The 270,200-nt window shown below is 45.0% G+C and overlaps 4 protein-coding genes across 8 annotated transcripts; 3 read left to right on the top strand and 1 right to left on the bottom strand.

Annotated features, from left to right (window-relative positions):
• The first annotated feature begins 6,444 nt into the window (after positions 1-6,444).
• Positions 6,445-32,744, top strand: LOC8031696 (neprilysin-1-like). Its single transcript, XM_042290319.1, has 10 exons — positions 6,445-6,559; positions 9,918-10,258; positions 12,668-13,020; positions 13,208-13,508; positions 16,533-16,763; positions 21,322-21,645; positions 23,072-23,080; positions 23,198-23,436; positions 29,680-29,814; positions 32,418-32,744. Exons 1-10 carry the CDS (start codon positions 6,445-6,447, stop codon positions 32,683-32,685), a joined length of 2,316 nt encoding a protein of 771 aa, XP_042146253.1. The 3' UTR covers positions 32,686-32,744.
• A 20,488-nt stretch (positions 32,745-53,232) lies between these two features.
• LOC115316932 (kinesin-like protein unc-104) lies at positions 53,233-198,987 on the top strand. Of its 4 annotated transcripts, XM_040207762.3 has the most exons (46): positions 53,250-53,381; positions 108,423-108,579; positions 110,097-110,179; positions 110,292-110,371; positions 111,154-111,319; positions 116,447-116,625; positions 119,691-119,802; positions 120,599-120,742; positions 121,507-121,509; positions 122,352-122,430; positions 123,316-123,394; positions 126,382-126,518; positions 132,551-132,716; positions 134,131-134,206; positions 134,756-134,835; positions 135,072-135,163; positions 135,995-136,135; positions 136,267-136,311; positions 136,447-136,524; positions 139,166-139,250; positions 140,159-140,231; positions 142,894-143,011; positions 144,315-144,469; positions 145,651-145,838; positions 152,018-152,158; positions 153,746-153,886; positions 154,578-154,696; positions 158,484-158,572; positions 159,137-159,245; positions 160,807-160,990; positions 163,963-164,053; positions 164,169-164,293; positions 164,661-164,756; positions 164,841-164,912; positions 165,926-166,077; positions 168,197-168,302; positions 170,506-170,620; positions 171,066-171,148; positions 171,989-172,113; positions 175,998-176,143; positions 177,400-177,759; positions 181,219-181,301; positions 182,851-183,085; positions 186,345-186,464; positions 190,552-190,670; positions 194,980-198,987. In XM_040207762.3, exons 2-46 carry the CDS (start codon positions 108,480-108,482, stop codon positions 195,020-195,022), a joined length of 5,313 nt encoding a protein of 1,770 aa, XP_040063696.2. In that variant the 5' UTR covers positions 53,250-53,381; positions 108,423-108,479; the 3' UTR covers positions 195,023-198,987. The 4 variants fall into 4 exon arrangements, with proteins under 4 accessions (XP_040063698.2, XP_040063696.2, XP_042146866.1 ...); XM_040207764.3 differs by lacking the exon at positions 121,507-121,509 and having other exon boundaries at positions 53,233-53,381; XM_042290932.1 differs by lacking the exon at positions 152,018-152,158.
• Positions 198,988-202,518: 3,531 nt separating this feature from the next.
• Positions 202,519-240,997, bottom strand: LOC115316933. The gene is made up of 12 exons (XM_029976458.4): positions 240,720-240,997; positions 240,373-240,624; positions 235,274-235,473; positions 226,116-226,394; positions 218,504-218,801; positions 215,231-215,304; positions 212,751-212,834; positions 212,540-212,672; positions 211,171-211,290; positions 209,888-210,018; positions 202,778-202,855; positions 202,519-202,663 (listed from the first exon to the last, which is right to left on the bottom strand). The coding sequence occupies exons 1-12, from the start codon at positions 240,796-240,798 to the stop codon at positions 202,592-202,594; spliced, it is 1,800 nt and encodes a 599-aa protein (XP_029832318.3). The 5' UTR covers positions 240,799-240,997; the 3' UTR covers positions 202,519-202,591.
• A 199-nt stretch (positions 240,998-241,196) lies between these two features.
• On the top strand, positions 241,197-266,209 carry LOC115316934 (COP9 signalosome complex subunit 7b). 2 transcript variants are annotated; one of them, XM_040207756.2, is made up of 9 exons: positions 241,197-241,357; positions 248,555-248,753; positions 249,327-249,402; positions 249,958-250,046; positions 251,172-251,374; positions 258,843-258,948; positions 261,635-261,756; positions 263,383-263,459; positions 265,299-266,209. In XM_040207756.2, exons 2-8 carry the CDS (start codon positions 248,580-248,582, stop codon positions 263,405-263,407), a joined length of 795 nt encoding a protein of 264 aa, XP_040063690.1. In that variant the 5' UTR covers positions 241,197-241,357; positions 248,555-248,579; the 3' UTR covers positions 263,408-263,459; positions 265,299-266,209. The 2 variants fall into 2 exon arrangements, with proteins under 2 accessions (XP_040063690.1, XP_042146865.1); XM_042290931.1 differs by lacking the exon at positions 241,197-241,357 and adding an exon at positions 242,674-243,002.
• The last annotated feature ends 3,991 nt before the right edge of the window (positions 266,210-270,200 follow it).

Here is a 270,200-nt window from a genome sequence, read left to right as displayed (position 1 = left end):
CCCCCCTTCTACCCCCGTACACGCCGCTTTGAAGCCGGCAACCCAAGCCCCGCTGTCCCCCATGCACATCCATAAATAGAGTCCCATATAATTTAGTTCAGCGATGTTTCGTCGACAGCATTTTTTGTTGTTGTTTTTTTCAGTGTTAATCGTAGAGAGTAAACGTCGTAAATATCGACAAATGCCTCGACAAGACAAAATGTTCGAGGGGAAAAAAAAAAAAGAAAGAAATAGGCCCACACTGTATATAGAACCCGGGTCTGCTACGTATGAGGCAGACATTTAACAACTAAGTTACGCTACCGCTTCGGAAACTCGCATTGAAATTACTGCCTATGTCGACGGTAGCAGCGCCTATCTCCACGAACCAACCAATCCGGCGTGAGCGTCGTTGCTATCGTTTGTTTCGCCTGCGCTTTAAAAATATGCCCCCGCGGGTCGTGGGGCAGTGCCCTTGGTATTCCTTGGGCGCCGCCGGGGGGGGCAAAACACATGCCTCCCCCCTCTGCAAACTGTGGGGGGGGGGGGTGCAAGCGCCCCCTTGCCCCCCCCCCCCCCCCCGGGTTGGTACGCCTATGCCCGTTGTAGATTATAAAAAGTGCAGTACAACCTCGGGGTCTTCAACGTGGCGTTCCAAGTGGCACAGGACGGAAAATGCACATCAAGCTATTCTTGAACACGTGTCGCCATCTATTTGCCGTAACTGAATGGGAAAAGTTTGAGATCTAATAACATTCTTAACGTGTAATATATCCGTATGGAAGTTCTGGAAAATGTAATATTGAAGGATGCTTCATAATTTAATGTCTCGTAATTTTAATTAGTTGACAGGATTCTGTTTTTGTAGCACCATAAAATAATACCATTTTAAACTTTTTTTTTTATTTTAAAATACAGTATACAGTCTCTGTAGAGTTCATTGCTTACTCTTTTAATTCATTATATCCGACCGAACGCTCGCGTAAAATATCGTGGACAATGGGACGTTATATCTCGAGAAGTAACTTTTTTTTTTTATCTTAGAGACTGTGGTCTATTAAAAGCTGAATAATTAACTAATATCTAAACATAATTGTAATATTGAGACATTAAAGCATTGTTGAAAAACAGATTTTTTAATTTGACATTCACTTTATAATTGTAGGATTCATAGAAAAAAAGTTATAAACCGTCAAAAAGCACCAAAACGTCATGCACGGTGTGGTTGTACCTTAAAGGAAACCGCGTATTTAACATGTGTTAGGCCGGTTTTGGAATATGCCTGTGCCGTCTGGGACCGGGAACAAAAAACATTAATAGGCAGACTTGAAGAAAATACAAAATAGGGCTGCTAGGTTCGTTCTGGGACGGTAAGGGCGAAGAGACAGCTGTACTCAAATGAAGACTGAACTGAATTGGGAACCTCTCTCAGCTCGCCGTAAAAAAAAATCGTATTTAAAGTTTCTTTTTTTTTTATATTTAAAAATAAAACTGGTATTAACAGTGAAGTTTGTTTAAAAGAACCATATTATATTTCTAAACGGAACGATCATGCTTTCAAAATTAGAGAGTACCACGCCAGGACGAGCATGTACGCCAACTCTTTTTTTTTTAAACGATACGAGAGTGGAATGGGCTGTGGGAGCTGCAAGTGTGCAGTGAGAATGCAGATGTGTTTTTTTTTTAGCACTTTTAATCCCCCCCCCCCCCCCCCCCCCCCCCCTTGCTGTAATGCCCTTGGGCACTGCGGGGTAATCTCTGAATAAAGAAAAAGAATAAAGAACAGGATCTAGCTGACGTTTTGGGTGTGGAATTGACCCCGTAAGTGACTACGTCACAACATGGCGTCTGGGTCCAAACAAACCGTTGCTAGGGACGTTGCTATGGTCTAATGCATGGAGACTCCACATGAGGCTAGATTTTTGCTTACAAAGAAGTAAATATTTTTTTGTAAGCAACCTAACTTCTTCATGTGTTATCATGAAGATGTTCTTGTCTTCTCAGTGTCGTATTGCAACAATGAAAGCCATTTCTGAAGTATTACACTCCGCTTTGCCTCTGTTGCAGCGGGCGTCTTCATTGAATTGCATCGGTAAACGAGCGACAAAAGCAAATGCATCTCCATGGCCGTAAAAACCTCCGCCAAGTGCGTTTTTCTTTTTTTTTTTTTTTTTTACGTGAAGAATTTAGCTTAGTTCTGAGGCGTGAAAATGCCGTAAAATCAAACCACATCATGCAGATCAGTTACGGCGACGGCCTGAAGTGCATTACCGGCGTAGTGCAGGCCAGCATGAGAAACAAATCGTACGCCGTCGAGGTAAGTCGTTAATTATTATTATTATTGAGGTTGTCAGGTTCTTAAAGAATTGCATGTCTATCGCGATTTCGCAGTAACCATCGTATCGATGGTTACAACCAGGTACGAAGCACCCTCGCATAGCGCGAGTCCGCAAACAAAATTTGGGATCTCAACCGATCGCCTGAAGTGCATGCTTTTCTCACGGGTGCAATGCGATCTATTAGCAGACGATCATCTCGATCGACGCCCGGACTTTCGATAAACCATATTTTGCATCGCACCCTACTGTGATTTTTTATAAGTGACCGAAACTCATTATATTTCAAACAAATACAATATCAGAATATCGACTTTATTCACACGATTCAAACGACGGCGCCGGCTTGTGGCTGACTGCATACTTCTTTCATTCGTCGTCTGCTGCAGGCATCTTGAGGACCGGAAATTGCAGTCGTAAATATTCCAGAAACAAGCGATTAGCGGCTCACTTCTGTCGAAACCTATATGGCATTCAAGCTTTCTGTACTTGTGATTTTTAGAAGTTTAAATCCTACTCCTGATTTTTGAACGGTCGGATTTTCGTAGCGAAACCTAACCACATGTATTTGTCCATAACAGCGATCCTAGCAACGGTTTGTATGGACCCATGCCGTCACACTTACAAAGTCGGGTGGGAGAGGCCTTGCGCGCTTATTGTTTTCTAGCCACTTAGTCTCGAACACAGTCGCGTGTCTAGGTGGCAGCACATATTCTCCAAAAGGTCCCTTGGTCCCAAATGCAAGGTAGAAAAAAAATCCCACTATCGCAGTGAAAATAAAGTACAGCAGGGTGAATTCATTGAATAAAAATATAAACTCCCTCAAGCAAAAAAAAATAATAATAAGATAGTTTGCTTTATTATTAACGAATCCACACCGAGCCTTAAACGCCGTTATGACGTTTATAAAGAATATATAAAAAAAAGTTGCAACAGAAAATAAGCAAACTTTACTTAGATATCCTCTTCAGTTTGTCAAAGTAATCACAGCAGTGACCCATAAATCATTTGTTTACACACGATCGAAGTATAGAAATTTGTAGATTTTTGTTTCTGTGATCCTTTACTAAGCGAACCAATTATTCTATACTTTTACTAAACAAATACACCACCTTATTATACCTGTGTGTATCTAATTACACCGAAATCTGTTTAAACAGTCGATTTGGTGATCAATCTAGAAAAACAACAAAATTTGGGCGCTTATTTGTTTTTTTTTTTTTGTTTTTTTTTTGTCTACACGTGTTTAAAGGAGCAGTATCACACCGGACACACCGATATCTTGTTAAAAAAGACACTAAAAGGAGTTTTAAAACAAATTCAAAAAGGAATTTTAAAACCAATTCAATGATTAGCAAAGAGGACCTGGTGGATGTCGCTAAAGCCTCGCTTGTAATGCCCGTCTAGGAACTCTAGTAAATAAAAGACGGCCACCTGTGAAAATAAAAGGAGCGCAGGGCCTACGTAAGCCTGCGGAAAAGACGAGGGTTCTTCTTACATGACGAGGTGGTGACCGGCGGGGCCCGGAGGCGCGGGAAAGGTCCCCGGAAGAAAGAGGCGGCCGACACGGATAATTGCTGGTAACGTACTCCGTTTATTCAACGGTAAACAACATGGGGGTCAAGCGACACGGGGACGCTACCCTGAAGACACGGGCTCCAAAGTGGTATGTGGCGCCACCTGGCTAGTGTAGATAGTAAATGCGAAAAATTTAAATGCAACAGGAACCTTGACAGGTAGTGACGTAACTGTCTCGCCTACCTGACGTCATCCCGACAGCTCTACGGCCAGCACAAGAGAAGAGGGGAGGGGGGAACTCGCCGCTTAACGGGACCCAATTGTGTGTCCCAGATGTCGCTATTCTCCCTCTACAAGATTGCAGAAGATTAACCCGATACTCAAAATTCACACAAAAGCAACTTTGCGGTTAGTTGCGGTGGTCTGCTCGCTGCCGTGCTTCACCGCTTCAGTGGCTGGAACGGCCAAGGCATCCTGAAGACGTCAGCCCCGCCGCAGCTTTGCTCATCCCGAGACGAACTACGTCATGATTGCGCCGGATGTGACGTGCTCTCCGCTGGCCGCGCTCTCCGAGCGCTCGCCAGAGTGGGCCGTTTATAACAAAAAAAAAAAAAAACAGCACTAAGGTTGAAAGCTGGGCTAGTTGGTGATAATGGAATAAAACAGCGCGAAGATAGAAATAGGAAGAGACACACCAGACAGGACAGAGCGCTGACTCGCAACTACGGCTTCTTTACTCAACGAAAAAGAGAAAGACAAAGAGAAAGAAAAAAGATAAAAATATACAGGAAAAGAAGGAGAAAAAGACATTACTGTACGCAATCACACGCGCACCTTTCACCCATGGTAGCTGACTACGGCACGTGCTGGACCCTCATTGTCAACTTCAGGAATTCCAGCTCCTTGCCTGACAACGCCACTGATGCTGCGCTGATACACTTTTTTCCTCTACTCTGGATGTGGAAGCAGAGACATCAAACACCCCTTGGAAGAGATTAATTGCGCATTCACACTGGAAGCGGATCTGCGTTCGCAAAGCGGTTGCGAACGCAGTTGTATAAAGATCCAGTACAATTGCACGGGCATTTGCCATCAAATGCGCGTGGAATTGTACTGGATCTTTATACAACCGTGTTCGCAACCGCTTTGCGAATGCAGATCCGCTTCCAGTGTGAATGCGCCATAAAGGCTCATTCACACTGCCCCATTTTCTTACGTTAAATTACGTTACGAAATATTACGTTGAAGTCACCGGGACCTCTGTTCCAGTTCATGGGGAAACCATATCACACGCGGCATTTGAGACTCGAATGTTTTGGTGACTTATACGTATAACAAGACTGCATATTGAACAGCAAAAGGCGCGAATAAAAAAAATGTAATTATATTTGTACTCATTGGGGTTACCCAGGGGCAGAGGGTCACAAGAGGCAATGCTGCCCATACCGGAATGGCTTATGTACCCAACCTGAGGTGCACAAGCCATTCCGTAGTTCGGGGGTTATAATTGTAGTCCGGGGGTTATAAAAAATAGGGTGTGTACTTTCCGGTGTTTATTTGTGAAAAAAATCGGCGGATGTTTTTCGGTGTTTATTTCTTTTCAAAACACCGGTGTATTTCGGTGGAACGTCTCACGACGAGGCTAAAAACGGTGATTATCGGTGAAAAAAAGCGATTGATCACAGACAGAAAGTTCCAATTTTATTCACATAGTTCATACACTTCTTCTCTAGGAAGCAACTATTTCTCACACTTGTTTATTGGTTATTATAGTAGATGCAAGCATACTTTCATGCTTGCATCTACACGCAAGGAACGTGCTGCCGTCATGGCAGCCCGTTCCTTGCAGTTCGCAAAAAACGCACGCTCCTGTACGACACGGACGTTGGCAGTGTCTTCCGGGAAGGAACCACAGCAACCTCTGAATACATGGCTTGCACCGACATCACTTGGCCAGACACAATGTGGAAAAGGCACGTGAGAGCCTAGCCTCCACTGTGTTAATTTTTCCACAAAAGGGGGCCATGGGAGACACAATAGGGGAAAGGCGTATGAGAGCTTAGCTTCCACTGCGTTCACCAGACGCTTTTGACCCCCAGAAAGGAGGGCGGACTGACGCCACCTGCAAGCTATGTATAAACACTGGAAGAATGCAGGATCCACGAGATAACACGTTTGACGAACCTCTACGGGGAAAGGGTTTCGCTAGGTCGGAAACTAGCAACGACCGGTGTTTTTCGGTTTTAACCAGGGCGAAAATATCCAACCACCGGTGTTTTTCGGTTTTAACCGATTTTATGTTTTCGTCACCGACGGATGTTTATCGGTGTTTTTCGGTTAAAACCGCAAAATGCACACCCTATAATCAGGGGGTCATAATCTGTAGTAAAGAAGCGTAGTCCGTGGGTTATTATCTGTAGTAAAGTGGAGAGTTGGGCTACTTGGTAAGATGACATCATACTAAAAATAGCGCGCAGGCAGTGAGCACAGTGCCTGTGCGCTGTTTTTAATATGGTATCCGGGACAGAATGCACGTTGTCCCTTCCCTCCCGAGAAAGAGGAAGACTGCATCGGTCCTCGTGACATCTAAATTCCGCCAACGTTCGTCGCCATGTCGAGCCGCCTGGTGAGCAGGACGATCCGCCCAACGAAGACCCTGGAGTCTCTTGCAGAGTCCTCGCGGCGTGCCTCGGCGCAGGTCAGCAAGTACGTCAGCAGCGCCAGGAGTAAGTGCGGCGCTGGCGGCCTCAAGCCTTACGTGCATCGGTCGGTATTGCCCCGTCCTGTTAAAACCCGTACAAAAGACTGCATTCGCGCTGCGCTGAAGAACGAAGGCTGGACAACGGGTGAGGCTCTGGGTGTTAATCGGTGGCCTTGATGAGGCTATTTCAGTTTGTAAAAAGTCAAAGATCAGCGTGCAGCCCCGCTGAAGGCGCCGAAACCACACAGGGAAAATAAGAAACGATACGAAAAGAATGTGTTCTTTCAACTAACATTTATGAAAAATCCATCCCAGCACCCGTGCGTTCGTCCTTTTGAAAGGCGAGCAAAGTACGCGTCATACCAATACCACCCAAAAGAAAAAGCCTGCGCCTCGCCCCCCCCCCCCCCCCCCCCCCCTCTCCCGTCTCTCCCTCCCCCGCCCCCCAAATCGTCATCACGTTTTGCCGCCAGCGCATCTCGCAGCGTTTTACAACTAACGCGCGACGCTAGCAGGCGGCGACGCCAAAGCGGACGCGTCTGCCGCTTTGCGGTGCTCTCGTCGAACTTGACAGTGATTTCCATTTGGGATGGGTCGGGGACCCACTACCGATGACGTCGTGCGCTGGCCTTGTCTACTAGGTGGTATTGGTCATACACACCAATGCTGTAAAGTACACTCTCTGCAGTGTAGATCAGAGCGTACACGCCTGTTGCGATTGGTCTGCGGTGCGGAACTGGCCAATCGCAGCATGCAGCGATGTCTCGGTCCCCTTGTCCCGCTTGGTCCCGCCGTGTAGACAAGGGCCCCAGAATGCCTTGAAACGTTCCAACAAGAAGCTTCTGTGCCGCGGCATTTTCAGAGCCCTTGCGTGTGGCACGTGCTTGCAGCTGTGCTTCTACACTTTGTTTTACCATGAGTGTTGAAGCTATGGATAATTGCAAGCATGGCGCCTCACTGGTGCCTCATTCGTGCAAGCATGTGCAGCGTGCGCGTGAACGTATAGCTTTGGCAAGCTTGTAATTGCACGTACTTGCCCGCACGAGCAGAGACATGGCGGCGGCCAGATGCCGTGTTTGGTATCGTCTTAATGGCGCCGAGATGTTTCGGTGGCGCCCTCTCATGGCTCCAAACCGTGATGACACAACTACAGTGGCGCGTTATCCAGAAGGTGTGCGCATGCGCGACTGCACGCGCGAAAATCTGAATCTTTGGTGCCGCTTTGGTGGAGTGCACATAGGATTTCTGATACAGCTACGACCTGCCAGCGGTCGCACCCTATGGTCGTACCGCGGCATCAATTACGCTGCGGCACGATCGTTAGCAACGTGATGCTTCAATGTATTGGACGGTACAAGTTACATTACTCTTCCTTTACATAAAAACAATTGCGACTTTAAAGAGGCGGATTGCACCTTGTTTCAGCGTAGAACTAGCTGCGACTTTCGGTTTGTCGGATGGTGAGCATTTTAAATGAAATTCTTATTTCCTTGGTCGCAAAGGCCGAACATTAAATATTTGAAAGGGATATCTAAAACTCGGAAACAGTTTTTTTTTTTTTTTTTTTTTTTTTTCTATTTTATTTTATAATGAAACGAAACGGCATATACTGAAGTCCGAGATTGTTTTAGTATGTTTTTAATACCCCAGGTTAACTTGTCTGCCTTCTTTTCTGCCCGTCTTTTTTTTTTTTTTTTTCTTTTTTTTGATCTTTATCAGCTCGCTTTACTTGTCACTCATTCTTGTGTTCATTTATGAGACGAATTACCCAAGCGACGGTCGCAAAGGGGTGAGAATCTTTTATTCCTTCGTGGCTGCCACAACCTTCCGAAGACCACCCGACGTTGACTTGTAAGAAATGGCGTATAAGCCGTGACAATTTTTATCACTTGTTTTAACATTGAACTTAAGTCCAAAAACTGAGACAACGTGGGCTGAACAAGTAATGCTTTATAAGATTTTTTAAAAAAAGCAACTATTTCACATCATTTTGAGCAGAAAACATGAGCACACGTAGATCAGGCAAGAAAAAAGTTGTAATAGTTTACAGCATGGCATTTAAATAATGGTTACAACGTGCAGCGCGTACATGGTTACAATATGCAGCGCATTATCCTATTGAGGTTAAACCATCTAAAACCTACACGCTCATAACAATACATTTAACCGACAACTGCTTTCTGACAACCAGGTAAGTCTCGGCTGAGCAGGGTATTCGAAGGGAAAGACCCATGGTTCCACAGGGGCGTATTAGAGCACTATATAGCTCCTTCGGAGCAGAGTAGCGCAATCTAGAACGCCGTCTCTCGGCGACTAGCGGCGAACGCCCGGAGGTTCCAACTGCGGTCAAAAATGCATGGAGAACGTGAGAAAATCGTTGTTTCTTCAGTTTTGTGGGGATGTGCGGAATGGAAATCATTTTTGACATAATAATGAAACATTTTAGGATAATATGCGATAGGTTTTGTGCCATACAAGAACGTAACTTTTTTAAAAAAAATTGCCTGAGCGGCATCATGCAGCAGACGACACGGCGACGTCACACCATTCACGTGACCCGCTCCGGCCAAACCGAAAAGCCCATCTCCGCTGCGAGCAAAAATCGTCTGCTTCAAACGCCATTGCCTTGGAAATTGCCTTCTCAAAATTTGCACACGCATCCGATATTATTAAAACTTTGATAAAGTGTTTAGCGCTTTACTAACTTCACGACAGGCTAGTTTTGAAAAATGTGAACTCGCCGTTAGTTTTTTAATCAGCCGTGTTATGTCGATCTCCATGTATTCTCCCATAGGGCAGGCTGCCTCCTGGAACCCTGAGTACCACGTGACTCGCGCCGAGCCGCTCTGTCGGCCATGTTGTCGGCAAAACACGGGGTTCAAAGGATTGCGCTACTCTGCTTTGTAGGAGCTATATAGTGCTCTAGGGCGTATCTGGTTCACGCAGACATACAGGGTGTTTTTGTTTTATTCTTTAATAAACTTTACATAGCTTACAAAAAAAAAAAAAGAAAAGACGTGGCAGATATGCCGTTTTTCGCTATATCTGTAGGGCTCGGTGGACAATAAATGGGTGAATAACCGTTTCAATGTTTAACAATTAACCAAAATCGGTTAGTTAACTTGTTTATTAACGGCTTAATTGGCCATGGTGCAATTGCAGTTTTAAAATGAGTCATCATTAGCTCGCTTTCCGAAGCGACAAACACGCACGTGCTGGGCTGTAAAGATCTCACGCTGGACTGTGATTTTGTAAACATTGGAAAGGTCTATACGCCATTTATGATGCAACAAGAGTACACTAATTGTTTATCTTAAAGTCGGCCTCATTCGATCACTCGCCATGCAAAACCTGAAGGCATTTTTTATTTGTGTCCGACTCAGAGCGGCTGTCGGAAAGTTGGTCGCAGAGTTCGGTGCGGTTCGACCACAAGGCCGTCTACGTGGGCATCGCGGCGGTGTTCCTTCTCCTTGTCTTGGTGGTTGTCGTGTCCGTGGTCCGGACGAGCGCCGAGGCGTCCACGAGGCCTTCCGCCGTCGACGTGGCCGCCGCAAGCCGCGCTCCGTCCGTCCAGGTCGAGGCCTGCTCCTCGCCCTCGTGCGCCGACGTCTCCCGGCGGCTGCTCATGTCCCTCAGCCACGAGACGGCGCCGTGCGCGAACTTCTACGAGTTCGTCTGCGAGGGATGGAGGCGGAGGCATCCGCTGCGGGAGGACAAGTACCAGGTAAGCACTGCTCGGATATTGGGGAATTGTAGTAGACCGTTTCCGCAGCCCGCTAAGCACCCGGATAGCGCTCCGTACAATCCGCCACAAGACCTTGAACTATGCAGGGAAGGCTGGCGGCGCGCATGCGCAGCTGCGGTGTTTTCTTCGGGGATACCGTAGCGGAGGAGAAAAACGATCTACTACAACTCCCTAATAGGGAGTTGTAGTAGATCGTTTCCGTGGTTCGGTTCGTAATCAAAGAAGCAGCTAGGCGTACGCATCCTTGTCGGAGGCGGTAGTGCCGATACCAGCTAAGAGACAAGGTCTGCTCACAGTGGATCCAGGCAGGGCCCCCTACCTTGCGTCAGCTTCGTCGACAGCGCGTCTTGCAACGTCTCGCAACGAGCGCGACGTCGAATTTGGACGCGTCTGGATGCACGCACCTGCCGCTTTGCAGCGGCCCTTTTCGTGCTTCGGCGTGTTTGCCGCTTTGGGGCGTGTCGGGGGGTCCACTAACGATGACGTCATGAGCACCTAGGCCTTATCGTCTAGGTTGTATTGGTAATGCGTTCGACCAATGTGTTACGAATAAAAACGTTTGACAAAGAAGAACTGAAATGAACATTTAATGAGACTAACTTGTGCCTAGAAACTAAAGAGAAAATTACCACGCGTCTTGCGTCGGCGACGGTAGTGCGACCGTATCAAAGCGGCCCGTTAGCACTGCTTTTATACACGCGGTTAGTTTAGGAGTGTTCCAATCTAGAACACACGATGACAGTCGAGGATGTGCTGGAACGTTTCCAGAAGAGTACACAATCATAAAAGAAAGGACATTGTCGAGCAGGGTTTGAACCCGGTTCCTCCGTGTATATCGATATAGTACGGTACATAATAAGGCCGCAGAATTAGCACTAATTATAGTCGCTGACAGGTGAATAACCCAATAGACGCTCCACCTCGAGCGACGTAGCTTTCTGCCTTTGAGAACGTTGTACGCGCAGCTAAGCCCCGGCTTAAGGTAACGAGCGTATACGCTGGAGGCAGAGCTTCTACATTGGGTTTTTAATCGTCCGGAAGTGTCCCATTAGTTCGAACGCCGCGTCTGTCGCGCAAGAAGTAAATAATTACTGGCAACCCTGATACTATGCGGAGAGCTAGTCGTCTGCTTTTTCCGCTGGAGTTGCGATGACGTCAGAACGACGCTAAGCTCCGATTAAAAGGATAGTGGGTAGACCTCAATGCTATAGATGCCTCGAGGTCTGCCCACTCTTATTTTTTTTCATCAGCCAATACTAGTTCGGCGTTCTGAGATCATCGCAACACCTGTGCAAGAAGCAGACGAAGTTGCGCTCCGCATATTTCTCTCCCTCTCAGTGTTTATTGCTCCTCCTCCTGTGTTTAGTGATGCATCTGATGCATCAGATCCATAAGTACTTTTTAACGCTAGGGCGAACACATCCCATTGTGTAAATCTAGGTCAGACAACGGGCGTACAGTGCCAAATAGTTCCCTTGCGGTACACTTTTGGTTTCAGTTTTTGAGTGAGAGCGAAAAAGAAATAAACATTTGTCTCTCTTCTTGTACCACCCAGACGGTATAACAAGTTTAAACCAATTAAAATAAATGAATAGGGCCGAAATACGTAGGTGATAATTTTGTAAAGAAGCCAATTTGAAACAAAATGCTAGGGGCGACAGCGAAATCCCAGGTAGGGAATATGCTTTAAAGAATGTCAAAGGGCATTTGTTTTATATTTGTAATTTTTTATATTGATTTTCTTTTTATTTTGTCTGTACCTTGTGGTACAGACAGAATTCTTTGTATCCAGAAACAATTCCACTCTCGAGTGGATACCCTAGCTGCGTGCAATGTCGATTATATAATTGGCCATTGCCAACGTATCACTAGGCAGATGATCGGCCAATCAGCAAAGTTCGGCGACCGACCAAACTCCGATTTCGATACTCCGACATCGGGCCATGCTCCTGAAAGCTGTGACTCCCATAGATGTTATTGGATGCCGGCCACGAAGCAAGGAACACGTCTGGCATTTTCGTGACCACCGAGGAAATTGCATCGAATACTCATCCACAGGATTGGGCCCCCTTCTGACCCAGTCATTGATTGAACTGAGGACCGTTGAAGGTGCCAACCCGTTACAGTGCACCGATCGATGATAAACGGCTCGACCAATAACGGCCGTGTTTTTTTCTGCTGCTGAGATATTGAGTAGATTCTGCTCTGGGTGGATATGGATCCAACATAGTCAATATCCAGAACAAACTATGAAATTCAAATTTATATAAATTACGCTTTGTTTCCTGGCCAATATTGTCTTCAACGCATCTCATGCCGTAAAGGCATAAAACTGGAAACGTAAATGCAGCAAACCGTTTTCCTTGGAAATGCATCCACTGGCCGCAGGTGAGCGTGCTGACGGAGGCCCAGCGCGAAGTGCGCCAGATGCTCATGGTGTCCCTGGAGACGTTCCAGATCGCGCGGAAAAACCAGTCCCAGATTGACAAGCTGGTGGCCCTGTACCGGTCCTGCGTGGGCAGCCTCTCCCGCTACGGCAACAGCGTGCGGTCCATGCGCGGCTTCTTCCGGCTGCACGGCCAGCCCTGGCCCGAGCGGTCCGCGCCGCAGCTGGCCGAGCTGTTCGACTTCCTGCTCGAGCTGGACATCCGCTGGCACCTGGGCGTTACCTTCACCTACACCATGGACACCGACGAGCGCGGGCGCAGGGTCGTCTCGCTCTACCCGAGCAGCCCCGACAGGCGAGCAGGCTTCTCTTGCACCACGCCAGCGAGCGAAATCCGAATCAATGATTACAACGGCACTCGAGTCGACAGCATAAATAAGCTTCATTACGTCATCATCGCGCAGTCGGCACTTCATAGACTGTCAGTACTTGTAAGAAGCACGGAGAGAGCTTTTGTCTAAGAACTTTATTCTTGTGTGCAGGTCCGTACTGCAGGCGAACGTGCGTGCCGCCTACCAGTCGCTCATCACCAAGATGGCGACGATCATCGGCGGCGAGGCCAACTACGTGGACCTGGTGGAGACCGTGGTGCGGATCGACAGCCTGCTGGTGTCCAGGGCGCCCGAGGGAGGAAGCGTGGCCGTTCCCTGGACGCGCATCATATCGGTGCTACCAGGCACCACGTACCAGATGTGGCTCGATCCATTTGACAAGTACCACGCCAACGGCAAGGGCATTCGAAGCACCGACATCGTGCACATCCACAGCCCACACTACTTTAAGGTCGGCGCGTTATCTCCTTGCACTCGGAGGCTGACGGGGTAAGAACGGCAGGGGGGCTCTTTCCAATGCCTGGCCTCCAGCACACGCCCTTCCGCTGCGCTTGAGCATGGTCTCATCTAAACTCACAAAGCCTGGCAAAGATCTGGCAGCACAGAGCATCAAAGAGCCATTTCTCGGGGAACCTGGACGTCAGCGCACAGCTTTGGCAGCGGCGAGGACCCGAAACACTTGCACGCTCGGGAGAAGTGTGTTTTGGCACCTCGCCGCAGCGGGGCGCCAGTCACGTGACTCTTCTCTCATCTGTTGTCTGTCGCTCCACCTTTTCCATTTCGGCGGCCGGTTCTCGTGGCGATCTACCAGGCTTTGTCGGTATATATACGAGGCGATGGCTTGAGGCTTACGAGGCATCGATGCAACGTGGAAGGTGGGAAGCTCGCGCTGGAGGTGGGCAGGTGAAGGATCTTCCTGCCGTTTTCGTTTTGTCAGTGTCTAGTCCACGGGATCGTACGAAGCAACATTCTTCGACGCTTTCTTTTGAAGGGGAGAGAAGGTATGAGCTTCTTTCCTTCGCGTGCTTTTCTTGCGGTCGCAATGGCGCATCCAGTGTTCTTCAATCATTTTTCGCCATGGGCCACATCACACGTTCGGGCGCACAGCGGACTGGAACTGAGAACATGCCAACGTAACGTAAGAGAGCATATGAAGCAAAATTTATGCACAGTTCAAATACCCACTCGGAATCGTGCTTACTGGCATTATGGGGGTATTCACTGGCGGCCATACTTGGGTGCGTAGCTGCTGCGCGCGTGCGGACGGCAAGCTTCCACAGAGCTTTTGCAAGGCGCATTCCGCACCATCAAGATTGCGGTCTTGGGATTGCCAGTGGGTGAGTGTGAGCTCGTGCTGAGCATGCCCGGTGAACAGTGCATTCAAATAGGGCGTCCAATGAATATCCCCTATCCAACTCTCTGGCGTCACATAGGGACTAAGAAAAGAAAGCATGCGTCAAAACACCACCTTTTGATTTTTTACTGCCGAAAAAATATGCCGATTATTAAACCTGAGACTACGGCGGATGATATTAAAGTAGCGACTTCTCTTTTATTTAGAACCTTAGTTCCTTGATAACTTTCTAATGGTGTAGAAAATGTTTGTTTTAAGTTTTTTAATTGAGGTGGTACTTGCTCTCGAGTGTATTGCTCGAGGCGCCCAAAACATCCAGCACGCATTTTCTCTGCAGACACGAACCCCTCAAATATGCCACACATGATGTAAGACGCCTCAAATTATTTTAGTGTTGCATCTTAAACCCATCTACATCTTAGTTTGTTCGGATTCCTGAAACAGGCCTACAGCACCGCCATCCTTTTGCTTATTTGTTTTAATGCTTTTTTGTAAAGCTATTACTTTTTTTCTTTTACAACACGGATGTATTTGCCAAATTGTAAACAAGTTTCTACGATCCTCCAGAAGATCTCGCTGCAGCTTCCCAGACCGCAGTTTGCAGAAAGACCGAGAGTAACCATTATGGGGCTTACTGCCCTGTTTGAAGTTTACGAACTGTATGCAGGGTGTTTTATTTTAATTTTAATTTTTTTAATAGGGCGTGACGGTTAGACGAGCTTTGTCTTTGCCATTGTTTATCAGGATCAGTAGAAATCAGATGTGGGATAATAATCACGCGGTAAGTTGACTAATTAACTAAATATTATTAATGAACTTATGAATTATTAGTGTTAAGGGTCGTGCATGAATCGAAATATTGACGGCCATTACTATTAGAGGTCCGGCCGATTTAAAAATAATGCGAGAAAAATAATGGTTTTTGATGCATTAATCGATAAATTTTCACAATTTTTTCGACCGATTTAAAATTTGCGTTTGAAAAGATCGTCGCGAGCCCTGCCCACGTCGTTGTTTCAATCATCATGTCACCATCTCGGCAACGTTTCCTTGGTAGGTGCACTGATGACACAAGTGACGACGTGAGCTAAACCAACTATGTCACGCTTCCAAGCGTCATTGTGGGCAGGGCTTAATGTGCTCTTTTTCTCTATATTTTAAGTCGGGTAAAAAAACAACAACAGGATAATTGATCAATTAATACCTTAAAATTATTATGTTTTCGCAGTCTTTTTAATTGCTCTGGCCTCTAAAAGTTATTCCAACATGAACCCTAAAACCAGTGAATAAAACGTTGAGATTTTATTTAATGAGTCAACTTATCCTGACTATCATCCCCTTATTTAATGTCCGCCGAGTCTAATAAACGCATGTTAAAGACAAAGCTTGTCTAACCGCACCCCCTATTTTTTTAAGTGTCTGACAAATTGTTAGGCAATTGCGTTCCATACAATTGAAAACGAGCGTGTTGGTTAATAGATACAAAACTTGAAACAATAAAACAGCGAGGACGAGGACGGGAACAGGACATCTTTCATTTAGCAACAAGTTGTTGCTAAATGAAATATGTAATGTTCCCGTCCTCGTCATCGCTGTTTTATTCTTTCAAGTTTTGTATTTCATACGTGAAACGTCTAGCATCACAAACGTTTATATTATCGTTTAGCAGCTCGTCTAGCCTGTTCAGTAAAACGCCTACGTTCACGGCGCTCTTCATTAAATAATTTAATGCGTGGCATGTCTACACTCGAAGTGATAGACCTGGTGATCTTTGAGAACCTTCTAACCCATTCCTCCTCTCCCACCTCGCCTCCCTCTCATCACTCTACCCCTATTCACATGACCTCCCCGTTAAGCAATCAGCGTCGAGCACCGCACTCCTTCTCTCCCATCCGTTCACCAATCAGTGTCGAGCCTCGCTGCCACGCTTTTATGTATACCTAGGCTGCACTTTTGAGCTGCACGATATGCCGAACGCCTAGCCAAAGAACGTTTTACGATAAAATCTCTTCGGATTAAAATCAAACACTACGTGTAGTGCCTTACAGTTCCCGGGGCGCTCCGATTGCTTGCTCGCGTCAACGTTGCTGTACGACGGACCGAGCGGGCAACCACGCACAGGCGATGCTGACGCTCTTCCTGGACAACGTGTCCAACGGCCTCTCGTCCTGGTACCTCGGGTGGCGGGTTGTGCAGCTGCTGGGCTGCCACACGTCCCACGAGTTCCGCAGCCTGCCGGAGACGCAGACCCTCTGGCCGCAGGGGCGCTGCTCGGCGCTGGACGTGCACAGCCACTGCCGCTCGTTCGGCCAGAGGCTCATGAGACCGCAGTGGCAGGGATTCGTCACCAAGGTACGTGCTAGAAGCTTTGTCTCCAGTCTGAACACATGTAATTCACACAGCAACTGATAACTAGTTTCAAAGTGGTCTTTCGGCCTTCAATATGTCGAACCGTTGAAGGATCTTTCAAGATTAAGCGAAGTGTGTTTCGGAAGCCATGAAAGCTACGGCTCTTGGTGTGTGGAACGTATTTCTCAAAATCTATACAGCTATGCTATAAAAAAAGAAAACGTTAAATAATAGCATTTAAAATTTGCAGCCATAATCACACCATATTACGGCTTGAACAAACCACTCGTATCGGTCTCGAGAAGTCATAGTATCCGCATGTTTGTATTGCTTTTTTTTTTCTTTTTCTGAATTATGAATGATGACAATAATTTTTCAAAGTAATAGTACTGCGTGCCGTTAAACATATTTTGTGTTTCAATATTCGTTTATAGCTGGCATTTTGTCCCATAAATCAAGTTTTAACTATCAAACATTGTTCATACGACGGTTCGTCATGCTAGAAGTCGTTTTTTATTGCCTTACCACGAGGCGCTCGATCGCCTTCTGCGCAATAAAATACGCTTCCGACCCCAAATGTTGTTTATAAATTGACTTTTAGCTTACTAGGCGCGTTTCTGTCCACTAAAACTCGTTCGTACGGCGGCAAATTCACGCGCGATTTGCTCACTTCCATAGGGCATCGCGGCGTCCATCAGCCAACGCCCGTGACGTCACCGGAGGAGCACTTCGGCCTTGTCTCTTAGGCGGTGTTGGGCAGTCCCCTACAGTTATTTGCTGGCAAATTTAGCGAAACGCGGGGCAGCATTACGTGTTGCCCCGGGATGTACACTGTGGTAAACGGAGGGGTGTCCGTGGATCTCTTTGTCAAAATGACCTCCCCCCCCCCTCCACTACCTTAACTAACTACATTTTCAGAATACCCGTGATTTACTCTTCCCGGCATGCTATGTAGTATCTCCAGATTAAGAATAGGTATTGAGGAACCCGCGACTGTGCCAAAACTTATATTCAGATTTCTTCGCGCTTTCCTTGGGCGTGACGTCATATGCTGTAAAAACTTTCAGGTCGAGCAAACGGTCCAATAAACAGAATATGTCGCACATCTATAATTTTCTCTTGGTCTGCTGAAGTGAGTTTCCTCGCCATTCGATTCACACCACAAACTTCCCACCGGGAACAAGTTCTACTGCCCATATATTACAACATCGTTCGTCACGTTTACGGTGTCGCCAGTAAAATCTTGCAGTGTGAAAAAGCGATGAGGGCTAAATTTTGAAATAAAATAACTTCTCGAGAAAAATATGATTCTGACCTACAATATGAGCTAGTTCAGCCGTGTCTATCGACGCGTTGAACCAAGTTTGAGGCAAATCACCAACCATACACACTTTTATGTAAAATCACCCATGATCACGATGGGAGTGTCGTGACAAGGGTTCAGACGTTTTTTGGTCCGCCGGTGTCTTGGGTAGGCTGTTTGGAATCGCAGAGGCCCTGCCTTGTCCGCTCGTCCCAGGTGTGTTGTTTGTGGCTGCTGGAGACACATCCACGGGCTCGTGCCGCATGACGATAGCGGGCGCGAAAGAAGTGAATGCCCGTAGTATTTGCAGCCCCCCGCGCCGCCATCTCCAATGTGCATATGCGGAAATTACGTGCAAAGTAAGTTGATAGAGAAAACCTTCAAACACACGACACGAAGTTTTTCGGGAAGAAGCACGCGCGGATGAAGGGAGCCGACGGCACCTTCGTGGCTGACGTGATAGCCTGCTCGCCGCGTCATTGGTGCGAACAAAAAACAGACGTTTACAATTCTCTGTAATGCCGAATTAGAGCGCAGCTCTTGAAGAGGAGGAAAGGAGGGTATGGGCCCCTCCTCCCCATTTGTACGCTCCCCTCCTCCTCCCCCATTTAGCGAAAAATATTCGCTAAATTTCCCGCTAAATTTGGCGAAAATTTCCCGCTAAATTTAGCGGAAAAATTTCTGCGCTAAATATAACGGAAAAATTTTCTTTACATTTAGCGGGAAACTGTCCCGCTAAATTTAGCGGAAACATTAGAGAGTTTTAGTAGATCGTGTTTTCAGGCCACGCTAATCGTAGCGGGAGCTCGCGCTGCCACTTCGATGCATGCTCTAAAGCGCGCGCTCGTAGCGGTAGCGGGCCGTTGAAAACGGTCTACTAAAACTCCCTATTTTCCCGCTAAATTTATCGGAAAGATTTCCCCGTTAACTGTAGCGAAAAATTTCGCCGCTAACTTTAGCGAAAAAATTACCCCGCTAAATTTAGGGGGGAAATGTCCCATAATAGGGAGTTTTCGTAGACCACGTTTCCCCCTCCGCTAAGCCCTCCGTAAGGAAAAAGCGGATGGCCTTGACTGTAGAGTTCTGGGTATTCTAGCGGGTTGCGGAGAGCGTTGCGGGGCGCAGTTACGCCGACGGCGACAAAGACGCCGCTCAAGCCGGAAACGGGCGCTTTGCGGATCCGCTAGTGAATCCCCTCAACTGTTGCCGCTAAGGCAAAACGACCTATTTCTGCCGCCGAACGAGGCGTTTCGCTGACCGGAAGTGACATTCTTGCGCAGCGCAACGCTGCCTACGTCATGAGTACGCGTTCTTCCGGGAGCAGCAACGCCCGGGAGAGACACCCGAGGTGGGAACTCTCGCGCGATCTCGTCATGTTTGACGGGATGTTACGAGAACAGCTGCCGCAGCCGGCGCCTCCGCCCGCTCGTCTCCGCCGCCGCCGGGAGCGAATCCGCTCCCGCGGCAGCGGTTTTCTTCTCAAATGTAACCAAATGCCCCCCCCCCCCCCCCAAAAAAAAAAAAAAAAAAAGAAAGGCGACGGCGTTTTTGTGTCTGCCGCGACAGCATGTTTGCCGCGTTACTGGTGTACGCCTCAAGATACGTCAATTCCGTGACCAAGTTTTCGTGATATCGACTTACAACTTTGCATTTCCTTCCAAGCGCGGAGAAAGATGTGCGGTAGTTCTACTTTTATATGTCAAAAGGTGTAAAAAAAAACGCAGCAACGTCGGGATGTGAGGAAGATTTAGTAGATCGTTCCGATAACTCCGATAACGATACTGGGTACTTGGCGGACGCCTTTGCGCGTGCATTTTGTCGTTATCGGGTACTGTTATCGCAGGTATCGAACGATCTGTACTCAAACTTTCTAGAAGAATCTCGAGTTGGGCAAGTTGGTACATCTTAGATCCGAAAAGCGCCAGAAAACAAGGACAACAGAAGGAATAGCGCATCGTTTCGTCAGGGATGGGCAAAATACATGCAAATATGTATCAAAATATAAATACAAAATACTTCGTCAAAACTGTATTTAATTACAAGTCTAATTACATTTCCAAAAAAGCATTTAAGTACAAGATACAAATACAACCAAATGTATTTGGTCTCCCTCCAAATACTTTTCCAAATACATTCCTCAAAATTTGCGTCAGTGACTTCAGGGCACCTGCAACGGGTTTCTGGGTATCCCATTTTAATCTTGCATCGCACACTCGAGAGTTAGTGTGCGAGGCTCCAGTAACGTAATAGAAATATAATCACAAAAAAAAGATGTAATCTGCTTGGACTTAATAGGTGAAAAAAGTACAGAGCTTCAAGCAGTTTTTTTTTTTTTTTTTTGTCGATTACATTTTGGTATAGACCAACAAAGAACCGAGATGACCAAGACGCGCAGCACTAGCTAGAGAATTCTTTTATTGTTGCAACTCGCACAGTTATGAAAGATCTGACGACCCGCGCATTTAGAAAGTTCCAGGGAAAAATATGGATGGAAATCAGGCTGGAAAGCATCACAAGTTGTCACAGGCACTTATTTAGCCAGTCTGCCGGTGAACGTCGATTTCGTCACTATTCTTGCCCTGGACTAGCACCGCAATCACAAAGTCACTAAACGCTTGTGCTTGATTGAGAGACACTGCATTCGGTGCAGAACGTTGTTTTCTTCCTGCTCTGGACACTGCCTTTAAAATTAAGCCGGAGGAGAAAAAGAAAACAGCCTCATGGCCGAATAAAAGATGGAGACTATATCTTACAACCACATGCATAAAAACAAGAATTGTAACTTTGGCAATAACATTTATTTAACGTAATAGAGGCACGTATGCCCGGCACCCGCGGTGAGCGAGACGCGAACCGCCGCAGGGCTAGTGTATCAAGAGATGAAGAGTTTCTTGGTTTGTTATTGCCGTTGGCATTGAGATGAAGAAAGAGCAGCTTTGGACACGTCTTAGGATGAGCAAAATGAGTCGTGACAATAAATTCGAGGAATGTATTTTCGCCCACAAAATTGTATTTAATTACAATCGTATTTGAAATACCCACGTTTTAGTATTTAAATACACACGTCAAATACATTACCCAATTTGTAATTAAATACAAATGCAAAATACACAAAGTATTTGAAATACGTATTTTAAATACTTGTATTTGAAATACTGCCCATCCCTGGTTTCGTCTATTCCTTCTGTTGTCCTTGTTTTCTGACGCTTTTCGAATCTAAGATCTCAAACTTTCTACTGAGCCCAAAAACAAACGCAGGTACTGCTCTCCCCGGACGCCGTGTTCGACGTGCTGGGCGTCGTGAAGCGCGTCCGGGGCACCCTGGAAGACCGGCTCCGGCATGCGTCCTGGATGGACCCGGCCACGCGGGTGGCGGCCTTCGCCAAGCTCGAGGCGCTCCGCGAGACGCTGCCCAAGTTCTTCGTGTTCGACGGCAAGACGCCCGAGTACGAGCGCTACGCCCGCCTGCCGGACCTGTCTCCCTCGTTCGTGGACAACTGGCTCGCCGTCAGGCAGGCCCTGGGAGACACCGTCGACCGACGGGACAACGCCACCTCCCCGGTGAGGACGCGGGCACGGGCAGTACTGCCAGTACCCCGCCTAGAAGACAAGGCCCACGCATGACGTCATCGTTAGTGGGTCCCCGACACGAGCCAAGCAACGAACACGCTGAATCCGCAGATTGTACTCGAGCTCTTACACGGAATGTGTAAAGCCTCGTATGGGGCGCGTGGGCCGTTTGCAAAAGTCCGAGGACACCTAAGCACTTATGAGTTTTAAATGAGAAAGCATGAATGTCGTTCTCCCGCTCCCTTAGTTCGTCTGAGGCGTAGTTGCGTGGACGGCCACGTTTCGCCGGCGGACGGCTGAGCGCGCGCTTTTGTGAAGAGGACGCGCCGCGCTGAGCTGGGCCGTGCGACTCCTCTGGAGTTTGCCCCGGCAGGCTGTGGCTCTGCCACCACCGCTACCTCCTCTTACCGGCGGCCGCGCCGCTGCGTGGGCTGCGCCGCCAGGGAGAGGGCTTCTCTAGTGACTTTTTATTTTGGAATTACGCCGCACGGAGAGCCAATGGGAGCCTCGTTCCTTGATTACGCGCGCCAGCCAATGGGAGCATACTTCATCAGAAGTCGGCTTCACTTGGGAAAGGGGATTTTAGGCTCCTTTTGGCCAATGTTTGGCGTGGTTTGAAAGCTGATGGCGTCAGTTCGCTCCATGGGACAGTTAATGCTTTCGAATTAATAAACGTTGCAAGGAGGCGAAAGCGTCCATCGTCTCAACAAGCGCCTCCGAACCTTTTTTCCGCCTCTGCGCCCGCCATCCTACTTGCCACGTGATAACTCCCGCAGGCGCACGGCCGGGCAATCAACCTGCGCAGGATGTGTCCGCCATTATATTGCAAACAATCTTGGTTCGAGTTGCCCCCTCTCTTAAACGTTGGCCAGGCTTTTCCCAAGAAAATACAAGCATCTTTTAAAGCAAGTTTAGATAAATAAAACTCAAGATCAGCTGAAAAATAAATTAAAACTGAACTTATATTTTGCACTATTGTTATGCTATTGCAATGTTTTTTGTGTTTTTTTGCAAACGCTTGTTTTTATAACATTAATTACTTACTTGAAGCGTGTTTTTATTTTTCGTTAGGCTGCCGACAGTGATAAATTGTTGTATTGTTGTTTTATAGCGGCGCATCAAGGCCTCGTCAGACCAGCCTTGATGCTGCAGAGAATGTGCATTGTGTGAACGAACTTCAATAAAAAAAAAAAAAAGTCCCCCAGCCTTTCCACTGTAGCAGAGCGAACACTGGAGAGGAGGCGCGTCCCCCCTCACATCATCTCAGGTGTTCGCTCTGCTAAAGTGTAAAGAATTGAGGGCTTCGCCGGTGCAGCAAAAGGGCCCCTATTCGCACGCAAGCTGACAGTGCGGTGGGAGCTACGCGCTCGTTGGACCGCTCATACGTCTATCTCTTCGTCACGTGATCATGCCCTCGCACGTACCCATGCGCAGAGAGGGGAGTCAGGTGACGTACGGAAGGTGGTTGATTGGTTCGACGAGCCGGTAGCTCCCACCGCACTCTCAGCTTAGGGGTGAACGGAACACAGTGTTCAGCAACTGTCTTCCCACAATCTGTTCCCAGTCCGGCGACGAGGAGCTCCTCCAGTTCGAAGTGTCCTACGTGCGCTCCATGAACGAGCTGCTGCTCAACGTGGACGTCCTCGTGCGCCCGGTCTACTCGTACGGGGTGCCGGCGGCGGTCAACTACGGCGCCCTGGGTGCCATGCTGGGCACCGAGCTCACGCACGCCTTCGACTACGAGGGTGGCCAGGTGGACGGCGTCGGAAAGCCGGACAACTGGTGGTCCGCCGAGACGCTCAGGTCAGGCACCAGCGTCTGTTTTAGCGCCCAGTATTTCGGTGGCGCCCGGTTCCCATCTCTTACGTCACTATGAATTGCTTCACCCAACGTTACGTTACCAACTCATCTCACTGACGACACGCCACTGCGGTGGCGCTGCTGTCGGTACTGTGCATGCGCATGCGCTTCACTCCTCCCGAATTTGGTATCTGCTGCGCACACGCAGTGCCCACACCTGGTGTGGGCAAAGCGGTTTTTTTTTTGTTGAAAACACTGTGTTAATATGTAGACCATTCCAATAATCATCTTCTGCGCGCTACCGTTTTTGCCTACTGGGCTGGGGAAAGCGTTCTGAGCATGCGCGGTGGCTCCCTTCTGCGGAATAGCAGACGCCGCGCTTGCATCCGCAGCACAGTGAGTCTGCGTTTTTCGCCCACCCGTAAAGCCTCTAGACATCCGTCTTTTGAGAGGCCCACGAGACACTGTGCTTCAAAACCCGTGTATTCCATAAAGTATACCACGTAGTTATTCTAGCAGCCGCCACCGTTTGTGGGTGTTGAGCAAATCTTGCTTTCAGGAGGTCCATCAAAGGGCGTAGCATCGCCGGCTTGTCGTACTTTTTCAAGATTTCAAAACCAGCACAGTGCAGAAATTGCACGTGTACCAAACTGTATCCACGCATAGCGTTGGCCACCACTCCATTTTCTAAGCTAGGCGGCGCAAGCTACCGCCCGTTATAAAGGGTACAGCATCCATCCAGCCATCCATCACCACTGTCAGACTAGCATCCTTTGCCGGGAACTTTGTTGTATCCCTTCAAACTCAACACTCCAGCAAAACACCTAATTTAATCAACAGTACGGTAAAAAAAAAAAAAAAAAAAAAAAAAGCATTGCGTATCTTCTTACTTCCTCTGCCAAGAACCCGACGACAGCCAAGAAAAGAAAAAGAAAAAAGCTCGCAGTACCAAACTGAAAAGAATTATCGGTAGCAGTCTGTACCAGGAAGGAATCTCTTTGTAGGTCGCCAGCATTCCATCGACGAGTGCGTGGCTTGTTCGAGTGAGTTCCTAGCTTGCTCCATAGTCCCAGAACTACAACATGCTGAGTCATGTTGTTTCTGGCCGTCCTTCCCCGAGTCGTTGGCACAACGTCCACCAGCTGGCGTCCATCTGCAGGACTGTTTCGATTAGGGCTCTCAGATGCCTCCCGCTCCAGTTGTCGATTAATCAACCGGAATCTTCATCACCAGCGTTCATTCGAGTTGATACTAGTTTCAGGTGGTTTATTGTAGATGGTGGACGCGTCTTCATCGCCATTTTCAAGAATTTCCGCTATTTCTTGCATTATAAACCTGAACGAAAACAATGAGCAAACCACTAAAATACAAGCAAAAAGCTGTAGCCCCGACGCCGAGCCATATATGGTTACACGTAAAGTAGAACGACCGTTTGGTATGAAAATATTTTTGCCCGGCGAGACTTTTTGTGCGAAGGTTAATAAAGTCACTATTTCTGCAACTGCTGCTCAACCCTCCCAACTCGTTAGTCGAGTGCAACAAAAATATAGATATATAGATGTTTACGCGAACTTGCTATGTTCTTAAATCCGCAAGGAAAGTACTGATTTCGGAGGTTTCCACAAGGCGTAGATACATTGGGAGGTGTTATCGCTGGGGAGTAAAACTCCATTTTATTAAGTTGTACCAAAATATAAAAAGCAAATGTTTTTGACCCCTTATAAAATATTAAAATGTGCTTACACATATGACACGCGAAGCATAAATCTGTTAACGAAGAGCGGCAGGCTTTCAGAATATTGCTGCCGAAGTTAGTATTTCTATTTCCCGAGTACTTTGTGTTAAAGTAAACCCATTTCGAGTGCTCCTATTATTTTTTAACATAGAAACTAATGTCAGGAAATTCCAGAATCATACTTCGAGCTCGTTTGATGGCCCAATGATTACCTTGTTTTGCTAAGAGTAATATGCAAATTCGAAACCGCGTGCGCTTAGAAAATATGTGTTTTAGCTTTTATTTTCTCATGCTTCTGTTCACTCTACTTGCTCCTCTATTTGTAGCGGCTGTCGCCACTGAAGAATGTGAGGTCCAAACTCGAATTATCGTAACCGTCGCCGAAAGGCATAATCACAGGTAATAGGGGGTAAGAGAGAAAAATCTCCTCCTCCCCCTTATTCCTGATATTGTGAAAATTAAACAAGAGAAGACTAAAGCTATTCTGTTCGTCGTAATAACTGTATCGCAATCCTTACATCAGCGCATAAAAAAAAAATCATTTTCTGTGTTGTTTTGTTATTTTTGAATATATTAATGCGGATCAAAGATATAACGGGAGAATTTTTATCCCTTTTTCTAACTTTTCGCTGCATATCTCAATCGGTGCGAATGTGTCGTCGCGTTCACCACAGAAAGGTGCCTCTCTGCAGTTAAATCAAGTAGGCAGGCAAACTCGCTAAGGATAGGCATGGTAACCCTGAAGCGAAGGGACAAAAAAGGACGGAGATACACGAGACTCCAAACGCAGTCGTGTCTGACCGTCCTTTTTTGTTTCCTCGCTCCAGGGTTACCTTGTCTAGCATATATGCATACTGATGTGCCCTGTGTTTGTTAACCGTGGCCGATGTCTAACGCCGCACCGATGGTTGCGCCAAATACTATTAGGCAAAATTAAATTAGCGCCGGGGCGAACTCTGTGAAAAAAGAAAACAACAACAATAACTCTAAAACTTGTAAACGGGCTAAAAAACGGGAAACACCACCTAACAATAGGCAGTTTCAATAAAGGCCTGTTCACACACTTGCATTTAACTGCGACCGACTTCGACACGACAGGTTTTCAAGCATTTCGTGACGGATTACGACCGGCTTAAAAACCGGTTTTTACCTTCTCCGGTCCTAAGAAGTCGCAAGTGTGTGAACGGGCCTGAACTCTTTTGACGACACACGTCATATATAGCGTCTCTCGTCGCGAAAGCGAACTTTCTTCAATCACTGCGGTAAATGGCCGTTCACACAGTTGTGTTTGACTACGCGGTCGACTGCGACAAGGCCGGTTTTCAAGCCTCTTGTGACTTCTTAGGACCGACTACGCAGCAATGCATCAGGTCGTGATCCGCCACAAGAGGCTTAAAAGGAGTGCTAAAGGCCCGTTCACACTCTTGCGACTGAATAAGACCGAGAGAGAACAGACCGGTTTTTAAGCCTCTTGGGATGTCTTAGGACCAGCTCCGCTGCAGCGCATCCGGTCCTAAGACGTCGTAAGAGACTTAAAAACCGGTCTGGTCTCTCTCGGTCTTACTCGGTCGCAAGTGTGTGAACGGACCTTTAACCTCTCCAGTCATAAGCAGTCAAAGTGTTTGAATTAGCCTATATTTGGCGGTACAGTACGTGAATTTACTGCTATTGCTACACCCTGCACGCTTCTTTAGACCCGAGTTGCTATTAAAAAAAAAAGAAAGAAAAGATATCTGCCCGTCTATTGAGAGGATATATGGCGCTACTACCGGATTGATAACGGCCTGCGATAACAAACGCGGAAGTCTTTAAATGACACAAAAAGATAAGTACAGAGATATCGTATGTTTACGCACCGTACAGTAGCACGCATACACACTTGACTGATACGCACGGCTATAATTTCGCGCCCGAGACAAGTAGCTGGCATACAGATTGTGCGAGCTCAGAGATCTCCCAACAAAGGTGATTAGATGCATGTAAAGGCATGTGGCAGTGTACTACGAACGTTTGGTTGATTCACTCAGCTTTGATGCACCACGGGTACAGAAATAGCCTTCCGTCCACCATTGGTATGGTGAAAGCCTCGATTCGCGGCAGGTGTTTCGTATGGTTCGCTGCAACGTGGTGCATTAAAAAAAAAAGTAAATTACGAGTGAAACTTACTTGAATAAACATTTCTTTCCCAAACGTCATATGCGGTTCGTGGAAAACGATATAAAAATAATTGTCCGGCCGTCGTGTCGAGAGGCTTGGTGGCGAAGTCGCCGAACGACATCGACGGACGGAAAACAGTTCCCAAGCGACCAGTTTCCGACAGCTGGCCATGCATTATCTTCAGGGCTAGGTTTCTAGGTCAGATTTTTTCAGAAGCCGGTATAATTCATGGTTAAAATGTTTACTTTCACTTAACACAACAAATATATAACAAAAAGATAGACGTTTTTCCACCTCGTCGTAACGTCAACCTACAAACACTGCTTAAAATTTAATCTTCGGAGCCCGGAAAATGCGAGTATTTAATTTTATTGCTTGGCTAAGAACCCCGTCTAAGGCCGCTTTAGTAGTAATTTATCTTATGGCCTTTCAGTTGTATGTAATAATTACAATAAACCGACTGGTGCTGCGTTGCGCTCGGTATACTTTCGACGAGAAGCACCATTTTGTGGGAGAGGTTGCCGTGATTTAGACTTGTGCCTATCTCAAATAGTCTACTCAAGATACTGTATTTCAAATACTTTTTGAAGCATCTTGTTGTCTTGAAAATACTTTTGATCGAGAGTATTTGATACTCTATTTTAATTACCTTTCTGAGTTTCTTGTACTCATTATGTCAAATACATTTTTGGCATTCCGCCATTTTCCGAGTTTTTCAGGATGAATTTGCGTGGGCGTGGCACGAGCAAACGTGAACATTCTTTCGAGCAGCCGAATCCTGTTGCTAGCTCCGATTAGCTACAGTGACTTTGACTGAGCTCGTTTAAAAAAAACATCGCTTTTGTGCCGATTGGGACTCATATTTCAGCCCGAAGTTCGTACCAATTAAGGTTCTCCCCTCGCCTTCCCAAAGGCGCCTTTTGTTTCCTAGAGTTTCCCCCGAAAGCTCCTCAAACAAAAGAGGTGTTTTTACGGAGGTAAAGATTCCCATATTGGAGGCGCAACGCAGACCAAGAAACGACCTGCGACAGCAATGTAGACTTGAATCTCAAGGAAATAACAAATAGAAGAAAATGAGAAGTGGACAAAAAAAAAAAAAAAAAAAAAAAAGTGACATTTTTGTTTTGCTTCTATATTTAACCCCTCTACGGCAAAACGTCGAGGTCTTCTTTTGCTTATTTTCCTTTTGTCGTCAGTCCGTCACTTCTTGCTCTCGCGAGCACTTTCTGAAAGCGAACATTGATCAGCAGAAAACAGGAAAGGAAACGAACTAAAAGCTGGATGACCTCTCAAAACGCCAACAAAGTGTCCCCCAACGTTGAGTACCTTTCTGAACGCAACCTACTTGAAGAAGGTGCGACCACTGCCGTGGCTATTATATAGGTTCTCTTCTTTATCCATTCACTCATATCCGTATCCCAAGTTCGTTTATAGTGAACTCCCCATATACGGAATATGAATTTTAGTTAAACGATGAGTCTAAGGTGCGCCGCAGGACGTGATATTCAACGATGTCATTATAGGTAAAGCGACCTCTTTATTTCTGGCCCCCAAAAAAATGTTTTGTAACCTGTTTTAGTGATATTGCCATGCGCGTTGCCGAGCGAGCGCGTCGCCCAATGGTTACCGCGCTTGGCTCTCGCACGGAGCCTCCGGGTTTAATTCCAGGGAGCTGACTCCTCTTTTGTTTATTATTTCAACTTGACATTCGGGAAAGTTCGAGAACCTTCTCGTGTGATCGAGTTACGAATGTTCTACGCACCGAACGTTCTACGCCGAATGTTACCGAAACCCACGCGGGTACAAAAGGTGCTCCGCATCGCGGTCCGGTGTCAGTCTCGTCCCAGCGCTCGATCCTGTTTCTCCGACATCGACGCCTGTGACGCTAGCCTTTCTCTATTTTGCTTTTGGGCACAAGTTCGCCCCATTAAACGTTTAGTTTCTTGAGTTATTCGCCGCCCCATCATTTATCATTCGTGACAATATCCAGCTCCTTATAATTGGACTGCATAAAAAAGCTATGCGACGCTTCATTTTTTTTTTTTCGTTTTGTGTTGTTGCGTGCTAATAAACCATTCTAGTAATCCAGATTGGCGCAACCGTATAATAGTGTTTGCCACTGACGTCGATACCAATTACGCAATGCGGAAGTATCTTCAAAAATAATTGAGTTACATTTCTAAGTATTCGTACTCTACTCAAGATAATTTACAGGGAAAGTAATTTGAGTAGTATTGAAAATACTTTATGAAGCAGGTATTTAGTAACTTAACTTAAATACTTCTATCCAATATTTTGTCCAACACTGGATTTTTGACGCGAGGTGTACCAGAGTTATGCGTGTACTCTCGCAGGAGGTACCGCATCCGACAGGGCTGCTTCGCGTCCCAGCTGCGCAAGTTCCTGAACGACTCCGCGGACGTTGGCCGTCTTCTCCATCGCCTGATGGCCGTGAGCGCCGGTCTGCGACTGGCCTTCTTCGCGCACAGGTAAGGGCCCGCCCACACCCACGTTCTTGGGGTGTTCAAGTGGGGCCTGTTCTTGGTGAAAGGGATCATAAACGTATTTGGTTAGCTTCCCTAAATGCGTCTCGGAATGGATTATCAGCGTCTAGCTAATAACTAGGATTTATTTTTGTCTGTAAATAACGATAAACCACCAAAAACTAAGCCTCGAACCGGTTTTTTCCCTGAAGGTTGGAAACTCCATGCCCTTGTCCTGTTCTCTTCAACATAAGCCCGCGATAAACACCGATATTTATGTCTGACAGCAAAAATGAGCACTGAAAAATGCCGAATCTGCAGCAAATTGTAAACCCCGAAAAAACACCCTGAATTCTAAATAAAATAAACTCGAAAAATACGAAACCCCACTCGTAATTTATACGAAAAAGGCGTTCGTCCATCCCCCTTTCTAAAAGTCAGTCTATCAGTGCGGTCTAGAGTCGATCCCGGCCGACGCTCTAGATCGAGTGCCACGTACATCACCTTCATTAGACCAAAAGTTGTTGGGGCTTTTGTAACGGCCATTAGATATGGCTCTGACCTTTCAAAATAATGTACGCTCTCTCAACTCGCAACGAGAGCAAGTGATCGCGTGGCCCTTGTTGATTTTGAATGCCACCAACGGTCATCAGTCACGCGCTGTTGGTGGCAGTATACGGGACATGTGCTGTATATCCACACATTGTAAGAACTCAGTCACTTCAATCGCTGCAGCGATTGTAGAAAGCTCAACCCGAATGCCCGTTAAGGCACTGACTGCAACTGAGCCCAAGCCGAGTGCTCACGCAGTGTTTGTGTCCAATCTTTAAGGGGTATTTTATCAGTCACATTGCAACCACCGAAGCACGGATGTGCCGCTGACTTGCGGTCATATTTCGACGTCGTAACTTAAGAAAAGGGTGCTGTATAAGTCAGACTCGATCGCGGCTTCGCTATACTCAGAGAGCCACACGTTGTTCTCCACGGACATCGGAGTTCGGGGATGAAATGTCTCAAAGTTATCCGAGGAAGAGAAGGAAAACATTTTTAAAGTCTCGCAGCGGAGATTGCGTTTGTGACATTCTACTTCCGTGCGGTACTTCTCGCGTAACCCCTTCTACATAACAAGGCCGTTGGGCTGGACTTTCTACGTGACGTCACCTATCGGAGGCCAGCCATCAGTGCAACGTCAGCGTTCGACTGAGACTCGTGTTTTCACTGATTGAACATGAGTCCTATCCGAAGGCTAATACGCAGCACACGTCCAATGTGTGCCCCACTCGCGTATGGCCCCCCGCAAGTGACGTAGAGAAAGTGCAGCACTACGGCCTTGTTGTGAACGAGCTGTTGCGCCAGCCGTACGACTGCCTCTTAGCAGATTTACTTGATCGTTGAGGGCATGAAATCGCGTTCGGATTATACCCCGAAATTTCTTCGACACGTTTTAGCGCCATGAAAAGAAAAAAATCAGAAAACTTACGAGTGTGACAACTCGCTAAGTTTTGGCTCGAGCAGCTGGTGATTAATGGAGATGACAGAAAACGTAGAGGAAGTTAATGACAACATGACGTTTTTTTTTTTTTTTTTTTTCGACGCTGTTTTATTGTTCTCGTTTGTAGCGACGGCTTCGCTCGGACGTGAGACACAACAAAATGTAATTCCACTTTGTCACCTTCTTATTTAGTTTTAGACATGCACGTTCCGCGGTGTCGGTTGTTCCGCCCTTGTGCCGTGGCTCAGACTAAAGGCACTGGGCCCAGGAAAAGTAGCTCCAATATGGTTGCCACCTTTGTCCATAAAATATAAGCAGATCATCCGGCTTGATCTTTTTCTATTCTTTGCGAGAAGATCCGAATTCCCAGTGGCAGGTTACTTCGTAAAGACAACCGAGATTTTGATATTCATACTCTAACGGTACAAGCGCACATCATCGCGAGGCCTCCACATGCGGCGTCGACGATGGAGGCATTGAAATATAATTTTCTTCTCTCGAAATACGCGAAAAGAACAACATTATTGTAAGCGATCGGTGGAGATGAGCATGATTGATAAGTTGATTGCATACACAGTGCCAAAGACTGGTATATTGACGAGGAACGCTTTCTTACGATGACGCCATATGGCAATCTTGGCACGACTCGTTCGGAACGACCCCTTTTAAAAGCGTCGAACATTTAAAAGGATCGAAATCCTGATTGTCACGGTTACAAAGACCGAATCGTTTCGCGAGCTTTTGGTCTCGTGCATGTTTAGTATCTGTTTCTGCCCGGCTAGCAGCCTGGGAAGGCAATGGCGCCGCCTTACCGGGATTCGGTGACTCTAGCTCAGACCACCGACAATCGTCACATGACTTTCAAAAGGGGTCTATGCGCCTTTTCCGGCGCTTTCCATCCTGTCCAGAAATGCTGAGTCAGCCGATTGTGGACGCGTGCGCAGCGTCTGATATTCTACAGCTGCGAGCATCTGCGCATGCTCAGAGCTCGTTCCACAGCCCAGTAGACAAAGATGGCAGTGCGCAGAAGATCACTAGAAAAGGCGTCTGAGACGCCGTTCTTATGCTATGGCGAGCTATGTATAGGAGGGTGCTTATGCGGCAAGCGCACGTGCAGGGCGCACGAGTCCGAGAGCGGTCGCCGGAAGACCCTGCGCGACGTGGCGGACATGTCGAGTGACCAGCTGCTCTTCGTCAGCTTCTGCTTCCTGCACTGCCACAACGTGGGCACGTTCGCTGAGGTGCTGGACCTACGCGTCGGCAGGCGCTCGCTGGGACAGATCCTGTGCAACGGCGCCGTGGCCAACATGCTCGAGTTCGCCGAGGCCTTCGGCTGCCCCGACGACGCCAAGATGAACGCGCCCGCCAAGTGCAGGATATGGTGACGATCCGCTGGCCGGATGGACCCGGCGGAATATACTGTTTATTATATGCTCGCGCTTTTATTTATACCGTAAACTATGATTTCAATTGTGATTGGTGTAATCGACATCTTTTCTCGTTTTATTTCTTGGGCACGTCTTATACGCTGCCGGCGCTACGAGTTGATGTGTCTAATCAGACTCCGTCAAAAGCGCACAATAGTGTCCGTCGTGTTTCTATACGCGTTCTATCATCGCTGAACCAATCAGAAACAAAATAGGCTTGCGTTTTTGACGCTGCTTGATTGGTTCTTAGCTCGTAGCGTCGGATGCGTCTGTACTTGGGCTGAAACGAAGTATACGTAAAAACATATAACAAATTTACACAAATTGAGTATAGAATAGAATAGAGTAGTTTATTTCAGACATACATGTGTCACACAATTTGTCTGGGGGGCTGCAGCAAAAGAAGGCACAAAAGCCCTCTGGCGAAGCCGCCGGCTCAGCCCCCCTCCCCTATTATGCCGACAAAAACCGGGGAGCGCTGGACTGTTCAAAGAGGCGAGCGGGCTCTGCGTTGGCCTTCCATGACCGTGGTGTGATGTGTGACGCAGTCTGACGTAGATGATATCTCACGTGAAAACCTGCTGTCTCACCCAGCTGCTCATTGCGCAGCTGTTCCTCGCACACCTAAGGCCCTAAACTTGCCAAACACAAAGTTGAGGCCGAAGTCGACGGAGCGCACCGATTGGACAATCACGACGATGACTTCGTGTTTTTCGTCGCCGACGTCCAATCGGAGCGCTCTGCGAACTTTCGGCACCAACTTTGTGTTTGACGAGTTTAGGGCCCCTAGAGCTCTCAACTCGTCAAACACAAAGTTGGGGCCGAAGTTCACGGAGCGCGCTGATTAGACTATCACGACGATGACCTCGCGCTTTTTTCGTCAGCGTCCAATCGGAACGCTCCGCGAACTTTTCGATTTAACTTTGTGTTTGACGAGTTTAGGGCCCCTACTCTTCGGACAGCGGTCCCCTCGCAGATAGGCTGCTAGCTCAGGTGGTATATGGTATAAGGCTTTAAATGAACTGGTCCTAAGTTTTATCCGTTATGGGGGTCTATCTTGGGTTCTTTTTTAATAGGGCCTGATGGGCGTATCTTAAACGACTTAATTTCGCGGTCTCGAATGTCCGCGACTCAGCCAACACTCAAAATTTGGAATTGACGCCGACAGTGAATTAATATCAGTGTTTAACCATTTTAAAAACAGTAAAAGTAACGACGTTCATGGCATTCAGATCGGGCCTGCAAAGCGTGTAATTAATTCTACCGTCCCTTGCTTGACCCATATTTATAACCTCGCCTTCAGTATGGGGTGTTCCTTAAAAGAATGCAAGTGGCCAAGGTGTCCGTCCTCCACAAGGCTGGGGATAAGAACAGCATGGGTAATTACAGGCCTGTGCCTGTACTGCCGGTATTCTCTAAATGACTAGAAAAGCTTATGCACATGAGACCATATGTTTTCTGTGAAAAATACTCAAATATTACCCCTTGTCAATTTGGTTTCCGAAAGGGGTACTCGACAGAGTTGGCGCTACTAAAACAGAAAGAAATGATACTAACAACATCGAAAACAAACTGCTAACATTAGGCATATGTATTGATTTTTCGAAGGCATTCGATCGCTTTCACCATCAAACATTACTGCAGAAACTGGACCTTTGTGGCATCAGGGGTGTTGCTCTAAACCTAATCGAAAGCTATTTGCAAGATCGATATCAGTAGGTTGAAATTGACGGGGAGCGTTCAAACATGCGCCAAATAAAGGCAGGTGTACTGTAAGGGAGTATTCTTATGCCCCGTTTTTAAAATATTTTTGTAAATGACATAGTGAACTTAGATAATACTGTCAACTACATAATATACGCAGATGATACAAGCTTGTTTTTCTCTGGAACTAGCGTTGACGTCATTATAAAAAGAGCAAATCAATTCTTTGCAGAGTTTAAACGTTTGGACTGCCGCAAATTCATTAACAATAAATGTTGCAAAAACTAATGCAATTATTTTCCGCGCAAAAAATGCAAGCTGCACCAGCAACCTGCCGGGAGGGCTTTCTCTTGCGGAAATTGTGGAAATTGTAAAAACATTCTAAGGTGCTTGGAGTCACTTTTAATGAACAACATATGCTGTGGGATGAGACGGTTCAGGTCACAACCATAAATCTATCAAAAGTTGTAGGCGTTTTGTATAAATACCATAATATTTTACCATCCTCGATAATGCTGCTTATATATCACGCCCTGTTCTGCTCATAAGTCGATTATTGTTTCCTGGTTTGGGGTACCACTACGAAAGCGAACGTTCAGAGACTTTTTATAATGCAAAAGATAACAATACGAATAATGTGTAATGTAGCGTACGATCACTCCACGAAATCTTTGTTTAAAAACCTTGACACGTTAAAAATCACGAATTACTATAGTTATAAGCTTTTGATGTCATTTGAGAGCGTTTTTAATTCTGTCTCAGGTTTGGAGTCGCTGGAAGCAACATATATATATATATATATATATATATATATATATATATATTGTCCTGTTTTACTCACTAGTTCGATATATTTGTTTTGTTTGTATATTGTTGCTATGCCCCCCCCCCCTTTTTTTTCTGTAATGCCTTCGGGCCCACAATGGTACCAATAAATAAAGTGATGAATAAATAAGTAAATAAATAAATAAATAAATAAATAAATAAATAAATAAATAAATACAGCACTCGTCATTCTCGAAACTGGGCCGCACCACGCTCCAGAACCAATTATGGTGAGCAGAGACTGGCTTTTACTCTATTAAGAATTTTAAATAACCTTGAAGCAAAGAGAATTTTTGTGGCAAACACAAGCACAGAGAAAATTCGTGGCCTATGTGAGTGGTCCATTGAATAGGTGTTGTCGTATAGAGACAGTTGCGTATATATTCATGAAAGCCAATGTGCATTGCTGTGTGCTCATTACGAAACTCTCGGAGCAAGTGTGTGCAACTTTGAGTTATGTTTATCTTGTTTAACCCTTTGCACTGTATATAACTGACACCACTGTCCTGTATAAACACTCGATTACCTGTCTTTACATATGTTAAATTGTTCATTTACTCATATACGTTGTGTTTCTTCTGCGGATGTAAATGTGAGGCAGCTTGTCGCTACTTCGTCGAGTAGCGACAATTAAGCTGTTTTTTTTTTCCCTTCCTTCCCCTCTCAGATGGAGAGGAAATAAAATTGATTGGTTGATTGGGTTCGGCTGGGCCGAAGGGCACTCGGCATAGGGTGACGTTGGCTTAGCGCCACCATAATCACTCTGCGCTTGCATGAACGTGTCCGAAGGGCCTCGAACCGAGAGGGGAGCGATCACGCGCACCCAATCCTCTTCTCTCTTCCTCTGGCACCCAATCTGTGTCGTCAAACCTCGATTGGATGCGCTACGGTCGCGTCAGCTTAAAGGCAGCCTATTGGGGCTTTCATCGATCATTAACTAACTACACGTGTTCTTGTGTCGATAGAGCAAGTTTCAATCCTTTTGACTTTCTGCGGTACTCTGCAAGCACCGGAAGGACTGGCTTGTAGACTGAAGGCCCGTGATTGAAGTAGTTGCGCTCGTTCCGCTCCCCAGCAACTGTAGTCGAGTTCCGGTTACTCTACCCGCATCTTTACTTGGGCAGCAAAACAAGGTAAAGCCGCTTTGGATCTACTTACATGGGGCACAGCTCTCCTGATGCCTGCACTCGTGCTTTCAGTAATCAAGAAAAACGTGCTTTGGAAAAAACGATTTTAGTAGGTCTGCGCGAGGCCCACTTTGCAAGCATTAAAAAAAATAAACACAATATGAAAACAAAACAAAACACAAGCGTGTGGGGATTCACCGAGAGAGTGCGCTCAACCATCCACATTACCAGGGTCATGCCATGCCCAACGTCCCAGACGGTAATACCGACCATCGCGGATTTTTTTTTTAATTGTAGTTTGTTAGATTCTATATGGATTATACGGCAAAATATATTTGTAGAAAAGAAAATATTTTTGGGATCACATGAGCACTCTGAAGTTTCTGCAGCGAAGCCCAACTAGGTAGAAGTGAAAAAAAAAAAATGAAAACTCCAAGTGATTAAAATGGGATAGCCCAATTATTTTAAATACTCTGGTCATAACGTTCGTTTCTGTGATAGCCGAGTTCATTTGATGTAACAGATTTCCGTGTTGGCTTAGTTGGAACAAACAAACACAAAATGTGACACGCTGAGCCTTTAAAACGAAGCACCGTTGAACTTGAAGATATTTTGAAAACTTATTTTGGGTGGTCTGTTGCAATATTTCTGGTCCACTTGTCTGAGAACGATAAAACAACCAGGTTTCACAAAAAATAGATATCAGAGTTGCCCAAAACTGATTTTTGCTGAAGAGACTCATATAAAGCATCGAGACCCTCTCGATAAACCTATGCGGTTTTCGTGGTACTGTTCTGTTCCTTCACTGCACAACACGCTCGCGCCGCTGATATTCGAAACACATGGCACCAAAACCAAAACAACGCAGTGCATGGTGGGACACCTTTTTTTTTTTTTTTTTTTGCGCATCCTCAGGGCGCAGCCACCTACCGCCATCTTTTCAGTTCCTGTTTTTGTATTCACCGCGTTTTCCTATCTCACTCCGGGGCGTTTCTTTCGGCGTTTTGTTTGTTTGTTCGTTTGTTTGTTTTCGCAACAAGCTGGAATTTGGACAGCACACTGAAATGTCATGTGCGCACAAACATCCAGTTGCCGGCGAAGCAGTTCAAATTTTCCTTTGTGGTTGCGGGTCTAAGAAGCGTGTTTCTTTAACGCGGATATGGTTTCTTCCATAGTATTTTTTTACGTTAAATCGTTTCTTGGAGAATAGGTGTGACCGAAGAATTACATCTCGGTGAGCGGCGACATGCAGCAAGCTAACAAGTGCATCAATGCAGATTGTTGGGCTAGTTGGTACTACGAATTTGACGTCATGATGGCGCTTAAGACGAGGACAAAAGGGAGACAGACAACACGGAGCGCTACTTCAACTGTTTATTTTGGAACAATAGGGGGGGACATAAATACACTCACACCGCTTCACCTCAGCCAATGCCGGGCCTCACCGTCGCTCGCAAAAACGCCATCTCTTTGTCTAACAGGTCAATGGAGGCAACGCTGACACACTGTGCTCCAGACTGTTTTATCAAGTCTGCTTCTATTATTTCCCTGACCGTCAGACACGAGGATAAGACGGTCAGGGAAATAATAGAAGCAGACTTGATAAAACAGTCTGGAGCACAGTGTGTCAGCGTGGCCTCCGTTGACCTGTTAGACAAAGAGATAGCGTTTTTGCGAGCGACGGCGAGGCCCGGGATTGGCTGAGGTGAAGCGGTGTGAGTGTATATATGTCCCCCCCCCCCCCTAATGGTCAAAAATAAACAGTTGAAGTAGCGCTCCGTGTTGTCTGTCTCCCTTTTTCCCTCGTCTTAAGCGCCATCATGACGTCAAATTAACGAGTGCAGTCTTGTGATTTATTTTTCTACTTGCGCTTTAACTTCTGCCTTTCACATATTCTGTGGTTATATTGTAACCGTGCGGTGCCCAAGGTATAATTATGCGATAGAGAATATCGGGCGTTGACTTCTCTACAAATTATACGAAGCATTCGTCTAGATCAGTGGTTCTCAACCATCGATGTTTCGCGGACCTCTTGTGGATCGGCGGAGATGAGGGAGGACCCCGTTCGTAGTGGGAGGAGAAGGAAGGTGTAGGTTAAACATAATAATGATTTAATAATTGAATATAACTAAGGGATAGTGTGAAGACCTCTCTTATTAACATACACTCGAGAAATCTCACCCGAAAACTGAAACATTTTATTTCGACCTGAAAAAATACAACTTTTATTGCCGGGCGTGAGTGATGAGACAGGGGCTCGCGGACTTCTAGAACGCGTTCGCGGACCCCAAAGGGTCCGCGAACCCCCATTTGAGAACCATTTTTTCGGGGCTTATTATTCTCGGAATTAGGGTCTGCGTGTGCGTGCGTGCGTGCGTGTCCGTGTGTGTGTGTGTGTGTGTGTGTGTGTGTGTGTGTGTGTGTGTGTGTGTGTGTGTGTGTGTGTGTGTGTGTGTGTGTGTGTGTGTGCGTGCGTGTGCCTGCGTGCGTGTGTGTGTGTGTTTTGAGGGAGGGGGGCATCTTACAACAAATTTTAAGATTTTTCACGTACTTCCCGAGTACGGCTTCTTCGCCGTTAAACGACATTGCCCGCGCGAATCCACCAACGTGGTTTTGTTTTGCAAACACCACTCAACCTGCCTGCCCCTCCCAAACAGACAAAAAAAGAAACAAAAACAAACAGACGAGCAGAAGGGCCACAAAAAAAACCACAAGCAGGGAGAGAGAAACGCCGGAGGGGAGGACGAACACCATCCAAATAAAAACAGGAACTTCGGGCGTAGGTGGTCATGTGATGCCTGTTGTCACAAGACTGCGCCCTGACGACGTGCAAAAAAGCGTCCCGTACAAGATACCAGGCAGAGTCAACAATTTTTTTGTGCATAATAATAGAGACAGGATTAAAAGCAATTTCCCGCTTTTCAACGAAGTCCCTCCCGCGTTCAACCTATGTGCGCCAACGCTTCAACAATGCCTGGATGGCACAGAAGAAAACATTTTGCTGGTGGCTTCGAAGCCAGGGATATGCATGGCCGCTTTCAGCTCGTCCCTTCTACTGAACTTCAGTCCGCCAAAAACTAAGCTAAGTTATCCGGAAAAAAATCGAAGTCGCTCGTTGTTAGGTTTTTTTGAGTATGGCCGATGCGATTGCACTGAAAACGTAGATGTTTGCTTTACTTTTCCGCTTCTGGACGGTGAGGAGGGGGGGGGGGGGGGGGGGGGGGAATCATTGCCTTGCAGCAACATACCAAACATCAGACAACCACGGCACTTTGACCTGATCAGACTTAAAGTTGTGCAGTTGATGCTGAGTCCCCTGGGATTGTAAAGTTCAACCATTGGTCTTTATGGTCCCAGAAGACCCGGACCAACCTTGCCCTGCGTCGGAACTGCCCAAATTATTTTCCTTCTTTTTTTTTCTTTTTATTCTTGTTGACGATGTTTGCCTTGATTGTCCGCTTGGTTTCTGGTTGGGCGTGTAGTGGATTTAATGTTTCTCCCCAGTGATGATGCGTTGAAGAAAATCATCTCTTTCAGCTCCATTGTTTTGGAGAAGCTTCTCGTACACATGCACACGGAGCTCCTTAATGTCTGTTGTAAGTAGTATTGGTGCCCACCCGGCAGATACTTTAATAAACGCCGATAATTTAATACAACTGAAATCCTTGACGTAGTTTCTGGAAACCTCCTTTTTTTCCCATCTCATACCACCGCTCTACCCCGTGGCTGCGCGGAGTGAAATAGAAACTTTCTGGCGAGGTAGAACCTTAGCTGCCCGAGCTGAGCATAGCTTTCAATGTTATGAAAACACAACCCCGCTTTCCTCTAGAAGTCTAAACTGATAACTAGAGCACTAAACTGATAACTAGGCTTTTGTCGTGACCCCAAAATTTCAATGACCTCTTTGTCCTGAACAAACCTTGACGTCAACACCTTTTGTCAATAGTGGGATATTTTAAAGAACACTGGAGAGGCTTCTTTCAAGGACCACTGACCCTGTGCTCCGACTAAGCTTATTTGTAGAGTACTTTTTTTTCTCCGGCTTTGAGACATCCAAATTTTGGGCTTTTCGGAAAAATCCGAAGTGCCGAAAAGTTTACCTGCGAGTGTCTGAGATTTTATCGGATTTATCCGAGAACACGGAGTCTTAGTTATAGCAAATGTGTGTTGGGAATAAAAAAGCCGTTTACAAATCCCTGCAACGCCGAATTAGATCGCAGCTCTTGAGGAGGAGGAGGGAACGGTATTGAGAGGAAGGTATATACCCTCCTCCCTCCTCCTCACCTGCTCATCCTGTCTGTTACACCTCCCTCCGAGCAACGTCGCCTTCGCCTCACGAGGGTCACGGGACCTCACGGGAGTCACGTGACGTCACCGGGGTCACGTGACCTCACGGGGGTCACGTGATCCCTGTGAGATCACGTGACGATGACGTCATTAGCGACGTCACTGATGACGTAATTGGCATCGGCATCCTCATTGATGACGTCATCGGTGATGTCACCAGTGGCGTCACGCGTCCCATAATGCACCGCGCGGTTACGCCGACGGCGACGCCGCTCAAGCCGGAAACGGGCGCCTAAGAGCTGCGCTCTAAAAAGTGCAAACATTATAAAAGCTCGAGTGGTTGTATAAAAAGCTCAGATAATTGGCGATATGAAACGTGCTCCCAAAGTCCTACAACCATCACTGGTGACCATGCAAAGGTTAACTAAGAATAATCGTTTTATTATATTGAGTTTATAATGAAAAATTTGTCTAAAACTATTATGGCGATTATTTCTTCCTGCAATAATATTTTTGAACCACATGTTTCTCGCACTAAAACGCAGCTAAAGTTATTAAATTGGAACTAGCAGCCCACTGAGCTATCATGTCATTATAAAAGGGCATTATTTGGCTTTCAACAACGTAAAACAGTAGACAAATCATCGGCCTTCTAATGGTTCAGACCACTTGTTTGACAATAATTCCCAGCATACCACTTCCTTGTGTGTGCAGTATCGGGTTAATAAAATATACGGTTCGTCTCGATTTATCTGATCGCTTCTCAAATATATCAATTAATAACGCACGCAAAGTGTTTTGGGGAATGTTTCAAAACCACCCAGGGCAGGCCGAGGTCGTGCTTATATAAAATAGTTTTTGTTTAGATATACGCAATAATAGAAACTTGTTTAGTTAAAAAATACACTTAATTTAGAACTTTCGATTACATTTAGAACTGTCGCCTACCCCCCCCCCCCCCAAAAAAAAAAAAAAAAAAATATATATATATATATATATTTTTTTTTTTTTTTTTGTGAATATGTTATGAAGTTTGGAAATTTTAATTGAAGTACTGTGACTTCACCTTTCCAAGAAACACTCTGCCTCAGGGACAAGAGAGCCCCTTTCAAGTTCACTCGCTGGGTTTGAGGCTATAGATCATTCCATTTAGCGCTTTCTGGGCGGGAAAACCGCCCAGAAAGCGCTAAATCTAAAATCTGACACAGTTTTCCCTAGTTTTTTTTTTTTTTTTTTTCTTTGTTTGCACGCAGGTAACAGCGAAATTGAACCCTATTATTCTTTTTATCTAGCATGGTATTACACGACAACTGGCATACCAAAATCTGCGCATCTGCGCTTGAAATTTCTAAAATTACACGATTTTAAACAGTTTGCACGCCAGCCGGATGCTAGGTACAGCCCACTCGGCGCAGCAGACGACATGCGGGGTGAGAGGGAGAGGGCATTTGTTTTTCTCTATTACCCTCTCTACTATGACCCTAATGGATGTTGAGAGCGAGAGAGAAAAGGGGAAAGGGCTACTAGGCTTTCCCCCTTTCTGATTGTGTAGAACAAGTGAAAGTCCCGGATGAGAGGCTTGGCCGGTGTTGGGTGTCTGCAGCGCCCCAACTTCGTTCGCGCTTTCTTCTTTGTTTCAAACTCCCAAACATAATTAGAGCTACGGGCTTCGATGGCGACAGTTGCCCGGTCATCGGGACACCATTGCTGGGTGCACGATAGGGTGCACGAATAGCGACAGAAAGCGTGGAATACTTCCGAGGACTTGTATGTAGCTTGCATAGATTCCGGCAAGGCGAGTGCGGCTGCAATGTTTTTTTAAGCTCCATCGCTTTCCGCAAAACTGGGAATGGTGAACGATTTATCAATTTTTGCTTGTAATGGGCCTATTTCAACGTAGCCGTTTTTAGTAATCAACAAGCGATACACAAAACGGGGACCTCAACTTTTGTAAACACCCGGAGCTGCTACAGATCGTTTTGCTGCGCTGCTTTTTTCTTTCTGTCCGTGTTCTTATATTTCCATGTGTATGAACGACGAAGACGTTCTAGATGTATTTATATCGAACCTCAGAAAGTCTCAAAGCAGCCACTAATTATTTTACTGTTTGATTCAATATTTTTGAGTACTCACCTCCAATTTCTATCGCTGGCACGTTCGCTACCGCTGTTCCCCCTGTCGCTGCAATGACGGATGCCATGACTCGAACAAAGAAACTTGCACACTGGGCTCGAAAACGCAGATCGCAACACACGAGACGAACCGTGCAGCGACTATCCAGCGTTTCAACTCGCCCAATCAACGGAAACAACCCTACAGCGGCACTCCAAGGACCGCTTTCGCCGGCTCTCTGGTATCACGCAGGAGATCGCGATTCAGGAAAACCGATAGAACTACCATTTCAAAAAAATTTCCAGCCTCACCCGGCGGCAGAAATGAGCCTTCAACTAAGTGTTGTCGATGATAAAATCGGGTCAGTCATCACTGCAAATTATCAATATTAAGATATATTCAGATACAAAATTTTACAAGCTCGAACAGCAGTTATCACGAGAAAGCTCGTACGCACCTTGCGAGCGTACCTCATGTTCATCGGCTGTACAGCGTTCGGTGCGCGCTCCATTCACGAAATGTTCCGAGCGAAGTCGAGAGGATGGCGTGGAGGAAACGCCTTTTCGGTTTGCGGACGCAATCCAGTGCCGCCTGAAACCGGGGTCATGTGGAAAGCGATAGAGCTTAAAGACATTGCAGCCGCTCTCGCCTTGCCGGATTCCTTGCAAGCTACATAGGTCCTCGGACAGTATTTGACGTTTTCTGTTTTTACTCGTGCACCCTATGACCGAGCAATGGTTTCCCCATGACCGGGGAACTGTTGCCATCGAAGCCCGTAGCTCTAATTAAGTTTGCGAGTTTAAAACGCAAAAGAAAGTACAAACGAAGTTGGGGCACTGCAGACACCCAACACTGGTCAAGCCTCTCATCCGGGACATTCACTCTTTCTACACAATCAGAAAGGAGGAAAGCGCCGGTAGCCCTTTCCCCTTTTCTCTCTCGCGCTCTTTCAGTAAAACGGTCTATAGTCTCTCCCCGGCATCCCTGCTAAACCCTAACCGAGTGGGCTGTGAATTTTGATAAATGCAGCCGCGTGGGCGTAATTTCAGACACTGCTAACGGCTTAAATCTTGCCTTTTCCCGATGGTTCTTTTTTCTTTTTTCGCGTTTTATGGGGCATGTAATTTTGCCAGGACATTAAGAAAGCACTATACCACATTTGAAACAAACATGAACTAAACTATTTTTGTCGTGTACGCGCGCGATAGAACGAATGCGAATGGAATGTTTGCTTTATTTTACGATGAGTTTTGTCGGCGCCGCCCGCTCAGCCGTCTAAATCGACAAAGTGCCTAACTGTCAAAAATTATTTACAACGGAATATAGCTGAAAGACGTGGCTATTTCACGTGGACTACTAACGTGTTTACCGATGTACGCGACAGGACTCGGAGATACAACTTACCAAGTGTTAACATTCGTACAATATATTGTACGTACCACACGGTGCAGTGTTATCCCAAAAAAGATTTACTTGAGAAATATCGAAAATAACACAGCACTAAAGTGTCCACGACAGTCACCTCTTGACGATCGGCCGGAATCCCAGAGGGCACGTTTTGGGGAGAGCTTCCTTTTTTCACAACTCCAGCACCAACCAAGAAAGGGAAAGAAACGGACGCGACCCGTTCCCCACCCCCGACCCGAACAAAAACAAAACAAAAACTTTTAGGCTTTTTACTTTGGTGAAGAAGGAAGACCAGCGAAGCTGTACTATGGTGGGCATGAAGTAATGGCCGGCCGCAAGTCGGGAAGCCAGAGTGGAGAGGCTGGAAAGGTTGCCGCCATCTATGAGCGACGGCGGCAACAAAACAACCGGCAAGCCGGTTGTCTAGTTGCCGCCGTCGCTCACAGATGGCGGTAGCTGTCCGTAGTGTTGTGTCGAGATTTATTTGCTGGCGGACACGATCCTGGGGAAACTAGCCCTTAACAGCTCCACTGTAAAAAAAAATTGTGTTGCTTGTACTATGTTTTGACAGCTTGGATGCTAGTATGCCTCCACGCGTGACTTGTCTCTTAGCTGTAGATGAGAAATTTAGCGGGTGCAGTAGAACCGCTAACCTGCAGGGTTTTTAACGTGCACCACGCAGTAGTGATTACACGACATCACAGCGCCGCTCGCCGCGCCACGGCGTGTCAATAACAAGCGACCGTTTTTTTTTTTGTTTTTTTTTCTCTCTCTCTCTTTTTTTTTCTTTATATTTTACCTATCCTCCCAACCCCCCTTCCCCCAATCGGCTGTGACATGCAGGCATCCTGCCAGCAAAAACGGTCCGTTTTCTGGAAAAAAAAAAAAATAAAGCACTCAACTATAGTCGGTTACAAGTCAAGAAGTAGGAGAAGCTCCTCCCACAAGTGTGATGCGCCCGTTTCAAATCTCTCCGCAGTCGAAAGAAGAGTTCACTGGAAATGCTCCTTGTTCCGCTTCAATAGATTCCCACTTGTCTCCGATCCTACTTTTTAAGAAAGCGACCTTTGTATTCATCGGAGAGGGAACCGAGCCCCTGAAAGCAGCCTTTGTATCCATCGGGGGGGAAGCTAATCCCCGAAAGTCGTATTTGTTTCCGTCGGTGGGGGAGGACTCTATTCTCCCTCTCGTGGCTTCCACAATGCTAAGTCAAAGTCGAAAAATAAAGCAAATATGTACAGAAAGGCAAGACCCTCCTCGCGCGTTGGCCGCGACGTCAAGGGAACGGTGGGACGCTATTGGATGCGGAGGTGGCGGAGGGATATCTGATTCCCTTTGAGGGGCATTTGCCGCTACCTTAAACTCATCCAGATCGAAACGGGCATGGGGTGGGAACCCTGCCGGTTCTGCAGCGCAAGCTTTCGCTCTACGCCCCGAGCTGAAAACCGCGTTAGCCCACTCGGCCACCGATCTTGTTTTCTTTATTATCGGCCACCGATTCCCCGCCAACCCGAACAGCTATTCTTGGCGATGATTGAGAAGGACTCTACGCAGATTATCTCTGGGAGTGAGAACAGTTGTCATTGTTCGCAGAATCGCGTCAAGGGCCGTTCGAGGTTCTTCCCCTCCTTCGTTTCTCGTGAATGTCGAGCAGAAACGCTTCAAACGCGGGCACTTATAGCAGCCCTGTTTCTCACAGTGGAAGAAAACACAAAAAGGGTACGCAGCACGCATAAGCTGATAGGGGAGTCGCACCAGCTACATCATCATAAGAAACATAGCAAAAGCCTCGAAGTGTTTCTTTTTTTTTTTTTTTTTTGTTCTTGTCGTTGGAAGGGTAAAAAAATGTTATCTATTTTATTTCTTTAAATTTTGTCGGGATGTATTTATTAGACGAGTTCCACGAGGCACCCAATCACACATTCCGGATTTTCTAAAACGTGCAAGCCTATCTACAGAAAAGAAAAAAAAAACACTTATTTTTTGGTTTACAAGTCTTACCTTTGTATAAGACGCAACCCCCTATAAGTGACTGTTTTCAGAAAAATAAGTTGGTATATAAGTTGCATATTTGTATAAGCCGCGCCGTCCTTGTACGGTCGGCGCGGTGCAACTGCATTGAAAGGCCAGCGTATGTGAAGTGAGCTCGCAATATGCGCAAGTGAGAGCAAGTTTTAATAGCCTCGTCAACGAGTCGAACGAAAAATATAACCCCTGTGGCAAATTTCCGCGATTTACGCCAATACCTAATTATTTTTTTTTTTTTACGTAAGTAGCAATATTGTATAAAACGCACTTAACGCGTAGGTTTTAAGTATTACGCATACAACATAGCTTTTACTTGGTTACTCGGAAAAGAGGAGCTTCCGTGGCTTGTAAGCGAAGGTCGAAAGCACTGCATTTCGTGCTAGCTTCCGTTTGCCGTCGCTCCGGTGTCCAGAGAACTGATCTTCGTCGAAATGAACATCGCAGTTTGTGTTCATTCAATTCTTCCAACTGTTACATCAATCATCGCAATAATATAACTTACCCTCGTACAGCCGAGTACATGAGGTGGGAGTGAAGCCCTTTCTACTGAATAGCGACATCCACAAAAGTCGTCCTTTGCGCCGTTTCTCGTCCTCCGTGACACGAAAAAGCTATTTTCCAGCCTCATGCCGGTGATTACAACCGAAAGTGCAGCACCCTGGCATCTGGGTACCTTTCAAACGCTCGAAAGGTTGCAAAAACAACGGTTGCCGATACCGCGCCAATGCTCTCGCCGCGAAGACTAAAACCTTTTGTAAAAGCGCGGGAAAACATTGCCGACGCGACACGCGACCGCCGTGAGCCAATACTGAGCCCGCACAGCAGCTCGGGGCACGTGGAGCGAAAGCTCGCGCTGCAGAACCCAGGGATCCTGGGTTCGAGCCCCACCCCTGCCCGTTTCGATCTGGATGAGCATCGTACCGGCGTGCGGTCGTGTATCACTACTGTGTGATGCACGTTAAAGACCCCAGGCTAGCGGCTGTACCGCACTGGCTAAATTTCTCATCTACAGCTGGGAGACTCGTCGCCCCTGTGAGGCAGACCAAGTTCTAGGCTGTATAAACACACACACAACCCAATTTTTAGAGCGCAGCTCTTAGACGCCCGTTTCCGGCTTGAGCGGCGTCGGCGTCGCCGTCGCCGTCGGCGTAACCGCGCGGTGCATTATGGGTAAGTTTTCCCGAAGGAACCCGAGGTCCTCCCGAAGGACCTCGGGTTCCTTCGGGAGGATCTCGGGAGGACCTCGGGTTCCTTCGGGAAGACCTCGGAAGGACCTCGGGTTCCTTCGGGAGGACCTCGGGAGGACCTCGGGTTTCTTCGGAAGGACCTCGGGTTCTTTCGGGAGGATTTCGGGTTCCTTCGGGAGGACCTCGGGTTCCTTCGGGAGGACCTCGGGCTCCTTCGGGAGGACCTCGGGTTCCTTCGGGAGGACCTAAGGGGGGGGGGGGGGGGGATCATCAGTGACGTTATCAGTGACGATGCCAACGCCGATGACGTCATCAGTGACGTCACTGATGGCGTCATCGTCACGTGACTCCCCGAGGTCACGTGACCCCCCCCCCCCTCCCTTCCGAGGTCAACTGACCCCCCAGTACCCCTTTCCCCTCCTCCTCAAGAGCTGCGCTCTAGTTAGGCGTTACAGGGAGTTGTAAACGGCTTTCTTTTTTTTTTTCTGCTCCCTACGGGAGCCCAACCCCGCATGCAGTGCTTTGCAGTCGATATGGTGCAAGTTAAAATCGTTGAAAAAATTACATTATTATGCTAGCAGGTTTATTTTGTGTTCTTCGAAATAAACACATCAACGTTTTGTAAAACAAAAACAAAAAAACGTTTTACACATACAGGAAAAACATTCGAGGTGCAGGGGAGCTGGTGCAGGTTGAACATGATTACAGTGTACTAGAATACTTGGGTAGTGTTGGGACCGGAGCGGCTCGGCAACGGGAGCTCGAGAGGGCGCTTGTATTGACAGTTCGTGGCTGCGCTGTAGTCGAGTAATCCAGAAAAAAATCGCGCACCCTTTTTTTTCTTTTTTTTTACTTTGAGCGGTGCACGTGTCGGTACCACGATTTTATACACTCTGTTTCACCTTATGGTGTACCGCAGCGAAGAGTAGAAGCGCGAGCCCATAGCGTTGGCAGCTGCCCTTGGCGCACCAGAGCTTGTGCCTCCGAGGTGTGCCCTAGAGCAAGGAGCTCGCGCTTGTAGCCTTTCCTGCGGTGCAGCACAAGGTGAAATAGGGTGCCTTCATGTGCGCTTTGCTTAGGGTGGAGACATCTGGCCATTTTGTCTCACACTTTTATTTTTATTTTTTGTTCAGAAGCGCGTGAAAGAACGTGTCCCTGCACGCGCTCGTGGCGCTGACTGTGCTACGGCGACATTTTGTTTTCGTCGATTTCTTTGTATTTTACCCGTGAGCGCGTGCTGTCGGCATCGGGTACTGCAAAGGGTGGCATCACCCTAAACAGGACATTGAGGCACCCTAAGGTGAAACAGAGTATAGGGCACATAAAGGAATCGGTATTTTCAAATCTTTTTTTTTTTTTTCAAATTTTTGCGGTAGGCAAGGGGTTAATGAACGGTTTAATGGGCCATGTTGCAATCGCAGCTTTAAAGGGAGCCATTATTAAAAGCCAACCCAATTGAGAAAGTTTGCGAACAAACAACGAACTTTGAGCGAAAGCAACAAGGCGCTCGTTTTTGTTGTGTTTGTCCGTCCCTTCTCGCTTTCTTCCTCAAGCTTAATTATTTCTACCAACCCGCTCGTTCTGTACTGAGATATTCATCGCTAAAAGTTTGCTTTTCTTCGCTTAATTAAAAACCCGCGCGCTGAAAGCGCGAATTAGGTTGTGCTGATATTGGTGTGTCGAAGAATGACACAGTTGTTTCTGTCCCCTCGTCACTAACTCGACAGAGTGTCTTCGGTGGACTCGCCGGCGCCACACACCAAGACGACTAAGTCACTATTCTACGTATTATTTTCATAACGCGGTTTCTGAATCAAGCGAAGAAAGGCAAACTTTTACGATAAATTTCGCGAACCTCGTTGCCTTTTCGCGAACTGTCGAAATTGTGTTTGCCTTTAATATTTACTCCTTTTAAAACTGCAATTAAGCCGTTAATAAACAAGCAGATTTTGGTTAATTATTAAACATTGCAACAATTATTCACCCATTTATTGTCCACTGAGCCCTACAGATATAACGAAAGACGACATCCACATATCTGCCACATCCTTTTTTTGTAAAATATGTAAAGTTCTGTAAAGAATAAAACAAAAACACCCTGTATGTTTGCGTGAACCAGATACTTCCCCTGTGGAACCATGGGTCTCTCCCGTCTAATACCCAACCCAGGCGAGACTTGCCTGGTTGTCAGAAAGCAGCTGTCGGTTAAATGTATTGTTATGAGCGTGTAGGTTTCAGATGGTTTACCCTTAAGAGGATAATGCGCTGCATATTGTAACCATGTATCCGCTGCACATTGTAACCATTATTTCAATGCCGTGCTGTAAACTATTACAACTTTCGCCTTGCCTGATCTACGTGTGCTCATGTTTTCTGCTCAAAATGACGTGAAATAGTTCCGCGTTTTCTTTTAATCTTATTAAGCATTACTTGTTCAGCCCACGTTGTCTCAGTTTTTGGACTTAAGCTCAATGTTAAAACGCGTGATAAAAATTGTCACGGCTTATAAGCCATTTCTTACAAGTGAACGTCGGGTGGTCCTCGAATGGTTGTGGCAGCCATGAAGAAATAAAAGATTCTCGCTCCTTTGCGACCATCGCTTGGGTGGTTCGTCGCATAAATGAACACAAGAATGAGTGACAAGTGAAGCGAGCTGATTAATGTCGAGAAAAAGAAGGCGGGCAGAAAAGAAGACGAAGAAGTTAGCCTGGGGTATTAAAAACATACTAAAACAATCTCGGGCTTTAGTATGTGCCGTTTCGTTTCATTATAAAATAAAATAAGAAAAAAAACAAAAAAAAAAACTGCCTCCGAGTTTTAGATATCTTTTTCAAATATCTAATGTTCGGCCTTTGCGACCAAGGAAATGTGCATTTCATTTAAAATGCTCACCATCCGACAAACCGAAAGTCGCAGCGCAATCTGCTTCTTTAAAGTCGCAATTGTTTTTATATAAAGAAAGGGTAATGTAGCTTGTACTGTCCAATACATTGAAGCATCATGTTGCTAACGATCGTGCCGCAGTGTAATTGATGCCGCGGTACGACCGCTGGAAGGTCGTAGCTGCAACAGAAATCCTATCTGCACTCCACCAAAGCGGCACCAAAGATTCATATTTTCGCGCGTGCAGCCGCGCGTGCGCACACCTTCTGGATAACGCGCCGGTGTCGACACCTGTCGCGATCAGTACCACGCGCTTCAGGCGAGCCCCTCCGGTCCCAACACAACCCAAGTATTCTAGTACACTGTAACATGATGGTAAACCTGAAAATGGGGTAGGAAAACGAAAAACGCGAAGGAAGACTTAAAAAGAACAGGCCAGTCGCTGCCTGTACTTTTCCTGTCTTCCATCGCTTTTTTTTTCTTTTTTTTTTTAATATTAGTTTTGGGGGTTAGCATTAGGGGTGTCGCGAACTTTTGTCGAACCAGATTTTTAGGTCGAACTTCCGAGGTTCGACTGGATCGAACCGGTTCGACGAACCTTCGAACTTTTCTCCAGATTCGACCGGTTCGACTTTGTGGACACTGGGGCCAGGCCTTGATACAAACATGTCTAGGTTTGGAGAATTTTTTTTTTTTTTATGCAAATGGGTATTTTATTTTATGAACAGTTGAAATTAAAAGAAACCAATCCTAACCACTGAAGAAGTTAATAACTTAATCTTTTTGTACTGCATTAACTGATAGCGAGTTCGTTTCACGGCACTCGTGCCCACGCGTGCCCACTCGCAGCGTGGAACGGGTTCGTTTCGGCCGGCGCTCCACCAGTGGTTGCACTCTCCGAGTTCGTTTCAGCGCTGACACCCCACGCGTGCATGCACTCGCTGCACCGAGAAAATCGGGAGTGCGCCAGAATGCAATCCCGTCGTGCCTCGCTCCGGCGGGGCCGGCGAGGAGTGGGAGCAGACGACAAGGGTTCGTCTGCTACGATGTGTCGCGGAACCGAAAGGAAAAAAAAGTAGATTTTCTGATAGAAATCGCGTCCCGCGGGCAACGAAATCAAACGCGAGCTTGAATTGTGAGCGTCTGCTATTTCACGAAGGAAGCAATTGACAACCCGTGATTTATTTGCAGGTTTTAAATCGCTCTGTTGCCGTTCAAACGCTGAAATATACCAGTGTGTAAAGAAATGCTCAGAACAAACGCAACAGCGGCCCCCGAGATGTCTATCACCAACCATGTGCGGGTGAAAAATTTAACATTTGTCGATAAAACTCCCCCAGCAGAAACCTCTGACTGCCCAATAAGCATCAGAGAAAGCTAAAGATGGTTACTTTACCCGAGGATTGGGCAACATCATCATGTTTAACATTTATCTACGCAGCTAACTTGCCCCGTCGTATTTTGTTCGAGAAAGCTCTCGTTCTCGACGCCCTCACCAAGGCTAATATCTAATCCATTTATAATGACGATCCAAATCGAAATTCCCAGTTTTGCTGGATACTCCAACAGGCTAGTTTTAAGCCGTACCCTTTCAGTGGTTCACGCATAATACCATGCTCAAACGGATCAAGCTTCTGCTCGGACAGCATCATTAGTTTTCTTCAGTGTAAACGGTTATAAGGATTGAAAGATCGCAACCAGCTGCTTTGTAGACAGTTGGTTGCGGAAATTTACGCCGTCTGTAACTATCTCTACGGCAGCCGAGCTGCTTGAAGACATCGCTACTATGAACTACAGGTTGCAGTTGCCAACGTTTGTAGATAAACGTTGGTAGCGACTGCATTCTCGCATTCCCACGCATCACTCGGAACAGAAAGGCGCTAGTTTCGGTTTGAAGTCGGTACCTTTTCTACAACATAGATGGCGGCAGCATCAGTCTTTTGCACTCGGTGCATTTGGCGAGTTCGTTTGAGTCCAGCTTTCCGTGTAACACTCTGTGAGTGCGATGCATTCTGGGAGAGAACTCGAACGGTGCCAGTGCGTGTGAAACGAACTCGCTATGAAATAACCAATCAGCGCTGCCCTTAATTCACCCCTTAGCCATCACCATCCAATCCAAAGCCCAACTGGCCAGCATGCGCACACGAGTCGAACCTCAATACAAGTTTACCTTTTTTTTACCACCTGAAACTGGGTGGAAGAAACACGACGACGTCTCAAACACAGCTAACCACTTTATTCAGTTCTCCCTCCTTTTATACATCCTGACCCAACACCGCCACCAAAAAACATTTCAAACAATGGCCTCACTCACCCGGTGCCGGTGGCGGTGTTGGGTCAGGATGTATAAAAGGAGGGAGAACTGAATAAAGTGGTTAGCTGTGTTTGAGACGTCGTCGTGTTTCTTCCACCCAGTCTCAGGTGGTAAAAAATGGTAGACTTACACCAGCACGCCTGCGCTCTAACTGTTTTTTTCTTAATACAAGGTTCGTCGATTTGCACTAAAGGTTCGAAAAAGTCGAACCTGGTGGAACTCAAACCTCGGCCGGTTCGCGACACCCCTAGTCGGTATTATGCTGAACACAGACAGAGTTATCGTTCCTCGCAGACCCCTCCCTTTCAGACTAACTTCCTGTGCCTACAAAGGACAGCGGATCGGTGGAGAAGGCAGTTCACTCAGAGTTTGAGTTATTCGGCTAGACGCGTACTTTTGCCGCATTCATGCAACTAAAAAAATATAAATTTGACGTTGAGCGCCTTCAGCACCACTGATGCACACCAACACTACGTTTGGGTTATATTGATAATTTAGGTTCTGTTCAAATGTTGTATTAGAAAAAAAAAAAAAAAAATTTGCAATACTCGAAACTTGTTTCGAGTATAAGCCGCACAACAAAACTCGCGGCGGATAGTTTTAGAGAAAATACAGAGCTCCGTCGAGCAACATTGTACCACTGTTTCTATGGCTGCCAGACGCAGGACAGCTGCTTTCAGACGTCCCGAGTCTCTTTTTGTGATGTGAAATTGCTGTGATTTGAACAATCTCCGCGTGTGATCAGGTTCCGACCACCGCAGCAGACTTCACCGGCACCGGGTGAGTGAGGCTGACTACTCCCGCGGATCGCTCGGCGCAGAAAACGCAAACACGGATCAGCTGATCGTCGCGTTCGTGCGGATCGTCGCACGGAATATCTCCCGTATGTCGTAGCGTCTCTTTTGAGGTCGCTCGTAATCGCGGACTTTGTTTCCCCGTTGTATGTCGGGGCTCTTTTTTTGTTCTTTTGTGTATGTGTGACGTTAGTAACGATTCTAACCCACTTCCTTTTCTCGAGGAACGGTCGCGACGTAGGCGGGGCGCGTCGCATCCCCATCGTGCGATGATTCATTCATTGCGTCTGTCACTGCCGTCGAGGAACTCGAGAAGAACCAGCGATTTCGCTGTGATCGTGGCGCAGGTTCGCGCTGCAAGACTGTTTCTCGGTGGTGTGTCCCGTTATAAATACCTTCCGTTCGTCACCCACATGAGATTCTCCATGAAGAGTAATGTATTTACCGCGAATAATCCTAAAGGATCTCGGCACAATTCGAGGTGTAGTCGTCCGTAGTGTACTTTATTGACAACTTTTGGCTTGAAAAAAAAAATTTTTTTTTTTTTTTCTGCGGAGATTTTTTTTTTTTTTTTTTTCTTTTTGGCTACCCCATGCGTTCCGAATGAACAGCATGTTGAGAAGACGGCTCATTCATTCAAAAATTTATTTTTATTATTTTTAACGACCTTTACTATGTCGCATCTCTAACTTGTAACTTCTCCTCTCTCTCTCTCTCTTTATTTTTATGCTGTGCAAGTTTTTTTTATAATTTTTTTAATTAATTTTATTAATCGAGGGATCTGACTTGACGGTACCGAATTCTTATTATTATTGCGGAGACGAAACTATAGTTCTAACAGGTTTTATTTATTTTTTTTTTTTACGTATTTACACAAAGTATATTTGGGGAAAAAAAAAAAAAAAAGAAACAGGACATACACAATATTTGCCAAAGCTTGAACTCTTCATTATTTTTCTCATCGGCAACTGGTTCGCGGCTGTTGCATCATCATCGGACAAGTTGAGAAATTTAGAGCAGTGGTTCTCAACCACCAATGTTTCGCGGACCCTCTGTGGTTCGGCGGAGATAATGGGGGGCCCCGTTCGGGGTGAGGGAAGGGATAGGGTAAATATAATAATAATTGAATAAATGTATATAACTAAGGGCTGGTGTAAGGTAGACCTTTCTTATTGACATGCACGCGAGGAAGCTCGCCCAAAAACCGAAACATTTATACTCGATCTGGAAAAAAATCTTTTATTGACGGGCTTGACTGATGAACGCGGACCCTAGAACGCCTTCGCGGACCCCCATTTGAGAACCACTGATTTAGAGCATCCTCTCTCGCCGGCCTTGCAACAATTGTTATTATTATTATAATGATTATTATTATTATTAACGGATATTTCACGCCTCTGCTGGGGACCATGTTTACGTGTAATTTCGATGGGCTGCGTCTTCGCGACTCAGCGAGCGTCTCAGCCAGCACCGCCCCTCGCTCGCGTCGCTGGACACTCGAGCGGTGGGCGGGGATACGTCATCGGCGCTGAAGTTCTGACGTCATTCGCCGGGCGTATAATTGCCGCACGCGCTCCGTTCTTCAGCTCGCATCGGTAGACTCGATCCTGAAAATTTACTCACACGTCGGTATAGTAACGGAATGCCGCAGGGGGTGTCGGTATATAATTCGTCATGTCGTATTTCACCTGAGATTGCGGTGGAAGAAATCGGAAGAACTTTCACTAGAAGGAACAGACACAGAGAACGTCTCAAACTCAGCTAACTCAGCGAGTTTGAGACGTTCTCTGTGTCTGTTCCTTCTACTGAAAGTTCTCCCGATTTCTTCCACCGCAGTCTCAGGTGTAATACGACATGATTAGCTACCACCAGCTCGCCTGCGCTGCTTTGGCGTCAAGTGCTCTGCTTCCCCTGGCACCTTGTTCTGACGCCACTGCTTGGCGTATAAACTGATAGTGACGATATCTAGATTATGAATTGAATCAAAATCAGTACAAAGAGACTTACTTGACTGTCTGAAAATTCCGGCCGGGAAGTGCGGGAGCTATTCAGTCTAGTAAGTCATAAAACCATATTTTCATCGGAGAGTAGTGAGTGAGGTTGTACAAGTTATTTACACAAGACTCCGAAAAACCTCTACTTTTTTATACACTCTTTTTTTTACGAGCAGACCAAACAACACAAAACATTTTGATAGTGATTGCTGTGTGACTGATGTCCTAACGATAGCTTACCTGGGCAGACTTGCGAAGAGCACCGATATACCTTTCCCCGTTTATTTAATTTGAAGAATAGAATACGCCGATTCTATAGACCGACACGCGGGCTTCACGTCACGGAGCTGCGGCGGCGCTGCGATCGCGCCGGAGCCGGGGGTGTGGGCAAAAGCGCGCACGTTTCGCATGGGCCTCATAGCATTTCAGCATGCTGCGAATCTCTGTTGCCGTTAATTGCACCGAAATCTACAAGAAAAGCAGCGGAGTGAGTTTCCACAAGTTCCCGGCAGACTCTGAAAGGCATAGGAGGTGGATAATATCCGTGGATCGAAAAGAATGGTTGCCTCGCGCGAACGACCGTTTGTGCAGCAAACACTTTCTTGAAGGCAAGTGCGGCTTCCATTTCAATCTCCGTCCCGAGGCTTGCTTATGTGCAGGGAAACCGTTGTTTGATCGAGACCACCCGGGTTTTGTTCCCATGGTGTTCGCGCATAAAGCACCGGCCAAGCGCTCGTCGGAGGCTCGCTACGCTTGTGCTACCCAGAAGAAGGGGATCGGCGACAGAACGGCAGTGTTGTAGGCGTTACCAAAAAAAAAAAAAAAGTAACGAGATACGTTACTCGTTACTTGCAAATAAAAGGTAACGAGTTACTGAGCGACGTTACCTAAAAATAAAAGGAACGCGTTACCGCTACCGATAAAAAGTAAGGCACGTTAGTTCTGCGTTACTTTTTAAATTATAATTTAACACATTTTATGGTTTTGACGATACAGGTCATATATCAAGAAACATTCTGTTCACGCAGAAACTGAACATAATTTCTTTATCTCTTTTTACGGTTTCACCTAAATACTTACGAGAAACAACGCGAAGAAAAACATGGCTTGACGCCTAAAACACGGAAAAAATTTAAGTGTAATTAATTTAAGACTTGGGAAGTAGTAACGACTAACATCACTACGTTACTTGAAATAGTAACATAAGTACGTTACCCGTTACTCTGTCGAAAACGTACCGAGTAGGTTACTACGCTACTGAAAAAAAAGTAACGCGTTACCAACAACGCCGTTACTTGTAACCCGTTACCGCCAAGACTGCAGAACGGACAAACCGTTACTGCTTGTCATGCCTTGTGGTCATGAGGCTAGGAAAAATATCATACCTTGACTTGAAGGCGCTGTGTGTATTTAATCAATTAATGAATACAAGCACTTCCGCAGACCCAGAGTCTGCTGATCCCGCCGGCAGTGCGGAAACCGACTCGAAGTATTCGTAGACCTCAAGAGACTTGTACGCCTGCACCGTGTCGGTCATGAACTGGCTTGGCAAAAAAACTAAATATACGACGACGTGAGCCGTCGACTTCCGTGGCAGCAACTCTACGTTGGAAGTACAGCAGGCGTTGTTTACGGCGTACGGATTCTCGTAGGCAACGCCGTCCACACACAGTTTGTTTCGATACCGCTGCCATTCAGGCTCGGGCCACGAGCTCAAATAGTCAGGCATGGCATACGACATACCTTGTGAGGAAATACGACGCACAAATAAAGATACAAGCGTCCCTACAACGTTAACAACGAACGAGCGCACGCCATAGAACGCAATGGCGAAAACATGGACAGCCGGGCTGCTTTTGCCCACATAGCTACCGCGCATACGCGGCCTTCCGGCCGTGTTGGTAAACAGAGCCGCTCCGCGTGTCGGTCTATATATATGTTATACGAGGGGGCCTACCATACTGATGTACAATTTATCTTTTTGCTGCAGACACCGGTCTCTTAGAGGTCGGTGCATATGTCCTCCTCCTTGACAGACTCCCCCTGGAGCCGAAAGTTTGAGTCTACCCACTAACCGTTCCAACCAAAGCCCGCGCGCTCTCGAGTCCTCCTCTTCCTCAGTTTTCTACCGGCATATGTTCTCCACAAAGACTGGTTGGCGCATTGCAACAGTGTCGACGTCACCGCCTTTTCTCTGGAGGGTGTGATGGGGAAGAGAGGAGGAGGAGGGCGCTTGAGGGCGCGTCGCTCGGGTTGTAGCGCGGGGTCCAAATATTTGCGCAGACCGAATGGGGCAATTCGCCGTCGGGCACGCGTTTATGGGCGCCGCGTGTCAACGGCGACCACTTCTGGAGCGTCTTGCGCAGGAGGCATCTGGCGCACGCGGGCCGAAACCCGGTCTCGAGTGCGTGTCTTTAGAAAAGGTTCCCATTGAAACAGAGCGAGTGGACGCGGACGGAGCGAGAAACTGGGCAAAGCGAACGCTGACTCACAATTGTTCCGTGTCCAGACGCGCTGTTTCAATATGAATACGACGCACAGACGCGCCCAGTTATTATATATTGTTCAAGAAAACAACACATTTTCTCCGTTTTTTTTTTGTTTTTTTTTGTGTGTAAATCTCATCTTACGTCCGGACGTAGGGGACGCTACGAGCTATCCTAGCCAATCCCGCTCTGTGGACGTAGCCCGTGATACGCATTCCGCGCGTCGCTCTGCCTCTCTTTCCAAGGTCACGTGACACTCACACGGCTTTGGATTGGCTCCGATGGCTCGTAGCATCCGCTGCGCTCGAACCTAAGGTGAAACGGAGTATACCGGAGAAACGGAGTAAAAATGGTGCCGCCCAGAGAGCGTTAAATGGAATGGTCTATAAGACCATTCCATTTAGCGCTCTCTGGGCGGCACCATTTTGTTCGACCGCAGCGTCCTCTCCACACATCCGGGAAGTTCAGCGGGTTCGGCGGGGTAAAACGAGAGAGAAGGCACGCGCCCGACTCCGCTAGCAGACGACAAACCGGGAGGTTGCCATTCTCCATCTTTGGGCTGTATCGGCGGGCTCTACCGAACATCGAACTCTCGCTCGTGGCTGCCGTTGTGAAGTGGTTCGCGTTCTTAGAATAGTTGTGGCTACTCCAAAATCAGCCTATAGCTCTCTGCTGTTCTATTTTGCGAAATGATCAACTAGCATATCTTTTTTCCGTTACTTAAATAGCAGTTGAGTCAGCCGGCAGTACTACCCTCAACTACTGCGTGCATTGCGGCAGGAGAGCACGTTTTATTTATTATTTCAGACTTCCCCTCATGGTCGCTAAAGGCCTACAGCAGTACGAATTTTGTATAATAAAAAAAATACAGCAACCGGATTTACTTTTCGCCAAAGAGATCGGCCAATCTGACACAGTTTTCCCTTCTTTTTTTTTTTTTATTTGCACGCTGGTAACAGCGCAATCGGACCCTGTGAGTCTCTTTATCTAGCATAATATTACTCGACAACTGGCACACCAAACTCTGCGCATCTGCGCTAGAAAGTTCCAAAATGACGCGATTTTAAACAGAGTTCGCACGCCAGCCGGACGCTAGCTACAGCCCACTCGGCGGAGCGGACGACATGCGGGGTGAGAGGGGGAGTGCATTTTTTTCTTTTTTACCCTTTCAGTATTCGACTCGTTAATCGGCATTTGTTTTGTTTGGCTAAATTATGTATTCTTTCTTTTTTCTTTTTTTTTTTGGGGGGGGGGGGGGTGGATGGGCGTAGGTCTGTGAGATCTTTTTGTAACCTCTTCATTACTTTAATGTTTATTATCTTCTTGCTTTTTCTCATAAACCAGTAATTTTTCTTTCCCCGTGCACTAATTGTGAAGTGTAGTTATGTGTCGAGCCCTGCAGGTCCGTCGATTACCCGCGGATATCCTCACTCGACTGGCGGATGCAGATAAAAATTAAGAAGATTTGACGGTTCGGACGCGGATGCCAGGGGTTACGGACGCGGTTCGAATGTGGACATTCGCGGGTTCCTATCTACATTTTTGCCGAAGCGGCCCACGAACGAGTGCGACCGCAGAGTGATACTACGATCTTCATCACCGAATATTTGGCGAGTTGGCGAGAGCAAATTGCTCTCTTAGAAGTTACTTTCCTATAACAAAAGGTGTCAATTGGAACAAAAGTGTTCTTTGCTCCAACAAAGGCCTGATCTCACCAACGATGGCTTTAAAGCGTTCTCTCTCGCCAAAAGTGCTGTATACAGAAAAGGAAAAAAAAAAAAAAAAAAGAATTCAGGGGCATTAATTGTTTCGGCAAACCGCGTTGTTGTTTGACAGGGGAAAGAGTTAAAAAGTAACGTTCTTCGGGCAAAGAAAAGCCAAAACGTACCAGCCCCAAAAGAGTAGAAGAAGCCTCCTCTAAAAGTAAAACGTGTCGTGTATTGCGACACGTTGCCGTTATTGAATATTGTTATATTTTCTCAGTAATGTATACTCGCCTCTTACCACGAATATACGAGTGCTTTGCTGCGATGAGTGACCGCCTTTCCTCTCATACTTTTTTTATCGCTTGACCTAAATAAAATGACAGAGTGTTATTAATCTGTCCTTTATTAATTACCATGTTTAGAAAATACGCGTCTGCTTGAAATGGATGTTAGAAACAAACAAATTAAATGTCTTTTCTTTTGAGCGCTTCTTTTGGGCAGCGTCGTAGACTTCAAGGACGATCTCATAACTGCCATCATATTTTCAGCAACCCGCAGTGTCTCCGGAAGGATATGGTCGTGTTTTAATGCGAAGGCATTAACTGTCTCATGGAGCGAAGCCGGCGTTATCTAATGTCTGTATAGCAGCGAAAAACGGCACCTAAAATACCTACTGGCTGAGCTAAACAGCAGCTAAATTCCGGTTGAGCGAAACGGCACCTAAATTCCCATTGGCTGCGACGCGTCATGTGGCTCCATAGCAACGGCGTCATCGGTGATAGAGAGCCAACCGACGTAGCTGGATGGTGGAACGCGGGTATGCGCAGGGGCGTAAAGGTGGGTGAGGAGGAGTGGCAAATTCCGTGCGCCGATACCCGGGGTCCCGAGTGAAAGATCGCGAAAGAGAGCGACAGAACACGAGAGAAAGAAAGCAACGTTGCCAGCTGAAGGACGACAGTTGCAATGGTAATCGCGAAGACTGAAAACTCTCAGCAATATAAACAGGGATAATTTAACGTTGTAAACTACATTGTGAGCTATTCTAACGCTTATAAGTAGCAATATAGTCATTACGCTGCTTTAACTTCCCTTCTGTCGAAATCTCGGAAATCTGGTGGTTGCGCGGTTTCGTATTCCTCAACCGCGCCCACCCGCGCCCCACCGGCGAAGCCGGGTATCTGGTTTAGTTTAACGTTGACGCGAGGCCGTACATCTGCGCGCTATGCAAAAAGAAAGGTTCAAAAGGAACGCGAATATCTTTCCACCGGTAAGTTCGTGGATTGTTTAAGCTCATGAAACTGCTCTGGTGATATAATTATATTTATGAAATCGAAGGCGGTTGGTAACCATGTGTGGGACCCCGAGGGTCTGCCTGCATGCTCAGCCGCTTGCGGCAGCCAGAATGCATGGAACAATGGCGGACTTTTTCCTCTAGAGTTAGTACGTATGATCTCTATGGGTACACTGTACTATGGGTATGCGCTGGCCTGACGTTAGTGCTAACGTTAGGCCTATCGTTACGCTTTGAGGTCTAACGTCGTCAACCGGTACGCGCAGCTGTTTGACGTGGGGCATAGAGATCATACATACTAACTCTAGAGAAAAAGGTCCGCCATTTTCCCATACATTCTGGCTTCCGCAAGCGGCGGATCATGCAGGCAGACCCTCGGGGCCCCAAACACGGTTACATCATCAGAGCAGTTCCGTGAACTTCAGCAATCCACGAAGTTACCGGTGGAAAGATATTCGCGTTCCTTTCGAAGCTTTCTTTTTGCATAGCGCACAGATGTACGGCCTCGCGTTAACGCTAAACTAAACCATATACCCGGCTTCGCCGGTGAGGCGCGTGGGGGCGCGGTTGAGAAATACGAAACCGCGCAACCACCAGATTTCCGAGATTTCGACAGAAGGGAAGTTAATGCAGCGTAATGACTTTATTGCTTTTTATAAGCGTTAGAATAGCTCATAATTTAGTTTACAACGTTAAATTATCACTGTTTATATTGCTGAGAGTTTTCACTCTTCGCGTTTACCATGGCAACGTTGTTTTCTTTCTCTCGTGTTCTGTCGCTCTCTTTTGCGATCGTTCACTCGGGACCCCGGGTGTCGGCGCACGGGATTTGCCACTCCTCCTCACCCACCTTTACCCCCCTGACGTGGGGAGAACGCTGGCCTGACGTTGGGCCTAACGTCGTCAACCGGTACCCGTAGCTAAGGCGATGATGATGATGACAGGACACGTGATTTCAGCTCGCGGCGCGCCGAGCTTCGTACTCCCACCGCTGCCTCACCCAGCGGAGCAGCAGTCACCAGCGAGGAGCACTCAGCGGCGTTCAACTGGACATAAATGCTTTCGTACATTCGCAACTCATAAGAAGTGCTGAGGTGTCCTCGGAATTTTTATAATATAAATACGATAAAACAATACGATAAAATGACTTCCACTGCATTTTGACTCGAAGAGTTAATTGTACTAAGATAAGCAAACGGCTTATAAAGTACCAGGCACTTTTTTTTTTATGTTTGATTTTATCATATAACACGAAGGCGCTGATTGCGAGTCGGATCAACACCACCAGAATAATCCAAGCCTGTGCGCTAGAATGTTGACGTCATCACAGTTAGATCCAGCGAGGACACGGATTGGATACGAGTGCGGCGTCAGTACTCGGCTGGGCCTCGTGTCCAATCAACGCGTCGAAGGACGCTCAGCATCGCCATTCGGCAGGAATGACGTTTCATGGAGGAAGAGGAGCGTTCGCAGGCCTTTCATCATCCTAGAATCTAGATGGTGTTGGTTGGATGCGGTTCCGAATTTTGTGGATGCAATTCGGGTGCGGATGCAGAGTACTTAAATGCGGATGAGGATGCAGTAATTTAAGAACATTGCGGATGCGGTTTGGGTGCGGATACAAAATCTGCGGATCGGATGGTCAAACTGTTCTTCGCGCAGGGATGTAAAACAACGTCGTAAATAATTTTTTTTTATTTATATTTGGAATACTATAGGTCACTCTTTTTTTTATATAGAGATAATTGGAAGTTCAGTTCGAGTTTTCATACCTGCTCTCGGCTGTAGGAATGCTAATACTACGAATGCGGCTAGAAGTTGGTGAACAGATAATCCGTTGCCTGGCAACCATTGCAAATATAATTGTAAACGTAAAAAAAGAATAAAGAAACTAACATTTTTTTTAGCTATTTCGCGTTGGCGGTCTATTTACAGATAGGTTGCAGCTTGCACGACCTCGTGAGTCATTGTAGAGATTCGTCCTTTATCCTAGAATAAACGTTTGTTTCGTGTGCTCGGTCATTCTCAACTGCATTGCGGCATAATTATTGCTAATTGTTTCGTTTACTGTGAACACAAACAGATCTTGGCCTTAATAATCTGCACGTTAAAAGAAAAAAAAAAAAAAAACGGTACATTTTTTTACATTTTTGAAATAAACTATGGCGTACCAGAAGCGGTATCTTACTTGAAGGGTGGACTGTTCTGAGAACTAAATAACAAAGTTTGAACTCTTGATGCGCGGTCGTTCACATATTTCAGGTGCGGGCATAGTACACACAACCTTTATAGCATCTATAACGGGCGTAAATTACCAAACACCGTGTGCTTCCCGTGCCATAAAGCATGAAATATGTCTAGTATATTAAAACACTAACATTATACTGGTCTATGTTCGTACTTTCAATTAAAAAAAATAACGACCTACACACATGGGACCTTTTTTCGCGTTTTACTCAGACAGGGTATTTACCAACGCTAAACTTCACCGGCTAGGTGGGTGCCGCGACTGAGCAAGCTTTTTGGTCGTATTTGTGATATCGGTGATGGAACCTTTCAATTTTTATAGAAAAACAGGCAAACACTGATGAACTTTTCTCTCTCTCTCTCGGATATGTGATACAGACGCAGTGTCGCGCATGAACTCGAGATGATTCGTGGTGAAACTTGACACTGGTCTGGAGGCATTTGAGAATGTGTTAACAAGCTATGCTTGTGAGAAGATGTCAATGAAATTCGCTCCTTGTGACTACCACTTTGCTCTCAGATTCGAATGAGATGACAGCTTATAATTACTGCCAGAGTTTTGACATATCTGCAATAAACATTGAAAATTGTCTTCTGATATCCAAAGAGAATAACGATAAAGACTGTAGAAAATTTGCATAGATTGTTCCGATGACTCCGGTAGCAATACCCGTTACTCCTCTGTCGCCTTTGCGCATGCGCCGTATCGGTATGGGAGGTATCGGAACGACCCACTAAAACTTCCTAGTAATCCGACGGCATCGTCTGATTTCGACCGAGTGCCTGTTGCACCTATCAGACACTGGCGCCACGAGCACAACTCTCCGGCGTGTCCGCGTCGGATGCTTTCCATTGAAAATGTCGAGGCTGTTCAGTACTTGTTACAGGAACGAAGCTGTGCCTTGAGGTTTCATGAGGTAAAACCCACCACTATAGATACACCTTTGATGAAGGTTTGAGTGCATTATGTGCAGGCGCCGATTTTCCCAGCCCATTTTACAGCGAGCCCTTCGCTTGATGACACTTTTACGATGTATCGAGACCGACACCGAGTGAACCACCTCAGAGGTCAGTCGAACAACGACGGGACATCGGAAACAGTTCCTCTGCACCATATAGGCGCACGAAATAAACTACGCTTGAGAAAAACACCTCAGCCATACTTGCCGCTTAAAATCATTGTAAATATGATGTTCTATCTGAAAGCCTAGGAAATGCTTTCCCGTTCTTCAAAATGTTAAAACAACAGAGTAAACGACGTCACCCGGGATATTTGACGTCGTATCTATACAGGGAGTTCCCGAGGAAAGAACCGTGTATCTGGACCTATCGACAATACGAGAGGTACCACTGTGGGCATCTGTATATAGCATCTATTTCAGTGCAAGAAACTTGTCAGCAAGGAAGAAAACGATGTCCTCTTTCTTGCTGACAAGTGTTTTCCGCAGGTGTATATATCCCGCAAGCGTCCACAATGTCGAGTTCCGTTTTGACGATATTAGGCTTAGGTGGACGTCGGCTCGTAGAGAAATTTCATTTTTCTTAAGGATCTTTTGATCCAGGTATAACTTCATGTTCTTTTGCGTTCTATCCCATCCGCTATAGCGTCACATTTTCACGAAGTTTAGGATTTCTGCGATGCGTAGTTTATTTATTTGGGCCGAAAGACATGCACAGTTCACTTTTCTCGGGAACTCCCTGTATGCTTCGTTTTTGATCCAGACGCAGCCGACGCTTCGAGCCGTGATGGGACCAATCAGAAAGCGTCAAAAGCCCACCATCCTAGTGTTCGTCGTGTTTATGTACGTGTTCTGTCATGGTTGAACCAATCATAAACGGAAAAGGCTTAGTGACTTGCGCTTTTGACGCTTCTTCATTGGTCCCATTACCTCGTAGCGTCCGCTGCGTCTGGACTTAGGCTGAAGCGAAGTATAGAGTCGAGGATGTCGTATTTGCTAGTCGTAACGATTGCCAATGGGCCATTTTCAAGAGTATACTGGGCAACATTGGCAGCCGCCATATTTCGGGCATTGCTTCCTGCGGAAAGCATGTCATCGGATCCGAGTTCATGTAAAGCAGACGCAGTGTCAAATGGATTTCGACCGGTGGACGCGCCGAACGCTGACGCAGCACGTATAGACCTTTTCATTTTAGTAGTTGCCTCACCGGCGGATAGAGGGCGCTGAAGCACTCGGCGCCATTAGGTTGCTTCAATTTGGTTGGTTTCGGTTTCAACGTGAACTCGGCTATGTTGCTGTTTTACGTTGTTTTTGCTTAATTTTGTGATCCAATTATTTTCTTTGTAGCACACAACCAGTGAAACAGTGGTATTGAACCACTTTGAGGACTACCAGGTGTATTTTATTTTAGCCTAAACTGCGGGCTTTTTGACCAACTCTTTTGGTTTATCTGATTATGGTCGGTTGCGAAACGCCTGACTGATGTACAGGGAAGATTGCCATCGTCTGCGGTCATGCACGATGACACCAGTTTCTAGCAAAACAAACTAATGAAGAGAGTAACACGTGAATGTAAAGGGGCATATCAACAGTTTGATTAGCAATGTGCTGAATCGGCCAGAACAGATGAACTCGCGAGTTTACTACTCACTGTTTGGTTTTCGGAGCACCTAACATTTAGTAAACTTCGCAGACTAAAAGCGTATCGTGTGGTGACACAGATAATTGATATAACCAAGTAGTGTCATCTCGGCCTTTTTTTTTAACCCAGTACTCGACTATCTTTTGACAGGCCGAGTAGGAAATTTCTTAAATATCAACCCTCTTAAAGTACTATAAGCAGCATTTCGCGATATTGGCCTTAGGAAATAAATTATTTTTTATATGAACATTTGCTTACTCAAGATATAAGTGACAGTCCCGTCAAATTAAATCTAGAATTTGCCTTGCGTAAAATTGGCCAAATAAAAGTAAAGGGCACAGGAGGAGAAACACCTCGGAAAGTTTGGCTGAATTTTAGCGCTAGGCACCACTTCACACGGACCAGTGCGAACAAATATGTATTTGTTTGAACAGATTCGCTCTGTAAATTTCGGCGTCGCCGGCCACCAAAAGTAAACGTCTATTCGCCACCGACAATCCTGGACAAGTAATTGTAATGCAAACTGCTCTTTTTTTTTTTTTTTTTTTTTTTTGGCGACAATTATTGCGGACTCCAGATACACGCAAAAAAAAAAAAAAAAAACAGCGTACGAAAAAAAAAAAAGTATCGTCATTATTGCGCATGCGCCAAACCCAAACCGCGTTTTGGATTTTCAAATAAAACCGACGTTATTTCTTTGTGCACGCTATTCTAAAACTCGCTACTTAAGTGTCTGTGGTAGTTTCTTGCGCGGGAAGACTCAACCTTTGTGCTAAGATTAATTAAGTAAATGTCACTGGTTATCTAAACATAATCAGTCAATCACTTAAATGACTGTCGAAATGGAAGCGAGCACGGCATACAAATTTAAGCTTCATAGGTAAACCGACCAACCGAATGTTTACGTCACAAAAAAAAAGACTAAGAACCTTAAACGCAAGTATGTGTGATATTACGAACAAACAAATCGCCTGATGTTGACGTACCATTACTTTTAGCCTCGGATAAAATACAAGTAAAACGTTCGTTGTCTATCCCCTTCGCGAGTTTCCTCACACAATCAAAAGAAACTGTTTTCAATATATTATGAATACAAAGCACTATACTTTCAGGAAATAGAGATAGGCTCCTTGCGCTGACCATTCTTGACGCCTTCCGATCCTAAATGCGCGATAAAAATATACACGCTTCTTACTGAGAATGTTCCGCCACTACTAGTAAACAAACCTCGGTTTCATAAGGACATTTGAACCGTCGTGATGTCATAGTCGTCGAGTAGTTTCCGAAGTAAGGCAAGAAAGCGCGGTAAAACGCGTCGAAAAACACGGATACAACGCATCCGCCAAGGCGCGAAGGGGAGAGCGGAGCAGCAAGTTGAAGCAACCTAATGGCTGCCGCGTCACGTGATTCCAAGATGGCAGCGCCCATGCAGAGGAGGATGAAAAGGTCTATACGTCGCGTCGAGCGCATACTCAAAGTGAAAGCCCAAAATATGGCGGCCTCGAAACAGCTACTGGAGGACGCCCACTTTTAAGAAGGGTCTATAGCAAGGGTGGCCAGGCTGACCCGGCCTAAGAGCCGCAAACAAAACCACGAAACTTCCAAGAGTCAAAAGCAGTTCAACTGCTTTTGACTCTTTCGGTTTGGTATAGTCTTGTGGTTTGGTAGTCTTGCGGTTTGGTAGTCTTGTGCTACTACTATAGTAGTAGCACAAGACTACCAAACCGCAACCTGTCTTTCGATTTCAAACGCGTTCCATTTCTGTTTTTGGGGAACTGCTTGTGGTGACCGGGAGGGTGGAAGGAGGAGGAGGAGGAGGAGGAGGAGGAGGAGGAGGAGGAGGAGGAGGAGGAGGAGGGGGGAAGCTGCGAGCCAAGAGACGCTGGCGCCTCTTGGCTCTTGGCTGGTCCCATGGGCGCCACTAGGTTTTTTTTTTTAATTTTTTTATGGTAACACCATGACACAGTATAGGAGGAGAAAAGGGGGGGGGGGGGGGGGGGGGGAGCTGCGCTTTTTGCATGACTCTGTCTTTTTAGAAACCTTCGCACATATCGTAATGCAAGAGCTTCAGTGATGCATATTCGCGAAGCTCTGAGAACACTGATTCGAAGAGTGCCGTAAAAAGCAAATATATTGTCTTATGCGCAGCCCCTCTTTTTACAAGAGCCTGCGTTTGAGATTAGGGAGTTTTCGTGGATGGTTTTCGCAGTCCCGCAACGATCTCCGCAACCCACAACGGTACCCGAAACTCTACAGTCAAGAGGGAGTTTTCGTAGACCGCGTTTCCCCCTTCGCTAAGCCCTCCGCTACGAAGAAGCCACTACTGCGCCTGCGCGCCGATGGCCTTGCCTGTAGAGTTCCGGATATCGTAATGGGTTGCGGAGAGCGTTGCGAGACGGCGAAAACGATCTACGAAAACTCCCCAAGGCCTCGGCGCGCAGGCGGAGCAGCGGATTCTTCGTTGCGGAGGGCTTAGCGGAGGGGATAACGGTATACGAAAACTCCCTATTATTATTCGGGAGTTTTAGCAGACCGTGTTTCCCCCTCCGCTACGAAGAAACCGCCACTGCGCCTGCGCGCCGCTGGCCTTGGCTGCAGAGCTCTGGGTAGCGGAGAGACTTAGCGGAGGAGGAAACACGCGGTCTACTAACACTAGGGAGTTTTCGTAAATCGTTTTCGCCGTCCCGCAAGGCCTTCCGCAATCCGCTACGATAGCGGGAACTCCACAGTCAAGGCTATCGGCGCGCAGGCGCAGTAGCGACTTCTTCGTTGCGGAACGCTTAGCGTAGGGGGTAGCGCGGTCTACGAAAACTCCCTACTCTCTATTGTATCGTTATCGGGGGTATTGGAGGTATCGGAGTTATCTACTAAAACTCCGTTTAGTGGCTCTACTTCGCCCCATGCAGACTGACAAGCGTGCTGGTTGAGTTGAGGGACTCAGGTGAGACGAGGGTCGACGCACACTTACCTAGCCCCCCCTCTGAAATAAATTTCTCTCGAATGATGGTTTCGTACGAAACGGTGATAGCACGCCGCGTCCCGCTTTCGCTCGCTCCCGTGGGACAGCCACAGTCCCCGCACCTAAAATGGACGTCCACGGAGAGAAGGGTTAATCCGCCGCACCTCGAATCTGCCTTGGCTAACGTTCAGCTCCACTCCTGGGCTGTCCAAGGACACGTAAGAAAGGAGAAGCCTTCCCCAGCGCGCGTGCGCAGTTTGCAGTTTGGCCTCCATACTTCGTTCATCCCTAATTTGACCGTATAGACGATTGCAAACAGGGCATCTGGCCGCCGCAATATTCCTGCTCGTGTGAGGAAGCACGTGAAGTTACAAGCCTGTCCAAGCCACTTTCACGCGCATGCTGCACGTGCTTGAACGAATGGGGCACCAGCCGGGACGCCATGCTTGCAAATGTGTATACACTGGGCGCTTACAAGCACACCGGAATCAATCAACCACCTTCCTTTCATCCCTGACCCCTTCTCTGCGCTTGGAACAAGAGCCTGGTAGCGTGGCGAAATGTTGACAGATGATGGGACCGACGAGCGCGTAGCTTCCACCGCACTGTCAGCCAAGGGGTGAACGTCTTAGAGCTCTACCTGCCGCCCGGACAAATGGCAAAGTTCGAGAAAGGCTGCTTGATTTTGTGGTGGCATCCGCAACACGTGGGCACCGTAGTATTTTGTGCACGGTTGGAAAGCATCGTGGTGCTGCGGATACTATCGCGTCACGTCTGGACAGCTCTGGTATGGTTGCCTGTTTTCATTTATATCTTCTCTTTTACAACTCTGTCGCGATTTGCGCGACAGTGGCGATATATCCGCAGCCGTTCATATGCCGCTTCTTTTTCGTGTCAGGCTCTGTTGCGAATTATCCGGGCGCCATCTGGAGTGCCTTTTTGCTTTTTTGACCGCGTTGAGTTGTGTAAGATTTTACCCCACCCTTTAGAGAGATTGTGACATCCGCCGTGCCAGTTTCAGGGGTAGTAAAAACGCAGGTGGTTGAAATAACAGCTGAGTCAAGGAAACGTGCGTTCACTAAACGGCAAATGATGTGTTATTTTTTTCGTGCTATGCTTATGATCATGTTAAGAACTGCAGGAAGCTTTTTTTTTATTTGTCCCGCCCCCAGCGCGCTTGCCTCGTAAGCTTCGAGCTACACGCGCAGTCAACGCATAGACGCAGCGAGCACGTGCTAAAGGCATCGGAAAGAAACGTCCTGTGCTTTTTGTTCTGACGTTGCGTGTGTTATTGTTGTCTACTGCGAGCCCATACACTTCTTTCGACGCGTCTCCGCTGCGATAAAAGAAATATAATTCTTAGAATATTAGCCTCGATCTGCTCACTCGGGCAGTCGGAGTTCAAATATTAATCGGCGAAATCATACTTAAAGGCCGTTTCAGAAACGTGAGATATAATATTTGTGAATTGCTTCATTAATGAGCGTCGACCGGTCGTGGCAAAAGCAGACGATGTTTTCGAATCGTAAAGACTGCGCGCGTTTTATTTTTTTCTGCGTTATAATGGTCGGTGCATGATATCTTTTTCGTTTCCAATAAAACGCATTAACTGGACGTGCAACAAATACAACCGATGGTTGCGTCGAGTAATTTTAGCTACGTCACGGTCGTTTGTTTCCTGCGCACTGCGGGTGCGGAGGAACCAGCCTTCGCGAGAGATAAAGCGCCTGCGCATGCGCAGTGACGACAGAAGCGCCACCTCAGTGGCTTGACGTGGAACTAGTTTCGAAGCAACTTTTATCCATGCCATAATGTCACCAGAATTAAGAGAAAAAGAAAAAAAAAAAGCAAACACAAACATCGAAACGCGGAGTCAACTGACCGGAACGTAAGCGTGCGCAAGTTCGTCTGCTTCTTTTTGCAGGGTTTCCGGGGACGTCAGAGCGCCGAGCTGTGGTTGGCTCTGATTAAAGGATAATGGGTAGACCTCGAGGCAGCTTGCTTTGAGGTCTACCCACTATCCTTCCAATCAGAGCCAATCAGAGCTCGGCGTTCTGACGCCATCACAGCCCCCGCGAAAAGAAGCAGACGAACTTGCGCTCCGGATACAGATTCTCGTGGTTCAGAGAACATCACAGAAACAACAGAAACAACATAAATTCGCTGCTCTATACTAAACGGATATATGGGCACCGAAAACAGCGGACGCCAATTTCCTTGGGTCATTAACGTCGAAGGCGCTGAAAGCACGCGTCGATCATCATAATGCCCAGGGTTGCAATCTTTTTCTTTTTTTTTTTTTTGCGCGCGCCGCTAAATTGGGACCATGAAGTCACTAAAGACTCGCTAGATTCGCTAGGAAGTCGCTAAAATATTCGCTGAATTCCAAAAGCTTATTCATCCCTTTTAAAGTAAGTGAACCTCAAATAATCATGTCAGGTATTTTTAGAGCTTAAACTTACACTGAAAAACAACTAGGGCGGTTTTTATTTGTAATGTTTTATTTGGGAAACGACTAGGGGGTAAGTACGAAAGTACGAATAAGAAACGGGCACTTGTTAAGTTTAACACGGAAATAATGATTGCTTTGTCTTCAAGGACAGTTCAACGCAACAGTCTAGAAGAAGAAGAGTTTTTCCTCGATGATGACTGCTTTCAAGTCACCTATATCTCCCGATGTCGACGGTTATTGCAGTTATTCACAGGGAATTCCCAGGTAAAATTAAGTCCACCTGCAACACCTCCCTAAACAGTTCAACAATCTTCTCAATGCTTGGCGGAAAGCACGTGGGTACGTGGGCGCGGGAGAGATGGTCTGCAGTGTTGACAGTGTTGACATTTTTTTTTTTTAATCTCGCCGCTAAACTGAGTGTATATCCAAAGCAAAGTCGGCTAGAGAAGCAAGAGGGTTTAGCCCGCGAGCATTTCTAAAATTGTTAAAAATAACAAGATTACTGTTGAACACCAAAGTCGCTGAAAAAGTCGCTAGCCGCTAAATTGAAAAAATCCGTCGCTAAATGTATAAAAAATTGCTAAATCTAGCGACAAAATCGTTAAAATGGCAACACTGGTAATGCCCGTGTCCCACTAGAGCGCCAGACAGAAACAAACGACAGCGACAAGCCTCAAACCAGAGTCTTTCGCGATTTGACAGGATTGGTAGAATAAAGGAGGCTATGCTCAAACACGAGCATCATGCACGCGAGGGTATCCTTGACAGGCTTGCAATCCTTCGTGCTTACTTCATGAGTACTGAACGACTAAACGCCTGCCAAAGGTACCATCGCGAGCATGCTGCATGGGTTTGAGGCTTGTCGCTTTCGTTTGTGTCTGTCTGTCGCTCTAGTGGGACACGGGCACAAGAAAATGAAGTAAAATATTAAAAGCCGGGGATAGACAACGAATTGCCAGCTCTTCCGCATTAAGTGGGGCACAAGGACAAGGAGGTTAGCGAGATGAGAAGAGCGACGATGAGGTAGGTAATCAGCGTGTCAACCCTGACGCTGTGTACGTCTCGTGGCTAATCTTATAATTCCTCGCCCCCACCGCCGGCTGTGTACCTCTCAATAAGAGACGTTCCGAGGGGATTGCTGGAAGCGCGTAACGCCGCTAACGAGACGTTTTTATCCGCTCGCGGTATCGTGGCAGAGCCTGGAGACACACGCAAAGGACATACGAGTAGAAACACAGAGAGAGGAAGAGACGAGAGCGTGTGGGGAAAGTGACTGGAATGATTAGCGGGTCGACGCCGAGCTATGGCTGCCTTCGTCTCTACGCACTCTTCGAGCCCGTTCGAACAGTGAGCAGAGACAAAGATCATTCCAGTCGGGACTCTGTCTGAACTCCTCGTCTCCCTCAGTTCATACCGCGTATACAATGAGGCTGGTGTCCATAGAGACGGCAGTGCACAAGCTGGCTTTCCTCACGGTGCTGCGCCTTTATTTTGACGTTTTTGGAAACGTTTCCTTCTGCAGTGAAATTTTTTGTTTCATGATACGCGAATACTATTTGAGATGACGACGTAGTCTAAGGTTCGCGCTACGTACACGCGGAGGAATAGGGAGCGTAGCTATACTTTCCCGCCAAACTTCCTTCTGGCAGAGCCAATCGCTCCAATCGACCGAAGAAGCTCGGCGAGCGACGAAGCTAAAACTATCTGCGCTGTGACTCTTTTTTTTTTTTTTTTAAATAAACAATTTTTTTTTTTTTTTTTTTGGTATTTCGCCGGGCTCGCTTTCTAGATTGCAGGCTCAGGAGAGCCTGCAATCTAGAGGGCGGGCCAGGCTTTGCGGGGCTGCGGATTGCTAATGCCTGCTTCAGACAAGGCAACTTTCCCGGCAATTTCATCGTTGCTGGCCGAGTTGTTCCCTATTCGCGACTCCAGCAAAACGGACGCCGCCAAGCGGGAAAACCGGGAACCAGCCGGTCCAGGTCGCTCCGCGCCCCGCCGCGTCTCTGATGGCTTTCGCGGACGCGTGCTGTCGGCGCGGCGGCGAGCAATGTAATTTGACGAAGGTCCGAAAATTTCTTAAGTTTGCCTGAGTGTTCATTAGTGTGGTGAAGCCTCAGTAGATTGTTTCTTTCCATCACGTGTTTGAAAGCCCGTTTATTCCACAACACACGATCGCGTGCTTTCAATTTTTTGGATGGGGAGGAATCACGGAAAAACGTTTTGATTTCTCGTCTGTCTCTAATCACAATCAAAGTGACGACTGCTCGGTAACTGATAAGCGGTTTCTTTATAAGGATGTAGAACAGTAGACTGAGGTCGACAGACGAAGTGTTTTACTGGAGGGGACACGAATGTTGCAGTCAAGTGAATGGGAAGGTTCGATACCTGCTTTCCTTGAGTTTGGTTGTGCTGAATTAGCTTCAGGTTAATTTGAGCCACTAACGCCGGCCGGTGCGTTGGCTATTCATCTTGGCGGCTTTTCGCAGAAAAAGACCACATTGAAGGAGTTGGGCTAATTTCGCAATTACTTGATTCAGAAAACCTGCTCGCTGCATATGCAGGGAAATTATCTGCTTTCAAAAGGTGGGGGACGCGTCTCGCAAAGATAGAAGCTGTCACGTCATTAGGATCTATCGCGCCTCCAATACTTATAACCCCTGTCGAATCCAGCAGCAATATACGTCTACATTGCTCAGGTTGAACGGCCACAAAAAGAAAAAAATACTAATTTTATTTTTTCAGGATTCGAAGTCAAGTTCAATGCAGAGAGGTCTGAGTGAATCTCCGATGAAGACTCTCCTCAGCCTGTCCGCATTCGTCCCGTTCTACCGGCTAGAACCGTTTGGCTAAGTTTAAGTAGTATCTCTCTGTCTGTCAACTATACTTTTATTCAGCAGTTCACCCTAATAGTTAGTCAACTAAGTTCATATTTCAACCCGAAGAACATACTAATATCGCTTTAGTGGGACCATAGTACGTAATATAATACATAACCGCATATTCATCAAAATGACTTCTCGATTGCCACTAAAACCTGAATTGAAATACGAGTATCAGCTGCTTAGTGAAGTGCCAGCGAGTTGACATGCTCCTTGGCTCAAGAAGCGCTTGCTTAATTTTCGTAATGTTCCTGCACCCTGTGTTCTTGACCGAGCACACGACTGCAGCTGTTTCTTGAAACGCGGACAGGCACAAAAGCTCAATTTCGCGGACAGGTAAGTCGCATGATCGAGGCATGCGAGTTTGCTAAACATTACTCTTGGTGGAACAATTTTGTAGCCCTCGCCGCTTTCCTTAGATGATCAAAACTAATTAGAGTCTATTACCGTTTCTCCGGAGCCCATAGTTTTGGTTTTGATCGAAGTCTCCGCAGCGAAAGTTTGACATGAAAAGAACAAAAAACACCGGCAAAACAAAACTATGCTCGGCAAGTTTATGCGCACCGGCTAAACTTAACTGTCTCAGTTCAAATACCCGTAAAATTGGGCATTCAACAAAAGAATAATCGTTAAATTGAATGCGCCACCCATTTAGGCGGCCCGGCCGATCTGACGCGACCTGGACTCAGCCGCCATGTTTGTTTGGTGGTGGCGCCCCCTATAGGTCGCTGGAGTCGCGAATAGCTTTCTCTAGATCCTAAATGAAGTTGCTGGAAGAAATTGCCCCGTCTGAAGCGGGCCTAAAGCCGGAGTCACGCTAATCATACATCGTACAAAAGACAGTCTGCAACCACGACTCACCCCTGTCTCCGCGGTTCGAGTGCCGCGTGCCAAGTTTCCTCCTTGAACTCATTGCCGTGCGGCATTCGAAGAACGGATCTCGCGGTGACATCGCCTTCGAATCTGTGTGCAGACTGCCTTTTGTACGATGTAAGCAGTGTCCGCAATTCGGAAAACAACTGATACCCCTGTCAGACGGGCTAGTTTAGTGTCACTACAAGCGAGTGCACTTCGCGCTTAGTGTAATTTTTGTAGTGTGCCACACGGCTCCTTCCTGAGGAACGCACTTCGCTTGGAGTGAGTTTGACGAACTCACTTCGCTCGATCGAGCGCGTGGAATCAGTAGGAGTGTTTCAACAGTAAAACATATCAACACAGATACCAAAAGCGTTGCGTAAGTTTTATTTTATAAAAAAAAAAAAAAATTGGTGAAAGAGACAACATGTAAAAGAGTGGCATTGCAAAAAAAAAAATAAAAAAATAGTGGGGTGGACTTGTAGTTTAGGCTGATCTGAATCAAGATTAGCGGAGCGCTGAATTGATAAAAGAGGACGACAAAGTCAGTCATTCATGGCTATCTTGGTTAGCAGAGAATGATAAAACCTACTTTTGCTTCAGCATGTAACTATTCGAGACAACACGATAATTATGATTTGATTAGGCAGTGTCAGGGGCCTCCTCTTAGACTTCCGTGGAACGAAGCCGAACGCCAAAGTTGGATATGCTTCGTTCTTTATCTTGGCTTGCAATGATCGATCAGAATCAACCAATTGGCATAAAAATCGTTCATTAATGTAACGTTGTTTTAGAGCACAGCTCCTAGGCACCCGTTTCTGTGTTGAGCGGCGTCGGCGTAACCGCGCGTTGCATTAAGGGCTGTTCCCAAAATTACGTCACATGTGACGTCACGTGTGTCGTCACGTGTGACGTCACAAGGGTAAACTTTTCCTGCTAAATTTCGCGGTAAAAGTTTTTGCTAAGTTTGGCGGAAAATTTTTTTGTTAAATTTAGAGGAAAAACTTTGCCCGTGTGACGTCACGTGACGTCACACTTAAAATTTCAGATGACGTGTCATGTGACGTCACACGTCAATTCAGCGGGAAATTTTTCCGGCTAAATTTAGCGGGAAATTTAGCGAAATTTTTAGGCTAAGTGGGATGGGAACAGGAGAGGAGGATGGGAGGGTACGGAGGGGGAGCAGCTGGTATACCCTCCACCTCGTACTCTTCCTCCCTCCTCCTGAAGAGCTGCGCTCCAATTCGGCATTACAGAGAATTGTAAACGTCAAATTTTTTTAACGTGTCTTTATTAAGGGGTATCGGTGGCCGAGTTGGCAAGCGCCCACCTGGGGGGCTAAGCTCGCCTCCGGCGGGAATCTCTCCGATGCCACGTCACGAGGGAGGGGAGGAGCTTCTTTTGAGTCCGCCCCGGCGAGTTTCCCACTCCCCCTCTTACATTTCCGACCCCCCCGGCGGCGGCGAGTTCCCCAGCGTAGCTCCGAATTTTCCCCACGCTCCACAGTGAAGGGTTTTTATTTTATTTAAATCGGGGGATCGGTGGCCGGCTGGGCTAGCGCACACCAGCTCGGAGCACGTCGAGCGAAAGGTCCGTTGCAGAACCCAGGATGCTGGGTTCAATCCCCACCCCTGCCCGTTTCGATGTTGATGAGCATCGTCCGGCGTGCAGTCGTGTAACACTACTGCGGGATGGACGTTAAAGACCCCAGGCTAGCGGTTGTACGGCACTGCATGGCTAAATTTCTGATCCACAGCTGGGAGAATCTTCCCCGTTGAGGCAGACCAAGTTTTAGGCAGTATCAACATACATACAGCCCAATACTTTTTTATTTAAATCGTAAATGACAAATAAGAATAGGTAACAGCAGGGATGCTAATTATACAAACATTGCTTGGATGTGGGCTAGTTGACTAGACATTGTGATGGTTTGCTGCGCCACGTAGATGCAAGAAAAACGCTCTTGATAAAGATATAAACTAAAGCAGAGTATAGACGAAAAACAACATACAGGAATGACGCAGACTAACAACTGTGTAATTTCTTTCTCATCTTTCTCCCCCCACACCGCCACACAGCCACAATATTTTTTTTTTTTTTTTCAGAATAGGGTGCACGTGGAGCGAAAGCTCGCGCTGCAGAACCCAGGATCGTGGATTCACCCCCACCCCTGCCCTTTTCGATGTTGATGAGCATCGTACCGGCATGCGGTTGTGTATTCCTACTACGCGGTGCACGTTAAAGACCCTAGGCTAGCAGTCATACTGCACTGGCTATATTGCTTATCTACAGTAGGTGACAATGTCGCAATGTTCTGGCATGTTCTCCTGCTGTATAAACAACTAACGGCCAATTTGTTTGTCAAAATACGGTGTGGAAGAAGAAAGATGAGAAAGAAATTACACAGTTGTTAGCCTGCGCCATTCATTTATATTGCTTTTCTTCTATCATCTGTTTTAGTTTGAATTTTATCAAGTGCGTTTATCTTGCATCTACTCAGCACAGCAACCCATCAAAATAATTGTAAAAGCCCGTAGGTAATGGTAAATTGCGTTCCTGGTTGCAGATTGCCGTAAAAACACATTTGTTTCTAGGATTCACTTTGTAGAATTTGGATGTAGGATTCACGACGGGGGCGACGGTTCATTCACGGCTCCATCGCCTCAAGCCCGGTTCGCCACGCAGTTCATCACATAGCCACATTACCACGTCTTTCGAGAGGCGATAGTGTTGTTGAAAATGAACGTCGTCTATGTCAAACACATTGGCGTGGTTTAAATACCTATGCCGACGGCAAAACACGAACGAAAACGCTGCCATTTTGGACGCTTCTCCCTGATCTCGCGCCCAACTCGCCCAAACTCGCCTAGGTCGGAGCCGGCGAGCTTTTCCCATCCGCGGCGGCTTCTGCCACGTCACAATGACGTCACCGCATCTCGCCGCGAGTTCCGAATATGCAACTCTCCGACCGCCTCAAACCCTCCGTTTAACGTCACGATCTAGGGAGTGTCGGCGCGTGTCGTCATGCACGGCGCCAACCAATCGCGGCGTTCGGCGAGTTTGGCGGAGAACTCGCCTCGATCTCGCCGCGCCAAGCTTAGCCCCCCAGATCGAAGTATGTGGAGAGAAAGCTCGCGCTGGAGAAGAACCCAGTGATCCTGAGCTCAATCCCCCAGCCCTGCCTGAAGAACACACTTCCAATGAAGTGAGTTCGGGGAGCACACTACGCTCGCTCCGGTAGACCAAGTGTGTAATCTCGATAGCAGTGTTCAAGGAGTTAAAATAATAGAAGAAATTAATGCTGCGTAAAATCAGTATTATTTTGATAGGAGTAATATTAGATGCGCACTTGTTTCCTGTTGGCAGGAAAGTAGTGCATTGTAGAAAAACAAGCGGCTAATCTAGTTTTCAACCTTGGCCCCTGCGCGACGGCCAGCGACGGCCAGGAGGCACCTGCAAGACTCCACCAGGAATCTGAAGGTGGCAGGAGAGACGCGAAAGGCTTGCTTGAAATAGAACTCGCCCAAATGGGGCAATGTGTCTTCGAACCACCGTTCGTTCCTCTGGAACGTCCACCGTTCTCGAATAATCACGGGTAGGTTGTCGGTCATTAGAGCGGCTGTGGTGAAGGCATTGGCCGGCAGCTGCTGATCGATGTCACTTGAAATTCTTGCCTGTGAGTCGGCATCCAGGTCCAGCTGCCTCTTATCTGAAAGGCGTTGGGCTCTCACGGAGAAAAGTGCCCCAACCACGCGCTTCCACTGTCCAACATCGCGGATATCGCCCTCCAGCTCGTCCACAACAGACTCCATAATGTTTCATTGTGACGAGTGGCGGGTGGCCGAGTGGGCTCGCGCACACCAGCTCGGAGCACGCGAAGCGAAAGCTCGCGCTGCAGAACACAGGAATCCTGGGTTCAATCCCTACTTCTGCTCGTTTCAATCTATACTCCGTTTCACCTCATGTTGTGCCGCAGCGAAGGCTAGATGCGCGAGCTCATAGCGTCGGGAGCTACTCTTAACGCACGAGAGCTTGTGCCGCCGAGATGTGCCCTAGAGCAAGGAGCTCGCGCTTGTAGCCTTTCCTGCGGTACATCATAAGGTAAAACAGAGTATCGTACCGTCGTGCGGACATGTATCACTGGCTTGAAATGGCTGATCGTAATGATCAAATTGGATTTAAATTAAGATTCAAACTCGTGACTTAGCGCAACAATGTGCGGTAACGTGTTTCTAATAAGACGACGAAGTTATTTATGAAAAAAGGCGTATGCACTGTAATATGTTGCGTGCCCATTACTTACCCATCGTCATTGCCATCATCTTGGAGTGACACTAAGTTTTCCCGTGTAGCACCAACACACTTGGAGTGTGTTTCGACGGGTTGAAGTGCACTCGCTTGTAGTGACACTAAACTAGCCCGTCTGACAGGGGTATGAGGTTTGTTGCTCGAAGAAAATCGGCCTAAAAGCGAACGAAAAACAAAACAAAACAAAACAAACAAACAAAAAAAAAAACGGACTCGGGTCAGAAAAACAATTGCGTCTTTCGACCCGAGCAGCGCGTGACCCTTTGATGACGACTGCGAGCGCGCGCGGCGTCCGGATAAGTATGTGCCTTTCTTTTCTTTTTCTTTACAGACTTTCGGGGCAACTTGGGGCAACTTTGCTTTACAAGGAGAGCGAGAGAAAGAGGGAGCCGGGCAAAGACCGGTAACGACGAAGAATGCACAAAAAAAAAAAGAAGAAACGAGACGGCGGAATCAAAATATGCCGAGATTAATTTTCCCGGGCCGTATAAAGCCGGCCATTTACTGCGCGTGCTCCCCTTCCTCTCCCCGGAGGCAGTTTCCCGAACCGGGAAAAGCTCCCGCGGGGTGCCCGCCGCCCGCGCGAGCGGAACGCAAAAAAATTGAGGAGGAGGAGGAGGCCCCGGAGTTTGTCCGAGCAATTTGGGGTTCACAAGCACTGATTTACGACGTCCGGAAATGTCCGTCCACTTTGGCTGCGCTCTCATATTTGTTCGCTGGCGGGCTTCGTCTTTCAGAATATTTTGTTTGTTTTCTTTGGCCTCTTTTGAGAGCGGTTCGGAAATTGTAGTCGGGTTAGAACGTCTCGTCGAGAGTGTCGCAAGGAGCTCGGATCGCCCGGAGAGATGACAACATGCCGTCGGTCCTTTGTGAAGGTTTACTGGATAGCTGTTTTGCTGCGAGAGAGAGAAAAAAAAAAAGATCCTGAATTTAGATAGGTGATTAGGTGGAAGGAGCGAGTCGCTGTAGCGATAGCTCTCGCCTCGCTTTTTCTAACGGAGTACTTTTGGGGAGGAGATACAGCCGTCGTGCCCCTAGCGGTTACCTGGAACACTATACGGCCGCGAAGACGACGTCATTAATTAAACGAATAGCATCGATAGGGCCAGTCTCGGGGATCTTGTGTCCGTGGCGTGTGGCCTCGATGACGTCACAGTGTTCCATGACATTATTCCGTGACGTCACGCGACTTTATGATGTTACGTGACGCGGTGACTTTACGTGAAACTGTGCCGTCACGAGACGTTACAGCGTCACGTGAAACACTGATTGCTTTACATATCCGGAAAACCGTCGCAATGTGAACGTGAGTGGCCTCCTTACTGTATACCCGTAAGAGGGGGAGCGCCATGCTATGCTTTTAAAACGCCTCTGAGAGATGCCGAAGAGACGAGCAATCTTTTCGTATCTAACGCAGCGCTCGAGTCCATGTGTGCTCCGTGTTCGTTCGAGGAAGATATTGCGTTAAGAGCGACGAGACAGAGCAGTCATGTGGGCTCGCAGAGAAAGTAGAATCACACTTTATCATCTTTCATGTACACTCTAATATGGCACGCGGCTCGATGCCACGAAAGCGGCACGTGGTGAAGACACCATCTACAGATATGACGTAAATATTAATCCAGTCATCGGGTCTCGGGTTGGGTAAACGCTGCAGCGCTCTGTGGAAAACAAACTGGTCGCCAAAAGTACCGGCACTCGCCGAGACAAAGCCGGGTTTTAGTAGAGGATGTTGGTTTGTCGCTAAGGTAATCACCGGCGGTTCGGTTAGCCTTTGTCAACAACTACAGACTTTTTTTTGTTTTTTGCTCGATAGATTTTTGGTGCTTGTTACGGAACCTATGCGGAGCGGAATAGTTCGTCCGCTTCTTGCGCGGGGGCTGTGGTGACGTCAGAAAGCCGAGCTCTGATTGGCTCCGATTGGAAGGATAGGGAGTAGACCTCCTCCAGGCAACTACCATCTAGGTCTACCCACTATTTTTCTCATTGGAGCCAATCAGAGCGCGGCGTTCTGACTTCTCGGCAACCCCCGCGCAAGAAGCGGACGAACAATTCCCTTCCGCATAGAGTCGCGGGCAGCTCAAGAAACACGTGACGAGTCGCGAGCATCTCATTATCGCTCCGCAGCCAGTCAGATTGCGGCATCCGCCGATAAGATCACGAAAGAACCAATCACGAGGCGTGATCCTAATGATAGGTCACGCCGCGTGTTTCTTCGGCTGTCGGTGACTGTATATGTATGTCCAGAGCGGGCCTTCCGCTCTGGACATACATATACAGTCACCGTACCGTAAAACGAGCCGGAAAAAGCGGCGCCGGAATATAGAAAGCTCAAACTTTCGCTGAATGTGCACCGAGCGGGAGAGTTTTACCGCGGGAAATTCCGAGGCTTACTCCTTTTCTTATATATATATACAAAAAAAATATTAACAAATGATTGTCTGTTTGCTGCACCTATCGGGAGATGGCGCCACAAGTGAATAACGTCGCTAACTCAGTCGGCTGCGAACGCGCCCAACCTTGACCTTGACAAGTTTTTTGCTCTCTCTCTCTCTCTTTGAAGGAAAATATTTACGGTTTGTGATACTGACCTGGAAGGCTATGTTCAACAAATGTTTCATTTCTCCCAAAAAGAAACGGAAGTGACGGAACTGACGATATCGCGGCTGATTGCCTAGCGGCTCAAATGACGAAAGAGGGAACCTTCGTCATTTGAACCTGTAACGAATCAGAAGCGATGTCGTCAGTTCCGTCACTTCAGTTTCTTTTTGGGAGAAACGAAACATTTGCCGAACATAGCGCCCCCACTGAGTGCACATCCGGGGACAGTTCGAGCTTTCTGCGCGCAGGTTCCGATTTTTCCGGCTCGTTTTACGGCGGAAGGTCGGCCAGTTCCGCGAGCCACGTGGGTTCTCGGGTCTTTTGGACTTTTCCATCACAGACGCGCTTCATGGAAAGGTCAGCGTGCGGTGTGAGGCAACGCTGGTCATTGCGGAAGGGGCAATGCCGCCCACTCGCGATGCAATACTATATATTTATTTTTTTTCCTGTCAACGCATTATTTTGTTTAATTTGTTAGGGTAGTTCCTGCCGCTCTTTCAAAGCACAGCAACGAATAGCAACCAGGGCACCTCCCTTCTCGGAGGGAACGGCATGAACTATGGACGGGCTAGCTGATTTGATTTCCCAGAGAAAGACAGAGAGAGAGAGAGAGTTGCATGGACGCCCATGAACGGGTGGGAACTGTCTCTATTTGGAGAAACCTCGCGGAATCTAGTATCGCAAAACTACGTTTTTGTACATTGTATCGGAGGATAACCTCTGGTTCGAAATAAACACACAGGTAGGCACAGTGCCGGCTCTTCAGCGCTGGCCGAGTCTGCTATATCTCGTCTCACTCGCGTCCGGGAGCTGCAGCTGGCTTCGGAATTTCGCGCTCTTTGAAGCCTGGTAACTCGAAGACCTTTAGCTGGCGAGAAAGACCTATATATTATTATTTAATTTTTTTTATGTACGTTCCATGTTAACGCAGAATGTGTTTTATAGGTGTACATGTTTCGTATTTTAGTGTTTTTTTTTATTTATCGTTCAGTTGGGAGGTGTTTCTCGGAGTTTATTTTTACCAACAAAATCGGCGTTTTTCGGTATGTATTTTTGGTGTCTGCCAAAAATAAATCGGCGTTTATCGGGACTTTCGTTAAAGACGTCACTGCTAATACATTATACGCAAGAGACGGTCCGCATACACTGTCTTCCTTGTAACATATTGGCTGTACAAAAACGGTCTGTCGTCATGTCTCCAGCGAGCGCCGTGTCTGTTTCTATGAGGTAGGAGCACAAAATAGAACTTTTTGGTCAGTGCACACCAAAGGAGACGCCCAGAGCTATTAATGTCTGGGATATCTACGGGAAAAAAATTTAAATAGAAAAATAAAAGGTTTTTTATAATATGTTTTAAGTCTTTGGAATTTGCATAAAACTCATGTAGTTAAGAAAAACACTAAAAAGAAAGGTTAAATTGATTACTGCACAAATTTGGGTGGCCACCCAATTACTTAATAATACGCTCTATCTTACACTAAAATACAAACATTGAAGGACGCTATTTTTATTTCACACAGGAGGTAAAAAAAAAGGGGGAGATTTCTTGTATTTTTTTATGTCAACTTGTAGTTGGGTGTTAGCTACAATGAAATCCTTTTTTTTACTTTGTTCTCGTAGAATTTAATAATTGAATTGCACGTGTTAAATTTTCAAAGCGTCGTTTTATTGCGTTTTAATTAAATGACAAAATCTCCAGTTTATGCAGAGACGGCCTTGTTGAGAGCCAGAAAAAAAGCTGTGTTGGTGACGGTGCACGCCGCTTCCGAAATAGCCAAAAACTCAGGCCACTTCATCTGTTCAACATATACAAAAATTTCAAAAACTTTCTGTTGTTGCTAATTTTTTTTTTCTTTTTTTTTTTAACTATGCTTTTAGGTGCTTGCCTCGTTGGCGATGCACGCTGGCGTTCGCCAACGTTCTTTGTTTTCGGGGCTTATTTCTATATTTCTTTTTTTTTTTTTAATTTGGGGTGCTTTTCAGAGGGGTTATTTTTCACACATGTGCGGTGTTTTTCAGTGTCGAGCAGAACAAATCGATGCTGATCGGGGCTTATTTTGAATAAAATAGGGCATCGAATTCTCTGACCTCGTGTGTTGGTGCGTGGAACCTGCATACTTATAAGAAACGTCCCGGTACCAATAAGAGAGAAAAAAACACACAAAAAAAAAAAAACGATATAAGGGGTTTCAAAGGAAGAACCAGCCTCGTTGTCATTTCAGTGTGAGCCATGTTCCCGTTCAAAACAAAATAAAGCTGTATATAAAAGTTTTCTTCCCGGGAATCTTGGGTTTTTTTCTAATTCGGGTCAGCTCCGATGCGGAGGTTTTAGGTTTTGTCGGATTTTGATAAAACGAGCTCGGAGGTTAATTTTGGGGGTTTATCGTATATACCAAAAAACACGGAATCCTGGGGATGACATCTAACCATTTTGTTCTAAACGCTTGTCCTTTTTTTTTTTTTTTTTCTCTCTCTTTTTGGAACTTGTGAAGGATTGTCTCCCGGCGTGAGCTTTTGGCGTTGATTGTACTATGGCGGCATTTTGTTTCCTGCTATTTTTTTTATTTTTTTTAGTTTTTCCCGTGAGAGCCTGCTGTCGGCGTCCGGTACTACGGTACTACAAAGGATGGCAGCTCCCTAAACAGAAGCGCGTACATTCAGGCGCCCCAAGTTTGGCAGAGATTCCTTTCGTGGGCGCTGTTTGGAACAAGCCGATGACAGCTGTGCCTCCAAGAGCAAGTTTGGTCTTTTGCCGCTCTAGGTGCCGTCCAAAGCTCCATCGTTGATGGTGGCCCCAACGAAGCAAACGTCGGCGGCGGCGGAGCGCCCACGCGCCTAATCCCGAGCAGCCAATATTATGGTCGCAACGAAGGCGCAGGGGCGAGCCAATATTATGGCTCGCCCCTGCGCCTTCGTTGCGACAGTGCGCTATATAGAGGGGCGCGTTTTACATTTTCCTTCTCGTCGAGCAAGTGCGACGTCTCTCACGGCTGCCGATGCACGCATGTTTGAAATCGTCGTGGGCTTTCTCGTCGATCATCTGTCTCCAACTGTTCTCCGTGGTTATTAAAAAAAGCACCGTAGTGACGCTGGGGAAGGGGCACTCTCGCGGTTTAATGAACTATTCACGTTGACTGCATTATTTTTCTTAGTTTCAGAAGAAACTATAAGGGACGTGTCAAGCTGAGTGTCTAGAAAATAACAAATAAAAAAAAAGAGAAGTGGACAGAAAAAAAAGGTCATTTTTGTTTTGCTTGTCGTATATTGGGACCCCCCTACGTGGCAAAATGTCTAGGCTTTCTTTTGTTTGTTTTCTTTTTGTCGTCAGCCCGTCACTTATTGCTCTCGCGAACACTGTCTGTAAGCGAACATTGATAAGCAGAGAACAGGACAGGAAACGAACTAAAAGCTGGATGACCTCTCGGAATCCCAACAAAGCGCCCCCCAACGCTGAATGCCTTTCTGAATGCAACCTACTTGAAGAAGGTGCGACCACAGCCGTGGCTATTATATGGGTTCTTTTTGCTATCCATTCACTGAAATCCGTGTCCCAAGTTCGTTTATAGTGGACTCCCCATATAGAAAAGATGGATTGTAGTTAAACGATGCGTCTAAGGTGCGCCGCAGGACGTGATATTCGGCGATGTCAGTATAGCTAAAGCGACCTCTTTATTTCTGTCCCAGAAATTATTTGTAACATGTATCAGTGATATTGCCACGCGCGTCGTCAAACGAGCGCGCGAGGCCGATCGAATGGTTACCGCGCGCTTGGCTCTCGCACGGAGCCTCCGGGTTCGATTCCAGGGAGCGGACTCCTCTTTTATTTATTCTTTCAACTTGACATTTTCCTAAGTTCGAGAACTTTGTCGTGTGATCGAGTTACGAATGTTCTACGCGCGGACCGTTCTACGCAGAATGTTCCACAAGCCCACGTGGGTACAAAAGGTGCTCGCGTGGCGGTAGCGAAAGCTTGCGCTGAGAGCCTTCTTGGTTCGATCCCCACTGCCCCCGCCCGTTTCGATCTAGATGAGTTTCAAACCGGCACGCGTTCGTGTAATCACTACTGCGTGATGCACGTTAAAAACCGCAGGTTAGCTGTTCTACTGCACTGGATAAATTGACCGGTCACCGGTTGAGGCGTATACAACATCATGGCTGACATACAAAAGCAAGTTTTAGCGCTCGATTCTGTTGCTTCGCTGGCATCGACGGTTGCGACGCCGGCGACGCTAGCCTTTCTGTATTTTGTTTCAGGCACAAGTTCGCCCCATTAAACGTTTAGTTTCTTGAGTTATTCGCCGCCTCATCATTTGTTATTCGTGACAATATGCTGCTCCTTATAGATAAACTGCATAAAATAACCGTATGATGTTTTTTTTTTTTTTTTTCCGTTTTGTGTTATTGCGCGGTAATGAACCATTTTGGTAACTCAGATTTGTGCAACTGTATAATTGTCGTTGTCACTGGCGTTGATACAGATTACTCAATGCGGAAGTATCTTTAAAAGGAATTGAATTACAATTCTAAGTATCTGTACTCTACTCAATATACTTTACAGTGAAAGTAACAGAACCCACAATGGTACTCCGGCAAATTAAATTCTTCTTGTCTCTTTTTTTTTTCCTGGGATCAAATTGTTTGCTTTGCAAAAAAAAAAAAAAGACTCTTCTGCGCGCTGCTCTTTTTGTCTGCTGGGCTGTGGAACGAACGCCTTCTGAGCAGGCGCCGTTGCTCTGCTGTGCGGTATATCAGGCGCTGCGCATGTCGCCCAGTTCAGTGACTCGCATTTTTTGCCCGGGTGATAAGCGATGCAAATGTCTATAGACCTTTCCAGCGGCAGTCTCGAACGAAGCGATTTACAGCGCGCGTCCCTGGTTTTGAGAGGGTACGTCAGTGTTGCCCGACTGCGCTGAGCTGTGGAGTTTCTCGTCAGCGGGCTGTGGCAGCCTGCGTAGGCGCACTTCCGGACGCTGGTGGAAGCACAATTGCCGCGTTCTATTTTTTATATTGTGTTCTTTGGCGAATAGAATTTCTCGGGGTTTTTAAGAATGCACTGTACTATTTTTGGGAACAAAAACAAAGAAATGAAAGCTGTTTCGGTGAGTCCATGTGTGTCAGAACAAGTGCTACTGGAATGTTTGTTTCATTTTATGTTCATCTTTTTACGGCACCATACACTCATCCGTGTCAACAAAGGTCTTAACCGTCGAAAATATTTGACCACACAGGAAATCCGAACTGCATGGATAATCCCCGCCCACAACATGAAATTAAACGAGTCTCATCAATTGAACAACATATATTGTACGTACCCCTCGGTGCCGCGTTATCCAAAAAAAGATTTGAGAAAGGTCTCGAATAACACAGCATATCCAATATAGAGCGTCGACGATAGTCACTTCACGTCGATCGGACGGAATCCGGCGTGTTTTGGGCCACATGTAGAAGAGAGCTGCTTTTTTGCACAGCTCCAAAGCAAATGAACGAACGTGTTTATCCCATCCCCACACCCCGGACCCTATCCTATCAGCTATTTTTCGCGAAGACCCGGAACACAGCCGGGAAGGCTTTTTGGAGATTATCTCAACGGAAATAATCCTCCAAGAACGTCAAACTGCCTGCGTCGCATGCTGCTTGGCGTTCGCTCTCTTCGTCCGTTTCCTGCGAAGGCCAAGCAGGCTACGAGCCCTGATATTCCCTGGTTCTCACAGTGGAATATAATACACAAAGGGTAAGCATCCTAAACAGGCAAATAAAGTAAAAACTTCCAAGAAAAGCCGGCGAACTCCGAATGCACAATGCAGGTGGGGAGCCACGCTAACCGGGTTTCCACAGCTCAGGCGGGTGGGAGAAATTTCTGGCCGATAGGGGTCGCTCGCTTCGCGAAATGGCGGCGGCCAGAGAGCTCTTTTTGCAAAGGTCTATAGACGTTTTTCACAGACGCCAGATAGCAGCCTCCCTTGCTGACCTTCTCTTGTGTTACCGAGATACGCGGAGCCACCGAAACGGACTCTCCAGAATGGCCATTGATGGGGAGAAGAGAAGACAATGCGGAAAGCAAGTCGTCCGCCTGTTGCGCAGGAATTACGGTGACGTCAGAACGTCGTCGAGCTCTGATCGGCTTTGATTGAAAGAAATGCGGGTAGACCTCAATGCTTAGATGCCTCGAGGTCTACCAACTATTTTTTTTCTTCAGTCAGCCAATAAGAGTTCGGCATTCTGACATCATCGCAACCCGTGTGCAAGAGGCAGGCGAACTTACTCTCCGCATAAGATCTAAACACGAACTCATCTCTGTTACGTCACGGCGCGGTGGTGGCGCGTCGGACGCACTTCCGGTCCGGGCCTGTGGGCGGAAGTGCCCGTGTGAGACGTGTATTCCTGCGTTGTTTTGAAAGGAACCAGACAAAAACCTGCCTTCTCGTCAAAATGCTGCGACTGGGGCTGTACCAAGAGAGTCGAGAAAGGTTTGAAGGTCAGTTTTCATGCGCTCGGTTCGTCTGAGAACGCGGATATGGGCCGTGAAAAGGGAAAACCAGACGCCGTCGGACCACGATTGCTTGGGCGGGAAGCATTTTGGGTTGAATTCGCGGACACTTCTGGTCATCAAATTTATTTGTTTTGTTCCAAAATGAATGCCGGAAAATCGTCAAGTTGTACGGACCACCTGCGGACTGCGTTCAGTGCGTCTTCAAGTTCAAACGGCCGCCTGATCGTTCCAACTGTCGTCTGCTCTTTCAAACGTTTCTGCTTGTCGTCTGCACTTTTAGAGGACACCGGCCCGTGGACCAAACGTCGGCCTGGCACTTGCGATAAGAAGTAAGTGCATGCCTCAAAAAACTTAAGTTAAAACGTTGGTAAGCAGGTTGGACGTAAACAGTAGATACAAGGAGATGTTGATCATTGTTTCCAGTGGCCATCACAGACTTGTTATGCCTGATTCACTTGGTTAGATTCTGCTTGCGATTTTCAGTATCGACGTCGACCATCTCAGCTGGTTCACGCATTTCCAGTCCGAGCGACGTCGCTACTGAAAATTGCGAGCGAAATCTCATCATGCGAATCAGGTTTTACCGTACATACTGCGGCGTCCACGCGGAATAAAGCCCCACATGTCACATTGTTCACGCGAAGCTTTGCGGTGTAACGAGCCTCGGTAATTTCGCTGACGCCGCTCAAGTAGTCACACATCGTTAGGAGGACGTAGAATCAACAATTTCAACGCCAAAAAGAGCGCAGGGACTCACATCGACGCCGACAACATCGCATTTCAATGGTTTGTTTATGGGCGACGGCGAGCTTCTTGCCCACACCCCCATCGCGCATGCGCGGCGCCGGTGGCGTCCGCTAGGGGCGCTTCGGGCGCTTTGGTTTGTTTGTAAACATGAGTTGGTGTATAGCAATAACCTGGCCTGCTAGGGTAACGATGAAGTGAAGTAAACGTAATAAGAGGAAACAAAAACTGAAGGTCGATTATGGCGGGGCCCATGCACAGCTGCTGCTGTACTCCATTCCCCCGTAAGCGCCGATTGGACCAATGGAGCGTCTCTCTCTCGCTATCGCGATCGCGCTTCCAGTCGTGTAACCCCCACGCGCACAGCGCAGGCTGTCGGGTGATGGAAGGAAAGCGGTACCGTCCGCTTTGGGTGTTAACACGCTGTAGCCAGACGCGCAAAAACGGGGAACGCCTCGACGGCCGGTGCACGTTTGGCGCCGCTCGATTAGCTCCATCGGATCATATATAGGTCTTTCTCCACAAGGGCGCTGCCATCTTGCATGTCGTCACTTCTGGCATGGAGTAATATATCGTTTTCATCTCTCCCGCCCCTGGAAGGTGCTTAGGAAAAATGCGTGATTCTCACACATTCTTGTTTTGCCTCGCCTATATTTTCTCGCATATTCCAGGTTGAAATGTCGTCCCACGTACCAGATACGGAACCGACCTGACTGAGAACGACAGGAAACAGAAGGCGCCTATAGCCACTGGCTGCGGCCGGAAGCGAGAGGGCGTACGTTAACGCAGTAATAGGATCTGCGCTGTTGGAGTCCCGCGAGTACGACTTTCTTCGAGCACCGCTATGATTCGTCGTTTCGTTTTTAGCGCGATGGCGTCTAGGAGCTCGTGTCGCAGAAAAGCCGGCCTCGGCGGGGCGGGAAAATCTCGATTGGCACTCCGTGCGACGCGACTGGCGCGCCGCCGCGCGGCCGGTACCGAAGGTAGGCAATGAGCACCCCAGAGAAAACGAAACCGAAACCACGCCGGCGTACGCTGGTACGCGTTGAAGTCGGAGTGGTGCTGTTGCGCTGGGTTCACAGCATGAAGTGCTGCCTGTGCTGCGTCATTAAGTGCTTCAATAGTTATGCGTCGTATCTCGTGGGGAGACAGCTTCAGTTTTTTACCTCGCCGATGTTTTGTGGGACAGCGACAACGATGGAGCCGTGCCGTACGACGCGAGAAATTTGGTGTCCCGATCATGTCTGCCACTGTGTCGGCACGGCTGACATATTCTACACTGCCGCTTTGCGCTCTGCGTTTGTTTTCGTACCAGTAACGCCTACATGTGTAAGCGCCGATGGGACGAACTGAAATGCCATCCCACACTCGCGGGCATGCAGTGCCGATTTCGTTGGAGGAATGCCCTCCAAAGAAGTTTCGTCCCCATCGTACGTGTCGATGATATTTCCGGACAAATATGGCACGCAATCTGTACTTCATGAAGAAAGATTTGAACGGTAAAAAAAGTGACAAATATAAATCTAAAGAAAACAACCATGAAACTCGAAATCACTGGAGAGTCGGCGTTTGAGTATGGAAGTTTATGTGGTGTGCTTTCTTTCTTGATAAGCCTCCTTTTGGATGTGGAAACACTGACACCCCGAGTTCTGTAGACAACAATTTTTTTTTCTCGGCTTTAGAGCCACCTATTGCAAAGTGGTTCGAACTGGAAGTACCGCCCACTGGTCCCTTCCTACCTGTAAAGTGTGCATCTCCCACGATGAGTGGTATTTTCTGACAGCCTGTGACGGTCAAAGCCAGTTCCCATTTAGTTACGCCGCCCAAACTAAATTTCCACCTGGTTTCGCTATGCCAACTATTTTTGTTATAATAAGTGTTGTGCCAAGTGACGGTCATGTCAAAGTACCTGTGGGCCGAAAATCAGCACCTCGCACAACAGGTTATTACACAACAGCTGACCGCAAAAGCCCTTGGCGGCCAAACCGTGTGTTGGCCGACAACTTCGTTTTCTCGGCTTTGGAACCACCTTTCGTAAAGTTGTTTCGATTGGAAGTACAGTCCACTAGTCCCTTCCTACCTCTAAAGACTCCACCTCCCCCGACCAGTGGTATTCTCTTGACAGCCTTTTCATGGTCAAAACCGGTTCCCATTGAGTTACGCCGCCCAAACCGAATTTTCACCTGGTTTCCCTGTGCCACCTTTCTTTTTTTTTTTTTTGTATAATAAGTGCTGTGTCATGTTACTGTCAAGTCCAAGCACCTGTGTGCCCAAATCTGCACTATGCACAGCCCGCCATAACACATTTTGGGTCCAATATTGGATATACCGTACAGCTTTATTTCTTCATTCGTTAGAAACAACTTTCACACCTGCTGTCTTAATGAAACTTGGCACACTTCGTGCAAAAACTTAGTGGACATCTCACTCGCCTCCAATATCATCGTTCCAGCAGTCCTACGTTTACAGCGACGAGCGAAATAAATTTCCCACTCAAAGCAATTATGGTGGCGGCCGTCTTGCTTTTCGGAAAATTGCTCCAACTCCTTTTTTGGCCGCAACTAGAGAAATTCCCCCGAATAACGACTAAAACTCAATATATAAGAAGAGGAGAACAGCTAAATGCCCTTCTTAGGTCTGCCCCAGCATTCATGCAACGTCACCCTCAACGTATCGGCTCAAAAAGCAAAAGTTTCGTCCGTGCGCGCTTCCGCCGCCACAGCTTGGCATGCGAAAAGGCGCCGCAGGCTGCTGAACGCGACTCACGGTCGAACGCCAGCTCCTCCGCTAGCGGCGCTGCGCGCGTTTTTCAAAGCGCCCCCTATAGTTCCCGCACGGAGTGCAGCCACGTGAGACGTCACGCTTGTGACGTCGCGTTACGTGACCTGGTGCGGGAATTTCAAACAACCCACAACGCTCGCGCGTGGAAGGAAAGTGATTGAAATATGATATATGTGATGCGAATTAAAGGTCGCCGCATGCCCGAAATTATTTCACTTTACAAGGTAATCCGGTTGCGAGCGAGACACGCTACCAGACCACGCAGACACGCTTGCAGTGCTTGGGAACAAGCGGGGGTTTGGGTCATATTACTATGAAATTAAGCGTAGCTCTTGCGACCGTAATCGAAAACACCCGTAAAAAGATTCAAATAAAATGATCGAGTAGGCGCCGAAAAATGCGCGACTGAATGTGCTTCCGCAAAGTCAGTTTTTCTAAGCAAATATCTGTCAAAATGAAATAAAAAAACGAAAAAAGGGCCTCGGCTGTTAATGAACGCACTCTTCTTTTATAACATTCTAAAATTTGAAAGAAATTGCTCCAATAGTGAATCCTGCACCACTGTACTACGAGAAGAGTGGTTGTTTGGGCGAGTTGGTTTGGCATCTTATACAATCTTGTGCGCAACAAAGACGAGGACAAAAGGAGAGAAGAGGACACAACAAGGCGCAACTTTCAACTGAATTTTATTGAAAACGTGTTCCGGTATATATATAGTCTCAACCATCGTCGTAAAGGAAAAATAAACACCATGACAGAGCATAACTGGGAAACAACACTATCTCGTTCTCAGGAAAAACAATTCCTTCTCCGATAATGCGATCGACGGCATAGCAACACACATGTCTCCTAAATAATCAATGTGCTCGGCTTCTATGATTTCGCGTGTTACCGCTGACTTGTATTTCCCAATTTTTACGCATTCATCCAACAGTGGGGTACAACCGCATGTCCTGCAATGCAAGTCAAGAAAGCCACCGTTCTTTTTTTGCACGTTGTTATTGTGCTCGCGAAGCCGATCATTTAGGCAACGCCCCGTCTGCCCGACGTAGTGGCTGCCACAGGACAACGGAATGCGGTAAACCACGCCATCTGTACAGTCGACAAATTTCGTTCTGTGCTTCTTTTCACATCCGTGTTTGGCACGCACGCCAGGCTTTGATAGTTTGCACAGTTCCATGAGCTTATTGGGCGCAGAAAACACTACCTTTACATTTGATCGCATTGCTATTTTCTTTAGATTGTGCGACACTCGGTGTACATACGGAATCACAACAACTTTTCCTTTTTGTCTTACCGGCTGGCTCCCATCGTTTTCTACGAGACAGCGCTTTCTTAGAAGGCCTTCCGCGACCGCAACAAGAATGTGTTTTGGATACCCAGCTGCGAGCAAGCGCAAAACTTGCTGATTAAAACCCTGGGGGATCAAATGCTCACAGGACTTTTTTAGTACATTGGTGAAACACAGGTTAACAATACTCCTTTTGACTAGCTTCGAGTGGGCTGAATGAAAGGGAAGTAACGGCTTATTCGCACGTGGCTCATAGCACCAACAGATGTGGTCGTTGAGAAATAAAAATCTGATGTCAAGGAAGCGAATAGCGTTGTCCACAGGTATCTCATGCGTGACCTCGAGTGGGCCAAAACATTCCATAAAAGTGGTCAGGGTTTTGACAGCCTCTGCTTCAAAAGGGTTTGTGTCAGATGCGATGAAAACTAAAAAATCATCTACGTACCTAAAAACTTTTTTTACCTTTGATCCCTTTGAAAAAAAAAAAAAAAAAAAAAAAAAAGTTTTTAGGTACGTAGATGATTTTTTGATTTTTTAGTTTTCATCGCATCTGACACAAACCCTTTTGAAGCAGAGGCTGTCAAAACCCTGACCACTTTTATGGAATGTTTTGGCCCACTCGAGGTCACGCATGAGATACCTGTGGACAACGCTATTCGCTTCCTTGACATCAGATTTTTATTTCTCAACGACCACATCTGTTGGTGCTATGAGCCACGTGCGAATAAGCCGTTACTTCCCTTTCATTCAGCCCACTCGAAGCTAGTCAAAAGGAGTATTGTTAACCTGTGTTTCACCAATGTACTAAAAAAGTCCTGTGAGCATTTGATCCCCCAGGGTTTTAATCAGCAAGTTTTGCGCTTGCTCGCAGCTGGGTATCCAAAACACATTCTTGTTGCGGTCGCGGAAGGCCTTCTAAGAAAGCGCTGTCTCGTAGAAAACAATGAGAGCCAGCCGGTAAGACAAAAAGGAAAAGTTGTTGTGATTCCGTATGTACACCGAGTGTCGCACAATCTAAAGAAAATAGCAATGCGATCAAATGTAAAGGTAGTGTTTTCTGCGCCCAATAAGCTCATGGAACTGTGCAAACTATCAAAGCATGGCGTGCGTGCCAAACACGGATGTGAAAAGAAGCACAGAACGAAATTTGTCGACTGTACAGATGGCGTGGTTTACCGCATTCCGTTGTCCTGTGGCAGCCACTACGTCGGGCAGACGGGGCGTTGCCTAAATGATCGGCTTCGCGAGCACAATAACAACGTGCAAAAAAAAGAACGGTGGCTTTCTTGACTTGCATTGCAGGACATGCGGTTGTACCCCACTGTTGGATGAATGCGTAAAAATTGGGAAATACAAGTCAGCGGTAACACGCGAAATCATAGAAGCCGAGCACATTGATTATTTAGGAGACATGTGTGTTGCTATGCCGTCGATCGCATTATCGGAGAAGGAATTGTTTTTCCTGAGAACGAGATAGTGTTGTTTCCCAGTTATGCTCTGTCATGGTGTTTATTTTTCCTTTACGACGATGGTTGAGACTATATATATACCGGAACACGTTTTCAATAAAATTCAGTTGAAAGTTGCGCCTTGTTGTGTCCTCTTCTCTCCTTTTGTCCTCGTCTTTGTTGCGCACAAGATTGTATAAGATGTACTACGAAACCATGTTTTGCCGAAAAGGCCAATATTCGCGGGTGCCCACTGAATTAGCTCTCTGCACTAGGAAAACAAATCCTGCATCAGACGAAAGATAATGTTGTACACTACCAGATGCTATATAACACGTAATTTTAGCCACCTTGAAGACGCCACAATCGCATTTCGAAAACGCGCGGAAAGCGTCATATGTCATGGCGGCCGTGGGACCGCAGCCTTAAAGGCAAAACCTAAACGTCCTCCTGCAATTTTTTTGTCCTTTACACACGCGCGCACGCACGCACGCACGCACGCACGCACGCGCGCGCGCGCGCGCGCGCGCGCGCGCGCACACACACACACACACACACACACACACACACACACACACACACACACACACACACACACACACACACACACACACACACACACACACACACACACACACACACACACACACACACACACACACACACACACACACACACACACACACACACACACACACACACACACACACACACACACACACACACACACACACACACACACACACACACACACACACACACACACACACACACACACACACACACACACACACACACACACACACACACACACACACACACACACACACACACACACACACACACACACACACACACACACACACACACACACACACACACACACACACACACACACACACACACACACACACACACACACACACACACACACACACACACACACACACACACACACACACACACACACACACACACACACACACACACACACACACACACACACACACACACACACACACACACACACACACACACACACACACACACACACACACACACACACACACACACACACACACACACACACACACACACACACACACACACACACACACACACACACACACACACACACACACACACACACACACACACACACACACACACACACACACACACACACACACACACACACACACACACACACACACACACACACACACACACACACATATATATATATATATATATATATATATATTTTTTTTTTTTTTTTTTTTTTTTTTAATATATGGTTTTTGTGATCAGCCGACTTGCGAGGCCCGTTAATTGATTCTCCTCCATGCCGTTTTTCTCCCGCCCTCCTCGGTGGCTATATCTTGGGTATCGCAGTTGTCGCGACTTGAATTAGTTATTTCGTACGACGATGCGCGCGTGCAAAATTTCTGAAGCGAAGGTCCTTTTTTCGGCATTTCACGAGATTGACACGAAGCATAGAAGTCGATTCGACAGGTTTGTCGGAAAATGAACTACGTATACACTGTCGCAAGCTTTTATTTTTCTTCTTCTTCTTCTTCTTCTTTTAGGTACTACCCGAATCTTTACTTTCAGAGACTCGGATTCAAATACAAAATAAAAAGCAATCATTCCGTTGAGCGGATTCCCTTCCAATGTCTGAATGCCACTCATCGGGAAACCGCCTACGACCGTGAAGCCATGAACGGCGAAGGAAAGATTTCAAGACAGAGAGATAAAAATACAGGTGGAAAATGACAGCGAAGAGCTTTCACGCTCAAAAAGGTCAAAGGAGGTAAGCGAAAGGAACAAAAACGGAATAGAGGAGACAGAAAAAGGGGGGCAAAAAGGAGAGACTGCGTGCCGAAGAAATCTCTGAAAGGTAGAATGGAGGGGACGTTTTCGTTTAAAAAAAAACTTACTTTTTTCCCCCTTTTTTTTGTTGTTTTGTTGTTGTTTGTTTTGCAATCGAAGTTCGATTTAGTTTTCTGCCGAAACTCAACGCTCTGCTCTTTTGTAGGAAGTGGTTTATTTCTCGCGCTATTACGAAGCCCCTCTCGTACGAAAGTCAATATATTTTCCGCTCTCGGACCCCAATGTACGCTGCCGCACCTCTCCGAAGAAAGAAAAAGAGAAAGAAAAACAGAAATAAAACCAATATTTCATCTTAGAAAGCGATGACGAAATGTGCCGAAGATATTGGTTGGCAGATTGCGTTCTCCTTATGCGCATGCGCGTCCATTGGGGGAGGGGGGGATAATTGTGCTCATGGGTCTAGTTGGGGATGTCATAAACGTGCTCGCTGCTATTCGCAATTCCAGCCCGCCGCGCGCCCTCTTGCGGTTCCTCTTGCGGAGGCGATGGCAGGGACTATCGGCCCTGGTGCTGCCCTCACCTCACGGTTCTGGTTGGCGTGTTCGTACATCGTGCAGTTTTAACGGAAAAAGCGAGTGCGTTAAAATAGGTATTAGTGTGTTCCGCATTGCAACTTGAAAAAAAAGAAAAAAAAATCAACGCGCTTATTTTTTTGGCGCTCGTCAAGAACTTTGTTACCTGCGATAGGCTCCTGCCCCGACCGCTTCGTGTTTGTAGCCAGATGAATTCAGTTTTAGCGCACTGACCAGCGTCAGCGAGCAGGCGCACGGGAAATCCCGGAGAATCTAACCCCGTCTCTTCCGCCATCTTGGAAGTTGCGAATACTCCGTTCCCCCCGACTGTGCGGACTAGCAGGACCAATTGACGACCGCTTGCATTTTATCACCCGACACCGCTCTCTGCGCGTGGGATGTGCAGCAGCGAGATCACGCGGCGATAGATAGACTGGTCCACCCAGCACGTAGCTTTTACTGCACTGTCAGCTTAGGACGAAAAAAAAAAACAAAAAAAAAAAACATGAACGAAGAACAAAAAGCTTTGCGAGGAAGGGTAAAGTGGAAGTACTTAGATGGGAGCAATATCGAGGAGACCGCAGACCGCTGCACGGGTGGCTGGCTGGCTGGCTTCCTTCCTTCCTTCCTTCCTTCCTTCCTCGGGAGGCGGCACGTCACCTGTCGGGAAGCGACGCCATCACTCGGATTTATTCCCGGTATCTGTTAATGGAATTGTGCTGTACCCTAGATGTCACTCGGTCGCTTCTGGTTTTTTCTGCTTGTATCTGGTGTCCATCCGCAGTGCATACGTCTGCTTGGTACGGTCCTGTTCACGTTTGCGGACAGAAGCAACTGGAACCTTTGAGCTCATTTCGGCTGTCGCGTGGGGAAAACGCTTACCTGTCGCGAAGGGTTATAGTAGACGATGACTGGGATAACGATACCGCGCCGCCGCCTTTGCGTAGGCAGCTTATCGTTATCGGAGGTGTCATAACGACCTACTAAAACTCTCGACTGTTCTGGCGAGGGGATACACGCAGTGTTTAGGGGGTCCCCTAGGCCCCCTAAATTTAATTTTATTTACAACGTAGTGCTGGGGGCTCCCAGACGAACAGCTGTCACAGACAGCCGGAGTGTGTATGCGAGCCCGTACAAGCAGCAGCGTTTCGACTCGCACAAGTCGCGCAACACCTTGCCTGCAGTCTTTTTTTTTTTTTTGCTCTTTAGTTTATATTTGAAGTCGCTTTGGCGTATCAACACTCTACAGATAAACAAACAAAATCAAACAGGGAGATGGTAGAGGCAGATTTGAAATGCCGGGCGAGGCGCCTCCATTATATCTCTTCTCTAGTGGGACCTAAGATGGCCCGACAATATATTGTGTCATATATGCAACTGCGAGGGACACATTTTGGGCGGTGCGGCGTGATTTGGCGTAGAAGCTTGCGGGGTTGTTCCCGAAAGTGGTCACTCACGCAGCCATCCGTGAGTGGATGGATGGATACAATTGGCTGAACTCTTTAAATAGGACGGTGACTCGCGCCACCTAGCCGGTGTTTTTAATATCGTCAGTTAACCTCTACCCCATTCTCGCAGCCATCTGTCTGGTCGACGAACAGCGTTCCTAACGAGAAAGGAACGCGCAGTGTGTAGTCTGGCTTCTTTAAACGTAAAGACGGAGCACTGCGCACCTTTTTTTTTTTTTTTTTTTTGTTTCAGGTGGATTGGTTAGTTGGGGGGTAGGGGAGGGGGGGGGGGGGGGGGGCGGGGCATTGCGGTGAAAGTTTCCGAAACGACGCGCGACGCCCTGCGCGTAGGGGATGCACGCCGATCGCCGAGAGTGGGGAGTAGAGGGTTATAGCTGGGGAGATTGCCGGGTTTGCCGCGCAGGAGAGTTGTCTTCCCGGTGCACGCTTCAATAAGGTCTTCCTGGAACCCCGCGCGTTCTGAAGTCGAGCCGGACTCTCGGCCGGACCCGCCCGATGGAAGCATCTATTATGCAGGTCTGTCGGGCCTAGTGTAACGGCCTCTCTTTCACGAAGAGAAAATCCACTTATGCGAGACTTCAGGGGTTCGATTTACGTCGTGACCTTCATTGCTTCTTATGGCCATTTGCCCAATATTACACCAACACTCTAAACAAAAATACAGTTTTTTTTTAAGTCGAGGCAGCACCGAGAACTGTTAGTTCGTTACCCCCTCTTCTTTATGCCGCATCTTCTGACCTCATGGGATTAGAGCCAGCCTGGTCGTGTAGGCTGATTGCCTTCGGAAGAATTTGTGCTTCTCTGTAAGTAACGCAAAAAAAGAAATCGTGTTTGTATTTGTATGCTGTGGATTAGCTAGCCCCAATAAGAAAAATGACAAACACAGATATGTATAAATTCGAGCGTGCCACACTTATAACTCATCCTCAGGCTCTCCCACCAGTTGTAGGCAAAGGACCACGCTTCTGTACGTGCAGTTCCGAGGGAAAGACATGGCATCGTCAGACTGAGCCGCTCTCGCGCATTAATACCAATTGGAATCAACGTGGCCTGCCCTCCCCCAGCGTTCACGCGGGCAGCATTCAACGAATGCTGCTCGCAAAGAGGGTAAGACATTTTGCCCTACTTCCTTCACTCCTAACCTGACATCGCCAATGAGGCTACGCGATTGTTGCTGGACCAATCGCGTGTCGGCTAGCTGTCCGCCTGCGAGGGAGCGACTTCCCCGTGCGTGTTCTTGCATTGGGCGGGCGAGCCAGGAATACATTTTTGTTGTCTGCTACAAAGCTTCCGTCGCGTAGATCCGATGGCTATCGCTTTCTGGTGGGTTATTCGCGTTTCGTAATCACTAAACGTTAACGCGATAAAACAAAGTGGAAAACCATCATAGAAATGGAATGACAGGAAACGGTCAGAACTACTTTGCTACGCGGGAGCACCGTACCGCCATGGTCGTACAATTCCCAGTAGCTTTCACTTCGCAGTCAGCCTATGAGTGAACAAATTATATAATTTTCTTCTTCCCTAGTGGCTCCAACCGACGTAGGAAAAAACATGTCTGTGTAGATGCGCTACTGGAAATTATTGTTTTGGTCACCAAAAGGCTGCTTCTTTTACGTTTACTATTAGCGTCTGATGTGTGTTAACACTTAAGACTTCGTCACCATCTCAATAGCCTCGCGCTTATATTTTACTTACCGCCAGCGAATCGCATTCGCTATACATAGAAGTCTAGAAGGCACATACACGCATCCAGACGAACCAAAAGCGCGAGGCCGCGGCGCTCTGTCGGCGTTCGATTGGATGAGTCGGTCGTAAACCACGGGCGCAGAAAGACGACGAAAGCCGTGACACTGCCCTTTTGGCTCCGCCTGATTGACCTTCTCTCCCTGTGCCGTCGTCTTCCCCCTGACTTAAGGTGAAACGAAGTAGACCTCGTTCGGGCCTGTCTGTTTCTCTTCGTCTACGCGAGCCCGTTTCCTCGAACTGAGCTGTTTAGAGACACGGGGATTAGGCCGATTCCCCGCCTCCGTTACCTAGGACATCCTCTGACAGGACGTCGAGGGAGCTCTCGGGAGCGTGGGCTGAAACCCCCGGCGACAGCCTGGAATTGGCGACACGCCGTCGTTGGGAAAGCCTGTTGGGCGTCGGTGCGTTGACACTGAACCGTCGGTCGATCCGCCACCGCCGGGTCGGCCCAGCCGCGGCGCTGGCAGCCAGGTCAGGGACGTCCGGGGACGCCGAGACGTAAACGGAAAGCCGAGCTTTTAATATATTGAAAACGCGAAATCACCGTTCAAGATGAACGGTCGTTTTTCGTGAGGGCCAGAACGGCGGGCGGCGCCACCGACGAGGACGCGTGCCCCGTAGAGGTGGTTTCCCCGCAATAAAGGTCGTACTGCGGCGAAGTGGATTTGCGTGAACGGTGGCGCTGGTCGCTGCTCGTTCGTTGTCGCTTTCACTCTTTCGTTTTAGTATTTTAGAGCCACACCGTAGACCCTTTTAAAAATCCCATCGAGCAACATTGGCGGTCGCCATTGCTTGGCCAAGAAGCGCGTGATTGGATCCGAGTCGTCGCCGAACGCTGACGTAGCGCTCGTTTTCGATACGAGCTGAGCCGAGTTCACGCCGAGCGCCGACGGAGCCCTCGTGTCCAAGACATTCTCGGAGCACGCGATCAAACAATGGCGCACTCTGAATAACTGGTGCAGCAGCCATTAGGTGGCGCGCACCTTTGAAAAGGGTCTAATAGCTACGTTTCGAGTACCGGCACTCTTACTCTGCGATTAATTTTCTCCTGGCCTCCGCCATTTTGGTGCCTTGTGCAGAGCGGCCAAAAAAGCGACTTCCTGAGCTACGGTGTGGAAATACTTGAAAACGAAAGAATAACAACATTAAAGACGTACAGAGACGGTCGTGATCCAACAACAGCGAGCTCGGACGATATTGGTTTGCTCTGTCGCCAACTGTCGGAACATTCCTGGAGGATGAAAAAGTCGTCTTCCGCGATTTTAAATAAAGATTCGGGTGACTGGAAACGATGATTTTGAGGCTAGGTGGCGTTCGCTACCGTCCGTTATAACAGATACAACCGTTATCACCAATCCATCCATCCGATGGATGAAGTGCCCATTCTGTGAACCGTAGCTCGTTCAGTGGCCTCTACTTTATGTTGTGGGCGTTCCTACCTGTGCGGTGGTTTGAAATGTGTGCCGCACAACTTGGCGTGCTGAGCGCGGCCTGACGATTGTAGTGGCAGTTCATGTGCCGACCGTGCGAACAATAAATACACTTGCGGGGAGGATCAGCTCAACCTCGAGCTTCTATAACATCCTTCATCCATGATTTTCCTTCTTGTTTCTCGAAAATTAACGTAACCGTTTCTTGGAGTCCACTACTTTTTCTTTCTTTCTTCTTTTTCCTGCGAAACGTTTTTGTCTGAAACTCGACGTTTCTTCCCGGGAGGGCGCTCGCAACACCCGAGGCGTGAGGGCCTTACCGAGGCGCCCGTGCTCGTTTTTTGAGAAGAGCGGCAGCAGCCGCACTCCCCGCCGGGTTTCGGCCTGCCGACTGATGACCTCGAAGACCTTCCGGCGTCGGAAACATAACGGGCCAACGAGCGGGCTGACCCAGTTCCGGTCGACCCCGGGAGGGCGCTCCAGGGGTTTCCCGCTTTCTTCTTTCTCCTTCTATGCCAGGCAGAATTTCTACGCTGCTGAAGTCTGTGGCGTTTGCTGCCTTGGTGAAATAATGGTTGCTACGTAAAGACTGAAAGTATGCTCTTGCGAGAAACATTGAGCGTGGGTGACTTTCCCGAGATAAATCAGCTGGACATGTTTATTCCGGACATCCATCAAGCGGGTTTTTTTTTTTTTTTTTCTTAAAAATTATTATTATTATTTTTTTTTTGGGGGGGGGGGGTTGTTTGAGAGCGCGCGTCTCTTACGTCAGATAATATATACTATTCCTTAAAAGCTACGTGTTACTTCTGTCGCCTATAAACATTGTCACAAAGATTGCAAACGCTCTGACGTCATGGTAATTACTCTGTTGCGAGCGTTCCATGTGAGCAACGCGTGTTGCTTCTAAGTAGCCCCAAACGCAAGGTTTAAACGACGGGTGTTATTAATAAGAAGTCTCGTAATCCCCGTTTCCTCTGTTTTTCCCCTTTTCTCGAAACCGTAGCTCCTTCCCGAAAGCCGAGCAGTACGGGGAGCGTGCGCCTCGTCCCTTCCGTCCGGCCCTTGCCGCCGCCACTCCGCAATCCCTTCCTTGGGTTCCATAAAGCGTCCGAACGACGAGAGATCTCTTATTTAATACGCATCCCCGGTTCCCCGGACATCCAGGCTGGATTACAAGTGCGTATAACGCCGCCGGCGAGTCGCGGCCGCCACATCGATCTGTGGCTCGCGTCCCCATTGGCCGAGCGGGCGGTCTCGCCGCTGGTGACGTCATCGAGGTGACGTCACGCTGTTTTTTTGAGGGGGACCTTTCCCCATCTCCCTCGCTCTCGCCTCCTGCGCGATGCTCAGAGAGAGCCTCGATTGAGGAGGAGGAGCAACTCGAAGTACGAAGAATGTTTGCAGTTTAATGGTGGACACCCGCTCGGATTGGTTGCTCGTGCGCGTGCGCGCGTGCCGGCGCGGCGAGGAGGATCATCGACGCTTTCGTCTTTTTTTGCCCATGAAGCACGTGAACCCCGATGGAGCGTTCGGAAACAACGGCAAATCGAGGCACTCTAGCGCTGCTGCTGTAGTACAGGGGCGCTGTCGGCGGACATATTGCGCGGCTGCGAGCGGTGCTGTCGGTGTTTCGCTTCGGGCTTTTTCCGTGGCGACGACAGTGAGGGCTCCGTGTTCGGGATATGCGGATTTGGAAGTAGGGAGTCGACTGCTTTTTCTCCCGAACCCGTGCATTTGTTCCCAAAGGATGTCGCCTTCGAACTCAAGTCGACTTCACTGCGCCTGACTGTCGTCGTCCATCCGTCGGCTCAAAAAGGTCCGTCTGTTTCACTGTGTACTCTATATTTTATCCCTTTCTGTTTTTACGACGTATCGGTTAGCTTTTGACTGGTTCTTTTTACATCTTTTATACCAACTAAACGTAAAGATAGAAGTGAGTTATCTTTATAGCGATTTGCGCGATCATATCGTCGATGCTGGAGATGACCCTCTGTTTGGCGAGTCGTCGGGCCGTTCGATCGGGTGCCAATGTGCGTGGGCTCGGGTTCGTTCACCGGTTTAGGCTTAGCGACTTCCTCGAACCTGGGGTCGACGGTACGCTGGGGAAGGGGGAACGGACACTCGCGGTGCTGACAACGGATCCGAGCCCCGACCCAAAAGAGTCTCAATCAAGGAGCTCCCGTTTAAAGGCGTCCGGCTCCGAATTTTCGTGGCTCGTCCGATGCCTTCCCGTCGCGACACACGGCGCTTCCCTAAATGCCGTTCGGCGCAGCGGAACCCGTTTCGGGTTATACGACTACAGTTCCGCGGCGCCTGCCGGTGGCCACTTCTTTAAAGCCATTTTGCGACAGAACGCGGCTGCCAAATTTAGAGATTGAAAGTACGAAAAGCTGTGGATTATGAAATATTCCATCGACATACGGTTACTAGAGTCTTTTATTTATTCGTTTTTCTGTCTGTGGGGTTTCACCGTTTTGAAGATGCGTCGAAAAACGAGTCGGGACAACTAGATTGCTTACGTAAAGGAGACGAGTGCACTAACAGAAAAAAAAGAAATACGAGAGAAACAATCGCAGCTGTCGGCTGCCACGTAACTTCCTCACGTAACGCACTCCGCCTTTGTGCCGTTTCGTAAGCTAAGATCGTCCGTGCGTTTTATATAACCAACCTCGAAGGACATTGAGCCTTTCCGTCGGTTGGGTGGTTGTCCGACTCGTCCGCTCTACAGCCATATTTATCCGTTAACGGGTGTGCCCGTTTTTTTATTTATTTATTTTGTTTTATTGCCATTCGCGAGCCAGCTTGAACGAAAACAACCCCCACGCGCCATTACGCGTTCCTTTGCACTTTTAATGATTGTTTCGAAGATGGCGGTCTTCGCCGCAGCGCGCGCTAGCACTGCAGGAAAAATGGCTTCTCGGGGGCGATCGCTCGCTGGGCGGGGACTCTGGATGATTCACACAATACCGACGTTGCTGCGTTGTTCGGCCATTTGTGCGTGAACGCGGGATAAACCGTCGTTCGAACATTTTGCGTTGTCAGAACGCGGATGGGCTTGTCTCGGTGGATACCGGCGAAAATATGTGCGATACAGGCCTAAAGGCTGGCCCGTACTTACACGTACCGTGTTGCGTGCGGTTGTTTGCGTTTGACGACTTTCGGGAGTTACATATTGGTGCGCGTGCGTGGGAGTCTTGCTGTTTTTGTTCGGATTGTTTGCTTGTTTTTTTTAATTTCGGGAGAAACGCTTTCCTTGCGAATTGTGGTGGATTTTCTGAGGCGTGGCGTGGTCGGCGTTAGGATGACCGATAAGCGAGGTCAAGGCCGCTTTCGGTAAGGGAGAGGAGGGCAGGGGGTGGAACCTATTGTGGTGTCGCGTTCGCGGCGCTGTAGTTGCGGAGACGAATTGGGATCGCGTGTTTGGTTTACATCCACGTGACCACTGCGTGACAACCACAAAGTATCGTCAAAAATTTTTTTTGGTTTTCAATCGATGGTTTTGATAGTTTTAGCTTTGAATGCGTTTATGTTTGCATTCCACTTCAATTAAAAAAAAAGGAGGATATCTTGTTTATTGGGAATCGGGTGTTCGTTTATCTGGAAGATTGTATTGTTTGTGTTGAGGATCAGATTTTATTAAACACTTTTTTATGTTTTATCTTCGTTTCCTGTAGCGTTGTTCCAACTTCATAATTTATACTTATTCAGCCTGGCCCCCAAAGAAAAGAAAGAAAGAAGTTTCTGAAAGTGCTTTATATAACTTCAAGCAGTTATCAGCAACTGAACAGCGCTAATAAAGGTTAATAGAAGAAGTGCAAAAAATAAAAATACTCACAGAGTAAAAAAAATATATACATATATATTGCATGGAACGCTTCTAAAATTCACCCTGCTGTCACATCTTGAGAACGGTGATGGCCTGGAAATTTCTCGTCTCAGGCATAGCTGTTTAATTTTTGCAGAAGAATCTGGAGTTGGGCAAGTTGGTACATCTTAGATTCGAAAAGCGCCAGAAAACGAGGACAACAAAAGGAATAGACGAAACGATGCGCATCGTTTCATCTATTCCTTCTGTTGTCCTTGTTTTCTGGCGCTTTTCGAATTTAATTTTTGCGTATGAAACAGTCATGATAGCTGGTACAGCTTGGGCGTATGTCTTCTTTGCATTTTACCTGTAGTCTTTTATTTTAGTTCAAATGTAAGGATAAAATCTCAATAGACTGATTAGGCTCGCAATAGGCACTCACAACGCTTGTCCTACTGTCGCTGCACCCTGCATGCACTCTTTGCATGCTATTTAGCTCATGCACTAGCATTGGAAACATTTTCGAGCAAGCCGACACTGATGTCAGTAATGTATTCTTAATAACCAAATTGGACCACCGTGCTTCAGGTTCACAAGGCATTGAAGTCGTTATGATTGCTTATGCAGCCACTAGTTAGTTTCATCAGCAGCTGTGTAAGGGTGTGTGTTGCAAGCAATAGTCTTTGTACTTTTCGGGAACTCTACACTCGAAGCAAAGGGGAAAAGTCAGGATGTTTCTTTGTGGGACATCTAGATATGTTTGAGGTTGGGCCGATGGGCATTCAGAAATGGGAAAATGTGCTCTATATGCGGTATATCACACAGTTTTTTTACCAGGTGTGTAGAAGATGGCAGTAACTAGGGCTCGGGTGTTCCACTTCGATGATTAATTAAATATGGTTATGGCCGGCCACAGTTTATGAGTGATCTGGAGAAGAGTAGAGGGGTATGTTGACAGTGGGAGGTTACTAAGATATTGGGCCCATGCCGCAAGAAGAAAGGGGAATGAACACAACCTTGAGAAAGGGGGGCATATTGGGCCTGGTTACAAAGGCGCAATACTTTGCTACGGATAGGTATAAGGTGGAGGGGCTATAGGTAACAAGACTGAGGCAATTCGGGGCTTCAGGTTACAGCCTGTGGTGAAGATAGTTCTGGGATTTCGTAAGGAAGAAAATTGTGAAAATGGCCACTGATAGAACAGTAGAAAGTGTGAAAGCAAAGTTTTGAGAGGGGGCTGTCTCATGCAGTTTTTGTATTTATACTCTGTCAAGGGAGTTGAGTACAAAAATCTTACTTATGTAGAAGGTATACAGTTGGAGGTGTGAACAGTGTAAAAAAAAAAGTCCACAATAAAGCCGCTAAATATGTCAGAAAATTAGGGCCTCACATTGGAACCATTTGTGAGACCACATTTTTGTTTGAAAAAAAGCTTTGGTGAATTTGAATATCATGCCAGTCATGGTGTTACAGTTCTTTCATTTTAAAGTCTTCCAAAACGAAACGAGAAGGTTGAGTGACTTGGGAGATTTTTAAATGAAAGGATTGTAACGTGAGAGCCGTTGGTGACCCCAACAATATCCTTGAACTCGTTCATGATTGATATAGTATAACTTTCATAAAGTAAGGAACCTCTCAAGCACAAATGCAAAAATGATTCCAGCATCAAGAAGGGCTCTACCATTTTGTTTTTTAAGTATTAGGGTCCTGAAGAAAAGACCAATAGGGTGGTTGATGGGGAGAGGTTGACGAGGGTTTAACATTCTCGTTGCTGTATGATTTCGACAAGGCAGATGATTGTTCACGAGGGCTGAGAGTCTGTCATGAGCTGTACTTACTATCCCGAGAAATAGCCCACCTAAAATCGAGAGAAAATTGGTTGAAAATGAGGAGTGGGCTCACTTTTGGTGTGCAATAAAAAGAAGTTGAAAAAAAAGTGCTAGTTTTAGATCATGTGTCCCTGTCAAACCTGTTACCGTGGTGAGGGGCAAATGAAGCAAAGATGACTCTACTTCCCAGTCAGCAATGTTCACTTACATCCCACCGTAACTAACTAGACGCATTTGCGCCAAGGTCATCGTTGATCCAAACACTACGATTACTAGGAGTGGGCTATCTCTCTGGGTTAAACAGAAAATACCAAATCAAGCCAAAAATATGGGTGGGTTACCTTTCGGGGGTGGGGCATCTCTTGGGATTTTGCCGCAGAAAGAAATATCAGTACCTTACGGATGTCTTAGCTAAGACTCTTAGTGAAACATTATCTGTCACTCTGAGGTATCCTCTCAAAGCCTTTCTTCCAGTCTCCACTACCGTAATTTTTTTGTTTGGATTATCATTACTTGGGTAAATACTGCCTAAAATCAGTCCTTCACAGAAGCTCTGTGACCTTACAAATACTAAAGAGCTGGCGAATTATTTATGCAAGTACTTAAGATGAGGCAAATGAAAAAAAATTAAGGAATGATTGATGCACACAAGATTTCTGATGCAGCTGAGAAGACTCTAACCTCATCTGTGGTTCTCATAAACTTTCTTACGGTCTTGTACCTCTAGCACTACAGCCACTGAAGTTAGCTTTTGGGCAGCCCGAGCAATCTTCAGCAGTGCTCGGTGACAGACATTTTCTTTTTTCTTTTTTCATAATTTGAACTTTGAGATTAAAAGAAATGAAATAACGAGCAGGACAATACAAAAAGTCTTAATTTATTCCTCATCTCAGGATGAGGAATAAAATAACTAATAAAATAAAAACATCCAGCAAACTCATGCTGTTCGCTAACCAGCTTGCCTAGGTACTTTAGCCTTTTACAATATTTTTCGTAAGTTCTTGGTGCCGCTCAAGCATAAAGTAAGGTTTCTAACAAGGTTACCCTAGAAACGTTGCATGTATTTGTTATTACTTTTCCTTACCTCGGCTAAGCATGGAATTGGATTGCCTATTACCGTCATGTGTCGGAGGGGAAAAATCCTCGTAGCATACGTCCGTTGAAGACTTGGACTCAAAAGAATGTTCTTTCTTTGTGGCTGCAGCCCAAGCCCTCCGCATCCTAGTGACCCACGTTCCTCGGGACAGACAAGGCGGCAGCCATGTCGTCCGTGAAGGTGGCAGTGAGGGTGCGGCCCTTCAACAACCGCGAGACCAGCAGAGACTGCAAGTGCATCATCGCCATGACAGGCAACACCACAGGTGAGGCCATTAATGGCCTCTCTACAACTGAGGTTCAGCTAGAGGCACACTTCGTAGAACAACTTAATTAAGACACAGAAACGAGTTAGTGAGGGAGTTGCAAACTAAAGCAAAACAAATGGATTGGGAGTGACAGGCTTTTAGTGGGCACCACTAGGTAGCCACACTATTTTTAACTCCTCTCAAATTGAAGGGGCACTTGCGAAGCTGAGACGCACTCAGGATCACAGCTCTATACTTTGTTTCACCTTATGAAGTGAACCACAGTGAACACTGTGAGCTACTGCAGCCGATACATAGCTTGAAGGGTGTCACATGCTCTTCCAGTTGGGCAGACTAACCTGGGGAGAGCTAAGTAACATGAAATGCTCCAAGCTATAGATTGGCTTCAGTAGCTCATAGCATCCATCCCGGTACATTGTAAGGTAAAACGGGGTATAGCAGACACCTCCACTCATCCAGTCAACACAGATTCTATATTATGATTCTCATGCTGGAGCCCTCACTCATCTACCACTTTGAGCTGAAACTAAGTATGTATATAAAAACCCATTCACGCGGTTGTGATTGACTACGACTGACTGAGACAAAACCGGCGCATCCTGTTGTAAGCCTCTTGTGACGGCTTAAGACAGAATGCGCTGCTGCGGAGCTGGTCGTAAGCCTACGCACAAGGCTTAAAAACCGGTCTTGTCTTAGTCGGTTTAGTCAAATGCATGGTGTGAACAGGCCTTCAGATTACATTTCAGCATGCCTGCATGTCATATATATTTGTTTTTGGTGCTCCAAGATGGCAGCTACAGCCAATGGAGTGTGTGATGGTAGACTTGTAGACAAAATATTTCGTCCAGATTGTTTTCATAATGGTTTTCGCTTGTGGTTAGAAAAATTCATCGCAAAAAGTAGTTCACAGCTGTGCTCATTCATGTAGAGTGGTGGTCGCTATAAAAATTAATGAGAGCATTTTGTGCTACAAGCTTTGAGCTTCTAGAGCAGTGGGACAACAACAGGGGTTACTTTGAGAAGTATATATAATTCTGCCAGACCAGTTTCTAATTCATTTTGCTTATTTTACTTTTAATGTACATTTTTGTCTCACCTATAAACTCACCATGGAATGAGGTGTCTCTTTAGAGAAGTTATTGTATTACGATTGAAGTACTGTGATATGCAATGACATTCTTGACACAGGGCATCATAGAGAGTGCTGTGCTATTACATTTCAAGTAGCCACCATTTGGAACATATGTGAAGTCTTTGTTGCTAAAAAAAGAAATGGAATAGGGACAGTTTTTATTTCGTTTATTTTCACCTTAAAGGCCCAGTTAGGGCATTACATGAGGGGGGAGCAGTATAACTATGAATACTATAGCAGGCTGCCATTACATTTGGGGAGCTTTAAAAAATTGGGGATTTTGCAACACTTTAAGTGAGGTTTAATCAGCATTGACATGTTTCTAAAGAGAGAACACATTTAGAACCATGCAAGCCCTCTTGCGTGTCACTCTCATTTGCAGCAATCACCAATCCCAAGGCACCCCCTGGCTGCAAGGAAGGAACCAAGAGCTTTAATTATGACTACTCCTACTGGTCTCATGATGTGAGTGTGCTCCTGAATGCATGTCATCCTGTAAAGAAATTGCTCATGTCCTTGACTAACTTCAACATTTCACCGCAACTTTTTTGCCTCATTGTGCTATTGGCCCTTTCAGCCTACCGACGTTCACTTCTCGACTCAAGACAAGGTCTATGATGACATCGGGGAGGAGATGCTCTTGCACGCTTTTGAAGGGTAGGAGCTCTTTGCTGTGCTTCAGTTAGTTTGGTGCACCATTGAGCTGTATGGAGGCAAAGGCAAACATTAGATCGCCAAATGCTTGTGCCTCTTTTGTAGAGACCAAGCATTGGATAGTATCACCAAATGCTGCATGTAAAGCGATGCCTCGCATAGACTGAATTGTAGCATTAGCTGGTAGTATTGCAAACTAGCGTATAGCTGCAATTACTTCTGGAAGCTTGAGAAATGAAGTATTCAAGAGTCATGATAGAAAGGACGGTTGCTCTCTTGAAAATAAATGGCTGATACATGGCAAGCACCCATATAAAGACAATTAACATTTGTACATGACTTGCCACGTGCAAACGCTCCTTAATATGGAAACAAACTATCATGCCCTTTTAATATGTGCACCTCCATTCCTCCCAAAAATCATCCATAATGGGAGCTTTCTATAACAGCAAAATAAGAATGCAAGCATTTACCCTGTATCTCCCCGAACATTTTGTCTATGTAATGGAGTATCCATATTAATAGGGTCTACATTAACGAGACAAGACTGCACTGGCACTCTCAAAATACTCTTCACGGCAAAGCAGCATCATTGCAAGCACATTTTGCAATATAAGAGACGGTGAGAGACAAATGACGAGAAAATGAAATGGCAAGTCAAGTTAAAAAAAGGGCAGAGTTCCTGACGCTGCATTGTTTGGGGCAAATCCGATTGACTTCAGCATTGGTAAACGGCTACGAGGCACTGTGAGAAGTGCTGCTCATGCGTGTCACTGCATACGCAGGTACAATGTGTGCATCTTTGCCTATGGGCAAACTGGGGCAGGCAAGAGCTACACCATGATGGGGAGGCAAGAGGAGGGGCAGGAAGGCATCATCCCCCACATTTGCAAGGACCTCTTTCGCAAGATCAAGGAGGATATGTCCGAGGACATGCTCTACTCCGTCGAGGCAAGTGGTCCAGCAGTGGATCGTAATTCAAAGTTATCCTTAGCTTGCTCAAGCTTACCATATTTTCCGGACTACAGTCCACACCCAGTGTATGGTCTGCAAAAGCTAATTTCGGTTAAAAATATTTCTTAGAGTAGTTTGCATCCTGCACATACCGTAAAATACCGGGCAAGCGCCCACTCAAACTTTGGAGATAATCGCAAAAAAATGGGGGATGGGCGCTTTTCCGGTCATCAATTTTACATATAAATTTACTGTGTGTATTTTCTCAGATCTTACAGATTTGGGAATGGGCGCTTAATGTGGAATGGGCGGATGCACGGTATTCTACGGTAGATGGCACCCTGTGCATAATTTGCATGCTGTGCATAGTCTGTGCCCTGTGAATAGTCTGCAGGTGGAACAAATTTTCTACACAGTAGACATTGAAAATGTCTGCTTTACTAGTGTATGAAGCTTTTATTATACAGAAATCATAATTAACATAATTTCTCATTAACGAAATTTATGACATCTTGTCATAATTAACAATTTCGATAGAGATATCTTTGTAAAACCTGTAGCTGTAGATAGTCTGCACCACATTAAAGTTCAACTTTTAAACATGTTTAGTAGTCTACAGACTATAGTCTGCAAAATATTATATTATATACTCTATTTCACTTGAAGTGTGAGCATAGCAAAATGTATGAGAGCAAGCTCCTGCAAAGCATGTGTGTTTGTGCAGTGCAAGCACTGTCCAGGGTAGCATGCCCATGGTTGTAGTGTTGGCCGGCTTTGCTCGCGTGTAAAGTGAAATAAAAGTTAATCAGCTATGGCTGATCAGACAAAGGCATTAGAGCTTCTTGCCAAATTACCTAAGCATCACAAAAATGCTGGGAATGTGCATAGCTAAAGTAAGGTGTTTATGGGTGCACAGGCAAAGCATGATTTATTTTAGGTTTTTGCTTTAATGAATTTACTTTTGCTGAAGCAGGCACATGCAGTGCATACAGCAACTCTTGCAGCGTTCTTCTTGGTGCATCGGTGAAAAGGTTCTTATCTCTTTAAAAGGGGCTTAGCACTAGATTGCAGAAGATAAGTTTAGGCCAACTCACATTCATATAGCAACCTTTTTTTAATTTATGTGTTAATATAGTTGGGAGACAGTTATGCATTCCTTTTTGTTAACAAATCTTTGTTGGGTAAAGGGGCAGTTTTTGTTGCAACCATTGAAAATATGCAAAGCATCTTTTTGTTGCTTTTTATTGTGGTGCATTTGTTTATACTGTCATAACAAAAGCTGATATTTTTGTATAATTTCTCATACCACTAAGCTGTATTCATGAATAAAATGCTCATAGATAACACTTTCATTCAATTCCTAAGTAAGCCCAAGTTAGCTCAAGGTGCTCACTAAAAAGAGCCCTTTCATAATGTTAGGAAATTAACAATTTATTGTGAGTTCTTTTTCAATGTTTTGTGACTTTGCAAGTCAGTTTGCTTGTCACATGGAATTTTTTATCATATTAAGTGCACTATAATAGAAGATGCATCTACTGTAAAATATCAAGCAAATTCTCACCTAAAATTTTGAAAGCATCTGGAAAAACGGGGGGGGAGGGGGGGGGGGGAGGGGGAGGGGGGGGGGGTGAGGGGAGGGGAGGGGAGGGGAGGGGGAGGGGGAGGGGATAAGGGCCCTTGTTAGGTTGTAACACAGAAATGCAGAGGGGGCACATGCCAGGGTGGGCTTCACCGCTTTTCCTTGAGTTGCTAGGAGAAGCGGCTGACACAAAGGGTCATGTCAGTTATCTAAATGGTCTCGGAAGTCTGGGGTGGGTCCTTGAAATGTCCTTTGCTTATCTTTCAAACGTTTCACGAGTAGCAGATGTAGAAGATAAGAGCTTATTGTGATATGGGCAGCTGCTCGGGATTTTATGGTCAGTGCCAGTGTGAAAGCGTAGCCTTTCAAATGACTCCTCGGGAGTTTGAAACAGTTTGCATTGTTCTTTTATTTAAAAAAAAAACATGCATCGTGCAAAATGCGAAAATGCATGGATGAAGGTTCGTGAAGCGAAGCGCACCAGCTCTTTTCGAAGAAGTGCCCTTTTAGAAATGATTCTCGTGCCTCGTCTTGAATAGTAACCGCCCCTCGAAAGACGCATGGGTCCGGAAAATGAGGGCAGGGCAGTTTCCGCGTCTAGTTCTCTCCTCCCCTGGAACGAGAAATGAGGGAATGACAGCTTTTTCCGATACGGGCAACTCGAGGAAATAGGGAAGAGGGAGTGGGAGAGAAAAAGGGGAATTCAGGGAAATGGATGTCATTGTGAGCTCCTGGCAGCCCGCCAACTGGGGCCTTGGCATCGCGCCCTGTGAAAGGAGTGGGGGATTCTTTTCCCCAAGTGGTCTCTTGCTGGGAAACACGCTAGGCGTCTTTAGCCTGGGTGTTTTGTTTAGTAGGTTTAGGTTGTGGCTCGTTTATTTTTGGTCTTGGAACCAACTGCCTCTTGGGGGGGGGGAGGAGGTACTTTGTTATATTTACTTTGTTTGTGACTATCTGTTAATTTTTAATTTTCATTCGGTTTATTTTGGCTTGAGGGTGGAACTAAGGTCAGTAGAGCAGGACCTACTTGGATTCACTTGAGAAGTGTTGGCAGCTACCTGGGTATTGGCAAATAGATTAGAATGTAAGTTTCTGATGCATTTTTTCTCATCATTTAGCTGGCTCTGAACAGACCTTTTGAAGTAGAATTTTTTTCAATGCGATAGCATTAAGGAGCTTGTATCGCAGAAAAGCCGGTGTTCGTGGGACGGGAAAATTCTAATTCATCGATAGGGTCGTGACATCACATCCACATGACCCCGCGTGGGAATTTCAAATAACGCTCACGTGAAACGTGACGTCATGCATGGAATGAAAGTGATTAAAAAATGACATGTAATGCGAATTAAAGGTCGCTGCATATCTCAGTTAATTTCACCTTATAAAGTAATTAATTTGCCTTAAACATAAAATTTTAAGAATTTTAGGCAGAGGCAGGATTCGAACCCACGACCCTCCAGTTGTGAGCCAGACACGCTACTGACTAGGCCACACAGACCATTTGCACAGCTTGGGAACGAGCAGGGGTTTATATGTTTAGCTATTGCGTTCCATTCTTAAAGGCAAAGCTTAAAGGAGCTGTGCAACAATTTCAGGGCTTTGCTTAAATAATTGTGGAAGTTGATGCCTGACACTTCTGCAGTGAACTACAGAAAACAGATTTTGCCTGGATACCCTAGTTTTTACTTAAAAAAATGAAAAAGATCCAGGTTTTCGCCGCCTCTCAACTCGTGCATCGTCTTCCGGGTCACGTGCACAGTGACGTCACTAGAGTAGGCGCGGAGTTCCGGAAAAGTTCTCTCTTTAGAGCCATCAGCGAGAAGCGAGAACTCATCCGCTGCCGACCGCGTGACCACCCGTCCTTGCCCGTCCGGCGCTGTCCCCCTCCCCCTCCGGCTTCTGGCGGCTGTTCGCGGTTTTGTGGACCTAGGATAGATGGCGCCACTAAAACTCCGTATAATAAAAGTTTTGTGGATGATACCAGGGTGTTGACGCATTTATATATGTGTTGGAACGACAAGATTTGTAAAAAGAGTTACCTTTTATCGAGCAGGTATTCGCACAACTTGCTATCTTTCTTACAACGACCCAAGTGACGTCACGCTGCTTGTTTCTCATGGCCGCCACTCGTGGCTGCAGGTCGGGAAATATTCCAAGTTTTGCCTCGCTATTACGCGGCGGAATCGCAACATTGCGATGAAAGGAGGAGTGTTTTCTGCCATTTGTGACACAGTGAACAATATCAAAAGCAGAAAATGCCAATTCTTTCAACGTTGAAATCGTTGCACAGCTCCTTTAAGGCCCGTTCACACTCTTGCGACCTCTTAGAACTGGGTTCCTTAAAACCTCTTACAACGAGAGGACACACTGGCGCCATTTGTTGGGTAGCAGTGTAAACTTGGTGGTCCGGCACAATTTCTATTTCTCTCGCGCATTATCCTTTCTATCTTGGCTCGAAAAACTTTAGTCAACGTCATAAACGAGCCTTTCTTATAGGTATTTCACACGTTTGACCTCGAAAATCCCACAAAATCTTTGCTCTTGTGAAATGCAGTTCCAGAGTCACCGCATAGATGGCACCAGGATGCCAGTGTGTTTCCTCGTCCTAAGAAATTTTATGAAGTTTTAACAGATCTTGTCTCTCTGTCGTACTCGGTTGCAAGAGAGTGAACGGGCCTTTAAGCGTCCTTCTGTAATTTTAGAAATTTTTTCTCTTGACTGGTCATAAAAAGAGGCTCCACTTGGAAATTAGCTAGCTTAGTTCAAGGCTTCAGATTGAGGTGTACCCTCGTAACCATCTACTTGCTACTATTTTCGATCAAATTGGAAGAAAGAGAAAAATATGTACTGTTCAGGCTGCATTCTGTTCTCTATTTAGGCATAAAATCATTATAATGAACACGGTTTATACAAACATATTATAACAAAATGACAATTAAAGGCACTTTTTTTTTGTCTTAATGTAATGATTGTGCTGTGTTGACCTACTGTGACTTTGGCCATGAGAGCTGAAGATCTCTTCATATAATGGTAATGGAAGAATGAGGAGGTGGGATGGAGATTCAGTTTCGTAATATTACCTATATAAAAAGTAAAAAGGTTCAAAACATGTGACATACATAAGCTGCTAACATCAGGCACATCGTTTAGTGTAAAATGTAATCACCAAAATCTAGGGATTGAAGAAATCAATCAATGGATAAATGATCAATCAATTGATCATTTGGCAAATTAATTGAACAGTGGAATAACTAATTAATGAAAATGACTAGCAGGCTTTGTACACGGGGACAAAAAAGAAGGAGGCCAAACAAGGTTAGTGTTTATGGATCGATGACCAGAATTTCGGTGACATGATTAAAAGTGTGCAAGCTTGTTCAGGGTGCCATCTCAGGACTTGTATATTCTCGGCTCAAGTGTGTTTTCAGTTATATGCCCAGGTGAAAATGAGTCCCGCTGGACCCGGCTGAACTCAGCTAAAATCAATTCCTTAATCCAGCTCCTGCTGGACTGATTTTCACCTGGGCGTACTTTTTCTTATCCAGGTGAGCTACATGGAGATCTACTGCGAGAGGGTACGCGACCTCCTCAACCCCAAGACCAAGAACAACCTGAGGGTGCGTGAGCATCCGCTTCTCGGCCCCTACGTGGAAGACTTGTCCAAGCTGGCGGTCACCAACTACCATGACATTCACGCTCTCATGGACGAAGGGAACAAGGCCAGGTACGTTGAGCTTCAGTGTGGGTCTCTTGAGGATCTTTTGGGATCATGTCTGGCTTTTGGCTGTGGCAAGTAGTCCCCGGGTAGCTCTACATAAGTTTGTTACGTGAAAAAGAAGCTTCTTACAGTAGGGCTTTAAGCTTGATGACGGATGGGACTCGCTTAAATAGCATCAGGTAAGCAGGTCACAACATGCATATTAAAATTTTTCGTTTTGCTTATTAACGCAGAATGTGTTTTGTGAGCTGATTTCTGTAATGTTTGGCCCTAACGCCAAACATTACAGACGCCCATAGGGGACCTTATAAAACAGACCAGTCCTCTGGCAGGAGTGGAAGTCACCATTTTGAAATAGTGAGCCAAGTGCTTTGCCAACTGGGCTATCCAGGGTCGGGATCGGAGCATGCAAAAGCAGTCATTTGTGGGCGGGGTGCGCAAACGCGCGCCTCACAGTTTTTGTTGTTATGCTGTGCCGTCTTACGTCATGTGCCAGACTCGAGAGTGAATCTTTGTTATGCACCATTGTTCAGATGCCCTTCTCTTCTTCCCTGAAAGGCTTATCACTCATTCTGTGCTTTCCAGTCTTTGTCTGCATGATCAAGCTTGTATAATTTTTTTTATCCTCTCTCGCATTCTGTTTCTTTATCACCCCTCCTCCCTATAAGTAAGCCACTTCGCCCTGAGCAGAGGGAGTGCCAAGTCATGTCCTTCCATCAATTTGTCTCTTTTCTCTATCTTTTGCCACTCCCACAGTTTGTAAAGAATTGGAAACTTAAGACGATTATCTGCCTTGCTGTATTTCTGAGCGTGACGGTTAGGTGACCACCACCCAAGAGCGTATTGCACTCTTCAGTCTAAACTTAATCTGTGCCTTGTCATTTGTTTGTTTCCTCTCATAAATCATTATGATGATAATGCAATTAATGCAACAGTGCAAGTGGGCTGGACAAGAATAATGATAATAATCCCCTTAAGGTTATGATGATAATGGAATTAATGCAAAGGTGCGAGCGAGCTGGACAAGGATAACAATAATTATCTGTGGAGAGGGGGAACAAGGGGTTGTTATCAATATTCTTGTCCAGCTTGCTTGCATTTTTGCATAATTGCATTATCATTATAACCTTAAAAATGCAAGTTGTTCACCCTTGTTGGTGTCAGACTTGTTGTCAGCTGATAAGACTCGTTTACTCTACTGACGTCTAACTCTTGGTTAGCTCAGTTGGTGGAGCGCTCCAGTGGAAATGGAGAGGCCCTGGTTCGATACCAGGACCAGGCGAATTTTTTCGGTCGCGCACCAGTCACCTAGCTGTGTTTGGAGATTTGTGTTTGTCCTTTGTCTCCTTGTTCCCCCTCTCCGAGGGGAACAAGGGGACATTTTCGTTGTTATGATTGGCATTTTTGGTAAAAGGTTAACAAAACCACTAGTCTAATAAAAATATTGTATTAGAATAATTTCAGTTATGTAGTTCATTGGTATGCCTTCTAACCAAAAGTAAAAAATTTGTTGTCTGAAAGATTTTTGCAGTCAATAAGAAAGTTTGAGACTAAGTAAATGTCAATGGGCGAGTTTTAATAACAACTCCACCTCTGTGTCATTTCGCATACAAACAGACATATGTTTAGCTAAGTTAGTGTTACATCATACATGTGCAGCTATACAGCTTTTTACAAAAACCAATTGCTACATGTGAGGAGCATAAGCAGAAAGCAACAAACATAAAGTTGTTTTGCATTACCGATCAGACTTCAGATTCTGATGGTTTTACTTGCTCTTTGTAGCAGGATCTTCAATAGCCAGTTTGATAAATGTAGAGCAATATTTGGCTGAGCTATTCCGATTTCTGTCTAACTAGTTGGGTAATATACAGGCTGTTCCAAATAATTTATATTAAACTTAAAAAAAGAAAAAGAATGGAGCACTCTGCAGAAGTGAAAGTAACTGTATGTTGTTAAAAATGTCTCACAAAAGTGCACAAATACTTTTTAGTACATATAGTTATTAATTAACTGAGACTAATTAGCAAACTTTTTCATTATTAGTTTAAAGGCCGAGGTGTGGATTGGAAACTTGTAGAGTGCATTGAAAAACACCCAGTCAAGATGTTTGCTACATGATATGCTTTGCATGCTTTTTTTAATTAGCCTAAAAAGAAAGGCCACGGAATATAAAAGAAAACCACGTGACGGCTCCCTCGCGTGTTGCGTTTACAGCACTCTCAGCCGTGCTCTGAAGGAACAAAGTCCGTTTTATCACTGGCGCACCATCTGAGGCAGGGCTTCGTGTTGGTGTAGGCCCCAAAGATGTGCGTGAGCACCTGGTGTCGCAAAGCCCTGTTTCGGGCAGTGCACCAGTGATAAGGCGAACCTCCTTCCTTCAAAGCACTTTTAAGAGTGCTGCAAGTGCAACGTGCAGGCGCATTGTCACTTGATGTCTCTTTTATATTTTGCAAGTTTCCTATCAATTTCCTATCTTTCCTAAAAGAAGTGCACAGGGCATATCACATAGCAAACACCTTAATGGGGTGTTTCTCAATGTGCCCTACAACCTTACAATTTATAGCTCGCCCCTTAAATGAATAATTAAAAAGTTTGTTAATTAGTCGCAATTAAATAAATAACTAGATGTAGTAAAAAACGCTAGCACTTTTGCAAGACGCTTGCTAACAGCATACAGTTGGTTTCAGTGCCGCAGAGTGCTCCGTTTTTTTGTGTTGTTTTGTTTTTCATGTTTGGTGCAAGTTATCTGGGACACCCTGTACACTTAGCTACGTTCATTTGTTATGCCAAGATATTTCAAGAGCTGCCAGTTTGACCAGAATGCTGATCAAAACACACACGGGTGCATGCTTTTGGGAATGCTTTGTACCCTACGAGCAGCTGTGGAGTACATACAGAATTCAGAATCGAGATTCAGTACACTAGGACGTACAGTAGGACATATAAAATTCAGAATTGGGACACAGGACAGGTCAAATTGCGTGCCCTTTTCGCAGCTGGCACGTCACACAAGCAACTTGTGATGCTGACTTGTCGTTAATTACACATCCGCTTGTGTTGTGTCGTAGGACGGTGGCTGCCACCAACATGAACGAGACCAGCAGTCGTTCGCATGCAGTGTTCACCATCATCTTCACTCAAAGGAAGACGGACAAGGACACGGGGCTCGCCACAGAACGAGTGAGATTGGAATACTCTCTCTGAAGTAAACAGCGCAACACTGTCAGCATGAACGAGCGATCGCCAGTTGTAACTGCATTTATGTTTAAACTGAACGGCTGCCATAAAAACTATTAGTGTTGAGGAAAGTCCTCATTCGGGGCGGTGACCTAAGCGGTAAAGTTTGGTGCTTATCAATACCCTCTCCGAGTCAAATTAAAAAAAGCCCCATTGTTGTGTTTGCGCCATCAGTGTTGCATGATGTGCAAATAAACTACCATAATATCCCGGGAGATGGCTCTCTTAAATGCTAGAGCAACTCGGGTGTAAATGAGGAGTGGGCTAACTTTCGATGTGCGATCGAGAAAAACTTTGAAAATGCTATTTTCGTATTTTGTGACCTGCCAGACTTGTTTTCAGATTGAGGGGCAACGGAGCATAGACAACTGTCCCTCCCAGTCAACAATGTCAGCTTTTCTCCAATTAGGCCGCAATCACCGTTGGTCAGGGCGCTGCAATCGCTAGAAATAGGCTATCTTTCGGTGTTTTTGGAAAAAATTGCAGATTGTGTCAAAAATAGGGGGCGGGTTATCGTTCGGTGGCAGAGCATCTTTCGGGATGTTACGGTAATTGATTGACTGAGTGAGTTATCGAGGGCCGTCACTGCCAAATTTTGGAGGCCATACTGCTGCAAGAGAACTGATTCTGTCGCATTTATGTTTCAAGAGCGAAGATGTTGACGCGGAAGTTTCTGCATCATTATAATTCTGGACCTGGTTTGAGTGTTAACTAAAAGGTGCTTTATGCTTCCCTTCAGGTGAGCAAGATTAGCCTGGTGGACCTGGCTGGCAGCGAGAGGGCCGACTCAACAGGAGCGCAGGGAACTCGGCTCAAGGAAGGGGCCAACATCAACAAGTCCCTCACCACCCTCGGCAAAGTCATCTCCGCCCTGGCAGAAGTGGTGAGCTCCCCCAGACCGAGCCGGATTTCTCTTCTACCGCCCCTCTTTTCCGTCGGCTGCTGCGTCGCCACGCTATAGTGTCGATTCGTAATGATCCGTGCCCGTTTTGAAACAAAACATAGATTTAAGGGGCCACGAATCAAAAACTGACACCAGGAACGCTCCTTTTTCCTTCACGCAGTGATCTTGTTATGGCGTCTGAGGGCCCCACAGTCCCTGAGCAGCAGTTTTGTTTTCCTGTTTAGTAACTCTGGAGGCTTACGATTCCCCGCATTTAACTTCCGTCTGGCCTGACTAAACGGATTATCCTCCAACAAGAGATGATCCCATCCTTGTTTGTTATTTTAGGGTGCGGGAGCCTTCCGATCGGGGGTACAAATGGTGAATTGATGAGGAAGAGAATTGTGAGCCTTGCAAAGGCACCTTTTTTTTTTTTTTTTTCAAAAACCAGCGAATGTGAACAAAAAACATTTTATGTTTTATGTATTAGACCGTAAAGTGTTTTGATGAGAATGGCACTGTTAAAGCAAAAAAAGAAAAATGGTTTTCTTTTGATAATCTCGTCGAAGTTGTGTTAGTTTTTCTCAGCCATTATTTGAACATAACCATACTCTAAAAAGAAAAATAAATTTTTTGTTTTACATTTGTTTTATGCTAGTTTTACTTCTTTTTTTGTTCCTGATAATTACAGTGAAGAGCGACATGAGTGTCTGTGTTTATTAAATTTTGTCATTTCTTTCCGGCTCGTTCCTGGACTGCATAAGGCGGTAAGTGTCAAGTTTACTGCGATAAGGGTGTACTGCCTATTATTAATTCTACAAACATGTTTCTGGGACCTAGTTTTAATAAAGTAGAACCTATCGTGACGTCATTTTTTTTTTCAGGAGAAATCTTCACCATATTATATCTCTACTACTGTACCATTGCCTCAAATTCCTATGACAGTATTTGCTGGGGTACTTCAACTTTGCTTCACTAATTATATTTATAAAATAAATATAATAATAAAGTTGTAATGTGCAAGAAATACCAGTACTTTAGTATTAATGCCCAAAACCAGGTAAGTCTTTGCAGCAGCTGTTCATAGGCACCGTGCGCCATAACAACCTTCAGTTTTTGTTTCCTCTTACTTCATTTACTTCGCATCATCATTACCATAGCAGGTCAGGTTATTGCAATTCCATTTTCGATTCTATTGTGTCCTCCCCGGCCTTGGCCTTTGTGGAGGCTCGTCAATGCTCGTTTCAGTGGCTCGGTATCTTGGTAAGACAAGGAAAGGTTAGCAATAGTGGCTGTAATCTGGAACGTGCGCAGAGCGTCAATATATTTGGAAGGTTTATGTTAAGGTTTTCTAGATTCTTCTGAATGTCTTGTTAAGTTTCTCTAGCAGTTTGTGCAACTACCTAATGAACCTTTTCAGGAGTGTGCATATACCGAGATTTTCTTCATCTCTCTTTAAGAAGGTTCAGTTTAGCTAAGTTGTAAGGCAAAGCCAGATCTCAATAGCTAGCACAGACTGCATATTACTTGTAGTTTTGTACTCACACAATTCCCATGTAATTTCGAATGTGGTAAGGAACACAGTTTCTGATGCAGATTCTTTCAACAGGCAACAAAGAAGAAACGCAAGGGAGACTTCATCCCCTATCGGGACTCGGTTCTTACTTGGCTTCTCAGGGAAAATTTGGGTGAGATTGTGGCCTCTGTAATAAACCCCACGGACATTAGGATAGTCTCGAAACGTGGCAGAGTTAGTTTCAACTTTATTGCTGCATCCTTCACTTTGCTTGAGTAAACTGAAATTGTTCACTCTGATGTTTATGATAAATGATAAAAGAAAAACAACTTAGGTAGTAGTTTATGTATTAGCTCGGCTAACTTTTTTGTTAGTAGTATTCCGTATTTACTCGAGTAATAGCCACAGCTATTTATGAACAAGGCCCATTGTGTCTACTTTCCTGCAGAACACATATACAGCCAATCATCACATTGCGCATAAACAACATAGCGAGTAACTAGATTGGGAACATGATTCTTCATACAAACGCCATCTTTACAGATGGTACCTTTCGCGCGGAGACGTTATCTCTGTCCTGTAAACCGCTGGAATCATGCTGTCGATCACAGTGATTGGCAATCCGAGTGCTCTGCGGGAAAGCAAACTCTCATGTTTTCTTCATGAACAGTGCGGCTATTACTTGAGTAAATACAGTATATACAACATAAGATTTAGAAGAAAAGAAGGATGATTTCTTTTTCTTTTGGATTTTATTTTGAGGCCTTATGAACATGTAGAGTTAATTTCAGGAACCATTGACTATATTCAGCAGGTGCAACCTCAACTCACAAGTTTAATATTTTTGCTCAATTGTTAATAAAGCAATTGTCACACGTTGACATGTTTCACAAAATCTAGATAGTTTACAATTGCTACCAGGACAACAGAACAAATTGGCACATCTTAATTTGCTACTTTCAGTTTTGAATGATAACGACATACACTAAGGTATTATCCTAAGAATAATTTGGCTAAATTTGCTATACTGTGGCCTTTGTGCCCTGACCTCTTTCAGGTGGCAACTCCAAGACTGCAATGATTGCAGCCATCAGCCCAGCTGACATTAACTATGAAGAGACATTGAGCACTCTCAGGTACACTTGAATATTTATTGTCATATGTGTTTGTATTTGTCAGTTGCTGTTTGACAACCCGTTTGGGAATGAGCGCACAGGTCAGCATAAACCATAATGTCATAGCACTGAGAAAAATATAATTAGGGCGTAGTTGGAGAATGAATATTGTTACAGTCAGTCAGCAGTATGTAGAATCAGCAGTACGTACAGTTAGTCGGCAGTGTGCAGCAGTATGTAGAGAGGAGACATGCACTTATTAGAATGGACATTTGGGCATAGTATGTAGAGAGGAGATATATACTCCTTAAGCATCAGTCCTGCAGTTAGGTACATTGATGGTGTTGGTCTGCTTGTGACTTTATGTTGACGTATATTCTGTGTAATATGTTGAAATACGGTATTTACTTGCAAAATTAACACACTCGCATAATGAACGCACTTCCATGACAGGTACTAATATTTTGACTTTTTTTCCCTTGTTGCGTAATGAACGCACCTCCAATTTTCGGTTCCGCGAGTCTCGAATTGTGTCCAATTAAGCTAGCCACCAAGCCAATTTTCTTTTGCCACCAAGCAGTCAGGCCAAGTCAAGCCAAGCCAAGCTGCTCTCGTAATGGCTGCAAGTATGAAGTTGCGCTAGTGACCAACCGTGAAACCGAGCAGCGCATACACTTCACAAAAAATTGCTTGGCCTTGGACATTCTTCACCTATCGGATGCATTGATGTCAACAAACACGCCGTCGTATGTGGTCCGCTTTCGGACACTGAAATCGTGAAAGTGGTTTGGACTAAGAATGGTCATGTTGCTCTCCGTGCTGAGTGAGCTTCATAGAGTGCTTTTCCTTCAGCAAAAGGAATGGCGAAAGCACCCTAAAAAAGGTCGCAATTTATAAATTGTGGCACTCCCCCAACCAGCCGTCGGTGTGCTTTCATCAGTGGAGACGTGCCGCAGTACCTTGCCGTGTCATATTGGCACCTAATATGACATTTGCATGAGGTGTGTAAATGCAAAAATTTAACCCGGCATAATGTGCCGGGTTAAATTCCAACTATGTGTCAATTTTTCGAGAAAATAAGTGTGTTCATTATGCGAGTAAATACGGCATGTTCTCTTTAAAATATTGGCATGTATTCTTTATGATATGCTGATATACAGGGCAGGGCGTTTCTCAAAACACGGGCCAAATAGTTCCTGCGAAAAGTATGCATCTCACTGAAAAAAGGGTGCCTTTTTTGTCCACAATGGTGCAAAAAAGTAAAAGAAGCGATGGCTGTAGCACATTCGTGCACCTCGGGATCCTCGCGTCGTCATGTACGCAAACAAAGTATGGCTTGACACAGCGATGCCATTGAGTAGAGTCTGCGGCTGTGATGATCGACGCATGCAAAGGCGCAGGTTTTTCTGGTGTTCTTGAGTGGTGAAGGGAGGGGGTAACATTGACGTTCAGCGATGGGCAGAGTGGGAGACACGTGCAGGCGTCGGAGCTCTCCTCTCTTTCTTCTTAGTGTGGAGCACGCAATGGGAACAACCGACTTCTCTCTCCTCGCGCCATGAAGAGAGAAAAGAAGGGTTTTTCCATCTCCGTTGCGACGACGGACCACAAACGCCGACACCGAAATTCCTGCAAAGTGTCACCCTGAAGGCTATCGCTTTAAAAGATAAATGTCGTAATGACCTCTGCCAAAGGGCCCATTCGAGAAAATAATTAACATTTGGTGTAATTAGTATTAATTGCTTTCAAGTAACTAACTTTTTAATTAGTGAATTTTTAGGTATAGTTTCAATTAGAAACTGGCTGAAGATCATCGAAAACCACTAAATCGACTTATTCTGGAAATATAGATGGCATGCACAGCATTTCATTGCATTTCATAAAGAAAGCTAAATTGGGAGGCATATCTAGGTTTCGGTTTCTTATCGGAGCACATCTTTGTGCCAGCGGTCCTGCCCCTTTTGGCCGAGGCACTTTAACCTTCTTCGTTGAAGAGGATAATTTTAGCACACTTGCATTGCGTGCCTCGGCCACAGGGGGCAGGACCGCTGGCGGAAAAATGTGCTCCGATAATGAACTGAAACCTAGGAATTCATCAACATTGCGCGTTTCTTTGGAACGCAGTAGAATCCTGTACTTGCCTTTTATATTTTTAAAATAAGCTGATTTAGTGGTTTTTGATGATCCTCAGCAAAGTTCTAATTGAAACAATACCTATAAATTCACTAATTAAAAGAGTTAATCACTCAAAAATAATAAACTAATTTTACTCAAAATTAATAATTTTTTTTAAATAGGCTTTTTGGCAGAGATTATTGCAACATTAACTTTTACTCAGTGCGATGCATACTTTTTGCAGGAATGATTTGGCTTGCGTTTCAAGAAACACCTTGTATATTCTCTGTAATACATTCTTCGTAATATGTTGCCATTGTATATTCCAGTGGTAGCCAGGGTGACATGGGGTTAAAGCTGCAGACAAAACTAGAAAAAAAAGAAGGGGGAGGACTACTTTTAACAAGAAACGATATGGAGGGAACAGTCCTTTCCAAAGAAGAGAAGTATAATTGTCGACTACAACAAATAACACCAGGCAGCAGAATGTTTCTTCAACCGCTAAGCAAAGATTCACTAGCCAGCCACTGCCCCTGACGCCCGTTAGGCGTATACGATTCGAAATTCTTTCTAGAAATAAAGAAGCAGGGTCACTGGACACATCTATGTGTCAAAAAGCAGTCCAGCTGTATGTACATACTGTAGTTCAAGGCTGCCAAGATTGTGAGCTTTTATTGAGTTCTGGGACTCATTTCGTCTTGGGGCACAGGAGGGGAAGGGGGGCACACTTACCTGGAAGCCGCGAGCCGCACTCAAACCCGCGAAGAGCCGCTGTTTGGCCACCCCTGGTATATCCTTTCTAATACGTTGACATATATTCTTTGTGTAGACTGCTTGTTTACGCAGCCCGTTTTTCAAGTGTCCGTGTCATGAGCTGCAATGTCCGTTGCCCCCAGGTATGCGGACAGAGCCAAGCAGATTGTCTGCAAGGCGGTCATCAACGAGGACGCCAACGCCAGGCTCATCAGAGAACTCAAGGACGAGATCATGCGCCTTAAGAATCTCTTGATGGCCGAAGGAATCGACATAGATGGTAAGTGCTTCTTTTCTGTTCTGTCTGTGCGGCCTTCTGAGAGCGGCATGTCTCGTTTCAACGCTTTTTCTTTGGATCTTGGCTGCATTGTACTATAGTCACTGACAGAATGAAAACAGCAGATCGCGTCTCACGAACGCCGGGCCTCTAGCACGCACTCCATGCCTTCTGCTGTGCTTTGACTGTGCACTCGTGCTCGAGCCTCATCAGGCACAGAAGGGGCGGGACAACTGAAGCCCGTCCCTGCCGTTCTTGTCGGTCACTATATTTTTTAGGAATAGTTGCTATGGCTGCCGTCAGCAGCTTTAAAGCCGCGCCAAACGGCAGCTAAACTCCCCTCCTCAAGTGGAGTGAAGTGAAGCCGCGATCTGAAGCCTCTCAGCTTTGAAACCACGCAAAAAGCCACGGAAAATGGCATCTAAATTCACCTCTCCAAAAGGAGTAAAGTGATGCCGAAATCTGTTGGATAAGCTCCCATTGGCTGGCACGCATCATAGTTTCAAGGAACGAGGCTCCCATTGACCGGCGTGCGTCGGTTTCAAGGAGCGCCACCCCACGGCGCTGCGGGCCCGCGCCTGAGTGTTCTGGTAAAAGGTAGCTGCTGGCTGTGGGGCCGGGGCCTCCCAGAGCCTGCTTGGGCGGACTGGAGTGGCTGCATGGCCCATGTCAGCGCAGCACGGTCACTTTACGAGAGCACACACAAGAACGACATTCATGTTTTGGCATTCACAACTCGTAAGAAGTGTTTAGGTGTACATCGAGCTTTTTGTCACCACTCTTGGTATAGACATTGATGAAACAAATTATTCGCATAATTAATAGAAAAATATTTGATCTTAATAGGCACTTCTTCTGAACCTTTTTCGGGATGTTTCAGGCTTTTGTTTTTTGTATACAATTTAATGTTTATGGTTAGCCATAGAAAGAAGTTGTGATTGTCTAACTTGGTAGACATTATCAGTCACTAGCGAGGAAGTGTTTGTTATTGACCTCTTCTTCCCCTTCTGGTTTCTTTCTTATGGTGACCTAGCATGCAACACAGGTTCAGGAAAGGGTTTCGACCCACACTGTGAGAGTAAGTGGTCACCCACTAAGCCTCGATCGCCTTCATTTCAGTGTGTCACCATCAAGCAGTTCTAGCGTTTCCTTTAGAGAGACTGTCGAATCACTTCAGTTGAATCTCTGGTATAATTTCAAAGACATATATCACAATGTAAGAAGGCTCACCTCTTTCTTACCTCTCAATCTTGGCGGAGCAGACAGCATGTAATAACTTTTATGGGAGTTTGTCACGAGCCCATTTTTAAGTCCTTTTTTTAAGGTTGTAGCTGAGCATCTTTTCTACGAGACTGTTCTGCCCTCTGTTGCAATGCGATTAATTTTCTAGGAATATGCCCTGTTTTGGTCGAACTTGTAATAGGTATTTATGTATGGAGAAGAAAGAGAGCCAGTCTAAGGAAGGAAACACTAGGATGTTTTCATTCTGGCACTGTCATGGCCTATAAATCGACACACTTGACGTGTAAAGGGTTCTAGCATGGTAGCTATCACGTAGCGGCACCTCTCATGTCTCATTTGCACTTGTCCTACTTACCTGGGATGCACCGAACTGCATGCTGAGTTGTTGTGCTGTCCGAGGCGAATCCCAGAGAAAAGCTAACGAGAAAAAGCTCAGTGGAGAAAAGCTTACCTGAGAAAAGCTCACCAGAGATAAGCTCACCGGAGAATAGCTTACTGGAGAAAAGCTCACCTATTTTTGTATGGGTCTAAAGAAAAGCTCATCAGTACCAAAGAAAAGCTCACCTTAAATTAAATTTTTTATGCAAGGTTAGCTTTTTATGCAAGCGAAGAATTTGACCTGGTTGAGCATTTTACAGCGATACTGCAGCAAAATCTACAGGCCCATCCCGTGCAGGTGGTGCACAATTCAAGTCAGGGTGATCTCTCTGCCGCAGGCGTTGTTCTGCTTTTATATTGACCGATTGTCGACCATATATAATCATGATGTGGCTTGGATGAAAGGAAGTGTCATCTATATTTGCTCTTTGGAATAGCTTAGAGTTGAAAGTTTTGGAAATGCAGTGCCGGCTACTGCATGAAAGATAATTCAATATATATCAATTCAAGAACTACTGAAGCTGCAGCCTACAGCAGTTTTATATTTTCCCCCAGCTGTTTTAATTAATTACCATTGTACAGAAATTCTTTATTTTATTTTCGTCAAAAACCATAACCTATAAACGTATACTTAAAAAATAAATACATGAAAAAAGAAAGAAAAAAAAAAACAAATTAGTCGTTAGTTGTTTATACAGCAGGAGTTTAGTCTGCCAGAACACGGCGACATTGTTACCCACTGTAGATGAGCAATTTAGCCAGTGCGGTACAACCGCTAGCCTGGGGTCTTTAACGTGCACCACGCAGTAGTGATACACGACCGCACGCCGGTACGATGCTCTCGGGCCACACCCGAGATGAAAGAAGAGGAAGATGGTCGGCTGACAAGATAAGAAAAGTAAAGGAGGAGGAAAACAAACATGTATTCTTCCTTTATGCTCAGCTGCCACCATAAATCAAAATATAAATTCTTTGCTACTGAAGTGCAGAACAACCGCATGCACCTGTGGCATCCATACGTTGGCAAACCTCACTGATGACGGCTCTCACTTACCCTCGCTCACCCTCATCATCACAGGTGAGGTGAGGGAGAGTGAGTTTCTGACCAGGGAAATTCATGAGCGTGAGGTTGAGTGGGGGCCGTGAGTGCTGTGAGGACCATGAGGACCGTGAGGGTAGTGAGGGCGGTGAGTACGTGAGGGGTGTGAGGGCCATGAGTGCGTGAGGCATGAGGACGGTGAGTGGCGTGAGGGCCATGAGTGCGTGAGGGGTGTGAGGGCAGTGAGCGCGTGAGGGGCGTGAGAGCGGTGAGTGTGTGAGTTGCATGAGGGGCGTGAAGGGTGTGAGGGCTGTGAGGATGGTGAGGGCGTGAGGGCCATGAGGGGCGTAAGGGCGGTGAGTGCATGAGGCCCCTTTCAGACGGAGCAACTTTCTCAGCAATTTCGGTTGTTGATGGCAGGTTGTTCCCTAGCTTTCCCTAGATCAACACGAATTGCTGAGATCCGGTCCGGCTTGAAACAAGCGACGAGCGAGCAACTCGAAGCCATTCGAAGACGCTTTAGAAGCAGCTGCATCCAATCAGGGACGCAATATTTTCACGTGAAACCTCGTGCTGGTGAAAACAACAAAAGACTTGGTTCTGGTTTGAAATCGATCGTTTTTTTTGGAAATAAACTGTTTCAGAAAGATTCATTAGTATTCTCAACGAGATTTAAATGCATAAAAACACATTTATAGCGCGTAATTGTTTGTCTAAATAGTGCAAGAACAATAAAATTTCATGATGATGATGGCAAATTGCAGCAATTGGTTGCTGCGTGTGAACACGGGCGGTCTGTGTTGCTGGTGTTGCGACGTCAAGTTTCTGGTCGAAATTGCCCCATCTGAAGCGGGCCTGAGTGGCGTGAGGGCCATGAGTGCGTGAGGGTGGTGAGTGTGTGAGGGGTGTGGGGGTGGCGAGTGCGTGAGGGCGGTGAGTGGCGTGACCCAGCTGAAAATTCCCATTAAATCCAATTGGAATTCCAACTGGTTTTAACTGGAACCAATTGGTTTTAGTGGGTTCCAGCTGGAACCGCACTGGCCAATGGGTCTCACCAATTGGAATTATTTTTTCAGTTGGAACCTGAATGGGTTCCCAATGGTTCCCATTGGTTCCCGTTGGTTCCCATTGGCAGTGACCGATTGGTTGTCCAAAAACCCAATTGGTACCAATAAGTCACCAATTGGTACCAATAAGAAAATTCCAATTGGAACTTAATAGGAATTTTCAACTGGGGAGGGCTATGAGTATACGTGAGGGCCGTGAGGGCGGTGAGTGAGTGAGGGGCGTGAGGGCTGTGAGTGGTGTGAGGGCCATGAGTGCGTGAGGCGCGTGAGGGCCGTGAGTGCGTGAGGGCCATGAGTGCATGAGGGCTGTGAGGTTCAGTGAGGGTGAGTGAAGGGCTGAAGGTGAGTGTGACTATGAGGGTGAGTGAGGGGCTGAAGGTGAGTGTAGCTGTGAGGGTGAGTGAGGGGCTTAGGTGAGTGTGGCTGTGAGGGTGAGAGTGAGTGAAGGCGACCTAAAATGCCGACCTCCGGTGGAATCCATGTATACTTCAGTTCAGTGAACATATTTTAGTTGAGTGAATGCTCGATTCACAAGTTCGCAGGTCAGCTTTTCTCCGCATCCATCAAAGGGACAGTGAGCTTTTCTTCCCATAGGATGGTTTTCCTTCGAGCTTCTCTCCCCACCAGTCAGTTTTGCACTGAGCTTTTCTCTGATGCCCAACCCAGGGTGCCTCCCCCTTATTTACTATTTTTTTCTGCGCCAGTATGAATATATCGACCATTCTACATTTGACGGTGGTGTTGCTAAGGGTGTAGGCGCTCTTTTTTATCGTCAGTTGCATTTTGGTTGTTTACACTACTTTAACTATGCAAAATAAAATAATCTGAGCCTAAGATTGAAAGCACCTGTCCATTCAAGCTGATTGATTGTATCTCGAGCAAAATAAAATTGAGATGACTGTTTCAACAAAATTTTTATGGATACAGATTTACTCGAAGCAGACCAGGACAACTTTTATGCACGCGTAAATAATGTATTCACAATGTCTTTTCTTCAGTAAAGACTGGTTTTGAGTGTCAATTGGAAGAAAAGTCAAGATTAAAGTCTATTTTATTACTAATTCTTAATCAGTTTTTAGAAACAGGCTTTAATGTAATGCTTTTAACCCGTTGCAGTCAGAGATATGAGGTGGTTAATGACGAAGAATACTATTAGTAGTAAGTATAGTAAAATAAGAAAGAGCTCACAAAAAATTATAAGGCCTTTTTTTCTCCTCCCCTCAAAAGAAAACTCCATAGTGTAATGGTTGCCGAGGCTGTTAGTATCGTGTAAAAATAAGTTGTGGCAGCAGCTTGATGTGAAATAGGCAGAACCCATTTACAAAAAAAAGATATTCACAAAATTATGAATGATTACTTGTCTTTTGTCAATCAATGCCACACCATTTCAATAGCGACATTACTGAGCAGCGAATTTGAGAGTTTAGTAGCTTGGCAAGTGAAGAAGGCCAGCAGTTAGCCTTGGCCTGCGGTATTAGAAGCAATATAGGTGAGGAAACATAAGCAAATGAGCGAAGATGAAGTTCATAGGCTATTCAGTGCAGCCTACTTGTAACAGAGTCACTGATAGTATAAACACAAATGGAGGTACTCAAAAATTTTAAGGAAGTCTTTATTTGTGAACGTTAGGCCGCTCAGAATAGCAAACTGATTATGTATTCCAGACATATTTGGAAAACTGGAGTTTATTATTATAAAAAGTGGTTGCACACAATTGTCACTTGCTGCATGTTGATAGAGCCTTCGGACTCAATTTCTTCATGAGATGTTCTGGCAGGTAGCATGCAGGGCCCCTTTCTTCAAATCTTTTTCATGTAACTGCTAAGGTTTCTTTAGTTTCCACCGTTTATTTATGACATGATTATGCATATCTATTAAATTAGCATTGAGAAAACAAACCAAGCAAAAATGCAATAATGTAGATTTCTAATTAAAAAAAAAAACACTTTATTTTGTTTTAATTGGGAGCCTTCTGGCCATGTATGCTAAGAAATCCAGCGTTATCTTAACCAGTTGTGTAAGTAGAGTGATATTGCTGGTGCGAACAAGTGCTTACCAGTTTTTTTTTTCTTTTCTCTTAAAATTGAGGGGCTGTCATCAAAATCGCTGATGTGGCGGAAAGTGCTCATTTTGGGCAGCACGACGCTAAGTGGTAAAACTTGATGCGCGCCAATACCCTTTCGAAATCGAATGAAAAAAGGCCTTGGAGTTATGTTTGTGCAAAGAGCATCATGCAGCACATATTAACTTCAGTTCTATAATGCTAATAAAAAATAAAAAAAAAAACATTTTTTTTTTGTGATTTTCAGATGAAAACATGAACACGGAGAGTGGCAAGCGCAAGCCCCACCTGTCTGTGTCTCAGGCCTCAGAGAACGCCATGGAGCAGCTTCAGGAGTCGGAGAAGCTCATCGCCGAGCTCAACGAGACCTGGGAAGAGAAGCTGAAGAAGACGGAGGCTATTCGTCTACAGAGGTAGGTCCCGTACCTGTACTCAGTGTGCTGTGCCGTCCTGCATAAATTGGAATCTCACAATGAGGATAGTGTTTACATCAGCGACAATAGAGTTTTAGTAGTACATTGTTCCAATAACTCCCGTAATGATACCGAGTAATGATATGACATATGTATGTGCAATGGTGACAGCGAATATCAAGTAATCTGTTTGTAGTTATTGGAATGATCTACTGAAACTCCCATCGCATTCTTGTTTTTAAACTAATTCTAAAGTGAACTTAAAATCTTAATTTCATAGTGTCAATTTGCAGTAGTTGTGTGCCGAATAAGAATAAGAGGAGATATTGCGGAATAAGTTTTAATACGAGCCTGCAATTTATAACACCATAAATTTATTAAACAATCGATGAACCTATCGTGCCAGTGTGGGCCACACACAATAGTGAAAGGGGAGTGTGTGACGTGTTTGTGTCTCATAGCAGGCTGTGCTGACTTCAGCTTTCACATCGCATCCTGCTTACTTATCTCCAGAAGTATTGGTTTTGGTGATTCAGCTAGTCTTCAGGTGCTGCCTTATTTGAAGATATATTTGTCAGAATATTCTAGAAGAAATTGAGAATTTCAGTGCAAACAACTTGTCAGCGAGAAAGACAATCTTGTTTTCTTCCTTACTGACAAGTTTTGTTTTCACTGATATAAATGCTACAGGCACTCTCAATGCTATTTCTTGGTTTGACAACTGTTAGGTCTCAGTGGGTTTAAAGTTCATAAAGATATTTAGTTTTTCTATTTTATCCTTTGATCCAGGTAACATCCTGTTGTCAAACCTTCACATTCTATCACCATCACTAGTGTCACCTTAGCATGAAGTTCCGGCTTTCTGTGAGGCATAGTTTATTTATGTGGGCCAAAATACAGGGTTTTAGCTCAACTAAACCCTATACAGTTAGTGAAACTTAAATTAAAATTTTTTTAAGAGCACAGGCATTGATTGCATTTCTCCTTCATGTTTCTTGTATTTGCTTTGGCCAATGGATACTTACATTGGTGGATATTGTTTTCTTATTATATCTTGAACATTTGACAGTGTTGTCTTGATCTGTTAGGATTTAAAAATTGTGTTTCGATTTTGTTCTAAAGAATACTGCTGCAACTGCTTAGACGTCAGCCATACTCTTTGCATACTTCAAAAGCAGCATTTATACATGCAATATATGTTTCACCTTTCTTTTTTTGTATCATTCTCAAATACATAGCTCTTAAGCATTTAGCATATTTTAAATCACACCAATCTCTGAACTGTGGCCAATATGAGCTGGCACTAGGTAGTTTAGAAGTGCAATACGCTATTATGTGCATGCAGCTTTGTGTACCTGCCGTTTGTGAAAGCCAGCCAAATTTCATACAAATTTCATTGCTGGGCATTTTTCAGGGAAGCGGTCCTAGCGGAAATGGGGGTAGCTCTTCGGGAAGATGGTGACACCGTTGGAGTTTTCTCTCCAAAAAAGGTGACCCAATTATTAAACTTGCTTTGTTTGTTTAGTAACTCAAGCACCCCAAACTTTTTCTAATTATCTAGTACTACAGTAATCCTTTGTTACTTAGAAATAGTATGGCTTCAAATAACTTGGCACGAATGCAGTATACTGAGAGTCTACCTGCAGGGTCTAAAAATATGTGTGCAATTTTCAACAGCGAATGCAGAGACCTAATAATTATAGTCTATTATAGGAAACTAAGACAATACTCAGGAAATTTTTGACACATAAATGTAGTTTGCTTGGGTACTCTAAATAGGATTAATACCCCAGTGCATGTTACCAGTTTAAAAGTAACACTTATTTTAAAATAGTAATCAAATAAGTGTCTTCAGCGAGTCACAACGATTGGAATTCTATGCATGGTTCACAAGGACTCAAATGTACTACTGAGATTTTTTGTGAAGTGTACTGCAGGACATAAAAGTCTGTAGTTGTTTACCCGAGGCTTATAGGGTTTGTTTGTGTTAGATTTTTGTGCACTCACCCTTTTGCCTCTTCTAACTTTGCGTTATACAGACACCTCATTTGGTGAATCTCAATGAGGACCCTCTGATGTCGGAGTGTCTCCTGTACTACATCAAGGACGGGACAACGAGGTGAGGAAAAATAGCAGCTTGCGCTGCAGGCTGTCTTTGTTTTGAACTGTTCTTGCTTCAATAGTCACTTTACTTCAGTACTTTAAAAAAGTTTCCCATACATTTATGTATAGGAAACGTTTTTATGAAATTTGACTGTTTGTGATGAAATATTTTGTTTTTGTGGTAGGCTGTTGAAAGTGATGCTGTGTCAAGTGGCTTGCATTACACTTAATTTTATTTGCTATGGTTTCTAGGGTGGGAAGACCAGATGCCAATGTGGCCCAGGATATCAAGCTGAGTGGGTCTCAAATATTGAACGAGCACTGCTGGTTTGAGAATCGGGACGGTGAGTTTTATTTTTACAGTGAAGCTGTTTATGGCTAGGGTTCTGTGGATTTTTCGTGTGCATGGCCCAAAACTCTACGCTCGCACTGCTGCACGCGCACGCCTTCCCCATATAAGAGATTCAAAGTAAATAACCAAAATAAAGCGTCGACCAATGTGCGTGCAAGATGCCATTTGTTTTAGGCTTTTGCTTTAGAATGATTACAACTGCAGATGACAGCACGTGCGGCGCGTGGAACACCATTCTGTGCATTCACCCTGATGCTTGGGTAATTTAGCAATAGGTCTATTCAGTATATTAGTTATCAGTAGGCACCATTTTCAAGATCAGTAGATTCTCATGTAGATAATAAAGGTTTCTCAAAGATTTGCCGCTGTGGAACCCTTGTTGGCCATGTCTACTCTCGCACTGCCCTCTCTTTGTCGTAGTTCCAAGCGCTTGCATGCCTAGTTTCCTTTCCTTCTGTTCTCCCAGGGTGGCAGTCCCGTCGCGCATGTCTTGTTTCCTCCAGCTCCTCGGGGCTGGTCTGTGTCATGTGCCAAACAGCGTCGCTGGTCTTCCACCTTCACATAACGGAATGGCTCATGGTTTTTTTAACCAGCTCTATTGTTAGCCTCATATTTTGATGAAAGGACGTTTTTTCAGATTGATGTGACACACTTTAGACAAATTCCAAGCTCTATAAGCTTTTATGCACTCTATGTAACTTCTTATCATGACTTGGAAAATTGAAGGTGTCACAGAACCTGCACAGCAGTTGTTTTAGTTTTTTTGTAAATTGTGGTGGACCTTTTGTACAAAGATATTAATGGACGAAATATTTACTTTTAGGCGTGGTCACACTGTACCCCTGCAGTGGCTCTCTTGTATACGTCAACGGACGAGAAGTCACGGATTCTACGAGACTCAGGACTGGGTCTCGAGTGATCCTCGGAAAGACGCACGTCTTCCGTTTTCAGCATCCTGAACAAGGTTGGTTCATCTATTGCTTGGGTATAACATCTCACATGCCTCAACGAGGGTTTTGACATTTGGAAAAAATCTTTGTTCCCCCTCTCCAGGGATTATTATCGTTAACCAAAACGTGCAAATTTCGCTTTCAGCTCGAGAATGCAGGGAGCGCAAGTCGCCAGTAGAAATGCTCGAAAGTGAGTTTATTTTGCTCGTAACTTTTTAGAGCATCCTGCTGTGGCTGTTTATGCTAGAGATGGATATTTATAGCCAGTAAACTTCGTTGTTAATTTTTTATACAAAATTTTTTATGTTGTATGTGTCACTTTTAGAACCATACTCGGAAGATTTTGACCAGCTTGGGATGTCATCCTTAGGGAAGAAAATGGACGACTCGGTTTACTCTAATGGTGAGTAATGCTGGCAGATATTCGGTTCACTGTACTATTTGATGGTATTGATATTTGGGAAGACAGGACTACAAACCTGCCTTTTGTTAGTTTTTCTTTAAAAACATGCAAGCTTGAAATCTTTTCCTTTTACTTCTCAGTTAGAATCATCTTCAGCAGAATGAGCATATTGCATTTGCCTTCTGCACTCATTACGGACGAGACCTTTCTCCTCCTGGAAGTTGAGAAAAAAAGCATTACTTGGTTTTGTTTGATTTTTCACTGGAAATCTGATGTTAGAAGTAAAAAAAAGTGAAAGCCGTTTACAATTCCCTGTAACGCCGGTTAGAGCGCAGCTCTTGAGGAGGAAGATGGAAGCGTACTGAGGGATAGGTGACTCCTTGAGGTCACGTGACCTAAGGGGGCTTGCGTGACCTGAGGGGGGTCACGTGACCTGAAGGGGTCACATGAACTTAGGGGGTCACGTGACCTCAGGGGGGTCACGTGACCTCAAGGGTTCACGTGACTTCAGGGGGTCACGTGGCTTCAGGAGGTCACGTGACCTCACGGGGTCACGTGACCTCAGGGGGTCACGTGACCTGAGGGGGTCACGTGACCTGAGGGGGTCACGTGACCTGAGGGGGTCACGTGACCTGAGGGGGTCACGTGACCTGAGGGGGTCACGTGACCTGAGGGGGGTCACGTGACCTGAGGGGGTCACGTGACCTGAGGGGGGTCACGTGACCTGAGGGGGGTCACGTGACCTGAGGGGGGTCACGTGACCTGAGGGGGTCACGTGACCTCAGGGGGGGTCACGTGACCTCGCGGTTACGCCGACGCCGGAAATGGGCCCCTAAGAGCTGCGCTCTAAAAGTGAAAGTCGTCTACAACTCCCTGTAACGCCGAATTGGAGCGCAGCTTTTGAGGAGGAGGAGGAGGGAAGGGTACTGAGGGGAGTGTAGACCCCTCCTCCTCCTTCTCCTCCTCCTCCCCTCATTCTTTAATATGCTTCGGGGGGTCACCTGACCTCGGGGGAGGGGGGGGGGGTCACGTGACCTCGTGGGGGGGGCCACGTGACCTCGGGGGGTCACGTGACCTTGAGGTGACCTTGGGAGGGGTCACATGACCTTGAGGGGTCACCTTGGGGGTCATGCGACCTTGAGGTGACCTTGGGAGGGGTCGCATGACCTGGGGTTCACGTGACCTTGGGGTGGCCTTGGTTACGGCGACGCCGACGCCGCTCAAGCCGTAAGGGGCGCCTAAGAGCTGTGCTCTAAAAATAATGTGGGTTCACTATTTGCTGAATATTAAAGCTCTACTTTGGTCACCATTCGTCCGAAGGTCAAAAGTAATTCTCTAATCCCTTTGCAAAAATGTTGCACACTTTCAGTGATGTGATTGCTGCACCATTTGTGCCAAACTGCACCAAAGCACTTACCCTGCTACATCCTGCTACACTTTGCCAATATGTGAGGAATTTGTGCCAACAGTGTGGCAAAACTTACTTTAACTTTATTAATACTGACAATATAATAAATCAGGCACCATTACATGGCGGGTCGTTACGATAGGCTTGTGTGAATTTCCAAAGCTTTCGATTATCGCCTCCAATAATATAATATTCTGTTTGATATCTGTATCAAACATTGACAGTACTTGGAAGTTAGGCAGCATTTCTTATGCTCGTGGTCTTTTCTGACTGGATAGCTAGCATCGTTGAGTGTGCTTGTCACCAAACAGTGGTGTATCGCAGTGAAGTAACAACTGCGTAGTAAGCATAGCATTTTTGTGTACCTTGCTTCGCTGCAGTGCACCCATGTGCCAAGGGGAAAGCAGTCTTCCAGAGTGAGACGTTAGACAATTTCTGAATATAACTGCGGCTAGTATATGTGATAAACTGCGATATTCTGTTCCGAAAATATCCTTTTCACATTTGGGATTCATCAAGCAAGAAAGCTTTTATGAACTACTTTATAAGCTTATTTTGTATGTCAACTCTCGTTTAGTTATTACCTTTTTATAGGTTCCATCGGTTCTATGGCACAGCGAATACAGTAAATTAGAACTAAATTACCTGAATCAGTAAACGCAAGCCTGGAAATAGCCTAAACGAGTTTGGCTGGATTTTTATTTTTAAGAAAGCACATTTTTTGCTTACATGCCGATTTTTGTTATGAAGTTCTGCTTATAAAATGTCATTGATGTCCATAATCAAATGACAAAAGCTTTGTTTTCTATCTAAATTCAGAACTTCAGTTTTATTACAACTTTTAGGAGTTAAAGAAAACACCGATTTGGGTGCCTGACATTATCATATTCTAACATTACTATTTCAATGAAATATACTGTTTGGTTTATGTTTGATTTTGTAGTTAAAATAACCATGCACAGCAGTTCATACTGCCCTTCATCAATCAGCATCCTGTTACCATACCTTGTGCTTCGACGCAGAATTAAACTGCTTGTTAAAGAATAAAACATGCTATGCTGTGTACACGATCAAGAGATTGCAAGAAGCGGGAAGGCAAAGTAGACATAAAAACATAAATCTTAACATAAGAATAAAATTAAATGTGTGCTTATGCTCCAAACTAGACTTTTGGCTGCACCAAAAGGTGCTTCAAAATGACTCGGACCAATCACATTACTGCACTTTTGTCAGGTGGGGAGCCAGTCGACTGGTCCTTTGCACAAGTGGAGCTTTTGGAAAAGCAAGGCATCGACCTCAAGCAAGAAATGGAAAAGAAGTGGGTAGAATTTATCACATGCTATGACAAAGAAAAACTTGTGTGGGCACAGAAAAAAGCACTTGCTACTGAGAAAGGTCAAAAGAAATTGTCTGCTGAAGTCCTGAAGCTGCTTGTTGATCGAGCGGAAAATGTTTTGGCTCTGGTGGATAGTTTGTCAGAACCAGCTGACGAAGGATACACCAGATCTGAAACATTTCCCTCTCAATCAGCAAGGTTCATGGCATTCTGAAAGGGCAGCTTCTCTCAAATTTTGTTACTGAGAAAAAAATGAAGTTTAAATTGATATCCTGTGTATGGAGCTCATAGGTTGAATACCAGAAAGCGATTCCATCGAAATGCTTATTGGACTGGTCACCAAAGTTTGTGATACGTCAAGTCGGCGGGCTCCACTGAATTACATGGGCGATGGGGCATATAACCAACATGGGCGGTTTTGGTGTTAATATATGATGCTGCCTGCTATGTTAAAACAGACATGTGATGTAGATGTTTGTGCATGTCATTGTTGCAGATGCTGTTTCATGCAACAAGGCATGTGATGCTGGTTATGTTTGTGCCTGCCTTTCACATATTAAATTGCATGACAACATTTGTGCCACATGGATACTTTCTCCTAATGACAACACTTGACCACTGTTGTCTGCCACAGCCAGATTTTCAGTTTCGATTCGCAATGTATGAATAGAGATTTCACGAAAACTATTTTATTTTGTGCGAAACCAATTATGTACGTATGTAGAATCCTTTAGCTGAGAGTAGCGGTTATCTAATATTTGTTTTAGATTTATTAGAGCTGCCCTGGACAAGCTTTCCTTGACCTGTATATATCAATATGTTTTCTTTGGAGATGATCAAGGTACCATAAGGAAATATGAGTGTACTGATCCTGTGTTGCTTCTGTTTAGGTTGATTGCTTTAGAAGAGCAGTACAAAAAGGAGAAAGAGGAAGCAGACCAACACTTTGAAGAGGAAAGAAAGGTGTGTTGTCATTTTCCTCAAGCTGCATTTTACTCGAACATTATTGTTGGCCATTAATTAAGGGGGCTACAAACATATGTACAGTATAGACCACTTACAACATAACCGCTTATAGTGCAGGACCGGGTCTAACGCGGTTTTTTTAAACCACTGGTTCGCCTCCCATAGAACTCCATGTAATTATATACCGCTTAAAATGCAGGCGCGCAAAGGGAAATACCGGTTATAGTGCGGTTTCTGGAACAGCCCGCCGACCGCGCCGACAATCGGCGCAGCGAGCACGCTTCCCTGTGTGACACTAGATAACGGCGCTGACGGCGCTAGCTGCAAGCGGCACACGTGGGGCAAGGAGGTTGCTCGAAGAAGCGGGGAGAAGCGAAGAGAAAGGCTTCAGTTGCCATAGCGACGGAGGGACGCACGCACGTGTCGTTCACGTGCGTGCGTCCCTCTGCTGCGTTGGAAATATGGTTGGAAACAACCGCAACGACAGACCAATCGCAGGTCGAGGAGAAGTGTTCACGCGCGTTGCATGCCGGTCGCAGGCCGACTTCGTCTATCCGCAAACATGGCGTCGGTTGTGATCGTCGACGTAGATGGCGTGGTGGAAGCTCATCGTTCCGCGTAAAAACGCTATCCTTGACTGCGAATTTTTGTTGTGTGTCGCTATGATAACCCAGCACGTACTAGAAGGGAAGATCCACCTACTCGTGCGGCGATGTCGTGGCGGCACTCTCAAGACTGCAGAAACGCCAATGTCGTCGTGTTTGTTTACATCTACTACAGTGGTGCTTTCTAAGCATTTGTGTTTTCGAACATCACCCGGATTTCTTATTTGGAGCATTTCATGCCTGTGCTCAAGTTGTAGGTATTACTGGCGTGTGCCGTATAAAGGATGCGAATTTTCACACGTTTTCATCACCGGAGAAAAGTGATTAGGGTTAGCAATCCTGAATGCTCGCAACGTCCGTCCGCAACCCGCAATGCCATTAAAACTTAAAAGGCTGCACCAGGCAAGAGTCGCTCATTTCTTTCAAGACGTGTGACACACTTGAGAGAGAAGTGTACTAGTCTGGTGAAATAATGACTTTCCTCAAACTAAACTTTATTTTTCATCTAACATAAAATAAATTCTTTTACAAAGGTAAGTTGTCTCATGGCATGTATTTTGGCCTGAAAAATTGATGTTTTGGTTATAGCGCGGTACCGCTTATAGTGCGGATTTTCGCGACTCCCGCGACATACGTTATATGCGGTCTGCACTGTATGTAATGTTGATCATAAAATGCAATACTACACTGTAGCAGCAATGCAATCAACAATCACTACAGTACTAATGTAATTTAGTTGTCAAAGCACAAAGCCATGATGGCAGGTTCTCTCGCACATTTTGTGAGCAACAAATGTTGACAGTAGATGCTGGCCGAGGAATGAAGCAGGCAAAGCATGTTAGAAAACACACGCCGGACATTACCGATAACCTAACAGGAATAGGGCATGTACAGGAGCATCGATATAATAAGCAAGAAGGAAAAAAAAGGCAAAGAAAAAGCTGTTGAAGTTTTCTTTAGATATGCTGTTGTGTATGACTGCATTTTACTCTTCATAAAAGATTGTATGCAGATAGGTTAGGTAAAATGTATCTCGGCATGCTAAGATGGTTGTATACATGTCTCTGATAGTATACACCCTTTTCATGGCTAACACCACCAGGCGGTGCTCCAGTCTTTGACGTCCTAGAGAACTTCTGGTTCATAAAAAGAATGAGCAAAGCCCACCTTGACACTGCTGCTTGAAATGTCAATGAAACGTTTAACCAATTCTCGAGGTGAATGCTAAAAGGACGAAAAAGCAAGAGATGTGTGAAAAGTTTATGAATATTCTTGTAAAGCAGCTTGCCTCCTCCAAGACTGAAGACAGTAGTAAAATGCAGAGGATTAATTTTTGCTATTTGTGTTCTTTAGCATTTTCTGAATTACCAATGGATAGTGCTGTCATAATTCAGATCTTTTGAACTGTGGCTATCTCTGCATGGATTCAAGCCAATTTAGTAAGGATGACTTCGTAGCCTGTCACATCGCCTCCGGGGAACCTGGGGCAGTTTTAATTAGGAAAGTAGCGTGCACATGGTTCTGGAGAAATAATTGCATTGAAGCTTACTTCAGACTTGAAGACATTTTGTATTCTTAGCAGTACAGCTTTTCAGTTGCATAGCTATGCACACTCAAGAAACACTATTGTCTGACCACTTCTCTAGCTAATAATTTTTGTGTAGAAATTTATTGGGAAGATGAGACAAATGTGATGACACTGGTTTAATGATGGATGGCAAGACTGTAATCTTAGAGAAGTAATCCTGCCTCGAGAGATTTCATAAACTGTTCATATCTACTTTCGTCAGTGTCATGTCACACTTGCATGATCAGGTTTTTAAAGTAAACCTGTTTCACTGTTGGCTTTTCACATTTTGCTTTCATAGGTTGACAGCACTGTGACAGTGAATCTAATGCTGCTACTGACTTACTACTTTGATTCGCAAAATTTGAAGCTTGAAAATATACACGAGTGCACAGACGCCTACATAATTGGTGCTTATTCGTCGTCATGGTTTTTCTGTGAAATGTGACGCGAGGTCTGAAGACGTCCTTCCCCTTGCCTCTTGCAGACGTACGAGGCACGCATCGAGAGCCTGCAGCGACAGGTGGAAGAACAGTCGATGATCTCCAGTATGTACAGCACATGCACCGCGGAAGAGATGAGTGCGGTGGAGGAAGAAGATGTGTGTAAGTCACCGCACTGTAGCTCCCCCATGTGTCGAATGTGCTGCAAGCTTGACAGTGAGAATTCAGAGCCAGCTCCTTCTTTGCCCTTTAGAGAAGCCACTATGTGTGAGTAGTGGATGCTCAAATACGCTACATTTCCACGAATTAAATAGACAACCTTCCTTTTTCTAGATAACTTCTGCTAAGTTCTTTGCTTTAGTGTCAACTGCAAATGTGTCATTTACTTTCGACTCAGCTGCAGACATGTGCTGAGACAAGTGTAGTGACGAACCAAAGGAGGAGTTGTCGAGTCATCTGTGGTTGAGCCATAGTGTTGAAGCCCTATTTAAAGGGCAGCTATGCTTCGTTTCTGTTTTTGAAAAAACAATGCAGTCCTCTTTATCACCTAGGAAGACCACACATAAAATTTAATGACCCAGTTCTATCTAAATGTTTCTAAACGTTCCGGCAAACTTTGGATGTGTTGAATGGCCGAAATCGGCTGACTCTAGTGGGCGAATGGAGGCACGATCAACAGCGCAGTCAAGGCTGCGGTGTTGATGTAGCCAACATTGAGCTAAACATTATCAACATTGCCCCTTTTTGTTTGTTTTTACTTCTCCGTGAAAGCGTAAGAGGTGACGTCAGCAGCCTTTCTTCTCGGCATTGACCAATTGTGTTGACTCAGTGGTGTCCACATGGTTGGCGTAACGCACCTGCTCAGTGCGCTTCTCAGCCTTGGGAACTGCCTGGCCGTCCCGCCGTTACGTGCGCACACTGATGCCACACTTGTGCAGATGTTCTCAGATATCGTAGACACCAATAAGCGGTGAAGACTGCGGTGCAGAAGACACTTGCGCCTGCCACACGCCCACCACAATGGCGGCCCACTCCAACGGTGGCCCGCTCCGGTCCCACCCATCATTGCTTAAAGGATCACGTGATTGCTCATACCATGTGATAGTCATATGTTTTTGGCGGCCCGAGGCCAATGTTGCCCGATGGAGCCGAAGTTGTGGTTTTGGTTTCTGCTCATTTTTAAAGTAATATTTCCCAAAATATATCCCATTTTTCGCGAAACAAACGACATAGTGCCTTTTATTAGTGTTTTTTTAATGTGAAATCACTCATAATCCTGACATTTCTGGAATTGGGTGGCGTTATCCTTTAAATGAGTTAAAAGAAAATAATGATGGAAAGCATTTCCGACCTGCTGTTTAAGTTGTTTACAAAATGCTGAGGCATTTGGCATGTTTTATTTTTTCGTTCTAAGTTGTAGAAAGTTAGTGCTTTTACTGCACTAATGTCCAGCCTTTGTGTGCAGTTGACCAGGCTTGGACAGAGCGGGAGTTCCAGCTGGCAGGGTGGGCCTTCAACAAGTGGAAGTACCACCAGTTCACCTCCCTCAGGGACGACCTCTGGGGCAACGCCATCTTCCTCAAGGAGGCCAACGCCATCAGTGTGGAACTCAAGAAGAAGGTGAGATCCATTGCCCATCAAATTTGCTCATTCTCTGGTATGTTTTCCTCATCTGAAACTTTTCTCAGCTTCATGATCTAAGAATGTGTTAATCAGAAGGCAATAACTTTGAAAACTCTAGCTCATATCCATACTTTGGGGGTCGTGAGCATATTGATGGCATTAGAATGGTCTTGTAATTAATGATGCGGTAAGCACAGCAAGTTATGCTTGCCAAGGGCCCCTAGTACTGCTCCCTAGCACTGCAGGCTCTATGTTTTTGTATTGTTTATATACTACAACTTGTAGGCATAATAAAAATAAAACTATCAGTGATTGAATGAACAAACCAGGATTTATGTGCATTGCCGAGCAGAAATTAGAATGCATTCCTCGACCGGCATAAATAGTGTGTAGTAGTTAATTATGCCAACAAAAATGCATATAGAAGTCACAAAACTAAATGTAATGTGTTCTTAGACTTTCGGTGCTCTTTCTTTGGCACCATTAGGAACACTGAAGTCATTATTATGAACAAGGGGATTGAAGCCTCCCCTCGTTCAGTCTCTTATTGCTATTGTCAGGAACTTTTTCATTCTTTCACACTAGGAATTACTAGTACGAAAGGTGTTCAAAAGTTGACCAGGACTTTTGTTCATAAAGAATCTCTGAACGAGTCTAGCATGAGGTATTTTATCCATACCCAACAGTTCCAGCTATGATGGCGATGTGCAGTGTGTCTAGCTGCAGAGGAGCGGTGCATAATTAAATTTCTGGCAAAGAAAAAGTTTGACTAGCTACAATTCTAAGAAAAATTACAAGCACAGTGGGAACAAAGAATGTTATGGACAATTAAGGGTGTACGAATGGCGTCAACAGTCCCGCAGAGAACGATAGCTGATGACAGATGGACGGACATGTTCTTCCGACTGCAGTCACGCAGCTTAGTTCTTTCTACTCTGGAGAAATTGTGAAGCTGCCAAAACGATGGTAGTGCTGGTACCTGGATGTTCACGAGGAATACTTAGAAAAACTCACATAGTAGTTTTGTGCCTGTCAGATTTTTTATTTCCTCGGTAGAAAGAAATTGTCCCTGGTCAACTCTGAATGACTCTCAAGTTTGCCATTGATTAATACTGCAATTTGTTTTTTCTTTTGCAATTGAAAACGGACACATTCGGGTGGTGTGTTTCTGTGTGCAGGTGCAGTTCCAGTTTGTGCTGCTCACGGACACACTCTACTCGCCCCTGCCGGCCGACCTAGTTCCCCGGGACGACCTGGATGACTTCCCCGACCACGGCGCGGCACCGTTTCCGAGGACCCTGGTGGCGGTTGAAGTGCAGGACACCAAGAATGGCGCCACCCACCACTGGACCCTCAGCAAGCTCAGGTCAGTGGCAGGCGTTGCTTCGACGCACGCGCGCTTGAATGGAAACCGGTTGTCTCTACCCCCTTTTCCCCACTGTTAACTCTCTTCCTGCTGTTTTGACCGCTGCTGCTGCCACTAGATACAGTGCCTAGAATATTCATTTTATGGTTTAATTCTTGAAGTGTGAGAACCCTGCACGAACCTTGTTGGAGTTTGTTGCACTGTAGCGAGGTCACGGGAATGTTAGTCATTGATGCAGCGCAGCTGTTGGTTTGACGTTATAGCGCGTGCAACCAATGGCGTTGCGCCGTGTGGGAGGGGAGGGTGGGGTAAGGGGTGTGCCAACACTCCCTTTTCTTCGTCCCCCTTCCATTCTGTGAGATAGGGAGATGCGTAGTAGGGGAGGAACTGCATAGTAGTAGAATAAGCTATCCTAGCTGTATGCTGCATTTATAGGCTGAGTAGTCCGCTAGAACAAAAACTGAAAGGCAAAAGAGTTCCAACGTGGTGCTGCAGAAAGGGTAATGACTCTGCGGTGAGAGAAGAAAGTAACGTCTTTTGGATAAATTGATCATGAGAGTGAATAATATGTGGGTGGCTTCTAAAGCATTAATGAGATGTTTTATTAGTATTAGTGAAATTAAAACCTAATTGATCCTGGCTTCCTAAAAAGAAAAAATTTTAGCTTTTGTTTTTTTGAAGTATAACATCCCAAAATCTCTAATATACAGGCACAGGCACGCACCACCACTGTGCTTCTTGGCATAGTGTATTGTGAGTATCTTGATAAGAATGGTGATGGCTTCCATGAAGTGTGCTGCTCCTACAAAACGGTCTGTCGTCTGCTAACAGTGCTTGGGATGACTGCTGCATTGCCGATCAAAGTTCAGTTTGTGAAATATTGAGTGGAGTGCACTACATACAATTCTTTTGTTGTGTTGATTTCCATAATCGAAGCTTGTTTTATACTAAAATACATTGTACTGCTAAATGCGTTAACACTATGTGGACACTTTTTTTTTACATTTTTAATGTACTAAGTTGAAGTAGACAAGAATAGCATGGCACATTTATGTCGAGGGCACTGATCACGTGCAGCAACACCCTATCCTTTTTTTAATCTCAAACCTGGCTGCATCTGAGCCTGCAATAAAAGAAAATGCATAATTAGGAATTCCAGGCACCCTACCACTGCTGCTGCTGCTTCTGCACTCTATTTTGTCTTGTCCTTTTGTCACTAGCAGTCTTAAACTTAGAAAGTGCTTAGTGGGGTCTGTGGTGCAATCTGGGGCATGCAATCGGTCAAAAGTTTTGTGTAAACAAAGGTCAAGCATTCTGAATGGAGATGAATATGAAGCTTTGAGTTATTTTGTGGAAATGGAGTTTGGAACCTACTGTCTCAAATTGATAAATTCAAATTCAGTTGGAGTTGCAAACTTTGAAACTATACTTGAACTGTGTTTGATGTTTAAGCCTGTATGTTGTTTTAATATTAAAACAAATGAAGCTGGAAATAAACACAGACAAAAACATAACATACCAATACCACCTTAAGCAAATCAAAGAGAGAAAGAGACCCAATTTCTTGGCATTTTCTTCAACAGAACACACTCCTTTTTTATCCCTTTGAATTGCTTCAGTTGGTTTTCGTTTGTTTATATTTTTATGAGTGTTCGTTGGTTTAAGGTTACTACATTTTTTACCACATCTTCAAGAGTGCTAGGTACCCTAGTAGAACTAAATATACAAATGTAGTATACATGCACATCTAAATTTTGCAGTAAGTTTAAATGACTGTTTCAAAATATATGAACATGCTTTGGCTGATTTACACCAAATTTAATCTCTTTTCTTAGTAGTTGATGCTGTTCAATCATGCTCATTGATAATTATCAAAATCAGTTTATTTTACATTTGGCCCAAATCCAAATCCTGCAGTATTGACATTCAAGAGTTGCGGCTCTATGTTTTTGGAAGTGGGCAAATCACTGCGTGATGGTCATTTTGGATTTGCTTCTTGTTTTGTTTATGTGAAAAATCTAATATGTTTTTGTTTTTTTTTCACCTAAAAACACTTGTGTATGTAACACTTTCCTTTTCCCAGCTTTCCCAGCACTGTTCAGCACATTGTATTTTTTTGGCTAATAAGAAAATGACCGTAAAATCCCGAGCCAGCGCCCACTCCAAATTTGGAGATAGTAATCATATAAAATTGGGGGATGGGCACTCCTTAGGTCAACAATATGTAAAGATATGTCCTTTGTGTAGTTTTCTAATTTTACAGAATTGAGGGGTGGGTGCTTTTGTGGAATGGGTGAATGCTCGGTATTTTATGGTAAGGGGTTTTCTACAGTTGTAATCCACAAAATGTGGTAGGTCTAATTTATACTTAAGTTATATAGGCTGATATGACTACATTTTACATCTTCATTAAAGTTTTAGTCCCAATTAAAACAATGCAAGATAATTACCCCACTTGGATCACTTTTAGTGATGTTATGGTGCACTATTCTGGTATGTGGATTAAGTTGGTAAGGACTCTATGGTGTATTTTTGTTCTGTAGATATAAAAATATAGACAATAAAAGATTTTCCTGGAGCTTGATAATCAAGTATACATCAGTAAAACAGTAACAAAATGGGAGAAAATAGAAAAAGGCACACCACTTACCTTATCTTCCTTTGTCTCATTTACTCATATCAAGATATGTTAGCAAACCAAGGGCAGTTCTTTTTTTTACTCTAGCAAGTGATAAGGTAGTTTATAGCCTAAGGCCCAATAGAAAACTTTTTACTTATACATTTTGCTACCAATTGAGGAAACTTTGCAATAACAATAGAAGTGCACTTTGCAAAAGCAACATCTGTCATCCCTTAAAGCAGTTCTAATGCCTCGCACTGTATGCGTAGAGTCCTTGATTTTCAGGGAAATCCCTATTCTTCAATATGCTGCTCTGATAGGTTTTGTGAAAATAGGCCTCATTTCTTTGCAAGAGTGTAAAGGAGAGTATTTGAAACTCCTTTCTCCTTAGCTCATTAAGATGTACAAAATTGCATTCAGGCACAAAAACAAGAGTGAGGGCACAGAGGAGCCAATTAAAATTCACTTGAAACAAAAATGCACCCCAGCCTGGAGAACAAAAAAAAAAAAAGTGACAGGAAAGGGCAAGGCACACAACATTGTCTGTTTTAACCTGTCTCATTGTGTTTTACAGCGATTGTTGTTATGGGCTCTTTCCAATACTGGAAATGAGCTCCGTTGTTGACGTTGTAGTTATGCGATGTAGGGCATCCGTCGTCAACGTTGCCAAATCCTTAAAAAAAAATCACCCTCCGCCTGTTGGAATCGAACCGGGTCCGCTGCAAGTGAAGCTGGCACGTTACCACGGAGTCACACTGCAGCATTACGAGCCCGCTCTAAGCTTAGGGTTTTTGGAGTACCCTAAGCTTAGAGCAGATTGGGTACTACAAAGTACCCAATCTGTAAAAAAGAAGAAAAGTGCCTTATAAAAAAATTGTTCAGCCTTTCCACTCTCGTGAAGAAAGAAGATCAGCGGAGCTGTACTTGATACACTGTGTTCTTCTTCTTAGTCGTCGTCTGTTTTTCGCGCTGTTTCTTACGATGAGTTCCCACCAACGCACCCAACTATCCATTCTTCTATTATAGCTGGAAAGGTTATCGCCATCTACGAGGGATGGCAGAACTTATACTGGTTGTGTGCTTGCCGCCGTCGCTTATAGATGGCGGTAGCTGTCCAGGTAGGTTTGTGTCGACATACACGGACACGATCCTGAAGAACCTAGCCCTTAACAGCTCCGCTGTAAAAATTGTCGTAGTAGCACCGTCAACGCCAAGAGCTCGTGCAAGGAGATACTCTTGCACGTGCTCCGGATAAAAAAAGGAACAAAAGCGTTTGGAACAAAATAGCGGAACAAAACAGATGTCTGCTTTGTTCCGAATTCTTTCGTTTACATGTTGGTACTATTCAGAGCGCGCGAGGACACCGGAAAAAGGGAGCAAGCACGCGACCAAAGCATTGGAGCTGCGACGACCACGGCCGCTTGATCTCGAGAGGGGAAGGAAGAAGATGAGATGGCTCCCGAACCACGTTGACAATTCTGTACCCGGTGTCGAACAATTAAATTAATTGGTTTTTATTATTACGCACCCGACTGGCCCCACGGTGCGTGAACGCGACGCCGATGACCGACGACTTCGTTGTGACGTGTCGCAGCTATATTGCTGTGACTGTACTGCAGATTAACACAGAACTACTAAATTGTTTTTCCCTCTGGCTCTAGCCTGAACTACCTTCTTAATGACCATAATCATGAAATAGCGATTTCTGATTGTCTCAGTTTTCCCTATAGGTGATATAAAGTCAGCCTTTGTACAGAAATTTTAACCCAAGCAAAAACAAGAATCCTAATAGTATTGAGGATGGAAGTCCAAATTTTTCCCCAAGTTTTTCAGTGGGAATTACGGAACATGATTGTTATCCCTCAAGTATTACACGATACAAAACACCTCTGTGTAATGTGACAGACTATATGTGTTATTACTTTTTACTTCTTAATTACAAAAAAAAAAATCTGTGTACATGTGCATTGTTACGGACCACCTGCTATTAATTTTTCTGTCTCACTGTGCCTGCTACTGTTTGTATTTTGTGCATGCACATATATTTTAAAACCTGACACCTGTCTGCATGCAAACAGCTCTGCTAGACTGCACCTCAATTGTAGACAAAGTAGCCATCCTTTCTCAGTTCCCCTTCCAAGTTCTCCCTTTTACCTCCTCATCAAAAATTACTCTAATATAATTTTACAATTTATTTGGCAACCTAGAGCCCCCAAGGGCAGCTGATGTGAGAGTGAGCTAAGGTTGCGGAATTTTACCCGAATATAAAAAATCACGGAAAGTCAGAGTGTTTTTGTTTCTGATTATACTCTTGCCAGCATAAATTTAGATTAGTGCACAGTAGTCGTTGACTAGAATGACAATGTGAACCATCCAGGAAGCATTTTCTTAGAGGGCTGTCGTGACATTTGTTCAAAACATTTCCTCAAGCTTCCAACTTTGTGAAAGCGATGCACAAGATCATTTAAATTCGAAACTCAAGATACCTTAATTTTTGTCATAGTCTAGAAGCACTCTTTCTGCTTGGCTAACCAAGTAAGATGGGGTTTAGAAACCGTGCTTTCGCAATGCAGAAAGTAGTACAAAAAAGTGGCAGCCATGAATCTTTCATGTGAAAAGCTGCAGGGTATGTTCCCAGCATTCATGTCACTTGCAAGAAAGATAATTAAGCTATTTGCACATTTATTCTGCAGTACTTTGCACATATTGCGGAGCAATTTTTGCTACGTGCCGATGTAAAACCTTTTGTAAATCGAGATGAAAAAGAACCCTAGAGAGTTGATCCCACAAAGTTCACTTGTGGCATTATATAAATATTATGAGATCCAGTGCGCTCTGTCTACAATTGGGGTCTTTAGCAGTTTCTTGCAATGAAATACTGCATATACAGCCCAGACTTGAATTGGAATCAATTAAAGTATAGTCTTGGTGTTTTTTCGCTGTTAAACATTTCTCTCCTTTTCTACATGATCAATCATATTGGATAGTGCTCAGGACTTACCATGTAGCTGAATTGCTTATTTCTATGTTTACAATGCATCACCGACTAGCCCACCTCCAAACATTACTGTAGCTGAATTGCTATGAATGTAGCATGGCATGTAAACCATTGGTCTGGATTTGCATATGTTACACCTTAGGTAGAGATAGTGTAGCATGCACACTGCTATGGTCTTTTCTTACTAAGATCTAGCACTTCAAACAGTGAGTTGAATCGTAGAAACATGACTGACTAGAGTCCACCTGGCACGCCAAAGACCCAGCAATGTCCCACTGCTATGCTAAATTAAGTTATATAGTATTCCCCAACTTAGCACCAACATTTTAGTGAGGCAAAGTATTGAATATTGAAAACACTTGCAACACAAGGGCCAGCCTTACCGGGGGAAATTTCGTCTCCTTGATTGCACTTGTCATCATTTTGTAGCAGGCAATTAGGCGCAGATCTGTTAAGCACTATCCCGAATCCAATCAAGGCTGGGCTGCCATGTAGCGCGAGTGTCAGCGGGGAGGGCCCACTAACACGGAGCTCTCCCTCTGACCCCTGCCCCACTTGTAGACGTCGCCTGGAACTAATGCGCAATGTGTACAATGAGGACCCCTGGTCTCCCGGGAGCCCCGAATTCCGGAACGACTTGCTACAGTGCTTGAGCGCACCAGCTGGCCTGGGCCTGTCCAGCATCATCCCTTCACGGACAAGGTCAATGTCCCGCCGGGCCTTGCACACTTCGCGTCGCGCGCTGCCCTCTCCCTTTGTCCTGGCTGGCTTCCTCGGATGCGCACGCTTTGCTCTGCTGTCGGAAAGCCTGCTGGCAACTCGTAGCTGCTTCTGCGAGGGATCTCTGTTGTGGCATACATTATTCTATGCGGAATCGTATGATTCGTGTGGAATCACAAAATTTCATGTATGGAATTGTATGACTCATACAGAATCACACAATTCTGTATATGGAATTGTATGGCTCATATGAAATCACTCAATTCTGTCTGCGAAATCGTATGGTTCATGTGGAATCACATAAGTTTGTGTTTGGAATTGAATGATTCATACTGAATCGCACAATTTCATATATACCATAGAATTGTGGGATTCAGATGGAATCGCACAATTTTGTGTATGGGATTTTATGATTTATGCAGAATAATACAATCCCATAGGGGTTACAGCGATTTTGAGGAAAAGCTATGAATTGATCGTGGTTGTCAGATACAATGCTGGGCAGCACAAAACTCACCCCACCTGGATTTGAGGTTAATTGTTTTGTTAGTTCCTAATTAGGATCAACATTTGATGGTCTTATACCAAACTTTTGTTGGTTGTAGCTGGTTATACTGTTGCCACTCGCGCAACAGGCTCTAGCAGGATAGATTCGCTTGTTGGTGCAGCTAGGCAAAATATAGAGGCTACCAGTGAGCTTGAAGTCTCAGATGCAGTTGAACGTTTGACCGTCCTTTAATGGTTGTGTGACTTATTGAAATGGGTGACGAAGTTAATAGGGCATGGTTACATTATTGGGGAAGTGAGAACTGCACTGTCCACTTTGTATCCACAAAGCCCTTTTCTGCAGGACAACCATAAAAAAACTTTTCCTTCTTTTTAAAAAAAAATTTTTTTTTTCTTCTTTACAATGCATTTCTAGCACCCGCTTAAACTGCAGAATGTAAAACAAATCACACAGGCCTGCTATAATCACAATGCATGTCTCGTTGCTAACATGCCAAATGATGACAATCTGTAATGCAGTTTCATTCATCAGCAATAGCATTACAGATTTCAACTCATATGAAAAGCCATCCATGCCTGCATGTGGAGTATCATTTGAATGCCTCATTACATCCAAAAAAAAGCGCAATAAAAAAAAAAAGCTCGAAGACGAGGCTTTTTATAGCAATGTTGTTCAACACATACACATGCTCAGGCCATCTATCATTGAACACACAGTCTGTAACTTCTGGAAGTCACTTCAGTAGCCTGTATTTTTATTAATTTTTATTTTTTTTACTTGACATCTTGTTACGCTGCTGCGTGATATGCTTCCAATTAGACGATATGCATCTATTGACCTAACAAATTTGTTATAAACTGCCAATCTCAGCTTACAATGTGATCATCACTCTATATCCTGTTGGAACATTCTACATAAAAGTGACACTCGTGAAAAGAAAAGTAATCTGCATGTGCTACATGCATGCGTCTGGCTCCTGATCTTATACAAAGCATGTGAAGAAATCTCGGCCATGAAAAATTTAGCTTGTGGACTGACCGAGGTTGTTGTTTTGTTTGCAGGCAGCGGCTGGAGCTCATGCGAGAGATGTACCACAACGAAGCAGAGCTGTCACCCACGTCGCCCGATTACAATGTGGAGAGCAGCATCACGGGAGGAGACCCCTTCTACGACAGATTTCCTTGGTTCAGGCTCATTGGCAGGTCAGTCATCATTTAGTCCTTCATTGCTTTTTACAGGTCTGTACAATGCAAGGCTTAACATTGAGGGTCTACTCCAGCCCATATAAATGCCTGTCTTTCGTTGTTGGTGCGGGCAGCAGCAACGTTCTTAGAGCTATGAGTCGACAAGCACCACTGAAGAGCATCATTTGAAAACAGTCCTCTGTTGCCCACACGTGAGAGTATGGGTGAATAGCGGTCCTAGCACCACTAGTGGCATCATTCCTACGGACCACAAAGAACGACTATTTTCGAACGATTCTCATTTTGTGCAAACTCTTAAACAAACATTACATAAAATCGCTTTCCACCGCAGACAATGTGTATTCAACACTCCACCAGTTGTGTTGCTTCTGCCCATTTATACGGGCTGGTAGTGTGGCTAACACCACCAAACAGACTCTCCTCAAAAAGGTGCCAGGTGTTCTAGGAAGCCTGTCAACTGACCTCCATCGAGTAACTTAGGGTGATGGTGGCAGCAATGATAATGATGACCATTAGGCTTTTGACATAATAAATAAATACCTGGTTAAAAGTCTCTTTGCCTCTCATACTCGTTTGGAATTCATTTATCCCTTCTATCATATGCTTTCCATCCCACAAACAAAAAGATGAGATGAGGATTTTTGTGTCTTGATTCTGAAGTTGCCTATTTTTGTTTGTCTCTCTTTAGGGCCTTTGTGTACCTGAGCAACCTGATGTACCCCGTTCCTCTGGTTCAAAAGGTGGCCATTGTCAATGAGAAAGGCGACGTCAAGGGATACCTTCGGGTGGCCGTTCAAGCTGTCATTGGTGAGGCGCTTTCAGAGGAGACACCCGTGGCTTTAATATGCTTTGCAGAATGGGCGGCAACATCGTCTGGGAGGGCTTCACTAAACTATTAGTAAAGATGTTTGCACTGTGAATGCCAAGCTTACTTTAAGATCTGCCTTTATTCTGCATGTGGGTTCCTGTTCTTTTTTTTCTAGGAACCCAGGGGTTTCCCAGAGTACCCTTATGGGTTCCCCCAGCCCTGAAATTTACTCGACTGACCTTGCCCGAAGTAAAGTGTCTTTCTACTTCACTAGTTTAAGAGACCTCAGCCACCTATTGATGCATGCCTATGAGCAAAACACTCCTTGGTACATATGTCCTTTATTGTTTACAAGCTGTGAGTTTCTGCATTGCTTTATTGGATCATTGCCAAGACCGTAAGATGTTCCTCAGCTGCCATTCAAAGCAAGTAGGCATTCCTCGAGATCAAAACGTTTAAGAACCCCTGGTTTATTTGTTTCTGTCGGTTTTGCTCTGGAGTACAATATCTTCTGCACACTGTGAAAAGTTCCCTGAGGTCAATTTAAAAGTTAGAAATATTTTCCTTAGTCCACACTTAGCACGATAAGCCGTAGAGCATGCAGTATTTTGTGAATTTGCCAGTGTTGCCTTCTAGAACTTTTAATGGATACGAAAATCTGCGTTCTGAATAAACTTGTAGTATATACGCTTTGTATTTTGATCAGCACGACCGAAATGTTCACATGATATTTCCTGGTGTAGGGCAAAGTGGTTTGGACAAAATGGTTTGGACAAAATGGTCCTGGACAATTATGATCTTGGACATAACGGTCCCGGACAAAATGCTCTCAAATGTTAACCCGGACAAAATGTCCTCAGTCGATTGTCTTCACACTGGGCGCTCTTGGAGGGTTGTAATAAACTGCTACTCTGAAGCTTTATTCAACACAGGTGGAAGTGTAATGTATATTTCAATGCATTGAAGCTTTTTGTGATATATTTTAGGAAACAACTAAAGGAGCACAAAAGCTAATTAAGCTTTTATTATCGCTCACTTGGCTTTATATTCTCCTGTTTGCATAAGTCTGAGCACTGTACAAAGTTGGTCCCTGGAAGTCACTACAGAAACATAGACGCTTTGACTAAAAGTGCAAGGTTGCGATGCGCTCTGTGCCTGATTGGACTAGCCATGAGGATACACGCAAGGAATGTTGATGAAGGAAATTAGTGCATTTTGTTTTCAGCACTGCTTGATTGGTCCTATCAGCTCATGGCGTCGGCTGCCCTCTGACTTTAGTGAAACATAGTGTAAGCATGGGATGAAAATAGTCACATCTTGCGAATGTATTGTCTTAAATTTCGAACTGGCAGAATGGAGCTGCAAGAAAGCATGTGTAAAACATGAGTCAAAGGCATTATCGTTTACATGCTACCTATATTTTCGATGGCATGTTAGGGAACCACTTCTTTTCTCATCCTCATAATGTCAAATATTACAGGTGCATTATTTGATATATACTTGTATATTATTTCTACAGTATACTTTTCTATTCTTTTTGGCTCATCTACTGGCTTGCAGTGGGATTTGATATACAAATTAAAATGATTAATTTTGACTGGACCATTTTGTCTGAATCTATTTTGTCCAGGGCTATTTCGTCTGCATTAGAATGATGCTGCAAACGACATGATATTGATGCTACTAGCAGGGTTCCAGACTTGCATGAATGCAAACATATTTCTTGTGTACAATCAGAATAGCCAGAACAGTCCAGAAGTTGAGTCCATATTCATAGATGGTTTATATACCACATACAGACATAAAAAAAAAAACTTTATAATCGTTCTGGACCCATAGCCTATCTGGTTGGTCTTGGGTCCATTCCAGGTTAACAAAATAAGGAATTCATGTATTATTTTTCACGTATGCATGTGCCATACAAATGATTATTTTTCACTCGCTCATTAATTTCATATGATGTGACTTTTTAAAAAAAATTGTGATTCCTAGGCCGTGCCTCCCTTTAAGAGGGTGTCCCCCTTAAGAAGTTCTGTCCAAAAAAAAACTTCAACAAAAAATATTTGATTTTGAAAATTTTTTATATTTACATCCAGCAATATCTAGAGAGTATTCCCAGAAAGTTTAATTGGTTTACACTGCCTAGTTATTTGTTTTTATAAATTACAGTAGTCTCTCATTATTTCAAACTCCAGGAAGCCACAAATTTTGTTTGAATTATCAGAAGTTTGAATTATCAGAAATTCTTCTAAATACGATGCAAGGTAAAATTATGATTTGCCATATTAATGGCGACACATGCAAAGCAGATATTTGGTGATTTCTTCTACATAGGCCTACTGATCATAAGCAGGTATGTTACACATAAAAAATTTGTGAAATGTATGATAAAGGTTTATCCCTCAAATTTATTGTGGGTTTTAGGCAGCACATGACAACTCAAAACAAAATTAAGTTTGTTCATCAGGCCAAGAAGCTTTTCCTATGTGAACTATTAAGCGGGCGACACATGAGCAATGAAAACGAGCACCGCGCGGCAGTTTATAGCAACTTGAGCGGACGCTGTGACGTGAGCCACGCTGTCTGTGGTGCCTGTTTTCATAGCTTGTGTGCCCTGCTGGAGTCCCGTTGAGTGCGCTTTTCACCGAGCACCGGTGCTCTGCGGAGAAGCAACACACGCGGAATCAAGCTCCGCAGGTGTGGTTTTTCTGCAGTGCATCGGTGCTTGGAAAGAAGTGGACTCAACAAGGCCGTTGAAACATAAAGTATGAATTTCACGAAAACGCCGTTCAAATTAAGTAGCTTATAAATAAATTACAACCAAAATTTTGAAATTTCTTTGAATTAACCAGAATTATGGAATATCCAAGTTTGAATTATTGTGAGCCCGCTATTTTTGGTTCACCAATGCTAAAGAAAAGGTAGATGTTTTAGCACTTTCAATGTGTTTTTCTCCGTCCAGTTTTTGGCCTAAAGTTCACTTTAGGGATCGTTTTGTAACGGGACAAAAAGAAAGGCTCACTGATTGTTTTTCCTAACTGTAATTTATGGGCAGTGCAACTGAGTCATTGCTTTATTTTACTTTGTCGGTGTCTTTAATGAAAGATGTCAAGATTTTGTAGATGTCTTAATTTACAATAATAATCCCTGGAGAAAGGGAACAGAGGGGACGAAGGACAAATGCAAATCTCCAAACATAGTAGGTGACTTGTGCGCGACCGAAAATATTCGTCTGGTCCTGGTTCAATTAATTGCAATATAAGCAAAAAAGTTATTTGATTTTTCATACGATGAATAAATTACTTTTTGGAAATTTTGTTTTCACAGTTGCACTCTCCAGGCACTCTGCTGCGTATCTAATAAAGAAAAATGTTGGGTATTACCTTATTCTAAAGATAGGTTTCCTAAACAATGTCAGTGTGTCCCTGATAGAAGCGACTATATTTTAAGAAAGAGTAAGTAAACAGGTGAGCTGGTTGATGTTACATATTTTTTTAACTGGAGACGACAGGCAAAGAAGGGGACGAACATAAAACACATAATTTCTTTCACAACTCATATACACAGATGAAACTTTGCATTGCATTCTGCCTCCCAGCTGCCATTATGTACTGTAAATTTCATTCATATTAAGCCAAAGGTTCAAAAGCTAAGAGAAGACACTAGTCTTTTGGGTAGTGTCCTCTCTTAAATGTTCCTTCAAATGTTTCACTTCTTTTTTCCCCTATGTTTGATACCTCACCATTACTCATGTGATTGTTCTGATGACAACCTTTTGTGTGGCAGATGACGAAGAGACCTCGGAGTGCAGCACGGGAGTGCGGCAGTCTGCGAGGATCAGCTTTCACGACGAGCTTTTCAGCAGTCCCAGGAAGGTGAGAAGGCTTGGGACTTGTGTGCAACATAACCGCCATCAGCAAATGGCAAAGTGTATATGCCTTACAGATTGTTCTTCTGTGTGTACTGAGTCTATAAGTGGAAAACAATAAAATCGTCTGGAATCCTTTGTCAACATCAGTTTTCAGTACGTATCTTTGTAAAATTAACTGATTGACTGGCGGGTTACTACAGACTATGTTTTTGTTTTCAAAACCAGTCGTAGCTTTTAATGTGTCAGTTCTTGAAATGTGTATAATAAGCGAGCAGGGGCGTTTTTCTTTTATTTTTATGTACACTAGAAGAATTAATAACTAGTACCTTCGTTTTCTATTTTATCAGTAGCTTAGTTTTAATTCTGTATGTCATTAAATGTTAATAAAAACTAGGATTGCATGTGCCGCTTGCCGTTTGCATTGCTCTCTAACAGTGCGTCTCCAATGACGGTATGATGTGGTGTGCCATAGACATAGGGTTATACTCATTGATGTCCTGCCATCCCGTCGTTATTGGCCTTTCTTCGATCATTTTTAAACTGTGGGTGTACGGCGTGTGCTTTCCAGGAGTTGAGCGGTGAAGACGTGGGATCTTGCCTGGTGGGGCCCAGCTCCTCGGACGAGCGTATCGTGGAAGGGGCCAGTCAAGATTTGCAAGGCCAGGATATGCCAGAAGGTGAGCATGGGTAGACTGGAGGTCAGTCATGCTCTTCCAACATTCTCTCCTGGATCATAAAAGAATTTGAATAAAATTACTCAGTTGACGGCAGTTTTGTAGATTGACTTTGTGAGAGAATTTATGGTAGGTACATGTTGGTTGAGTACATAGAAAAGTCCTTATCATTGTCTGCTTTGAAGTTTTGAAATATTTTAAAAAGATATCTTGGATAAAAATTATGTTATTGATCTATTTATGTACATGGGACTTGGTTGTTTGGTGCATGTAAGGAGGAAAGAACTTGGTTTTTGGGATGATCAAGTATATTTTGTTGATGCTAGTATGCCTTGTCAATAGGAAGCTATAATGAAGGTTTTAATGGTATTTCGAATATAAATTTGTAGAATTACTTAACATCTGTTTGCTGCACTTACCGTTCACTTTTGTTTATTATACGCAGGCTTTTTTTTTTAAATTCATTACACGAGGGCATCTGGCTACCCACAGCAAATACAGGTGGGATAGTTGGCTTGCCCCATACAGCATAACACGACATGTTGCGTTGTATGGGGTCCAAAAATTAGCTTTAATGACATAGAAATCAATCTTCATATTATTTCTGATAACATTCTGCTCACGTGATTCCAAACTAAATGCCAATAGACCTTTTGCCAAATTACCTATGCACAAAGAAGAATGATGGGAACATAGGTTCATGCACTGCACACACTCTATTTGTCTGAAAGTATCCGAAAGATTTGAAGTAAATGATAAAAATAAGGCCATAAGGCAACTTTCTGTGTTTTTGGAGTTCATTATTTTTTTTTCAAATTCAGAGGTGTTTTTATGGGTTTATTTTTTCCCAAAGATTTAGTGCTTTTTGGCGTAAATTTTTAATGTCAGGCGAAATATTGGCGTTCGTCGGGGCTTGCGTTAAAGAAAACAGTACACGGACATTAGATTCCCCAACCTCCATGGAACATGCGCACGATTTGAATGCTCGGGAAACATCCCAGTATTGATAAGGAAAGAAAAACGAGATAATTGGCACGGTTCCCAAAGAAACAAGCTGCCTCGAGAACAGTTTAGGGTGGGCCGTGTTTTAGATTGGAACAAACTTTAGCTGTAATTAAAGGTTTCTCGTCGTGAAGCTGTGTTTTTTTTTTTTTTTATTCGAAGACGGCTTTAATTCTGAGTTTTTCGCTTTTCTCCAATTTCTGTAAAAGCCGGCTGAGCGGTTCATTTTCGGGGTTTATCGGTAAAGGGAGAAAACGAGGAACCCTCTAGTCGCCGATAGAGTGAGAACGGCGTGTTCTCCGAACGTCCGGCCTCCAGTACGCCTTCCACGCCTTCCGCCGCGTGCTTCAGCTGAGCGCACGCTTTTGAGGTGCTCAAGACTTTGAAGTGTTGTAGAAAGTAGTAAGCTTGTGCCGGAGCCGGGACAACCAAAGCTTTTCCCCGCCACTCTCACCCTCTCGGCGACTAAGTGAGTCTTTGTGGCGCGCACAAATCGAAGGCTTTGGACGCACTCTGTTTTGATGTGACGCCCGTTACACCTTCCCGCGGTGTTGTATTTCAGAGCAGCGAAGCAGGCTGGAGGCCTACAAGCAAGACGGCGAGAACAACAACCTGAGCCCGGAGCAGTGTGAGGAAGACAGCCTTCCAGAGCACCTGCAGATCGGCAAAGAGTTCACCTTCAGGGTGACCGTGCTGCAGGCCATCGGCATCTCCAAGGAATACGCCGACATCTTCTCGCAGTTCAAGTGAGGGCCCTCTGCCATCTGCAATCTCCGACGGCTTTAGCACGGTCCAAACCGATATGTATTCTGGATTCATGTGCTGGAACCCATAAAGAAATACGTGTGCTGGAACCCATAAAGAAATATGTGTGCCCGAACCCATAAAGAAATACGCACGAAATACGGAGAGGGATTGCACGTCTTGGTTTGGACTGCCACACGCAAAACATGGGCGCATTCCGAATACATGTGAAGGAGGGAGAGGCTAGTGGAGGTCCTTTGCGGCAATGGGCGTAATGCGGCTGCTACAAGTGCCTCCGCTGTCGAGAAAATAGCGCGTCGTCTGCTCTACGAGGTGGCGACATCGGCAACACCAATCGGTTTTAGGTGCGAAGCTCGGTGCCGATTGAGCGGAACGACATTGTTGCGAGGAGAAAAAATTACCTTCGCTACTTGGCACGAAACTGAGAAGGGAGACGAAAAAGTTTCTACTTCCTGTCGTTGTACCTAAACGGCTGACAGCAGGGCACAGCTGTAACATTGTCCAATGAAGCCTCAATCCGTAACATAGGTAGGACGAGGCAATTATATTGGTTACCTGATTTACCACTAGACTGATCGGAAACTACCATACTTTGCATGAACACCAAACTTTACGGATGAATTAATACTTATTTGAAGGCAACGTTTCAGTAAGTATCCTTTGTTTAATAACGCCAGCAGAGGAGCAGACAAAGTCCAGCGAGGCAGTGCGGTGGTGGCATCACTTGAGCATGTGGCGAACACAACATGTTCATGGCGCCCCACTAAAACCATCGCGAGGGAAGCTCGCACCATCGGTCTCGACAGGCACTTCATACACATGTCTGGCTTGACTAAGCACGGAAACGTTGAGCAGTCGTCGGCTGACAAGGGGATTTCTCACGTCATCACACACAAACTACCGCGCAGAAAAGCGGATACCGACATAAATATCCAGAGAAACCACCGTGAGAGAAGCTCACACCAACACATGTTTGCGACGCAACTTGACGAACAGAGAAGTGGCGCCAAGAAACCTTCCTCTGATTTTGACAGGCACCTCGTCTACACGCGCGGCTCGACCAAGCTTAAGAATGTTGAAAAGTCGTTGGTGAAACAGTTCAATTCTCACATCATCACATCAAAACCCCTCCACACAAAAGTGAATACCGACACAAATTCGCGATGGGAGAGACGTGACGCGGCACATAAAAATCACAGCAAGAAGCCGACAGCGGCGCACCCCTCCAACCCCGCGTGGCCATGCTTGGCGACACCGGCTGGCGTCCCTAGTGTCCCGGCATCAGAGACGGTGCAGACGACAATCGTCGGTCCGTTCGTCAAGCACGCAAAAAGTATGCGCTCGGCGGCAAGAAGAAAGCACGCTTTGTGATTGGACACTTCCTAATGCAAACGCCTACGTCACAATACGGGTACTTACGTCAAAATGCATGACACGTAAAAGTCAAGATATTTTAACTCCAAATACTGGCGCGGGAACCCCTTAAAAACGGAGCAGTGGCGTCAGAACTGGAAGTGGGCTTCTGTGCGGGTTCCGGTGTACAAATCCAGAATACATGTCGGTGTCGACTGCGCTTTATTGAGGAACGTGGGGCGTTGCGTGTTACGCTTGTGCTTGCTGCTTCGCGATTTGTTCCTTGGCGTTGTCATCAGCTTGCGCCGCAATCGCCTTGCCTACAGAGCAATAATAAGATGTCTGGGATTCGCTACGCCCAGCTTTTCGTAGGCTGTCAGTTACACATAGCACCAATCTCTTCAAAAAGAGTCCTAGGTCCTTCCCAAGGGTTGCCTCAAAGGAAAGTGCCCCACTGGGTCTCAAGCACTCACTACCCTGCAGCAGGGGAGCATACTGAGTCTCTTAAGCCAGTTCTCAAGTTTTTCTATTTTCACGGTTTAAATCGCTTAGAAATTAGTTTTCCCAGTTTTCTTTTGCCTGTCACAAAGGACAAAGAGAGCTATTTTTGAAGACGGGTACCGTTTGTTTTTATTTCCTATTCTTTATTTAACAAAAAATGCAAACGGCCACAGAAAGTGTGCTGCGATTAATGACAATATGGTAGCTGCTGTGTTGTGGAAAGGCATGTTGAGGGAGATTTGCCTTCAGGCAGTGTGCTGGCTAATGTTTGCAAGGGGTTCTTTGCCTTTAATGGAAAGATGTAGAAGACATGCATGAGATATGTGCTTTGGTGGGACTATTTTGCAAGATGTTGAATACGTTAGAGAAGTACACAAAGACATTCTTTTTTTTTTTTGGCTGAAACGCTCTTTCAAAAGGGGGTTGACACCCATAACCACCCCTAGTACATAGAAAGAAGCGAAAGTATGTATGCGAGCTCTTTTCTAGAGGCACAGAGAGTACACGAGAACGCAACCTGCGCAGTGGCAGTGGGGAGGCAAGAGAGCTTGTCAACACAGTGCAACCATGGGGGTATTTCGCAACGGTGGCTGCCGGAAGGGGTTGAGGGGAGGAAGGAGGAGCATTGCTGGAACGGTCTACAGGGGGGAAGGGAGGGGGGAAGCGAGAGAGGACCTTGCGGTGGGTGTGAGGAACGACGGGAAGAGGTAGAGGATTGCCTCTGCTGTAGAGTGGGGTTTTGAGTCTGTACATGAGAATTTTTTGCCAGGAAGGCACATTAACAGTTACCGCCATAAAACCCCAGTCCTTTTTCAGCAATATTGCAGCGGGGGCACAATGCTTTATGAAACATATTTGCTTTCTAGCGGCACACCGCTCCTTCCGCCAGTAACAGGTGTCGCTCTGAGATGGTCCGTACAAAAAAATGAATGTTTAGAAAGATCCGTCCTGGCAGCATGAGGCCAAACCTTGCAACAGGGGTCTGTTTAAAGAGACATACAATGTGGCAGTTGCACATTGCTATGAAGTGCAAAGGTTGTTTGAAGGTGGTCACTGGCTGTCTCGGCTGCCTTGGCTGATAGGCGTTCTTGATTTCCAGCTTCCTCCACCGTCACGACGAAGCCTTTTCGACGGAGCCCTTGAAGAACACAGTAAAGGGCCCACCACCCGGATTCTTCCATGTACAGAATGTGAGTCGTGGATGCTTTAAGAATTATTTCTTAGCCATATATACCACCCCAGCCTTTCGTGAATGACATATTTTACTGATGCGAGTGTGTGAGACAGTTACAATGATTGTTCTAGATCACTGTGACCGTCACGCGTTCTTTCGTCGACTACCTGCGAAGCCGACCAATCGTGTTTGAGGTGTTTGGTCACTACCAGCAGCACCCGTTGCATCGAGATGCCAGGGATGTCTGCCAACAGCAGTGAGTAGTCTCCCTTACCCCTCATGTCATGTGGATGAGAATTCTCAAGAACGAGTCATTTGGAGTCACCATGGAAGTTTATGAACTACTGTTACAAGTCTTCATCAAGCCTAGATCATTTAGGTGACATTTTGCTGATGCCATGCAGCAAAGCTGCGTGACATTGGCAAATGCTGATAACGGTTGCAAGCCAATCATACAGTGCACAAGGAGTATACATTTAACGCTGTCGTCTCAAAGTAGAGTTTGTTATGGACTGGAACATGTTATAATGCAGAGCTATATATTATGATGGCAAACACATCAGCTTGTTACTTGGGCGTTTCTGTGCAGAGTTTATAAGGAAACTGTGTCATTTTCTTTGCAGCAGTGTACGCCAACCTCCTAGACGCATGTTCCCAAGGACTCTTCCAATTTCCCAGCCTGTGCGCTCACCCAAATTTGGCATTCTTCAGTGTCCAAGGTTTGTGGATGCCTCCTTTGCTTAGGAGCGACTTGAACCCTCTGTAAGCTTAAAGAGAAAGTGATATATGTAATATCTTTGCAGCACCAATCACATCTATGCAAAGCACGATGTCTTGGTGTGGTTCGAGATTTGCGAACTGACCCCCAACGGCGAGTAAGTATAATAGCCATGTTTTTCTTTTTGGTGCAACGTTTATACCTTTCTTTTAGTAGTCTGAAACAACTGAAAGTTTACGTAGTGCTTTTCATAAGAAGCTTTAGAGAGCATACTTTTAGTGGCATTTAGAGATTTGCTGGGTATCTGTCTGAAATAGTTGCCCTTTTCGTAGCTATAACCCAGTTGTAGTAATTTTTTCATTGGTTCATTGAAAACCTTCATACTTTTTGATCCAAATGGATGTTCATAATGTATGCAAGAGCAAGCTCACTCTTGGAGGGGCAGCAAAAAGTGTCAAAATTCAAGTTTTGCTTTAGCAAGACTGCTACAAAACAACATGTTTTAAGCTTATGAACCTTGATTAGAATGTTGGTGTGTTCAGTTCAACCGTCTGATCAAGCAGTAGATTTTGAAACTGCAGAAGTATTTCACATTCAGTATTACAAAGTTGTAGAAGTTTAATAAATGCTGAAGTTTTATAAATGTTTCTAGAAATTCCACAAATATCAGGAATTTCTCAATAATTGGTCTTTTATTGAATTTTGAGACTTTCACACCAGCCTAATAATGAACATTTTATCTTGCTGCCACCAAAGATTATTAAAAGCCTGTTGCGAGAACCATAGAAATAACAAAAAAGACGGGCAAGCTGGCACTCAACATTGTGAAAACCCAAGAGGTTTGTGTGCTCCATCCATTTTTTCCCTCGATCTCAGGTTTTGAGGACGTCGATGATAGACCAGCTTATTAAGAAGGTTAATTTTTATGGGGCATGCAAATATTGGTTTGAATCTAATAGCCTCGCTTCATTCGTAGCATGCACAATGCCGGGGAAGCCCACAACATACAGTCTCTCTTTGCAGTGTTAAAGCTAGGGATGACGCTGCACCACTCCATTTTAGCCTGTATTTGCATGCACCTAGTTGTTGGTTTATAAAACGAGTCTTAGCACCGTCACTGTCGTGGCAACCATGGCCAGTTTCTGACTCTGCTGTTGCTCGGCGTTGCAGGTACACCCCAGCCGTGGTGGACCACAGCGACGATGCTCCTTGTAGGGGGACATACTCTCTCCACCAGGGGATCCAGAGGCGCATCCGCCTCACGCTGGTCCACGAGCAGACGCCCAACGTCTGCTGGAAGGACGTCCGGGAGGTGGTCGTCGGTGAGGCACCCCGCCTTTGTGGGGCACGGAGCCGTTAAATCTGCGACGTTTATAGGGCCAGCTCTTAGTACTTCGGTGGCCGTGGCATGTGGCCTCAATTGTAACGTCACGTTGATGATGCCACGGTGTTCACGTGACATCGTCGGCATCTTAAACGGTTCACTGTGACGCCATCGCATGAACACTGTAATGTCATGATGTTGTCGCGACATTATCGGCATTACAGACTTCACATGACACCGTGACGGCACACGACACTGTGACATCACATGGCCTCGTGATGGCACAGCGTAAAACCATGTGCTTTCCTGACGGTCGTGCGACATGAAATAACACTGGGATATCACGTGACACCATGACGTTATGTGACACTGACATCATGTGGCCCGATGACATGTCACATCAGCAGTTGCTTTCTTAATGACCATGTGACATCACGACGTCATGTGACACTGTGGCGTCATGGTGACAGTACAAAGCCACAGAGAATCTATAAATATTGTGCATTTAAAGTGCCTTTTAGATATACCAGGAGGACAGGCAGTTTTCTCTATCTATGTATTACAAATACCCTCGAGAGAATACTACATTGTTGTGGTGTAATGTGAACGCTCTTTAACTTTCGTGATTTTTTCTGTGCCTCTTTCGGTCAATGTCACCTTAAGGGGGAACACTGGTCTTGGAGCTTTTTTTCTTATTCTGTGACCAAACCCATTGAAACTGCATAAGCTTGTTCAGCTTTTTGTGCTGATTTTATAGATCTGGTTGTTTTCTCAGTCAGGAGAATTGTCCTCAAGGTAATTAAAACTTGCCTGCCTTCTTTTGGACAAACGATAGGAAAAAAGTTGCTCAACAAAATATCCTTTTTAACACATGGCTAGATGCTAGAAAGTGTAGAGCATACAATGTTGGAAGTACTTTTAAGATAAACCCCCTATTAGCGATTTTACCACACATTCAAGTTAAGTGCTCAATGCATGCCTAACAAGTAATAAAACAAAAAATAAAATAGAAAATTTTCTAGACTTTTATTAGAAAATCTGCTCTCAACATTGTATGCTTCACACATTTAGCTACATATTTCAAGAAAGTTTATATTTCTATCTGCTCTGGATGCTGAGATATCCCTCCTGCAAATTTTTCACGAGTCCAAAAATTGTGTCTTGTGAAAACAATGTTTTAGAGTCCACTTCATTTCTCATTCAGCCCGCATAGACATTATTAGTTGGTTTATAGCCCAAATATTCACCCACAAAATTAGAAGCCTGGTAAATTCGGAAGAACAACAGCCATTGCCATTTTCAAAAGAATACAGTTTTAGGACATTTTTGGCTCCTAGGACCCATGTCCCCCCTTAAAAGGAGCAGCTTCACAGGGCTGTTTCCTCCTTGCTCCAAAAACTATCGTCTGTCGATAAAATGTGAAGAGATGTATCTCTGAGAGTCTATTAGGTATCTCAGCGAGTTTAGTTGCAGCGTCTGCTGACACTCATGTGTGTCTTGAGGTCCGTACAACAGAAACTTTCTTTACTTGTTTATTTCCCTCTCAATTCCTCCTTAGGCATGTTGCAAAAATGTACATGTCATTATATCCCGTTCAACATTCCAAAATTATTTTACTGCTTTTCATGGGTACCCATCGAAAAGTCAACTTTATTGTATCGAGGTTTAATTAACCAAAAGTCAGTCTGTTTTGAGATGATGTCTGGTGTCTCCACTGTAAGATGGGCAATTTGACCAGCACAGAACAAATTGTATTGGATTGTATCACATTGTCAGACCCCTACTGTTCTTGCTCTACTTTGTACACCGCTAAGCTGACAGTCTGGTGGAAGCTACACGCTCACCGAACCAATCCGGTGGAAACTACACACTAGTCGAACCAGTCAGCCGCCTCCCTTTTATCACCTGACCCTGCTCACCATTTGTGGTCACATGGCAGAGGACAGAGGATATGGTTGGTTCAATGGGCACGGTAGCTTCCACCTCACTGTCAGCTTGGGTGTGAATGGAGCGTAGTCAAATGTAGGCTGTCTGTTCCATCCAAACTCTTCCGAGCACATCATCGCTGCTGTCCCCTTACCGCAGTTACTGACTTCGCACATGCCCTCTTGCTCCAGGCCGGGTCAGGAGCACTCCAGAGTGCGACGAAGAAGACAACGACTCGTCCGTTCTCTCTCTGGGCATCTTTCCGGGCGGGTACCTCGAGATGGCTGGAGACGACAGGTACGCCACCTCCTAATCTTTTTTTAATTTTTAGAGCGCAGCTCTTAGGCGCCCATTTCCGGCTTGAGCGTCGTCGGGGCCACGCGAAGGGTCACGTGACCCTTCGCGTGACCTGGGAGGTCATGTGACTCCCCACCCCCCCCAAAGTCACGTGACCCCCCCAGGTCCGAGGGTCACTTGACCCCCCCCCCCCCTCCCCCCCCCGAGATCACGTGACCCCCGTGAGGGGAGCAGCAGAAAGGAGGAGAGGATGAGCACGAGGGACGAATCCGAATTTTCATTACTCCGAAAAATGATTTTAAAAGACTTGTCCCTCGGCCAGCTTTGAACCGGAGCCCTATCGTTCAGGAGTGGCAAGCAGGATCATGAGGGAGGAGGAGGGAGGAGGAGTATACCCTCCCCTCAGTACCCTTCCCTCCTCCTCCTCAAGAGCTGCACTCCAATTCGGCCTTACAGGGAGTGGTAAACAGCTTTCAATTTTTATTTATATATTTATTTATATAAGTTTGTTAAGAACCCTGGGGGTCAGGTGCTCACTATGCTGGAACTTGCAGCTGCATCAGTGTTTTGATGTAGTTGCATTCTTGAATTCCTACGCTTTTTCGATGCTAAGTGCAGGTTCTGGGCAAACCGAGTTTGTGCCAAAATGAGTGCTTGTGTGCAACCGACTCTTTGCAAAAATTACATCTTGAGACACTCACTTCCACTCTTGCACTGTGGAGAAGCGGTCGTGCAAAGGAAAAATTATGTGACCTTGAATATACTGGGTTGTGCTGGATTCACACTGACCAGGGAGTCACTACACTCCCTGGTCACTGCATAGTGACCAGGGAGTCACTATGCTGCTGTTTTGAATGTGGCCCATTTTTTAAAGATCTTTTGTTCACATTCGGGCATGCAGCCCTGATTGTGGCTATTTGACTAACATATATACACGTTTGCAAGTCCGGCTTCAGGGCGCTGCCATCTTGCTTGGCTGGGGTGCACTGGGAGGAGTCGTAATCCGATTACGAAGCCTTGCTAAGGCGTCGTAATCGGATTATGGCCGCGCCCAAGAGCGCACCCCACTGAGGAAGATGGCGGCACCCTGAGACCGGACTTGCCAACGTTTATACAGTGAAACCCGTTTAGAGCGAACCCACGTACAGCGAATTATTGTCAATATCGAACTCGCTGAAAATTTAAATAAAAATGCATGTAAAAAGTACTTTTTATAGCGAACAACACATTGGCTATATCTAACTTTTCCCCCCCGGAAAGGCCTCTAAAAATGCGCAAACAATCGTCTTCTAGCGCAAACAATCGAACTCCCCCCCCCCCCCAAAAAGAAGTAGGAAAGAAAGAAAATTCCAAAAGCTCGAACCGCAAACAAAATTGAACGAAGAGGAGCGATTTAGGAGGGGGAGAGCTAAAAAAAACACTGCAGAAAAAAAAAAATCTTTTCATCCCAAAGCGGTTGCCCAGGAAGAAAAGCGATTCTGAAGGGGAGATGAGCTAAAATAACAAAATCTGCACGCATGCAAAAAATAAAATAAAAAAAAAAGTAGTAAGCTAAAAAAAAAAAAAGATCTACCGCGTTGTTACAAGGGGGAAGCAAAGAGATGACAAAGAAAGAGAAGCTCTCGCCTTACAACGAACGCATCGTGGAAGTTTGTTGTAAATGGTTTTTGCTATATCAATCTACTTGCTATATCAAATTGATCGTAACGTTTCCTGGTGTTCGTTATAAACGGGTTTGACTGTACATAGTAAGCACGAACATACGTTGGGGATATGTAACATTTTGAGTGTTTAGAATAAAGTATATCTCAGTGTTGGCCACTTGAGTACTACCTCTTTTTTATGTTTGTGCAACGAGAAGGAAGTGACTTTAAAAGAGAGGAGTTTCGAGCTAACAAGGAATAAGGAAAACTGCTCATTTCTTTTCTTTAAAAAGATTACTTTTTATGACTATCGTAGGGCAGCTTCATTAAAACTTCCTGTCTCGTACAGACTGAGAAGGCTGCAAGACATTTCTATGAACATAGCGACTGGCAACAAAGGTAATGTCTGACAACTCATAGAAATGCCAGGCTGTCTCATTTTCTGTTTGACAAGGCAGCTTCTACATAACACAATCTACTGTATAGACTCTTTCGCTAATCCTAGAGGAGTTCAAAAAAGAAAAAGGATGCAATAATTTTTTTTTATTTGTCCCCGGCAGGACTTTCTACCACTTCGAGGCTGCTTGGGACTCCTCCCTGCACAGTTCCACTCTTCTGAACAGGGTGACCCCATATGGAGAAAGGGTGTACCTCACCATCTCAGCATACCTGGAGGTGCGTTGCAGTGACAGATCAGCACCCCCCTCCCTCCTCCCTCAGTTTGAGGCCTTTTTTTGCCTGTGCTTGTCATAGTTATTTAATGTGATGCTAATGATAACCAATCCCTACACACTTTCGCATTTCCATGGCTCGGTTTGTAACCAACAAAGTGAGAGGCAGGGACCTGTCATATACCTGCTTCAATTATGCATACAGGTGGGTGATGCCCCCAGAAAATGTGATATATTAGCTTCTGAATGGCAGATACATTTACACAAGGTCTTAATATGTTTATATACACATTATGTTTATATCCCTATAATAAGCTACAACAATTTAATAAAGAATTGTTTATGCAGTACAAGACTGAGCAAAATGCCATCACATTTTCATGACAATCTTGGCAGCGATATCGACCACAATTTTTAGGGTCTTGATGTTTGTGTCTTTGTTCTTGCAGCTGGAGAACTGTGCTCAGCCAGCCATCATAACGAAAGACCTGTGTCTGATCATTTACGGAAGAGATGCGAGACTGGCACCAAGGTAAGGTCAAGATTTTGCTCGTGGATTTGATAAATTCGTTTTGGAGAACTTTCGCAGGGTTTATTGAAGGAGTTGGGAGAGAACTAGGCCATTTTATACTCTGCGTTTTTTTCACAAAATTGTAAGAGTGAAATGTTGCATAGGCATCATCATCATCTTTTTTCTCTATGCTAGTGAGGCGACAATGCCCATCCATCATTTCAAACATGATTTTGCAAAACCGCACCGTGTGAAGCGGCTTTGAAGGCCTACACAGTGTTTTGCAAGGCAGGTCTAGTTTTTTCACTCCCCAAAAGTAGCAAGCAAAAAAAAAAAAAGAGAAAAAAAAAGGTAAGAGAAGGTAACAAAATGTGCTTCAAAATATGTAACATTTACCTATTATGTATTTTGTCAGTACCCAATGACTTTAAAACCTTCGAGTCCAACATTAGCTGAAAATTTTCAGACGTCTTTTGGTTGTAATATTCTGATGTGCATTACATGATTGGGTGGTTAACTAAAGGCAGTGAACCAAAAAAGTACAGCTTCATCTTTCAATTCTCTTCACAAGCCAGATGTTCCATTCCATCACTTCCTTATGGTGGATAATTCCCAGTATCATATTTTCCTGTCTAATAAGTTGTGCAGTTGTATAAGTTGCACACCCCTACAAATAGCCCTTTTCTCGATATGGCCTACATTTTGCACAGTTAACATCCATACTTAAAAATAAAAGCTCATATAAGTCACACTTTTGTGTAAAATGCACCGACAGAAATTTCAGAAAAAATTAACGCTTATACAACAGAAAATACGATAATGTGGCAAGAGGTGTTTGACAAGGCTACGACGGGTGTGCAGGTTGTCTCCAAACGCACGCTCCCTGCGCCACCTGTTCACTGGTGCCTACAAGAACGCCGACGCCAACCATGTGACCGGCATCTACGAGATGATCCTCAAGAGAGCGGCAGATTCAGGTAGCCCGGGTAAGCAGTTTTCTAACTTTATCTCGGGCCATCACTGCTCTTATTGGGCACTCTTCACTGCAGTCTGGGGCCAAATGGATTGAGCCCGTCTTAAAAACAAACTGGAAAAAATGGTTTCTCAAAATATAATGCTTTAATGGCCACAAAATAAAGTACTGTGTTTACTCGCATAATAAACAGACTTTTTTTCCCGAAAAATTGACAGATATCGGAGGTGGGGGGGCGGGGGGCGTGCATTACATGGGGTAAAATTTTTGCATTTACACACTTCGTGCAAATGTCATATCAGGTGCCAAAATGACACGGCTAGGTACTGTGGTACGTCTCTACTGATCAAGGTGCACCCATGGCTGGTCGGGGGCGCGCCACAGTAACCATGCTTCATAAATTGCGAACCTTTTTAGAGTGCTTTTGGCATGCCTTTTGCGAAAGGAAAAGCGCCCCATGAAGCTCATTCAGCATGGAAAGCAACACGACCCTTTTTAGGTTATATATATTGCTAGTATCTGGCGGCGCGCTCAGGTATATACCGCAACTATGAGTATAAGAAGTCGTACGAAGTCCAACCCCCAACCGCCAAGGCCCACTCTCACGAATCAAGTTTCGTTCACCGAGACGGCCGTTATCAGACGCTCTGAACCTACCACGTAGCATGCACCTCACTGCGCCGTTCTGTTACGAATTAAATAAACACATTTACCCTAAGTATGTGAAATTAGGCCTAACCACTTTCACGATTTCACTGCCCGAAAGCGGGCCACAGACGACGACGTGTTTGTTAACATCAATGCATCCGATAGGCGAAGAATGTCCGGGGCTGGGCAATTCCTCTACCCAAACTTCGTCAAGTGTGCACACCACTCAGTTTTATGGTTGATTGCTTCCGCAACTACGCACTTGCAGCCATTACGAGAGCGGCTTGGCTTGGCTTGACTTGGCCTGACCTCTTGGCAGCAAAAGAACATTAGCTTGGTGGCTAGCTAAGTTTGATGCAATTTGAGACTCGCGGAGCCGAAAAGTAAAGATGTGCTGATTACGTGACGGAAAAAAAATCCAAATATTGGTACCAGTTGTGGGGGGTACATTCATTATGTGAGTGCGTTCATTATGCGAGTAAATACGGTACAGCTCTATGGTTGATTTGTTCTGCAGAAATAACAAAGGAATAAATTGCATTCAGAGGTTACAGGCAGCTCAATAAGTTTCTATTAAAATCCAACTGACCACCCTTTCTTGTGTTTTTGTAGACGAAAAGTGGGGAAAGGAAAGAAAGGCAGTTCCACAAATTGCGTGAATGCGGTACCAAATGTTCCACAACAGTTTTGATGACAGTCCTTCGATTCTAAGATAAAAATGGCAAAAACTGGCAAAACTAACAGAGTCATGCTACTTAAGCTGCACAACACAGTTAATGAAACGTGACGTCGGAACTTTCTTTCACTTTTCTTCGAAGGGTCATTGGTTAGCACCAAATTTTACCGGTGAGGTTATAGTGCCTCACATAAGCACTTTTTGCTACACTAGTTGTTTTGAGGAAAAACCTTTCAGTTCTGAGAAAGATACAGGAAAAGCCCTCGATCACTTGTTTGCAATAACAGGGCAGCGCTCTGTACATGTTACAGTAAAACCTCGTTAATTCGGATCTCATGAGACCGGCAGAAATGTCCGAATTATCCGAAGGTCGAAATATCGAAAGGACAGAGAAAACTGCGCGAAAACGTTTCCCTGTGACATACCTTTATTTTGAGGAGAAATCTGTTATTACCGCCTGCTTTCTGGACGACATTTGGGCGGAGACGGCAACCTTCCTTAGCGCGGTCGAGTGCTCCACCGCACTCACACTGTCGGAGCTACGCATCCCGTGCGCTGACAGTATAGCACAGCAAGGCCTCTTCTAGTTTCGGGTGCACCACATTCCAAGGCCGCTTTCTTTTTGCGTTAAACTTCTCGCTCTCAAAAGCCCGTAGGATATCGGCCTCGATTTTCACGTACGTGGCCAAACTGCTTCTCTTGACGTCGTTACTTTCTGTCACTTGTCGAGAGACGCCGTCCTTCAAGATCCTCAGTATTTCCACTTTCGTCACTAAATTCTTAGCCTAGTACAGCTGCAACGGAAAACGAGTAGCACAACTGACCAATAATCAGAGCGGCGAAATCGCGACACTTGGTGCTATTTTTCCCGAGCGCGCCGATAGCGAAAGTGCCTGTCACGTTGAATTTTTCAACGCGAGGGTGGCCGGCGAAAAATTGAGGGATAAGATAGCTGTTAAAATGGCGGGCTTTAGGATCCCCACGTTGAGGCATAAAACGTGACTGTCACTCTCGCTATCGGCACGCTCGGGAACAATAGCCCCGCGTGTCGCGATTTTGCCATTCCGGTCATCGGTCACTTGTGCTACCCTTTTTGCATTGCAGCTATGCTTTTGCCGCTTTCATACCAGGAGAGTAACGTGCTGAAGCACAACAATCTAGAGCAAAACTGGCACGAAACACGGAGAACCAGAAGAGCGAAGAACCATGGGAAAACCGGAAAAACCACATGTGCACATCGGATGGATAGCGGTCGTACCCTTTGGAACGGATGGTAGCTAGCGCCACCTGCCGAATTCGTCCGAATTAACCATACTGCGCCGCGTTCCCTCCGAATTAATGAGCGTTTGCTGACATTCCCAGCTAAAAATTCCCATTAGATCCAATTGGAATTTTAACTGGTTTTAATTGGAACCAATTGGTTTTAGTGGGTTCCAACTGAAAGCACACTGGCCAATGGGTCTCACCAATTGAAAAAGAATTTCCAGTTGGAATTTTAATGGGTTCCAATTGGTTCCCATTGCAGTGACCAATTGGTTGTCCCAAAACCTAGCTGGTACCAATTGGAAATTTCAATTGGAATCTAATGGGAATTTTCAACTGGGTTGACTAATACATACGTTTGACGGGACCGGATCGGCAGTTCAAATTATCAGAATTTCTGAATTAGCAGGGGTTGAATTAACGAGGTTTTACTGTACCTTAACTGGTCAAGGACGAGTTCCTCATGGTGGTACCTAGAGTCACTAGAAACCTATGCTCAAAGTATCAGCACTCTTTTTCCATTGTTTGACGCTGTCACGACGATCATTTGTCCGTGTGCGTCACATGACATTTGTTTACATGCCAGCGCTTCTTACAGCCACGCTGGCTCCATTCACGACTGCCATTGTTCTGAAATGCAAATTTTAATGTGAAAGCATTAACTGGTCCCATGGAGCAAGCCGATGTCATCAGTTATAAGTGCGCCAAACGACACCTTAAATCCTTTTTCCAAATAAAACCAGCTCCCAGCTATGAAACCACGCAAAAAGCCTAGACAACGGCACCTAGTTTCCTTGATCCCAAAGGAGCGGAGTAAAGCTGATGGATCTTGCCTACAGTCCCATTGGCTGGCGTGTCGACGAGGCTCCTCATTGGCCGCTGTGCACGTCAGTTTCAACAACTTTTGCCCCATGGCACTGTCTGTCCGTGCCACGAGCGTGCCTGTTACACGAAGCGCCCAAGGTCAGAGCTGCGAGGAAAGCTGGGAGAGCGCTTGCACGGCCGACGCAAATACGCCACAAACGAAGCACGAGAGCGGAAGAACGGCTTTCACATTCACAACTCATAAGAAGTGCTTAGGTGCACCTCAAGCCTTTTTTAGTGGTACTTACAATGTTAGGAGATATCACTGCGGTATTGTTTTGCTCTGTTGCAAACTGTTCTAGCCACTTCTCACATCTTCCGCCAGCTACATCGGCAAAAGCTGGCGACAGGTGGCAACATTGATTGTACGAACCATTGTGGCCAAAGTGTCCTTACTCTAAAGTACTCACTTAGTGGCTCCTGTGCTCCCTGTTGTGCGTGTGCAGGGGTGCAGCGTAGGCAGCGCCGGGTGCTGGACACCTCGACGACGTACGTGCGTGGGGAAGAGAACCTGCACGGCTGGCAGCCCAGGGGTGACTCCCTCATCTTCGACCACCAGTGGGAGCTTGAAAAGCTCACCCGCCTCGAGGAGGTGAGGCCCTGGGCGGGCGTCTCTCTATTCACGCATTTGCAAGTATATAGCCTCTGAGCCCCGCCAGCTTGCTGCTCGTATGTGTATATTGCCCGATAGTCGAGCCTCGCTAAAGGGGTCGAGCCTTTCCACCGCTGCCACCCGCTGTTACATTTTGGCAGCTGATGACTGCTGAGGAACACACTGAAGGCCTTGCTATCGAAAGGATAATCTCATTTTATTTGGTTGTCAGCGTGCCTTTTGAAGGTTTGGATACTTGCCCATTTATGTGTTTATTAGCTGTCATGTGGACCACATTGTGAATGTCGTTTATCGGAAAGACATTGGCATTGAGCAACCATTTTCGTTTTATGTTTCATTATTGTTAGACCAAAGTGTTGTCTTTGTTTATTTTGATTTTTTTTACCTGCTACCTGCCTAAATTAGCTGGTTTAAATTTAAAAATAGAGTCCAAATGTATGGGCTTGAAAGGACCTTTTTCCATTTTTTCCGAGGCTATCTGATGGCTTTTGCCCCCATAATACTTTGCTTCATAAAACTTTGCCACATCTTGCTAGCAAATCCTGGAAGAAGGTTCTCTCGAGAGCCTAAAACCTGATGTGAAGACCAAAAGCATACAACTTAGAAACGGGACAGCCGTTAATTGCCTAGACGAATAGGCGTCCCCTCAATGTTTCTTGCTTTCGAATTTGGGGAATTAGTAACTTCATCTCTCTTAAAGATATTATACTGATTCATTTTAGAGGTCACATAAAGTTTAATGCTTTTAAAACAAGGTTTGATACTTTTTAGCGAGATCGCCATCCACTGAGGTAGTTAAAGGAGCTCAGCTTCATACTTTACAAACTAGAGCCAAAATTGATAGATGAAAATTCTTTACAACATAATCAATGGCTTCCTCCACCACACCGAAAGCTCTAATTATATATAATTTTATCGTCAGGGTCCGCACGGTTAAACCATTGCAGAGCATTAAAAGAATACAAGTTCAGAAACGACTGTTTAGATTCTATTCGTTCTTCCCAAGGGCAGTTCAAGAATGGAATGATTCCACAAATGATATTGTCACTCCGGTGACATTTGATAATTTTGGTAGGGGCTATTGAGCTGCACTTTAGTTAGTGTCTTGTTGGGGTACGACTGCATTTTCCTTTTGTTTCAAATTTTGTGTCCACTTCTACAAGTTGTATTCTCAAATAAATAGACAGATAAGAGTAAACTTTCCCTTTTTGCCCGCGCTTGCACATCGCATCCAGGTGGAGAAGGTCCGCCACTTCCTGCTGCTGCGTGAGAAGCTAGGGCTGGACCGCGGGGGACCCCCCCAGCACCAGGACATCAGCAAGTGGGAAAAAGAGGCCTGCAATTTGGTGGCCCGGGCAGCCGCCGCAGGCAGGGCGCCCCAGGGGCAGGGCCAGGTCGGCACCGGCATCACCCCAGTGGCGCCCCAGCTGCCCTCGCCGACAGCCGTGCCTGCACCGAGGGGCGTCGCGGTCGATGAAAGCGTCTACGCCCCGTGGGATATGAGCCCCCGTGAGCGGGAGCTGGCCTCCCGCACTGTGGGGCTCATCCTCAGCCACATTCCCAGCAAGCCGCCCCCCACGGGCCCACGCGCCAAGGTGCGTCTTCGTTCTTCTGAATTAGGGGTTGTCAAGATCTCGAAGAACCCCTATCTGCCCTACTGATAGCCGAGAAATTTCTGATAGCCGTGTAAGCAATAATATGTATGCCTACCAGGGAGTGTGTGGATCGTAGTTGTGCATAAAGGTGTGGCTCAGGTCTATTACAATAGTACTGAAACTGAAAAGGCACTTTACATAGGGGAAAGAATGGTAGAGGAAATTTGGGTGCTTCAGGAACCTACTCTGGGTATCCCCTGGGTTCCTAGGAACGGAGTCATTAGAACCCCTGTATCTAACCCTGTTGGTTCTCAGGCTGGGTTGCAAAGAACCTAGGTTCTTTGATGCCGAATGCTGCCAGGAACTCGGGGATTCCACAGCTGTTCCTCAATTAGGGAACCCCCAGGGTCCCTTGACTTCCCATTTTCTCGATTCTACATTAAATTCTTGTTGCAAGTGCTCATGGACTCCTATACCCTGAGCCTTCTTCTCCTCAGTCATGCTTTTCTTCTTCTACTCCCAAAACAATCCTACATTGTTCCCCAAGAAATCAAATTGCCTCGATCGTCCATATTCTAAATGAAGCGTCTTCCCAGTTGATGTGACATTAAAATCATGAAGTTCGATAACTCCAGTTTGCTGTGCTTGTCTTTTAATGCGAAAGCATTAACTGGGGGTTCCATGGAGCGAGCCAACGTCATCGGCTTCAAATGGCCCCTTAAATCCTTTCTTCAAATGCAGCCAGCTCCCAGCTATGAAACCACGGGAAAGCCCGGCAATGGCACCTACTTTTCCTCACTACGTTCCCATTGGCCGCTGCGCGTCAGTTTCGACGACCGTTCATCCATTGGCGTTGTGTTTCCGTCGGCGCGCCATTAACACGGAGCGTCCGAGGTCAGCGTGCCCAGGAGAGCGCGCGCACTGTCCGGCGACGAAAAGTATGCAGCAGACGAAATAAGGGAGCGGACGAGCCGCTTTCATGCTTTCGCATTCACAACTCATAAGAAGTGCTTAGGTGTACCTCGAGCATTTTTTTGTTTCCCTTCTATTGTAATGGTCAATGGCAGAGTAGGTAGTAAAATAATGGTGTACATGTGTGGGGGGGAAGTATGCCATAATTTGTTTCCTATCTCTAGTTCCGGACAAAATTTATTTTTAGGTCAGCTCTAGGGATGCTGCAAACTTTTTTCGAACCGAAGTTTCGATGATTGAATCAAGCGGCTCGAAAGGTTCGAAAGATTTCGAACGTTCCATATTGAGAAATTCGATGGAAGTTGAATTCTCAAACTTATTAAACTAAAAAGATCGACGCATTTCGAAATTTCAAGCTTATTACGCTGCAAAATTCGATGCTCGTCGAACTTTCGAACTTGATAGACTAAAAAATTCGATGATTTTCAAACTTTCAAACTTCTTGCACTAAAAAGTTTGAAGCTTTTCAAACTTTGTACGCTAAGAAATTTGATAATTTTTAAACTTTCGAACTTATTAATTCAAAGAATTCGAAAATTGTCTAACTTTCGATTCTTGAAAAGTTAAAAGTTCGACGAACTTTGAACTTTTAGGGTAAAAGTTTGAAGTTCGTCGAACTTCGAAAGACCGGCGGGCGGTTTCATTTGGATTCAAGCGGTGAGGTGCATTCATACTTTTTTTCTCTCGCATTTTTACATGCGAAAGACAATGCCATTTATTTCAATCATCTGGCATGCTTGGTTTTAAAGAAATAGATTCCCGAAGGAGCGAGGAAGGACGACGGGTTTTTGACAATTGTCGTTTGTGCCATATTTGAAGCGCGCTATAGCCGAAGCTATTTATTCTAGAGATGTTAAACTTTTTAAGAATGATCTATGTATAGCCTAGGTAAGTGTCGTTTTAAGATATGATTATTGTTGTTCAAGACGAGTTTCGAAGAAATATCCAAACATGCATCTACGCGCAATTATGCCCTAAACTTGGTAATTTTTTTCGTCTACATTGTTTGGGTATCGCATTTAAATTAACACCAGAGGCAGTACATATCATTACCATCTGCAGAATACAAAATAATGTATTCATTGTTTTTTTTCACGTTGAGGAATAAATTAACTCATGGGGGAAGATTTCTAAAATTGTTCAAATTTAGCACGTCATAAAAAAAAAAAACATTTTTAACGTTTTTGGGACGTGTTTCTTTTAGGCCTGTACGCAATTTGGTTAGAGGAACTTGTTTCGTAGTTCCAGGCCTCTGAATATGCAAGGATACAACACTGCTGGTGGGTTCGTGATAGTGTTTTTTGGTTTTTTTTCTCTAGATTTTTATTTTTGCATTTATTGTTGTGTTTATTTATTCAATATTGTTACCAATGGCACAGTTATTTAGGTCGAAAAGACATAGCTTTGAACTTCTGAAACACCCAGCATGTGACGAGTAGTGCCTTCTGACAACGAGTTTCTAACAATGACCATCTATGCAATCTTTTATGCAGTGAAGAGCGACAGTAGGCTCTACATGTGCATAAATAATTTCAGATTAAAATAAGCTTGACCATGCTGTCTTTCCCCTATTCTTTTCTTTAACAGTCCAAAATAACGAGGGGGGGGGGGGAAGAGAGAGAGAGAGACTGGAGCCCCCCCTGAATGACGTAATGGTAAAATCAAAGTGAAGAATATATACTTTCTTTGGAAGTCCACGTTGCAGTACAGTGAAACCCATTTAGAACGAACCCACGTACAGCAAATTATTGTCGATATCGAACTCACGGAAAATTTAAATAAAAATTCATGTAAACAGCACTTTTTATAACGAACAACACATTGGCTATATCAAACTTTTCCCCCCACCCGGGAAGGCTTCCAAAAACGCACACACAACCATCTTCTAGCCTGTCCCTTTCCCTCAGAAAAAGTAGGAAAGAAAATTCAAAAGCTTAAGCCGCGAACAAAATTGAGCGAAGAGAAGCGATTTAGAAGGGGAGAAAGCTAAAAAAGACACTCTGCATGCACGCACAGAAAAAAAAAAAAAACTTTTCATCTTAACGCAGTTGGTTGCCCACAAAAAGAAGCAATTAAAAAAGAGAAGTAAGCTAAAAAAAAATTTTTTAAAAATCCACCGCATTGTTACATGGTGGAAGCGAAGAGATGAGGAAGAAAGAAAAGCTCTCGCCTTACAACGAACGCATCGTGGAAGTTCGTTGTAAATGCTTTTTGCTATATCAAACTACTTGCTATATCGAACTGATCGTGGCGTTTCCTGCTGTTCGTTATAAATGGGTTTGACTGTATAACAAAATGTAACTTCATATACCTTGAGGCATTTCATCTTGAAGTAGTGTGACTTTGGCCATATGCATCGTTGGAACACGCTCGTGGAACACATCTTTGGAACACGCATGTGCACCGTTGGAACACAACGGTGCACATGGGGAAAAGTATGTCACCAGAGCTGTAACATAGCACACATCTTTTTTCTCCATCATGCAGCAACAAGAGTCAGCAATGACTCCAGTTGAAGAAGGAGATGGATCTTCACCCTCTTCAAGCATGACATCAAGTTCTTCTCAAGAGTAAGAGCTAGCACACATCTTTTTCCTTTACGGTCTTCCTTCTTCGTGTATGCAGTGAATTAAAACTATCAGGTTGGTCGGGGTGCATTGTCAAGAGATTCTCTCGTGCATTACAGCTAGAGTTCCTTTCCGTTTCAAATTTTATCGGATAAATGTAATCAAATCCGAAAAACGCTCAACGGTAAACTTTTTCTCAATTCTGATCTATTTGAAAATCTCTGAATTTGGAGGTTATGATGGCCTAAAAGAAACAATAAAACACTTTTTTCTACAAAAGAAATAATTGAAAGGGAGCGTGTTGGTGAATAGATATGAATACTTGAAAGAATAAAACATTGAGGATGGGGACAGAGACAGGACTTCTTTCGTCAATTTGAAAGTCTTGAAAGAAGTCCTCCGTCCCTGTCCTCAGTGCTTTATCCTTTCAAGTATTCATACCAAAATAATTTGGTTAGAGTACACGTTCAGCAATTATCAGGAGAGGCCTCCCCAGATTCCTTTAGAATATTGTAGTATTGACCAAACAAGGTTCACTGTTTATCCTCTCTGGGTTTGTTCAGGCCAACGGAGCATTGTAATTTTGGGTCACGACACAAACCACTGTTGTGGATTCCCGATTGAACTTCTTAGAGGAAGGTAGGGTTCTGATTTGATGACCGTAAAAGCTATGAACTCCTAGATTTCATAGGAGGGCAGCCGAGGAATCCATCTCACCACTCCACCCGCGCACCCTCATGGAGAAGCGGTAGAATAGGATGAAAAGAAAACAAGCTTTCCAACGACTATGTCAAGGAGTTCAGTGATTTTAATGTGTCTTTGTCAAGTGTTGTCGTGGGACAGTTGGGTAGTATTATTAATGGCAAGGGCGTCAATGTCATATGGTACACAAGCATTCTTATACATCTAGGGCAGGGTTATACCTGCCGAATTTTATTTTTAGTCCTTATAATTTGGGAACGTAACAAAAATAAACTTTCTACTTCGGAGATTTGGGAATATAACAAAAATAAACTCCGGCAAAAAGTGAACTCCGAAAACACAAAATCCTAGTTATAGCCAATGTCACCCTGAAACATAGCACTTTGAAACTCACGCTGGCAAATTCTAATTAGAGTGTACTTCGGTTTCTCTACTGTGTTTTCTTTAAAGTAATAGCACCTCGTCGAAAGCAGTTGCAAGCAGTCATAATGCAGTCGGTCGTGCTCAAACCTGAATGTCCGAATCAGCCTTTAGAAGCCATGCCCAGGATGTGACTTAATGTGCGAGTTAAGACTTCTTAAAACTCGGTCATGAATGCTCTAAAGCGGGGGTCCTTTAACTTTTAAATGTTGAGGAATACCCATATCTTTAGATTGATAGCCATGGTCTAGGTACTCACGGGCGGGGACAGCTGGGGAAATTTGGGAGCTCAGGAAACCCTCAAGGGTACTCTGGGGAACCCTCAGAGGTACTCTAGGGAACCCCTTGGGGTTCTCTGGGGAACTTCTGGGTTCCTAGGAACCCAGACAGAGTGCACACACACTAAAGTGACGACGCGTGCCCCTCGCAGTCTGCTGTCCCCGGAAAAAGCCTGCCTGCCACTGGACGAGGCGGCGAGGGGCGTTCCCTCGACCCTGGCACCCCCTGCGGGCCTCAAGCCGGCCTCTCATCCCCCGACGTGCGTGGGGTCGGCCGGCAAGTTTGTGGCCGAGGTGGAGGAAGTGCGTGCCAGCCCCATCGTGTCCCGCAAGGGCTACCTGGGCTGCCTGGACGACCGCACAGGCAACTGGGTCAAGAGATGGCTGGTGAGTGGGGAGTTGCCCAAGCGTTTTCAAAAATAAGAAGCTCCTCCTAGCCATTCTGGCCTTGTCAGTGGCTATTATAGAATTTGAATATTTGCTATCACACACATTCAGTACATTTTATGGGAATGTAAAATATGTAAAACATGAATATTTTACATTCCCTGTTTTTTTAGCGAGGTTTCAATTACTGAGTTCGATTGAATTGTTGCATTTAGTTTTCAGAAGGCGTTCCAGTGTCGGTGGTCGCCACATGTCATCACTTGTCCTAGTTCACAAAGAAATACTCATACTAAATTCTAGAGAAATATTTGGTGGCACGTAGAAAACGTCACCTTCAGAAAAGTCTCTAAATTATTTTTAGGCTCCTTCTACCGCTCGGTGACCAAAGTATTGTTTTCACACATTTTGGGAGGCTCTAAATTAATTTTCTAAAAGTGAACTTTTTTGTTTTTCTAAATTCATAAACCAAAATCACTTAGTCGAAAACCCATTTGTTAATTGCCATCCTAAAGCACGAGACACATGCGCCAAAAATCATTCCGATCTGACGTTGGATCCGGCAGTACGACTGCCTGATCCGAAAAATTTGGTCGCTTCAGACGTCGGATTGGCGATCCGGCGTGCGTTCAACATGCCAGATAGTTTCGCGCGGCAGACGGACTGTTGGAAGCGTCTAGCCAATGACAGCACAGCTAGCGCGAACGTCATGATGATGTACTGGGTCTGGTGGGACGAATCGAACGCGATAACGGGACGGGCGAGGGGAAGCCGGATGCGTGAATCCCACTGACCCATTCGAGAAAGATGGCCCCAGCAAAGAATGCACATGCTATTGAGAACGAGCTTGTAATTTCGCTCGTGCGAGTTGAACCGTCAATCTGGGACCAGAGATGACCTCCGGAGTCCGCTGGAACGCTTGGATCTCCTGGGTCCTGGGCGGAGCCAAACAGATTGTCGTGTCGCATGCAAGGTCGGAAGCGTGTGTCTGAAACTGTTGCGTGCGGCAATTCGGAGCAGCGTTCAGACTGTCGGTTCGGACGATTCTGCCGTCCGTGTGTCTTGTGCTTAAGTCATTCTTTCGACTAGGAACGGCTGTTGTGGAATCAAATGGGTTTCTCTCTTAAAAACTGTTTGTTGGCCCCTGCTCGTAATGGATTATGTAAAAAAAAAAAAAATTTGGTTGGCTTCAGGTCTCTGCGTAAAAACAATTGAAAAAAACACAGGCACAGCTTAGATACAAGGGAACCTCAAACTTTTAGGGGCAGAGCTCCCAAGGGTCTAGCCTTGTCTATTTGTCCGGCGTCCGTGCTCTTATCGACTGCACTACCTCCGGGATCGGCCCACTTTAAAAAGAAAATGTATGCCCGCACGGGGTTTTGAACTCAGGACCGCTTGCTTACGAGGCAGATGTCTTAGGCACTTTGTTACACTCTAACGTTGCATGTAGCCGCTCAACGTCTATACAGGAGAGGGCGCTGCAGTCAAATGCTCAACTGTGTATATAACCACGATTTATACCACATATTCTTTTTCTGACATGGACCGTTAGAGATGCATTCCCACGGCTTCTAGCGGATCCAAGCTGATCCACTAGAAGAACCACTGGCTCTGCATTTCACCGACCATAAAGCAGTAATAATGAAGTCGAAACGCAACCCGGAACTCTGCACTACCTATGAGCAATAAAAAAAATCAGCACCATCAGCACTACCTATGAACAATAAAATCAGTATCATCAGCACCACCAGAGCTTCGCCCCAATCGACATCATTCACCACGTGGAGATCCGGCCTCTTTTTTTAATTTATTGGACATCGTCTTTCATGACTCAACGGCCAAGGAACACCTCTCTTTCTCTGCATTAATGCAATAAAGCGGTATACCGTAATATCCCGAGTCATCGCCCATCCCCGAGCCATCGCCCACCCCATTTTTGGGGCCAATATCGATTTCCGAAAAAACACCGAGTCATCGCCCACCCCTTCAAATACCCCAGCGCGGACTCTGCGATCCGCGAACACTCATCCTACCCGAATGACGCGGCCGCGGACCTTACAGTTGGAGGACGTCCGTGACAAAGTAAAACGAAGGAGGGAAAGACACTTTTTTTTGTTTACGCATTTCCTCCGTGAGCGACCCCAAAGTGGTCGTGTATCCATGCGAAATGAAAACGACGGAGATAACAAAATAAGAGTTTGTTAACGTAACCGCAGAGTGTTAGGTCAAAGTCTGTCTCCGCCGAAGTAAGGTCACCGCGAACCCGCTCCTTCATCCCGCCCGTCGCGACCGCGGTTGTGCAATATTTTAGGCAAAGCCAAAGCGTAAATAAAGCTTTGCTGGGACGTCCTACACAGACGTTTGCAGAGCGTCCCAACCGTGCATTGATAGCCCGCCGTGCACGGAGGCACGTATGTACGCACCAAACAAGAAAGTTGCGCAAGAGCTTGCAATTGACAAGGCGCCCGACTTGGCCCGACGCCAAAGTATTTGCCAACCCGACCGCCGGCTTTCCCACTTTCCCAGCATTGCTCTTGGTCGCTTCTTTGGTCCGCTCGCTCGTTGCTCGCTCGTTGCTCGCTCGCTCGTTGCGCCTGGTCGGTTTTTCTATTTTCTTGTAGACTTTTCTTTCTTTTTTTTTTTACTAACTAGGAGAACATAATGGTGACATTCTTTCACGGAACAAACGTTTGTGCTATATGCAGATCGGCGGTGTTTCTAGCGCGTATGCAAGCAACGGACTTTGCTATAGTAAAATATTTTTTCGTGGGCATTTTTTTCTATAAAACAATGAAACTAAATCGAGCTTTGAGTTTGATGTATCTCTTGTGCATCAGTGCTAGATACGCAGAGAAAAATAGGCGTTTTTTTCCGCTTTTTTTTAAGAGTTTGTGTTCACCCACCGAGACATGGCCCACCCCACTTTTTTAACGAATTTCAGGCGGTTGGGGGGTGGGCGATGACTCGGGATATTACGGTAGAAACCTACAGACCTTTTAAACAATAATGCACACATTAGGGAGTGCTTGGCACAAATATATGCATCAATGGGTGGCCCTGATCTTCTAAAACGATGCTTGAGCTACGGAAACACTTTTCTTACAGGAAGGGACGATTAAGGAAATTTGGGAGCTTCGGGAAGTCGGGGTATTCTAGGGAACCTCTTGGGTCCCTAGGAACCTTGTTTGAGAATTTCCGACCCAGCAGACGACAAATTCTATATTGCGATAGATTCCGACGCCGACTCTAATTCCCATTCCAGGTGATCCGTCGCCCGTACGTATTCATCTACCGCGACGAGAAGGACTTCATTGAACGGGAGCTCATCAACCTCGCCACAGCACAGGTGGAGTACAATGAAGAGCAGCAGGCTATGCTCAAGGTATGTCGTCTGCTTCAATGTGTAACCTGCCTTCATGTAGCAGTACGGAGGACGGTGCCCGACATGCGGGGAAGCTCAATGATTAGAAACTCGAAACATAGGGCGTTTTCACATGCGCCATTCTGGCTCAAAATCTTGCCGGTCGCCATGTTGATGAACTTTCGCCCTAGTCTTTCTCTCTGTGGAGGCAGTGTTTTCCAGTTCGCTCGAGTTCTTTTGCGTCGTGATCGACTGCACCAGCCGGAGTTGCCGGGACCATAAAAAAAAAAGCGTCGGCTGGCACTCAGTTTTTGTACGCACTCGTTTTGCGGGGACCATAAATAAAGCGTCGGCTGGCACTCAGTCTTTGTACGCACTCGTTTTTATTTTGAAGGGGGGACACTACCCAGAAAAAAAAAATTCTGCAAAAACTGTTGATTTTGGAAAATTACATATTTACATCCACCAACATCTAGAGAGTATTTTCAGAAATTTTCACTAGTTTACACTGCATAGTTAATTTTTATAAATTATTTTCTGTCCACTGAAGCCAAAGAAAAGGTAGGGTTTGGAGCACTTTGAACACATTTTTCTCCGTTCCACTTTTTGGTATAAATTCCATTTTAGTCAACCTATCGTTTGATAATGGCAATACAGGGAAGGCTCATTCTTCACTTTTCCTGACTGAAATTTAATAAGGAATGCGGCTATGGAATGTTTTTGTCACTTTACAGATGTCTTTTATAAAAAAATGTTGACATTTTGTCAAAGACACAGAAGACCAAAAAGTTTACCCATTTTTCAGAAGAGAAAATTGATAGAAATAAATGACTTTTTACAAAAAGCTTTCCATAGCCGCACCTCCTAGGCATTTCGCTACATATCTAGCGAATAAAAATCTTGAATATCGTGATAGTTTTCGACGATAAATTAACTAAACAATGTAGGCGTGTTGCTGATAAAAGCTGCCCCAATTTTCTTCCCGCTTAACCGACAGACATGAAATTTTATCATGCACCCTCTAGCATGACCACCAGCCTACCCTGTAAATTACATTAATGTTACGCCAAGGGTTCAAAAGTTGACCCTCCTAGGGGGTGTGCTCCCTTAAGATGAGCCGGCAATCGGAAAGTTAATCCGTTGGCGCTGAAATGGCCTCAGTCGATGCCTCCGGGGTACCTCCGAAGAGCAAAGAATATAAAGTATGGGTTTATGTGGCCCAAATATGGCCCTGACAGTACTTACCGACTTCTGTCATTGACTGAGTCGCTCAAAATGCCTGTGCTTCTGACCAACAGCAAAAATGTGGCCAATATCTAATCGTCTGCATGTAAACTAACGAACAAAGTGGTGGATGCTGTTCATCAACATGGCAGAAAATAATTTACTGGGAGGGAAAAGACATTTCATGAAACTACCTTATAGAATGTTGTTCTACATTTTTGACAAGTTTGACAAGACTCGTTGGGCTGGTTGGTGCCTGGTGCTTAGGAAACTTGCAAGCGCAAACAGAGATGGGCACAGGTTCCCGTCTCCTGCTCCGTGTCCATCTCTGTTTGCACTTACAAGTTTACCGAGCATTAATTTAGTTGTTCGCAAATACCGCTACCTTCGGTTGGAAGGAATCAGGACTATGTTTTTATACCAAAAATATTTGAAAAAAGTGTAACACAAATTATACAAGCTTGATCATGCTGACAAAGACTAGTTAGCACAGGATAGGCCTCTCAGGAAAGAAGAGAAGGGCGTCCAAACAACACCACCTACCAAAGATTCAATCTCAGTTATGACACACGCTGCGAGACGGCGCAGCATGGTAGGAAAGACCACGGAGCACGCGACCGTGTCTTCGTGCCAGAGAGTTTGCTTTTGTGTGTACTGAACACCGATCTTGGATAGCTCAGTCATCAAAGCACTTGGCTCACAATCTCGAGGTGGAGAGTTCAAATCCTGCCAGAGAACTGAAGTCTTTTCCTATGGTTCCCTAAGGTCTAACATTTTTCGGTGTCGGTTTGTGGTTACAGCTGACTGTTACACCCAAACGTTGTGGAACCCCATGGAAATCGGCTGATAAAACACATTCTGTATAAAAAAAAAGGTGGTCAGTGTGGCACACGGAACAAATTAGGAACAATAGTCCCTTTTCAAAAGTCTATGCCCTCTAGTACCTGCTGTGTCAATTCTCCAAGTCCGCCATTGTTTAGGCACCTACCCTGAGCACGTATTGGGCACAAGGTCTGCTCCAGCGTTTGGGGTGAACTTGACCCAGCTCGTATTAAAAACGAGTGCTGCGTCAGTGTTCGAAGAGGACTCGGACCGTGCCCAAGAAGTGGCGGCCGCCAGTGTTGCTTGATGGAGTTTTTAAAAGGGTTGATTAATGTAATCAAAGGCTTTTAAGAAACCAAATTTATGCTTCACATAGTGTATGTCAGAGGTTCTCAAACTTTTTGGCCTCACGGAACCGCAGGAAGCCTCAAAAACTGCTGCGAAAGCCCCCCTCCCCCTCCCCCTCTCCTCCATATTTGCCGACCGAGAGGCAACAGATGCACAATTGTAGGCAATTTTGCTTGTGTTGCTTCCCATATATCCCCGCCATATCAATCGCGATGTCAGTACAAAGTGAGGTGAAGGCGCTTTGCATGGTCCTGCCGTGCAGCCTGTGGCGTGGGGGGGGGAGAGTGGGAGAAAGAGGGAGGGGGAGGGAGGGGAGGGTGGTTGCAATTTGGGTGTTTACGGAACCCATGAGACCAGCTTGTGGAACCCCTGTGTTCCCCAGAACCCAGTTTGAGAACCCCTGATGTATGCTATCAGAAGAGACCATGTCAGTGAATGTGTCAAGACAATGGAAAATGATACATTTGTCACACAAATTAATGAGAGTAAAAGAATCCAAGCCAAATCATGGGAGCTCATTTACGCTTCACATGTATATGCAAAAAAAAAAATGAGAGACATTTACAATTCCCTGTAATGCTGAATTAGAGCACAGCTCTTGAGGAGGAGGAGGGGAGAGTACAAAGAGGAGCGTATCCTCTCCTCCTTTTCCGTACCCTCTCCCCCTCCCCCTCCTCATCTCCTACTCCTCTCCCCTCCATACCCCTCCCTCCCTTATCCCTTGCGACGTCACTCATGACCATAGTGACCCTTGTGACGTCACTTGTGAAGGCCTCGTGAAAGTCGTGACCTTACAAGTGACCATTGTGATGTCACAAAGGTCACTCGTGAAGGTCAGTCTGAAGGTCGTGACTTCACTCGTGACCGTCATGATGTCACGTGTTACGTTATTATGGGAAATGTCCCATAATGCAACGTACGGTTACGTTGACGGCGATGCTGCCGCCACTCAAGCTGGAAACGGGCGCCTAAGAGCTGTGCTCTCCAAGCGAATTAGTGGTGAAATAGTGCAGAATTGATAATGCTTGTGCTGAGATGTACATTAATAGATACATTGAAAGCAGTGCAGTGAAATTAAAAAGTTTTCTACCTTCTCGTGGTTTTTCCAAGTACATGCTTTCACTAAATGTCCCACCAAATTTGGTGGCACCATGATGCACTTAAGTAATTATAAGTTAAACTTCAGTAATGACAGCAACGGCATTTGAGTTTTCGCGTGACTTTGCGCTAAAAGATAATGGATTTGTATTTTAGACTTTAACCAGTACTTGCGTAATGTCTTGGTGCATTCAAAGGGCATTGGTCAGCATTTTGACACTTATTCCTCCAAGAAATGTATTGCCAAAAAGAATTTCAACAGATTTCATGTACATACTGCATGGATGCAGCCGCTAGTGGATAATGGTTGTCAGCGATGCTACTTGCACTGACAAAATGTTCCCCTCTAAATCTTTAATGCAACAAACTAAACAAGTTAGCAAGAAGGCACGAGCATCTGCAGGTACCAGTCAATGGTCTGCATACATTTTTAATATTTTAATATGTGAAATAATGTTAAGCAGTGGCAATGCACTGTTGTACAAAAGAATTTGTTACATGTGTCTCCAGTGCTCAATTTGTCTCAGAGACACGCTTATGTGGACGCAGTAGATGTGCAATGTTCCTCATCCTACATGTTTCTGCGCTCCTCCACCCCCTTGCCCGCATGTTTCAGGTGCCCAACACATTTTCGGTGGTGACCAAGAGCCGAGGATTCCTGCTGCAGACACTGGAGGAGAAAGAGATCCACGAGTGGCTGTACGCCATCAATCCTCTCCTGGCTGGCCAGATCAGGTGCGTGGGATGTCAGACGCAGTGAGTGCAGTGGCGTGCACCCCTGGGCGCTAGGCAAATTCTTTTGGAGCAGTTCCTGTACAACAGCAAAGCGCTTCTGTCCTGGGCATTTTTTTAAAAGTATTTAGCGAAAAGATGTTTCTAAATAGTTTCTAAATAATTTATTAAACTGATGTATAACAGCCCTATTTACAACAAGCCATACTGTTACCGTGAATCTGACTAGGAAAAATGTCTGTTTTTATACATATGCTTGTTATATCAGTCGGTTGTTTGTAGACAGGTATTTACTGCAGTAAGCCTGTCAGAAAGTATGACAGTTTATGGAGGAGTGCGTGTGATAATGATATGGCTGCTTTAATTAGGTTGCACTGTGTAAGAAAGTTTCTCTCTGCATATAAACAAGTTTGCAACACGCGTATTGTGTGAATATATACCGTATTTACTCGCAGAATGAACGCACTTTTTTTCCCGAAAAATCGATGCAAAGTTAGGGGGGGCGTTCATTACGCGAAGTAATTTTTTGTGTCCGTATTTACTCGCATAATGACGGGCCTTTTATCCTGAAAAATCGAAGTAACTTCTTATCTCTTTGCGCGCGGCGCCCGACCCCCGACCAAACTAAACTATGCAAAAAAAAAAAAAACTCTTGTTTTCTTTTTCTTAGTTCCTTTTTTTTTTGCTGCCTTTCGCAAGCTGTTTTGTTTGCTTAGGTGTTGTTTAGGCCAAGGCTCTCCGCTTATCTTTCTTATCTCCTTGCGCGCGGCGCGCGACGCAAGACCCCCGTAACCAAACTGCGCTGTGCAAAAAAAAAAAAAAGAAAAGCTTCTCTTTTTCTTCTATTCTTTTTCTCAGTTCGGTAAGTTTTTTTTTTTTTTTTTTTTCTTTTTGCCGCTTTTCGCAAGTTGTTTCGTTTGCTTAGGGGCTTCTCCGCTCCTCTTTCATACCTCCTTGCGCGCGGCGCGCGACCTCCCGTAACCAAACTGCGCTGTGCAATAAAAAAAAAAAAAAACTGTTTTTTTCTTAGTTCTGTGTTTTTTTTGTTTTTTTTTTACCGCCCTTCGCAAGCTGTTTCGTTCGCTTTTAGAGCGCTGCTTAGAGCGCTTCTCTTTCTTACCTCCTTGCGCGGCGGCGCGCAAACCCAAAATCCAAACTGCGCTGTGCAAAAAAAAAAAAAAAAAAAAAAAAGCTCCTTTTTATGTTTTTTTTTTTGCTTCCGTTGGATCTTTGCGAATTTTTTTTAACGCCTTTTGCAAGGCGTTTTGTTCGCCCACGCTGCCCATGCATTCGCGACCTCGCTGCATCAGGATAGAAAAATGCGTTCATTTCGCGCGCGTGGGGGGAGGGTCAAAATTTTGACGTCCGAGTTGGGGGTGCGTTTATTACGCGAGTGAAAAAAAAAGTCGAAATTTTGAGAGCCGACTTGGGGGGTGCGTTCATTACGCGAGTGCGTTCATTGTGCGAGTAAATACGGTAGTATGCTACAGTCGAGCCCGGTTATATCACACTTGGGTATTTCGAATTACTGTTTATATCGAACAGTTCAAACATCCCCTTGAAAATCACATGTAATAGTATGGGAGCGTTGTTTTTCTGTATCGAACTCCCATGGCAGGGACACTCGATATAGCGTCACTAAGCACGGCAGCCGGCCCGTTGCTTTGCCCGCGGTTGGGTAGCATGGGCGGCGAGCACATAGCTCGCGTTGCGGGGCTGGCAGACCGCCAAGTCAGCATACGTGCACGGGGATACGCAGCAAAAGAGCAGTTGAAGAGCAGTTGTAAAAAAAAAAGGAAAAAGTGAGGGATGGCAAAAGCAAGGGGCGCATAGGGAGGGTAGGAAGTGCCTGCTGTTGGAACGGTAGCGTGCGCTCTTTCCCCGAACACCGCTGTCGCTGTGCAACTCCTTAACCCCAATAAGTGAAAAAAAGTCTTCCGTGAAGTTGAGTGTGTTGACAACAGCGGTTGAGCAATCGCACTTTGAACGCCTTATCTTTGTTTAGCCTTTTCTTTCGTCGTTTTTGCTTTGCCCAGTTTTTCTTTTTTTTTGCTGCCGAAATTTAGTGAGATTTCTTTCTTGTTGCTCGCTTAACTTTATTCCATGGATCAGATTTTTTTTCATGCAGCTCGCTTTTTCGGGTTTTTCATTCTTTTTTAAATTATTTTTGTGTTTTGTTGCGGGCGCTGTGTGGAGGTCGTGGCCCCGTGTAAACGATCACAAACACCGTCATGTAAACGCGGCGGTGTTTGTGATCTTCACCAACTGAGCTCTACTGTATTTAGCGGCTGTTAGAGGCTCTATTTGGTAAGGTCCCGTTTGTCATGGCCTTCGGTATTAGCAGAGACGCGTGGAAATTTCAACTGGAGTTTAAGCTAACATATTTTTGTTTATCAAATTATCGATATATCAAACTATTTTACGATCCCCTTTGAATTCAATAATCCGGGTTCGACTGTATTTCACATCCATTTCATTGCTAATGGCTTTGCTAAGCAAAGGCGCTTGTCTTGAGCAAGATTCACTGTAGCTGTTGGTTTTTTTTTAGATACATGAAAAACTTGTGTGTCTCAGAAGTGTAGGAAGCTTTAAAAGGACTAGCATGACACAAATAAACGAAGTGAAAAACTGCGAACGACTATAACCAAATTTTAACAAGAAAGGTAATTTTGGACATTTCATGACTACCGTAATAGCCTGAGAGATTCCCCACCCCCGAAAGGTAACCCATCCCTATTTTTCGCTCGATATGCTACTTTCTTTTCAACACCAAAAGATAGCCCACCACAGTAATCCTAGTGTTCGGATCAATGATTACCTCGGCGTTAACATCTAGTTAACTATGGCGGTATATAAGTAAAGCTCCGTGTTTTCGGATAAATCCGAAAAACTCTGAAAAACACCTGCCGGTAAACATATTGTCTAAACTCTGAATTCTTATGTGCCCATGCCAACCCCCCCCCTCCAAACAAAAAAAAAAAAAAAAAGTATTTTTTTTTTTTTTTTTACAATTTGAGCAGCGCAGGATCAATGGTCCTGGGAAAATGACACCATAATTATCTTTCTAGCCTCGGACCATTGTCAAAAGGGGGTCTTACGGCTTGTCTCGTCAAGGTTGGTTCAGGGAAACAGGTCATCGTACCATTTGTGTCACGACAAAAGCCACTCTCTTGGTTTCCAGTTTGGGCCATGGGATTTGGGATTTAGAGAAAGGGGAGGGTATGTTTCTGTGGGCAACAGTGAAAGCTGTGGACCATAGAGATTGTATAAAATAGGGAAGAGAGGCAGTCGAAACTTCTCTATTACATCCTTAACCACTCCACCTCGCGCGGCCGCGGGATAGACTGATGGGATGACTACGAGATTCCTTGCGGCTACCTCGGGCAGTTTATTGATTTTAAGGTATCGACGTTTATCGAAGCCACACTTGTGTGCGACTTTTATCGTGGGACAAAGTAGTATTGTCAATGACACCAACGCCAAATTCAACTGAAGAAATCTTAATTGATACAAGCGCATTTTATTTTTTATCTGTCGTACGTTTGCATCCGCTTATTATTTAATATTTTTTTAGTAGGAAACACTTCGAAATTAATCTCCGAATTTCGGAGAATTGGGGATATACGAAAAATAAACTCCGATAAACACAGAATTTTTGATAAAAAATAAAGTCCTAAAACACCCTCCGAATTTCCCGAAAAATAAACTCCGAAAACACGGAGCCCTAGATATAAGCGAACATTTCTGACTGGGAAGTACAGTCATCTTTGCTTTATTGCCCCTCGCCACGATAACAAGTTTGTCAGGGACACATGATCTAAAAATAGCATTTTTTTCAACTTTCTTTGTTTGCACACCGAAGTTGAGCCCACTCCTTCTTTTTCCCCAATTTACTCTCTATTTTAGGTGGGCTATCCCTCGGGATATATTACAGTATTCGACAGCCTCCTTCGTTCCGTTCGCATTTTACCCTTTTCTAATTTGATTTTGCAAGGTTTCAAGATTTGAGACTAGGAAATGAGTAGACTCTCAATTGTCTTCGTCACAGAAATTACATTTTTAATAATCTCGGATAATGGTTTTTACGTTTGCATTGTTCGTATAAATAAGGAAAATTGTAGAGTTGATATCGGGCACTAAAGGGCAAACCCGGCCATTCTCCCAAATATGTGGTTTGCACATGACTTGCTTTTGGTGCAGGTAAGCAAGATTCAGTAATTAAAAAAAAAATATGACCTTGACTGATGTGATTGGGAGTTTGGATGTGCTCCACTGTACTAATTGGGAGATGTTTTTCTCTTCTTTTCTCCAGATCGAAACTGGCACGAAAACAGAATGTTCACATCTGCCTGTAAGTGATTGGCCACCTTTTGTTAGCAGCAGCTGTCCACGTCAAGAGGAGCTCACGACGGGACAGCTCGCAATAATCAGCAAGGCTGCACCCCTACGTTCTTGGGCGGCTGTCCCCAAGTGCACACAGTTTTCGTCGACGGCACCTAGTTGGGCCACTTTCCGCTTGTTTTAGATTTTTCATTGTGCCGTGCACATAGACCTTGGTTTTCTCGGAGATCTGCTTGATTTTTACACTCCATTTACGTTTAGCCTTTTAAAGTATACTTTGTTGCAATGGGGACGCACCAGAGCCGTTGGTCTATTTGAGATGTGTTACCTTAAAAGATATCTTTTAGAGAGAGATCTATTTATCTGTATACATTTTAGTCTTTACATTGGGTGTACCATAGTATATACTATTTATGATATCACTGTACAGCTACTTTATGCTTGTTTTATAGGTATACAATGTGAGATTAGATTTAATTAGTTCTTTTTTTTTCTTCCTCTCGATAGCAGAGTTTTTTTTTTGGAGGTGTGTGACGAAACAACCGCGCTTCAGGCTGGCGGGACTAGCTCTAGCTTTCGGTTGTAAGCGTGCACTGGTGAAGATGCAAATTTCAGGAAGTACTGTGATGGTTATTAGGTTTTAAGTTTATGTGTATATATATATATATATATATATATACATGAAATTATTTACAAATGTTTCCTCCCAAGCGTTTCTCTTGTTAGAGAAGATTCCTGAATTCCTCAAGAGAGACTATTTGAATTTTTTTTTCGTTTGTCCACACAGAAGGAAACATTTGGGGGTATACATTTGTTTGGAAGAGGATATTAAATTATTTGTTGGAATAAAAAAGAAAAAAGACGACCATCTTTGAAGTCAGCGCTGCTTTGAGATGCACAATTTTAGTGGCCGAGTCGAGGTTTTCTATTTTATTGTTCGAAGAATCCTTCTTGGGGCAGGCGGCTACCTAGTGTACATACCGTATTTTCTTGTGTACGATATTTGTCTGATGTGTATATATCTATACGTGCCTACGTGTGCTGGCAAATTGTGTTGTGACACTTTTCCTCGTCATCCTTCGAGTTGTAACTCCTACGCTCTATTGTTTGTGCGTGGGCACACCATTACGATTACGCACTGTGAAAGCAAAAAGCATAGGAGGGTCAGAATACTACAGATTCAAGGACAGTGTGCAGGCTCTCCCATTGGAAAAACCTCTGCAAACATTGGCCGAGATGCTAAGCAATGAGAAGATTTTTTTCGGTTAAAAAAAAAGAGTAATTGGACACCCATAGCGTAGGAACGTGCATGAATGCATAGGGACTGCATTTCCGACGAAGTGACCCATTTATTTCCGTAACTTCTGGCAAAGCACAGGCATAATAGTAGTGAATTCCGTTGTTTGGGCCCACGGGACAGCATGGCGACTCACTCAATGTTAGCGGTGTAGTTTCTTTGTTTTTTTGCTAGTCTAATTTTTCTGAAGGATGTTTGGATATCACTCGTGTTGTGGAGAAGCGAGACTGCACAGCTGCCTTAAACCTAGCAAGGGTAACCTTTGCACGACTATAGCAAATTGGATTCGGTGTGCCGTCAATAGAGACTGCCGCTAGCACACTCTCTCGGAAGCCCCGTTAGCTCGACCACCTTGCTTTCATGGGACGAATTTTAGTGCTTCGTTATCAATGTAACAGCCTGTCAGGAGGTTCACAGACGCAAGCTTTTAAAGGCAGTGAACCATCGAGGATTTTAAACTAGACTATAATATTTGTTCTAGAAACCCTTAAAACAACGGTTGACGGTCACGCATACCTAGTTCTTTGTGGGGGAAGGGTATGCAAATCTTTTAACGTCACAACTTTCAGCAGGCGCTCCTCACCACATTGGCAAGCGTGGCCGGTAACCAAGGTACAGATATTTCTGCCCTTTGCCAATGTTTGCGATTCTGTTTTATTGGCTACAAATGTCTGCAGTTAGGTTATTGTTACATACTACGAGCTCTCTAAGCGAAGAAAAAAGACCTTACTCAGTTCTTTGCAACCATCGTGACCTCTTAAGTGGAGGCAGTTGTCACCTTGAAACAGGCATTTTGTAAGGGGCGCTAAAGGATACGTCGAGATGAACTTTTATTTTTTATGTACACTCTGGAGGCTGATGTTGCAGAACAGAACGTGCCAGCCAAACTAAATGCTATTTGAGTTGTCAGCCTGTGAAACATCCCGTTTTGGGGAGAGCATTGACATTCCAGTTACAGGTGGTTCTGAGGGAGCAGTGTGGAGCTTCGAAAATGTGGTTCTTGAGAAGCTCTGGATTTGGCAGCAAAGCCGCCATATCTTTTGAAGATTTTGCTAACAAGTATGCTTGACCAAAACAAGCTCATAGTTAATTAGTGGTACTCATGCTGTCGTGAGGGCGGGAAGTGTTTATGTGGCTCATGAAAAGATTATGAGAGACTTCTAAGTAGAAGCTACACGTATCGTCGTAAAAGGTAGCACCAAAAAGTTTCCAAGGTAAGGCTGCCAGCTTTTTGAGATATAAAAGTTAAAACGGTCAGCCTTGCTAGAAACGAGAGAAGGTGATAAGATGATCTGCTTTTCTAAAATTTGGGGTGGTAACCTAGTTTTTATATTTAATGCCTTTGCATGTGTATTAAAGAATAATTGAAAGACATACCTGCTGTCTCGATTAGTGGAATTGGTTTTATAGATGGATTGTCAGGTATGCATTTCTGAAATGCTGTCAAGCTGCATTACAAAGAGACCACTCGATTTTATTACCATATTACATGTATATGTGCTATACTATAGTTGTGTCAAGCATCCAATAAAGCCCCATGCATCAGTTATGCAATGCAATCCTCTTTTCCCTCATAATCTCGTATAGGATCACACAACTCCTGCACTACTCCACAGAAACCTCCTTTACCAGTTTAAAATACGATCAACTTCCGTTAATGTGGCAACTTCCATTTTCATGGTCCTACGACCCTACTGGAGGGGTCAATTTGGCACGGGACTAAAACATACGTTGGCCTACACGTTTTGTAAAAAAAAGCCAAAGCATTGGGTCAACGGGGGCTGCATTAAGAGAAGTTGATTGTAAAGATTCAGAGCCCTTTTTATGAACCATTTCAGCATTGCGTTGCTCTGGGGCACTCATTACTCTGTTAAGTTAAGACCGTACGGAGTCGCTACTACGCCGCTACGATACCCCCCCTCTAGTCCCACGCGTACTAACGATTGATGGTCGACCGTTGTTGTGATGTACCTAATAGTAGTACTCACTTTATTTTCTTGCAACTCCTTCGGCACACCCGAGAGTTGCGTTTCGAGAGCAGTACGTTCCGAACTGTGCCCACGAGCGCGTTGTTTCTGCGAGGGGATTGTGTGGGAACACCCAAGCTTGTCGATGCTGCACCAGTCAATTCCTCGTTTTTCCTGTCACATTGTTCCTTGCTGCTCAGAAGGGTGTGAATGAGGCGGCTGGAAATGCAGGATTGTTGACGACATGGTTTGAAAAGACTCAGATGCGTTCCCTTTGATTTTTTTTTCTTTAGAACGTCGTTCAACCATGTTTTTGACTGCATATTCTTATCATATCAAACCATTATTTTTATATGTGCCATCATGGAAATTGGATTTATTTTTTATGTAGCTTTCATGCTCCCCCTTATCTCTTTTCTTTTGTAAAGAACGCTTGGAAGCTTGAAAACCTTTCTGCTGTGGAAGTAAGCATTTGGAAACCGAGATGTCTGTAAAGACGTCTCCCGTCTAGTAGGATGGCTGATCCTCGGGTCTTGAAGTGCGCTGTATTATTTTCATTTGTTGTTGTTACTGTTGTTACCATCTGTTTTTGGAACTTTTATGTTGAGCATCTGCAAGGCATAAAACAGCATGGCAATGTGATGTGTGCTGCTACGGTGGTCTTTGTTTTAATTCCAAATAAAAGCTCAATGCTGACTGTGCAGACACTCTTTAACAAGTCGTTGTGATTTATTTTCTTCACGCAGGTTAGCACCCATAACAAGGTTTATGAGAGGGAATGGCGAAAATGTAGAAAGTCATTAAATAAATTCACAAAAAAAATTTGTGCCCAAATCATTTCAGTCAATGCATTTTTAGTCTTAATCATATATTTAAAAAAAATGATAATGCTCATTAATTTACGAGTTGAAGGCAAAACAACATGAAATTACTAAGAGTAAAAGCAGGCGAGCTGGTAAGCTTTTAGCATCTTGAAAACCCGAAAACCTCCGTGTGCATTGCCCCCCCCCCCCCCCTTTTTTTCTCCTCGGTCTCAAGTTTTCAAGATACTAAAATGAAACGTAAAACTGTCATGTTTACAATGAAATAAAAAGATAGGTGCATATAAAAATAGAAGCATGAACTACTACTACTGAATGCACAATATTTCGGAACGTGCACCGTGTGACAGTGTTAGCACAAACACTACATCAACGCATTTCCATGTTTTACTCTGAAAGGGTATTGGTGGGTGCCAAACTTTACCGCTTAGGTCAGTGCCCCAAGTGAGCACTTTCCATCACATTTGTATATTTGATGGCGGCCTTTTGATTTTAAAAGCAAAGTTAAAAGAACTAGTGCTTGTACTAACAGTGTCGCACAGTGTACATATATAGTGTCCCAAGCAGACCTTCCGCTCTAAAACAAGCCGGAAATACTATCTGCACCTGCATATAGAAAGCTCAAACTTTCACTGAGTGCGCACTGAGCAGGTCAATCTTGCCTTGTAAAATTTTAAGCCTTAGTTCCTTTCTTGTAAAAAAAAACTGCAGCAAAAAGCTTGCCGAAGTCGGGTGCGTTTAGCAATGCTAAGTACATGTAGCGCCATCTCCCAATAGGCACAGCAAGCTGACAGCAGGGCATGCCGTCTGCTCGCAGCACCTATCGGAAGATGGTGCCACGAGTAATTAGTGTTGCTTACTCGGTTGTTTGGGAACGCGTCCAACATTAACTTTGCCAAGTTTTTTGTTCTAATTTTTTTACAGGAAGAGAAGTATGACTTAAAAGTTAACGAGTTAAGACGGACCTGCTCAGTGCACATTCTACAAAAGCTATGTACAAGTGCCAATTTTTCCAACTCGTTTTATGCCGAAAGATTTGCTCGGCACACCCTATATAACTAAAACTAATGAAAGGTTCTAATCCTACACGATAAAAAGGCTTTAATAGATCTCTAATAAAGGGCTGGTTAATAAAAGCAATGCCCATAACAAAGACAAGCATTAATTGTGCCAGGAACAATTTGCTGGTTCACTTTCATGTGCATCCTCCTAACAGTATGTGGAGGATGCAGACTACTACTGTACATTTTGGAGCAGTTTCCTCCAAAATCAGATGATTTTGGAGGAAACTGCTCCAAAATCGGGTGATGGGAATTGGGTGGCGTCTACCGCCACCTATCGTAGTCGAGGTGAACTTCGCTGCAACAAACTGGAGGACACCTAGTCACTTAGAATCGTCCGAATCGTCAAAGGCAATGCTGGAGCGTGCCTAGGGACTGATCGACTGGATTGGCTCGCAGAAACCTGGAGAAAATTGAATCTGGGCACATGCTTTTGGCTGAAGCAAACGCAAGTCTTGCTGAAAATAAGACCCAAGTATGCAAGTATGAATGAAAAGCTACAAAAAAACTTTGAAGAGCAGGCTTTTGATAAGCTCATGGTGTTTGAAATAAATTAGGTGATATATGTTAGATGAGCAGTTCGATAAGCTCTTGGTGTTTGAAATAAACAAGGTGTAATAAGATAGACGAGCCGGTTTGCCATTCATTTTATTGTGACGGTAGTGCTTCCTAGTTCCTCGCAAACATTTTCTGAAAGGTGTTGATTTTCTCATTTTCGATGTCTTTCTGCGACCAATATATCATACTTGTGTGAAGAACTTACTAATATAACACTTAGCAGCATCGAAAATTGTCAATCTACACCTAAGTTCTCTTAAGTGCTAGACTCTGTACACAAGTGCTCAAAAGTGTTCCGAAAAAGTATATTTAGGCACTCCAGGGTGCTACAAAATTCACATTTAGGTGCTTCAAACTTCTCAAAAATGAATATTTTGGTGCTCCAAACACTCCAAAATTAATATTTAGGTGCTCCAAAAATTGCTCCAAATCTGGTCTCGGCAGTAGCACCACTGCACATATATACTTCTCGCCTTACAGTACCAACCTGAAAAAAAAAAAGAAAATGTTTTTCAGATTTTGCTGCAGTTACTGTAGGTCATTTTTTTCTCTTGGAGAAGCATCAATTGGCGCACAACTCGGCCCCCGTCTAAAAATTTAAATGAGTACCCTTTAATTTCGAACAGCCAGTTGCCATTTACACTTTGGAAGTTTGCTAGACGATTGCTCCTTAAGCATCTTCAAGAAAGTGCTAGGTTGGGATGAGAAGTCTGAAGGATGACTTGATGCTGCACAGTATCACGAGTTCCCAAAATGAGTTCCCAGAAACCCAGAGGTTCCTTGAGCCTCCATCTTAGCAAGCATAGTCAGAGTACAATTTTAACAGTTCAGTCATCCATCGAGATACGACTATGAGCTAGATGCTCCCACCTTCCTTACTAACATGTGCAATGTTTCTATGGTTTATAAACAGCTTTACTGAAAGACTGCTGATCGAAAGGTTAAAAAAAAACTATATGTAGGAAATGTTTGGGAACTCTCTTATTGAAAGGGCACAATCCCTTACATATCACAATCCCGCAAAGCTCGGAGTTCTGACAGCTGGCGACTATTGCAGCAAAAGGTTGAACTGTTACGAACAGTGAGCTCGTTACACAGCTGATGAGGTGCAAAGTCGACTTGAGGCTTGCATGGAAATGGCATTGCCGATCTTGAGAGCTTGCTGGGCTCTTTCCAGTGATTCAGAAACGGGCATCGTCCCATTAAACCCATTTTCCATGCTTTAGCCAGTAATATCGTCCAGTTATTTTACAACTCGAGTCCCTTGACTTGGCTGCCACATTTAAATATACGCTAGTTTTTTTGGTGACAAATGCAAGAAAAGACAATTCATGAGGGTCCTTAAATTCACTCATTAAGCTGACCGTTTATTTCATTGTGAGAAACTGCCAAACTTTTATGGAATCAATAACTCCGGGCCAATAAATCTGCAGTATGTTGAAATAGAAAAAAAAAAATGATAAGATTGATGCATGTAGTCAGCAGGATTCGGCTGCAAGATTATGTAAAATATGAGGTGTGGAAACCCGCAGATTCAGCAGATTGCTTTGTTATAAAAGCCAAACCAGCCTCTACAGTAATTGGGATTTTGGCACATGCTTACTTTCCTCGTGCCTTTATCACTGTAAAACCTTGCTTAAAGCACAACCTATTTTGTAGTAATTTACGAGCACAAGGGTCAGTAAAATCTGTTCTTAGCCAAAAAGATGGCAAGCTATTTCGTACGTGCGGTTAGACAAAAAAACATGGTGACGCACTGATTAATCGGCTGGCAAGCACGATTAGTAAACACACCAGACAGGCTGATAAAAAAAAAAGCTTTTATTCAAAAAAAGGCACTTGTGGGGTGGCAATTACATAACACACATATACGAGTCCTCTAAAAGTCTGATTCAGACATGTGATCATGGGCTTGCCTCAAAAGAGGTATGTGCACGGAATCTTTGGCGTCCTGCAACACAGGAAGGCGGGGCAGTGTTAGGATGCTCATGGAGTAACTGTGACGCGGCAGAGGTTAGTGGTTCCCATCGTCCGCTGTTAGTGGGCGTGTTGGAGAGACGTCTACCTCTTCGGTCGCTGCGCAGTCCTCGTCCTCCGTTGGGCGCTGCACTCTCAGCCGAGGAAACGAGGCGAGGAACATGACCTGGAAAAGCAAATCCGGTCGTACGGGAATCTAGACACAAAATATGAGTTTATACATTTTATGTATGTTATTGGAAATATTAATATTGCAAAATAGAAGCAAAGTACATTTTGATAAGTACAAAAAAAAATATATATAAAGTAATAAAATAGCTATAGTAGCTCATTTTATCTTGAGTACATTCTACAATATTTGTTGTTAACGATGTAAATATATATAAACATATGGAACGGTGGCATAGCCAGAATTAATTTCCAGGGAGGGGGAGAAGGGGTTCTCCCATCCTCGCGTGTACTAGTCGATGTACTGTACAATTCACGGGTATGGACACGACCTTCCACGAATTGTTCCAGCCCCGGCTGGCTGGAACGATTCAGTAGTCAGTCAATATTTGTTACCCTTCACTAAGAAGAGAAAAAAAAAATGGGGGAAGAGAAGGGGGGGGTTTATCCCCCAAACCACTCCCCTGCCTAAGCGACTGATCTGGGAGCTCGGCTGTGTTTTCTATGAAAATAGCAAATGAATGACTACCTAGTGATCAACATAAGATTTTAAACTAAGTCAATGTTGGCAAATTAACTTTTCATTAACTTAAAGGAGCAATGCAACAATTTTTGTACTTTGCGCAAATAGCGCTTAAAACGGATCCCCAACGTTAATGACCTATGAAACGCGCGTTCGTTTTTCACCCCATGCAATAGAAGTCCCAGAAAAAAATTAAAGAAAAACGAGCAGCGTTCACCCCCTCAACTCGCAGCCAGAATAAGCAGCCACGTAATCTGGAGCCGATTATATGCCTCCAGTGTTGATCACAGCCACGCGCTGCGGTTGGCAAAGCGCAGGACACGCGCTGAGTTCCCGACATTGTTATGGCTCGGCTGTTGTCGTTGTTGCAGCAATTGGACACGCGTCACTACCCGAATGCCTCTCGAGCTAGCAATTATCACGAGCCCGAATCGAGTGCTCACGCAATGCTCGGGTCCAATCTATGAACCGCATTCAAATATCGTCACTTGGGTGTTCTGCGATCCCCACGTTACGTCATCAAATTTTGCAAAGGAGAGATTGAACGAAAATGATCGCTTTTGTCCTTGAAATTACACCGCAACAAAGGAGTTGCTTGGCCAGTGGCATCGCGTGTGAGTATACTTGAGTCCCACTAGTGCCCGTAAGCTCGTTTATAGTGAAAAACATTCCAACTGAATATCGTTGCACAGCTCCTTTAAATGTTTAGCCTTTGGGGGAATGACCGACGACATTCTGCATTTATCCATTGATACTACTGGTCCTTGTTCAGGACTGTTGTAGGAATGGTCATAAAGAAAAACGCACAGCAGACATGGTCACAAATAGAGAGTAATCAAAACATGTCCCAATGGCAGATAAAAAAAACATGCAAATGAAATTTAAGTTTTTAACTAGTGTTGAAGCGTTTTTAAATTGTTTTCTTATACTGTTTAGGAAATAATATAAAGTATAGGTGTGTAAATACCAAATTTTTTTATAGTGAATCGAAAGCAAATATTAAAAAAATGAAGCTTGTCTTATCATTCTGATAAATCCGAAAAGCACAGAATGTGTAATGTGTGCCTTATGTGTGAGTTATGGTTTCGGATGGTTTGCACACACGACACTCATGTGTATCTAGGTTTATCAGGATTATTGAGACACATAAAAATTTATCCAGGAGTGGAGTTTGTAAGTGAGCTACATGGCCAGGGGAACACAATATAGGGGCCCAATCGTCACGACAAGTCAATTAATTAACTAAAACTTGCGATTCAACTCTTTAATTGGCAAAGATGAACATATGGTTCCAATTAGACACTTTTCGAGTGCCATTGAAAACTACTAGGTCGGTAAATTTTAAAAAGACTTGGAACATGTGGGAAGTGCAGTGCTGCACTAACGTCACCACTTGTGCAGCAGGTGCAAGGCTGACTGTACATAAACGTGCCTGCATGGTTTTTCTGTCTATTATCATCCACATTCCTTATCATCATCCACTTCCTGATCAAAAAAAAAAAAAAAAGCTGAAAAAAAACACTTGGTTTGTCAAGCATCCAATCATGCCAGCCTCACGAGCTACCTAGAGCTATGCAAGACAGCACAAAAAAAAAACCTATTACAACTCCCTGTAATGCCGAATTAGAGCGCAGCACTTGAGGAGGGAAGGGTACTAGGGGGGTGGGTCAAGTGACCTTGGGTGGTGGGGGGGTCACGTGACCTGGGTAACTATCGGGATCCTCGTAAGGGTAACCCTAGTAACCCTCATGAGGGCAACTCTCGTGACCCTCGTGAGGGTAACTCTCATAACTCTCGTGACCCTCGTGAGGGTAATCCTTTTGACGGTAACTAACCCTTGTAACCCTCGTGAGAGTAACCCTCGTAACCCTCACGAGGGTTACTTGTGGTTACGCCGACGCCGCTCAAGCCGGGAATGGGCACCTAAGAGCTGTGCTCTAAATTAAAGAGCGACATTTTCCTTGTAAGCATACAATTTACTCCACTGTAAATGGTAATTTCATTTGCAACACAATTAACTGTAATAATTGGTAGCTTTTCTGTTTACATCAGCAATGGCAGATCGACTTTAAGTAGGTGTTTGAGAGACAGCAGGAAGTGAATTGGTTAGAGTGGTTTAAATAGGAAGCCTTCACACACACGCATGTTTTGTAGGATGATAACACCCTGGCTAATCTTGCCTTCCGAACATTAAAAATGCACCTCGTCTAGCATATTGCCACATGCGTCACCAAGCAGGCATGTCCATGGCTCAGAGGTTATCGTGCTCGACTCTCATGCAAAGGGCCGAGGTCCGACTCCCGGGAGTGGAAGTACTTTTTTGCTATTTCTGTAAATGTCGCGTTTCGGTAAATTCGAGAACCCTGTAGGCTTTCTCAAGGTCCGAATGTTCTACGTGCCGAACCTACTACGCCGATAGTTCCAGAAGCCCAAGCGTGTACATGAGGGGCTCCGCACGGCGAGACAGAGTCAGTCTTGCCCCACCGCTCGATCTTGCTGTTGCGCCGCCATTGACGCTAGCCTTCTATTTTGTTTGGGGCATAAGCTTGCCCTATTGAACGTTTAGTTTCCTTCACTCCTTCGCTGCCTCATCGATTGTCATTCGTGACAATATCACGATGCAAGAATGTAGCTTCGTCTAGGGCTTCAATGTTCTATGCCCAAAGGTTACTGATCCGTTTAAATGCTACATGCTTGCAACCACAATAAAAAAAAATTAAGACTATTTAAAGTTTTAAATCATAATTTCAATCAAACCTTTTTTAAAAAAATTAATCTCCAAGATATATCTTTATTTACCATTTGTTCATAATTTGAGTTGTTTCATGTGTATTTCTTCGTAATAAAATCAAGGAATCATCAAGCAAGATTTCAATCAGGCTGAACATGAGGAAAAAGTGGTGGGCAAATTGGAACATTTAGCTGTCTTTCTACCTTCCACTTTGTTCTTCAGCCACTTGATATCCCATTGCAAGCAAAATAGAAGACGAGGGGAAGAAAGAAAAGCAAGTGCGTGCATGCACGCGTGCATATACATGGAAAACAAAGACAGACCAACGGGGGGAGATACAGGCTTCGACAGAAACAGGCTGAGTTATGCATCAGATTGATCATACATAGACTGACATAAGGTCGCTGTTTTGTCCTACATGATCCTCCCACTGGCTTTATGAGATCATAGCACTACTTTGCACCCTTTGAAGTGAAAAGAACAAGTCACTGTTGAGAGGCAACTCGCAAACTGTGCTAGAGTTTAAAGGTCACAGTTCTATGTTGCTAAAGACTGCTCATACCTTGCCTGGAGTTGGCCGCAGAGTCAACGGCCACAGTGGCACCGTTTGCCCCAAACCGATGGGAAAAAGTTAGGCTGTGAGCTTTCCAGAGAAGAGATAAAAGATATGGTTGGAAGCCAACTGACTCGTGTTCTGATTTGGTAATGTATCGCTACAAATGAAGTGTTTTCACCAAGTAAAAAAATCAAGCTGCTTCTGTTGAACAAGACGTATGGCGTAATTTACATCAAGAATAAAGTGTTTAATTAAACTGTACTTCGTGACATGATTACATTTACAAGAAATTTTTGTTCCCACAGTTTTCAGTAATTCGAAGCATTGAAAAAAAATCTTCCACATTAAAAAAAAAAAACATCCAAAATAAAAATTACCTTTTTAGAGTGATTTAGTCAGATTTAAATAAAATAAATCCGACTCATTTTATTTTTCAAGAAATAACTTTTCGCTTGTTTGCGACACTCAGTGCAGAAGACTTTCCACCCAACACGAAATTCCGGGTACTTTAGCTTGAAATGATTTCTTCCTCTTCCTTGACATAAGTGAGTTCCAACTACTGAAGAATGACTGATAGTTTGCTGGAAGTTTCTTTAGCCATGATGTTTAATTTCATCAAGTTCAAGGACACAATTTATGAAGAGAATAACAGACAAGTATACTAAAAAATTAAATGGCCGATGGTGCTACACCTAGGACCAATTTGCCAGCCTGCTTCAATTTGCCAGCAACTTTGGCCACAAATGTCAGTTTTCAGTCCTGCGAGTCAAAAGCAGAGACTTTTACGAGATATGGCGGTTCTATAAATTGTAGCATTCTGTTACAACTTTTTGTTCTAGCTCTCTGTTAGAGTAGTTTCATTATATAGGTACTTACGCAGCATCCAGATGACTAACAATATTTTTAGATACCGTAATATCTTTAATCCTCGCCCATATCCGAGTCATCACCCACCTCACCTTATGAGGGTGAATATCGATTTTAAAAAAAACAAAAAACAGAGTGATTGCTTACCCCTACAAATACCTTAACGTGGACTCTGCCATCCGTAAACATTCATCCTTCCCGAATGACGCGGTTTTACCTTACAGTTGGAGGATGTCCGTGACAAAGTAAAATGAAGGGAAAGACACTTCTTTTTTGTTTAAGCATTCCCTCCTCGAGGGAGTGCGTAATTCGTACAAGAGGAGAACGATGGATAACAAAATGAAAGATTGTTTTCCTTACAATAGTTTCTTCGGACAAAAAACAAAGTCGGAAAGATAACACAAGCAGTAACCCATTCAGTATTGCGAGGTCAGTGAGCGCACCATATCCAGGAATGTAACCATAGAGTGTAAGGTCAAAGACTGTCTGCACCGAAGAAAGGTCCACCATGAACCCGCTCCTTCTCCCGGAACGTCATGACCGCAGTTGGTAAAGTTGTGCAAGGTTTAATACAAAGCTAACGAATATAGAAAGATATGCTGGAACGTCGCACACAGACATTTGTAGATCATCCCATTTTGAGCTCGGTGTTCGTGGTGCCGTCCAAACCATGCAGCAACGCCGCCTCAACCCGCGTTGACAGCATGCCACGCATGGACGCACACATGTATGCACCAGAACCGTGTCTGGTATGCACCAAACGAGGAAATTGTGCAAGAGCCTGCTCCTTACGATCGACAAGGCGCCCGACTTGGCCCGACGCCGAAGTTTTTGCCAACGTGATCACTGGCTTTCCCGCTTCCCCAGCATCACTCTTCATCATCGCTTCTTTCGTCCACCCACTCGCTTGCTCGTTGCGCCTAAATGGTTTTTCTATTTTCTTGTTGGTTTTCTAAATTTTGTACTATTAATGAGAACATTAAAAGTGTTAGAAACATGCTTTCACGGAACAAACGTTTGTGCTGTAGGCTGATTGGCGGTGTTCATCGCGCGTATGCAAGCAACGAACTTAGTGATAGTAAAACATTTTTTCATGAGCATTTCTAGCATAAAACAGTGAAACTAATTTGAGTCTTGAGTGGGATGTATCTTTTGTGCAGCCACGCTAAATTTGTACAAAAAGTGGCCATTTCTTTAACTTTTTCTAAACTTTTTGGCTTACCCGAAACATGGCCCACCCCACTTTTTTTTTTAATGAATTTCAGGTGGCCGGGGGTGGGCGATGACTCGGGATAATATGGTATGCCCAATTATTCATTTTTTTAAGTGTTCATAGTTCTCATCAGAACTGCTCGGTCACAGTGCTTTCAAACAAAGTAGTGTTCACACAAAAAGCCACAACTCAATCAGACTGCAGCGGTCTTCTAGCACTGGTCTTGGCAAATGAATGAATCGGTTAAGCCCCAAAAAAATCAGCCAGCGACACAAAGTTTGCAAGTACTTTGCCTCTCACAAGGCAACCCGTTCATTGAAAAACTGTCAGGGGAAGGTCAAAACACACACAAACCAGTTTAATTTTGCACCAAACACTTGTACAGGTGTAAAAACCAGTTTTAGAAAACTAGCTTCTAACACAGCCATCTTTTTCCTTTGAGCAAAATTCATTCTCTTAGAACCAAGCCGTGCCATGTGTTTAGGACGCAGCAGCTCTTGAGGGGCCCACCATTGCTACCATCAGCCAACAGACTGGATACGTGTTAAAGGCTGGTTCACACATGCGACAGCTTATGACCATAGAGGCTTAAAACTTGGTTTTAAGCCACTTGGAACTGCTTACGACTGGCTGCAGCGGCGCAGACGGTCGTAAGCCGTCAAAAATGGTTTAAAGCTGTGGCGCAGCCAGTCGCAGTCAAACGCATTTGTGCGAACCAGCCTTGAGTTCATCTGATGCAGTTATAACACTTCATAGCAGCAGGCAGATACTATAGATAGGTCCACCTCACACATTTTCTTAATAGCTTCAGATCAATCTAATACCCACCCCAAATGATAAAAGCCATTCCCAAATAAAGAAATCAATTGCGTTTTCTACCGACCATTGGCGTTCCCAAGCGGTACCGCTCCCGTTAAGCCAAACTGCAACACTGTCATTGCACCGCCCCGCCGTTGCTGCCCAGAAAGCTTGCACCCAGGAAGCGAAGGAAGCCATGCACTCAAGAGGAGACAGCTTTATTGCCTGGCGAGAGAGCCTTTGCATGCGTCAGCTGGCTTTGGTGGGCAAGCGAGTGTAGAGGCAGCGGCCCGCACATGCCGACGGCGGCACGCTCGGCCAGAGCCTCCAGAGGGCACCTACGGTGAAGAGGACGCAGAGGCCGTAGGGGACGCCGAACAGCACGCTTTTGCGCCTCAGGGATCCGCCAGTCCACAGTGGGCCCAGCGTGGAGCCCAGCTGGACCAGCCCCATGCGCAGCGACTGCGTCACGGCTGCGAGAAGGATGGAACGGGGCTGTTATAGTTACTCACGGAGAGAAAAGGGCACGTCTTTGAACGCCCGGCCTCCAGCACAAGCTTTGTACCTTCCAATGAGCTTGGACTTTGCGCGCTCGACGTGCACAAGACGCCCAAGCGTTGTCGAAGGTTGTGCTGGACGCGGGGCAACTGAAGCTTTTCCCCGCCATTTTTACCTCGCGAGCGACTATAGATAACCTACGCTTCAGAGTGACTACGCTTCGGCCATCTTGGTGCCTCCAATCATGGTTGCCAGTTACCTCGAGCTTTATCGGCCGTCGTGGGAAATGCTTTTCCGTCCACCGACACCCCTTGGAACAGTCTGCAACATAGCAAAATGATTTCGCCCGAGCTTCCCGACCTTCCTATATAAAAATAGGGAAGTCGAATTTTTTAATCGTAATGATCGCCGATCAACCATTCTGGAAATGCAAGGCGCCTTTCATAGTCTTTTTGGTGCACTACGGCAATCCAATGTGCAGTGTGCGAAGGAGTGCCCGTAAATAGAAAAAGTGGTTCCCGTATGTTTAGCATTTCGTTTTCATAGCGCAAAAAAAAGCAGGACGATAACAGAACAGGGGGAGTATCGGCTTTCCGATGTGTTCGCTTTGTTTTTGTCGTGTTCTGAACTCGCACCAATTAGAAAGAAGGAATCCAGGACGTATGGAGCGTTGGTCTTGCGTCCAAACGGCCCCACAATTCCCCGCTCCGTGAGGTGCAATGTGGGACTGAGGAGAGGCCTTGTGGGATATTCCAGAAAGGCCTATCGTTCCCACTCTGCACTAAGCATCAGAATGGTGGCACCCACGAGAAAATTGGGATGGAGTGGCAATACTTTATTCCAGTGGTTCTCAACCACCAACGTTTTGGGAACCCCACTGCATCGGCGAAAGTGACGGGGGACCCCACCCACCGGAAGACTGGACAATTACAATATCAAAAAGGTAAATGAAGAAAACTATATATGCAAACTGACTTTGAAGTCCTGAAACGAAGACTAATGAACCCTACACACTTGGCATGCACTATTTGGTCTATTTAGCACAAGCATCTTCAGAGCGCTCGTGACGGTAAAAGCCTCCGTTCCGTTCTTGCAATTGTGCGCGGCACGTGCGGAGAAGTACAAACCTTGATGCTCGCTCGTTGTGACCTTTGAGATCAGGGAGGTTGTGCACACGCAGAGGACGGGCATTCCGAGAAGGTCTACGAAGGCAGCCAGGATGAACAATGGCAGTGATTTGTGCTGTCCTAAAAAAGAAAACGGGGTGCTGCATCGTAAAATCCCGAACACCTCACCGGGTCCGAGCTAGGAGCTTTGGAAGTTAACCAGAAGACATTCAATGACAAAGCCGAAACCAAGCTTTATTACACTTGCGCGAGTAACCCCCCTCGGCTGTACTGTTTAAAAGCGTTGCCAGACTAGACACCACAAGAGACCCTGGCTACACTTGTCTGCCTTTTTGGGCTTGCCAGCAGCTTCTGTACCTTTAAGAATTGTCCCTACTTCTTTCTCGATGCAGTCAATCACGATGTGAGTGACTGCATTGGAGTCGAAGCTACAGAGAGGAAGCATGAAGCATTCCTACACAGTGTAACATAGTTTGTACAAATAATCTGTTTCTTCCAAAATAATGAGTCGTAAGAATTTTAATTGAAGAATACAGAGTACGGTATGCGTGCTTTAGGAGCAAATAGATAGCTTATTCAAAAGTCACTTTGGGCTGCTTGCTTTGTCACACATACTGCGATTCCCACCAGAAAACAATAGTGTCTTCATGTTATGCAGTATCATTGCCTCCATTATTTTTGTTGTATGTCTCGTGCAGCATTTGTTCCTGAAAGTCGCAAATTTCTTAAACAATGAGGGGCTAATAAATAGTGCAGTCACGATGAACAAACTGGCTGTCAGCTGTTCTCTACCAGACTAAATGTGAACTGGAAAGCTTCGAGTCAGCCCCTAATTTCTGCCGAAAAGCAGTGCTCTAGAAGGAAGAAAGCTTTGACAGTTACATTCTTGGTACTACCCAGGACAGGGGTTCTCAAACTGGGTTCTACGGAATATAGGGGTTCCGTGAGCTGGTCTGACGGGTTCCGCGAACACCTAAAATGCACCCCCCCCCATGTTGTGGACTGTGCGGCAGGACCGTGCAAAGTGCCTTCATCTCACTTTGTACTGACATGGCGATTGATATGGCGGGGATATATTTACAAGCAACAAGCAAAACTGCTTATGATTGTGCTTGTGTGAGCAAGAACGAACAAAAGCGCACACCCGAGTTCTTTTTGGTGCACTGCTGATGACACCACAGAAAGTACAAACGACGATGAGCCTCGCATAAACTGGCACATGACCCTAGATAGAGTGCAAAGTGGCAGAGTTCCCTTCAGGCATCCCAGCATGTTGCATAAGACCAGCGTTTCAAATGCTGCATCATCGGGTCTTTCTCAAGATCTCCAGCAATTCGCAGTCTAGGTAAAAAAGTGGGAGCACTCTTACCGGGTTTGGCGGAGAGACTAAAATACAACCACAAGCCAGCACCAAGGCACATGAAGACTAGACCAAAGAGGAGCAGTTTTCTGTCAGACACGTGTCTGCTCAGCACTTGCACTCCAATGAACACAACCAAAATCTGCAACGAGAGACGCGACCAAACTTTGAGGGAGTTGGCCTAAGAGAGAATGAGACACAATGTGCAGGGTACACTTACCTCCATTCCGCAGATGAGATAAATAATGCTGCTCCTCAGTTCTCCGTATCCATAGAACTCCTTAGCCAGAGGGGCGAGTGCAGTCTGCACAGTAAAAAAGAAAGACAAAGTTTGGTTGTGAAGACTAATAATCAGAATGCTACTCGGTATATAATCTCCGAGGCAACATAAAGCAGAGAGTTTCTCAAACGTTGCACACTGTATCATCTGCTGAGCCTGTATATAGATCTTATTGATTCACTGCTTGAGGCTTTGTAGGGTAATTTCATTTACATGTGTGAACGGTTATGGTTTTTAGACTGAATTGAATATGAATGAGATAAAGTTTCAAATATAATGCAAAAGCTAACTTATGAAGAAAGGCCATTCTTATTTAGGCCTCAAGAATAGCTCTCAAGGCCCGTTCACACTCTTGCGACCGAGTACGACTGAGAGAGACGAGATCTCTTACAACTTCTTAAATGTTTCTAGAATGAGGGAACACACTGACATTGTGGCGCCATCTATGCGGTGACCCTAGAACTGCATTTTACAAAAGCGAAGGTTTTGCGGGATTTCCGAGGTCAAATGTGCGTAATACCCATAGAAAGGCTCGTTTATAACATTGACAAAAGTTTTTCGAGCCAAAAAAGAAAGGATATTGCGCGAGAAATAAAAAAAAAATATGCCGGACCGCTGAGTTTACACTGCTTCCCAATAGATGGCGCCAGTGTGTTCTCTGGTTTAAGAAGTTTTAAGGAACCCAGGTTTAAGAGGTCGCAAGCAGTCGCAAGAGTGTGAACGGGCCTTAATGGTATCCAATGGTATTTCATAAAGAATGTGGTAAGTTGCAACACCAAATCACAAATTACTTTTTTAAGTGTACTATATACCCCAATACGTAGACTCATTAATTCAAACTCCAGGAAGCCATGAATTTTGTTTGAATTATCAGATGTTTGAATTACTAGAAATTAATCTAAATATGATGCAAAATAAAATAATGATTTGCCACAAGAATGACTACACATACAAAACAGATATTTGATTATTTCCTCTACATGAGGGCCTATTGATCATAAGCAGGTACGACACCCATGAAGCATTTATGAAATGTATGTCATAGGTTTATTTACCACTCGAAAATGTTGTTTATCGTAAACTGTTTAGATAGCACATGACAACTCAAAACAAATTAACTTTGTTCATCAAGCCAACAAGTTGTGTAATGTGGACAGGGGCACATGAGCAATGAGAATGGGCACTGCGCTGCAGTTCTCATAGCAACTTGCGCGGACACTGTGACATGGACCTATGCCATACCGCCACGTCACAGCGTCCGCGCAAGTTGCTAGGGAAATTTTCGCGTGGCTCCCGTTTTCATAGTTCATGTGTGCCCGCTTGAGCCCCGTTGAGTATGTTTCTCAGTAAGCACCAGTGCACTGCAGAGAAGCAATATCCGCAAAAGCAAGCTCCGCGGGTGTTGCCACTCTGCAGTGCACTGGTGCTCGGAAAGAAGCGCACTCGACGGAACCGCGACAACAACAAAAAAAAAAATGATTGCACGAAAACGCTGTTTGAATTAAGCGGCTTATGAATGCATAAAAAAAAGTAGCAGGAGAATCAAAATTTTGAAATTTGTTTGAATTAACCAGAAGTATGAAATATCTGAGTTTGAATTATCGCGAGCCTACTTAAAAGACAGAGCCAACGTCATTACAGATGTCCAGCAAAGAAGCATAAATACCATGCATTCATTCATACGGCTAATAGAATAGTTTATTTGTATACACTCATATTATCAATGAAAAATGTAAATTTGGCATAAAATTTAGAAAGGCTTGTGGCATAACCTAGCTATAATGGAGCCCAAGAATCAGAAATCACTTTGCTGCATGCAAGTTTTATTAAATTTAATTACACACAAATAATAAGCCTGATCTTTTTCAATAACCCCGGGTGCTTGTGTAAATCTGCTTAGAAGGCGTGCTTCTAAATTTTGCATTTCATCATTGCAGAAAAGCACGACCTGCGACCCCATTGCCGGGGCACATTGGATTGGAGCAGAGCACTCTCGCTGCGGCCGAAGTGCACTCAAGTGAGATGAACACTTCACCCCAAAAAACTCCCGAAATATTCAAATACTTTTAGAGTCAAAGGTTGAAATTAATGCACCATTAATCACACCAACAGCCAAATCAAATACACAAGTGTAAGAACCTTTCTTTTTCGTAGCAACATTATACACAAATGCACCATAATTTAAATTGGTGCACAAATTAAATATGTCATTATTCAAATCAATATTTGAGTCTAGGTCTACCTGACCCCATCAGACACGCAAAATGCACGCTTATGCACGAGAATCCAGGAACTACACAAAGCAGTTCAGCTCGAACACCAGCTACACAACGACATTTTCGAAGATCAGCGAACCAGAGCTCTGGAGTTGCAACCTCCCGAGAGCACCCCACGGCTACCCAAGGACGGTCGTTGCTCACCTCGAGCAAGGTCTGGCTGTAGGTCACGAGGAATGCGATTGCCAGCAGGACCACCACTTCTTCTCGGATATACTCTGCAAAGAAGTGGCACCGAAACGAGCACTTACAAAAGAAAAGGAAGAAGTTTGCCTCCAGCAAGTGCTCCTCGCCTTCCGCCGCGCTCTGTCCACGCGTGCACGGTCGAAGTTCACAGGACGCTTCTTTGCACGCTCGCGTTCGGTCAGGACCGAGCTTTTTCCAAACTCTTGCGGCACGAGAACACACTCGCACGCTGGCGCCATCTATGAGGCAACCCTCTTGCGGCACGAGAACACACTCGCACGCTGGCGCCATCTATGAGGCAACCCTGCAACTTCATTTCACTAGAGCTAAGGTTTTGAGGCATTTGCGAGATCAAACACACATACCATCTATGAGAAATGATTGTTTACGACATTGTCTGAAGTTTTTTGAGCCAAGAAAGAAAGAATGATGTGCGAAAAAAATAGGAAATATAGAGAAACACAAAGTGTTCCACGGCCACCTGATAGGAGGCGCCAATGCATTCTCGTCGTAAGCGATCTTAGGAGGTTTTGAGGCACACGGTTGCAAGCAGTCGCAAGTGCGTGAACCAGCCTTTATTGGAGGCGGCCGGGAAACTCACACCGGAGGCGAGACAAGTGAAAGACCTTCCTGCCATTCTCGTCCTGTCAGTAACCATGTAGTGCTTTGATTATGCACTATACACAGATGAAATGCAGAAATGTATGCCAATTTCAGTGCTTCATTTGGAAAGCGCTATACCGTAAAATTATGGGCAAGCGCCCCTATCCAGACGTGCATCTTGTCGCCCTGTACTCGAAAATTTAGGAAGGTTCCCCGAATCGTGCGAGAGCCACCTTTGCCAACCTGTGCAGTGAGAGCTGACTCACTCCTAGCACTAGCACGACTCGCATTCCTTGTGTGGTTTGTGCTTGTTATTTATAATAACTTTATAACTACACTTTATATATAACCTTAATGTCGCGCAACGCTCCCACCCTGTCACTCGTTCACAACTCTTGTCCATGTCAATCAGTCATAATGCTCGTTCATGGCAATTTATTTTTTTTTTTCATAGAAAACGATTAAAAAAGCAAATTCTGTGCGTAATATAAGTGTGTTCTCGAGTGACATTAGGGCGTCCAAAGATGTGTTTAAATAAGCCAGCAAACAGAGCACCACGAAACTTTTTACAAAGACGTTTTAATGTGGTTCATTGATCGTGCTCAAATTTCGTGAGTGCAGGTTTCTGGGAAAACATGCAAGAAAAGAAAAATATATTCTTTCTGATGCGTAGAAGGAAAAAAAGAAGCAAATCGTCAGTTGAAGCTGCTACTCGCACCAAGTGGTACAAAAACTTTAAAGCTTCTTAGAGGTTAACACCCTAAAGCAGGTGGAGAAGATTCGAGCGTGTGTGGTAGCATATGTGAAAAGAAGCGTTAATTTGACAATTTGCTTCCGTTTTCCTCCCGTGCATAAGAAAAAAAATTTTTTTTTATTTTTTCACATTTTTTTTTAGAAACGTACACTTGCAAAATTTGAGTAGGATCGATGCATCACCTAAAAACGCCTTTGCGCAAAGTTCTGTGGCACTCGTTTCACTGGCTTATTTAAAAGAATTATTTTATGCACCAAAAGCACTCAAGAAAACCCTGTACAGTATTTACTTGCATAATGTACGCACCCCCCGAAATGGGTACCAATATTTGAACTTTTCTTTTTTTCCCCCGTGTAATGAACGCACTTCCAATTTTCGGCTGTGCAAGTCTCGCACTGCGTCCAATTTAGCTATCCACCAAGTCAATTTTCTTTTGCCGCCAAGTGGTCAGGCCAAGTCAAGCTAAGCCAAGTTGCTCTCGTAGTGGCTGCAAGCGGCCGCAAGTGCGCAGTAGCGGAAGTGGTGAACTGTGAAACCGAGCGGCGCGCACACTTGACAAAGTTTGGGTCAAGGAATTGCCCAGCCCTGGACATTCTTCTCCTATCGGATGCATTGATGTTAACAAACACTCCATCGTCTGTGGTCCGCTTTCGGACAGCGAGTGAAAGTGGTTAGGCCTAAGAACGGCCGCGTTGCTCTCCATGCTGAGTGAGCTTCGTAGGGCGCTTTTTCTTTGGTAAAAGGCAAGCCAAAAGCGCCCTAAAAAAGGTTTGCAATTTATAGAGCATGATTGCTGTGGCGCATCTCCATCAGTGGAGACACGCCACAGTACCCTGCCATGTCATATTGGCACCTAAAATGACATTTGCGCAACGTATGTAAATGCAAAAACTTTACCCTGCGTAATGAACGCGCCCAAAATATGGGTCAATTTTTCGGAAAAAAGTGTGCTCATTATGCGAGTAAATACGGTACATGCAGATCGTAAGTGTTCCAGGGCTGCCCGACAGATGGCATCGGTGTGCAGGTGCCTCATTTCATTGTAGGTGATTACGAGGGAATGCAACGCACTCGAGCGCACTTGAGGCTGCTTCACACACTTGCGTTTGGTTGCGACCGAGTGCATTGTGTGGCCTTGCGCTCCCTCATGACGAGAGTACACGCTGGCACCATCCACGAGGTTGCCCCAGAACTGCATTTAACCGGGATAAAGGCTTTTCAGTATTTGCGGGATCAAACATAAACACCGCCTACGAGAAACAATTGTTTATAACACAGTCAAAAGTTTTTTCAGCCCGTGGTAAAAGAATGATGCGCGAAAATATGAGGCAATACGTGCAAACTGCAAGTGTTCGATACGTGTTGCTGGCGAGTTTTTTTCATCCAAATGAGAGCTCTAAGTACCAAAACGACAAAGGGCACCTGGCCCACCCCAGCGGAGGACTGAGGATTAATTTCGACCACCCGGGAACCTTTTGATGAGCGACCGAAATCTCGGTTAAACGACTCCTTCTCCCGCAGCGAGCCTCTGTCGGATTGCAGGCCAGTCGGCCGGTGTTCGAACCTGCTGTCTGGAGATCCGCAGGCCAGTGCTTCGCCTCCAAGCCGTAGAGGCAGCTAAGGTACATTCTCTTATAACAAGCAGTCGCGAGCTCTTTTCCTCGTCCGACGGTGCCCCCTGGTGCCCTTGACAGTTCCGAGGTAATCAATCTTTGACACCGATTTTAATAAAGAAATTGTCCACGCGTGAATGTACGCTATTTTAGGATGCTTAGAGCCCATAAATTGAGTTATAACCATGAATAGACTGTCGCCTCAATTGGTTTAGTGCCCTCCTAACACGCCCACCACTTCATTCGCTCGAAATGACTTACCGGAGCAATACTTGCGCAAGACCAGCGTGTCTGGGATGGCTGTCTCTGGCTTGAGGTTCACCTCTGCGGTGGAGCAGGAGGTCGACTGCTCCGTGTCGTCACTGGCGTTGCCCATGATGTTGAACGGCGTCCTCACCGCCACTGCCAGATCGGTCGATTCCGAGCTCAGGATGAACCTCTCGGCGCTCTCGATCATGGCATCGCTCATGAGGTCGCTGTCATCCAACGACAGCTGGATGGGGCAACGATGGTGCTGTTTCTTGACAACGTCTTCGTTCAGGGACCCTATCAGGTGAGCCTAGAAACAAAATCACACAAGGTTGCACACCAATAACCTTAGCCTTGGCAATGTAGTCAAACAATTACGGTGGTGCAGCCCTGGGAGGAAAAGTTCCAAACTGCAAATAATAACATTGCTTTGCGTAATAAGATTCAGTATTTGCTTTGGCCCCAATGGTGCTATTCAAACATGTCGAATATTGGAGGGTGCGAGTAGAAGCATCAGTTTCTTTGCCAGTTTTAGGAAAACAAGCTTAGATTAATAGCCGGATCAAAAACACAAAACGTTTTGTTTCCTAACATTTCGCCATCGAGATGGTAGACCAGGAAGGAGATGTTCGCAATGTGGTAGTATTTTGATAGATTTATTATTCACCTAGAAGCCCGAGCGATTAATTAATAAGCTATCTTAAAGGCAAACACTACCCAGAAAAAACAATTTCTGCAAAAAAAGTAGATTTTGAAAAATGTCATATTTACATCCACCAACATCTAGAGACTATTTCCAGAAAGTTTCGTTAGTTTACACTGCATAGTTAATTTTTTATAAATTATTTTCGGTCCACTGATGCTAAAGAAAAGGTGGAGTACTTTGAACAAACTTTTTCCATTACACTTTTCGGCATAAATTTCACTTTAGGAAAACTATTCTTTTGTTATGTAACTTGGATTCATTTTTGCGAGTTTTTCTGGAATGAACTTTGAAGACGAAGATAGCTATGAGCTTGTATTTTTTATTTTTATCATTTTTCATGTTCAAGAATTAAAATTTTGGACAAAAAATGGGAATCTAGAAAAACAGTATTTGTTTATGTGGCTTTTTTGTCATGAAAGATGGTATAATAGAGAAATATAGCTCCATAGCTATATGCTCTTAACTGTCCTAAAACAATATAAAACATGAAAACAACAATTTTATAAGTAATTTCGAAACTATAGTTTTCCTACACAAACACGCCCACTTTCATCTTTGAACATTTGCAGTTTTTTTTTTGTACTTCACCCAGGTTAACAAAATTTGGCAGAAATGTTCTCAACATCAACAAAAACAAGCCCTGTAAATATCATTTAAAGCAGACAAGTGGTTCAAACGTTCACTTTTTTGGGTAGTGCCCCCCTTAAAAATTCTTTTTATTTTTATCTTTCATAATTAGGCATGGGCGAATAGAAGATTTTGGGTCCGAATCGAATTCAAGCGAATAGTGATTTTGGTCGAATAATTTCGAATTGAATAGTTTGAATAGTACAAGCAAAAAATACCACAAGATATGTTTAAACTATAGTTTTATATTTGCCCTTATTCGGTATTAGATATACTGTAATTGTTAATTTTAAGTGCATTGAGTTCGGTAGCACGAAACAGTCGGGAGCTTGCGCCACCTGGCCGTAAATCTAAGCCAGAGTGAGTGAAACCCGTTTATATCGAACTCGCAAAAAAAAAAAAAACGTCTACAAGTTCGATATAGCGGGTAATTCAATATAAAAGTTTTATTTAATTTGACTCAAAAATCCACTTCCTGCAGAAATATTACACAATGAAGTAGTCTTGCATCTTCTGCTGCTTTTTCATCATTGCATCCGCGATAACGATATTTTTTTACGCTATCGACGGACTCCAAAATGCTGAGGCCGCTACCTTCTATATTCGTGCATTAGGGCCGAACTATGCCGAGAACACGGAGCACGTCCAATGGGAGCACCTTCTCCTGCAGGGCGCAGTTTTGCTCTGCAAGTTGGCTTTCCCCTAAAAGAGGTGGCTGCGTTAGCAAAAGCCAACTAGCAAAGCAAGCTGGCTTTTTTTTTTTTCCCTCTCTGGGCGGCCGCATCAATTTGGAAGAAAAAATAATATTCTCTTTTGCGGACAGAGCGGGGAGAGGGAGCAGGGAGCACCCTCTCTCCGCTCTCTATGCAAAAGATGTATTTTCTTTTCTTCCGGGCGGTCGACACAACCGCTTCGGAAGAGAAAGAAAAAAAAAACAAAAAACCCAGCATGCTCTGCAAGCTGGCTTTCCCCCAATGCGAACGCTCGCGTTGGGGGAAAGCCAGCTTGCAGAGCAAAACGGCGGTCTTGGCAGTTCGATATATCGGTAGCGGCTGCTAGTTTTGTTCGAAGCAATCATAGTTTTTGCTATATATTATCACTGTACGATTACTGTGCACAAAAATTGTTCGATATAAGGAATAATTCGATGTAAACGGGTTTGATATAGTCGGGCTTGAGTGTGTTTAGAAAGGTTGAATAATTCTATATTGTCGAATAATTCGATATTGTCGAAGAATTCAATATTGTCGAATACTTAAATTCGATTCGAAGCGAATGCCGAACAGAACAGAATTCGATTGGCTATTCGTAATAACCGAATATTCGCCCATCCCTATTCATAATGTTTCCTTCAAACCGTTTGCACTAGAGCAGGGTCTTTTAACCTCTTCAACCTCGAAGAACCCCTATCTCCCTCAATGATTAACCAAGGAACCCCACCCAGTCTCGGTCTTGGCAGCAATAAAACGATTCTACAGACCATGTACGCATTAATGCACATACCAGGGAGTGTTTGGGCTCATAGTTATGCATCGACGGGTGGCTCAGATCTGCTAAAGTAGCGTTTAAACTTAAAAAAGAAAGCTTTACTTAGGGGGAGGCACTCCCTTGGAGGGTCTACTTCTTAAGTATTTGTGCCAGGTCAATGAAATTTTTAGGGTATGTTAAACGTCAAAACTTAGGAGGCTACACCAACTTTCAACCCAAAAAGTTTATTTTTTGACAAGTTACAGCCTTATTCGTTGAAAAAAATGAACATGTAGCAGTGCCAAAGGAAAAAAACTATCGTTTCAAAATATGAATAAAAAGGCACAATTTCTTTGTTGGGATATAATGCTGAATGACTACACTAATCGGTAGTAGGCTTGAAATAAATTTTAAGGCCATATTTCATGTAAAAATTAACTTTCAATAATGGTATGAATTTTTTTGTTTGTTTCAGAAACGTCAACATTTTTGTATGAAGAAATAACAATTTGCAAAAAGTAAGCGCATAACCGAGTTCTCCAGTAAATTTCATGCCAAAAAAGCCATACATTAGACTTGGGGGCACTTAACTCATCGAACAATTGTTTTAAAGCTGTGAAAAAACGGTGAAAACATGAAGCTGAGAAAAACGGGTTTGAAAGTTTGAACAGTGTTTTAGTTTAGATGGGGCTTGCCATTTCATCTAAAATGCTCCAGGGGCATATGTCACTCCTTCCTCTGCACGGTCCCTCTGTGCCTTGGCCACAGCTTCTATCTTCCTTTTTTTGTGGGACATCTTGGAGGACTCGAGCGCTTTCACTTGGGCCTTCGCAACCTTCATCTTGGTGGCCCTCTCTCCGTATGACGCTTGGTAGCTCCCTGGCTGTATGCCCATTTCCAATAGAGCTTCCTCGATCCCTCGAGGCCCCAGGTTGAACTCAAGGACTGCAAGGGCCACGGCACACTCCACAGTCTTGAGGGAGGTGAACTCCACCTTGGGGCACCTCTTCCACACCAAGGCATTGAAGCTCTCATTGTTGTTTTGAGTCTTCATCCGGGAACACCTCTCCAGCAGATCCCTTTGTGACAGGCAATTGTACAAGGGCACCATCTCCCTTGCAATTTCCTTGGAGAAGGCTGGCTTGTGTGGCTGGAACGCAGGTGGCTCTCCTGCTGCCTCGAGGGCCTTGCTCCGATTATAATGGCACCAGGAGTCCGTGCCAGTGGGACAACCTACACGCCTCGGCTCCTCGTCAGTGGAATAGGAGTGCAAAAGGCTTGTAAACGCTCCTCGCTGCATGCCCGTCACGTCGGGTGCATTGTCCTTTGGCGAACAGGCATAGTAGTTGGTAAGCTGCTTCATCTTCAGGTTTGTCAGCTTCCCTTTCCTGCCTAGTCTCTTCTTTGCCTTCTTCAGGGCTTCCAGACCCGCGCACATACGCTTCGCGACATGGTTGACGCAGTCCTCTTTGTTGATTTTCTTGTCGTAGAGCTCAAGACCAGCTACCTTGGAAAAAGCCTTGCTGTCGCCATCACACAGCATGGTGGTGTACTGCATACCGTGTTTTTCAACTGAACGGCCAAAAATAACAGTGGCTGCCTCCATTTCCATGGCACCGGCAGACCCATTGAAGTTCTTCTGGCAGTTGGGTCGGTGGTCTTCCATCCATTCCGTGTACCCCTCTGTGCCTGGCTTTGGTCCCTCGGTGCACAGCTGGCAGTAGTTGCTGTGGACGCTGTAGTCCAGCACAAGACCACTCTCAAGTTCAAACGCGACACCAACACTGAAGTGGGACGTGTGGCCGCATTTATGCCAGGTTCCGTCGTACGTGACGCACACGTCTACGAGTTCCCCCTCTTTGGCGTTCTCCGTTTTTCGCACCGACTGCGCAGCGGTCCTCATCACATTGCTGGCGGCCACTGTGGCTGCATCGTGTACCTTCGCGGCAACTTTCTGAGACGTCTTCAAACACATCGGCAGCGGCATATTCATCCCGGTAAAAAGATGAGTTAATTTTGTGAAGCTCACGCCACAGTCACGTGACGAGAGACCGATGCGCGCTGCGAGATCGTTCTGTCGCGTGTCACCAATATTCACAGAGTGTGGAGCCCTCGCGACTTCTCCACAAGTTGGGCAATGAACAATGAACGCAAGGAGGACGCCCTTCCCGGTCTCGGACAGTTTGAGAGAAGCTCTTGTGCACTCGGGGCACAGCAAAGCACTCACTAAAGCTTCGATGCAGGACACGCCAAGCAAGCGGTAGCCGTCGAGCTCTTCGCCTTCGGTTAGGCCTAGCTGCTTTTCGAAATCGTCGGGCTTGTTGGGCTCGGAACATTTTGCAGGCGCTTTTCGTTGCATCATCGCAATCTTCCGCTCGATTGCAGCGAGGTCGTCTGCGCTTGAGATTTCGGTCATCAGCAAGGATGATGTGGACGCCGATGGTCCCGGGTGACGTTCGGCGGGAGGCAGCAAAGTGATGGGCGATTCCAAGGCACTCGGCGACGGCGGAGCGCTTGGAAACGGCGAAGATGCGCCCCTGTCATCTTCCTTGGGAGGTCGTCCGCTCCCTCTTCGCTTCGAAAACCGCTTGCGGCCACCGAACTTAAACGGTGAAGGCTTGCTACGGAAAGCTGCTGGCATCGTAACGATAAAAAGTCTAAGAACGGTCAAGGGCGCGTAGAGCAGCTAGCAAACAAAACAACGACTGACAGAAATTGCGCGCTAGCAGACGATTATGACGTCCCGTAGCTCGTCCTAGCGAATCAGAGCTCTTGTTTTGCCAGCTTGACCAATAAGAGCGTGCACAGCTATGTTTTCTACGGGGTGTTACGGTCTGTGAGCACGATATCGCAAACAATGCTGCGAAGAGAACGAAAGAGGGCGAGACGCTCATTCGAGCGAGGGGGGCCTGTCCATGCTAGTCCTAAAAAACGTGGAGGGAGCGCGCTTTGAAAATAGCACATTTTCAAAATCGGCCGCGTCGTCGGCGCGCACGTGCAACCGCCAGCACGTTGAAAATAATTTATTTCGGAGTAAATACTTCACTTACAGGAATAAAATTTTTGGACAGCATTCTTTATGAGTTGTAAAAGCTGGTCAAACTATTTTCCAATAACGCAACTTTTTTGAAAAAATCGCGATTCCTAGGCCGTGTCCTTAAAGGCATGTTACGGCCGAGAAACTTTTTTTGAGCTCGGGGAAGTCACAAGTAGGGTTCCATGTTTTTGGATAAATTCAATAAAGTTTGAATCACAGTTGACGGTCAATATTTCAACAACTCGGCAAAATGACAATCACAAAATAAAAAGCAAAAGAAGACAATAGTTTACAAATAAAGTTTGTCGGAGCATAGGTCTAGTGGTCCTAAGAAAAAGCCAATTCAGTTTTTTTTTTTTTTTTTTATCTTCATCTATTCACAAAGCAGAGTTACAGTTTGTCTCGTTAAGGTTCGTTCAGTACAATGGGCCAATGTACTTCTGGATCACAACAAAAACTATGGTACTCTTCCGGTTTCCAGTTTTGAACATACTAGGTATTTGTTCTTCTTAGAGTGAAGAAAGGCTGTGTTATTATACACCAACTCATGTTTACAAACAAACCAGAGTGCCCCACTGGCATACCACCGGAGCCGTGCATGCGCGATGGGGTGTGGGCAAGAAGTGCTGCGTCCCGCATCAGCAAACCATTGGAATGTGATGTATGCGTCGGTGAGAGTCCCCATGCTCTTTTTCGCGTTGGAATTGTTGATTCTACGTCTTCCTAGCAATGTCTTAATATTTTAGTGGCCTGAGCAAATATAACAAAGCTCGTTACTCCGTAATAACTTTCTGTGAAGAATGCGATGTGTGGTGATTCATTCCGTGTGAACGCCATACAATGTACGCTAAAGCCTGATTCACATCATGAAATTATGGTCGCTATTTTCAGTCGCGACATTGCTCGGGAAGTGAAATGTATAAAAATAAACATATTACTATGAAAATGCTAACATTCATAGAGCACAACTTCGAGCTCTTTCGGTGGTCACATGTGTCTCTGCATCTTGTTCGCATCAATGATAGACGTATGTATAGGAGACTCTTCTTATATTACTGAACTTGGCGTGCTCTGGTTGGCAACATTCTTTTCTCACTGTTTAAAACTGGGATAGAAAGGTACTTCTGTCTTCAATGAATTACTCCGGAAAATGTGTGTTTATAGACCAACTTAACCCTCTCACGTCAAACCTCTGCGCATGCGCTGAGGGTTGACGTATTGGTGTACAAGTTGAACTGAATGGAGAGGGGGAGGGAGGCGGGGCAGAGATTTTCCCTCCGCCCCAGGGCGGGGCGGGGCGGGTGTGAGCGCCCCAAGCTGCAATGAAGACTACTATAGTCGCTGGTGGAATGAGAATGGCGGGGCATCTCTTTCAGGCGCCCCGCCTCCAGCATGCCCCCATTGCTTTCCACCATGCTTCAGGCGAGGGTGCGCGCTCGAGGCTCACGAGACGCCAAGGTGCTATCAAAGCTAGAAGTTTGTGCTGAAGGCGGGACGATTGAAAGACCTCTCTGCCGTTCTCGTCCTTTCGGTGATTACAGTGCGGTGGAGAGTGCTCGTTCGGGGCACTGACGTAACGCGCCAGATTTACCGTTCGCCAATACCGCGTCGAAGTAAAACGCCAAGGGGCGCCGACGTCGCGTCTGTGCTAACTGCGTCGTGTGGAGAACAATGGCGGCTAAAGGCCGCGGTCAATTCGCAGCTACTCTGTACTGAGCGCGTTGACGCAGCCACGCCGCACTGCCAAGCGAACGGACTGCAGATGTGCTCAACGCGCACCACCGTGCCTGTATAGCGGGGCTGGACTGGCGCCTCCACGTGTGGGGTACGGTTGGCTCGCCCACGCCGTCGTCTCGGTCCGGTGCCAGGAGGGCCGAGAGGGAGGGCTGCAGGACCCGCCTCGGGGGAGCGGGGCTCGGGGAGACCCCCTCGGACTGGAGGCTGGCCTCCAGGTAGCTGCACTGCAGCGTGTCCTCCAGGCGCTGCTGGCGCACCAGTTGGGCCAGGTTCAGGTAGCCCCAGAGCAGGGCCCCTTCCATCAGGGCCCACAGGAAGGCCATCAGCAGCTAAGGGTCGGCGGGGGGGGGGGGGAACGAAGAATGTACTTTTAAGCCACAAAGCAGCTGGGGCTGCGAGAGACGCCCCCGAGATTCCCCGAGGAAGGCGACGTCCGGATCACAGTGCAATGGGGAGATGCACGAAACGGCAGACGCTGCAATGCAATCGACCGGATGAAGCCCTATTGGTGCACGCCCAAATAGCCTGTGTCGACAGCGTTTCTGCTGGCCAGATGGTGCAACAAAGAAAAAAAGAAACAAACAAAAATAAAAAAAAGTGTCTCGTTGGCACTTGTGGACATGTGCTTTCTGCTTGGCGCGTCTGCTCTGACCTTGACAGACGCTGGCTTGAGCATCGTGCTGGAGATCTTTTAGCTTCAATGCGTTAATAAAACTGTTCTTGCCGCCGTTAAGACACAAGACTAGGTTCAATGATTAGGCTGTGTCTAAGCAACACACATAGCACAAGTGTTAAGTTCTACATTCAAATTCAAATTATTTATTTTTCTTCAAAAATGAAGAGGGGAGGCAGAGAAAAAAGCAACTTAGCAGTTGCTTGACAAAGCCTCTGCTGCACCCAACAACAGCAACAGCAGACTAGAAAAATAAGGAAACACACAGTCTAACAGTAACACAGATATGATGAAGTACACCCAAGAAACAACTTTAAAGCAATACGGAAACGAAATTCCAGCGCTCATTTTCTAGCTTAAATGTGTTGCATGTTAAAGCATAACCTAAAAGATACCAGACTTTAGTTGAAAGGCACACGAAAACTTAATTTAAAGCTGATTAATCGATCTTTAAATGTGCACCTGGTGGATGCCTGTGAAGCTTAGTTGGGAGGTAATCTAACAACGTTGGGGATCTTGCTACGTAGGTCATGACGTAGCAAAAACTGTTACGTAGCTGCACTTAATGTCGGAGCAGCACCGCTCTTTAGAAGTACGCTCAACTGTTCAAAGCAGTCATTAAACGATTTTTCAACTTCTTCCCTCTTAGCTTTCCTCAACTCACAAATCGCACATTGTACCAAAGAGTTCAAGAAGACGGAAAGGAGGGACTCCCCTCTTGCTCAGACCCTCATTTGTGTACCCAAACAGAGCCATTCTCCCCCTAGAAGATTAGCCCGTCGCTCAAAACTCGGACAAAAGTTGCTTTCCTTACCCAGTTCACCCTAAGCTGACAGTGCTGTGGAAGCTACATGCTCCTTGGGCCAGCCACACGCTCGTCACCCCATGGGTGCTTCTAACGGCTCGGTTGTAATGCATTGATGCTATTGACACCACCCAACGCTGACAACACCACCAACGGCAAAGCTCATAACCACGCCAGCCTTGCTATGTCACGAATGCAGGGAATCTCTTTTAGGGGCGAAGCTCCCTAGGGCCTAGTCACCACAAGGAGATGCGTCCATTTTTCTGTTTTTGTTTACGCCAGATATTCCACGACGCATCGCACTCTCCGTTCGCTCCTCTTGGAGCGCTTGCCCGAGTGCACCGTTTGGAATGAAAAATATAGCCAGTCGTCCAAAATACAAACGTGTGATTATCATTTATGGTTATTATCCATCGTGCTTGACTCATTTTTGAACGAAATTTGTATAGTTCATTTTTCGTTTCAGTATCCCTTTAAAAACCAGCATATTTCCCATAAAGAAGCATGGAAAACCGGGCCTGCGATAGGCTATCACTAGCTGCTTTTTAAAGAGTCATCTGGTGAAGCCGCTCGCAACCCAGGCAAAAAAAGGACTTTAAGAGGGAGCTGGGAATAACACGGTGTCCACACCTACCTATATATACAGGGTGTTTCACGAAAGGTGGACAAATTCGATATTGCAAAAAGTATGCATCACAACAAAAAAAGGCTTGTGTCATTTTGGTCCTAGGCCAGGACCCTATTTAGGAAAATTATCAAAGTCCGGGATAAGTAGGTTGTTAATCATTTTTGCGTAATCAACTTTTTTTAATATGTGTGTTTAAGGGCATGGTTTTAATTAGAAAATTGCTCAGCATCATCAAAAAACAATAAATCAACAAATTGCAGAACGATAGAAAGCATGCGAAGCATTTTACGGCTTTCTGAAAAACCGCGCAAATTCAACGGGTTTTCAAGTTTCGGTATGCTATTGTAGCACATCTCGGCCCCGGCAGCACCGTGCCCCGTGGAGAGATAGTGCAACCAGCCTCTGCTGCGTCGCGCGATGATAGCGCAGCAGAGGTTGGTTGCACCATCTCTCCATAAGGCGGCGCGGTGCTGCCGAGGCCAAGATGCGCTCCGATAGCAGACCGAGACTTAAAACCCTGTCGAATTTGTGCGGTTTTTCAGAAAGCCGCAAAATGCTTTGCGTGCTGTCTATCATTCTGCAATTTGTTGATTTGTTGTTTTTTGGAGATGCTGAGCAATGTTCTAATTGAAACCATGCCCTTAAACACAATATTAGAAAAAGTTAATTATGCAAAAATAATTAACAATCTACTTATCCCGGACTTTAATAATTTTCCTAAATAGGGCCCTGGCCCAGGATCAAAATGACACAAGCCTTTTTTTGTTGCGACGCATAGTTTTTGCAATATCGAATTTGTCCACCTTTCGTGAAACACCCTTGTATAATATATATGGGTGGTTTCATCTCAAATCATGCAGGCAAAAAGGGTCGAATTTTTAATTTCGATGAAAAAAATATATGTTATGGCGCCGTTTCTAAAAACGCAGTCGCCGCAGACCGCAAGTTCGTCAAATTTTTTGTTCGCGACTTATCAATTTTTAAAGAGGCCGCGGCGAAAAGCAGTGTTTTTCACACCCGTCGTGGGTCGGATGTTTCGCTTGATCTCCCGCCGTGGATTTTCAGTCAACATTATATTAACTTTTTTAAAGCACTCTGTGGACACACTTAAAAGGCTCCAATACCATAACATATTTTTAGGCGTTTTGCTTTTTTTCTGTAAAAATGTCAAAAACGCCCCCTCGGTCAATTGTTGACGAACTTTGACAATTAATTACTGGCGATCTACTTGGGTTACATCAATACTTTTTATGTCCACGGAAAGCCCAAAACACGTTCTTTATATGTATTATAAAATGACTTGGCTGTATAAAGCATTCTTTGCGGTACGTTTACGTTAATTTTATGGGAAAACCAAAAAGTACCATATTTGAAATTGATTTTCTCAAAAAACCCATTTTTTATTTTTTTTATTTTTTGTTAAAATGTAGATGTGATAGTTTTCTACGCGAAAATCAAGTCTAGAAAGTGTATATTTAGTTTTTATGTTTTATATTTAAGCATCAATATCGTACAAAAACGTGTTTTTTCGGCACGAAATGGACTTACGAATTGCGCGTCTTCACAAGCTTGGAAAGAGTTTTTTTTATTTTTTTTAAACGTTCCCACATAAAAATGAAATACAGTATTTTCACCCTGTTATATTTATTGATTATTTAAATTTTATTATAGGCGGCAAGCTACATTGGAGGAGTTCCAAAAAGAGAAAGCAACACTTCTTAACAGACCAGCAGGTGTCAAAAATTTTTAACGTGTAGGAGTCGGCAGACGTCGTGTATTGATTCGGGGCCCTCATTGGCCTGCATGAACGTCCCGCCCTTTCGGAGCCAGCAGATGACCACGACCTTTCGCGCTCGTTGTGTTAGATAGGACGGCCCGTAACAGTAAAGCGAGCAGCGCACCCTGTGTCACGAGGAGTGAAATGGTACGATTGTGTCGTTGATGCGGCGAACAGTGACAGCCACCCAGGAGGAGTCAGTCAGAGTATTGTACAAGGGAAAGCAAAGGAATCGTTGCCTGAAAGGATGAGGACACCACGACCTTACAATATCGACGGTCAACAACTGTTCTGCCAGCCAAAACAACGTCGCGTGCGCGCTAAAACCGGCGGCGCGGGACAGAAATCCCACAGACGCACACACGAAGATGGGCCGGTTTCGTTAGGGATGAGGGAAAATTTGAAACCAGCCATCCGTGCATGCGTGAAACGATACCGCCTGTTTGCCCCAGCTTCGAGCGCCCTATCCTTACCTTGAAACGGCCGTGCTCTCTCTCTCTCTCTCCGGGGAGATCCGATAGCACCGAAGGGTTATTTATTAAACTTGAGGAAGAAAACGAGAAGGGGCTGTTTAAGTTTAATTATCCCCACCAACCCGCTCATTCTGTCCTTATAAAGGGCTATCTCTTTTGGAAACAGCAAAGCCTGGAGACTGACATTAAAACGAGCGTGTTGGTAAATATACTTGTGTTTGTATTTTGCCCGGAGACTAGTTGGGTCGAAGTCAGCATCCTTGAAAACTATAACCGTTTGTGAAGAGTGGGCTTCTCCCGAGATGAAAAGTCAGCGCCGGCTGACGTGTTCTTTTGAAAAAGGGAAGGGGAAAGAAAACGTTTGAGTAACTGCAGAAACTACCTCGAAAGCTCCTCTCCCGATATGAAGCTTCAGGCATAGTCTCGGTTACCTTCTCGCGCATCGCCTGCTCGAATCTATTCTTCACTTTCTTTCGCACAGCCACTGTTCCGCACAGCCATCGTGGATGTGCGTAATAGAGGGAAGAACAGATTCGAGCATCATCTGGACGCCGTCATCCTGCCAGACTTCAGTGTCATGGGACCGACTCGTGTGTGTTTCTTCGCCCCGCTGAACTTAGTTTCTCAAGTGCGTTTTTGAACTTTTTTTTTTTTTTTTTTTTTCAATGTTTTTTTACTAACTGTTTGTTAGCACTGTTCAGTTGTTGGGTTTATTTTGTCATGGCGTAGCGGCCTAGGCGGTGATGTAGAGAGCGTGTTCGCCCGCATTTGGTTGCGTCCCGTTTAGGGAATGCCCGGAGGAGTTGGTTTTTGTTCTTGCCATGTGCGGCTGAGTTTTCCCGTCTTTATTAAATTATTGATTTTTTTTTTGTTTTACCTTTACGTGCCGTCGACTTCTTTGTCTGACTCTCCACCAGGCGTGGACCTATCGCCTTGCCACCACTCGAACCTAAATACTTTATTTTTTTTTAACGCAATTTTCGCTAAGATCGCAGTTGGGCAATTTAATTCCTATTTATTTATTTTTATTTCCTACCCCTCTCCATGACACACTCTCTGTGTGTTTCGGACCGTTTCTGTGTCACCACTTTTGTGTATTACGGAAGTGAAAGGACATTCCCTGGTGACCTGTGCGATGTGCGGTGAACAAACCCCAGTGTTTGGTTTCGGAAAGAATCGTATATAACATATCGACGGGTGTGGCGACTTTGTTTGTCTTAGTAATATGACAGCTAATAGCTAGTCGTGCTAGTTTACTGTGAAAGGTTTATAAATCGAAACAATACAACGCCTGTGCCTTTTGGTTATTGAAGGTCTACTAGGCCTGCTGATTCGGTTAGATATGTATCTTGTGGTTCCCGCTCTTATCAAAACATACATAAATATTCAATACCACAAAATTCGTTTATAATTGATTACAAAATGCAGAAGAAAATTGAAGAAAACTTTTTCACAATTCATAGAGACGCATGGGTCGCAATGTCTGACTTAGGTCTTGCAAAACAAAGACGTTTTTTTTTTTCCGATATTGAGGCCTAAATATAAAACATACAAACAAAATATACACTTTCTAGGATTGATTTTCGTGTAGACAACTATCATATCTACATTTGAACAAAAAATTAAAAAAATAAAAAAATGGGTTTTTTGAGAAAATCGATTTCAAAAATGGTACTTTGTGGTTTTTGCATAATATTAACGTAAACATACCGCAAAGGATATTTTATACAGCCGAGTCATTTTAAAATAAATATAAAGAGCGTGTTTTGGGCTCTCCGTGGACATAAAAAAATCGGTGTAACCCAAGTAGATCGCCAGTAATTAATTGTCAAAGTTCGTCAACAATTCACCGAGGAGGCGTTTTTGACATTTTTACAGAAAAAAAGCAAAACGCCTAAAATTATTTTATGGTATTGGAGCCTTTTAAATGTGTCCACAGAGTGCTTTAAAAAATATAATATAATGTGGACTGAAAATCCATGGCGGGAGATCAAGCGAAACATCTGACCCACGGCGAGTGTGAAAAACACTGCTTTTCGCCGCGGCCTCTTTAAAAATTCATAAGTCGAGAACAAAAAATCCGACGAACTTGCGGTTTGTGGTGACTGCGGTTTTAGAAACGGCGCCATAACATATATTTCTTTCATCGAAATAAAAAATTCGACCCTTTTTGCCTGCACGATTTGAGATGAAACCACCCATATATATATATATATATATATCTTATACCATAGTCCAGACCTAGAACCCTGCACCTTATGCTCTGGAGGCCAAAACTGGACCTTGGTGCTATGGAGGGAAGAGCTCCAGTTTCATTCGAGATTGAATAAAAATTCCGGGTTTTTGGCGGTGTCCTGCTAATGAACTGTGGCGACAGCCGAGACGCTGCACTCTGCAGCACACAGTTACACTGCCATATTTAAATTTTGTGGGCTTACGTCCCAACAACTTTAGCGGACGGCGTTCATGTGGCACTGTGACATCACACGGTAACATGACGTCGTGCGACAGCAATTCCCGTGACACTATGTTGTGATGCTTAACATGTATGCATCTCTTTTTTTCCTTCTGCGTGGAGTCTCCGAGGATGGTATGAATTAACATGAATAAAGATCTACAATCCACGCTTTCTGAGGGATGCTGGAGAACATATTGATCGTAGTGAGTCTTAAGGCCCGTTCACATTCTTGCGACCTCTTAAAACTGGGTTCCTTGAAACCTCTTACAACGAGAGGACACACTGGCACCATCTATTGGGTAGCAGTGTAAACTTGGCGGTCCGGCGTATTTTCTATGTCTCTCGCACATTATCCTTTCTTTCTTGATTCGAAAAACTTTAGTCAACGTTATAAACGAGCCTTTCTTATATGTATTATGCATATTTGACCTCGAAAATCCCGCAAAACCTTCGCTCTTGTGAAATGCAGTTCCAGGGTCACCGCATAGATGGCGCCAGCGTGCTCTCTCGTCCTAAGAAATTTTAAGAGGTTTTAACAAGTCTCGTCTCTCTCGGTCGTACTCAGTTGCAAGAGTGTGATTGGGCCTTTAGTAGACCGTTCCAATCACTCCGATAACGACACCTAACACTTCAACGGAGCCTCTGTGCATGCATTGTGTCGGATATCGTGATTGGGTATCGTTATTGAGTATCCTTATTAAGTATCATTATCGGGTGTCGGTATTAAGTATCATTATTGGGTATCACTATCAGATATCGTTATCGGGTATCGTTATTGGTAGAGCCCTGTGGGGATAACAGTTTGATTATCTGCATCCGCAGACTTCGTATCCGCATCCAAACTGCTTCCGCACTGTTCCTAAATAAATGTATCCAAATCCAATCCAAGTCCGCATCCGCAAAATTCGAACCCGCATCCAACCCTCAATTCGCACATTCATTTTATATCATAAAATAAAACAAAAACAGAACAAAAAACATTTGGATGGTATTTTATAACCTGTCAGTTGGTCTTTGTACAAAGAACTCTTTGTGTCAGAATACGGTGAAAGTCATTGTATCACATACTGTTTGACCATATTTATAAAATAAGCGATCATACTTCCAGAGACACGTTGCATCACTGGAAAGATGACTGCAGTTATGAGATTGTCTTGGGAGTCAGTGACACTGACACTCTGTCCGTAAGGTGCACTCAAAAGAAAGGAAATTTTAATGTTTATTTTCCTTTTTGCTTTGTAAATCTTACTTCCAGCAGATGCATATTTTTTAAACATAAAAATTAACAAAGAACAGACCAATAAAAGTTTCATTGTATTTAGGCAAAACAATGATGAAGTGGGAGAAGAAAGGTGCTCATTCACTGCAGCAAAGTACACATGTATGTGCGGTGGGAAAATATCACAATATTCAATAATGGCAGCACCTCCTATCGGTTTCAGTTTTTTTTTAATACTAACCGTCAACTGCATGCTTAGAAACGTATAATTAAAAGCAACTCAGTACCAACTGTCGAGAGAAAAAAAATTCACACACGCGCAACATTTTACTTGGCAATATTCTGTTTCTTCTACACAGCAACGTGTGTAGAAGAAACAGAATATTGTGAATATGGACGGATTTAGACTATTTCTCCTCTTTTAAATTAATACCTGCTCACTCCATTGGTGCACTTGACGCTGGGGTGGCATGCACGAACTGCGCTACAAGAATAAGGTGCGGAAACTTGTGCTGGTGCAAGTTCCACCACTGCACAAGATCTAATTAAATCTTCTTGATCTACTTGTAGGTGAACAAGCCATTTGCAAGCTTTTACTTTCTTGTGGCTTGAACATTTTGGGTTCTCTTTGCCCAAAGAATGTTTTCCGGTCTTTCCCTGCCAAACAAGAACACGCTTTTCCAGGACGACTGATGCTCCTGCATTCCTCACCTTTTTCAAGGGACAGTATTTTTGGTGAGCTAGAACGTTCTAGAGCGATCTTTGGCGAGAATCAAATCCTTTTTGGCGTAAAGACAATTTTCTCCCCAATTGGCACCTTTTACCCGAGAGATTACTTTGCTCCCGCAATACGTTCGATGGTGCACTTCATAGCATCACTCACTTATTCACTCTACACTGTGTGGTCGCACACATTTATGGGTTGCCTCAACAAAAATGTAGATCCGGACCCACGGATATTCGGATCCGCAGCTCCTGGCATCCGCATCCGATCTGCCAAATCCGATTGTATTTGGCCCGCATTTGCCAGTTTAATGCAGATATCTGTGGATGATTCGCATATGCAGGGCTCTATTATCTGGTATCATTAAGGGTATTGTTGTCGGATATCATTATTGGAGTTATCAAAACAATCCACTAAGCCTCCCTAATATTTTTAATAAAACAGAACTTACTCCAGGGGATGAGTACCCGTCTAGAAGGAAGGGCCCCATCTGGAGGTGGAGCTTCTGCAGGCCCAGGCTGAGAGAAGGTCCCAGAATGAGCCCCAGCTGCCTGCAACCCGAGAGCAGCGCAAACAGCGAGGTGCGGTCCTTTTCCTCCGTCGACCGTGCCACGTCCGCCATTATGACCGCACTGGCCCCAGCGCCCAGACCTGCAAGAGGAGCCGCGACAGATGTCGGTGTAAAACTGCCATGCGGAGGGGGGACTGCTAGCCGAGCGTGTTAATGCACAGCAGCTCCGAGCATGTGAAGTGAAAGCTCCCCACTGGAGAACCCAGGAATCCCGTACTCAATCCCCACCCCTGCTCCTTTCAATCTGGATATGAGCATTGTGTCAGTATGCGGTCGTGCATCTCTACTGCGTGACGTACGTTATAGACCGCAGGGTAGCAGCAGTACTGAACTGGCAAAATTCCTACAGCGGAGGCACCAGACACGCACTGGGGCTGACTAAATTTTCGCCGTCTAAACATACACACAACAAAATTTACTGTCACACGGGATCACGAAGACCGCACTCGCCTACGTCTGAAACATGCCTTCATCCTCCCCAGGGGAGGCTAATGCTAGTAGCATTACCACAACTGCTGCAATTGCTAATGTGATTACCATTCCCCTGCCGTGCGGCAAACTTATAATTAGTGTTCCATGTTTTCGGTACATACCGATAGACCTCCAAAAATAACCCCGAGCCAGTTTTATGAAAATCAGGAAAAACCAAGGAACTCCCAAATGGCTCCTTGAACAAGAAAAACCTCAACTTCACGGAAAGAAGTCTTTATCTACAGCTTTATTTTGTTTTGACCCGGAGCACAAACCTCAATGAATTGTCTCCGATGCTGCTTCTTCCTTCGGAAAGCCCACCCTTTATCTAGTTTGTTTCGTTCGTCGGGAACCGGACGTTTTTCAAGTATTCAAGCCATGCACACATTCTCTGGAGATTGGAGAATCCCATTCCAGTGTCCTGTTTTTTTCGACATGAGCCCTGACAAATGCCAATGTTTTGTTCCACACCGAAACCGATGCTGAAGAATGCCGAATCTGTGAAGAAGGAATTAACTTCCCATAAGAACGACCCTGAATTCGAAGAAAAATAAACCCACAAACATGGAACCCTGACAAAGAGGGTTCCACTCAGGGCGGATTTATGGTTCGGGCTGAAGGGGGGCAGTGGGAATTTGGCTGGAGGAGCAAGGCGGTGTGTCTGCAGAGAGATCTGACATCCCGTGCAGATGTGACCTCACAGGCGAAGCGTTGCCCTAATCTATTTTGTTGACTTAATAATTGACACTTCACCTCCCTCTCCCCTCTCACCCCTCATCAGTGCCCCGGGACACTGGTGGAGTGGCTCACTTCCCACGAATGACGAAGACCACCGACCTTCTTCTTAGCAATGGACGGGGCGTCCGTTTGACAATTATGTTTTAACACATACACGCACACCTAAAAGCTAAACATTTCTTTCCAAAAAAAAAAGCTGGTGCTTGCTTTAAGTGGGCCCCCTGGCCCCACTTAGAGCAAGTTGTTATAACAAAAAGACATTAAAAAATCCTTAAATTTTGAGTGTTCCTTTTGCTATGGTGTCAAGCACCTCATGCCAATATTGCAGATATAGTGAGAACATGTCCAGCCTGTATGCAAGCTGCTAGCGCGCCGTCAGCAAGAACACGTATGTGATAGCCTAGAACAGGAGCAAGTTGGCCAAGATTTCCCGTCGACTATATATGTTATCTTTCTTTGTCTTGGTTGAGATCGGAAGGTCGAAAAGGAGACTACTCACATTGGTAAAAGAAGATAAAAGTGAGATTTACTACTTATAGTGCGAATTGGGGTGGCCACACAGGCTGAGTTTCCGTACTTCTGTCGCCACACAGGCCGAGGTTCCGTGTCGCCACACAGGCTGAGGTTCCATTCTTCTGTCGCCACACAGGCTGAGTTTCCGTTCTTCTGTCGCCATACAGGCTGAGGTTCGGTGCCGCCACACAGGCTGAGGCTTTCGCCACACAGGCTGAGGTTTTCGTTTCCCGTCGCCATACAGGCGTTACGGCGCAGCAAGACGCACGCTGCGCCATAGGTTGAGAGCATGCTCTGCAGAGACCCCGCCCGGTAACAGCCAGCTCCACGTAATGATCCGTGGGAGCGGCCTCGGTGCTCGGTGCCTCGCTCGGACTTCGCACGAAAGTTCTTATATGCGTAGTCGCGCCGCCGGATACTAGCAATATCTGTGTCGCTTACTTGTGGGAAAAGTCTACATATAGGTCATACTGACACCGCATGCTGCTTGGAGTTGAGCCAAAAATGAATCCCTTTAATGCATCTCCGATGCATTAAAGGGAAGTTGACAAAATCCTTAAACCCGAAAAAAAAAAAAAAAAAAAAGACTGTGAAACTTTTAATGCAGGCATCTTAACAAATGTCTTTTCAAGGGGGGCCGCAACAAAATTCTGGCGCTTATTTTATTGTCTAAATGTCAACCATTCTCTGGCCACACTACAGAGACACCAATTTTTGTTTGAAAAGACATTAAAACATTATTTAAGACAAATAAACCGATTCACAGATCGCACCTGGTGGATGTTCCTGAATGTCGTTATGTCAACGTCCCATAAAAGCAGCGCTGCTCCGCGGAAGTACGGTGCCAAGCTCCTAGAGCGTGTAGGCTGTCAAAGTTGGCCAAACCGGATTTCCTTTTTTCCCCGCGCCTATTCAACTCCTGCAGGGCACGGGGAGAGGGGAGTTTGAAGCGGAGGTGAGCCACTTTTTTGCGTTAACGCCACCAAGTGCCAAAGCGTACAATCACACCAGCCTCCCTGCAGCCATGCCCGTGAAGTCAAACATGACGTCACAAACGCGCTGGAAACGCTGGATCTTCCGAGACATACGCACTCTCCGATGGTGGCTCTTCAAGCCCTCACTCGAATCGGCAGTTTAGAATGAAAAATATAGCCATCGGTTCAAAATACAAATGTGCAATTGTCATTAGCAGATTTCGTTGATCATGTTGAATTTATTTCTGAGCGTGAGAGGTATATTTAAATTTTCATTTAAGTATCTCTTTAAGATTTCTTTCGATCATATTAAAGGGCAACTCCGCTTAATTTAAAAAAATTTGAGATAGTGGTCGATTTTGCTTTTTGAAGCACTCAAAAACAATCCCCAATCCTTCGTTTCGCGAAAAATAAAATATTTTTTCGTGTAATTTTACTCTAGCCATGATTACAAACCGACACCGAAACGGTGGCAAAGCCGGACAACATTGTATATTCGGCATCACTAAGCATGTACACCCACGTGATATACAAGGGGAAAAAGGAGCTCCCCTCTTATCAGGATCCTCCTTTGTGCCTCCTGGATTAGCACAGGCGTCGCTATTCTCCTCCCAGAAGATTATAGAAGATTAACCTGTCACTCGAAATTCTTACAAAAGCAGCTTCCCTCTCCTCCTTTTACTTGGTGTTCAAAAGTATGGGATGTAACACAAGCCGCGCTCAACGAGGCGATCGGCTTATCAGTAGTATCAATAGTCAAGCGTCGGGCCGGCCGTGCGCGTCACTCACGTCTTTCACGGCACTGGCGCCACCCGTGCTCTCCCCGGAAAAAAAAAAACAAGATTGAAAAGAAAAAAAGAAGAAGCTGTACATGTTTCATGACGTCGCGGACGTGCCGGGAGAAGGAATTTGGAGGAAGCGGAAATGCAGCCGGGCAGTGTTGTCTGGCCCGCACGTCTCATCCAAAACCAGCGGATTCGTGCTTGTCAAACTTTGACAGCGATTTTAATGAACTTCTAGGCGGAATTCCGTCGTAATATTTGCCATGGGGGTTTTGTAGATGATAACAAAGAGAACTGTATAGTTTTGTACTACTGGAAAAGAAGCGGAGTTGCCCTTTAAGTAGGAGCGTCGTAATCACCAACTAAAGTTTCGACAAATTGCGGAGGCCACGATTAGTGCAAGCAGACAACCTGGAAGTGAAGGCCGGCACAACGAGCGCAGAAGTCAGCTTATCTCGATCCCCCTTGCATCTAAGCTTTACGGAGCATTCAATAGGGGGTACTGATAGTGCCGCAGGCCAGGTGGAGCAGTGTTCACTGTTCACACTCATATTGATTATGATAGTACAACTCCTAATTGTTGTCCAGTATATTCATGCAGTTTGCAGTTGCTTTTTTATCATGCGTGACTTAAAGCGGAGACGACGAGTAACAAAAAGGGGATACACACAAAATGGGCCTAGGAATTTAATACTCATTTTTGTAAGCTTAACTCGAGTGCCACACTTTTCCTGTACTTTCATTTTGTGTTCTGCATGTTTAAGTTGTAAAAGTCAAATTTGGAGGTTTTACGTGCCAAACCGACAAAGGGCATTTGGCATGCCCCAGCAAAGGACTGAGGATTAATTTCTACCATCTGGGGATCTCTTGACGTGGAACTAAAATCTCGGTTGCAAGGACCTTGGTCAGGATTCAAACCCGCCTACCAGGGACTTGCACTCCTGCACGCTTTGTTTCCAAATCACCAGGGTAACCTGTTTTGGGCTGTAAACCGTGCCCCTCATATAATGCTCTTCAATGAGGCACTAGGTGACATGCAGGAAAAAGTGAGAAACTATGTGAATAACAAAATAAAAAAAAAAAACATTTCATGCCTCTGCATTTCGGACAGACTTTTTGTTCAGCAGCACTAAGCAGCTGCACAGAATTCACCACCACAGCAGAGAAAACTTGACCATTCTACAAATATAGCGTTCATATCACATAGGCTAATCTTTTGCATTTCTAACAGGCATCTCACAATGCTTTCTGTTAGACCCCATTTTTATCTGTGTCTGATGGCATTTTTCCGATTGGTCCCAGAGGGGAAAGAGGCAGTAAGAGAGGGGGCGAGGGAAAGATGTCCGATTGACTACAAATACATGTGATAAAATGCCTACACCCAATCTAATCACGCTATCTTAACTCGTGTGTGAGTCTGTCATAACACTGGCGATGCAGAGAACTAAGCGCACGGAAAGGTCAGAACGGCATTTAGCGGGCATAGAAAGTGGCGCATTACCCGACAGGAGGCGAGCGACGAAGAGCAACCAGTGGGAAAGGCCGACGAAGTACAGGAAGTTCCCGACGATCTCGGCCAAGTTCGTCGCTAGCAACACGAGCCGGATGTTGTCAGTGCCGTCAGCCCAGATGCCGATTAACGGGCTCAGAAACAAACCCGTCAGGCTGAAGCCGGACACGATGACGCCGAGCATGTAGTCCGGAGAATTGAAACGGTTCGTGATGTAGAGCCATAGCGACGGGAAGATGATGGCTGCCCAAAAAACAAAACAAAAAAACATTACACCCGCATTGACACCACTATATTTTTTTTCAACCGAAACCAACAAACAGAGCTGTCACACTCACCGTACTCGACGCCCGTGAGAAGGAAGAAGCCGCACGCTGTGCACAGGGTGAGTTTACGCTTCACTTTGAGATTCATCATCGCCGGGGAAAGTCGTCGCCACTCGCCGCGAGCGTGCTACTACAGCGCATCGTGGACAGCGTGTAAAAGACGCTGCTTTGGCGCGTTGTAAATACACGGTGGTGGAATTTTGAAACGAGCCGCCAGATAAGGCATTATCGAGCGACTCTTTCCACTGTGTCGACTCAGCGTCGATGTTCGGTTTTGGTCACACCCGGAAACCATAGAAACGTGGGACGCGTGGCAAGAGTGACAATCCATCGCAGTGGCAGTAGCGTATTCTAAGGTTCGTTTTTATTCCGACTAATTTAAAACTTTATGTTTATATCTTTAAAATTTTTTATAGTTTTTAAATAAAATATTTGAAGTAAATCAATATAATTGTAAATAATAATACGGAGCTGCCATCAATTGTGATGGTTCTTAGTGGATTTAGCCGATTCGCGTTCGGCTTGTTGTCTTCCGTTCGTGTTGTGTCGTTTCTTTCTCTGGTGTTTCGGTTCAAAATAGCTGTGTGGTTATTTTTTTCTAGATTTTTTTTCCTACTGTTTGGTGCTGCTCATCGCATAACTAAGTCATAGTAAGTAAGCCTGGAACTGCCTGGATCTCTCAGTCGTCTTAGTTCGGCGTACTTTTGCTTCGAAAGCGCCGAGCGTGAACGTAGAGTCTACCTCAGGCGACAATCACGATTTGATACCGACGTAAAAGTAACGACAGTAGTGCACAGTCATGCACGTAGATGTTTGCGCCCCCGACCGATGTCTCGAGCGAGCCGAGTTCCAGGAGGTTTAGTTAATTAAGTGGTCTTGTCTTTTGGATGTTCCCGGACAACCGGTGAACTCTGGAACAAATACCTAGCTTGCAAGTCGCCATTGTTGGGTACTGCCGGTTATTTCTATTTACTGGTTTCTCCGAACTACGACTTCTGAACCTAACGCTCGCGGCCCATAAAATACTGTCATGTCTACGAATTACGTCACATGTAAACTATGTACAGGATGTGCATTGATCGCATTCAGCGATAGAGTGCATACTCGGGCGCAGTGTTGCGAAGTGGGCACCCCCATTCCATTGTAATTACATTCCTGGGAATGAGAGCTTCCAACAATTCCATTCCTTTCACCTTCTCGGAATGAAAACACTGGGCCCATTCCCACTCCTGGAATGGCTGAACTCAACCATTACATCCCTTTAATTCCTGAACGTAAAAAAAAAACAAACACGGCAATCGACAGCCAGATTGTGTTACTGGAAAAAAGGCAGCATAAAGATGCTGGTGCTATAAAACGCAGAGACGACTGCAAAAATATGCAAAGCTTCCTCAAGGCACTCATTCTACTAAGCCGAAGGGTGGTCACACAAAGCAGTTCGTGGCACTTGGTGTCACTACAGACGTCAATTGCGGCATCAAGCGTAAAAAAGGCTTGCATGCACACGCCAAAGACGAAAACCACCCATTTTCTCCGCACACGGGCCGTATACCCACAGCAGATGCATGGTTAGCGTGTTGCTTGTTGGATAAGACCTTAAAAATGTCTAGGTCGTGTGGTTCTATTGCACTGTGGCTACAGAAAACCGCTGACAAATTGCAATCGGTATGGGAGTATAGCAGCATACTGTGGACCTTTGCAAAAAGAGCTCTCTGGCCACCGCCATTTTGCGACTCAAACGGCCCCTATCAGCCAGAATTTTCTACCACCCGCCTAAGCTATAGAAACCCGGTGAGCGCGACTATTCACCTCTATTGTGCATACGGAGTTGGCCGGCTTTTATTGGAAGCTTTACTTTATTTGCCTGCTCAGGGTGCTTACCCCTTCTTCTGTTATCTTTCACTGTGAGAATCAGGGAATACCAGGGCTCGTAGCCTGCCCGGCCTTCGGACGAAACAAACAAAGAGAGCGAACGTCAAGCGACCCACGACGCGGGCCGTTCGGAGTTCTTCGAGGATTATTTCCTTTGAGATAATCTCCGAAAGGCCTTGCCGGCTGTGTTCCCGGTCTTCGTGAGAAAGATAGCTGATAGCGTCGGGGTATGGGGTTGGCATAGACACGTTTGTTCATTTGCTTTGGTGCGGTGCCAAAAGGCAGCTCTTCCAAAACGTGCTCCAAAACAAACGGTATTCCGCCCTATCGTCATGAAGTGATTGTCGTCGACACTGTATACTGCGTATGCTGTGTTAATCGAGATCTCTCTCAAATTCTGCTCGGGTATCGCGGCACCATGGGGTACGTACGATACATGTTTTTCGATTATAGTGACTCGTTGAATTTCATGCTGTGAGAGGGGAATACCCATGCAGTTCGGCTATCCCGTGTGGTCAAATATTTTCAACAGTTGAGACCTTTGCAGATTAACACGAATGAGTGTATGGTGACATGAAAAAAATAAACATAGAATGTAAGAAACATTCCAGTTGCCTTTGTTCCGTCGCGCACAGACTCGCCAAAAAGAGCTTTTATTTGTTTATTTTTTTTTCACAAAAATAGTAAAATGTTTTTTTTTAAAAACCTCGAGAAATTCTATTCGCCATAGAACACAAAAGAAAAAAACAAAACACGGCAATGTAGCCGCCACCAGCATCCGGAATTGCGCCTATGCAAGCTGCCACAGCCCAGTGACGAGAAAATCCACTGCCCAGCACAGTAGGGCAACACTGATGTACACTCTCAAAACCAGGGACGCCTGCTGTAAATCGCTTCGTTCGAGACTGCCGCTGGAAAGGTCTATAGAGCTTGCCTTAAAAGTTAAAACCTAAACATAAGCATGGGTTAAAAGCAGCGAGTCAGAGTGGTCATTATTCCGGCTCAGTTTGGGTTCAGTAGCATTCACTTTTGTTCTGGTTCGGTTCTGGTTCAGTGATGTGATGTTTTTGAAATAATGGTTCGGTTACCGGTTCCATCAAATGCAAACCAGTTTAAACCGGTTTAAAAAGAAAAATTTCCAAAGCTCCCATCAAGAAGAAAAGGTTACTTTAACACGGTGTCATCTGCATTTAAAAAACTTAGGTCACCAGAAGCCGTGCTGCAGGGACGAGGACACTAAAACAAGTACATGCTTAATTTCGTTTCATGATCTTGAATTTTTAATGCAAACACCATTCAATGAAAATTACGTGGTTATACAGGTGCTTGGAAACTGTTCCAAAGTATAATACTCATGTGAAGTCAATCAGTCAGCAGGCACAGTGACACTGTAATGGTAGCACGCACCATACTCGCAAACCACCCACAAAAAACAAATTAGTCGTTGATTAGACAGCAGGAGTTTAGTCTGCCAGAGTATGGCGACATTGTTACCCACTGTAGATGAGAAATTTATTCAGTGCAGTACGACTGCTAGTGTGGAGTCTTCAATGGATATCACTCAGTACTCATACATAACCGCATGCTGGTACAATGCTCATCCAGATCGAAACGGCAATCTACCCACACCGCACGCCCAAACGACTTGCTCGAACGATTGAGTTGAAGAGGAGAAAGACGGCGAAGGCCCATCGAATGATAATTCAAACAAAAAAGGACAAACAGTACAATGGCGACTTGCCGTTTCTAAAAAAAAACATGCGCGCACGCACGTGCACAGACATATGCACACACACACACAATTATTTCATGTAGTGTCCAAAGGTTCGGGCGACTAAAGTACCGGTGACCGGCACCGTAGTGTTGCGCTCGTCGTGGTTTTGGCTCTTGGCGCCTACAGATATCGCCACCGTGGAACAGACGCACCGACAGACGTCAACTTTTTTTTATTTTCACGTTTATGTTTGCTTTTGCCTTCCTTGAGCAATATTTCTTTGCAGCAAAAGAACACACACGCACACGCGTGTGCAGGAAGAATAGTTTTTTAAACTCGGCATAATCAGACTTTTTTTTTATACAAGTGTATACGCCTCCACATTGACTTGCCGACGCCAACTCGTGCGATGCATAGACGTGAAATACTAATACAGTCATGTCTCGTTAATATGGACCCCGTTAACATGGATACCCTGCCAAATGGACACCACCTTCGGGGACAAACTGGGAAAATACCTGCATTTTTGTCTCGTTATTATGGACAACTCACATTTTGGACAATTTTTTATGGGAATGGAGGTGTTCATATTAACGAGACATCACTGTACTTATTTGTTGCAATATTATTGAGCTGTCTCCATGTTGCCGCTGTCGCTTGTTTAGTCAGAACTGAGCTGCTGACGCCACCGTCGCAAATATTTAATTGACTTAGTGCCGCCATCCGCAGGAAGGCGCGGCTCACATTTTATTACGCCGAAACGTTTCCAATGAATCAGTAACCGCTGCATGAGATTACTGTTCTGTTCCGGTTCAGGTTCAGTGTCAAATGTGTGATTTCAGTTACAGTCTTGTTCCGGTTCAGTTAAAAATAACAGCTTTGCTCGGGTTTTCGGTTCGGTTCGACACCCTTGTTAACAACTACATGCTAATCGTGGATTTTTACAACAGCTGCTTTGTCGCGGCTCCAGGAACAACACATACATCTGCAAGTATTCAGTTTTGGTTGCTTCACTAAGGGCGTGCCATTTTCATCCTTGAAGGAGTACAAGCCAGTGAGACAACAAGCCGTCAGACACCTTCAGTGCAATGATGCTGTTTCAAGAGTCACTTACCATGTGGTTATGAATAGTGCCATCAGCCCCTAGATGAAAATCAACACTGCTCGCAAAAGAACCGAACACATTTCATTCCCTGTCCATCTTTGCAAAAGGCATCTAATTCCATTCCCATTTCAGTCTCATTCCATTCCAGGGTAGCGAAAGTGCGAAAGGATTCCGGAATCATTCCAATACTGGAGTGACAACTCCACAACACTGCTAAGGTGCGCTCATGTGCGCACATGTAGACGCACTAGTGCAGTGGTCTCAAACTTATTTCAGTGTGGGGTGCCGGATAGCCCACACCGGAAAGGTCGAGGGCCAACGTAGGACGGGGGGAAGGGGGGAAAGGGGTGGTCAAGAGTTTTTTTATATAGAAGAGACCTCGTGGTCTGTGCTTCTTGTAAACTCACAGTTTTGCCATGAGATCTTTTGATTTTATCTGTTTATATGCCTACTTTGGGCCCTAACCTGATGTGATAACAAGAATTAAAGTGATGCTGCCCGCCACCATGCTGGCATTTTCAATGGAGCAAGAGAGCAAGTACACAGTTGTTCCCGTTTCTCAATTCACTCGGGGATCAACCAAGCTCAACATGTCTCTTAAAAAAACTATCAGCTAATTTAACAGTTCTTGCTTTTCTGACAATTTTTTTTTTACAACACTCTGACAAATGTACTTGTTTGTCTTTTAATGGTGATAATTTTTTGAAGGAGAGAATCCCGAGCTTTTAGCTGCATCTTTGGCTGTTTATCCTACTGATTGAAGGTGTGCGCAGTCGAGGCGCATCCTCCAACAAAAGCTCGCGCTTGCAGCCTTGTAGCAGAATTGTTATACATTACAAAAAGCTGGGAAGCAACCATATAAAGCGAAGCAAACGGCAAATGAACACAGATGAGCATAAACTACGGGAATACAGTAAAACAGTAGAGCTACTTTTGAGTGAAAATGAATCGACAAGTTAAGATCAGTATGGTGCATGCCATTTCTAGCACTCAAGAAATGGGAACTTGGACTCGTAGCCAGTTGCCTGCGGGCCGCATCCCAGCGAGTTGCGGGCCGCATGTTTGAGACCGCTGCCCTAGTGCATGGAGGTGGCGGTGAAGATATTAGTAAACATAGTGACTACCTGAGACTGGCATACTTTACCTGATACTTTTCTTTTTCTACAGGACGACATAAACACAGGAGTCTCATAGAAAGTAGTAAGCTTGTGTAAGTGGACGCGGTTGGCTGATTGAGAGGAAATCCTGTGGCAACGTTGAGCTCACTCATTCTCACGCTGGCAGCTTGGTGTAGGAAGCTTGTAGTGCAGCCCATAGGCCTTCACTTGCAAACCTGATCAAACTTTACTGGGTTGGCTTTGCAGTTCGTGGTACATTTTCTGTTCATACAATTTCCCAAATTTGAAGTTGTTGCTCTAGGCAAGGTACAAGTGTGAAAACTGTATATTCCCTGCATGACTTATAGTTGAATGGCATATTGAGGCACATATAGGTGGTCAAGTGTATCTTGCAAAGCAAAGGAGTCATGGTTATCACTGCTTAGCTGACTACTAAGTGTTAGGGGACTGCTACGCATAGTAGACATGAGCTAACCTCTGTACATCATAGCAGACCATTGCTTGTTGCTCCGCAGGGCGGTAGAACTTAAACCGAGGAATGCTGTGCCACCACTCGTTAGTGCCACACACTTGCAGGAGTAATATTTTACTTTTTTTTTATGTCATCTGCAGCCTATACAGCAGCATGGATATTGAGCACAGAACCTATTTATTTGGTTTGAGTGGTAGAACTGCTTAGTCACGATAGATGTCGAAAAAGACTGACAACGAAAAGTAGAATGGCACTGCTTGTTTTTATTTCTGTCATTGTGCAGAAGTACAGCTACTCTAGCCATTGCTTTTCTGTTTCATGTAACATATATGGCCATTATACAATCGTATAAGACATAAAAGTATTTGCAGCCAGCAAGACGAACGTCGCTGCAACACGCTGGCGCGAAGATAATACAATCCGCTTTTGGGAAGGGGGGAGAATTTCTTGATAGGGGAGTTTACGAGGGGTGACAATGATGGCAGGCTGTCTGCTTTGCCTGTCTGCAGTTGTGCATCCTTGTTTTATATTCACTATGGATGCACTGTCACACTCAGAATGATGGTGAACTCGTAACATTCAGGAGAATAACGTCTAAGAAAGGCACATAGTCGGGCAATAAGTATTTCTGTGGTGCTTTTGTCTCTTGGCAGGGATAATGAGGATTTGGCATTCACCATTATACTAATGAAAACGAAAGAGGGACATACAATACAGATGACACAGAGTTTCGATTCGCAACAAAACGTATTGTTGCAAGTTGAAAGGCTGCATCGTCTCTATTGCATTCTATGTCCCACTTTCATTTTCGTAATTTAGACACCAACATGCTCACCCATCTACACCATTATACTCACTGTGATAGTACAGAGGGTATTCGCACGACTAATGTGCCTTATTGTTGGTCTCCTTTGCAAAGTCACGGTATTTCCATTGGTGTGAAAAGTTTTCTAATATGAAGTTTTCTGTTAGTCGACTGCAAAGAGCACATGCCGAACCAAAATTAGTATGTTCTGGGATTTGGTTATGCGCTGTTGCTGTAAGTGTTCTGTTTCTTTCATCAATAATCTATCTTCTAAAAACCAGCAGTTTGATGCTGAAAAAAAAAGAAAAAAAGAAGCTGTGTGGGAGTTTGATGCCACCAAGGACTTATATCAGTACCTAAGGGAGCTAACAAGCTCACTTTTTTGCTGGGACATTCTTTATACTTTTCGTAGGCTCCCACCGATTTCACCAGGCTTTTGGCGCATGCGTGCCGCCGCCATAACTTTAGTTGATAGGTGGCAGCGGGACATCTCTTGCACGTGTAGAGGTGCAGCTATCTTGTCGCACTTACAGAAAGGCTAAAGTTCCCTCGCTGCATTGTGGCAGTCAGTGGCAATGTAGCCAAACTGTTCGGTGAGCCCAGTATATTGTAAACTGCCTAAATTTCACCTAAAAATAATTAAGCTGCTTTTTTTTCTTTTTTTGCATACAAGTTTTTAAATTTTGTGAGAACAGCATAATTAATTTCTGCTGTTTGGTCCTCTTCCCAACACCTCTTCGTGACTTGGTGGGTTTGTGCAGTTCCTGGACCCGCCGGTGGCACGCCATGTCGGACAACAAGAGCCCCACTGCACTGATGCAGTCGTCGCAGTTAGAACAGTACCTGCTTTTGGCCAAGACGGCCAAGGGCGCCGCGGCCGCCGAACTCATCAAGCAAGTCACGGAAGCCCCGGGCGTGTATGTCTTCGGAGAACTGCTCGACATGCCCAACATACAGGAGGTAAAGGAGCAGCCTGCGGCGTGGCATGACCGGGTATCACGGCCACGCTCTCTTAAGCTGATAGCTTTGTATGGAAACCATACACGATCTTCGTTCGCTCGTGTCGGTTTTGGCTTTGGCTTCGCTGTAGCGAGGCCGTGGGAGAGAATGTCAGAGCGCAGCTGTCGGTTCGATGTTGTGGCGCACGCAACCATAAGTGTAGCGCTTTGCGGAGTGGGGGTTAAGCGGTGCGCCGACACTTTCCTCGCCCCTTCCTCTGCTGTGTAGGAACAGGGGCCGCATAGTAGGGTAGGAATTGCGTATTAGTAGAACAGTCGGTAGGCGTGGAGGCATTTCACGGTCAGACGGTACGCTCGATGGCATTTTGGGAAAAATTACGCAATGCCTCCAAAGAAGAGGTGCATGGACGCAGAAGAAAGGTCCATTACGTGTTCACAATTCCTTCACCACGTGTCGCATTGACTTTTGTTCCGCTAAAAAAATACCTCTCGTTAAAACCTGTATCGAATGCCGTCGCACCTTTATCGTGTTTGACACAACTTCAAAGCCAGGCGTTCTTTTTTCCTCTTCCAGCTTGCCAATGGCTCTCACAGCACCTACCTGAACCTCCTTAACCTGTTTGCCTTTGGGACTTATGCCAGCTATCATGGTAAGACGTCCTCACTTTTTTTTTTGTGTCTTTTGACCCGATGCTCCGAGGCAAAAGCTCCCGATTTTTTTGACATCGAGGAAAGCCTATTTCTCTCGACTGATGGCCGAGCGACCCCGCCGAATCACAGCATTTATTTTATAAAGAGGTGTAAAAGCTTACGGACCTTGTAAACAATAATGTGCATAAGTAGGGAGCTTTTGACTCCTAGTTATGCATACCTCGCTTAGGGGTTCGACTGTTGATATATTTAGGAACTTGGGGAAACCTCTGGGTTCCTAGGAACCCAGTTTGAGAATGCACTCTAAGGCAAAGCGCCGGCCTATGGATTCCCAGTTGGCAGGTTCGAATCCCAGCCGAGGTGCCCACAGTCTGACTGAGCTTTATTACAAAAGGGCAAAAGAGTCCTTCGGTTGCATGTGAGAAAATTTCCACGTGGTCGAAATTAATCCTCAGTTTTTTTCTCGGGTGTGCCGATGCTCTTTATTAGTTCGGCACGTAAAGTTCAAAATTTGCCGTTGTTGACGTGAGCCTGGCTTTCTTTCCATTCTTCAGATAACAAGGAGCAGTTTCCAGTGCTGACTCCGGCCATGATCACCAAGCTGCGACACCTCACGATTGTTTCGCTGGCAACAAAAACTAAGGTGACACTGCATCATTCTTATTTTTGTTGCGTCTCTGTCAATTGTGCTGGTAACCCTACTGGTCTTCACTAAGCTTAGTTAAGCCAAATGTGACCCAATAGGCTCTTTTCGAAATTTAGTGCCATCTGGTGGCTTAAATTGCAGTTTATCTTCTACCATACTAATGGCGGTAATCGACCTGCAGTCTGTAGTATTTTGCCGGGCACCATCACTTTCACTAGTCAACAGCAGTCGAGAAAAATTCTGTTTTTACCTTACAATTCTTTCTGGATCTCTCAGTTTTGATGGTGACAAGTATGCAACCGGTAGGGGCGAAGCACCGACTCACATTGAAGCCATGATAAAATTTTATACATCAAAGGGATGTAAAGCCGATTACGTGTCGCCCACAGATGGGCTGAAACAGGGTTAGAAAGAAACGTTTACACAACTCTTGTACTCAATTTCTGTGTCGCATCATACTAACGATTCAGATATATAGACCTTGCATCATCCGCTTCGGAGCATCTTCAACCTTTCATCATCAGTTAACCACAAGGCCGCCATTAGTACGGCCCATATGCCATTCCTCAGATGATAGTGATCAAAGCGGCCAGACTGAATTTCGGAAAGGGCTTCTTTAAGTAGTGCTGGTGAGTGACATTAACTGTAGTGAATGCTTTTATTAAGAATATAAGGACATGGAAAGAGTGTTCGTTATTGGACGCTGTTCAGGTGACAGCGTCAGCATGAATCTTGTCACGCGACATTGTGACCTCACACTGACCTCAGGTGACCCGATGTCACAACAGACGATGCGGTCACCCGATATAACATCACATTACATCATTACTCGACACGGACACCATGATATACTTGTCACGGTCGTAAGTTTGGTCCTGGTGTCACACGACATCGTGCGTGCGACGCTATATTCATCTCGCACCAACCCAGCACAATTCAAAGCACGCTGCACATGCCGTCTCTTCCCGCTTTATTTGCAGGGGTTAAAATTAACTTTGCGCCCGCGACTCATATTATCCGTTGTTTTTTCTTGCATTGCGGCAAACCGACAAAGTTCCGTTTGTCGGGCCGTTAGTGGGCATGCCCAAACGGTCCTTCTTGCGTGTTACAAATTCCTTGCAGTGCATCCCATACTCGACGCTCCTCAAGGAGCTGGACATGAAGAACCTGCGTGAGCTGGAGGACTTAATAATCGAGGTGATCTATGCGGACGTGGTGCGGGGCAAGCTGGACCAGAAGAACAACCAGCTGGAAGTGGACTACACCATTGGACGGGACATCCGCACGGAGGACATCGGCACCGTCATCAAGGTCCTGCAGGAGTGGTGAGCCTGGACCGCTTTCGGGGGTGGTCTAACCAACGGGCAGAGTAGGCAGCTGCCTGGAGCGGCAGAGTTTGGGGGCCAGCAAAATTCACTGACCAGAGTGACGCCAATACTTCTCGAGCTTACTCTGTGCACGTGGCACGTCGGAGCCGGGACCCACCATGAAACTTCTTTGTAAAGCGGTGTGCACAAGACAAAGATGTGTTATGCGATGTTGCTTTATGGCACGTACTATTCGAGTGAGCTTCACGGTCATCTTGGTGTCAGCTGCAATAATCTGTCTCGCTTTGGAAGACGGGTATGAACTAACTGGAAACCGTATCTTCCAGTTGTTACTTCAGGCTATCAAATTCAATCCCATGCCATTCTGAAGTACACCTGGGCAGCTCCACTTGTTTATAGACATTGTAGACTGGTCACAATCAGTCTTGGGTAAGTTACTCTTAAAAAGTAATTCGTTACAGTTACAGTTACTTTCTGAAAAAAAGTAGCGAAGTTACCGTTACAGTTACCGCAATAAAAAAGTAACTCGTTACAGTTACAGTTACTTTTAAAAAGTAACGACGTTACTTTTCAGTTACTTTTTTTATAACAAAAAATTAGGAAAAACTAGAAAACGCTTTTCACCAAGTTTATTCGCATGAAATTAAAAAGTGTGCTTTTTACTTCATATTGTAACTTAGCAGCAGTTGCTTCTCGAAATTAGTGTCTGAAAGATTCCCTTGTTTGATAACGAACACGTCCCTGCCCTTGATCAACAGGGGTTCGTCTAACGCGCTGGATGGGATTGCTGTGTTGTTTCGCCGGAACAGGTTTTTGGTTACCGACTAGGCGTTGAGGCAACAGAGTGCCTTTTTCTGCGGTCACGTTGTTGGTAACCGCCTCTACCACAGCAAAATACTCTCTGTACGCCGGCCATGGTAGTTCTTCTTTGTTCTTATCAACATCCCTATCCTTGGTAGCACTAGCACATTGCTGGCTCGTTGACGGTTGGGCTGGGTTCATAGAGTCCCTGGACATATTTCAGTTCGTACCCGGCAAGCCAGAAACAAACCCCGCGCAAACAGCAAAACATTTTGCCTCGACTGTTGATACTACGCCGGAGTAGTGGCGCAAATCAAAATACGAAACATGCGTAGTGCGGAGTGGCGGCGCTAATCAAAATACGAAACATTCGCACTGCATTCCGCGTGTATTGTTCTTTCACGTTTGATTCACCCGATTAAAAAGCGCTCGCGCAGAAAAAAGAAAAACCGCAAAAGAGATAGTTCTTCAAGATACCAAGATGTAAGTGTTCACACACAAAGTATACGCGCGTGCAAATCTACACGTGGCTATATTCGGGTCGTGACTGGCGAGAAAGAGCGTACTCACAAGTTTGTGTAAAAAATAACTTGACACTCGAAATGTCGGAACAGACAATTTCCAAAGCAAAAAGAATGTCTAAATTGTACCCTCGTTCAGTGATATATTATTCATAAAAAACTGGAAAGTAACGACAAAAGTAACGTCGTTACTTTTGTCGTTACTTTCCAGTTACAAGTTACAGTTACAGTTACAAGTTACATTTTCAAAAAGTAACTCATTACAGTTACAAGTTACTAAAAAAGTAACGAAATTACAGTAACGCGTTACTAGTAACGCGTTACTACCCAAGACTGGTCACAATCTTAAGCCAATTTAATTCTAAAAACTTTACTTGAAAAAGGGGGGGGGGGGGGAGCGACGGCGCGAGTGGCGGCGGTGCGGGTGGCGGGTGGCACTTCAAAAAACTGCGTAAGGCAGGAAATTGCTAAGTTCACCTTTGGCTGCAGAACAGTTCCTTCTTGTGCAGTTTACATAAACATATAGAAAGTTAGTCTGCAGAGTGCTGTGAATCCAGATGGAATTGTTCTGAAATGTTTGAGACTGAACGAGGGTCAAGTAAGAATATGTACTTTTCGAGCTTTCAAAACTGAATGAGAACCAAGCAATCGAAAAATGCTTATTAAGCACTGACTCCCCCAAATGCATTTTTATTTTTTTCTTCAAATTTACTATATGGTTAGACTTGTAGCGGGTGACCTATCCGGTTCCAGCAGAAGACAAGGAAGAAGTGACATGAGACGAGGGAATGCTCGAGACCGAAGCAGCATACCGGTGTTCGGGGATCTCGGACGTCTTTTTATTTACATAGCTCTTGTATATAGTTTGTTTGCTGTAAATAAATTGAAGGAACCTTTGGTCCCTTCAGACTTGATACTCAGACATCACGCTTAAAATTTAAAGCCTAGAAACAACATACATAATTGTAGGGATAGGATTTTCTTTTTCAGAAAGCCGAATTTGAAGTTTTGTGCTCCTCCGAAAGAAAGATGGTTTGGTGCATTTTTTTCTTTTTTTCTTCCGCTGTTCTCCGACCGGAAGTGTTGTTCGTCTTTCCCTCTACCACCCCTCGTTGATCACGAACTTGCTCTTAAATCTCACTCTGCCAGCTCTGCGCCGGCCATGCATACGTAAGCAGTTTACATGTCAGTTGCAAGTTTTGATACATTGTTGGTCCACTGTTCTTGCTTAGGTGTTTCAAACCAGTTTCAAAAACAGTGCAGTTGAAGACAAAGTGCAGCGAACTTTGATGAGCGTTGGTGTTGCGTCAAAGACTGTCCCTGCGCCGGCACATCCGATACTGTCCCTCTACACAAGCTTCTAAAGACTGAGGCAGAGAAGAAGACAGGCCAAAGGCAATTCCTGCAGGACAACTGCTCGGTGCATGCAATGCAATCTTACCAGTCTGCGTTGTCGAGGTGCCACAACTCTGAAGCGGGCGAAAGTATTGACGACTCTGCGACATACTCGTTGGGATCTTCTGTCTCTCGATTGGGCGTCTCTTACGGTACCAGACCCAACCTCGGTGAATGTTCGACTGACTCCTTCTCAGAGTCAGAAAGGTCGTCTGGTACCAAAAAAGACACCCGATCTTCCGAGCAATCGCCAACATCGCACTCTCTTGCGGCACAACCATTGGGCGTCGCCATTTGGAGAGATTGAAGCAAAGGCGGCAGAGAGATGACATCAATGCGTCGACGTCACGATGAAGCCACTTTCAGAACTTGATTTTTACATTTTGAGACTGGAGTTGTCGTGTGCAAGCCACGTTTGTACAAAATATGTTTCGTGCACGCTTTAAAGGGGCACTGACAGGGTATCTATGCTCACCAAGGTTTTTATTTGTGCATGACATATGAGAACTTAACTTCCCAGAACACAACTTGCGACTCGAAATTCGTGTTCTTTCCGCCCGAAAACCGCCGATCGACAACTGGTCGGTTTGAGTCGCGCTCACCATCTTCTTTGTGGTCACGTGCCGTTTTCTAGGGTTTAGACACAACCACCAAAGATAATCGAAGTCATGGGTTATCAAAGGCACACACTCAGTGTTAAAGCTAGAAACAAAATGTTATACATATTTTTTGTGGCTTCTAAAGAGGTGCAAATACGCTTATTGAAATAAAGATAGGCTGCACAGCCACGTGACTTCTTGCAACACACTCCTCCTCTATATTTTTCCTTTCTTCCCAGTCCAGTTTCGGTTTAGAGTAGTTGCATTTTTTTTACTTTATTAAAAATACACATGACGCCGTAGCAAAATATTGATTGGGTAGTCTTCTGACACCATAAGGAATCGCCTAACAAAAAATAATAAAACATATTTTAAAAGTGTCAGTGTCCCTTTAATAAATGTTATAAAAAGGCAACTTTTGCAACCCCAAAGTTTCTGTATATTCAACCATCGATTACGTCGTGGCACACAATCAGAAAAACAATTGCAAGGGGGTGTCTGGCAGGAGAAAAGGGTGTGCTTTTTTAAAATCTGCGTTTGAGTGCTAGAAGCTTTCCCCCTGCATTGGTAATTTTTTTTTGGTTATATGCAGTGTTTCATGTTTTTGAATAAATCTGAAACAATCTGAAAAACACTTGCCGGTAAATTTTCTGCCAATTCAGATTCATCTGTAAGACTCGAAATTTTGAGGTCACAACGACGCAGTAAAAAGTAAAATGGGAAAAATGAACTCCGAAAAAACACCCTCAGAATTTCATGAGGAATTAAACTCAGAAAACCCAAAATCATAGTTATATGACGCAAATCTGAAGCAAGTAAGGCAGTAAAAAAGAATGCAGATTTTGGGCTGTCAGCGCCCGTTTGGTAAGTGGAGGAAAACTGGTGTGTACTGAACATGATGGTATACCTCGAGACCGAGTTGGAAAAAAATAAGCACAGAGGTCCACAGAACAAAAATCATTTAAGTGTGTGTCTTTTTTTGTTTTTTCTCTTCCCTTTTTTTTTTTGCACATTAGTTTTAGGATTTGCTATTCTGTTTGTGAATAGAAAATATTTTATAAGCTTGAGAGGACATGTGTCAGGGGAAAAGATTTTTTTTATTATATACAATATTGAAATGAAATTCGTGCCGTTTATGGTACCTAATTCTTTCCTTACCAAGCCCATAGGCCATCGATCGCCAGGAATCGATAGTTTTCAAGTGCCATCGAGAAATTAAATTTAGTGCAGAGCATTTGGTCCCACAATCTCGTAGATAGCCAAGGGACTGTAATTACAATTCTAACTTAGGTTTGAGCTTTATCACAAGCTGGTGGGTCGTAAAAAATAGTTTTAAGAACGGTGGTTCCACATGTCTAACTCGGCTAATTACTGGCGTCATTCTTCGTAAAAAAAGATGGCTTGATACATGTTATTCAACTGTATCGTGGCATATTTTTTAGACCTCAAAACCTCTGGGGACACTTTAAATTATGTTATAGGCATCGCTTAACAGATGGTTGTCGGTAAGCATCATTATAATTTCTAGTGCTGTCCTGAGCCGGCGTGCACTCTTTTATGTTCCCAACAAGGCGGACAAAATTTCTAAATATGAGGGAACTGCAATCAAGGCTATGACAAAATGAAGGTAGAACACAAAGAAAGCAATCTACTGGGGATGTGAGGTGTACTATCTGTGTTTAACCAATATGAGCATTCCCTCGTTGAAAAGCTGTTCTGTTACGGAGACTAACTCTCCGACAAACTAAAAAAAAGACGTCAGTTAGAGTATGCTGACTTTCAGAAGTAATGGCCCTTGTATATTCTGAATTTTTGTATATTCTTTGTATATTCTGAATTTTTCTTCTGTTTGTCATTTAATTTGAATAGCTGTAGAAGTGTCAGCGTTTATACGCCTTCCACACATGCATTATATTTTCAAACAATAAGAGCTTTTAGGAGTGTGCTATTCGAAATATGAATAAAAAATATTTGATTTGTATTTCGAATACAAATAAAATATTTTTCTTATTCGATTGGTATTCGATTCGAGAATTGCATATTCTGAAATTTCTGATTATTCAGTTATGGTCGAATATTCGGTTAATGTAGGAATATCCAAGCCAACAGCAAATAATCTGCACGAGGGGCTTTATAAATATGCTTGCTAGATGCAAATTTTTTACTAATTTTAATTTTTACGAAGGGAAAAAAAGTGCAAATGATGAATGGGGGTTGTCAAGACATTGCTGCGTAGGTAACATACGCTTTTGGATATTCGTGAGCGTTTAGCCCCATTAAGTGCGCTTCTCATCAAGCACCCATGCACTGCGGAGAAGCAATATCTCGAGCTCCGCGAGTCTTGCTTCCTCGCAGTGCATGGGTGCTTGGTGAAAATGCACACTCAATGGGTCTCACCCGCCGCAATCAACTTTTCGAGAAGTATAAATATCTCAGTTGATCTCGAAGCGAAGATTGAATAGCCTATTATCTGAAACTACTACCGTAATATCCCGAGTCATCGCCCACCCCCCTACCGCCTGAAATTCATTAAAAAAGTGGGGTGGGCCATGTCTCGGTGGGTGAGCACAAATACTTAAAAAAAGCGGAAAAAACCGCCTATTTTTCTCTGCGTATCTAGCGCTGATGCACAAGAGATACATCAAACTCAAAACTCGATTTAGTTTCATTGTTTTATAAAAAAAAAATGCTCACGAAAGAATATTTTACTATAGCGAAGTCCGTTGCTTGCATACGCGCTAGAAACACCGCCGATCTGCATATAGCGCGAACGTTTGTTCCCTGAAAGAATGTCACCACTATGTTCTCCTAGTTAGTAAAAAAAGAAAAGAAAGAAAAGTCTACAAGAAAATAGAAAAACCGACCAGGCGCAACGAGCGAGCGGGCGAGCGAGCGAGCGGACTAAAGAAGCGACCAAGAGCAATTCTGGGAAAGCGGGAAAGCCGGCGGTCACGTTGGCAAATACTTTGGCGTCGGGCCAAGTCGGGCGCCTTGTCAATCGCAAGCTCTTGCGCAACTTTCTTGTTTGGTGCGTACATACGTGCGTCCGTGCACGGCGGGCTATCAATGCACGGTTGGGACGCTCTGCAAACGTCTGTGTGTAGGGCGTTCCAGCAAAGCTTTATTTACGCGTTGGCTTTGCCTAAAATATTGCACAACCGCGGTCGCGACGGGCGGGAAGAAGGAGCGGGTTCGCGGTGTCCTTACTTCGGCGGAGACAGACTTTGGCTTAACACTCCGCGGTTATATTAACAAACTCTTATTTTGTTATCTCCATCGTTTTCTTTTGGCACGGCTACGCGACCACTTTGGGGTCGCTCACGGAGGAAATGCGTAAACAAAAAGAAGTGTCTTTCCCTCCTTCGTCGTACTTTGTCACGGACGTCCTCCAACTGTAAGGTCCGCGGCCGCGTCATTCGGGTAGGATGAGTGTTCGGGATCGCAGAGTCCGCACTAGGGTATTTGAAGGGGTGGGCTATGACTCGGTGGTTTTTCGGAAATCGATATTGGCCCAAAACAATGGGGTGGGCGATGGCTCAGGGATGGGCGATGACTCGGGATATTACGGTATTTGAAAATTTGAATATTGCACAACTATTGATAACAATCATTGACTTGCCTCTGCCAGCATGGGTCTTTGGAGAGTACCTAAACCTATAGCCATTTTAAGCTCAGGAGGTATACATTTTGCCATCCTGCTGACTCCGGCACATTTGATTACTCCCAGAGCCGGGAAATCAGTTACTCTTCAGTGTCACAACCCTTCTGCCATCTTGGTGCTCAAAATCATGGTTGCCAGTCATCCGAACCTCTACCTGAAATCCAAGAAAGCGCTTTTCCGGCCTCCAAACACGTTAAGACAGACCGTGACAGAGAAAAACGATATCGCCTGAGCTTTTTGACGTCGTATCTCATGCTGAGGAAGACCTCTCTTAATTGAAACTATCTCCAGTTGCACCCGCTCTACACTAACATATGCACTACCACTCACAATTCAATCAAGGAATGGAGTGCTGACGCTCTTAGCGTAGCTTTCTGAGTGGCTCTAGTTAATTCCTCACACTAGTTCTTCCTTTCAAAGTGGGAGGAGGGCAGCGTGCCAGACGAAAGCAGAGGCTCACCTTGCTCGGCTGCATTGTCTTGTCGCAGGTGCACCAGCTGCGAGGTGGTGCTGAACAACATTGAGTGCCAGATCAGCCGTGCCAACGCCATGAAGGACTCGCACATCAAGCTCAAGCAGCAGATCGAGAACGAGGTAACCCCGTGTTGACGTCTGGGAAAAGTTGGGGGCAAGGGCCTCTCGCTCTTTGTTTGTTTTGCTGACGGCATAACCAAGGCCCTTTGTGACTGAGCTATGAAAAGCCCTCAAAAGATTGTAGCAGTTTTGGGAGTAATTTGGAAGTTTCTGAATGCTTGAGAAGTCTAGGAAAGCTTTTGGAAAGGTCTGAGAAATTAGAAATTTTTGTGGTCGCTTTGTTGTTTCCCCATGCAAATGTGTCCCCCCAGCAACGTTGGTGGCAGTTCCTGTTGTTTGATTGGCTGTTGGCTTAGCGACGAGAGGATACGTACCGATTTGACCACATTCTCGGCTGATTAATAGTTTTGTAAAGCGTTTCGTCGTATATGTCTCAAATTTTTGGAAAACACATGCCGTAATACCTTGAGAGATGGGCCACCCCTGAAAGAGAACCCACCTCTATTTTTAGCTTTATTTGGTATTTTCTTTAAACGCTGAAAGATTGCCTACTCCTAGTAATCGTAGTGTTCAGATCAGTGTGGCCTCGGCATAAATGCATCTATAGTTAACTATGGTGGGATATAAGCAAACATTGCTGACTGGGAAGTACAGTCATCTTTGCTTCACTGTGTCTCGCTGCAATAACAACTTTCGCAGAAAAACATGACCTAAAATAGTTTTTTTTTTTTTTTTTTTTTTTTTTTTGGTTGTACATTGAAATTAAGGCTACTGCTTATTTTGACCCGGTTCGCTGTCAATTTTAGATGGGCTATCTCTCGGGGTATTACAGTATGCTGACAAATAGAAAACCTCAGAGTTGAACTGGGGTACTGTTTGGTCCTTTTATTAATCTTTGGAGGTACTAATTCTCGGAATTTTACCAACCCTTAGAGGCAATTCAGTAGCTGGAAAGAGCTGGCTACTGCGTGACAGCTGCGCCTATGCCGCTTATATGCCCATGCAGGGTCTTTTTAGTGCGCATTCTATCACTATATCTAATGGCAAGCCAAAGCAAGTAAAGCATTTTAACTAAAATTTTGGCCCGGGATTTATTTGAGCAAACAAGAAATGTACTTCAATTGGTTGCTGGTTCCAAGAGCAACAAAATCATGTGTCAGTCGTGCAGCTTGGACAAGCTTTTCCCTATTTCGCTCCGAGATTCTGCAATCTTATTGTAGTGTAGCTTTTGTTTCGTCGAATGAATTGTCTACTTGCAAGAAACGATGCTCCTCGCATTAATTTCTGAAAAATGCTTTCTTAATGGGGAGCGTGCGACACCTAAAGAGGGCATGCCGCTCCACCTTGCAGTGCCATCAACAGTGGTATCGGTACGACACAGCATAGACGCTCTGCCCGCTTTGTCCGCTACTAATGCAGTTTAATGCGTTCGCCGTGGCCATGTCTGCATGTGGCCGTGTTTCTCAATCTCGTTTGGGATTGTAGGTTTCCTACCTTGATATTCAAAAACCTACTAGCATCCACTGTCGCTGTCTGTGTGTTCTCACGTGATTTGACCCGCAAGGCCAGTTGAAACTTCAGATTCGGTCGTGTCCCCGCGGTGAAAGCAGCAACAACGGTGACGCACCGGCATGCTTTTCGTATGTCTATGCTGGAATACGCTTCAACAAAGTGCTTGCGTGTTCGTCCGTCCAGTAACTGCTATCAGTGTCAGTGACTGATAAAATCTATTAGAGAGGTATTTTTGGCTCCTCTCTTTATCAGGTTGCTCTTTTCTCACTGGCGGATCGAGTAAGCCTTTTGGGAACGAGATGATCGCAGCTATTTTAACCAGCGCATAACGGGGACCAGGGTTTTTAATTTTCATCCTTAGTGTAAACGGAGTTGGCGCCGAATGTGGCCCCGAACAATTTGTGTAGCGGGAGGCTCGGGTGAGCCGACGTCGAATAGAAACTACGGTCGACTGCTGCACACAATGTCCATCCACCCTTCTGATAGGAGCGGCGACGTGATGCCACCGTCTTGCTGCACGCTTCCAATAACAGAGAATGCGTTGCATTACATGCGATGGTTCGTCTACTGGCCAAAATCTAAGAAAAGCAAATAAATTTAAACCTCTGGCCTTTTTTTTTTCTTTAGAATACCAGCGGTGTTATTACAAACTGATACCCGTTTTATGTCCTAGATATGCAAAGAGTTTATAGAAACTTGAAAACTGCTACTATGCTTTGTTTTACTTTATGTGCAAGCACAGCAAAAGCTACAAGAGTGAGCGCCAGGCTTTCGGCATTTCTGTCAAGCATGCGCAATGCTGCAGTGGAAGCATCGGCTCGGGGCAATGTGCCCCGGGGGATCAGTGGCCGAGTGCGTTGGTGCCCCGGAGCACGTGGAGCGAAAGCTCATGCTACGGAACTCGGGGGTCCCGGGTTCAATCCCCTCCCCCCTGCCCATTCCGATCTGGGTGAGATTCGTACCGGCGTGCGGTCGTGCATCGCCACTGCGTGCTGCACTATTAAAGACCCCAGGCTGGCATTTGTACTGCACTGGCTAAATTTCTCATCTGCACTGTAAGCCAGTGTTGCCACACCTCAAAGGCAGACCAACGCTCTCTAAACACGAGCATATATTTGGCTTGGGAACGTGCCCGTGCTCATAGCTTTGGTTTTGCTCGTGCTTGAAGTGAAACGGGGTGTAGGAAGTGGCTTTCTCGGCTAGAAACGCCAAGGCCCACTTCTTGCATTTGCAGGTGACGAGCATCAAGAAGAATCTGAAGGTGCAGTCGCAGGATGCGGAGGATCAGGTGACGACCGATGCGCGGGAGGATGGCCACATGGACAAGCCGAGCAAGAAGCAGGCCAAGGCCAAAGGGTGCGGCGGCCAGCGTTTGTCCTTTGTCACGTTTCACGAGCTGCGTGCCATGCTGCGAGAGGTAGAAGCAAAGGCTTCGAAATCTGTAGCGGTTGTACAGGTGCCCGGACATAACGAGGATAAAGCTAAAAGCGTTATTTGCTTTTCTTTCACATTCTAATTTGCTTGGAATAGGATATCACGTGACGGACAAACAGAGTGGAAGCTAGAAAGAAAGTCCATTGCTCCGATTTCCCCAGAAGAGAGCCGCTTTCTGCTCGTGTTCAGCCTCATATAAATTTTTCCTGCTTGACGATTCTTTGATTTTAGTACAAAACAAATGCACATAGGAAGAATAAAATAATAGACAAACGCCAAATAAATAAATTTCGTAAGGGTGCAGGCAAGCTGGTGAATATTAACCATGATGGATTAACCTGAGACTAGGGCAGAGAAGAAACATCAAAACGTAGAAGAGACAAAAAGTAGACGAGACGACGTCTCAAACTCGGCTAACTCGTTTATTTAGTCCACCCCCTTATGTAGTGTCAATCTCAAGGTCATCTCCACCAACACAAAAGGACAAAGTCTATGGTACAGTTTAAGTACTTCAGTCTCTACCCCCGTCTCAGGTTAATCCAACATGGTTAGTAAGTAAATAAAAACTATTTTCAATATTTTTGCAGGAAAGATTTGATTTAAATCGTCATCACTGATCTGACTTAAATCAATTTAAATCATCTTGATTTTTATTTTCCACCCTGCTAAGATCCCAGTTTGAGAACCCATGGTATATGGTTAAGATTTGTGCTGGTCTATGCCTATGGTCTATATCAGAGGTCTCGAACTCATTTGAGCGTGGGGGGAAGGGGGGGGAGGGGGAGGGGGAGGGGAAGTGGTTGAAAGGGTTTTAAAGAGAAGGGACCTGGTGCTCTATGCTTTTTGTAAACTCTGTTTTGCCAGTAACATTTTTAGATATGATTTGTTTATATGACTACTTTGGGCCCTGACCTGATGTGATAACTATAATTAAAATGGCACGGCTCCGCTAGCATGCTCGCATTTTTAACAAAACGAGAGAAAGTACACTGTCGTTCCCGTTCCACATTTTACTCGGGAATTAACCGAGCTCAACATGTCTCTAAAAAGTAATCTGTTAATTTGTCAGTTCTTGCTTTCCTGACGATTTCTGTGACAACACCCATACTTTTCTTTTAATGTGGCTATTTGTTTTAAGACGAGAATCCCGAGCTCGCAGCTTTATCTTTGACAGTTGCTCCTGCTGATCGAGGGTTTGCAGAGCCGAGATGCATCCTCCATTAAAGAGCTCACGCTTGCAGCCTAGTAACAAAAATGTTACATACAAAAAGCTGGGAAGGAAAACATAAAGTGCAACAAAAGGCAAATGAACACAGACAAGTAAGAACTATGTGAATACGGTAAAAGAGTGGCGCTGCTTTTCGAGTGAAAATGACTCGGCGAGATAAAATCATGATGGCGCGTGCCATTTCTAACGCTCGAGACATGGGAACCGGGACTCGTAGCCGGTTGGGCCTGTGGGTCGCATTCAGCGAATCGCGGGCCGCGTGTTTGAGACATCCTGCTCTATATTATACGATTAAGATGTGCATTGGTTTATGGCTGCAGGTTGCCTCACCAGAGCAGGAGATGAGAGTGGCTGAGACGACGGCTGGGCTTTAGAGACTGACATGTTCGGCGACAAGGTGAGAAGGGTTCTTGGTAATGCGGACTAGACCAGTTGAGTGTTTGTTGGAGTGCACTTGCTGGACGGTGTCTTGAAAAAGGTGTGTTTCTGTTCTAGGCCACAATCGCTGGATGAAATGTATTTTTATGCAATATTTGGATGGGGGATAGGGAAGTATGTTTGAGGAAGGTAAACAATCACTTAGTAAAAAGGTTCCTAGTGATATGGTACAGCAAAAGATGCCACTAGTATAACGACGAGCTAAGTATGCTGTGCGACACTGTTGGTGCAAACAAGCGATTGCCAGTTTTTCTTTTAAGGTCTAAAGCTGTCGTCGAAACTACCAGGGTGGTAGAAGGAGTTCACTGACACTAACCTAAGCAGAAAGATGTGGGGCCAAACAATACCCTTTCGAAACAAAAATTAATATAAAAATGGCTGCTGTCGCATTCTTACTAACAGTCTTGCAGAGTGCACATGTCCGTTACTTGTGTGCATTTCATTAGTGTCAAGTTCATTGAATAAGCTTGTCTGCTAAGCTGCATCGATAGACCTCTTTGGTTACATTCTGCGCAACCACAAAAACAACGTAGCCATCTGTTTTAGCAATGCTACTAGCAGAAATGGAAAATGGAATGATTTAATATAGGTAAAAGTTAATTGTGCAGTGTTCATTACTTTTGTAATAGCAGTAGTAGAGTATTTTATCTGACCCGTGATTAGGCTTGGGACAGTGATGTCTTCGCTATGTAGAATTAGTTCAGAAATGCCTTGGCCATTACTGCGTGCCGGGAAATATTCTATGCACCAACTCAACTCTGTTATGTCACGCTGCGGTGGTGGCACTTTGGGCGCACGTCTGGTCTGGGAGTCTAGGCGGAAGTCACTGAGTAGGACGGGCATTCCCGTGTTGTTTTGGAAGACACCAGACTAAGACCTGCCTTTTTGTTAAGATATTGCGACTGGGTTCTGTGCCAAAAGAGTTGGGAAAGGTGTGAAGATCAGTTTTCATGTGCTTTCTACCTGCTCGGTTCGTCTGAGAACATAGCTAAGTGCTGTGAAGAGGGAAAACGAGATATTGTCAGACCACGACTGCTTGTGCAGGAAGCACTTTGTGCCAAATTCACGGGTACTTGTGGTCGTCAAATTTATTTGTTTTGTTCCAACATGAATGCGGGAAAACCGTCAAGTTGTCCGGACCACCCACGTTCAGTGCGTCTTTACGTTCAAACAGTCGTCTGATCTTTCCAAACTGTTATCTGCTCGTTCAAACACTGGCGCCCAGTCGACCAAACATTGTGATAAGAAGTGGAGGCCTCAAAAGACTTCTGGTTTGAAAGTTGTTTGGGTTGGCTCGGTGTAAACAGTAGATATAAGGAGGTGTTGACCATAGTTACCAGTGGCCATCACCAACTGGTTATGCCCGATTCACTTGGTCCGATCTCGTTTGCGATTGTTGGTATCGACGTTGAGCATCGCAACTACCGTCCGCGCTTTTTCAGCCCGAGCGATGTCGCGACTGAAAATAGCGAGCAGAATCTCATCGTGTGAATCAGCCTCTAGCGTCCATTCTGCGGCTTTCCTGCAGAATGAATCGCTGCACATCACATAATTTTTGCAAAGTTTTGCAGTGTAACGAGCCTCATAATTTTGTTCGGGCCGCTAAAGTAGTAAGACATTGCTAGGGAGACACAAAGAAGAGCACAAGGCCCCACGTTGACGCCGACATCATCACATTCCAATTGTTTGTTGATGCGAGATGCTGTGCATGTGCAGTGCCGGTGGCCTGCCGCTGAGTGTGCTCTGGTTTTGTTTGTAAACATCAGTTGGTGTATAAAAACTGGTCTCTTCCTTGAAGGGCACGGCAAGGAGACGAGGAGCAGGATCGAGGAGATTCGCCAGCACTGAAGCTTCTGTATAAATTGTATATGTGAAACTCTCGCAACCAGTGTGCGGTTCATTCCTTTTGTGACGGCCTCCAAGATATGCTTCTTTGCGCATCATTGTTTGCTGAAACACTTGAACTGACCTGTGTCCAGCTACCTAATACTATGTGCCCAAGTACAGTGGTGAAAAAAGCCAACGAAGCCACATCCAGCCTTGCCAAGTTTGATAGGGCTGACCTAGTGTTGTAAGTCAAACGTAGCAAGGCCAAATGGCCGGATGTTGATTGCCGCCAATCTTGCAACCAGCCGGCGCCCGGCTCGTGTGGATCCGGTCGCCGCCAGCATGACGTGCGTGTGTAGTTCTAGAGCGCATGCTCCTGTGACTTCGTTGGCTCTTAACACCACTGTACATAGTAATTCAACTTTCTAAATCTGTGTGTAAGTAGACTGGGCTAGGTAAGGACAGATTTGAAGTGGTATATTTGTAAATGAAAAATAGTCAGAAATTTAGAACGTTGTACCAGCAAGCTCATCAAAGTGACAATATGGTACTGCCTTTTTACGACAGCTTCTCTTTTATCAAACTATTGCGAATAGTAAAGTAGCTACCCCTGTAAAATTTGGATTGTGAGAGGACTAGAACTAATACGACTACATATTAAAGTGGGTCAATTTCAGGCACGCTTTTAGGGTCAAGCTTTTCATGCTAGAGGGGATCTTTATCCAAGGGAATTTCTCTGAGCTGTAGAAAATTTAAAAGTCGCTGAACCTTCATGTTTATGGTACTGTGCGCACGTGTGCTTGTATGTGGGACGATACTTTATTAATCATACATAGAATTAGGATTTTAAGATTAATCCAATAAAGGCTTGTAAGTAAACAATTGTACGGTTTTGATTCATTTTTAGAACAGTAATTGAGCTCCAAGCATCCTCAGTTCACAATTTAGCAACATCCTTATATTTTTACACATCTTGATATACGAATGGTAGGAAGAGGATGCCATCATTTGGTACATACCGCGCGATGTTGCGAGAATTGCAAGCCAGCTTTGGGGGCTGCAGGTGAAAAGTAATTGCTTCTGTGAATTTCAAACTGCAAATGCCATCCACAGCATTATAGGAAGAGCCCCTCAAGTTTTATAAACATCTTTGTTATAAAAAGAATGAGAAATAGTGCACAACCTAATAATACAAAGCAGGTAAGGTGGTATATAGTAAGTTGGTCTTCTGATCTCAGGTTCGTCCCATAAAATAATGCAGCTAGGTTGAATAACATCCGATTGACTAAATAGCCATTGAACAGACAATCCGTTCTTCAGAAGTCTTGGAAATGTGTGGCGTATGAAAGCCAAATATACAGTTCCAAAACAAATAACTTCGAAAACCAAGTAAAAAACTAAACTAATAAACTAAAAAACGTTTTGTACAATGCTTGTGGAAAATGTCCTTCAAATTTGTCAGGAAGTAAACTTCATTAACACAAAACCCTAAGTATTAAAGAGAACATTGTGGACACTTCAATAATATCTGTTTGTTCAAGGATCAGAACACAGTGTGGCATTCAGTAGCAGATTTAGAGGGGGATGGGGGTCATGCTTTTAGTGGCAGGAAAAAAGGGGAGCCTGTTTTGTCCAGCATCTGAGATTTTGAACCCCCCCTCCCCCCCTGGAAACACCTGCATCCGCCCCTGGTGGCATTGTCTGACTGAAGTTATGTATGCCCATAGCAACAGTGCCTAAATAAAAGAACTTGTATTGCTGCCACTGCCGTTTGTTTGTGATGTATTACTACACCATACAAAAGTTTGACACGACATACTTCTCATAAAAACCTACACTAAACGTAGCCCTCCGGTTTCTGTGCGTCGAGGCAGTGCTTTGAAGCTAAATCGATTTGCGTTTCCATCGTGATTGTCTTCACCAATCAGAATGGTCTGTGACAGAAAGGAACATCGGCTGGTGCTTGATTTCGAGGAATGTTGGCAGTCATCTGCCATCAAGACGGGTCACTACTAGAGCTATTAGCTTGGTGCGAATAATAGCTCCATCTAGGTTCTTTTCCAATTGTTTCCTCGCAAGATTTATATAATCTTGATGCAAAATTTCGAAACAGAGTCCCGTCGCACTCTTGGCATTTTATATTCAAAAGCCTGGAATGGCATAACGAGGAGCTTGGCCACGACGGCTGGCCGTCCTTGTGTCTTGGGTTTTTGCGGACGTTCACAAGACTTGTGTTTCTTACCTTCACTATGGTGTATGGCATGGGTTTCAAACTAATTTCCTAGAGATCCAAAGTCTCCCCAAAGTACCATAGAGGGTTCTCTAAGCTTCCAAATTTCAAAGCATTTTTCCCATTTGAGCACTATTTTAGTGGATCTGAGCCACTTGCTGAGTCAAATACTCCCCTGTATGTGAATTATTGTTGAAAGGGCCTGTGTGCTTCTGCAATGCTCTTTTGGATCGATGCTGGCACCAGGTAAGGTTCCTCGGCCACTAATAGAGAGAGAGGTTCCTAGATAGTATAGAAAAGTTTGAGGACGTAAGGTGTCTAATGTTGCTATGGGTTTCTCGATTTGCTCACCGTGTGTAGAGTCCAGTGTTGAAAGATTAATCCAGTAAAATCTGAAAAACACTCGCCAGTAAATTTTGTGTCAATTCGGATTTATTCTAAAGGCTCCAAATTTTAATGTCTCCATGGCAAAAAAAAAAACAACCTGGTATTTTGCAAATAAGCTTGGGTCAGTGGTCCTGAAGAGAGGCCTCACCAGTTTGTCTTCAAATCTTGTTGAGTTTTGATCATGAAATTGGCCACTATAATTTTGGGTCACGACAAAAGCCACTGCTCTATAACTTTAAGTTTGGACTTGGAGGAAGGTGGGGTTGTTTCCTTATAACAGTGAAAGCTATTATCAGAGGAGAAAGGGGGCCAGCTAAAGGTTCCATATCACCACTCAGCTGCAGGTGCAGCAATGCAATCTGATGGAAAGAAAAACAAGCTTTCCAAAGAATACGTCAAGGATTTCGGTGATTGTAGGGTATAGACGCTAATAAAAGTAGCACTCGTTTGCAAGTTTTGTTGTGTGACAGTAATACCAATGACAAAAGGGCGAATGCCCAATCCAGCTGAAGAAATATTATTTGATACAGGTGGGTTGTTATGTTTTTGGGGCTGTTTTGTGTCCCGATAATATTTGTTTTTATATTGAATTTTCAAAAATTAGGGTTGGAGTCAGATATATGAGCTTGGGATACTATAGAAGAATCGGGAAGCTATCCTAAATAGACTCCAATAAACCCTGTAAAAATAAACTTTGAAAAACACCCTCCAAGTTTCATGAACAATAAACTGTGCAACCCTGGCTATGGGGTATGCCTTTAGGGGACCAACTACCTAGACATTCGCCCCCTTTCCCATAATATTGTGGGAAAAGGGGCGAATGCACCTGTTGCTTCGCCATGATGTTGCACAAGCGAACGTCGACGGTGCGATCATCATTGTATGGGGCATCTCTTGATATAAAGCCCTGCCAAAAGCTAACGCTCGAATGGGAGTGGAAAAAAAGGGAAAGCGAAGTTCGGCTCTTTTGAGGTTGTAGTGCACGTCTCCCCGTTTCCTCCGAAGCACTTGCTCGTTTTGCTCCCTCGCCTCCTGCACACGCTCCAACCATTTGTGCCAGTGCTCTCGCTCAACACTTCCCAGAGGAGAAGGCCGGCGCGGGACGCAGATTGGTCACAACTAGTGATGGGCCAAACTTTTGCCGAATGGAAAGTTCGGCGACGAATCTTACGATTCAACAAAGCCAAACTTTTGCCGAACTTCTTCAAAGATTCGGCGAAAATACATTGTTGCCACGTTGATATTTAGCTCTTTCTAACAAAAAAAGTTTTTTTTTTTTTTTCCCTTAAATGCGACATGTAACAAATATTGCCACAGTTATTACTAAATAAGGTGATATTCTACAAGATAATTGTATCGGTGCCGTTTTTGTGTTTACTGGCAAGTTTAGTGATTCCTTGCAGAAGTGGCGTGATAACGAGGTTGGGTAGAAACGAGCGTGGCGCAGTCACGAATCACGTTACGAGAGTTTAGGTTTTGAGGCATTATCAGCACAGCCTGCATGTGTGTTGCACATTGTTAAAACAAGGCAACAATGCTGCGTTCTTGCTTTATCTGGGAGTCGCCGTTCTGTGCGCGAAAACGAATGCAACAGTTGCTGAGCCTTCACCGGAAGAGATAGTAATATTGTAAATATGCATGCTTTTCAATTTGAGTCACTTGATGTCAGCTTTGCATGAAAGTGTGCGTCCCATATTCACAATGTCTCATTTCCTTTAAAATGCCAGTTTCTGGTGTTAGGACACACACAAACGTTTAGGAAGATAGGGAGAGTTAGAAATGTCGGATGTGCAACGTCGAGCATTATAGTTCTCTGTTTAGTTTTATGCAGCTACATGGAAAATCGTGAAATAACGCTAATTGAAAAAGCAATATTATTTTGTTTTGGAACACACTACTTCTGAGCCGAAAACAGGATTGTTATAAATGCGAGGAGTGCTTTAAAGTAATTGTCGACCAATGTTTGAACTACCTCGTTGCATCACTGGAAATGTCAAATGAAAATCAAGTTATTCAGAATGTACCGCATCATTTGTCTTGCACAGTGGACTGCGTCAATTATTGGTCGATCTTCTATTCTTGAGGCAGAAAATATATAAGAGAACCACACTCGCTCAAAAATGCAGTTACTGTGTTGCCTACACTGTACCACCGTGCACTGCACGACGGTAACTGCACTACTGCACGGCGTCTATTTGCGATCCATGGCCCCGTCGCATTCTCGTGCGTGTGCAGACATTTGCCGAATTTTTGCCG

The sequence above is a fragment of the Ixodes scapularis genome, unplaced genomic scaffold, assembly GCF_016920785.2.
Source record: "Ixodes scapularis isolate PalLabHiFi unplaced genomic scaffold, ASM1692078v2 PGA_scaffold1__304_contigs__length_218370807, whole genome shotgun sequence".
NCBI classification, from domain to species: domain Eukaryota; kingdom Metazoa; phylum Arthropoda; class Arachnida; order Ixodida; family Ixodidae; genus Ixodes; species Ixodes scapularis.
The sequence above is the reverse complement of the archived record's forward strand: the minus strand, read 5'-3'. Positions and strand labels throughout refer to the sequence as shown.

What these genes read in the sequence shown, in the direction of transcription:
- LOC115316934 (XM_042290931.1), top strand. An exon ending in GACTTATGCCAGCTATCATG is followed by an intron (nt 249,403 to 249,957) that starts GTAAGACGTCCT and finishes TCCATTCTTCAG; the next exon opens with ATAACAAGGAGCAGTTTCCA. An exon ending in AAGCAGGCCAAGGCCAAAGG is followed by an intron (nt 261,757 to 263,382) that starts GTGCGGCGGCCA and finishes TTATGGCTGCAG; the next exon opens with GTTGCCTCACCAGAGCAGGA.
- LOC8031696 (XM_042290319.1), top strand. Translation starts at nt 6,445, where the DNA reads ATGTCGAGCCGCCTGGTGAGCAGGACGATCCGCCCAACGAAGACCCTG. An exon ending in GTACGTCAGCAGCGCCAGGA is followed by an intron (nt 6,560 to 9,917) that starts GTAAGTGCGGCG and finishes TGTCCGACTCAG; the next exon opens with AGCGGCTGTCGGAAAGTTGG. An exon ending in TACCCGAGCAGCCCCGACAG is followed by an intron (nt 13,021 to 13,207) that starts GCGAGCAGGCTT and finishes TCTTGTGTGCAG; the next exon opens with GTCCGTACTGCAGGCGAACG.
- LOC115316933 (XM_029976458.4), bottom strand. Translation starts at nt 240,798, where the DNA reads ATGATGAATCTCAAAGTGAAGCGTAAACTCACCCTGTGCACAGCGTGC. An exon ending in CGTCGCTCGCCTCCTGTCGG is followed by an intron (nt 235,474 to 240,372) that starts GTAATGCGCCAC and finishes CTCCTCTTGCAG; the next exon opens with GTCTGGGCGCTGGGGCCAGT. An exon ending in ACGGGTACTCATCCCCTGGA is followed by an intron (nt 226,395 to 235,273) that starts GTAAGTTCTGTT and finishes GCCGACCCTTAG; the next exon opens with CTGCTGATGGCCTTCCTGTG.
- LOC115316932 (XM_040207762.3), top strand. Translation starts at nt 108,480, where the DNA reads ATGTCGTCCGTGAAGGTGGCAGTGAGGGTGCGGCCCTTCAACAACCGC. An exon ending in AGGCCAGGATATGCCAGAAG is followed by an intron (nt 159,246 to 160,806) that starts GTGAGCATGGGT and finishes GTTGTATTTCAG; the next exon opens with AGCAGCGAAGCAGGCTGGAG. An exon ending in GGCAGATTCAGGTAGCCCGG is followed by an intron (nt 172,114 to 175,997) that starts GTAAGCAGTTTT and finishes GTGCGTGTGCAG; the next exon opens with GGGTGCAGCGTAGGCAGCGC.